General features: G+C 42.6%; 2 long non-coding RNA genes across 2 annotated transcripts; one reads left to right on the top strand and one right to left on the bottom strand.

Annotated features, from left to right (window-relative positions):
* The first annotated feature begins 58,107 nt into the window (after nucleotides 1–58,107).
* LOC137544488 (uncharacterized) lies at nucleotides 58,108–285,238 on the top strand. Its single transcript, XR_011025880.1, has 3 exons — nucleotides 58,108–58,183; nucleotides 219,903–220,021; nucleotides 284,939–285,238. It is a non-coding gene; the product is annotated as an uncharacterized lncRNA (long non-coding RNA).
* On the bottom strand, nucleotides 109,400–191,244 carry LOC137544486 (uncharacterized). Its single transcript, XR_011025878.1, has 6 exons — nucleotides 190,848–191,244; nucleotides 143,968–144,032; nucleotides 143,313–143,359; nucleotides 143,192–143,227; nucleotides 112,808–112,946; nucleotides 109,400–109,706 (listed from the first exon to the last, which is right to left on the bottom strand). It is a non-coding gene; the product is annotated as an uncharacterized lncRNA (long non-coding RNA).
* Nucleotides 285,239–288,358: the final 3,120 nt, after the last annotated feature.

Here is a 288,358-nt window from a genome sequence, read left to right as displayed (position 1 = left end):
CTCCATATGGCCGGGTACTTCTCCACTCGGATTGAGGGCCGGTGAAGACTTGGAAGTCTCGGCTGTGCGCACAGCAATCACCCAAGGACGACAATTGGATGAAGAGTGGTGAGTCCCGCATCGCGGGTGAAGAGTTCCCACTTACCCTTTGCCGACACTTGGAAACCATTGTGTTATCCCTGGCCAGTAATCTGACACTCCACAGACGGCCTGCATCCCCACTCTGTCCCTCAATCCTTCCTGCAGGGTAGATTTCCAGTTAGAGGTACCGGTACCCCTGTTTGGGTGGTGGTATGAGAGTGTGTTTGCGGCATGTTTGATTTTGGAGCGCTCCAGTGCTTTTTAATTGGTTTTATGGTATGTGTGTCATTTTCTACTAATAAAGTGTTCTTTATATTCAGCCTGTAGAGTGATGGCACTTGTTTCTTTGATATTAGGATGTATACACATGCAAGATGTTTTAAAGCACTTTAGGTCTGCAATTTAGCATTCTGTGTGATTTCTGCCATCAAAACGCTGCTTTGCATCAAATCCAGATTTTTCCCTGGGACTTTTGGCATCTATCCCACTCATCCATGCAAAAACTCAGATGTTAGACCCCTTGAAACATCTTTTCCATCACTTTAGAGGCCAGCATAAATTTTTCTAGTTTTCCAAGTTCGCCTCCCCATTGAAGTCTATTGCAGTTCGCGGCCGTTCGCGCAAACCAAACTTTTTGCGGAAGTTCGCGAACCCGGTTCACAAACCGAAAATCGTAGGTTCGGGCCATCTCTATCAACAAACAGCCCATGCATAAACTCAGGGATTCCCTTTGCTCTGTGTTACAGTCCAATATTGAACTTGCTTTATGTATAACAGTAGCAGATCATCCATTTATGCATAATAGGCTTCAAAATTCTCTGTCACCAATTTACCATATTCAGCAATCAAAGGGTGTACCTATTGATTCATACAGGGCTCAGCACAATATGCTGTGTCCACAAGTCAAATAGCAATGCTGTGCTAGCCTTGATGCAGAAGTGAGCAATGAGCAGATAAAGCTCTGCTCCCATGTCTGCAGTAAATAGTGTCTGTAGCCTCTTGTATAACTCCCAAGACTGCGCATACCTGTGGCAAACAGCGTCTTCTTCCTTGCTCATGGCTTCTCCCAAGAGCCACACTTCCTGGTCAGGTCATTACGCGTGCACAAGGTGGAAGGAGTGAGCTAAAGAGGAGCCGCTGTTAGCTGCAGGCATGCTCAGTGTGGTGAGTGATACAAGCAGCTTCTGCCGCTGTTTACTGCACACACGGGAATGGAGCAAGGGAACACGGAAGCGCTACAGGGACCAAAACAGGACATTGGGGGACAGAAGGAAGACACAAGGGGGACAGGAGAAAGACATGAGGACACACTGGACACTGGGGACAGGAGGAGAACACAAGGGGGACACACAGGACACTGGGGGACAGGAGGAGGAAACAGGGGGGGCACAGAACACTGGGGGACAGGACGAAGACACAAGGAGGACAAAAAGAGGACACTGGGGAACAGGAGAAGGACAAAAGGATCACTGGGGACAGGAGGAGGAGGACACAAGGGGAACACAAGGAGGGCAGGAGGAGGACACCAGGGGGACAGGAGGAGGACACAAGTGGAACAGGAAGAGAAGAGGACATAATAATTGGGGGGAGAACATCTACAGGACACTCCTGGACCATGGACGCACAAGGTTTAGTATATGTTTTCCCCCTGGTTTTTGTCTTCTAAACCTAGGTGAGTCTAATAGTCCAGAGGGTCTTATTGTCCTGAAAAATACCATAATTGTTGCTCTAATTAATAGCTGGCAGCAACAAATACTAGGGAATGCAGAATCCTGCTATCTTACACTACCTCTAATATCTGACTCTTTTTCAATTGTAAAATGTTTAAAAGGTATTTTAAAGAGAAGATGAAAATTATATCATAGAAGATAATGTAGGAGAAAAAGTTAATTGCATATGGGCCCCAGTCTCTAATCTTTCTACAACAAACTACAAAACGATCCACTGTAGTCTACTAATCGCACTCACTTTATTGAAAATCTACCTACAAATCCCCTAGATAACCTCACTAAAAATGGCAGCCTGTGGTATAAACACTAAGCCAAATACACAGCCAGCATGTGTCACACAACTGCACATTCGTTTCACACACCCATACATAGTGTCCATTCAACTCCCGGGAGTAATGAAAAAACATCACTATATTCCAGAGGGCAAAAATGGTATGCTGGGCAGTGTTGTCCAGTTAATATGCTCTTCAATTAAAAAATTGGTGGGATCTCACAGTTGCAGCACAATGTCCCGCAACCAGTTAGCTCTTAAGAAATGCAAGTAGCAGCAACACAGTTCTTATCAGCAGATATAAGCGGCTAATTTAAGCTTAAGCACAGCAAGGGTAGTAACCTACGACAGTGTGGCCATTGGAGGGCTCTCACCACCTCCTGCCAGTAAATCTCAGTGCCCGAGAGGGCTCTCACCACCTCCGGGGAACATCCACCGTCTTACAGCCACTCAACCAGCATAGTTGCATCGCCAGGTCAACGCTGAAAATAATGGTCTCCACTCGCCGCTCGCTTCTGCCGCTACCATTCAATTCCAAGCAGTTTCCGGACTCTGCGCAGCAGTGATGTCACCACGCTGCCCTGTAGCCGTAACTAGTATTGCCCGCCCATCGGGCTTCGTCAGACGGTCACGTGAGCGGCACCGTCAGACTCCTTTTAAATCTCTCTGTACCTCCTCTTCTTGGGTAACTCCTCCCAGCCTGTACCAATTGGTTCATTGGCCCCAATGCTTGTCACATCAGCAGGGCGATATTGTTGAGCATAAAGAACACTAAATTAGTGAGTCTTGTCATATGCCTGCATAGCCCTGTCAACATTTCTTAAAGGCACCCCATGCTGCCAATCTAAAGTAACAGCTCCAAAATGAGGATCTCTTGCTAGGCTACGTGTAACGGTTGGTGTCAGCACACAGAGAGTATCTGATTATTGATGATCTGCAGTATCACCAACAATACAGATGTATACCTGATTATTAGTGATCTGCAGAATCACCAATAATACAAGTATGGCTAACCTCTGGACACCTAATAAAGTGTAAGTGTTTGGGTCCAACCGTAACTTTTAATGGTTAATGAGACCTCACCAGGGGGGCTGGTGAGGTATAAACAGTACACTAAGCGTGCACTAACGTACCACCTCCAGCAAGCTGGAGGAACAATACTAATGAGGTTGAATCTCCCGAGGAGCGAGTGATTCAGAATATACTGCAGACAAATGAACACCCAAGGGGCGGGTGAGTCAAACTAACTGCAGCCTGCCAGACACAGGAACACTACAGTGAGAGGTTACCTAAGGAGCAGGTAATTAAGGCTGGACTATAGCCTAGCAGAACTGCTTTCACCAGCGGAACTGGCGTAGTAACACCTCACCAGTGGAGAGGGCCCACTGTTGAGTAGAATGGTCAGGCAGGCAAAGTTCGGCAACAGAGGGGTAAGTATCAGTACAGGATCGTGAGACAAGAGAGTAATTGGTAATCAGGCAGAGGTTCAGCAACAGGTAGGTACGTATCGGTACAGAATCGTGAGACAAGAGAGTAATCGGTAATCAGGCAGAGGTTCAGCAACAGGTAGGCAGATAGGTGAACGTACAGGATCAGAAAGCAGGATCAGAGTCAGAGGAAATAGCCAAGAGTCATACACAGGAGATCAAATACAGTAGACAATATCCTAATCTGGGTGTGAACTCCTTGGCATCAACACCCGGGAACTAGTCTATAATAAACAAGAGCAAATAGCAATATCCTAGACTAGGTGTGAAATCCGCAGTATCAACACCAGGGAACTAGCCTAAGGTCTGCGCGCTAACACGCAAGTATTCACGACAACAGACAAAGTAACAATGAAGCCCGGAGGCTTATGAAGCAGAGGAGACCTCACTGGCACGCCCCCTACTCATCAGCCAATCCTGGGCGCCGTGGGTCTCCTCTCACGTCAGCTGACCAGCAAGTCAGCTGACGGGCTTCCTCCCCTCATAAAGGTCCCGTCTATGCGCGTGCGTGCGCGCTAATGCGACCCCCGGCAAGAAAGACGGCTCCGTCCTCGGCGCCCTGGATGCTGGAGGAACGGATGGCCGCATGGAGGCAGCTGCGTTGTCAGTGCTGTTCGCTGCAGCTGCCCTGTACATTACACTATGCATGCAAAGTACAAAATAATGACATGCATCTCACTGAAGGTTGTTTGACAGCAAATTCACATTAAAGTGAACCTCCAGACTAAAAATCGACTCAGCAGCACTGAAAAGGCCTGTTTTTCCTTTAACAGTTTCACAGCATCAGAACTTTGTTTCTGTTATACAAGCCTCATTTTTAGCTGCAGAAGAAAACTGCCCGGGCAGTTTTCACCTTATGTTGTGCAAAGCATGATGGGATTTCTGATGTTGTTGTTCTCGTTCTGCTGTTTTGGTGCAATTTTTTTTTTTTTTACATTTTGAATTTGACATTTGAAGCCTAGTGTGTGCAGCTGAAAATGGGTTATCAGGACACAGGACAGTTGGAACTGTGTCTCTTGCTCCCTGTCACCTCCTTTCAACCAAAAAGATGGCTGCCCCCATGACAAAGATGGCAGCCCCCATGAATCACAAACATTTGCCTGTTCTTTTAATAAAACAGTGTGGGTAAAAGATTATATTACCTATCTATTCTAATTAAAATAACTAATGTAACTTAATAACAGTATGTTTGTTTAGGCTGAAGTTCCCCTTTAAGACAAGGTGTTTTAACTTACAAAGGGCATAATCACTTTTTGGACTTCAAATTTACATGCAGCCCTCCCAACAATCATACCATACATACATTCAAGTTGGTAAGAAAGGTGCTAAAGGTAGATCAGAGTTTAACTCATCAGGAATGACTGTACCTAGCCTAAAAATCCAACTTGATTCCAACTGGCATAATCTTCTATCAAGGTTACCTCCTCTGGTGGGAATTTGCATTTTGACAATGCCTTTAAATCTCAGACAGTTGGGATTTTTTCCATGATGTAATCTGAAGTGTAAGCCCAACGGGCTTGTCTCCTTACCCGCTTTTATGTTTCCAACGTGTTCCTGTATCCGTTGTTTAATCATACGTGTGGTTTTGCCAATGTATTTCAGTCTGCAAGGACACTCAATCATGTATACCACAAATTTACTGTCGCAATTAACAAACATCCGAATACTGTACGATCGTCTCGATCTCGAGTCAAGGAACACGCTGGAGCGATGCACAAGGTGACAGACACTACACTTTGCACATGGGAACATCCCTAATGGCCTTGTAGAGGGACCCAACCACATCCTCATCAATTGCCTGGTTACCGATCGATATTCGGATTGTACCAACATATCGCAAAGGTTGGGTACCCTTTTTGCCGCTATCTTAGGGTAGTCCCCAACCATCTCTATGATCTTAGGATCCAACCTCAAAATGTGCCAATGTTTGGCTAAAAGTCTCCTCAACTGGTTCCAATGTGTGCCGTATTGTGTAATCAGATGGAGATTGTCATCCTTCGTTTTTTCTTTTTATTGCCCTGCAACAATAAAATCTCCCTTGACGTGTCATCACTTCAAGTCCTTGCCCTGTCTAGGACTTCCTGCTTATAACCATGTCTTGTAAATCTTCTACACATCTCATCGGCCTCCCTCACATAGTCATCCTCACCACTGCAATTACGTCTGACCCGCAACAGTTGGTCGACAGGGATTCCTTGCAGAAGTGAGGGTGGATGGAAACTGGAGGCGTGAAGCAGAGTGTTCCCTGCTGTCGGTTTCCAGTATGTAACGGTCCTGAGTCTATCCATGTCCTTCCTGATCAGTAAATCCAGGAATCTAATTTCATTGTCATCGATAGTATATGTAAGCACAATATTCCTATCGTTCATGTTCAACTGATCCAAAAACACCCCAAGATCTTCCCTCATACCTCGCCAGACCATGAAGACGTCGTCGATGTAACGAATCCAGGCCCCGACATGCCCCCCGAACCCCACATTCGTGTACACCTCCTGTCGCTCCCACAAGCCTAAACGGAGGCACGCATAGGCCGGGACGCATGCCGCGCCCATCGACGTCCCCCTGGTCTGGCGGTAATAGGTCCTATCAAACCTAAAGCAATTTAAGGTAAGCACCATTTCCAGGAGATCCATGATGATCTGACCTCTCCCAGGTTGTACTGCCCCCACATGTTTCAGGAAGAATTCCACAGCGCTCTGAGTTGTATCAATATCAATTCCCACCAGAAGATCCGTTGATTGTATCAACAGATCATTCAACAGAAACAATACGTGTCGTGTATCATGTGCATAGGAAGGCAACTCCTCGACCATATGTTTCAAATTTGTATCCAAAAACGTTGATACCTTTTCAAAAGGACCTCCAACCGCCGACACAGTGGGACGCCCTGGGGGAACATCAAGGTTTTTATGCAGTTTAGGCAAAAGATACAACACTGGAGTTCTATATTGATCAATTTTTTATGAATCTCCATTCGTCATGGCTGATAACATTATCTCTTAACGCAATGACCAATGTCTAACTGGTGATTCAATTTTTTCACAATATCAGGGAATGGATCAAAGTTCAATTTCTTGTAGACTTCAGAATCCTTATTGTCTTTCGACCTCCGTTACATACATTTCTTTCCCCCATAAGACAATGTTACCCCCCTTATCACTAGGTTTCCATACCATAGCCTGGGATCCATCAGTGCGTTATGTTCATCTGGGGATAGGTTGTCAATGGAGGAAGGATGGCAGTTGATGAATTTAAATCATGTTCAACCACCTCAGCGAACGTCTTAAGATGGGGATTAAGGGAAAGGGGTGGAAAATATTTAGATTTCGGTCTCAAGTCAGAAAAAACTACGGGTTGATTCTCAACGTCATCAGGGCCTGTTCCAGTCAGGTCAGACAAAGACTCAAGATGTATTAAAGATCTTCTATCTGATAAGGTAAATTCAGTCTCAGTGGTATCAGGAGTTTCCTCCTCACTCCTTACAGTTTTATTGGCCCACATAACCTTAAACAAAACTCTCCTCAAAAATAATCTTATGTCCTTATACACTTCAAAATGGTCACCATGGCGAACAGGACAAAACGATAGACCTCTATTCAAAAGGGACCTGTGAGAGTCACTGATTTCAAATTCAGATAGATTTACAATGTTTTGATTATCCCGAACTGTAACCACCTCATCGAGTCATATATTGGCCTCACTAACTACTTCCTGTTCTGGGATTTGGCTTCCCTCGGAGGCTGATTCCATTTCAAGATCGGTTTTGGATCTCTCTGTGCCCGTTTCTGCTTCCTTGTTCTTTTCTTTTTGGTTTTTCCTCTTTTGTCCTCCCCTCCTCCCTCTGCTTCTTCGTCCTCACCACTTGAGTCTAAAAAATTAACAGATCTATCTGATCCCATCTCCATCTGTGCCCTCCGATTCGGACCCACCTGTCCTTGAACCTGATCTTGTTCTAGGTTGACCCGGTTGGTATTCAAATAATACCCCCTCATTCCAATCCGCTATATCCTTTAGAAACTTTTCCCTTTTAACATTTTTTTTAATTTTCCTTTGTGTGGACTCAATTTCCTTCTTTAACTGCATATTGAATTTCTCAAACTCGGGGTGAGCCTCAAATTTCTGCATCTGAGCTAAGCTTTCCTCGATTTCTGTCTGTAGTTCCCCAATCTGCAATTCCTCCTCTTCTTTCATCAACTCCATGGTTTTAATGCCTCTAGATATACATTCCTGTTTCCACTTCGGTATAAAACGTGAGTTTAGACGATGGCCTGCTGGTCTGATTTTTTTCCCTAATACCCCAAGGAACCACCTGTTTGGCTATATACGACTCAAGGGTAGTGACAGTCCACTTCCTTCTCAGAAGTTTTAGTGTTAAGCGTCTATGATTGCGGAAAGTATGTCTCCATTGAACATTAACATCAGTATTTTCAGGGACCACAAAGTCACTTTGATTGAATGCTGAGACCATATCTGCATCAAAATCAACTGACAAGGAGTATGCCATGGTTTTGGCGAGAGATTTGTTTAAAATTAATTAAAAACAATGCCCCAAGGGGATCTGCTAGTGTATACACACTAATTGTAGTTTGAACAGCCAGCTGCACGGTTAAATTGCATACAAAACCAAAGTAAATGATACCAAGCGCTAGGCTTTTACGTCTTAAGATTGCGCATACCCTATTAAGGGGAGCCTAACAGTGGTAGAGTCTACAACAAACTACAAAACCATCCACTGTAGTCTACTAATCGCAATCACTTTTTTGAAAATCTACAAACAAATCCCCTAGATAACCCCACTAAAAAGCGCAGCCTGTGGGCATAAAAAGGGCAGCCTGTGGTATAAACACTAATCTTTCTACTCCTCTCTCATCCTATCTTTTCTTCCCTCTTGATATCTCCCTCTCTAAAATAATTCCATTATTTTCACTCTAATTATTATAAGTATGTATATAGCATAGTAATAGCCTACTTTCCTACCATAGTATTGTGTATTTATATAGCACCGACATCTTCTGTAGCACTTTACAGAGTACATAGCCAATTAGCCATGTCATTGACTGTCATCAGAGGAGCTCACAATCTAATCCCACCATAGTCATAGTTTATTGTCCTGCCATAATACTATTATGTAATTATATAGCGCTGACTTCTTCTACAGCACTTTACAGAGTATATAGCCATGTTACTGACTGTCCTCAGAGGAGCTCACAACCTAATCCTACCATAGTCATAGTCTGTTGTCCTGCCCTATTGTTATGTAACAATATACCACTGGCACCTTCTGCAGCACTTTACAGAGTACATAGTCATGTCACTGACTGCCTTTAGAGGAGCTTACTAATTGCTACCATAGTCATAGCCTAATGTCTTACCATATTATTATTATGTATTTATACAGTATAGCACTGACATCATATGGCAAAACACTGTTTATTTTTCTTGGGGAGGGGGGTGAGTCAGAGGGAGTGAGTTCAGTAAGTTTTCCCAGTATGGTACCCACAAGTTTTTGAAGGCAGCCCTGGAAGCACCTCTTACAGGTTCTATACTTTGTTTTGGAGCACCATTGCTCCAACAATTCAGCTGGACCCATGATTGTGATTTCCCAAATCACAATCACTCTTGTGATTTTGGGGCCATTGATGGCAATTCCAAAGCGCAGCTAAAGGTGATTTAATGGCCCAGCCCTAATAACTTTCTGATGGTTATCACACTGTGATAGTCCTGCCATCTGAGCAAATGGGTGGTAACCCTTAGAATGGACAATCCTTGCTACACAAATGCAACTCTACCTCATCCCGTCATCTTTTCTTTGTTTTTTTTTAAATATCCAGATATTAACCCCTACTCTTTTCAATTCTTTGCTTAGGTTCGGTTTTTAAAGGGACTCCGAGCACCTCTCATGGGCATGCCTTTAAGACAGACGACTTCCAACAAAATCGTGCTATGACCCTTCTGGAGGAGCCTCTTGCAATGGCCATGTGTGTCACTTCCTCTTCCTGCTTCATTCAGTGATGTACTCTCTAACAGAGAAGGCAGGAGTGACCTGGAAGTAATAACATAGCCGTGATTTTTAAATTGAAATACAACGAAAACTATTTGGTGTAGAACGGCGATTCATCAAATGAAAGAGGAGAGCACAAGCTACAGAAATGTATGCATATTTAAGTACTTTGCAGTACTGGTCTTAAAGGGCATGCCCATGATAAGTGCTCGGAGTCCCTTTAACTCAGTGTATAACGTAGATTATTTTGCTTAGTGAGAGACAACAGACCACAGAGATGCACAGGGATGTGTATGTGTAATATAATGGTGTGCCTGCCTAGAGACATGCTAGAAAATCTGGAGCAAATTATCTTTTGTGGTTTCTTTGGTACTTTCAACTTCTCTTTGGATCTCAGATCTTTGTTTCATAAAGACTGAGCATTTATAAAGAAAAAGCAAGCCTATTTGAATTCCTCTCATTGGAGGCATTCAGTCTAGTTGGGCTCTAGGGACTATACACAAAAGACTGCAGAAGCATCAACCACAGTCTTAACAGCTGTGGATAAATGGCTTTTCCCAGAAAATTTTGACTACAAGTCACTCTTAAATTGGCATTTATTAAACACTGCCAGATGACTTTCGTGTACTATAAGCATTTAGAGCACATCACCATTTTTTATGTGTCTTTTAATCTCCTGAATTTGGCACAGAGCTTAAAGTGAACCTGTAAAGCATACATCACAAATAGTGCTGCATTACAGCAAACAAAATAAGGTGTTATAATGTTATCACCGTCCTTGCCTGCAGGCTTCCTAGTGAGGTGACATACTTTGAAAGAACCCAAATATCTTCATACCTTATTTAAAGTCAGTGGTGTAAATAAGGAGCATGGAGTCCCAGTGCAAATTTTACATGGGGTCCCAAACATTCTACTGATATGGAAAACCATCCAAGGACAGCTGCAGTGTCAGAGAGGTGTAATCAGAGTGAGAAAATAGCTTGCTAAGGATTACCACTATTCAATGCACACTTAGAGGTGTTGATTATCAGGAAGGCCCCAATAAAAAGCTAATAAGTTGAATGAAGGAGGGCCCTTAGCGGGCCCCTCAGGCCAAAAGGTCTCAGTGCAGTCGCAACCTCTGCATCCCTTATTGCTACGCCACTGTAATTTATGCCTATATAATAATGCACACACTGCACTGTCCTACTCGCTTCTTAGAAGAAATAGGCAGTACAATTGCAATTAGTAGCATACAATATTTTTTCCTGTCAAGTACATTGTAACTTGTGGCATCAGCCAGTGGCAGCATAATCACTTATATTGCTTATAATATGTTACATCCAGAAATCTTGACTATAAATAATTCCATAGCAAGAATCGTTATGGCCCTCTGACGTTTAACATTCTATGTAAAAAGTATCCTCACTGGTAAGACTTTAAATCCTATGTTATTTAAATAAATTAGACTATCCTAACTAACAATAATGGTTAAAATATGTATGAACGTCTTAGCAGAGGTCACATAGGGCATGAGCTAGGGGGAAAGAGCCAGCTGAGCCTGCTCCCTGTTGGTGCACATTGTCAGTTTTTAGAGACCACTGGACACGTCTTACACGCCTTCTGGGAAGCCGAAATGCTAATCCAGAGCAGTTTAGCTGAGACTGATCCATAGCATTGTAGTGTACTGACAGTCTCTCCAAAGACAAGGGTGGTAGTGGAGGTGGTGAGGTGTGTGTGTGTGGGGGGGGGGGGGGGGGGGGAATTGATCCTATATGTCCCATCATTGTATTACTGTAGATCAGTGATGAGCAAAAATGCCGATATTCTTTTCGCATTTATTTGCACGAAAATTCCATCGAAAATTATTTTGTAATAAGTTTGGGTTTTTTTCACAAATTTTCACACAAAAAATAAATGTCTTTTTCGCATTTTCACACTAAAATAAAAGATGTTTTGCATTTTCATGGTAAAAATAATGACTTTCGTGTGTTTGCGAATTTGTGCCATATTGCAAAAATACAATGTATTTTCGTGAAAATGTTTTTGAAATTGAAAATGCCATTTTTTATGTGAAAATAGAGTAACCAAGCAGCTCAGGGTGACCCAAACTACTAGGAATTTTTATGTGAAAATGACTTTGTTATTTTTAATATATGGAAACAATAATAATAATTTTGCTTTGCAATGTTGCTTTAAAAAATATCATAATCTACTCCAAACCTATACAGTATGCAGCTTATGCCCTACAATGTTAGACAACATGTCACTTTAAGGGTGGAAATATATGAAATGTAAGTAGATGTTGTTGCAGCTCAGGACCAAAGTTACCTGATCTCATAACATGGAAAAAACTGAATTTCAGGCAGTCATTAACTGTACTACTCATTAACATTAAAGTGGAATATAACCCTGAATTTCATCTTTGCTCTAAAACATTATTTACAGCATATTATATGCAAAGAGCATTTTTTTTTTACTAGACCAGCATTGGAAGGGTTACACACAGAGCTTGAACGTTCAGTGCAGTGAAATGCAGACACATCCGAACTTTAGATAATGTTATCTTGTGTTTACTTAAATGTATCAAGTGAGGAATGTGACACATTCTCTGGCTGCGGAGAAGCTGCTAGAGACAGAGAGACACTGAAAGCATGTCTGCCTGCAAAACAGCAATGAATAAAACCAGTTATTAATAAAATGCAAAGTCAGCTCACAAAGCAAATAAACTGTACTTTTGGAAACCTATAACTTCTAAATGAATAATAATACTTATGCACAAATGCAAGTATGATAACCGTATGGCATATAAAAAGTAGGTAAACATGGTTTTATTGAATATTATGTCAGGGTTTTAAACCGCTTTAATATTACATTTTGTCTTCTTCCTTCTTGTTTGTTCTTTTCTACGTAACATTTTATGCATTGTATCCCATTATCACAATAATGTATGAAAGAAAGTTTGGTGTTTGCTGAGAACTTTAGTGGGTGGCTGTACATTAACAACAGAGAACTATGCAATGGGAACATCAGAAAGTGTTGTTAAATAAGCACGTGTGTGCGCAAGTTCACACACATACACTCTAGGTGTAATTCGGACGCAAAAAAAAATAATTTTATTATAAGCCTTTACAATCAGATATACAAAAGATCAAATATGCTAATTAAAAGCTTATACATGGCCATGAAACAAACATTCAGTGGGAAAATAATTATTTGATCCCCTGCTAAATTTGTAAGTTTGTCTACTTACAAATTGTTTTACATTTTTATGGTAGCTTAATTTTATTAAAAAAGGACAGAAAAAAAAACAAAAATCCAGAAGCAACACAGTGAATATAAGTTATAAATTGTCAATGACATTGCATGTCATTGAGTAAAATAAGTATTTGATCTCCTACAATCGAGACAGAATTCTATATGGGTCAGTTCCTTGTCACTACAACTTCTTCATAACCCTGGACAGAACAAAGAGAAGGACATATGGGACAATACTGTAGACCTGCACAATGTTGGAATGGACTTTAAGACCAATAGCAAGAAGCTTGATAAGAAGGTGACAATTGTTGTTGCAACTACAAGCAGCTCCATACTTACAATCAGATTCCAATCTGGGAAATTATACATTCAATTTGTTTGTAAGTTTAGTCCTGTGTTGTACATCGTCAAATAGGGATAAACGATTTACTTTCTGACAACTCTGGCTTTGGACTTATAGTATAAACTATGTTTCTTGGTTGATTTTTAATGTGCTTTTATAGTGTTTTAGGCCTCTTTCACAGTAGGACGTTGCGTTTTGATGCAACATTAAAGTCGCAACGCAAATTACAACGCAACACCCAAAAAAACGTAATGCCCCGTTATCGTCACATACAGTAGAACATACAGGCAATGAAAAGTATGCTTCCAAGTCATTACTGAGCATGTGCAAACAGTCCAACGCAGCTAATAACGTGTATAACGCACAGCATGCAGCACTATTTAATAACGCTACACGTTACACACAAACGCAATGTGTGCACTGTGAATGTCGCACAGACTTAGTATTGCTGTGCGCCTTTTTGGGGCATTGCGTTGTATTTTGTGTTGCGACTTTAACGTTGCATCAAAATGCAACGTCCTACTGTGAAAGAGGCCTAAGGGCTGGTTCAGACGGACGCTTGTGGAGCGTTTACCGCAAGCATTCGGAACGTCGGTTTACACCGAGCTTTTGCGTGTGTTTGCACGATCGTGGCGTTCAGGTCCCGATTTTCGCTAGCGTTCGAGCTGCCCCTGGAAGCGACATGTAGCTTCCAGGGGGCAGCCAACCGCGACGGCTAATGTCCCACTAGGGGAAGAAAAACGCGACCGCATCAGAACGCGACGCGAAGGCTACTGAAAGCCTGATCGCGCAGCCGCTGCAACGTCCCCAAACGCAACACCACACAAACGTCCGTCTGAACCAGCCCTTCAACTACTTACAACAGTTTATACAATATTGTAACATTTAACAACAAAAATATGCAATAAAAAATACAGTATTGTATATTTGTACATAAAGACAACTTGTTTGTATCTGAAACTTTGAACTTAAGCTGTTTGTAAGTAGGGGACTATATGTATTCGGAAATGGAAGGAATCTAAAATGATGCATGATGCATGATGATCTTCACACAAACAAAAGAAGCTATGCTCATCTCTTTGAGGACCCAGGATTTAATTGGGAAAAGAGGTGAGTGGTCAATTTACATACAAACAATCATTAACCCTCTGCACTCACAACAAACTAAACAACTTGAATGCAAGTTGTATTTGGTTTCACTAGTTGGAAGATATTCGCTTCCAAAATGGTATGCATGCAAAAGCATTTTGTACTAAACCCTTTCACCAGCATTGAGGTTTCCTTCGCGAACCGCAATAGACTTCAATGGGGAGGCGAACTTGTAAAACAGAAACACTTATGCTGGCCAGAAAAGTTATGGAAAACATGTTTTAAGGGGTCTAACACCTGGACCCCGAGGTGGCAGAGTGGGATACATGCCAAAAGTCCCGGGGAAAAATCCGGATTTGATGCAAAGCAGCGTTTTAAGGGCAGAAATCACATTGAATGCTAAATTGCAGGCATAAAGTGCTTTCAAACATCTTGCATGTGTATACATCAATCAGGGAGTGTAATTAGTGTACTGCTTCACACTGACACACACCAAACTCACTGTGTAAATGTACCGCAAACAGCTGTCTGTGTTGTGACGGCCGTGGTGGACTACTGCGCAGTGTGCACCATGGCGAGATTGCTCTTCCTCACTCAGTGATGTCTGGTTAGGTAATGTATGTCTGCCTTATCAACTTTCGATGGTTCTTTCTCTACCATTGTTAAAGCTTACATCTATTTTTTTTACATTACATTTTCTACTTGCTGTTCAGTACCTGCAATGATAATCTATTATGGAGGTCAAGTCTGCCATTGTGACCAAGGGTAATGGCGGGGGAACTCTTCCTGGTGTGATTCCGGTCTGGAGTTGTAGCCTAACAAATGGCTACCACCACACATCCAGGCAAGGAGGGCAGCAGGCATGCCCGCCCCGAGGTAGTGACCAAAAATAACAATACGGGACTCGGGAGGACCAGCTGTTTTTTAAACGAATTCACTTTAAATCCTTTAACGAGAATCTGTTATGGTGGACAAAGAGTACACCACTTGCCTTTCACGAGAATCAGTTATGGAGGGCAAGTCTGCCATTGTCACCACGGGTAATGGCTGGGGAATCAAGGTTTGATTCCGGTCCGAAGTGGGAGCCTGCTGAGACCCATGCTGTACCTGCCCTGACCGTGCTTTGCAGACCAGGCATCTGTGGTCAGATGGACCCTTGACCCAGCAGAAGACAAACCAACTCAAAAGCATTTGCCAAGAATGTTTTATGGAGGGCAAGTCTGCCATTCCTTCAAGTGTGTGACTCGGGAGGACCTGCTGTTTTTGAAATGAATTCACTTTAAAGGGACTCCCAGCAGTGCAGAAACTATGGAAAGATGCATATCATTTTAAAGCTCTCTTTCTCCTCTTTCCAATGATATATAAACTGCCGCCCTATGTCTTTTAGTTTTCGCTATTTTCGCGATTGAATTTGCCCCGGCCACAATTTCAACCGCGAAAATAGAGAAAACTAAAAGGCGTAGGGCGATGATTTAGGTGTCGCCAGAAAGAGGAGAAAGAGAGCTTTAAAATGAGATCCATCTTTCCATAGTTACATTGTATTACACAGGGCGACTTTTTCTGCTGAATGGAGCTGCTGACACTGGGGAAAGTGTCGTCCTATGTAATATACATGCCTTTTGTTTTTTTGTTGCAGCCGCCCGCAGTGCAGCCAGAAAAATTATGCTAGCAGCGGCTTTAAAAATTCAGGAATCCGCCTAGAGTCCTGGACCCTGTTGGTGGTGGCAGAGAAGGCAGTCAAGCGGCCTGCAGGCAGAGATGCTGTGTGGGGGAACTGACTTAGTCTTCGGTCAGGCAGCAGCCCTCCGGGATCCATGCCTCATTCATTTTGATAAAGGTAAGGTGCTGAACACTGTTGTGACTTAAGCGACTTCTCTTCTCAGTGACAATGCCTCCAGCTGCACTGAAGGTCCTTTCTGACAGGACGCTTGCGGCAGGGCAAGAGAGAAGTTGGATGGCAAATTGGGACAGCTCTGGCCACAGGTCAAGCCTGCACACCCAGTAGACCAAGGGTTCATCGTCGCTGCTCGCAGTGTCTACATCCACAGTTAAGGCCAGGTAGTCGGCTAACTGCCGGTCCAGGCGGTGGTGGAGGGTGGATCCGGAAGGGCTACGGCGAGGCATTGGACTAAAGAATGTCCGCATGTCCGACATCACCCAAGATAGCGGGAGCGTCCTGTCCTTGCCTGCGTGGACTTGGGAGGAGGAGGATTACTGCCAGTGGTACCTTTATTGCGTTGTACTGTCACATCACCCTTAAACACATTGTAAAGCATCATTGCCAGCTTGTTCTGCAAGTGCTGCATCCTTTCCGCCTTCTGTTGAGTTGGTAACAGGTCTGCCACTTTGTGCCTGTACCGAGGGTCTAGTAGCATGGCCACCCAGTACAGGTCATTCCCCTTGAGATTTTTGATACGGGGGTCCCTCAACAGGCTGGACAATATGAAAGAGGCCATCTGCACAAAGTCGGATCCAGACGTACTCTCCATCTCCTCTTGCTCTTCCTGAGTGACGTCATGCAACTCCTCTTCCTCCCCCCAGCCACGAACAATACCACGGGAACGTGGAGCAGCACAAGCCCCCTCTGACGGCTGCTGTGGTTGTTCTTTTGGCGCCGCCTCTTCCTCCTCCACAGAAACACTTTCCTCATCCGAGTCTGACTCCTTTTCTTCCCCACACGACTCCTCTTCTTCCTCCTCCTCCCCCCTCTGTGCTGCCGCAGGTGTTGAGTAAACATCTGGATCGGATGAAAATTACTCCTGCGACTCCTCCTGCCGTAACTGTTCCTGTTCATGCTCCTCCACAGCTTCATCCACCACTCTACGCACGGCACACTCCAGGAAGTAAGCGTAGAGGATCAAGTCGCTGATGGTGCCTTCAGCGCGACTCACCAGGTTGGTAACCTCCTCAAACGGCTGCATGATCCTGCATGCATTTTGCATCAGTGTCCAGTTGTTGGGCCACAACATCCCCATCTTTCCAGATTGTGTCCTTCTACTGTAATTGTAGAGGTACTGGGTGACGGCTTTCTCCTGGTCTAGCAGGCGAGAGAACATGAGCAGGGTGGAATTCCAGCGAGTCGGGCTATCGCAAATGAGGCGTCTTACCGCCAAGTTGTTTCTTCGCTGAATGTCCGCAAAGCGTGCCATGGCCGTGTAAGACCACCTGAAATGCCCACACAACTTCCTGGCCTGCTTCAGGAAGTCCTCTAAGCCTGGGTACTTTGACACAAATCTTTGCACAACCAGATTCAGCACATGTGCCATGCAGGGTACATGTGTCAGCTTTCCCAAATTAAAAGCAGAAAGGAGATTGCTGCCGTTGTTGCCAATATCCAGCTGGTGCGGGGTCAGCCATTGCTCCACCTCTTTGTTAAGAGCAGCCAGGAGAGCTGGTCCAGTGTGACTCTCCGCTTTGAGGCAAGACATGTCTAAAATGGCGTGACACCGTCGTACCTGGCATGCAGCATAGGCTCTGGGGAGATGGGGCTGTATAGCTGGAGAGGAGGAGATGGCAGCACCACTAGAGTTGAACTGCTACTCAGCCAAGGAGGAGGAGGAGGATGACAGTGAAGAGGGTGTAGCAGGAGGAGAAGGAGAGGAGGTGGCAGGTGTCCTGCCTGCAAGCTGTGGAGGTGTCACAAGTTGGTCCGCTGCGCAGCCACGTACTCCCTGCTTGCCATCGGTCACCAGGTTGACCCAATGGGCTGTGTACATAATGTAGCGGCCCTGCCCATGCTTGGCAGGCCAGGCATCCGTGGTCAGGTGGACCCTTGACCCAACGCTCTTTGCAAGAGATGACACCACTTGCCTCTCAACTGCACGGTACAGTTTGGGTATGGCCTTTCATGAAAAAATAATTGCGGCCTGGTATCTTCCACTGTGGTGTCCCAATGGCCACAAATTTACGGAAAGCCTCTGACTCCACCAGCTTGTATGGTAATAGCTGCCGAGCTAATAGTTCCGCCACGCCAGCTGTCAGACGCCGGGCAAGAGGGTGACTGGCAGAAATTGGCTTCTTCAAGGACTTCCTTCACGGACACCTGGCTACTGCTGTGGGCAGAGGAGCAGGAACCGCTCAAGGGCAGAGGCGGTGTGGAGGAGGGTGGCTGTGAAGGTGCAAGGGAGAAAGCGGCTGAAGATGCTGCACCTGAAGGAGGAAGAGGAGAAGGAGGGTGGCTTGTCTTTTGGGTGCTGCTTTTCCTCAGGCACTTCCTCGTAAGGCACTTGTCCCTACGTGAGTGTTGGCCTTTCCACGGCTTAATTTTTGGAGGCAAAGAGAACAGATGGCATTGCTCCGATCTGAGGTACACACGTTAAAAAATTTCCAAACCGCTGGGCCCCCCTGGGGTGATGGCACTATGGTGGCATCAGCAGCTGACCTTGAAGGGCATGTTGGCTGGCTGTCCATAGCTGGCAATACATGGCGCCGGACACTGCCCCCAGCTGTTTCTGAGGATGAGGTCCCTCTGCTTCTTTTATGGACTCGTCTCCTCCTACTCCTCTCTGGCTCCCCATCTGAACTGTCCCCCTGGTCATCTCCTCTATTGGGAACATACGTGGCATCCGTATAATCGCCATCATAATCCTCCTGCCCAGCTTCGCTTTCCTCAGACACCTCCACAACTGCACCAACATCAGGTTCTTCATCATCCCCCTCCTCACACTTTACGTCCATACTATCGCCACCTAACTCAGACGTATGAGGTGTTGTAACTTGCTTAGTGCCTTCATCTTGTTGTAGCATTATTGGCTGTGAATCAGTGATTTCCACACCAAATAACTCCTGCGAAGTGTCAAATGCAGCGGATGTGGTGCTTGTTGTAGCGCTGGTGGCTGCGGGAAATGAGGTGTTCTGTGTTAAACCACGTCCTTACAATTTTGGGAAGTGATGGCACATGCCTTCTTCTGAGCACTGTACTTTGGGCCAGGTCCGCACGAAATCACAGCAACACCACCTCGCACAGACCTGCCGGTGCCAGGTGGCCTTCCTCTGGGTCTTCCTCTACCTCTTCCTCCACCTGGTTTGTCCATTTTGTCCATCTCGGGGGGATGCTAGGTATATGCAGTGAGGTTGGGTTCACTCAACACAAAGGTAGTTAGATGCAGTGAGGTGAGTTCACTCAACCCAAAGGTAGTTATATGCAGTGAGGTGGGTTCACTCAACACAACAGCTAGCTATATGCAGTGAGGTGGGTTCCCTCACCACTAAAGGTAGTTAGATGCAGTGAGGTGGGTTCACTGAACCCAAAGGTAGTTAGATGCAGTGAGGTGAGTTCACTCAACACAACAGCTAGCTATATGCAGTGAGGTGGGTTCATTGAACACAAAGGTAGTTATATGCAGTGAGGTGGGTTCACTGAACACAAAAGGTAGTTAGATGCAGTGAGGTGGGTTCACTCAACACAACAGCTAGCTATATGCAGTGAGGTGGGTTCACTGAACACTAAAGGTAGTTAGATGCAGTGAGGTGGGTTCACTGAACACAAAGGTAGTTAGATGCAGTGAGGTGAGTTCACTCAACCCAAAGGTAGTTATATGCAGTGAGGTGGGTTCACTGAACACAAAGGTAGTTAGATGCAGTGAGGTGAGTTCACTCAACACAAAGGTAGGTATATGCAGTGATGAGGTGGGTTAACTAAACAAAACATGTAGTAGTAGGTATATGCAGTACTGGGTAGTACAATGTGCAGCTCCCTGTCACACACACAGGTAGTCACTGAATGTGCTGCTGCTGGGCTGCTGGCAGTGGCACACACCCAGTATGAATTAGCAATGCTGTCTATGCAACACAAGTGTCAGTTTGACACACAGAAAAAAAAATGATCACAACAACAGGATTAGCTCTGAAAAGAGCTGTTGAATGAGGGGTGCTATTAAAGCAATAAGATTCAGCCAGGAGCAAGCTAACAAGCCAAGAGCCTGACTAATCTGTCCCTAGGAGAAAAAGTGTGCAGCAGCTCACCCTAGTCTGTCTATGTGCAGGTACACGAGTGAGTGTAATGGCCGGCGGGGCCTGCCTTATATAAGGGGCGGTGGGGCTCCAGGGCTGAGTGTAGCCGGATTGGCTACATTGTGCCTGCTGACTTTGACCCTCATAGAGCATTATGGGGTGAATCGAACTTCTGGGAAAGTTCGCCTTCGCCGGCGAAGGCGAACCACCCGAAGTTCACCTGGAACCATTTGCCGGCGAACCGTTCGGGCCATCTCTAGTGCTGAGGGGACAATCTTATCCACACAATTAAATTGACACAGATGAATGCTACATCTGTCTCCTTCCTTGACACAATGATGGTAAAGATGGAGGTAGTTTAGTTACCGATTTATTTAGATTGTATTTATTTAACTGATAAAAATGAATTACTTAATTACAACAGTTTTCATCCTCCTCATATTATGAGGCATATTCAAAAAAATCGAATTGCATGGATAAGATTGTAAAAGACCCCGATTGGAGAAACCTTAGGAGAAGTAAGATTAGGTTTAAATTCTGTCAAAGTAACTTGGAGCCCCTTGGAGCTGTGTGTACCTCCACCCATTTCCACATCTTTTTAGTTCCATCCCCTTCACTGTCCAGGTTACTTAGGGACAAAAGAGACATAATTATCTTTGTTTTGACTTTCTCTACTCATTTTAGGGACATTGCAAATATTAACCACTTAAGCCCATCTGGACGAACATTATCGTCCAGATGGGCTGCGCACACTACCGTGGGCCTTTAGCCCAGTGATCAATGAATGGGGTTATATATCCCATTCATTGATCAAACCCCCCCCGCAGAAAAGCCGTCAGCCTCTTATCAGGGGCTGTGGTTTTTCTGTGTTACAAAAAGTTTCCCGTCCTCCTAATACTTCCTGGAAGCATACGATCATGCTCCCAGGACTTTTGACTGTAGTATAATAGTAAAACTACACCCACATCTATTTTTTTATCAAACAAATACATTATTTTACATTTAAAATTTGCTGTTTACCTCCCACACCACAAATTACCCAAATAAAATTTTTAATAAGAAAAATTGCAATAAAACAAAAACATAAAATAGTTACCTAAGGGTCTGAACTTTTTAAATATGCATGTCAAAGGAGTATATTAATATAGTTTTTTAAATGATGGGCTTGTAAATAGTGATGGACGCAAATTGAAAAAATGCACCTTTATTTCCAAATAAAATATCGCCGTCATACATTGTGATAGGGACATAATTTAAATGATGTAATAAGCGGGACAAATGGGCAAATTAAATACATGGGTTTTAATTATGATAGCATGTATTAATTTAAAACTATAATGGCCAAAAACTGAGAAATAATTATTTTTTTCCATTTCTTTCTTAATATTCCTGTTAAAATGGATTTAGAATACATTAATTCTTAGCAAAATGTATCACCCAAAGAAAGCCTAAATGATGGTGGAAAAAACAAGATATAGATCAATTCATTGTGATGAGTAGTGATAAAGTTATTGGCAAATGAATGGGAGGTGAAAGTTGCTCAGATGTAAAAAAATAAACAACCCTGGGCCATATGCAATTCATTTTTTCACCTGACTTTTCTCCCAGGAGATAATTTTTAATCTTTGATTTAAAATAACTTTTCAGCACATTTCAACTAAAAAAGTACACAAAAGTAGGTGAAATAGTACTATCAAAATTATTTTGAGTATGTTCTTGCCTTCTGGGGGCTTAAAAGGTATTTTATTGACAAGTTTAAAAATATCACCTAGGAGAAAACTCAGGTGAAAAAGTGAATTGCATATGGGCCCCTGTGGTCTTAAGTGGTTAATAAATGGCACTGGCATATTTTATCAGGGCTTTTAAATTGTACTGTTAAAGTTAATGAGAGGGTACCAACAATTGGTGATCAACATGTTCCTGCTATTTTTGCACGGAGAAAATGAAAAGTTGCTACAAGAAAGTGTTTTATTCCCTGCCTCTCATTTCACATGTATAATAATATTACCAAAGGTTCCTTTTTCCAGTATGCTTTGACTAATAAAAAATTCCAGATCAATAAATATTTTACATGTGATTCTATGTTTGTTGTATATTTGATCCACTGTTCCAAGAAAGAAAAACAGCACAAAAATTAAGATAGAATCTCATTATTATTATTATTATTATTATTATTGATTTATAAAGCGCCAACATATTACGTGGCGCTGTACAAAGAATGAACAAACATGGGGTACATAATAATACAGACAATGTTGTACACCAATATACAAGATACATAATTAGTGACAAAATACAAAAAATTATAGAACAAAAAGAATACAAAATACAGACTTGGCCATGACAGTGATAAAAGTAACATGATAAATAAAATGTATAATGATTTCCAAGACACAAAAGGGGGAGAGAGCCCTGTCCTTGCGAGCTTACAATATAATCTCATCACATAAATCTGCCATTCGTCGTGGTCATTGTGACAAAGTGGTGGCAAGACATTTTTTGGGAAAATCACCACCTTATAAACCAGTTTAAAGTTCAAGTAATTGACTCTGTACCTATGTTGAGAAGAGAAAGAGATAAGGTCCTACTTGTGTCCAGTTATGAGCCAAAGCCAACTCTGGGCACGACTTAGTTGTGCTTGGTGAATGAAATTATTCTGATTTGGAAAAGATTCTACTAAGAAGGGAAGCATTCTGGATGAAAAAGCTGGGTACAATGTCCTCTAGGGGGCTTGTAACGATGGGTGTCAGCAACCAGAGAGAATCTGATTATTGGTGACCTGCAGTATCACCAAGAATACAGATCTATACCTGATTATGGATGATCTGCAGAATCACCAATAATACAGATATAGTACTAACCTCTAGACACCTGAAGCGTGTAAGTGTTTGGTGTAACAGTAGGAATTGAACCACCGGGGTAGCAGGTGGTCCAATAAGTAGAGAAAGACTCTACTGCAGTCAAGGGCTCCAGGAGGGAGAGTCCTGGACTGGTTTTGTAGCAGAGTCCCCCTCTGAGGAGCAGAGGGGACCCCTGCAGGAGGACTGAGCACCCAAAGGTTGGGTGATAGCCAGAAGGGTCGGGAAGGCCGGGTCGGCAACACACAGGCAGATAAAGTACAGAGACAGGAGACAGATTCGGTAACCATGGACAGGCAGGGTCGGCAACAGTAGATCAGATGTGCGTAGGTACCGAAATCAGAAAACAGAAGAGAAGTCAGGAGAGATACAATTCATAAACAGATATCCAATAATGCCTAGTCTTGAGTGTGAGGTCCGTGGTCTCACACCCAGGGGCTGGTCTAAGTAATAACACAGATGATATACAATATTCCTAGTCTGGGGTGTGAGGTCCGTGGTCTTAACACCCTGGAACTGGTCTAAGGAATAACACAGATGACATACAATATCCCTAGTCTGGGGTGTGAGGTCCGTGGTCTCTACACCCTGGAACTGGTCTAAGGAATAACACAGATGATATACAATATTCCTAGTCTGGGGTGTGAGGTCCGTGGTCTTGACACCCTGGAACTGGTCTAAGGAATAACACTGATGAGATACAATTCCTAGTCTGGGGTTTGAGGTCCGTGGTCTCTACTCCCTGGAACTATGCTAGAGAATACACAGATAATAATACAGTGAACTGGCTAAGTGTGGATTCCCAGGTCCTCCTGGTTCCACCACACTGAAGGATCTGACTAAGGTCTGAGTGCTAACACATAGGTATTCGCAACGCCAGACAACCAGTAACTGAACAGCAAGAGATATATATAGTAAAGCGCTCCACAGCACCGCCCAGCTCCCATCAACCAATCACCTGCTGAGCTGGGATCAGCTGACCGCCTCGATCAGCTGACCCTTCTCCTATTGGCATAAAGAGCCTGTCTTGCACTACTAAGTCCAGACAAACTAGAAGCACGTTGCTGCGGGGAAACCGCCGCTCTCCGCAATCCATCACAGGGCTGAATCATGAATATGATTTAGACCCATGTATTTGATGTGGAGAGAGACATAAAAGAATATATGATTTATCTTTTTTCATTTTTTTTTTTTAATTAGAGGGTGTCTTTTGAGTGACCAATGGGGTTTTAAGTGGGCATTCCTCCTTGGAAATAAGCCTCCTAAATCCAAAAATTTCCTATTTCAGATTTTCCGTATGGAAACCGGCTTTCCACTGCAGAAATCAGTATGTGGAAATTGGTATGCGGAAATCAGAATTCCATGGAACACTGCATTTTCAAGACTCTGAAATTTTAAGCAAAACACTAGACTGTGAAGCATTGGACCAATCAGATAATCAGTATTTTTACCGTGGAAATTGAAATAACACTGAATTTGTAGGCCAATCACAAGACTCAGAACCATGAGACCAGTCAAAGAATGCGGTAGTTTACTGTGTTTGCCGATCAAAAATGCGTACTACGCATAATAACATAGATCCATGAAGAAGAGTGGATTCTGCAAAAAAAAAATTCTTTAATAATTAACTCATTTTTTTATTTTCCACAATACATTTTTATTGTAAGGATATAGCAATAGTACATAACAATGAAAACAGGAAATATGACACGTCACATGTATAGACACTGTAGGTGACACATCAATGAGTTATGTCTATATAAAAGTACACTTTTTCAATATATGGGGCTTGATTCACAAAAGAGTGCTAACTGTTAGCACGGCCGTTTTCGCGTGAATTTTCGCATTGCGCTTCATCGCGAATTTTTGCGCAAAACGATAACATTTGCGCGCGCAAACGAGAATTTTACCGCGAAATCGGTATCGATTTCGTGGTAAAATTCGTGTTTGCGCGCGAAATCGTTATCGTTTAGCGCGAAAATTCGCGATTGCGCGCAATGCGAAAATTCACGCGAAAACGTCCGTGCTAACAGTTAGCACTCTTTTGTGAATCAAGCCCATAGTGTCAAAGAAAAAACGTACTTAGTTGGAGATAGTGTCAAATCGGTAGTGGTGGTGTTTAACCAGAATAGGATAGACACATATTGTTAGCAGTCTTTGGCCTCAATTTACTAAGCTTATCTCCTGTCTTTAACAACGTTTCTAGCGTGATCACCATGGTGATGAGGCATGTAGTATTCAGGAAACATTTTACCTCAGGCAAACCTAAAGTTATCTCTTCTGTCTTTAAGTTAACTCTTCAATCCTTAAAATAACTACAGAGTAAAAGACAGGCTGTTTATTAACTGCGTGTGAAAATAACTACAGAGGAGGTAACTTAACTACAGAGGAGGTAAATTAACTACAGAGGAGGTAAATTAACTACAGAGGAGGTAACTTAAGAAATGAAGAGATAAGATAACTCTCTTACTGTGTGGTGGCACGTTTTCTCTTGCCTTATTATCTCCAGCATGATCTTAGTGAATTGAGGAAATAGTCTGAATCCAGCCAATTTCAAACCACTAGGGGAAGGCTGGCCAGAGCTAGGACAGCCAGCGGATGTGAGTAATTGGAACAGAGGCTATAAGCCAACCAATTGCAATGGGTAGAGCTCGGGTAATAAAAATGGAATATCTTATATAATATAGCATATAATATATAATATAGCAATAACCAACATCTTTAGATATCATAATCAAGTTTACGAGATGGTGAAGTTGAAAGGCATAATTTCCTTCATAGATGCTTATGATAATATTGTAACTAGTAGCCATACCTATAAAGAGGATCAAAGTTTAACTAATAGACTAATGAAATTAACTTAAGTTGAACCAAAACTAGCTCTCTGTCCTCTATCTTCGGGACTTACGGGATAAGGGGATACACGGCAAAAATACCACAAGGTGGTTAAAATGGCGTATCCTACAACATTTACCATACGTATATGTAGTAGACAATGGTTAGAATGAGGGTTTTAGGAAGTCTTCCATTAATATGTTCCTTTTAAAGATAGCAAGCAGTTCAGTAAAGCACAGGTCATTCGATGATTTCCAATTGCTAGTAATCAGGTGTTGTGCTACCATAATATAGTGACATATTTGTTTCCTGTAAAGGGGATCAAGCTTCTCGGTAGGGCCATTGAGGAAGACAATCTGAAGTCGGGAATATAATAACGTTTAACGTATGATTTAAGAGCACTCCATAATTTTTACACTTTGGAACAATCCCATAACATATGTAGAATAGTACGTATGTGTTTGCCACATTTCCAGCAGGTAGATGTGTTGCCCTTTGAGAATGAGGCAAGTTTCCGAGGAGTGAGGTACCAACATGTAACAATTAACTAATTTTATTGATACACATAACAAAAAACGAAAAAAACCCACATTCTTCAAAATTGAAAATTCCAATTTCCGCGGAGTTTCACAGGAATCGAAAAGAAACTTCTTGGAATTCAGTTGGAATTGAAAATCGGCATTTCTGGAAAATCCATTTTGGTCCTTTGGAGACTGAGGTTTTCCATCACTTGGTTTGTTTCCTGCTGGCATAACATGCACGTGATTGCACGCAACACTTCTGGATTTATGCTGTCTACTTCCAGGTTCCATTTGCCAGTCTTATACATTCTATTTTATTGGTGGCACTTTTTGTAACTGCTGGTTCCTGATTGGTGAATGCTGACAACGTCCAGTTCCCCAGCTGCAGCTCTATTCTGATTGGTTCCTAGATTGTATAAATAGCTCCACTTGTGCTGGATTTTTTAGTGGCTATGCAGACTTGAACAAGAGAGGGTTACCTCTTGAAACACCACTCTTCTATTTGCTAGCCTCTTTTATGCTATATAACTGAACTCTGAAATTCTAAATGAAAACAAAAGAGCTTTAATTCTTTAAAACTGATGGTGAAGGGTCATCTTCAAGTTACTCCATTTTCGATTACCTCCATGGGCATGCACTTGACCTTTAGCTTGTGGGTGCTGCCTTTTCCTTGTTGCTTGTGGGTGCTGCCTTTTCCTTGTTGCTACTATATTATGGATAGAACCTTTTGAATTGTGGTTTCTGGCTTTTTCTTATCCCTAACTCTATGACCGCGCTGGTCATACTCTTGACCTCATATTCTCAAAGTCCACCTCCTTCAGCAACCTGGACATCACACCTTTCCCTATCTCTGACCATCACCTCCTCACCTTCACCATCTCCCCACCAACAACTTCCCTCCCCACCCCTCAGCCTGGTCGATGGCAGAGAGACCTACGTAATCTCAGCCCAAATGTCCTAGCAAGTCCCCTTCTCTCCCTCTCCTCCCACCTACCCACCCTCACATGCCCCAATGAAGCGGCTGCACAATATAACCTTGCCCTCTCATCTGCTTTAGACCAAGCTGCCCCCTCAATCTTCCGCCCTAACAAGCCCCCCAACCCCCAACCTTGGCACAACACCCAAGGAAAGAAACTCGAGCAGCCGAACGGAAATGGAGGAAATCACATCTCAATTCTGACTTCCTAGATTACAAGGCCAAACTGTTACTCTTCCACACTGCCCTCTCTGAAGCTAAACAAAGGTACTTCGCAGCATTGATTGGAACCCAAGCTTCCAACCCTCGACAGCTTTTTGCTACCTTTAATTCCCTCCTCAACCCCACTCCTCCCCCTCCCAGCTCCTCCCTCTCAGCCAACGACTTTGCCAACCACTTCACCACTAAAATTGCAACAATACGCAATGACATTTCCCTCCTCCATCCCTCCCTTCCCAACGCCTCTCAGGTTGTCCCCTTGCCTTCCCTCCCAGCTACTCCCCTGTCTCATCCACTCCTCACCTCTTTTGCTCCTGCCACCATTGATGAAGTCAGCCTGCTGCTAGCGGCTTCCCCCCCCCCCCCCCCCACATCCTCTCCCTGTGATCCGGTACCTGCCAATACTCTTCGTCCCCACTTCCCTGACCTGGCCCCAGTCCTCACCTCCTTGTTCAATCTCTCCCTTTCCACAGGCACCTTCCCCAAACCATTCAAACAGGCCACTGTACTTCCCCTGCTGAAAAAACCCTCACTCGACCCATCCCTACCCTCAAACTACCGCCCAATCTCCCTCCTTCCCTATGCTTCTAAACTCCTTGAACGCCTAGTACACCAACGCATTACCCAAAACATCAACACCAATACCCTACTTGACCCCCTACAGTCTGGATTCCGACCTGCACACTCAACTGAAACAGCCATTGCCAAGGTGGTCAACGACCTTATCCTTGCCAGGGCCAAAGGCAGTTATTCCATCCTGCTCCTCCTTGACCTCTCCGCAGCATTTGACACTGTTGACCACCCCCTCCTCCTCCAATCACTACAGTCCATGGGCATCCATGGCCTTGCCTTGGCCTGGATCTCCTCCTACCTATCCAATCGCTCCTTCAGCACTTCCTTCAATGGCTCCTCCTCAACCCCTGCCCCCCTCGCAGTTGGGGTCCCCCAGGGCTCTGTTCTAGGCCCCCTTCTTTTCTCCATATACACTTCCCCCATTGGCAAGCTTATCTCCTCCCTGGGCTTCAATTACCACCTTTATGCAGATGACACTCAGATTTATCTCTATACCCCCGATCTCTCATCCACCACCATAAACAAGGTCTCCTTGTGTCTCTCAGCAATTTCCTCCTGGATGTCAGCTAGGTTCCTGAAGCTTAACCTAGACAAAACTGAGCTCCTGATCTTTCCACCGCATGCTGCTGCACCCCTCCCAGATTTCCACCTCACAATCGACAACACAACCATTCGCCCTACCTCCCAGGCCCACTGTCTGGGTGTCACCTTGGACTCTGACCTCTCCTTCATCCCACACATCCAAAACATCACCAGAGCCTGCAATTTTCACCTCCGTAATATCTCCAAGATCCGCCCCTTCTTAACCCCAGACACGACCAAACTGCTCATCCATGCCCTAATCATCTCCCGCCTTGATTACTGTAACTCCCTCCTTTCTGGCCTCCCCCTGAAACGCACTGCCCCCCTTCAATCAGTGATGAACGCGGCTGCAAGACTCATCCATTCCTCGCACCGCTCCGCATCCTCATCTCCCCTTTGTGAATCCCTGCACTGGCTCCCTATCCGTTTCAGGATAACTTTCAAGATTGTATCCCTGGCGTATAAATCTGTGCACAAAACCTGCCCTACCTACATCTCGGAGCTTGTTCACAGGTATACACCAGGTCGCCCCCTCCGATCCTTCAACGACCTTCGCCTCACCACCCCACGCATTTCACACTCCCATGCCCGCCTGCAGGATTTCTCAAGGGCTGCCCCCACCCTCTGGAATGCCCTTCCACCACCCATCAGACTTGCTCCCTCTTTCAACACATTCAAGCAAGCCCTTAAAACCTACCTCTTTAGGATGGCCTACCCACCTCCTACCGCACAGTAACTCTCTAATTAGTATTTAACAGCCCCACCTAGTGTTTCCACCCCACCCTTTAGATTGTAAGCCTCTGGCAGGGTCCTCCACTCCCTAGTGTAATCTACAGGATTGTGTGCTCCTGTCCTATGACAGCCTGTACTTGTATTACTGGGCTTACCTAACCAGCCCATATCACACGATCATGTATTTTGAACAATTTGCATGTTTAACTTTGTTCTATGTTGTATAACCATATGTCTGTCATCCTTGTATCATTGTATATATTTATTGTCCAGCGCTGCGTAATATGTTGGCGCTTTATAAATTCAATAAATAATAATAATAATAATAATAACTCACTTTGGGACAAGATACATAGTCATGTCAGTGACTGTCCTTAGGAAAACTCACAATCTAATCCCTACCATAATCAAAGTCTAATGTCCTACCATATTATTAAGATGTATGTATATAGCGCTGACATGTTCTGCAGCACTTTACACAGTACATAGTCATGCCATTGATTGTCCTCTGAGGAGCTCACAATCTTTACCCTAGCATCATTTTGTGGAGGATAACATTTTCTAATTAGGTGTGTTTTTATGGGAGTAACTTCCTAATTACTCTTTTTTTGGGGTTGGAACCATGGGCCCACTGACTTGGGGTATCACTGTTAATAGGATATCTTAAAATTGAAGTCAATATTCCCCTGCACTAGATTAGGGAAACAGTAGCACTGGGATTATGACTCCATGGCAGAAAAACAGATGAAACATGATAAATTAAAACAATGGCAAGGGCACCAGTCACTGGTTCAACATATCATTTCAACCACCATGTGACATAAATAATTGTGTTGTGGTGATGTTGGGAGATGTCTTTGTCTGGCAGTAATGCTGCATGCTCCAGGATGAAGTGCAGGCTCTGAGTCCGGGGGAACTTGGTACCTGCTGATGGGCCAGTTCAGTCCCTAGGAAGGGCTAGTATTTCAATTACTTCTGCCTGTCCTTATTGCGGTGAGCATTCTTCCTGCCATGGAGCCACTTGTAGATCTGTGACAAAGCATGGGAGCATGAAACAATTGTTGCCCAAGGCATCTTGTCTCTATGTTCCAGTTATCCATGGGTTAAGTCTATTCCCATTCATGTAACAGAATGTGCACAGCATTGTGGAATTAAAAACTGAATCACTGGTGTGGTGCCAACGCTATTGTTTTTATTTATCACTACGATATTTTAGTTGGCTCCACTCACTGCCTGGCATGGCTACATCCACCTGTACCACTAAGTTATTTTTGAGGGGGATTTTATAGCTCTGAAGTGCCATGGGCAGCACAAAACTTATTTATGGCCCTGAAAGTGAGTAATCTTCTCAGCAGGTCACAAACAATCGGCAAAGCACCTGTAATTATATGGCACTAATTAACACCTCAGCACTCCCTCACTATTATTATTTTATATGTTTATACACATCCATTACAGTCCTAGAAATACCCATTTAAAGGGAACCACAGATGAATGATTCACACAAAATAAACATATCAGTTGATAGCTTGTAAAGAATAAATGCTCTACCTGATAATTTCGCCACTCTGGTGTGCCTTTTTGAGTGTTTTTTATCGATTATTGCTCCAGGAAATATCCAATATGGCTGCAGGCTCACATCCCTTCTGCTTCTAGGTTATAAGCTGTTCTGGATGTGCTGTCTAGCCTCTATGACAATATAGACAAGCAGGGCTGCTGCAGCCTTTCATCTGTCTGCTTTCAACTTTATTATTCTGGTATGCTGTGTGGCTGCCTGTAGGAAGTGTCTCTCACAGAAATGAAACTGCAAACAGTAGATAATGACTGGCTGCACACTGCACACAGATACACGTGTCTGTTTCAGAGCTTCTTTCTCGGCAGCAGCAGCCCCTCCCATGTCAACAGCTCTGAGTAGGAAATCTGAGCTAGGAGGGGGCAGGCTTGGGCTTGAAAAGACTCCACAGAAGAGTGACTCAGCTATAATGATTTCAGGTCAAACTTAGACTGAATCAGTCGGTGGATTCTTATCACAGTTGATAACAGATAGATTAAACTGAGAAGAATAAAACTAAAAGCAGGGTAGGTGTTTACTGTCATGTTCCCACTGATAAATGTAATAAAATACATGAGGGTGCTTCATCTCTGGTTCTCTTTCATTCTCTAACCATACTCATAAATTATGCATTAATTTAATATTTTATGGTCTATGCCAAAAGACAAACAGCATATTTAGTTAATATATGTTTTTTTACATTAACTATATTTAGTAAGTATTTAATATATTCATCTACGCAGCTTCGTTTTAGCTTCTACAAGGTTAATTTGTAATAATATACTGTATATGTGTGTACATATATACAGTATATATATATATATATATATATATATATATATATATATACATATATATATATATATATATATATATATATATATATATATCATATACTGTATACTCTTGTCCCCATTCAATCTGTCTTTCTATTATTTTGAGCCTATATTTTAACTTGATGCTTTTGTTTGTTCTGTGCGCCTGTATGCTGTATGTGAATTCCAGTCTGAAGGCTATAACAAATATGATTGTGCTATACTACCTGGCTGTAAATGATTTGCTTCTTTTTATGCTTTTGGTTTGAAGCTGTGTGCTCTGATGTATGTGTGCCTGTCTGTAGGTTTTCAGTAAACAGATTGATTTCTGTTTGTGAGTAGTTTAATTTTAGTTGTATGTTATGGTGGAAAGAAACCAATAATTATGAAAAGCACAGATGTTCCACAGGCAATTTTTTGTTACAGGTTCAGCTGCCAAGCCATAATTGTATTGTCATTGTCTTAAATATGTATTTTGAGAAAGGGAAAAGTGTATGATTGTGATTAGTTTTGAACTTAAACGGTTTGTGCAGGTACTACAGGGACTCCATATTTTCACTGTCACAAGGAATGTTTGTATTAGAGATCTGAAAACCATTCACCAAGATCATTCCCTCAGAAAGAGAGCCTAAGACAAGAAATTTGATCAGGAGGGTTGTGTTATATTTAATATATAGATATAAACAACATTGTCAGTGCCCTTAAAACACCTGTTGTATGTGTCCTGAAAGTGAGTATTTGAAAAGCAACTGTCCCATGTTGATATGTCTTGGAAGTAAAGCCAAGCAAGTGTGAGGAGAGGACTGCATGAGGAAAAATGTTGCATGTCGTGGTGGTAGGAAAATTATTCAGGTTTTTCCAGCCCTTGCTATGTAATGTTAAATATATGAAATACTTGTCAGCCCTAAAGAACACCAATAATTAAGGGAAAAAGGCTGCACAGTTATCACAGAACCAAGTGGCACTTATTCAGTTGGAGGTTAAGAGCTAATCAGCATTTTTTTTTTTTAGAGCATGAAATATTGCACATGTCCTTTAAGAAACTTGCTAACATGTGACTAAGAGAGGGATGGTACTCTCCCCCAAGCTTTTCAGCTGACCCATCAACAAGAAATTACATGTATAGTTTTACCAGGTGACCTAGAAAAATACCTATTGTAGAATGAAGTGTGAGGATGCTAGAGAACTAAAAACAGCTACAATTACAGCTCCGCCACATTTAAAAACAAATATTTTTACCGAAATAATTTAGATTTTACCAAAAAATTTAATTTGACAAATTCCCACATGTTTTTAGGCATTTTAGTGCAGAGATTGTTGCCATTTGCTTCAATACAAGAAGACAGAAAAGTCAAGCCAAAATCAGAATTTGTTAAATTTTACTTTAAGGATCAAAATTCAACTTCAACTTTATATAGTTGAGCACTTTAAAACTTCACAGCTCCCTGTGTGAATATACCAGCACTTATGTTAGAAATGTTTGACATGTGTGCTTTAACTTGGCAGTAGATTTCATTTTCTAATTGTCTTCTGTCAGTTCCTCAAATCAAAAGTAAATATAGTTTTGTAATTATCTTATAAGTTTAGCTTTTAATAGAAAACATCTACATGGGGTTCAAAGTCACATAACTGCATTGTATTCTTTTATTTTAGGATGTTATTTTTACTGGGTTTCCACTTTTTATTGCTTGCCTGCCTGATCTTGTAGTTCCTGTCTAGCAAACTTGTTTGCACACCTCTTGTCCTCAGCAAGGAAATTAGCTGAATTATGTCCTATGCTTTAACTATACTGACTAAATTTACTGAGAAAATGTTAATGTTATTCTACTTAAATGGATTTAAGCTAGCACATTGCATTCCCAAATGGGATAATCCCAATGCGGATGCATGGGGCCAACATGTGATTACACATGTGCACTAGAGCTCACTTCTGAATGGCAAACCCAGCCCAGATGATCTTAGACAGAAGGTTATCCTGGGCATTTGGGGGCCCAATCGATTTGCATTTGCTGGGCAATTGATTGTGGCGTTTACCCTCACATAGACACAGTGGGATCTTGAAAATAGCAGCTCATTTAGCCTGTTATTGTTTTTAGGATGTTTTTAAGGGGAGTGTGACCACCACATGTTGAATTTGTATGTCACCAATAAATTAAGTTTATGCACGTGAAGATAGTCTGGTTTATTGTTGGTTGGTGAGTAATTCAGATTACCAGTATATCTCTTCATAATGAGTAGTGCATTATTAATCATTGGCCACCCAATATTTGATTATTAAATAAATATGAGAGCCGATCGCTCTCTGAGCCTTTCCAGGGGACAGTCGAGTGACATGGCTGTCCCCATTACAGTGCTGCCGTAGATCGCAGCACTGTACAATGTAAACAGATGGCGGTTCCACCATCTAACAGTCTCCTAGCGGCGATCGCTGCTGGTAGACTGATGCTCCGTCACTCGAGCGGGGATGCGCGCACATTGTCGTGCATGATCTCCAGCAAAACATGACCAGTTTGCAGGATTGATACCCATGCCAGTCATTCATATGATGCAAATTTTTGGTACATATTCATAGATACACTATCTCACAAAAGTGAGTACACCTCTCACATTTTTGTACATATTTTATTGTATCTTTTCATAGGACAACACTGCACATATGACACACTGACAGAATGTAAAGTAGTCAGTCTACAGCTTGTATAACAATGTCTGCCACCATTTAGGCTTTCTTTTGGTGGTACATTTTGCTAAGAATTATTTTATTCTTAATCCATTTTAACAGGAAGTTTAAGAAAGAAAAGGAAAAAATTCATTATTTCTCTGTTTTTGACCATTATAGTTGGAAATTAATGCATGCTACCATAATTAAAACCCATGTATTTAATTTGCCCATTTGTCCCGGTTATTACACCATTTAAATGATGTCCCTATCACAATTTATGGCGCTGATATTTTATTTGGAAATAAAGGTGCATTTTTTCAATTTGCATCCGTAATTTACAAGCTTGTAATTAAAAAAAAAATATTAACCACTTTGTCCTCCTTGACATAGTTCTAAGTGCACGTGCGCTCCCAGCCGTGGATCGTTAGCCCAGGAATCAATGAATCGGGCCATGGTGCCCGATCACTGATTCCTCTCCCCCGCAGAAAAAGCGACAGCTTTGCTTTTTCTGACTCCTATTTCCCTTTAAGCGTACATGTTACGCTTAGAGTGACATCATAAAAAACAAACTCAAGGTTACCATCTTGTGGCCAAAAAGTAAAACTACATCTAAATGTAAAAAAAAATTAAAATACACATATATTTACCCAAATCAAATACTATTTACATCCTACCCTCCCAAAAATACCCACATAAAATAGTTAATAATAATAAAAAAAAACATTCCAATAAAAAAAACAACACATAAATATTTACCTAAGGGTCTAAACTTTTTAAATATCTATATAAAGATGAAATATTTATATATATATATATATATATTTTTTATAAGCTTGTAAATAGTGATGGATGCGAAACGGAAAAAATGCTCTTTTATTTCCAAATAAAATATTGTCGCCATACATTGTGATAGGGACATAATTTAAACAGTAAAATAACCGGGACAAATGGGCAAATACAATACGTGGGTTTTAATTATGGAGGCATGTATTATTTTAAAACTATAATGGCCAAAACCTGAGAAATAATGATTTTTTTCTTATTCTTACTGTTAAATTGCATTTACAGTAAGGTAGCTCTTAGCAAAATGTACCACCCAAAGAAAGCCTAAATGGTGGCAGAAAAAACAAGATATAGATCAGTTCATTGTGATAAGTAGTGATAAAGTTATAGGCGAATGAATGGGAGGTGAACATTGCTCGGATGCATAAAGTGAAAACGACCGAGGGCTTAAGTGGTTAATATACTTTCTTGACATGCAAATTCAAAAATATCAGACCCTTAGGTAACTATTTATGTTGTTTGTCTTTTTTTTAATTGTAATTTTTTTATTAAAAATTTTATTTGGGTAATTTTTGGTGTGGGAGGTAAACAGCTAATTTTAAATGTAATATAATCCTTTCAATCACAAGAGATTGCAAATGCAGTTAACAAACCAGCCCAACTGTTACGCACAGTGGAAAAACTCTGCAACCCAACATGTCAAAAACTTAATATCGAGTCTTCAAAGGACCTCTGTAACCAATTAGCCCATTTTTTCACAGACAAAGTCTCCACTATAAGGTCCGCCATCCAACTTACAGCATCTGAGCCTAATACAGCGCCGAAGACCATTAGCAGAGACAACGTAACACCTTGGTCAAACTTCAAAGAAATTGATGAAGAAGTCACATCAAGCATCCCCCTTCACCTCCGCCTAACTACCTGTGACCTGGATCCTGGCCGAACACAGTTCATGTTGAACTGCCCCGACCTGTTTGTACCGGTATTCCTCAAAATTGTTAACTGTTCCTTACAATCAGGGATATTTCCTTCTTTACCAAAGGAAGCAATCATCAGGCCTCTCCTCAAAATACCCTCCCTGGACCCAGAAGCAATGACCAGCTACAGACATGTCTCTAACCTTCCCTTTCTGGGTAAGCTAATTGAAAAAGCTGCATACCTCCAGCTAGAAGCCAAAATCCTTCAAAACAACATTTATGACCCATTCCAGTCTGGCTTCAGGAAACACCACAGCACTGAAAATGCCCTCATCCAAATATGCAACCACCTGCTCATGGCAAGAGACAGAGGAGAGTGCTCGATCCTCATACTGCTAGACCTTTCTGCAGCCTTTGATACAGTTGAACATGACATCTTGATAAACAGGCTACAGGAATACTGCGGCATTGATGGCATAGTTCTTCAGTGGTTCCAATCCTTCTTGAGTGGCAGAACCCACAAAGTGTCTATGGGGCCCTTCCTGTTCACCCCTGTACCACTTAAGTATGGGGTGCCCCATGTGACGGATTGCGGAGAAACCGCCGCACATTCTGGCAGTGAGGCGGTGGAATCCGCGCACAGAGCGGCGGTTTCCCCGCAGCAACATGCTTCTGGTTTGTCTGGACCTAGTAGTGCACACAGATGGAGAGCTACACGCGTGCGCCGCAAGACAGGCTCTTTATGCCAATAGGAGAAGGGTCAGCTGATTGAGGCGGTCAGCTGATCCCAGCTCAGCAGGTGATTGGTTGATGGGAGCTGGGCGGCGCTGTGGAGCGCTTTACTCTCTTGCTGTTCAGTTGCTGGTTGTCTGGCGTTGCGAATACCTACGTGTTAGCACTCAGACCTTAGTCAGATCCTTCAGTGTGGTGGAACCAGGAGGACCTGGGAATTCACACTTAGCCAGTTCACTGTATTATTATCTGTGTATTCTTTGCATAGTTCCAGGGTGTAGAGACCACGGACCTCACACCCCAGACTAGGAATATTGTATCTCATCTGTGTTATTCCTTAGACCAGTTCCAGGGTGTCAAGACCATGGACCTCACACCCCAGACTAGGAATATTGTATATCATCTGTGTTATTCCTTAGACCAGTTCCAGGGTGTCGAGACCACGGACCTCACACCCCAGACTAGGAATATTGTATATCATCTTTGTTCCAGGGTGTCAAGACCACGGACCTCACACCCCAGACTAGGAATATTGTATATCATCTGTGTTATTCCTTAGACCAGTTCCAGGGTGTCGAGACCACGGACCTCACACCCCAGACTAGGAATATTGTATATCATCTGTGTTATTCCTTAGACCAGTTCCAGGGTGTCGAGACCACGGACCTCACACCCCAGACTAGGGATATTGTTTATCATCTGTGTTTACTTAGACCAGCCCCTGGGTGTGAGACCATGGACCTCACACTCAAGACTAGGCATTATTGGATATCTGTTTATGAATTGTATCTCTCCTGACTTCTCTTCTGTTTTCTGATTCGGTACCTTCGCACATCTGATCTACTGTTGCCGACCCTGCCTGTCCCTGGTTACTGAATCTGTCTCTGGTCTCTGTACTTTATCTGCCTGTGTGTTGCCGACCCAGCCTTCCTGACATTTCTGGCTGTCACCCAACCTTTGGGTGCTCAGTCCTCCTGCAGGGGTCCCCTCTGCTCCTCAGAGGGGGGCCCTGCTGCAAAACCAGTCGGGGACTCTCCCTCCTGGAGCCCTTGACTGCAGTAGAGTCTTTCTCTACTTATTGGACCACCTGCTACCCCGGTGGTTCAATTCCCACTGTTACACCAAACACTTACACGCTTCAGGTGTCTAGAGGTTAGTACTATATCTGTATTATTGGTGGTTCTGCAGATCATCCATAATCAGGTATAGCTCTGTATTCTTGGTGATACTGCAGATCACCAATAATCAGATTCTCTCTGGTTGCTGACACCCATCGTTACAGAACGCCAGACCAAAACAAAATGGACGCACTTAGCAGTCGTCTTGACACACTCACCACCTCGGTGGAAAATTTCATCAGAGTGATGGACGTCCAGCAGGCTCAGGGTGACCCAAACTACTAGGAATGTATAGGGGGATAAAAGGAACCAAAAAGCCCTCCTACTAAAAATTTTCACTTTTCGCCCTTGTTAAGCCAAGCAAGCATCCAGAACCGCTGGTTTATAGCAAGCCTATAGCTTTAAGTTTTACACAGCCATATCAAACCCATATGGCTGTGTAAAACTTAAAGCTATAGGCTTGCTATAAACCAGCGGTTCTGGATGCTTGCTTTGCTTAACAAGGGCGAAAAGGGATAATTTGCATATTTAGTGGTAGTGCATTGTGGGTAACCACAAATGTTCATTTATAACTGAATTATTGCAAATTTCCTTCTGTTTTAAGAAGGCAATTACACCAAGCTCTGCAGAGTAGACACCCCTTATCCCGTACTCCAAGTTTGCAACTCAGTGTGGGGGTATTACATGGGGGAAATCTGCAATTTCTGGTTTTGCATATGGCAACCTCTACCATCATTCTTGGCATGCCCTGGTTACAAATTCACTCACCTCAGACAGACTGGGTTTCAGGTGGGGGCGTGGCCAACTAATGCCGGAGTAAGACGCACACCGCAGAGCTCCCGGCGGCTACAGAAGTAATCCCTGCTATAGAGCAGCAAATACTGGTCCCCAGTCACACACTATGCCTGGGGGGACCCGGGCCACCAGAGGCAGTAAGAAGAAGCAACAAAAAGAGGACATCCAAAGCCTGGACATCCAAAAATACCTTCGGCATATGAACGCAGACTCTGCCATGCTATCTAAGATGGCGCCGACATCCGCGGGGAACAATGGAGCGAGAGCGGACGAGAACACGCCGCCGAAAACTACACCGCCTAAATCTTCCAAAGGGTCGGTGACATCTTCGCAATCGACCTCACCGGTAAGCTTACCCGAAGAGGGAGTCCCTTCACCATCCTACCATGTAGAGGGAGAGCGAGAGGCGACGGGGCCTAGCCAGCGCCAGACTATGAGGGCCGTGGCGGACTTGAGAGCACAAATAAATAACCTACCCACGAAAACGGACCTGGAGTCCTTTGCTAGCCGCATTGAGCAGTCCTTTAGGAGGGAGATAGACAAAATCCACAGAGATATCACTGCCATCGGCCACCGGGTGGTTAATCTGGAGGAAAGACATGACGGCGCAGACACCAAGATGGCGGCCATGCAGGACAAGATCACTAGACAAGATAAACAGATTGAGGCGCTAATCTCCCAGTTAGATGATCAGGAGAACCGCTCCCGCAGGCAGAATGTGAGAATTAAGGGACTCCCGGAAGTGACCAGATCCGAGGATCTTAGAGCTACTGTCACGGATATCTTTAATTTGATCCTGGAAAGACCTGCTCAGACCCCCATGGACATAGAGAGAGTTCACAGAGTGCTAACCGCCAAGAAGCCGGACATTAACCGCCCGAGGGATGTTATTTGTCGCCTACTAAGGTTCACTCATGTGGAACAGTTACTGCGCAACATGAGGGATAGAGACTTTCTCGATTTTGACGGGGCGCGTATTACACTTTACCCGGACCTCTCATGGCGTACACTCCTCCAACGCAGGTCAGTGAAACCCCTGCTAGAAGCCATCAAGAAAAAAGGAGGGATATATAAATGGGGGTACCCCTTTGCCTTAATAGCCACAGTAGACGGAGTGACTGCAACCCTACGCACTAAGGACGACCTGAAACAGTTTATAGATGACCTGGATCTCCCCTCTACAGACTTTACTGACTGGAGAATCCCACAGGAAACTACTTCGCTTCCACAAAGAGAAAGATGGCAAACTAAGGAACCCAGAAGAAAGAGAGGGCCCCTGTCTTCATATCATGAGGGATCACCAACATAGGTGCTGAGCAAAGGTTATGTACTATCTGTTCTTCTTTATTCTTTGTTCTTATTCACTGCGTGCTTTTTCTTAACAAGCTTCTGAGGTAATTTGGTTCTGGGACTCCTCGGAGACTCTTAGGCCTGAGTACTTTATGGATCTATCCGTACGCAGGGCTAAAGCCTGTCACAGGGCTCACAGCTCAAACAAGCCTATAAGTAACTCACCATATCTTGCCTGAGGAACTTTTCCGAAGAATACAGGGATTGACTTAAAGTTGTATGGTGCCCCCCTGGGAGGGCCCACACAAAATTCTCAGCCAGTCCGGGGGAGATGCTGCAATAGTGTCCTGAATGTCGTTTCCACTCTGGAAAATTACCCCCAATAGGGATCCCCTTAACAGGGAAAACTCTGCTGTAGATACACATAACAGAAAAACTTTGTTAGAGGTTTGCTAAGCCTATTCCCAGGCTTGTTGTTTTTGATTATGTTCTGTTTGTTAATGTTTCTTTATCACAGGTACCGCAGATCCTCTCTGGTAATTCTACCGAAATGTCGGCCTTGAACAAAATAAGAGTTTTGACATATAATGTCCGTGGCCTATGTTCCCCGTGTAAGAGGGGGAGATTGTGGACGGAAATCAAACGTCTTCAGCCTCAAATCCTCTTCCTACAGGAAACATATTTCAAGGATGGATGTATCCCACGACTCCCAAAACATAGATTTTCCCAATGGTTTTTCAGCAACTCCCCTATTAAGAGAGCAAAAGGAGTAGCGATTGCTATAGCCAGGGAGATACCACTACAGGTGCTGGCAACTGATAAAGACGAGATGGGAAGATATATAGCAGTAAAGGCCCAACTAGGAAATGAAAGATTTACCTTTCTCAATGTTTATGCCCCTAACATCCACCAGGTCCCTTTCTTTAAAATGATCTTTAAAAAAAATTAAAGCCTTTAAAACGGGACATAAATATATTAAGCAGTCCAGGGAGAGACTCCTTCACGGGCCTTTCTACCGTCCCTCACAAAACAGTAAAAGAATTTACCCAACTGATGAAAACCAACCACCTAATTGATTGTTGGAGATACCTTCATCCTCTAGATAGAGATTTTTCCTATTATTCTCAAGTCCATAGAGTCTATACGAGAATTGATTCTATTTGGGTGGATCAGTACTATTTAATACAAAGTAAAGCAAGCAAGAATAGAAAATATCACTATATCCGACCATGCTGCGGTATGGATTGACCTTGAGATAGGAACTAAAGATACAAGGGGAACTCACTGGAGATTAAATTAAAATTTATTAGATGACTTGGAAGCTTCCCAGAAAGTGGAAAAAGTCATGGTAAACTATTTTAGAGAAAACTCATCAACAGAAGTTTCTAAATGTATCATCTGGGAAGCACACAAGGCGGTAGACAGGGGCGAACTGATTTCACAGGGGGCAAGAATGAAAAGAGAGGAACAGGGGAGGATGCTTAAAACTCTAGATAGAATCAATTCTCTCGAACAAGCCCATAAATCATGTGCGAGTGCGGAGGTTGGGAGGCCCTGATGGAGGAGAGGAGGGTTCTGCTACGATTACTAGATAACAAAACTAAGCAAAGACAGAAAATATGGTTTAACAATGTTTATGAATATAGCAATAAAGCCAGTGGCAGACTACTGGCAAATAGCATAAGGAGGAAGAGAGAACTGAATTATATACATAAACTCAAAGATCATGGGGGGGATATGGAATTTCAGGCGGGGAAGATAGCAGGTCTATTCAGAAAGTACTATGAGGCTCTCTATAACATCCAAAAAGATCATTCCATAGATAGGGAGGCCACATGTAAACAAAAAATAAAGGATTATCTAAAGAGAGTCCAGATGCCTAAGTGGTCTGAAGAATGGTGCACAGAACTAGAACAAGCAATTATGACTCAAGAGCTGAAGGGGGTCTTAAAAGACACCCCTAATGGCAAGTCACCAGGCCCAGATGGCTTCACTAAAAAATACTACACACTGTACGCTAAGCATCTATTAGAACCACTGGCAGAGGCCCTGAACAGTCTAAGGGAGGGTGGAAGGTTCCCAACTCAAAGCATGGAAGCACATATTGTAGTAATCCCTAAAGAGGGGAAAGACCCTGCCTTGTGCCAGAGCTACAGGCCCATATCGCTCATTATCTTAGACATAAAACTCTTCTCTAAGATATTAGCCAATCGAATCAAAGAAGGGTTACCGGCCCAAGTTCACCCTGATCAAACAGGCTTTGTTGCGGGGAGAGAAGCCAGGGATAACGCGGCCAAGGCCTTAAACGCTATTCACTGGACCCAACTTAAGAATATGCCACTAATCTTGTTATCAACTGATGCAGAGAAGGCTTTTGACAGGGTGAACTGGGGCCTGATCCGAGAGGTGATTGATCATATTTGAGGGAAGACGAGACCGCAGAGGAGGGGGTGTAGCAATTTGTGGCAAAACAACTCTGCAGCTCAGGGCCCTGAATGTTGGCTCAACAAAGTCCTTTGAATGTATAGGTGCCCAGATCTCAGCTGGTAAAGGCTTCAAAATTTTAGTGGTTTATCGTCCCCCTGGAGATGCTGACCCTTTCCTACAGGAATTCCCAGAACTTCTGGCCATGCTGGCTCTGTCTTATCCGAGATGGATCATCCTTGGTGACTTCAACATCCGGGCTGATAACACTCAATCACAAGATGCAAATGAACTAATAAATCTCATGGGTGGACTAGGCTTCACACAAGTTGTAAAATCAGCTACCCACAGAGGAGGGCATACGCTAGACTTACTGTTCCACCTTGGAATGGACATTAGTAACATAACAGTAACCCCAGTGGTATGGTCAGACCATCACATAATAAAGTTTACTATTGAACATCACCCTATCAAGCAGCTCCCTAAAGAAACAATCAAAACCCGTCCCCTGAGTAAATTAACACCGGAGAGGATAACTGCCAACCTGGATTTTACAAATCTGCTCCACAGTCAAATGGACCCAAACTCTCTAGTAACCCAGTACAACAACACGATATATGAAACACTTGACAGTATTGCCCCATGGCGCACCAAATCAGCAACCAAAAAGCAGAAAGCTAATTGGTTTGACAAAACCATCATGGATCTAAAAAAGAAAGGGCGCAGACTAGAAAGACAGTGGCGTAAATCTGGGACTGGGGAGCACAAATCTAGCCTAGTTCAACACCTCAGACAATACCAACAAGCAATAACCAAGAAAAAATCAGACTTTATCTCGCACAAAATATCTACAGCCAACAACAGAGCTGCTCAACTCTTCCACACAGTGGAATCACTCTGCAATCCTTCCTGCCTAAAAGCCCCAACCACATACTCCAGGGAAAGGTGTGAAGAATTCTCTGCCTTCTTCACAAACAAGGTGTCTACCATCCGTGCCAGCATTACACCAACAACATCAATTGACCACTGGACGTTGCATATGCCTACTACGGTACCACCATGGCAAGTCTTTGACACTCTAAATGTAGAAGATTTTGGAATTCTCATTCAAAGTCTCCGCCCCACTACCTGCGACCTGGATCCTGGCCCAACTGGATCCTTAATGCAGTGCCCAGCGCTGTTCAGGCCAGCACTTTACAAAATCACTCAGTGCTCCTTGCAAAGTGGACTTTTCCCAGAAGAACTAAAGAAAGCAATCATAAAACCCCTCCTGAAGAAACCATCACTAGATCCTGATTCTGTAACCAACTACAGACCTGTGGCGAACTTACCATTCCTATCAAAAGTTATCGAGAAAGCAGTCGCCAACCAGCTAGAAGCCAGGCTTACAGATAACAACATCTTTGATACTTTTCAGTCAGGATTCAGGAAAAGGCACAGCACTGAAACAGCATTAGTCCGAGTAATGAATGATCTACTTACTGCAAGGGACAAGGGTGATTGCTCAATTCTGATTCTTCTTGACTTGTCAGCAGCATTTGATACTGTGGACCATGAAATACTAATCCAGCGACTGAAGAATTACTGTGGCCTAAGGGATACTGTTCTTAGCTGGTTTCAGACCTTCCTATCTGGCAGGACACAGCAAGTATGTCTGGGCACACACTACTCTAATCCAGTGCCACTTGCCTATGGAGTTCCACAGGGTTCTGTACTATCACCATTACTCTTTGCAGTCTACATGCTCCCATTGGGCAAAATAATCCAGAACTATGGTTTAGGATACCATTGTTATGCAGATGACACACAACTGTATCTGTCCTTCAAGCCTGGCACCCAAGACCCATCAGCATCCATAAATGCGTGTCTAGTGGATTTACAAAATTGGATGAACACCAGCTGGCTGAGGCTGAACTCTGACAAAACAGAGGTGTTGGTGGTAGGTGGTCCACACATGATGGATAAAGTTCAAAACGCTCACCACCTCAAACTAGCAATTGGGGGAGATACTGTACAGTATAAAGACTCTGTGCGAAACCTTGGGGTGATCCTGGATGGAAATCTAAAACTCAGACAGCAGGTATCAGCTGTCGTCAAGTCTTCCTTCTTCCATCTAAGAAATATAGCGAAAATAAAACACCTAATCCCAGCTGAAGACCTGCCTGCCCTGGTTCACGCATTTGTATCCTCCCGCCTAGACTACTGCAACGCCCTGTTCATCGGATCTACAGATAAGGTTCTGCGCCCCTTACAGCTAGTACAGAATGCTGCAGCAAGACTCCTAGCCAATGCCCCCCGCAGCTCACACATCACCCCAGTACTGCAAACTCTTCACTGGTTGCCAGTAAAATGGAGAATCAATTTTAAGATCTGCCTGCTGACATTCAAGGCTCTACACCACATGGGACCCAAATACATAGCGGATCTATTGGAACTTTATGCCCCTCCACGCATCCTCCGCTCTGCCAACAAGATGAAGCTGGTTATTCCCAGGATACACTTAACATTTGGTGCTCGGGCCTTTTCCTATGCAGCCCCTACTCTATGGAACTCACTTCCACAATCAGTACGAGAGGCTCCTTCTCTGGACAGCTTTAAAAAAAGGCTAAAAACTCACCTCTTTTCCCTAGCCTTTGAGACTGCATAATGCAGGGTCACAGCGCTTTGAGTCCCCAGGGAGAAAAGCGCTATATAAATATTATTGTTATTGTTATTGTTATATTGGCCTGGGACCTTGTATGAAGTCCTGGATCAATAACCTATACAGCAATAACCTATACAACCTATACAGCAATCCCTCAGCTAAAATAAGAGCAAACAGAGTTTTATCTGAAGGCTTTCAACTGACTAATGGCACAAGGCAGGGTTGCTCCCTATCCCCGCTCCTGTTTGTTCTGACTCTGGAGCCCCTGTTAAGGAGTATACGCATGAACCCAGCCATACAAGGAGTAACTATCGGGTCCCAAAACTGTAAGTTATCAGCGTTTGCTGATGACATCTTACTATATGTTACAGACTTACTTATTTCACTACCTAAAATCATTCAGGAATTTAATGAATACGGGGAGATCTCCAATTTTAAAATAAACGTGACCAAATCGGAATATATTAATGTGGGTTTAAACATATCAGACCTAAACATTCTAAGGACCACTTTTCCTTTTGCCTACAGAGAGCAAGCCATACGATACTTGGGCATAGACCTGCCGTCTAACCTTAACTATACATAAGGAATTTCCTACCATTATTGGACACAATTAGTAAAGATTTGGAGAGGTGGAATGGGAGGGGATTTACATGGCTAGGCCGTATTAGCATAATAAAAATGAACATCCTACCCAGATTGCTCTTCCCAATGTCAATGCTCCCTATCTCTCTCCCAAAATATTTCTTTACAAAAATTAAATCTCTATAATCAGATTTGTTTGGAAAGGAAAGAGACCCAGACTGTCATACAATATAATGATTTGATCCAAAGAAAGAGGGGGTCTGGGCTTACTAGATTTGAAACTATATTACAAGGCCCTTGCCATGAACAGAATTCTAGATTGGCAGCACAATGGGACGCAGAAAGGGTGGGTTAAAGTGGAGAAATCATTTGCGGGCAGGAACCTAGCTGGAGCGATATGGATTAACTCTGAGGTAAGAGGTTTATCAGCCTCCACGCCTCCATGGACCAAACACACCCTAAGGATTTGGGATAGATTTGAATTCAAAGACAAATGGGCACCAGGAGTCTCACCCCTAACCCCGGTAGAAGGCTTCCCGCACTTCCAACCAGGCCTGGAAAGGAACTCCTTTGGTACCTGGAAAGGCAATAGATTATTAACAATTGGACATCTAATGTCAGGAAATAAAATTAAACCTATCACAGTTCTCCGACAGGAATATGGGCCATTTCCCATGGATCATTGGAAATTGAACCAACTCACACACTGGTTTTGCTCTCTCAGAGGAGTAAGATCAATAGTAGACATGACCCCTTGGGAAAAGCTTTTCATACAAGAGGCGAAACCCCCGCATCTAACTTCCTACTTATGTCAAGCTCTTCTGGATCTTAAAGGGGATACCAAAGCAGGCTTTCTAAGGGAATGGAAGAGAGATACGGAGTACACATTGTCAGATTCGCAAATAAGTAGAGCTTTGGCTATGGCTCACTCTGCTTCAATAAGCTCGCATATTCAAGAAGGGTGTTATAAATTATTAGTGCGATGGTATAGGACACTCTCTCTTCTTGCCAAGATATATGAGGGTCCGAATCCCAATTGTTGGAGGGGTTGCGGAGAGCATGGCTCAATTCTTCACATTTTTTGGAACTGCCCTCTGTTGAGTTCTTATTGGGGTGAGGTAAGGGGGGTAGTCAAGGAGGTGGTGGGGTGGGACTTGGAGGATAATCCATGGCATCTACTGTTTCACCTATACCCGACATCTATCAAAAAATATAAATCTACAGTTACCCCATTCTTACTAAATGCAGCTAAGAGCCTTATCCCAACATATTGGAGGACCACGAGAATCCCCACCATTAAAGACTGGTTCCCTAGAATCAATAAAACTCAAGAAGCAGAAGAGTCTATCTTGATGGCTAGAGATAAATTTGATAAATACAAAAAGGTCTGGATGCCATGGATCCTTTTCCAAACAACTGAAAGATATCTTTCTATTGTTAACGAGGCAATGGACTAGTGAGTGTTCTGAGGGACATTCTCAACTGAGAGGATTATGTCTTTTTCATGCATCTACCATGCTGATTAATGTAGCATTATTATATGTGGTACCTGTGATGTGTTTTGATTTGTTTAAATGTGTTTTAGTTCTCTTTTTTTTTTCTTGTTTTCCTCTATTCTCACCCGTACTTATAGCGAGAATTCCCACCTTCGCAACTCTATTCTCTCTCTAAGTAATTTATATGTAAAGAAGGTCATAGTATGATAGCGGGTGATAAAATTCATAACATATGCACTCCATAGAATATTTAAAAATATGCTATGAATCTGATGTATATCCACACTATGTAAGAAATGACACAGATGTATTGTTATGACTCACTTTATTGAAAAATAAAAATTACATTAAAAAAAAAGAAAGACTGGGTTTCAGGTCAGCTAAAGAGCTGGTCATCCCATTGTTATCATCATTGTTTAGCGAAAGTAACCTTGGGTAATACCAACATTCAGGTTGAAGGTGTACCGAGACAATACGCAGAATTTGCTGACGTCTTCTGTCCTAAGTCAGCGGACAAACTTCCTCCCCATCATGCCTTCGATTGTCCCATCGATCTGAGATCTGGTTGTATGCCGCCCAGAGGTCATCTTTATAACCTGTCTGGGCCGGAGAAACTAGCTATGCAGGAATACATCAGGGAAAACTTGGCGAAAGGGTTCATTCGTCTCTCTCATTCACCAGCAGGGGCAGGTTTCTTTTTTGTAAAGAAAAAAGACGGAGGCCTCCATCCTTGTATTGATTATCGTGGCCTAAATAAGATCACAGTGAAAAACCGCTACCCTTTGCCATTGATTGACGATTTGTTGACGCAGGTAACCAACGCCAAGATCTTTTCCAAGCTAGATCTCAGGGGTGCATACAATCTAGTCCGCATCAGGGATGGTGACGAATGGAAGACGGCCTTCAACACACCCGATGGGCATTACGAGTACCTGGTGATGCCCTTCGGGTTGTGCAACGCGCCGGCCGTCTTCCAGGAGTTAATTAACGAGGTGTTTAGGGAAGTGTTGGGGAAGTTTGTTCTGGTCTACTTGGACGATATACTAATCTTTTCGTCCAATCTATCAGAACATCGCCAGCATGTCAGATGGGTATTAAAGAAGTTAAGACAGAATCAACTTTATGCCAAACTGGAGAAATGCCTCTTTGAGGTAGAGTCAGTAGCCTTCTTGGGGTACATTATCTCCACTTCTGGTCTCTCGATGGACCCAGGGAAAGTTTCTGCTGTCCTGGAGTGGCCTCAGCCTGTGGGGCTGAAGGCACTTCAGAGATTCCTGGGGTTTGCCAATTACTACAGAAGATTCATTAAGGGGTACTCTACCATCATCTCCCCTCTCACCAGTTTAACCAGAAAAGGGTCTGACACTCATCATTGGTCACCGAAGGCTCATGCGGCCTTTTCAACCTTAAAAAAACTGTTTTGTTCTGCCCCGATACTGAGGCATGTTGATGTCGCCTTTCCCTTCGTCGTGGAGGTTGATGCCTCAGAGGTGGGGGTGGGAGCTGTGTTGTCTCAGAAGTCAGGCTTGCAGGGCAAGCTGCACCCATGTGCCTACTTTTCTCACAGATTTTCACCCGCCGAGAAAAACTATGACATCGGCAACCGGGAGCTCTTGGCTATCAAATTAGCTTTTGAGGAATGGCGACACTGGTTAGAGGGTGCAGAACACATTATCACAGTTTACACAGATCACAAAAATTTGGAGTATATCGAGGGGGCTAAGAGACTTAGCCCTCGCCAGGCCCGGTGGTCCCTGATTTTTGCAAGATTTAGATTTGCAATCACGTATACTCCCGGAAGTAAGAATGTCAAGGCCGATGCTCTCTCCAGGTGTTTTGAGCTCGAGTCAGTGCAGCCTGCAGCCCCTGAGACCATCCTACCCCCAGAGGTAGTTTTGGCAGCCACTGAGACTTGGAGAGATTGGACAGCCACTTTGAGTCCCTACCAACAGGATGTTCCAGAGGGGAAGCCTGAGGGGGTCATGTTTGTGCCACTGCCTTTCCGCTTACAAATCCTACAATTCTTTCATTCTCACAAAAATGCTGGTCATCCTGGAGCCACCAGAACTCAGGATCTATTAGCTAGATGTGCCTGGTGGCCTACTTTGGCTACAGATTGTAAGGAGTTTTGTAAGAGAGTGTGTGGTATGTGCAAGGAGTAAGCCCTCTCGTCAGGCCCCCGTTGGCACTTTACAGTCCTTGCCAGTCCCCAATGAACCCTGGACTCATATTTCCATGGATTTTGTGGGTGAACTCCCTCGATCTGAAAGCAAGTCGGTCATTTGGGTGGTAGTGGACCGTTTCAGTAAGATGGCACACTTTGTCCCTCTGAAAGGACTCCCCTCGGCCCAGGAATTGGCTGATCCCTTCATCCAACACATCTTCCGGCTGCATGGCATTCCGGAAAATGTAGTGTCAGATCGGGGAGTCCAATTTGTTTCAAAAATTTGGAGGGCCTTTTGCCATCAGTTAGACATGGAACTCGCGTTCTCATCAGGCTATCACCCACAGACCAACGGTCAGACCGAGAGAGTTAACCGATCTCTGGAACAATTTCTCAAGTGTTATGTTGCTGATGCGCAAACCGATTGGGTAAAGTTCTTGCCGTTTGCAGAGTTTGCGCACAACAACCTGAAGAGCTCTTCTTCTGGGTTCTCCCCATTCCAGGTGGTGTCAGGGAGATCACCTAAGTTTGCTCCCTTGCCGGTCGCATCTACTCCGTTTCCAGCTCTGGAGGATTGGCAAAGGGCCCTGAAAGAGATTTGGGGAATGGTTAAGAGGAACCTAGGGAAAGCTTTCCAAACCCAGAAGAAGCAAGCAGATAAACATCGGTCAGTAGAGTGGAGTTTCTCTCCAGGAGATTTGGTGTGGGTGTCCACTTGTCACTTGGCCTTAAAGCAATTGTCACCCAAGCTGGGCCCTAAGTTTATAGGACCTTTTCCAGTGGCCAAGAAAATTAATATTGTATGCTGTTTATCTCCCAGCCAGTATGAAAGGTGTGAGATCATTCCATGCGTCCCTGTTAAAACCAGCAGTACAGGTGGACTCCTCCCCCCCCTGTGTTGGTTGATGACCAACCAGAGTATGAGATTAAAAAGATTCTGGATTCTCGCCTGGTGCAGAATTATGTGCAGTATTTGGTCCACTGGAAGGGATATGGCATAGAGGAGAGATCTTGGGTGCCAGATTGTCGCATGCATGCGAAAGAATCAAAGAAAGAGTTCCATGACTTACATCCTGGAAAGCCTGGTGGAGAGTGACCAGAGTCCACTCCTCGGGGGGGGGGGGGGGGGGAGGGTACTGTGACGGATTGGGGGGGGGGGAGGGTACTGTGACGGATTGCGGAGAAACCGCCGCGCGTTCTGGCAGTGAGGCGGCGGAATCCGCGCACAGAGCGGCGGTTTCCCCGCAGCAACATGCTTCTGGTTTGTCTGGACCTAGTAGTGCACACAGATGGAGAGCTGCGCGCGCCGCAAGACAGGCTCTTTATGCCAATAGGAGAAGGTTCAGCTAATTGAGGTGGTCAGCTGATCCCAGCTCAGCAGGAGATTGGTTGATGGGAGCTGGGCGGCGCTGTGGAGCGCTTTACTATATATATCTCTTGCTGTTCAGTTGCTGGTTGTCTGGCGTTGCGAATACCTATGTGTTAGCACTCAGACCTTAGTCAGATCCTTCAGTGTGGTGGAACCAGGAGGACCTGGGAATCCACACTTAGCCAGTTCACTGTATTATTATCTGTGTATTCCTTAGCATAGTTCCAGGATGTAGAGACCACGGACCTCACACCCCAGACTAGGAATATTATATCTCATCTGTGTTATTCCTTAGACCAGTTCCAGGGTGTAGAGACCATGGACCTCACACCCCAGACTAGGAATATTGTATATCATCTGTGTTATTCCTTAGACCAGTTCCAGGGTGTCGAGACCACGGACCTCACACCCCAGACTGGGAATATTGTATATCATCTGTGTTATTCCTTAGACCAGTTCCAGGGTGTAGTGACCACGGACCTCACACCCCAGACTAGGGATATTGTATATCATCTGTGTTATTACTTAGACCAGCCCCTGGGTGTGAGACCACGGACCTCACACTCAAGACTAGGCATTATTGGATATCTGTTTATGAATTGTATCTCTCCTGACTTCTCTTCTGTTTTCTGATTTGGTACCTTTGCACATCTGATCTACTGTTGCTGACCCTACCTGTCCCTGGTTACCGAATCTGTCTCCTGTCATTGTACTTTATCTGCCTGTGTGTTGCTGACCCGGCTTGCCTGACCCTTCTGGCTGTCACCCAACCTTTGGGTGCTCAGTCCTCCTGCAGGGGTCCCCTCTGCTCCTCAGAGGGGGGCCCTGCTGCAAAACCAGTCGGGGACTCTCCCTCCTGGAGCCCTTGACTGCAGTAGAGTCTTTCTCTACTTATTGGACCACCTGCTACCCCGGTGGTTCAATTCCTACTGTTACACCAAACACTTACACGCTTCAGGTGTCTAGAGGTTAGTACTATATCTGTATTATTGGTGATTCTGCAGATCATCCATAATCAGGTATAGATCTGTATTCTTGGTGATACTGCAGATCACCAATAATCAGATTCTCTCTGGTTGCTGACACCCATCGTTACACCCCAGGGCTCAATCCTCTCTCCCCTGCTTTTCACAATTTATATTTTACCACTTGGAAAACGAATCCAAAAACATGTCCTGACATACCACTGCTATGTGGACGACACCCAACTATATCTTTCCTTCAAGCCTGGTGTGACAGGCCCAACTCTAACTATAAACGCCTGCTTACGTGAACTACAGCAATGGATGAATGACAACTGGCTGAAACTGAATGCAGACAAAACTGAAGTCCTTCTGATCGGAGGGCAGCGCATGACAACAAAACAACTTAACTTGCAGTCTTCACCACTGGGAATAGGAGGCACGGATCTACGCAGCTCATGTGCGTAGTCTGGGAGTTCTAATTGATGGGGATTTAAACTTCAGAACCCAAATCTCTGCTGTGGTGAAATCATCCTATTTTCACCTGAAGAACATTGAAAAAATCAAGCATCTCATCCCCCCAGAAGATCTGCCAACCTTAGTCCATGCCTTCATCACATCCCGACTGGACTACTGTAATGCTCTCTACACTGGCCTTCCAAAAAAGGCCTTGTACCGCCTACAGCTGATACAGAATACTGCTGCCAGACTGCTAACCAACCAACCCCGTCACTGCCACATAACGCCAGTCCTGCACTCCCTTCACTGGGTTTATATGAAAAGGGCGCCGGTGAAAAAGGGCGCCTGATGGAGCCCATATATACCAACTTCGGCTACAAAAAAGGCGCCTGGTGTAGCCCATATAAACTTCAGCTACAAAAAAGGCACCTGGTGTAGCCCATATAAACTTCGGCTACAAAAAAGGCGCTTGGTGTAGCCCATATAAAAACTTCGGCTACAAAAAAAAGGCGCCTGGTGTAGCCCATATAAAAACTTCGGCTACAAAAAAACTCTGGGATGTGTTAATTACTATTCCCCCTCCAGGCCGCCATGGATAGTGGGGGAATGAAATAATTTGGCTTCCAGCGCTTGTAGCCCATATAAAAACTTCGGCTAGAAAAAATACTCCGGGATGTGTTCATTACTATTCCCCCTCCAGGCCACCATGGATAGTGGGGGAATGAAATAATTCGGCTTACAGTGCTTGTAGCCCATATAAAAACTTCGGCTACAAAAAAAGGCAATAATATGGGCTACAAAGGGGCACCCTACTGTAGCTGAAAACCTTGTAGCCGGAAAAAATATGGGCTACAAAGGGGCGCCCTACTGTAGCCGAAAACCTTGTAGCTGAAAAAATATGGGCTACAAAGGGGAGCCCGCTTGTAGCCTATATCAAAACTCGGGCACCCTTTTCTACACCTTGTAGCCCATATTTCCAGAAATAACATTGATGTCTATGGCGGCGCCCTTTTCATACAGGCAGCTCAGGCGCCCTTTTCAACCGATACCCCTTCACTGGCTACCTATAGAATGGAGGGTCCTATTCAAGATCGGCCTACTGACATTTAAATCCCTGAATAATCTGGGCCCTGGATACATGAAAGATATGTTGCAGCTGCGTAGCAATCCCCGCATTCTCAGATCCACAGGTTCTAATAATCTAGTCATACCCAGAGTCCACTTGGAAACTTTTGGTCCCAGAGCCTTTTGTCATGCTGCCCCTACGTTTTGGAACTCCTTACCTCAACAGATCAGGACAGCTCCATCCCTGGACGTGTTTAAATCCCGACTGAAAACCCACCTGTTCAGTTTGGCATTTGTAGAAATATAACTTTTGTTGTGTGAATACTTCATCCTACTACCAATTACTGAATCTGAGAGAGCCTAAGCGCTTTGAGGCCCTTAAGTGTGTGTGGTGCTGCATGTGCGCTCAACTGAACGGACCAGCATTGCTAGAAGTTTTACCAGACAGGCTCAGTGTACAGCCTATTTTTTTTTTCTAGCCTATTTGTAAACTCCACCTTGCTAACTAGTTACACAACCATGCAGCCATGTGAGATGGATAAATGTAACTTAGATGTGCAGGTGCTGCATGCACGCTCAACTGAGTGGAACATTGTGAATGCCACCCTACTAACTAGTTATGCGACCATCAGTGGCATAGCTATGGGCCCCGGTGCGAGTTTTACATGGGGCCCCCCAAGCACTCTATATGAACACTTGATACGGCGCAACAAAACCTGCCGAGGTCATTCACTGTATTAGAGGTGCAAGAAGGGGATGGGGAACAGTTTGTTAATGATTACTACTATTCAAAGCATCTACTGTATATAAGCGATTATTACCGGCACAGGACCAATACAGAGCTAACACTTAGGTTTAGGAAGGGCCCCATGGGGCCGATCTGGCCCAAGAGCCCCGATGCAGTTGCTACCTCTGCAACCCCTATTGCTATGCCACTGGCAACCATATAGCCACGTGAGATGGATGAATGTAACTTAGACCAGCAGGTGCTGCATGCACGCTCAACTGTGTGGAACTTTGTGAACTCCACCATACTAACTAGTTATGTGACCATGCAGCCATGTGAGATAGATGAATGCAACGTAGACGTGCGGGTTCTGCATGCACGCTGAACTGAACGGACCAGCGTTGCTAGAAGTTTTACCAAACAGACAGGCTGTGTGTACACGTGGTAGTGTAAGGGTTATGTCCGCTTCACACTGACAGACCAAACTCCCTGTTTAACACACAGCTAAGAAAAAAAAAAAAAAAGAGTTTTTAATAGTTGACACTCTCAGGACTTAAATGTTAGTCCTCTCAGTAGCAATCTTTGTGTAGTGTTCACTGTGCTAATGTGCGCACGTTGCTTGAGAGTGCAGGCAATGGTGGTTTTCCAGCCCCTATGGTCGGCTGAGGTAGTTCAATGACAATAAAGTGACCCAGAAAACACTGCTTCTGCAGTGTGGGCCCAGTGTTGACCTAGTAGGCTTTATTGAATGATCACTTGAGGTGACCATTAAAAAAAAAAGGTTCTGCCAAAACAAATCCAGCCGATCGAATTTGGTCTGTCCACAATGAAGCAGTGACCTTATCATCTTGGGTGTGCCCCCCAACACACTCATATAAGTTATTGCTTCATTGTGATACACAAGCCCCTTCACCACGACAAGGTAGAAATCACGAAGGGGAAGTGACATCATGTAAATGCCTTTGTTTTGGTTGTTGAAGCCACTGTATAGCACCAGAGCCCAGAAACATTGGGCATGTACAGTCAGTCGCATGCCAGAAAAATAAAGTTATAGCAGCAGCATTAAAAATTCAGGATTAACCTGGACCCTTGTTGTTGGTGGTGGAGAAGTCACGCGGTGTGCAGAGAGGATATACAGCTCTGTGGGGATTGATTTACAAGTCTTCCGGCAGGCAGTAACCCTCTGGGATCCATGCCTCATTCATTTTAATAAAGATCAGGTAGTCAACACTTTTTTGACCTAGGCGACTTCTCTTCTCAGTGACAATCACTCCTGCTGCATTGAAGGTCCTTTCTGACAGGATGCTTGTGGCGGGACAAGACAGAAGTTTAAAGGCAAATTGTGAGAGCTCAGGCCACAGGTCAAGCCTGCACACCCCGTAGTCCAGGGGTTCATCACTCCTCAGAGTGTACATATCCGCAATTAAGGCCAGGTATTCTGCTACCTGTTGGTCGAGGCATTCTCGGAGGGTGGATCCTGAAGGGCTGTGGTGATGCGTCAGGCTAAAAAAACTGTGCATGTCCAACATCACATCAGAAGAGCGTCCTGTCCTTGCCGGCATGGCCGTGGGAGGAGGATTACTGGCACCTCTTTCCCGTCGTGCTGTGACATTACCCTTGAACACAGTGTACAGCATACTTTGTAGGCTGTTGTGCAACTGCTGCATCCTTTCCGACTTCTTGTGATTTGGTAACAGTTCCACCACTTTGTGCTTATACCGAGGGTCTAGTAGTGTTGCCACCCAGTACAGGTTTTTCACCTTGAGCATTTTTATACGGGCATCCCTCAACAGGCAGGACAGCATGAAAGACTCCATTTGCACAAGGTTTGATGCCGAGCTAGCCATCTCCTCTTCCTCTTCCTCACTGATGTCAAGGAAGGTCTCCTCCTCCCCAGTCACATACAACACCACGGGTATCCGAAAGGTGACCAAAACCCCCCTGGGATGCCTGTTGCAGTTGTTCTTCCACCTCCTCCTCAAAGCCACCTTCCTCCTCTGACTCCTCAACGACAAGTCTGGTTCTGGTGGTGGTGCCCACAGTTTTTCCTCTCCCTGGTCACGCTCCTGTACGGCCTGATCCAGCACTCTTAGCAAGGAATGCTCCAGGAAGAAAGTGTCTGGAATCAGGTTGTTGATGGTGCCTTTACTGCGACTCACCAGGTTTGTCACCTCCTCAAAAGGACACATGAGTCTGCAGGCATTGCACATGAGCATTCAGTAACGCAGTAAAAAAATCCCCAGCTCCCCATGGCCTATCCTACCACTGTACTCGTACAGATACTCGTTGATGGCTTTTTCTTGTTGGAGAAGGCGGTAAAACATGAGGAGCATTGAATTCCAGTGAATGAGATAAACAGAGGAACACCAAGAGCCCCAATAGTGTAGTATGTATTGACAAAGGGGATAATGACAAAGAGTAATAGTTGTTATACTCACAAACGTGGGTCACCAATAGGCAACCACTGTAAAGGCAGTTGGGGAGATTATCCTGACCCCACTCAGGAATAAGAAGTCGCTCTCTGTAGATAGTAGAAAAGGGTCGCAACCCTCCACCCAGGGTGGATACAATATTATATAGGAGAGAACAGAGGCACCAAAAGGATAAAAGGGGGTTTTAAAGGAGCTTAACCACTTGCCGACCGCACGCTTATACCGTGCGTCGGCAAAGTGGCAGCTGCAGGACCAGCGATGCAGTACTGCGTCACCAGCTGCAGGCTGATTAATCAGGAAGCAGCCGCTCGCGCGAGCGGCTGCTTCCTGTCAATTCACGGCGGGGGGCTCCGATGGCGGCTCGCAGGCTAAATGTAAACACAAGCGGAAATAATCCGCTTTGTTTACATTTGTACGGCGCTGCTGCGCAGCAGCGCCGTAAGGCAGATCGGCGATCCCCGGCCAATCAGCGGCCTAGGATCGCCGCCATGTGACAGGGGACGTCCTGTCACTGGCTGCACAGGACGGATAGCGTCCTGTGCAGCCCCGATCTCCGGGGGGGGGGAGCAGGTAGGAGAGGGAGCGGGGAATTTCGCCGCGGAGGGGGGCTTTGAGGTGCCCCCCCCCCCGCCAGCCACACGCAGGCAGAAGAGATCAGACCCCGCCTGCACATCATCCCCATAGGGGGGAAAAAAGGGGGGCAATCTGATCTCTCTGCCTGCACCCTGATCTGTGCTGGGGGCTGTAGAGCCCACCCAGCACAGATCACTAAAAACAGCGCTGGTCCTTAAGGGGGGGTAAAGGGTGGTTCATCAAGTGGTTAAAAGCTTGATGAACCACTAGGCGCCGAGTGTTGTTTGTTTTGCTAGATGCTGTAACTCCTTTTTCTATTGCCTGAGGAAGCGGGCGCTGACCCGTGAAACGCGTTGCTTTGTTTTATCTGGAGTTTGTTAATAAATAGACTGAATGTGCAGTCGTGTTGTGTTTGCTTGGAGGAGGTAAGTCCACCACTGCCTCCTCTAATTACCAAATTTTTGGCTTTTAAGCTCCTTTAAAACCCCTTTTATCCTTTTGGCGCCTCTGTTCTCTCCTTGGTGATGCACTCCACCCCCGGAAGTGAAGCTGAATTGAAGCAAACACACTGCAGACACATGTAGCAGCTAGATTGCGTGCAATGAGCCCGGCAAGCCCACTGTTTTTTTTCTGTCAGTGAACGTGGGTCAGGACTCCCTCCCTGTATTACTAGAAATCTCATGCTTTTTTAATTGCAAAATAGCTAGGAATCATTAAAAAGAAAAAGTATTCCTTGCAGCCTTGGAAAAGATCGACCTCCTATAGATGCAGGCTGGTACAGCTACTACTGGGTGCCTGGGCTGCTCAGGAAGCTGGATGGCATAATGCAATGTAATGTCAGGTTGCAGGGACACACAGACTGCTCAGCTGGCTTGCAGTCTGTCCATGTCTCCACCTGAACTGCTGACCCTGCACTGTGCTTTTCACTTGAACTGGGCTTCCTCCCAAACAGATAAGGAACAGACAAACGGCCTGTCCCTGGCACTTGGCAAGGCTGCATGTCTGTGAGATGAGACTGGAGGTGATGTTTTTAGCAGAGGGGAACCGATCCCTCCTTTCCCCATCTGATTCTTAGGACACTATCAACAGGAGCAGATAAATGATGAGCAAGCCTGGAGCAATAGGCCCTAAGGTATGATGGAAACTATGGGGGAAAGGGGGGGGGGGTTATAGTGAAGGGAGCTGCCAGAGCCAAGTGACCAACAGACACGCAAATACTAAGGTGCCCATACAGATTCAACCAAGAGACAGATCTCTCTCTAATTAGAGAGATATGTTTGCTACCCATACACTATAGGCAGATTCCCAATCCTATTACAGCATTAAATCTTTCAGGAAATGGGCTCTAGACACCGACACTGGCTGCTGCCCCCCCCCAAATGTTAAGGTGGCCACTAACGGTCCAATTTCTAGCGAAAAATCGTTCAAGCAATCAGAAATTCTGATCGTATTAGTTGTAAATAATCTCCATTGGTGGTCACAATTGATTATGAACAATTGAAAAAAATGTTGCCCAAATTAATTTTCGTTGAACCAAAATTTGGATTTTCTTGTTGGTTGTGATAGATAGGAAGGAAAGATTGCTTTGTTGATGGTGTAGTGAATGATTTATTACAATATTTCACTTCCGATCAGAATTTCTGATCACTCGAACAATTTTTCGCTAGAAATTGGACCATTAGTGGCCACCTTAGATTCCTCTTCCCCGTGCACGTAACTACGTTACCTGTCCGCTGCCCCAAATGTCCTGAATGCGATATTACAGCAGACATTCGGCAGACACCTGGTGGCAGGGGATAGGTAAAGTATGTACATGCATAGGCACCAGACAGACATATAACATTTGGAAGGACAGCAGCCAGGGGATCCATCGCAATCATTGGCAATTTTGCATGCTGTTACAGCCACGCACCCAATTGTCCATGTTAGCCCGAGATTTCTAAGCATGTCCAATCAAAACATTACACTAATTTCAGCATGACATTGGTTGAATAGTCAATTGGGCATGGATCAGCTGATTTTGGTGCGGGCTCTGAGAGCCGAGCGCCGAAACTTAGCGGACCAGGTATCAGTGCTACCTTTGCCCCAACACTGTGTGCCAGATATGCCACAACTTGTCTTTCCACATGACGGTACTGTCAGGAACCGACCCCACGGCAAGCCTGCAGAGAAGGTTCCCGACTGGGGGTTTGACCAGATCGTGAGGGGAAGCAGCCTTATTCAAGCTAACACAAGGCTGTCACCCCTCAAAAACACTTCTCCCTGCCACCTGCCTAGCCTGCTGCTAGACACTTCAACAATTCCCACTCTGCTGTCGAGTGGCCTGCATGTAGTCCAGCGTTTTTGTATTTGGGTCAGCTGCACGCTTAGGCCAAAATACGGGAACGTCACACGCACACAATACAATCACACAGTAGCAAGGCACAATCAGGCACTGAACTTGTAACGCAAGTTTCACGAATTTTCGCATTGCGCGCAATCACAAATTTTCGCGCAAAAACAATAAATTCGCGTTTATGTGCGAAAACTGTATAGTTTCACGTGAAAATTTGCCATCGCGCGCAATGCGAAAATTCATGCGAAAACGGCCATGCTAACAGTTAGCACTCTTTTGTGAATCAAGCCCTATGAGTTTTTGCTAGTACATCAGAAGTCAAGCTTATTAAATAAATATTTAATATTCCAGAAAAAAGTGGAACAGTGCAGAAAGATAAATATACAAAAGATTTACAAAAACAAAGTAAAAATTACAAAGACACACAACAAGACAGTTTGCTCATAAACAAAATAAAAACGGGAATAAAACATTACCAGAATGCAGATCAGAGAGTTGTTTGCGAGGAGCACGCAGTTTCTGGTTGGACCAGGGCAGTTCTAGCGTCTTTGATATCTCCAGGGAACTACAAGGTTTGAGTGCTCTATGCTGGCTCTTGTAGGCCGATTGGTAGCCAAGGGCACTTAATGTTCAGTCCCAAAACAAATGCAATTTCCCCAGATTGTGACACCACCGTCTGCAGAGCCCCCTGTCCCATCTGAGCTTGCTGTGACATGCAAATTTCAAGGGTTTCCTGTCCAACTTTTGAACTTTGCAGACTAAGTCAGTCTGATTGCATATTGAGAACAACGGGTAGCTGTTTACATGCATACAAAGTTCAAAGCAATGCAACACCTTTTCAGCAGATTCAGGACAAAAGAGTGGGTCGTTATCAAATTACCTGTTTCCTTGCTGGAGGCCAAAGTGTCCAGAGGAAACTGAATGCAAATGTACTTTACACTGCCATACAGACAATCAGATTAGTGGCTTCCTTCAGCCTGGTGCCCAATTATACCCCAAAGCCAGCTGCCAGACTGGCCTCTTAACATACACACACATCTGAAATAGTACACAGCAGACAGAAAAATGAAAAATATGGCTTCTGTATTATATGCAATTAGAGATGGGCCAAACGGTTCGCACGCGAACGGTTCCAGGCGAACTTTGGGTGGTTCGTCTTCGCAAGCTAAGGCGAACTTTCCCGGAAGTTCGGTCCGCCCCCATAATGCTCCATTAGGATCAACTTTGACCCTCTACATCACAGTCAGCAGGCACATTGTAGCCAATCAGGCTACACTTAGTCCTGGAGCCACTACCCCCTGTATATAAGACAGGGAGCGTCGGCCATTACATTCACTCATGTGCCTGCTATAGTGAGAGTAGGGCAAGCTGCTGCAGACTGTTTCTCCTAGGGAAAGATTAGTTAGGCTCTTGGCTTGTTAGCTTGCTCCTGGCTGATTGTTATTGCTATAATAGCACATTACAACAGCTCTTTTGAGAGCTAATGTTCTCCTGGTGTGTTTTTTGTGTGTTGCCCACTGACATTGCATTATACAGCCCTATCTGTTGCAGCTGGACCCTGGTAATTGCTATTAATGTGCCAGTCAGGCCCTGCCTACCTACCTATACTGGGACTCCTACCTATGCCTAGCTAACTACTGGTGCACCTACCTATGCCTATCTACCTATACTGGGACACCTACCTATGCCTACCTACCTACCTATACTGGGACTCCTACCTATGCCTAGCTAACTACTGGGACACCTACCTATGCCTATCTACCTATACTGGGATACCTACCTATGCCTACCTACCTTTACTGGGACTCCTACCTATGCCTAGATAACTACTGGGGCACCTACCTATGCCTATCTACCTATACTGGGTCACCTACCTATGCCTATCTACCTATACTGGGACACCTACCTATGCCTACCTATCTATACTGGGACACCTACCTATGCCTACCTTACTACAGGGGCACCTACTTACTTATACAGGGACACCTACCTATTTCTACCTACCTACCTATACTAGGGCACCTACCTATGCCTACCTACCTATACTAGGACTCCTACCTATGCCTATCTAACTACTGGGACACCTACTTATGCCTATCTACCTAGACTGGGACACCTGCCTATGCCTACCTACCTATACTGGGACTCCTACCTATGCCTAGCTAACTACTGGGGCATCTACCTATGCCTATCTACCTATACTGGGACACCTACCTATGCCTACCTACCTATACTGGGGCACCTACCTATGCCTACCTACATACAAGAAGATAATAAGGCCGTTGCTTCATTGTGGACAGATCAAATTTGATCAGCTGGACAGTCACTGTTGTTCTATCATTGAGTTATCACAGCCCGGAGACCATATGGGCTTGAAAACTGCCTTGGCCTGCACTCTCGCCATGGTGCGCACCAGTCCAGCATGGCCGTCGCTACACAAACACCTGTTTGTGGTGCATTACACAGTGAGTTTGGTGTGTCAGTGTGAAGCAGTACACTAATTACACTACCTGATTGATGTATACACATGCAAGATATTTTAAAGCACTTTAGGCCTGCAATTTAGCATTCAATGTGATTTCTGCCCTTAAAACGCTGCTATGCGTCAAATCCAGATTTTTCCCCGGGACTTTTGGCATGTATCCCACTCCGCCATGCCCCCCTCCAGGTGTTAGACCCCTTGAAACATCTTTTCCATCACTTTTGTGGCCAGCATAAGTGTTTCTAGTTTTCCAAGTTCGCCTCCCCATTGAAGTCTATTGTGGTTCGGGGAAGTTCGCGAACCCGGTTCGCAAACCAAAATTTGTAGGTTCGGCCCATCTCTATATGCAATATTACAAATGGCTGCTATATTATCACTTCCTTGATAGAAGGCTGACTGTGGGCAGATGAGCAGGAGCTGCTTAAGGTGAGAGGCAGCAGAGTAGAGGGTGGTTGAGAGGGGGCAAGGACAGCAGGTTGACGTGGCTGAAGATGCTGGACCAGGAGGAGGAAGGTGGGTTTTAGTCTGCCTGCTGCTTTTCCTCATGTGTTCATCCCATTGGTGTTTATGATGTGAGATCATGTGCCTTCGCAAAGCAATTGTCCCTAGGTGGGTGTTGGACTTCCCACGACTCAGTTTCCTTTGGCAGAGGCTGCAAATAGCAATGCTGTTATCTGCGGCAGACACACAAAAACATTTCCCCATTGATGAGCTTTGGAATGATGGCATTCTGGTGGTGACAAGGTCGTTTTAGCTGGCTGCCCCAGGTGCCGATGCATGCTTTCTGACAGTGCCGCTAGCGTCTTTTGACAAGCTACCCCTGCTAGTTACAACTCGTCTCCTCCTCCTCTCTGTCTCCCCATCTGAACTGTCCCCCTGTTCTTCATCTTTTCTTGCGGGCACCCACATGACATCCATGAACACATTGTCATCATCATCAACTGCTTCACTTGTATCAGACACCTCCAAAAGGCACCAACAATGGGTAATACATCATCATGATCACCCTCACAAATTACGTCCATGTGTGTACTGATGCCTGACTGAGACATATCAGGTGGTGTAACATCCTTTTCGCCTTCATCTTCTGCCAGTAATGGCTGTACATCACTAAATTCATCACACGTATGTTTGAATAACTCCTCTGACATATCAAGCAGCTGTGGGGCTAGTGGTGGTGGTGGCTGCCGAGCGAGTGGTAATAAGTTGTTGTGTGGTGCCCGAATCAGAGCAAGAGGAGGATGGTGCATCAAGGTTCTGTGTGGAAGCTGTAGAAGATTGTGTGTGCTGTGTAATAGTCAATTACGTCCTCTGAATTTTGGGTGTTGATTGTATGTGCCCTCTGAACAGTGGACATTTTTCCAGGGCTACAGGAAATCACAGCAGCACGACCTTGAGGACCCCTGCAGAATGGCCTGCCTCTACCTGTCATTATTTATTTATTTTATTTAAAGGGGGGCAGGAGGTTCAAGAGGGGGTGCTAGCTGATTGGCTGCCATGTGTCTCCTGACTGTGAGGTAAGGGGTCAAAGTTTCGCCCAATGATGATGTATAGTGGCGGGATGAACACGCCATGTGTTCGCTGCACGCAGCAAGCGCAAACAGCTGATATCCACTGGGTACTGTCCGCAGGTAAAGATTTCAGACCATCTCTAACAATCAATGATGAGTGATCATATTGATTTCTTCTTTATAAACCCTGTTTATGTTATGCGCCCACATTGTGGCTAACCCTAGTGTGAGGTCACCACTTGAAAGGAGTAAGTCCCCAGCATTCTGGATATGTAGCTGTGACGGATTGCAGAGAAGCCGTCGCGCGTTCTGGTAGTGAGGCGGCGGAATCCGCGCACAGAGCGGTGGAATCTGCACACAGAGCGGCGGTTTCCCCGCAGCAACATACTTCTGGTTTGTCTGGACCTAGTAGTGCACACAGATGGAGAGCTACGCGCGCGCGCCGCAAGACAGGCTCTGGCTCCTTATGCCAATAGGAGAAGGGTCAGCTGATCGAGGCGGTCAGCTGATCCCAGCTCAGCAGGTGATTGGTTGATGGAAGCTGGGCGGCGCTGTGGAGCGCTTTACTATATATAGCTATTGCTGTTCAGTTGCTGGTTGTCTGGCGTTGCGAATACTTATGTGTTAGCACTCAGACCTTAGTCAGATCCTTCAGTGTGGTGGAACCAGGAGGGCCTGGGAATCCACACTTAGCCAGTTCACTGTATTATTATCTGTGTTATTCTCGAGCATAGTTCCAGGGTGTAGAGACCACGGACCTCACACCCAGACTAGGAATATTGTATCTCATCTGTGTTATTCCTTAGACCAGTTCCAGGGTGTAGAGACCACGGACCTCACACCCCAGACTAGGAATTGTATATCATCTGTGTTATTCTTTAGACCAGTTCCAGGGTGTAGAGACCATGGACCTCACACCCCAGACTAGAAATATTGTATATCATCTGTGTTATTCCTTAGACCAGTTCCAGGGTGTGAGACCACGGACCTCACACTCAAGACTAGGCATTATTGGATATCTGTTTATGAATTGTATCTCTCCTGACTTCTCTTCTGTTTTCTGATTCGGTACCTTCGCACATCTGATCTACTGTTGCCGACCCTGCCTGTCCCTGGTTACCGAATCTGTCTCCTGTCTCTGTACTTTATCTGCCTGTGTGTTGCCAACTCGGCCTGCCCGACCCATCTGGCTGTCACCCAACCTTTGGGTGCTCAGTCCTCCTGCAGAGGTCCCCTGCTCCTCAGAGAGGGGCCCTGCTGCAAGACCAGTCAGGGACTCTCCCTCCTGGAGCCCTTGACTGCAGTAGAGTCTTCTCTACTAATTGGTCCACCTGCTACCCCGGTGGTTCAATTCCTACTGTTACACCAAACACTTACACGCTTCAGGTGTCTAGAGGTTTGTACTATATCTGTATTATTGGTGATTCTGCAGATCATCCATAATCAGGTATAGATCTGTATTCTTGGTGATACTGCAGATCACCAATAATCAGATTCTGTCTGGTTGCTGACACCTATCGTTACAGTAGCCAGTTACATTAGTCCATGCCTGCATCAGGAAGTTAGTACGTGGGCATGGCCAGGGAGGTGTGTGTTAGCGAGTGTGTAGGCTATAAATTACTTTGAGGGATGGTGAGGCAGGTGATGATCTAGAGAATGCTCTATCTGGGTGAAACCTCAACTGACCTTGCCTATCCCATCTCCTTGTGATATCAGTGCCTGTGTCAGCTAAGTGAACTACTTTTAAAACTTGCTATGTATTAATCAAGTGGATAAATAAAGAGGTGTTTTGTATATTGGATGTAAATCTCTAGGTGATTTATTTCTATATTCTTGTAAATATGATGTTAAAGGAGATTAAAGTAGATGGGAAATTGACGGTGGTGACTAGCACCCAGGTTGCAGCTGATTGCTACTGTCATATATATGGTGAGCAGCAGAATTTGTTTATAAATAAGGCACTGGTATTGTGTACATATTCAACAGTTGAATTAAAAGTAAACAATGGGTACATCTGCCATGTAGTAGTCCATAATAGATCTGTTTTCATTGTCTTACATGTTGAACATTGATTTGGAAGCCTTCGTAATTCTATTGTTTTCTTATTTTACTGTCTAAAGCACACTCTATTTGTCATTCAGTTTATTTTTGTACAAGTAAACAAAAAGTACTTGTTTTGTCTTTAGGCATGAATATTTTATTAGCAGGTACCACAATTTCCCCTCTTGTTGATGAGAGACAACGCGGTGATAGACAACTATGTTTTCAGAGCTGCTGTGCTTACCTGTAGAACATCTGTTCTGCTAAATAGTTTCTTGCTGGCTTTGTTTGTTCTTGAATAATCCTGACAATTAGCAATGATTCTGTATGCTCAGCTTTTATAAAAACACAGTTAGTCTTCCTCACAACATTTCATGAAAAATGCTTATCCTGTAATTCTGAAAGTTCTCATTTTCTACACATAACAAAGCCCAGAGTTTTCTAGTAACCAGAGAGACAGAGTTGACTGTTTTAGCACTGCAACATAAGCCACACTTTCATAATATCACATTTTTAAATGGGAAGATGGAAGTAGAAATATACAATAACTATATTGCTAATCAGTATTGGATTTAGTTGTATATGAAAAGTCCATCAAGGAATCAACATCATTTATATTATGCAAACTAAACATTTTCTTCTACACATGTTCAGAATTTGTATATTGTCAATACATGCCACTTTACCACAATAAAGAGAAGTCTGCAGTGAATAGAGCGCATCTATTATTACAATTTTTTTCATTTTTAAATCAGTCATTGTAAGATATGTCTTTTATTAATCTATAAATGCAGTCCCACAGTTGAGTACTGACTAGTAGAGATGGCTCGAACAACAGATTTTGGGTTCGCGAACCGCGAACACGAACTTCCACAAAGGTTCGAGTTCGCACGAACCGGGCGAACCACCATGGACTTCAATGGGCAGGTGAATTTTAAAACATACAGGGACTATTTCTGGGCACAAAAATGATGGAACAGTGGTTTTAAGGGGTCTAACACCTGGAGGGGGGCATACCGGAGTATATTATTTGCCAAAAGTCCCTCGTAAAATTTTGTATTTGACGCAAAATAGGGATAGAATCTGTAAAAGTGCAGAAATCACATTACATTCCTAAATTGGAGGCATAAAGTGCTTTATAACATACATGGATTAGGTAGTGTAAGTAGTGTACTGCTTTACACTGACAGACCAAACTCACTGTTTAATGCACCGCCGCAAACAGCCACAAAGGGCTGTCATAAGTTGACACTCTCAGGACATAAAATGTCAGTCCTCTCAGTGGCAATGTTTGTGTAGTGATGGCCATGCTCGTGTGCAGGTTGGCGAGAGTGCAGGCGATAGCGGTTTTCCAAGACATATGGTCAGGCTGAGGTAGTTCAATGACAGAACAACAGTGACTGTCCAACTGATCGAATTCGGTCTGTCCACAATGAAGCAACAACCTTATTACCTTGGGTGGGCCCCCAACACACTCCTTATAGGTAATTGCTTCATTGTGAAACGCAAGCCCCTTCACCGCAACAAGGTAATGATCGCAAAGGGGAATTTACACATGTACATGCCTTTTGTTTTGTTGTTGTTGCAGCCACAGTGCAGCCATAAAAATTAGGCATGTACACACACCAGAAAAATTATTATTTTTGGTAGCGGTCGCTGCTAGCAGCGGCTTTAAACATTCAGGAATCCACCTTGAATCCTGGACCCTGTTGGTGGTGGCGGAGAAGGCAGTCAAGCGGCCTGCAGGCAGAGATGCTGTGTGTTGCCTGAATTAGTCTTTGGGCTGGCAGTCGCGCGGCATGCAGGCAGAGATGCCGTGTGGGGACTGACTTAGTCTTCGGGCAGGCAGTAGCGTGCCATGCAGGCAGAGATGCCATGTGGGGACTGACTTAGTATTTGGGAGGCAGTAGCCCTCCGAGATCCATGCCTCATTCATTTTAATAAAAGTGAGGTGCTGAACACTTTTTTTTACCTTTACCTGTGGCCTGAATGCAGTGTGAAACACACACAGATAGATATCAGCAACAGATACAGTAGCAAGCTAAGCACAGCTTATGATAGTGTGCTGGCTTGCTTGCAATATAGAAAGAAGCGTATAGTAGAACTACAAAGCCCAGCAACTGACTCTGGACAGTATGCTGTGTGTGTAACCCACACAAACTGATATCAATAACAGATACAGCAGCAAGCTAAGCACAGCTTATGATAGACAGTGGGCTGCCTTGCTTGCAATATAGATAGAAGCATATAGTAGAACTACACAGACCAGCAATGACTGTCTATGGTCGGTGGTATGCAGTGTGACTAGTGTCTCACACACACAAAAAACAAAAACAAATAAAAAAAAAAACAAATAGAACAATATGAACCCTCAAAAGGGCTTTTGATTTGGGGTGCTTTCAGCAATCAGCAATACACAGAAACGCCTAATTAACTGTCCCTGTCTCTGCAGCAATGTCTCTCCCTTCCACTCACTACAGCAGCAGCACCAGACTGCGAACATGGCCAGCGCTGCTGCGTTTTTATAGGGTGTTGGGAGTCCATGGGTGAGTGCAGCCTGACTGGCTGCCATGTGTCTGCTGACTGTGTTGTAGAGGGTCAAAGTTTAGCCCAATGACGAGTTATAGGGGGGCGTCGAACGCGATATGTTTGCGTCCCGCCACAGACGCGAACAGCTGAATTTTGCATGAACTACCCGCCCAACAAACCGTTCTGGCCATCTCTACTGACTAGAACAACAACACATTATGGCCCATATACAATTAAATTTTTCTCCTGAGTTATCTCCTAAGAGATCATTTTCATCTTCTCTTTTAAATAACTTTTCAGCATTTTAAAATTAAAAAAATAACAAAAAGTAGATGAAAAAGTATGGTCAAAATTATTTTGCGTATGTTCCTGTTTGCTGGTGGCTTAAAGGCATTTTTTTAAACATATTTTATTAGGTTTTTAATGCTTTAAATAACACACAAAAGGCAAGCATTACCTGCAATAAGGGGTAGTGCACATAATACAATAGAAAAGAGGTATAACAATATAAAATATGATAGCGTGGGGGCGTGGCTTGATGCTGATCCAAGATGGACGCACAGTGCTAGAGCTCCGGTACAAGTCCCCAGAGAGCTAATGCCTACACGCGACTTTCATGCACAATGAGAAGAAATACTCCATCCCAGATACAGACCAGATCGGCAGGTGACATCAAAACACCAAACGGGAAGAACATACCCGAGATTTTTCGGACACAGCAGTTCAAGAACTCGTCCGCACAGGCAGCCAAGATGGCGCCGGAGAAGACAACCCCTCCCTCCTCACACTCAAATGATGGCGCCTCCGACTCTGTGATGGCAACTCAAGAGGGTAGATCGAGCGCTTCAACAATGGGGGATTTGAAGGATTTAGCCAAAGAAATAAAGGCTGCCCTAACAGTCGCAATAACGGAGGTTCGGGAAGATGTGGCGGGCATATCCTCAAGGCTGCACGCAATAGAGAAGGCCGGAAGCCAGAGAGACGCCATAGTAGATGCATCCAAGAAGGCAATAGCACTCCACAACACATTGCCTATAGACGCTAACAGACGTCTTGAAGATCTCGACAACAGGGGGAGAAGAAATAACTTACGAGTGAGAGGCCTCCCTGAGTCCCTTCCTGACGACCAGATCGTTTCCGCCATAACCGCAATCTTCAATGGGCTGCTGGAAAAAACGAAAGGAAGATCACATAGAGTTTGTCCGCGCACATCGGGCACTCCGCCCTAGAGGTGACGACACTGAACCACCGAGAGGTATTATATGCTGCCTGAAATCTTTCCCCCTGAAAGAGGCCATATCCAAAGCTGCTAGAGATCAAGATGAAATAAAATTTAACGAAACCCAAATCGCAATCTACCAAGATTTATCCCCGATCACCTTGGCTAACCGTAAGGCCTTAAAACCCCTACTTCAACTACTCAGGGAGAAAGGGATTAAGTACCGCTGGCGGTTCCCATACGCATTAGCAGCAACAGAAAACAACAAGATGGCGGTCCTGCGCACACCGGCTGACCTACCTGCATTTTGCAAAACCTTCACACTTCACACCCCAGAGTTACCCGAATGGTACGCAGAATTTCAACTGCCCGAAGAACTCAAACCACCCGAGGAGCCTCCCCTTACTGGTCGCAGGCGTAACCCTCGGGCCTCCAACCGCTCGAAACGATCCAAAGCAGCCTCTCCACCCTCACCCTCTGTGTCTCCTTCACACGGCTCCGATGAACAATCCAGTGACGGCAGCTAGAGATTGGGCGAGTATACAATCACCCTGTACCGTTCTCCTCAATGACTATATTGTTTCCGTATGACCCCAGAAGATGTTTGCCTGCTGCACTAGGCCGCTGCAGGAAACTGTTGCCCTAACCTACTTAGCCACCATTTCTTACTTGGATGTGGGTCCCCTCCTTCCCCCTTCATGCTTTTCCCCCCTAGGTTGATATATATGCTATGTTTTGACTTTTTATTTTACCAGGTTCAACTCGAATAAGCCTTATGTGACAATCATTCTCATCCGATCTAGGCCAATTGTCCCCACGCAAAAGTTAATACTAATTTTACTTACCATACCTATATACTCTGGGTGAGCTTAGTATGGCGAGAATGTATGTATATATATTATAAGCTTCTTGTGGTAAGAATGTACATATAATGTGAAGAACGGATATTCTATTGCAATTGTTAAATCTACACATACCTTCTATGGGATACTTCCACACTGGGATCTGGAGTTGTGTACTTGAGTGGAGGGCTCTCCCCTCCAACTGCCCGGGGCCCCGTTTTAGGGGTCGTGCATGGAGGGGAGAGTTCTTGATCGTTTGATAATATAATAGAAACCTGGGAATCTATACGCAACAAACTAAGAGATGAGCCTACACTCTGGTTCCCAGTAATCGCACTAACTCATCCGGAGCCAATTTGCCTTTTACTTGCCTTTTTGCCTTTGCCTTTTTACTTTATCCACAAGCTCTGAACGGTCGCACAATTGTTATATATCTTTTGTTTTTCATATAGTTCTCTGGGGACAGAACCGGTTTGTTCTGTCTTGTATTTTACAAGTGTTAATCACAACCCCACAACAGTTGACTTTTGTCATCTGACTTATTTCTCCACGTGATTCATGGTACGACACGGCTGTGTCTATCCGTGTGGATTGTAGTTTCAGTGCGCCCTTTCAGATCTTGCCTATCTGGTAATCTGAACTTTCACAGTCAATTTTCTGTAACCTTAGTATGCCCCTTCTACACCCAAGGCTCCTTGACTTGACTAACAGGCGCCCATTTCCTCACAAACTGCACATTCGTGTGGTACACCACAGAGACTTCCCTATTTTTCCTCTTCTTTTTTTTATAGGGATGTCAACAATGGCCACCAATAACCCACAACAAGCTATTTCAAACTCTAGCTTTTCTCTAAAGTGGAAATTTATATCTCTCAATATCATTGGTCTTAATGTCCCAGAAAAACGCACATCACTATTAGATGTTCTTCATAAACAACGTGCAATGGTAGGATTTATCCAGGAAACTCATTTCAACCGTGATCAGATTCCCAAACTTCATAATCACAGATACACACAAGTCTTTCATGCAACTAGTGACCAAGGGAAGGTAAAAGGAGTATCCATTCTGCTACATAAAGATTTAGAATTCAATGTCCTAGACATAGAGCAAGACCCCCAGGGTAGATATCTGTTTGTGAAAGGCACCTCAGCAGGACACACATTTACGCTAGCTAACCTATATGCACCAAATGCTAAACAACCATCCTTCATATCCTCAGTTTTAACAAACTTAGGTGACTTTCAGAGTGGTATACTTATCCTGGGAGGAGATTTTAATCTCTCCCTGAACCCACTTGTGGACACCTCAAATGGTGCTTCCTCGTTACCCTATAGAGCTCTTAAGTTCGTGAAACAGCGTCTGGATAGCCTGTCACTGCTCGACTCTTGGAGAACATTACACTCTACCACCAGAGACTACTCCTTTTTCTCTGGGGTTCATAATAAATACACCCGTATTGATTACTTCTTTATCCAGCAAAGAGATCTACCATTGGTCTGCTGAACAGAAATAGGAACTCAGACCATGTCAGACCATGCGCCCATATCCCTTACCATGCAATTCCCAGAAAGAATTCAAAAGACATGGTGCTGGAGGCTAAATCCTTACCTATTAAGCGATAAAACACACCAGAGCAAACTCAGACGTAAAATTGACTCGTACTTCACCATCAACAAACGCCCTGACACAAGTGATATGACCACATGGGAGGCACACAAACCAGTAATGAGGGGATACCTAATTCGGGTGGGGGCAAAGCTAAAAAAAGAACATCAAGGAAACATTGACTCCTTAATAGGGAAAATACAAGCCTTAGAGTCTGTACATAAACAATCCCTAGCTGTGCAAGCCCTACATGATCTAAATATTGCTCGTTCCACCCTGTCCTCCTTTTTGAATGTGGGAATTAAAAAACACTTTTTCTCAAGGCAGAACGTTTTTTATGAAACAGGGAACAAAAGTGGCAAATATCTGGCGAGAGCTCTACGCAAACAAACATAAGCTGGCCGAATCAAATCCATTACCTCATCTAACCAGACCAACCGTCTCTCTTCAGAAGACATTGCAGAGGAATTCAGACTGTACTATGCTTCCCTATACAATTTGAACCCCGATATAGGCCCAAATCGCAATATTATCTCTAGGAGGGGGCTTATAGAGGACTTTATTCTAAAACATGGCCTTAAAAAATTTTCTGAAGAAGAGGCAGAGGATCTTAATGTCCCCTTTACAGTCTTGGAGTTTTTAGCAGCACTTAAAGTCATGAAATCGGTAAAATCCCCAGGCCCTGACGGCTTCACTACCCAATACTACATGCTATTTAAAGACTTGTTAGCTGAGCCTTTCATTGACGCATTCAACTCCCTCTCTCCTGGCTGCAGTCCCTCCAAGCAATTTTTGGAAGCACATATCGCAGTGATCCCAAAGGAGGGCAAGGACCCAAATCTATGTGCTAGCTATAGACCTATATCCTTACTCAATATAGATACAAAACTCTTTGCTAAAATGATAGCCAATAGGCTTGCACCTTTTATTTCTGACATAGTGGACGTAGATCAATCTGGATTTGTACCTGGGAGAGGGACACGATAACACTATGAAAGCAGAAGGCATCATCTCTTACTTACAAAAACATGCAATACCAGGAATGATGCTTTCGACTGACGCAGAGAAAGCGTTTGATCGCATCTCTTGGGACTTCATGTTTTCAGTTCTTAGGGGTTTGGGAATTCCCCCACAACTGCTCACATGGATTCAGATCCTTTATAACAACCCCTCAGCCAAGGTCAAAATTAATGGCCTCCTCTCTAAACCCCTGGACATATTGAATGGAACAAGGCAGGGGTGCCCCCTCTCACCGCTACTCTTCATTCTTACACTAGAGCCTTTTCTTAATATGATTAGAGCTGATCCATCAATTAAAGGAATCCCTATCAACAAAAGGGAATTTAAAGTCTCTGCTTTTGCAGATGATCTCCTTTTCTTTCTACAATCACCAGCTATATCTCTCCCCAATCTTTTAGACAGATTTGAGGAATTTGGCAGACTCTCCAACTTTAAAATAAACTTTTCTAAATCAGAAGCCCTAAATATTACTTTAACCCCTTCTATGGTATCACAATGCAAAATTAACTTTTCATTTCGCTGGGCCACCACCTCAATTAAATACCCAGGAGTCCATATCCCCACAAATCTACAGAAATTATACAACCTTAATTTTGTCCCACTGACTGACTCCCTGATCCGAGATTTAAAATCCTGGGGCGACAAACCGCACTTGTCTTGGTTTGGGCGGATAGCCTCAATCAAAATGAACCTCTTACCTAGATTCCTATATGTATGCCAAGCCCTTCCAATTCACCTCCCAAAACAATACATAACCAACATTCAAACACATGTCAGTAATTTTGTCTGGGGAAAACAAAAGCCAAGGCTTAAAATGACAATTCTCACATTACCCAAAATGTCTGGAGGTGCTGGACTACCGGATTTCCATGAATACCACCAAGCCGCCGTCCTTAGTCGTCTACCCGACTGGTGCGATGTCTCAACCTCTAAACACTGGGTTTGTATAGAACAGGCCATGCTCTTGCGGGATATTGCTACTGTTCCCTGGATAGTGGACATCAATCTTAAAAAACAAGAAATATCCAATCCACTGATCCATGCCACAACTGAAACCATGAGATCTCTTATGAGACAAAATAAAGCCTCCTCCATGCTTGGCCCAATGACTCCGATCAATCATAATCCTGCTTTTCCTCCAGGCTGTCTTACATCGTTTCCTAGTAAATGGATTCCAAATTCTACTCGTAGATTCAAAGACTTCATGACAGGCAACTCCTTAAAACCCCACTCTGCACTCAATTTACTAACTGCCTCTCAATAATTTCCCTTCTGGGCTTATCTTCAACTACAGAGTTTTCTGGGTGAATCCTCTCATAAACTACAACTTACTAGACAACCCTCGACTTTTGAGCAGTTCCTACTTGCTGCAGGCCCTCATAGGCACACGGTCTCATGGTTTTATGAATGGCTGGTCGTGGAAAACACTCCTCAAATGTTGCCTTACCAAACCAAATGGGAACGAGCGTTTGGCAGACCCTTCACTCAGGAGCAGTGGCAGGCTATCTGGACTCTAAACCACAAAACAACGTTAAATGTCACTACACAAGAACAGGGGTTCAAAATTCTCATTCACTGGTACAAAACTCCCTCCCTTCTCAGTAAATTTATACCAGGTATGGCAGACAATTGCTGGAGATGTGGAGAAGAGAAAGCAGATCTGCTGCATGTTTTCTGGAACTGTTCAAACTTGCAGAATTTTTGGAAACAAGTCCACAAAATTACTGAAGAAATATCTTTTAAAGATGTTCCCATGACCCCAGAGTTCTTGCTCCTCCATTCAGGCCCCTTCTCTGTGAAAAATTACAAACAATCCATCCTACCACATATAGTTAACGCACCTAGAGCCACGTTTCCCTGTCTCTGGAAAAAACAACAATCCCCTACGATTTCCCAATGGCTCTCTAGACTTGACAGGGTGGCGCAACTTGAGGAATCCATTCTCCTCTCCCAGGATAAAACAGAGCATTTTACATCCATCTGGACAGGCTGGGAAATGTTCAAATACTCTGACAAATATAAAGAGCTAATGTCTGGCGAGCCATAAATGGAGTTGGAGCATTCTGGACACCACTTTTATCCCTATGACACGCTGTCTTTCTTCCTCTCTCTCCTCTCTCTATGTCCCCCTCCCCCCCCCCCTTTCCTGAGGGGAGTCTCTGTAAGGTGCTTTGTAAGGTGCTTTATAAGACCACTTTATATTAGTGCCATGTAGCTTCTGTGTGATGCTCCCTATAAATGACTATATATTTACGAATATTACAGTATACAATGCCGAATCTAATGTAACACATTGCGATACCAGTAGGCCGCAAACATTCGGTATACAATGTTTCCTGTGATCTGAAAGGATGGGACTAGTCTTTCAACCACACAAGTAATTTGTAATGTTCATGTTATGTAACTTCCATCTTCTGTAACTTTCAACCATATTGTTATGTTGCTATTTTGTAATGTCTATTACTGTTCATTTTATATCTTTGGCAAATAAAGCTTGAAATGGAAAAAAAAATATATGATAGCGCTATATTACTCTTATAAGAAAAATAACCCTCCCCATTTCCCTCCCCATTTGGTCAATCCTCAGTGATCTTAACTGAATGATATATTTTTCCGAACCCATGAAATGTCCTTGACTCTTATAAAAAGAAAAAATGAAGTTGGAGATTTCCAGCCTGCCTAATGATCCTTGTAGTTGGGCCGTGCAGTACCCGCCGGTGTATTTGAAGTGTTAATAAGTTTTTTTCTTTTCAGCTGTTGAGAAAGAGGCCAAGATAAAGGGTTTCCAGGTTGTAAACAAGTGCTTAGTACATTTTTCCTTGTGTGTCTGGGCATCTAGTCTGTCCAGATTAAATAGGTGGGTTAGCTCCTCTTTGACATCCCAGACAGGGAGGTGTAGAATAAATCCATTTATTGAAAATCACTTTCCTGGAAGCAATAATGATGATATGTGAAAGAGGGTCCATGCCTTTAGAAGTTTTACTTGACTCCCCAGTACGGGTTTGGGGAGGGTTATAGAAATTAAACATTAATAAGGCAGGATCTGGATCCAACTTTAGCCTACACACTTGGTATATATAGTTCAAAACCTTTAACCAAAAATGGCTTAATAGATGGGCATGACCATACACAATGTAGCAGGTCTGCATTGGGTAGGTGGCATTTAGGGCACTTGGGATTGTAATGTGTGGGGGGTCGGGCTGGCATACTTTATGTTGAAAGCATATTTTGCCCTATGGATAAATTTAATATGAGATTCTCTCCATTTTCCTGCTACCATCAGTTTTCTAACCACTCCTAGTCCTGTTAGGGGGGGGGGGCTGGCAAACTTTATGTTGAAAGCATATTTTGCCCTATGGATAAATTTAATATGAGATTCTCTCCATTTCCCCCCTACCATCAGTTTTCTAACCACTCCTAGTCCGGTTAGTATTTTAGTGTTTATGTCAGGATCTGTTAGATCTTTACTCCATGCTTGAAAAAGGGATTTGGCCCTCATAGCAAGATCCTGTTTTTGGAGAGAGGATTGGATTTGGGAGAGGAATATTCTGGGCATTTGGGGGGCTATAAAGGCATCAAAATCATTCAGGCTGACTAAGCTGGACATATGCTCTTAGTTGTCCGAAATACAGAAAATGCTGGGCTGGGAGGGAACATTTTGCTTTGGTCTCTGCAAAAGATAACATTCTGCTTTCTCTTAAATGCATAAGTTGGCCCAGTCTTACCAGCCCTCTTGTTTCCCAATCCAAAAACCCTTTATGTGATAGACTAGGGGGCAACCCCGGGTGGCCCCAGAAAGGCATATATTTTGTTATTTGATAGGGAATCTTACATTTTTTGCAGATTTCTTTCCAGGTGATGATAGTATCTCACATCACTCCACTATATTTTAAACGCAAAGGTAGAGAAGAAAAATTACTATGGAGGAGACCTGAGAGAGTCCATGGCTCAGCATATGCTGCCTCTAGCGAATAGTTGGAGAATATACTGGATCCATTCACCCAGTCTCTAACATGTCTAGTCATGCACGCTAAATTGTACCATCTGATGTCCGGTATACTTAGTCCACCTTTTTCCTTAGGCATTTGAAATTTGCCTAGGGCAATCCTGTGTTTTCCTCTTCCCCATAAGAAATTTGTGAAGGCCTTATTCAGGTCTATGACATCTGAGTGTTTCATCAGTATAGGGAGGGTTTGAAGCAGGTACAACAAGCGGCCAAAGCTTACGGATTTAATTAGTGCTGCTCGACCTACCAGGTTTATAGGCAGCTATGCCCAATTTTGTAGTTGTCACTTAATATCTAATATCAATAGTTAATAGTATATCATTGGTCAGGATTTCTGTTAAACTTTATACCCAAATATTTAATTTGAGAACAGATTTTTACAGGGCATGTTGATTGTGGAGGGATAGATGCCTGTTTAGACAAGAACATAATTTCACACTTAGACACATTTGCTTTAAAGGGATACTGTAGAGGGGTCGGGGGAAAATGAGTTGAACTTACCCGGGGCTTCTAATGGTCCCCCGCAGGCATCCTGTGCCCGCGCAGCCGCTCACTGATGCTCCGGCCCCGCCTCCGGTTCACTTCTGTAATTTCAGACTTTAAAGTCTGAAAACCCCTGCGCCTGTGTTGCCGTGTCCTTGCTTCCCCTGATGTCACCAGGAGCGTACTGCGCAGGCACAGACCATACTGGGCTTGTGCTATACACTCCTGGTGACATCAGCGGGAAAGAGGACACGGCAACGCAGGCGCAGGGGTTTTCTGACTTTAAAGTCGGAAATTCTAGAAGTGAGCCAGAGGCGGGGCCGGAGCATCGGTGAGTGGCTGCGCGGGCACAGGATGTCTGTGGGGGACCATTACAAGCCACGGGTAAGTTTAACTCATTTTCCCCTGACCCCCCTACAGTATTCCTTTAAAGCCACTCACTTTTCCCATTACTTTGAGCAGATTAAAGACCATGTTTATTTGAGTGGCAGGATTGGATAGGAAAATCATTATATCATCTGTGAATAATGCTTGGGATATTAATGAGTCTCCTATTCGCATACCTTCTACATGCAGCTCTAGCATTCGAGTCAGTGGATCCAGTGCCAGGTTAAATAGGAGGGGGGACAGGGGACAGCCCTGCCTCGTTCCTTTTTCTAATTTGAATCTACATGAGAGGAAGCCTGGTGTGTAAATTTGGGCACAGGGATTAGTGTGCATAGCCTTAACCAAATTTCGAAGGAGACCTGTGATATTCATCCTGTCCAATATTCTATTCAACCATTCCCATTTTATATTAACTGCATAGTTTTTACAAATTGATGGGTATGGTTTAATATAATCCTGGGCGATTAGGAGCTTGCGTATGTTAGAAACTGCGGATTGTTGCCTAACGAATCCTGCTTGATGGGCACTAACCAGTTTGGGAATTAACTCTGCTAGGCGATCTGCCATTATTTTGGACAGGAGTTTGAGGTCCTGGTTAATAAGAGAAATGGGCCGATAGGAGTTCCAGGGGGTTTTTACCAGGTGTTAGCAATAACTTAATATAAGCTATGTTGGCGGGGTATTTCCCATGCTTTAGGATATGATTAAAAAGAGAGGTCAGCATAGGGGCCACGTTTGTTTTAAGTCATTTGTAAAATTCTGAGGTTAGGCCATCAAGGCCAGGGGCCTTGTGGTTTAAAACTCTTAATAGTAGATATAACTTCAGCTGTTGTAATTTCCGCATTAAGGTATGTGAGGTCGTCCTCATTAAGCTTAGAAAAATGAACTTGTTGCAACCAATCAAAATCAGATTGCGAGCAAGTTTGGGTTTCCTGGTTTTGGTAAATGGACTCATAGAGGGTTCTGAAGGTGCTATTTATTTCTCTTGGGTCATGGGTAATCTGGCCAGAAGTAGTATAGAGACTAGAGATCACAGAGTTTGAATAAGGGGGCTTTGCTAGTCGCAAGAGCAGATTACCCATTTTATTACTGCATTTATAAAAATAGAGGTCACTATAGGACTTAAGGTATTTATCTCTGGTTTTAAGGCACTTTTCTGTGGATCCCTTGGCTCAGAGCCAAGTTAACTTGTTTTCTAATGAGGGTGAGTCTAAAAACGATCTATGCGCTTTGCGTAATGCATCCACCGACTCCAAGTACTGTGCATTTGCATGCTCCTTTTTTCCTGCCACATAACTAATTATTCTCCCTCTTAATACCGGTTTGGCCGCTTTCTAAAAGAGGCAGACATCCTGCATGTGTTCAACATTAGCCTCTTAATATTCCCACCACCATTGTTGGAGTAGGGCTGCAAACCCCTCATCCTGATATAAGTAAGTGGGAAATCTCCAAAGAATGTCTGAGCCTTTAGGCATTTTGGGGAGTAATGATAATTGCAGGGAAGCGTGACCTGAGATTAGTAGATCTAGTATTTCAACAGACTCTATGTGTTGCATTAGGGAAGGGGATACTAGAAAATAGTCCAATCGGGACCATGTATTGTGGGGATTCGAATAAAAGGTATATTGGGCTTCATCAGGATGAAGGGTTCTCCAGCTATCGCATAATCTAGTCTCAGACACATAATCAGATAACATTTTCGATTTATTTGGCTTTAGTAGTAGAAGTCATTAACGTTGAACCAGGTCTATCTTCTTTAACATGCATTCATGAGTTAAAGTCACCTCCTTGTATAAATGTTGTTGTGTTTGCTGATAAGGCTTTAGCTAGGAGGGACATATAGAAAGATTTATTTTCTTCCGTGGGAGCATATACGCTCATAACCACATATTCCTCACAATGTACTCACAGTCGGATCTTAACCCATCTGCCCTCTTCATCATTGCTGCAGTCAGAAAAAATTTTATGAAGTAAAATCAATACCCCAGATTTTCTTCCCTGAGATGAAGACCCAAAGACTTGCCCAACCAAGATTTTTTCATAAAAAGGAATTGATCTTTGGTTAGGTGGGTTTCTTGTAATAATGCTACATCAGTATGGATTTTTTTTTTAAATGTCGTAGAAGTAATGATCATTTCCCTGGTGACCTAAGTCCCTTAACATTCCAAGTAGTGACTCTAATGGCCTTTCTAACCTGGGTCAAAGAGTCCAACTGCTAGTACCATGTCACTTAATACATCATATAACTCACAGTAGTAAGGATTGACCAACACTTTCTTTCCCCCCTGAAAAACAAGCACCATAAACTGGGGTCAGCAACGTATGAGATGTCAGTGTTCATAGAACGTTCCAGCAAGCCATGATAAAAATCATGGAACATGTCATGCTGGGAAAACTCGATTGTTCCTGAGTCCCCATAAAACAGATGCAAGATAAGAAACAAAAAAACTGTAACACAAAACATGTGATATTGGCTTCACCTCTTCCCTGGAAGCAGGTACCTATGTACTATCTCCAAGACCTTGCTTTCTGCATATCCAGCTAAGTCTGTAAAAGTTTGTGTCAGCGAACTATGAGTAACTTTGAACTAATGTTCGATGTAACTGTATAGATGTGAAGGTAGTTCTTTAGGTTGGCAGCGCCCCCTATTGCAGCATATCAACAGGGCCCTAATATGGGCGATTTATGTCGAATTCATGAGGGGGCTGCGGGACGGTTCTTCAAAAAGTGCATGGCATCTTTTGCAGAAGAAAATACGTGTTGCTCGTCCTGGTCATCTGTGATTTTTAGAACGGCAGGGTATTGAAGAGAGAACTTCTATTTTTTCTATACACATATTGCGCATGCAGGATTAAACGATTGTCTTTGCTTCAATATTTTAGCAGAGTAATCATTAAACAATCGAATGGAGTTGCCTTGAAAATCAATGGGGCCATCCAGAGCTCTGTAAGCCCGCATTATGGCAGTTTTATCCGCAAAGTCAAGATAATGAGTCATTACCATTCAGGGAGGGCGTTTGTCATCTGCATTGCGGGGGGATCCCACTTTGTGTGATCGCTCGACCTTATACCCTTTCTTTAGGCCCAGAAGTTTAGGTAGTGTTGCTGAGGAGAATTCATGCAGGGCTTACAGTTGCATAGATTAAGGTAAGCCTATGTTTCTGACATTATTACGCTGGGAGTGATTCTCTAGGTCCTGTAGTTTGGCATGCATTTGTTAATTATCCTCCACAAGATCTTGCATTGTGGCGTCTGCCTTGGCTCTATCGTCTTCTAGTTTTTGGATACGCTCTTCAGCATGTGTATATCTGCCATCATGCTTTTGTATTTGCCTCTGAATATCTTTGAGGGATCAATCTAGCGCGGCCTGTATGGCGGTATGCAGTTCCGGCTTTAGAGTCTTAACCACCTTAGCTGCTATATTTTTATAATCGATGGATGGCGTCTGCTCCCCTGCCTCCTGGGAGTTTGTTGTCGTGTCCCAGTCCTCCTGTTGTGAGCTGCTGTCCCATTCCGGAGACTGGTTGTCCGCTGCTGTGGTTGAGTGGAGGCGGCAGACGCCAGCTTGTCTTCCTCTCCTTCTCCTTCCCCGCCCTCTTTGTTCCTTTTGCGGCCCGATCGCATCACATATCGGTCCATGGAGGGCACCAAAGTGTTCGCTAGGGTGGTCAGAGCATGTCCGCAGCCCGCTGTCGTGAGTGGGGGCGCTTTAGCTGCTGCTGTAGGTGGCTGCAGTCAGCGTGGTCCACGGAGCTCCTCTTCTCCCCTGCTTACATCCAGGCGCCGGAACCGGCTTAAAGGCATTTTATTGATAAAGTGTGAAACTATCAACTAGGAAAAAACTCAGGAGAAAAAGTGAATTGCATATGGGTCTATATGTCTCACTCTGCACACCTGCATCTGCCAGCGGCCTTCACCCCCACAGTTCTGTGTATGGTGTTTTCTCCTTCAAACCTAACTAAGTTATTTCATGTTAGGTTGTGCAAGCATATTTTGCACACATTAGAGCTAAAGCTTCAACTTACACTAACCTACAAAATGTATGTGCTTAACTTATATGTTGCTTGATAATGCAAGTATGCAAACAGCAAATAATGTAGGTTGTTTAACGTTATTTGGGCAATGCCTAGTAAAATTTACAGTAGATGCCCTGTCTGTGCAGATACATTTTACTGACCTTTTGTGAATATAGTCCACTGTGACAATTTTTTATATTTCTAAGGATGCAATATATATATACGGTATATATTGTATATATACATATACAGTATATATATATATATATATTGTATATATACATATACAGTATATATATATATATATATATATATATATATATATATATATATACTGTATATATATATATATATATATATATATATATATATATATATATATATATACTATATTTTTCGGACTATAAGACGCTCCGGACCATAAGACGCACCTAGATTTAAAACACAAAAATCAGGAAAAAATATAAAACTAGGTGCATCTATGGTGCAGGAGCATCTTGTGGAGCTCCCCCCCACCCAAGCAGTCTTAGGAGTTCTGTTATTCTTTTGACCCCCCCCCCCCCAATAATTTCCTTCTCCCAGTTACAGTTGTTATACCCCAATTGAAGCTAGAACAGGCGGTTTGTGTTGCAATATAACTGCAATGTGGAGTACCCCATTGAAGAACAACACTCCAGGGGCCTGCACCTAGAACTACAACCTATGGAAATCAATCACAAGACCAAAAAGCTTGCAAAGACAGCATTTCAAAAACAGCCAGTGCACAGCTAGCACAAACAATCAGCATTCTTAACAGTACTCGCATACATTTTGTGTCCTTACAGTAATTATAGGTCTTCACCTGGCCATTCAATTGCAGCCACCAGGCAGGGTTATGAAGAGGTGGGCACCCCAGCTAGTGTCTGTTAACTTTTATCCAGGAGGAAGGTGCGTTTGGCAACAGCAGGAGGGGACCAAATAGAAGCCCCTCAGATCACGTATGGAGGCTTGGAGAGCCATTAGCGGCAGCCACGAGAGAGGTATTCAACTGTGGCGCCGCTGTTCACCTCCGCCATGCAGCTCCGCCCTCCACTTCCTTGTACGTCCGGGCACGGGAGCCTGAGGATAGCGGCGAGGCTGAGAGTACTGTAGCAAGTTTTCATTGCATGCCCCGATGCCCGCTGCCTATCTACTGCTCTAATGGTGATCGGAGGGAGACAGGAAGTTGGGTAGCTGATGTAATAGCAGAGCGCTGAGGCTGTTATCAAGATCTGTATCGGGCTTACCGTAATTGCCTGCCCGCTGCCTATCTGCTATCTGTATGTCGGGGGAAGTGAGAGAGGAAGCCGGGTGGCTCATAGCAGCATGCGAGCCGGCTCATAGCAGCGTGCGAGCCGGCTCATAGCAGCGTGCGAGCCGGCTCATAGCAGCGTGCGAGCCGGCTATGAGCCGCCCGGCTTCCTCTCTCACTTCACCCGACATAGCAACAGATAAACAGCGGGCAGGCAATTACGGTAAGCCCGATACAGATCTTGATAACAGCCTCAGCGCTCTACTATTACATCAGCTGAACAACTTCCTGTCTCCCTCAGATCACCATTATAGCAGTAGATAGGCAGCGGGCATCGCAGCATGCAAATAAAACTTGCTACAGTATTCTCAGCCTCGCTGCTATCCCCAGGCTCCTCCACATGCTGGTAAATTACCGCAGGGATTACTGGGGGAGGGTGGAAGAGACGGCTGCACTGGCCAAAATATGTAGCATTCGCACTATAAGACGCACTCACTTTTCACCCCCAAATTTGGGGGAGAAAAAGTGCATCTTATAGTCCGAAAAATACGGTATATATATATATATATATATATATATATATATATATATATATATATATATATATATATATATTTACTAAACACCACATCCCATATGCATCCTTTTCTCCTGATTTAATAAAAAAGAATTGTCTTTTTTAAATACTTTTCCTAGGAAGGTGAGGAAAGTTTTAGAATATCTTAGCATTCCCGCCATTTAATAGTGGTTCTGCCCTTTTATCACTCTCCAGGGCAAAGTTATTGAATATAAGTATTGTGTTTAGTTAAGCTTGTTTTATATTATGTTCTGTAAAATGTTATAAAGGACTGAGATTTATGTGGATAGTACATCAAATAAGACAGAGATGATGTAATAGTCTCCAGAAAGCCAGAACTTAAGTGCTGTTCCATTTCAATTCCCATAACTTGCAAAATGTTAAAGCAATATTTACAAATTAAATGTGTGTAAAAGCAGAGAGGCTGCATGGAGAGGATAATGGCTTCAGATGCATTTCTTGATTTAATTGCAGGGCTTCACAAATGTCCATTTCCTTCTATTTAACTTTTCAGTTTTTGCTCACCTTACTGACTTGGCCTGTCTTCCAGGAAGAAAAGGCATTTGGTCCTGTAATTATAGGAAGAAAATATTTTGGACTCTGCTCTTTATTTGTATCATTTAATGAACGTAACTGAATGGATGGCCATGTGTTAGCATCAGTGAATTCTATTTACTGTTGTTACAGGAGGTGAAGGAGAACAGGAGGTACACATTTTTAAATACTGAAGGCCCATATGCAAAAACATGTTAATATGTGAAAGCTGTAATATTCTTTGTTCATTAGAGCTATAATTGTTCTAGCTCTTTTTAACTAAGACAATTACACTATAGGTAGAACTTTTGGGATTATTGTTCCTTGAAAAATGCTTAGAAAAATAGCATACTTCTTTGCTCATAGTCTTTAGGAATTTTGTGATAAGTGAAAATAGTTTGTTTATGAATATAAACTGGTGCTATAGTGTATGTGGTACCTAGTATACAACAACCAGCCAATCACAGCAAACGATGCACCTTACAGGTGATTGGCTGGTTGTTGTATGCAAAACCTGCTTGGATTGGTCAGCTATCCCTGTCTCTAAGACTCTCAGAGCGGTAGCGCAAACACACCTCCTTCACCCGTCTGGCCCACCCTTGTATACTATCACCTCATTCTCTGCGGAGGAACAGTAATAGGCCAGACAGCTGAACGAGGTGCTTTTCTGGGTACAGCGCCGGTCTATCTCTTTTTTCCATACCCCGGGCGTCCCGGATGCCTGCAGCTTTCTCCACCCTTCACTTTCACTTTCCCAGTGAGGTGCCCCCTCACCTCGTTTTCGGGGCCGGGTTAAGTCACTTCTTTCCATGAATCCTGGTGAGTGGATCTTCTTCTACCAGCACCGCCCTTGCTGCTTTCATATGTTCACCGCATACGGCAGGTATGCAGGAGCGGCTGTTTTTGAGCTCCCCCCCACCATATGCAGCAACCGCAGATTCTCCAGTCCGGCTCAGAAGTTTCAACACCCTGCCTATAAGACGACACCTGGCGTATAAGATGACCCCCAACTTTTGAGAAGATTTTACTGGGTTAAAAAGTTATACGCTCTTATACGCCAGAAAATACAGTAATTAACAGTTTAATGAATTTAATAACAAGGCCAACATAATGTTCAAACAAGGAGCTACACTATCTTGTGTCTGCCTGGAAAAATAGCACCTTGCATACTCTGGCCATGCAAAAAAATAAAAATCAAGATTTAATCTCTACATTCTGCTACCCAGTTAAGCCACTGGACTTATTTGTGGCATTCTTAAAGTGATACTTAAGTGAAAATACTAAGGTACATAATTGTATCTATTCTGCTTCTTCTAAAAATCACTTTATAAATCCCACAGTTTTAACTTATGTTTAAAAACAAAAAAAGTCTATTTATTGTTTTATCTCAGCTTAACCTCCCTAGCAGTAAGGATGAGCCTGACTTGTCCAGCTAAAAGATACCAAAAGCGGTAAGGACTAAGGACGAGTCCATGCCACGAGGGAGATTTAACATTTCTCTGCTCTGCCGGCTTTGCTTTTTTTTTTTACTTATATGGGATTCTCTAGGATGGCTGGATGCCTGTCAGCAACCGAAAGAAAATGGTCCACCAGCCTCAGGATTATATCATGTAAATTCTTTGGGGAGTCCTAATTGGATGAGGGGTCCATCACACCTCTCAATGTGCAACGTCCCAAAAGCACAACAATTCCCATACAGGACTCAACCCTTTATGGATGTAATATCCAACTTGTCTTTTATTTCATAATTGCGGACATAGACAGCATAAAAAGATAGCATGACGTTTTGGGCGTTTCTCACTGTGAGCACTTGAGAAAGGGCCAATGCCCGAAACGTCGTGCTATCTTTTTATGCTGTCTATGTCCACAATTATGAAATAAAAGACAAGTTGGATATTACATCCATAGAGGGTTAAGTCCTGTATGGGAATTGTTGTACTTTTGGATGCCTGTCAGCACACTGTGGATAGCGAATTGTGCTACCTATGGTGTGCAAACATCCAAACGATCCAGCCATCGTAGTGAATCCAACATGTGGACCTGGTGGAGCAGAGAAGTTGATTCGGCTTTCCTACAATGTTCCCCCCCTTCCTCAGTGATCGCCTGCCCACAGTGACCTCCCTTCCTGCAGCGATACCCCCACTTCCCCAGTGGTCCCCTGCCTACCTGCAGCAACACGCCCCCTCCTTTCCACCCTCCCTGCAGTGATCTGCCTGTCCACTGTGATCCCCCTCCCTCCTTTCCTCCGAGATCCTCTGTGCTATGCAGCAAGTGAGGATTACTCGATGTGCTTCTGTCCAGTGGCGATTGCACACCCTCCTCCACCGGGTACTGCTCTGTCTACTGTCCACAGCACTGGGAGGCGACTTGATCGCGTCATCAAGCCACATCTCCATACTGTAGACAGTAGATCGGAGCTGTATGGCAGAGGTGGCTGTGCGATTACTGCTGGGCAAAGGCATGATGAGTAATTCTCACATGCTGCATAGCGCAGAGGATGGGGGGAAGCACCTATTATAGGCGTACCTATACTAAGGCACCTATACTTGGCTTACCTATACTGGCATACCTATACTATGGCACCTATACATGGCTTACCTATACTGGCTTACCTATACTAAGGCATCTACAGCTGGCATACCTATACTGGGGCACGAATACTGGGGCACCTGTACCTGGCTTATCTATACTGGGGCACCTATAGCTGCCTTACCTATACTGGTTTACCTATACTGGGGCACCTGTACCTGGCTTATCTATACTGGGGCACCTATAGCTGGCTAACAATATTGAGGCACCTATGCCTGGCTTACCTATACTGGAACACCTATACTGGGGCATCTATAGCTCGCTAACTTATACAGGGGCTTATACTCACAAGTGGGGTGTTCGTTTATCCCTCAGCGATGACATGTTCCCTGGTGATCGGTGTTGATACTGCCAGGGTTATGCGGGGTCATCAACATCTGGTGGCAAATTTTTTTTTTGTATTGAATTCAGTACAATAACCTATATTAATTTAAATAAATAAAAAAAAAATCAGTACAAAAAAAATGCTTTTCTTTTGCCCTAGGATATAATTTTTTATTTTTTCTTCTGTTTACAATTCACTTTGCAATTGAATAACTAACAACAAACAGGTCAAAAAGTACTATCTAATATGTTTTTGTTATTTTATCACTTTCTGGTAGTAAAAAAGGTATTTGATGACAAGGTGTGAAAATATCCCCTATGAGAAAACGTAGGAGAAAAAGTTAATTGCATATGGGCCTTAAGCCTCATCTACACGGGTAGATGAGGCTGCGAACCGGCGGCTCGATTAGCCACCGGATCGCCTCTTCCGCGTGCCCGCCGGGTCCCCGCTCGCCGCGCGTGCGCCGCATTCGATTCCTCGCTCGTGCCCGCTCGTCCCCGCCGGCGCCGCTTATCTTCCTCTCGATTCCCTGCCATTGTCCCCTCATGGGGAGCGAGCAGGGAATCGGCGGTGCGGAGATCTGTCCTGTCGGATCTTATCAATCGAGCTGCATCAGCGGCTCGATTGATAAGGAGCATCGCGGCCGCATCTACTCGTGTAGATGCGGCTTTAGTTCCATAATACTATGGAAATCTCCCAGTGGGTCTGGTTGTTAGGGAGATTAGCTCTTATTCAATTCACTTTTTCTTTTACGAATTCTACTACGTGAAATTTTCACACCTTAACAATAAAATGCATTTTAAGTAGTGATGATCATTATCTGCTAATTACGGCTATGCAAACTTTTGTGTAAAAATTTGCAATTATGGGCATGAGTAATTATGATTTGGAAATTCAATTGATTTTACATAATCCATTTGTAATTACATGTAATTTTGTGTTGACTTTGTGGTTAATAGCAAAGCCCCTATACATGCTATTGTCATCAGTATTGCTACTTATGTTAGGGGGAATAGTGGGGACATCAAACTTGTAACAAAAAATGTAATTTTACTGAGTGTAAAAACTATTTTTCCTTTGAATTTTGAAATTGATATTCTCAAAAACTACAAGGTCTTTTTGAAAAATGTTTTTGATTACTAATTATAACATACATGCTGCTGATTCTGTGTAATTGAATCACTAATTGAAAGGGGCTTGTTCAAAATAAAAGCAGTGTGGAGTTCAATTAGTGAGGTCATTCATTCTTTGAGAAACAGGTCGCAATTATTGTCCTTATTCGAGGAAGGAAGGCAGCAAATGTTGCACATGCTGGTTATAGTGCATTTCTCTCTCAAATTCTGATGAAAATGGGTCGTTCCAGACATTGTTCAGAAGAACAGAGTACCTTGATTAAAAAGTTGATTAGAGAGGGGAAAATATATAAAGAAGTGCAGAAAATAAGCTAAAATTACAGCAAATCTAAATGGCAACCAAAATCTAAAAGATGTGGAAGAAAGCGAAAAACTACCATTTGAATGGATAGAAAAACAGCCAAAATAGCAAGACTCTGCCAACAATCAGCTCCAGGAAGATATAATAAGGTCTAAAGCTACCTGTGAGTACTACTTTAATTAGAAGATGCCTATGTGAAGCCAAGCTAGCTGCAAGAAGCCCCCACAAAGTTCCACCGTTGAAAAAAAGACATGTGCTGAAGAGGTTACAATTTGACAAAGAGCACACTGAGTGGCATAAAGAGAAATCGTGCTACATTTCATGCATTGATAAAAGAAAGATTGTTCTTTTGGGGTCTTGGGGCCTGAGATAATTTGACTACCCATAACCACTGAATTCAAAGGGTGACTCTTTCTTCCCCCAGGCAGTTCTGCTGCTCAACAACACCGACCCCTGACTCTTCCGTCCTAGCCTGAATCAAGCATACTTGACTCAGTGTTGCTCTTCCGCCTTCTCGTCTGCATTTCTAACACACAATATCTCAGAGATGCTATCGTACTGTTATGCTGCTAGTATGTGAAACTGTAGCCGCTAATGTATTGTAAATGCTGTTAGTATGTGTAATTTGTCACCGTGTATATGTAAAATGTATAACTGTCATTATGTACGTGCCCAAGCCATGTGTATCACAAGCAATGGTACGGCACCATCGTACTTGGCAAATAAATCCATCTTGTATCTTGTGACATCAAAAATGCAAAACCAAGAAACAAAGAACTTTGGAATGTAGTCCAATCATCCTGGGCTGGAATACCTGTTCACAGGTGCCAGAGGTTGATTGACTCCATGCAACACAGATGTACAACAGTTCTCAGAAACAGTGGTTATACAACTAGATATTAGTTCAGTGATTGAAAGGAAAGCACAATCCTAAAACATTTTTCAGTTTATATATAGAGATGGCTAGAACCTCCGATTTTAAGTTCGCGAACCTCGAATGTGAACTTCCGCAAAAGTTCGGTTCGTGCGAACTTCGCGAACCGCAATAGACTTCAATGGGGAGCCGATCTTTGAAAATTACAAACATTTATGCTGGCCACAAAAGTGATGGAAAAGATGTTTCAAGGGGTCTATCACCTGGAGGGGGACATGGCGGAATGGGATACAAGGCAAAAGTCCCGGGGAACAATCAGGATTTGACGCACAGCAGCGTTTCAAGGGCAGAAATCACATTGCATGCTAAATTGGAGGCCTAAAGTGCTTTAAAACATATTGCATGTGTCAATCAGGTAGTGTAATGAATGTACGGCTTCACACTGACAGACCAAACTCACTGTGTACCGCACCGCAAACAGCTGTTTGTGTAGTGACGGCCATGCTGGACTGGTGCGCGCCATGGCAAGAGTGCAGACGATAGCGGTTTTCAAGCCCATATGGTCACCGGGCTGAGGTTGCTCAATGATAGAACAACAGTGACTGTCCAACTGATCGAATTTGATCTGTCCACAATGAAGCAACCACCTTATTATCTTGGGTGTGCCCCCCGACACACTCATATAGCCGGCGGTCATGGCTTCATTGTGATACGCACGCCCCTTCACCGTGGCAAGGTAACGATCACGTAGGGGAATTGACACATGTAAATGCCTTTTGTTTTGTTGTTGCAGCTGCAGTGCAGCCATAAATATTAGGTAGGCATGTACACACACCAGAAAAAATTGTTATTGGTTTTGTTAGCGGTCGCTGCTAGCAGTGTCCTTCAAAATTCAGGAATCCGCCTGGAGTCCTGGACCCTGTTGGTGGTGGTGGAGAAAGCAGTCAAGCGGCCTGCAGGCAGAGATGCAGTGTGGGGACCGACTTAGTCTTGGGGCAGGCAGTCACACGGCGTGCAGGCAGAGATGCTGTGTCTGTGGGTGTGGGGACTGACAATGGCCTCGATTCATAAAGCATTCCCGCATGCGGAAATGCTGAAAACAGATGACTTTACCGACAACTAAGCAAAATGTGTATTCATAAAGGCTATGAAAAGCCGACATTCGTGAGCAGAGCGATAAATCACAGCCTTGTGCGGTGATTATGTCAACAAAAGTATCAAAATGCCCATTCATAAAAATTACCGCAAACGGTAAGCGGCCGGGGATTACCGCTACCTCGGGATGTAGCGATAACCATGTGGAACACGTGCATGTGAATGGGTCAGACCTCCCAAGCAGCAGCACTGAGAGGAGTGCACGGAGGGACTCCGGCAGCTCCCTACGTTTCCGCATGCCTTCCGCCAGCCTACCGCCAGCCTAGAGCGGGAGATCTCCTCTCTGTTATCGCAGCTGACATAATTTTATGAATGACCACCCAGAGGTGTGAAATACCGTGCGCGGAGTTTTCCCGCACGGATTTCATTACCCGCACACACTTTCATGAATCGAGGCCTTAGTCTTTGGGCAGGCAGTCGCCCTCCGGGATCCATGCCTCATTCATTTTTCTTTAAATGTTTTATTAATTTTTTTCTTTAAACCATACATAACAAGTATATATTCAGACAAATAACTGAACTGTTTTACATTTTTCAACAAGAACAACCCCTACCCATCCCCCAGTTTCCCCCTACCCCCCCCCCTCGCCCCCCCACCCCTTCCTCTCACCCCCCTCCCTCCGTCACTCCTTGCTCCAGTCCGCAAAGTCTCTTTCCAGAAAGATTGTGCCAACCGTCCTTGTACAGACCTCCTCTAAGTCTTCTTCAAAAGTACTAGTTTAACTTCCAATCATCCTAAAGTTCCGGATAAGTCCGCCCTTGCATATCAGGAGGTTTACTTGAATGGTGCTACCAATTGTTGCAAATCAGAATCTGCCATTGTATTTAGGAGAAATGGCTTCCATTTGGTAAACAACTTTTTTTGTACCTTTCTCCTTATTAATACTGGCATCCAGTTTTTCCATTTGCATTAGATGCCTTAGTTCTTCCTGTAAGTCCCAAAGTGTTGGAGGAGAATGGTATATCCACTTATTGTATATGGTCTTCCTTGCCGCAATTAGCATTACGTGAACAATGTCCTTAATTATTTGTGGTTTATCTGATGATGAGTCCTTTGGGGCAGTATTGAATAAAAGTCTACTGGGTCTTTTGGTAGCGTGGCTTTCCCAAGTTTACCTGCAAAAATTAATACTTCATCCCCAAATTTCTGAATCACAGAGTATTCCCACAGGCAATGTACCATATTTGCATGCATTAAGTGGCACTTCGGACAGTGATCCAAATACCCTGGTCTTGGTGTTTTCTACCTTACATTAAATGCGTATTTGGCCTGGTATATTATTAAAAGGTGAGATTCTCTCCATGTTTCGCAAACTATTGTTTGTCGAACTACGTTGTTACCGTCCAATATATTTTTTTCTAGTTGGGGGATCTGAAAATATTTGTTCCAGCTCTTCATGTTCTGTGTTGCCCTATCCTCCATTCCAATAGCAGACAGGCCTCTCTGAATATCCGACAGAGACATTCTCTCTCCCCGGGGCTTTACAAATAAATCAAAAGGAAGTATTATTGCTATGCTAGAAATATCATTTAAATTGGCTCTCACAAATGATTGGATTTGGCCATAAATCAAAAAGTCAGCCCTTGGGAACCCAAATTCCTGAAAAGTTAGAAATCTGTGGCCCCCCAGGTCCAATAGATTCCCCAACTTTTCAATACCCTTCTCTGCCCATTTAAGATATGCTCCGTGCCACAAGCCAGGTTTAAAACCTGGGTTGCCTTCCAAAGGCATATATTTTGAAATTTTCCACGGGAGGCAAAATATCTTGTGTATTTCCCTCCACGTTATCTCTATAGATTTTGTTATGTTTTAGTCGGATAGGTAGAGAGGCCCAGCCTGCATGTAGCAATCCTGTCAACTCCCAGGGTTCGGCCACCTTTTTTTCCAGGGAAGTATTGGAGAAATGTGCTGTGTTAGCCAACCAGTCGCGTACATGTCTGAACATGCAGGCCAAATTATATTTCCTTATGTTGGGAAATCCTAACCCTCCCATCTCTTTGTGTAATTGGAGTTTCGTTAATTTGATTTGTGCTCGCTTTCCCTTCCACAAGAAATTGGTAAAGGCTGCATTTAAGGCTTTCACATCAGCATGTTTTAAAAGCAGAGGGATAACCTGCATCAGGTACAGTAATCTCCCAAAACTGACCATCTTGGCTAATGCTTCCCACCCCGCTACCCCTAGAGGAATCCCCTGCCACCCCTGGAGTTAGGTTATTATAGATTTTATAAGTTGTGAGAAGTTTCTCGAGTACAGAGAGCTAGGGTCCTTACCAATGTCCATTCCTAGATACCTAATTTTATCTTTGGCTATTTGTACTCCAATAGTTCGAGCATCCATTATGTCAGCGTACCTAGAAAGTGGCAGCATTTCAGTTTTACCTGCATTAATCTTGAAGCTGGAGTGCCGACCCATTACCCGAATTATTTCTAAGGCTCTTGGCAATTGCTGTCTGGAGTTTGATAAGAATAGCATTAAATCATCTGCAAATAAGGCTTGTACCAGTTTATCCTTCCCTATCTTTATTCCCTCTAGTTCCTGATGCAGAATCTTGCCAGTGGCTCTAAGGCCAGATTAAATAAGAGAGGCAACAGGGGACAGCCCTGGCGCGTTCTCCTCTTCAATTGTATAGGTTTTGATAGGTATCCTAGTTTAAAAATTCTAGCTTGTGGGGATCTATACATTAGCCTGAACATATTGATAAATGCCCCTTAAAACCCCATCTTAAAGAGAACTGCCTCTATCCAACACCACCTTACTGCGTCAAACGCTTTCTCCGGGTCAAACATAATCAGGGCACTGTTCTTATATGTCTTCGGATAAACTTTTACCTGCTCGAGTACCAATAAAACTTTCCTAATATTGGTTACCGCCGCCCTCCCTCTGACAAATCTCACCTGTTCCTCATGAATTAATTTGGGCAGGTATTCCGCTAACCTGTCTGCCATAATTTTTGAGAATAGCTTCGCATCCTGGTTGATCAGTGAAACCGGGTGGTATGAGCCTGGATTCTGTGCGTCTTTCCCCTGGCTTCAAGATCAACTTAATATAGGCTTCATTTCCTGTACCGAGTAATCCATCCCTATTTAGAGATTTGTTATATACCTTACTGAGCGTGGGGGCTACGTCTTCTTTTAGGATTTTGTAAAATTCCCCTGGCAGGCCGTCTGGTCCTGGGGCTTTGTGATTGTGTAAAGCTTAGATTGTGGCCTTGACCTCCTGCTCTGTAACATCAGAGTTCAGCCCGTCTAGCTCCTCCTGGGATAAAAGCGGCAATCGTAATCATTGTAATATATTTTCCATGGCCTTCTCATCTGCCAATTCTGGGTCAGAATACTTTGTTTATTTGCTTAGGGTGGCTTACTATATTTCCCTGATCATTTTTTAGGGAATGGATTTCCAGGGGAGCATAATGTCCACATGCCATCAGGGCCAGAAGACGGCCTGCCTTACTGCCGTATTTATAATACTTCAATTACATATAAGACCTAAGTAACATTTCCCTATCCTTGAACCATCTATCCGAATATGCCTTAGCTTTCAGCCATTCACTCTTCCTGGAAGGGTCAGGGGATTGCTTATATTTTCTATAAGCCACTCTCACAAGCAAGACCGCTTCAGTATATTTTTTTTCAGTTTCTTTTTTTTCGTGGCTACATATGCTATAATCCTTCCGCGTAATACAGTCTTAGCTGTATCCCAAAATAGGTGAGGTTTTGATTCATGCCCAATATTATCCCCTTTATATTCCATCTACCAGTTTTTTAGGAGCAAGTGAAAGCCCTCATCTCCATAAAGGTGTGAGGGGAATGTCCATAAAATATCTGACCCTCTCTGAGTCTTCTCATGGAATTCTAGCGTTACCGGGGAGTGGTCAGAAATTACTAACTCTTCGATCTCTGCACCCTGTATTTTCCCTGCAAGGCGCTCACCTGTGAATATATAGTCCAGGCGAGATAAAGTATCATGTGATGAGGAATAAAAAGAATACTCCCTGTCATAAGGGTGCATATAACGCCAGGAGTCCATGAGCTGTAACTCAGATTGGAACTGGGACAGAAACATGTTTCTCACACTCTTTCTCTGAATCAGTGTCTGTTTCCCCGATCTATCTTCTAAAGAATGCATTACGTCATTCCAATCACCTCCTATTACTAGGCTTTCAATCGGTTCCTTTGCAATTCTCCATTTTAGGTCTAGTAGAAATTGGCCTGTATTTGTATGAGAACCATATACATCATATAAATTAATCCCCTGGTAGATGGAGTCGGATTCTCAGTACTCTTCCAGCAGTATGAGACCAGAGTAACTCTGACTTAGCCCTCAATGTTTTGCTGACCAATGTAATTACCCCTGCTTTTCGATCCATAGCTGGCAATTCGTAACTCTCCGAGACCCAGCCCTTACGAGAAAAGTTTGCTTCTCCTGCTTTAAGATGTATCTCCTGAAGCAGGGCCACATCTGCCCGCAACTTTTTTAGATGGCGTAGGACCTGCAATCTCTTTATTGGAGACCGCAAGCCCTTTACGTTCCATGTAATAATTGTAATGGTCATTCAGAATTTGACGGTAGATAAGTCTTTGCGAATCTCTTCTCCCAGTCTTCCAGCATGTTCATGTAGCTGGCGGGACACATGGCCTAGGGACTTCTTCACTGCCCCTTCTACTATTGCCTGGAGATCCGGGGTAATAAGCATTGCTACTTCTTTGGCTATGGCCCTGTAGTCCTTGATATGAAGTGCCCTCTGGGAGCCTTCGTCTTCAACGCTGTCTGTGTCCCATGTTCTAGTAGGGGAGTGCTACTCTGGGCTTTCTTGCATGCGCTCCGACGCCATCTTGGAAGCTCGCTTATCTTTCCGGCTTCTTTGCTCCATGTTTTTTTGGAGGATCTAGTGAGGTACTTCTCCATGGGTGCTTCCTATCCTGCTGGGGCTTGTGATCCACCAGGGGATTGCCTCCCGGTGTTTGTACGGCTGCTTGCTGCTTTGGTAGCCAGGGCCTGTACGGAGCTTCTTTTAGTGCCCTCCAAACATGCAGGCGCCGGAACCGAAAGTCCTCAGAACACTTTGTCACACACGGGTACCATTAACAGGTATGCAGTGACTAGTATTACAAATGTGCAGCTGTCACACACACAGGTACCGTGAACAGGTATGCAGTGACTAGTATTACAAATGTGCAGCTGTCACACACACAGGTACCGTGAACAGGTATGCAGTGACTAGTATTACAAATGTTCAGCTGTCACATACACAGGTACCGTGAACAGGTATGCAGGGACTAGTATTACAAATGTACAGCTGTCACACACACAGGTATTGTGAACAGGTATACAGTGACTGGTATTACAAATGTGCAGCTGTCACACACGTGCAGTGAAAAGATAGGCACTGAATGTGCTGGTCCTGGCAGTGGCACACTAGGAATTAGAGATGTCCCGAATGGTTCACCGGCGAACGGTTCCAGGCGAACTTCGGGATGTTCGCCTTCACTGTGAAACGGGAACCTTTTTTCAAAAAAGTTCGGTTCACCCATAGACTTTAATGGCGCCAACTTTAGCGGTTAATAGCAAAGTCCCCTTACATAGTAAAAACACCAAAATTGTTGGAAATGTTAAGTGAAATAGTGGGAACAAGAGGAACATTTTTTTTTTTCAAAAAGACCTTATATTTTTGAGAAAATCAATTTTAAAGTTTTAAAGTAAAATAAACCAATTCATAAAAAAAGAGCCGATTCATTAAAAAGAACCGGATGATTCATGAACCATTAGTATAGCAGAGAATGCGTCCTGAGCGGGACGTGAAGCTGCCGCCTCCGCTGCTGTCTCTCCCCACCTGCCTGCACCTGTCACCCTCATCTGGCCTGGCACCCGGTGCACCCATGTGTGCCAGGCTAGGTGAGGGTGACAGGTGAGGAGGTGGGGAGAGACAGCAGGAGACGGCAGCTATGCGTCCAAAAGGACGCATTCTCTGCTATGTGGGAGGTGTTGGAGATCTTCAATCAACTTAATTGAAGATCGCAACATAAGAGGATACAGTTCGTTGGATCGTTTACCGTGGATATTGGCGTGGGAAAACTTTTTTAAAGGTACAGGTATTTATGGTTAATTTAGAATAATAAAATACTTTTCTCGTGGTTGTGTTTTTATTTCATTTAACCCTTTGTGGAAATGGGTAAGGGGTACTTTGTACCCCTATACTCATTTCTCCTGGGAGAGGGGTGGGCATCTGGGGTCCCCTTCTTAAAGGGGACTCCCAGATGCCACCATGAACCCCCCCCAGGGAGTCATCGCCCCCACCTGCTCCTGGGGCACCGGAGGTTGGGAAGAGCCCCTTGTCCATGGATTGGACAAGGGCTCTTGGGGGAGGAGGGGAAGGCTTGGCCGCCCCTCACCCCCGGAGCCCCCCCATACAATGGTGACCGCCCCTCCCCCCACGGAGCCTTCCCATACCACGGACCATGTGAGCTGGTATAGCTCAGGGTGCGAAGCCCCAGTCAGCCGGGGCTCCGCATTCTGGCTATCCCAGCCTGCATGGGGGACAAGGGGTTACAGAGGCTCGGGAGGGGGGACCCCACGCCATTTTTTTTTCAGATTTCCCACACACAGCACAGTGAAAACAAGTTAAATACCTTTTCATAATCCAGATCCATTGAGGACACCATCCGCACCCTCCCGTTCATTCCGCCATGGCTCCCGCACTAATAACGGCCCCGGTCGAGTCCCGACCCCTCTGAATGGGTCGGATTCTCAACTCATTCCCCCTCAATATGGCCGCCACAGATTGCCGCGGCTGCGCAGTCCACATAGACGTGATTGCGGATGCGCAGCTCTAGCACTTCCTCCCAATGCGTCCGATGTATGCACGCATATTGATGATGCGGCGGGAGGAGGGCCTAGAGCTGCGCAGCCGCAATCGCGCCTATGCAGACTGCACAGCAGCGGCAATCTGTGGCGGCCATATTGAGGAGGGAATGAGAACCCGACCCATTTGGAGGGGTCGTGGCCCGACCGGGGCCGGTATTACTGCGGGAGCCATGGGGGAATTAACGGGAGGGCGCGGATGGCGTCCTCCATGCATCTGGATTATGAAAAGGTACTTAACTTTTTTAACATTTGTGGCCTAGGAAGTGCATTAAATATTGTTTCCTGCTATCTTTTTAACATATCCTGCAAATTTGGTGTTGCTAAGATGTAAGGGGCCTTTGCTATTAACTGCTAAAGTCGGCGGGTGATGATAACCAACCAGAATCATAGGGGTGCAAACGTGCTGAATTCTGCCATAGGCTTCCATTAGGCTCCCTATTTCACTTTCAAAAATCTCAAATCTTTTCAAAGGGCGATGGCTCAGCTGTGGCAAATTTTCTAGCATTGTAGGGACTCTTAGGGGGATAAGGACTGGTGAGTTTCAGGCCCCTAGGCCAAAAAGGTCATAGCCTAGGGCAGGGGTGTCCACACTTTTTCAGCTTGCGAGCTACTTTAAAATTTGCCAAGCCCAGGAGATCTACCAACATTTAGTTAGCTAGGTATACGTGCCTTCAGTATAGGTAGATAGGTATAGGGGCCTTTAGTATAGGTAGCCAGGTATAGTGTAGTTAGGTGTATGGTGTGTGGCCACCTTAATATTCACTTTTCTACAATTTCTTTAGAGGAACAACACGAATTTGATACACTATGTTTTTCTTCATGTTTTTATATGGAAGAGAATGTGTAGTGTACTCAAAGCATTTGTGTGTAAGGAAATAAAAGCGATTAGAAGGATTTTGAGTTTTATTCACTTTTTATAAACACACTGCTATTATTTTTAACACAACTGTACTTCCGGATAACTCTGGCTTTGGTAATATAGTATAAACTATGTTTTGCAGTTGTTTTCAGTGTGTTTTAAAATGTTTTAAACTACTATTAACAGTTTATACAATACTGTAACATTTAACAAGAAAAATGTGTTACAAAATTTTGTAACTCAAGTTGTTTGTAAGTAGGGACTGTCTGTACTATACAATAGACGGGAGTATACTTTAAAACCACTTCAGCGCCCTTGTTATGCACATCTGCTTTCCTGCACACTTCACTTCAGGCTCAGGGGAGTAGTTTACTCACCGTTGTCGCCCACGATCGTCGCATCTATCCTGTTTGCATTTGCCGCAATCCTGTCCCTCCGTGATCAGGGAATGAGAAACAACTGTTCTCAAACCCGATCACCGTGCCTGTAATGAATCAGAGCTTCCAGCAGCAATGCAGGCTCTGATTAAAAAAAAAAAAATCAGACATAAACAGGACATGTAAACACTTGGTTCCGTCTTCTATTTATAGAACACGGAGTTAGTGTATTAGTGTGTTAGTTAGCCAAAAAGCAAAACTACACCCAAATACAAGATTACACTTTCACATAGAAACATTACATTTTTATTATTTTTTAACTCCTTTCAGCCCTACCTCATAGTTACCAAAATAAAAATAATAAAAAAATTTACATCATTAAAAAAAACTACATAAGTTAGCTTAAAGAGGAACTGTAAGGTCAAAACAATTTATTGCCAGCAGGTAGCCTATACACAATTTATAGATGAAAACCCAGTATTTTCTGATATAAATCCAGCATTTTGCTGGTATTGCACCTTTAAGTAGGAAGCCACGCCCCCTCATGAAGTTGGTCCGCGGCTGTATATTATTTAGGCTTGTGTGCACTGCCTTCTGGGTAGTGACATCACAAGTTGCCAAGGGGAAAAAAAGCTGCAGTTCTCACCGTCATCAAGATGGGACGTGAGCACACGCAGAAGTTGATTTTGCAGCCTCCGATGGGATGATTGATCATCCCTCTCTGCCCTATGAAGCTGCGCCACTATCAGGTCCATGACCTGCAGGTCAGCGACATGTTTTTAACTCTCCTCATCCCAGCTAGAATCCCTCTCTCGTCAGCTCTGCCTACACAGCCTTTGATCCTCTAACTCTGCCTGCATGTCGGGTGAATGCACATGACATGCAGGCAAAGCTATAAGATAATCGGAGGCTGTAGGAAGAGCTTAGGAGAGGGATTCCAGCTGGGACGAGGGGAGTTAAACACCTGCCGCTGATATTGGAGGGGAGAAGGCAACTTCTAAACTTTTAGCAAGAGGGGGGAGAAAGAGATAGAGAGGGAGACAGAGAGATTACATCTCCCTCATATATATTCTACACAATTCCCCCTCCTCCTCCCCCCTTTGCTTCCTAAGCTGCTTCTCTCTCTGTACAGACTTCAGCTGGAATATAAGTGGTCAGAGCAGCAAAGGGAGAAACAATTATTAGAAGAGTGACATTTCACATAGCTGGCCATGACCCTCTCACTATGGAGAGTTTGTTCTGTACATGTAGTACAGCAGTCATTTGGTGCTTTTCCATCAAGCAATGGATCAGACACATATATACAGCACTGCTTCACTGCAGGGGCTTAGAGGACTTCCGATGTGACAAATATTACTCACCTGGGGTTTCTTCCAGCCCCTAGCAGCAGCATGCCTCCCAACTTTTTGAGATGAGAAAAAGGGACACTTAAGTCATGCCCCTGCCACACCCCTGGCAACGCCCTCACCACGCCTCTAGTCACGCATACCATAAAGATTTCATAAAAAAAATATGTTTTATAATTCAAACCACATTGGTCCTTTCTATCCTGGTTCATTTTCCTTCATAGTAACATTTTAAAATTAGTAATATATCAATTTAAAGGTTGGGAATAAAGTTTATAGTCAATCAAACACATTTTTAGTATAAAAATATACATATTTACATAGAAAGAGGGACAAAGTCCTGAAAGAGGGACAAATGAGGAGGACAGAGGGACAGGGCTCCCAAAAAGGGACTGTCCCCCCGAAAAAGGGACAGTTGGGAGCTATGAAGCAGTCTCAGTCCCTTGCCGCAGCTCCGGTCCACTGCGTTGTCCCGCTGGCCACCAGTAAAGATCGCGACCCCGCCGGCAGGACGTCTCTTCTGCACCTGCGTGGACTGCATGTCCACGTCATCTGTCACGTAGTGCATCTGTGCACAACTACTGCGCGGGCGCAGTACGCTCCAGATGACATGGAAGGGTGTGCATGAATACCCACACAGGCGCAGAAGACACAACCCGCTGGTGGGGTCGTGATCTTTACCAGCGGGACAATATGGAGCACTGGGGCTGCAGCGAGGGACTGAGACTGCTGCTAGGGGCTGGAAGAAGCCCCAGGTGAGTAATATTTGTCACATCGGAAGTCCTTTAAAGTGTACGTGAGATGAAAGACATTTCAGGTACTATAGTTACCTGGGGCTTCCTAGAGGCCGTTCAGTCCCTCACAGTCTCTGCAGGTGGCTCCTGTCCCCGCAGCATGGCTTGGTAGCATGACCGAGTCTTGCCTTGTTGCACATGCATGTCTCGGCCAGGCATGCTCCCATGGCTGGGAGCGTTCTGCGCTAGCACAATACGCTCAATGGGCCAGGCTATTGGGCCATACTGTGGGGGACAGGAGCCACCCAGGGAAGTAGCGAGGGACTGAGTGGCTCTAAAGGGGATAAGTATAAAGCTTGAGAAGTCTTTTATCTCAGGTTCACTTTAAAGGGAACCGGAGATAACAGTAATCGGCATATTTATACTTACCTGGGGCTTCCTCCAGCCCTATGAGGTACAGTATGTGGGCTCCCTCGCTGTCCATCAGCCACGCTCTCCTGAACGCTCATGTGCATAGGAGGGATATGCGCAGTATGCTTCAGGGCATGGGAGCATGGCGTGGGCCTGTGGACGAGGCTGCGCATGCGCAGAAGTGTGCAACTGGTCAAAATACCAGAAGAGGTTCCAGGACAAATGACAGATGTCACTTAACTGTCCCTCAGGGAAACTCACAATCTAATCCCTGTCATAGACATATGTCTATGTATGTATTGTAGTCTAGGGCCAATTTAGGGGGAAGCCAGCTTGTCTGAGATGGTAGGAAACCAAAGTGCCCAGGGGAAACCCCACACAGACACGTAGAGAACATACAAACTCCATGCAGTTAGTGCCCCACTGGTATCTGAACCGGGACCCAGTTCTGCAAGGCAAGAGTGCTTATCACTATGCCACCATAGGTGCCTATTGTAATACTGGTGCTACAGGTGCCCAAATTTCACCTCACTGCGAATTTCAATGGGCACCTACAGTGGTGCCAAAACTTCTGCTGCTAGCAGGTGCCCAAATTTCCCATCACCCTTTCCACAGGCTAAGGCTCCTTGCACACTAGGTACGTTGCATTATATGTATAGAATCGTAATGCAATGCTGCCAAAAAGTCACATCACACCTTAGATATACGATGCGTTGCAATGCATACAGTGTGCTTCACTGCCACTGTAAAGCAGTGCATTATCCAAATAACCCATTGCAATGCAATGTGCACAGTTTACTAGCCCCATAGAAACATCATTGCATCGCATTGGGATGACACGATATTGTGTGCTGTGACGGATCACATTGCAGATAGGGGTTGATTCACTATAACAAATAGCGTGCCCTATAAGAGTGAACGTGCCTTATCCGAGTTAACATGCCTTATCAGAGTTGATGTGTCTTATCAGAGTAGCATAGTGAGCACTACAAACTTATGCCTGCTAATTGGCAATGATGAGAGCTCCACTCGTCCTGCCCTGAGCCCCTGCAGGTCCAATCACCTTTCGGGTAGGTGTACACAACATGAAAGGCTGCATTTTATGTTATGGTTCTTTTACGCAGTGTGCGTTTTTGGTGTGTTTGCGGTAGCGTTTTTTTTTTTTTTTTTACTGCCGATATGTTTTTCAAGCGTTTTGCGTGCATTTTAATGCATTTGCAGTTTGCATACACAAAACTCTTATGCATTTTGTGCTTTTTTTTTTTGCGTTTTATGCAAATCACTAGGAAGACAACAGGAAGCAGAAATACATCGGAAAACTATTTTTTTTTTAATCAAAAAGGCATAGAAAAACACATGGAAAACGAATACCATTGCGTTTCCATTGGCTTTCATTATGTGCGTTTTTGAAGACTATGCAACAAAACCAGCGTTTTTGAAAATGCATGTAGCAAAACCGCATGTGCGTTTTTGATATGCGTTTTTCCTGCGGCCAATAGACTTCCATTTGCGGCAAAAACACAGCATTTTCAACAACGCTTGCGTTTCTGTTAAGTGTGCACCCAGCCTTCAGGATATTATCCCCGCACTTTGATTGGCCCAATAGGCTGCCCTTCACAAGGAACTTGACAGGCTGCTGTGCCAATCAAAGTGCAGGGATAATGTCCTTTAAAGTGATTGGACCCGCAGGGGCTCAGGGCAGGATGAGTGGAGCTCTCATCATTGCCAATTAGCAGGCATAAGTTTGTAGCGCTCGCTATGCTACTCTGATAAGGCACACTAACTCTGATAAGGCATGCTAACTGATAAGGCTTGCCATTTGTTATAGTGAATCAACCCCATAGTGTACAAGGAGCCTAAGAGCCTGAGCCCACTAATGCAGTTGTGTCTGCTTCTGTCTGCTTTTCAGCATCTGTAACATTGGTGTGTAACTGAAAAGCTGATATAACTGCATCAGTGGACTCAGGCCCTTACTGACAGAACACAGCTTACAGTAAAAACATTGGCCCTGTTAAAAGTCAAAGAACCAAAGCCTGCACTACCTGATTTAAAATGTATCCAAGTCAAAATGAAGAAAAAACGTCTTCACATCCAGCAGCTGCCAAAGGTAGCCACATCCACAAATGATTTTGTATAGAAGTGATCGGAAAAGCGACTAGAAAAACAATCGGAAATCAGATCGGATCTGTCAGAAATAATCAATTCTACCCGACTATCAAACAGGAAATAGAATGATGTGTACCAGGAATAAGATGGGAGAGGTATTTGCTTTTCGCAGATTAAGTGAGGAGCAATGAAACAAACTTTCTATGCCCCACCCTCTAGGGCCAGTGTTGGCTAACCTTGGCACTCCAGCTGGAGGCATTGCAATACTCTGACAGCTCTAAGCATACATAGGGGAGTCAGAGGCATGATGGGTTTTGTAGTTTTGTCACAGCTGGACTGCCAAGGTTAGCCATCAATGCTCTAGGCTGCAACTTGATTCTTACAGTACAGAAATAGACCTGATCTTCTCTATTCCTCGTTTATCACCATAAACCACCTTTTTTCTATTCATTTACCCTGCTGCAATTACTTTACTAAAAATGCTTCACAACAGCCATTCAATTTTGTTTGTATGTACAGACAAACCACTAGACTCCTAGTTGTCTAACTGCACTTCTCTACACACATGCATTGGGAGCCTTCTGATGACATCAGTCAGTTAAAAGAAATAAAAGGTGGTTACAGCCTTCACTGTATAACATTTACAACTGCTGGAATAAAGAAAAAAAAACCTGTTACTCTGCCAGGAGTAAAAATGGTTCGTCCCAGGCATTTTTACTAGACATCGCTGAGAGGAGTTTTTTTCTGTTTACAGTTCCTCTTTAAGGACTTTTGTAATATGTATGTCATGAGGTTATATTACTGTTTTTTTTTGTAAATAAAGGCTTATAAATATTGTTCTAGTGTAAAAAAAACACTAAACAGAAAAAATACACCTTTATTTCCAAACAAAATATTATCGCCATACATTTTACTAGGGACACAATTTAAATGTTGTACAGTAATATATTCTGGAAGTGTGTTTAGATATAAGGAACAACAAAGAGATGATTTGAATATTGAGCAGTGATGCACTGTGAAACACCTCAGAGCTGACTCTAACCTGAATAATCACAAATACTTTCTGTTTTAAGGAGGTAAACTTCTGTTTTGCATATCATTTTAATAAGGAAGCTTTTTGGGCTTTTTCAGCCCCTTACTTACATACTCCTATGAGTTCTAGTTCAACATGAGCTTGCAATCTGTAACTCGAAGTTATACTATCACATACTGGTAATTTACAGTTCTTTAGGTTGTTTATTTACTATCTCAGTAACTTTAATTGACCCTGCAGTGAAAGGGATATGTAGACTGTCACATTTATTTCCTTTTAAACAATGCAAGTTGTCCGGCAGATCATTTGGGCCTTAGTAGTGCTTTAAACAAAAACCTAAAGCAGGCATATAGCTAATATTGCCATATTATGGTCTGAGCACCTGGTCTGAAACTAATTTTGAATCAGTAATTTAAATAATAGGACGTAAAGATCAGCAAATAAGCCTGTTAAATGGCATTATTTAAAAGGAAATAAATATGGCAGAATCCATACCCCATTTACTACAGGGTCACTTTAAGCTTCCCTTGGCTCAAGCACCTCAGGATTGGCAGTAAAATATAGTACAGTTGTTTTATTCCATACTTGAAATTGTTATTATTTACTCCCGCAAAGATTCATGAAATATTTTTTCATTCATCTGTTTACATTTCTATGAGTAGGCTCTATTTTGAAGCAGACCCTAAGCATATCTTGTGTTACCCTTCATATTTTTGAAAAAAAAAATTTCAGGAAGCTGGACTTATCTAGATTACATATTTATGTCCTGCTTTTCTTTTCTTCTTCCTACGTAGCCTATGAGATTCTCTTCCCTTTTCCTTTTTTCTGCTATATTTATTCTTGTTATTTCTTGTTATTTTTTAAAAGTATTTTTGTATTGTTTTATTATTTTGTTTGATTGTTTACATTCTTTATCATACCAATCTACATTTCTGGTTCCCCAATTATAACCTATTGGGCTCAATGTCACACTTACTATTACCTCTTTAACACTCAGCCAATTTTCTTCTACACATTTCTCCAGATTACAGTCATTCAGTTATACAACTAACTGTCGGGCAGCACGGTGGCGTAGTGGTTAGCTCTCTCGCCTTGCAGCGCTGGGTCCCTGGTTCAAATCCCAGCCAGGGCACTATCTGCAAAGAGTTTGTATGTTCTCTCCGTGTCTGCGTGGGTTTCCTCCGGGCACTCCGGTTTCCTCCCACATTCCAAAAACATATGGATAAGTTAATTGGCTCCCCCTAAAAAAAAAAATTGGCCCTAGACTACAGTACTTACACTACATAATATAGACATATGGCAATGGTAGGGATTAGATTGTGAGCTCCTTTGAGGGACAGTTAGTGACAAGATATATACAGTATATATACACTGTACAGCGCTGCGTAATATGTCGGCGCTATATAAATACTAAATAATAATAAAATAATAATAATACAACTAGTTCCTTTTGATTTGGTTCTTGTAAAGCAGATGACTGACGTTTTGCACAGTTCAACTTTTTTTATCCCTTTTGATGGCACTCCTCAGCAATTTTCTGGCTCATTTCTATTCTTACTAAATAATGATCTAAGTTACAGCTGATCCCTTTGAGTGATCTCACATTCTGTATGGTGAATACCCATCTTTGTGGCACCAGCATACGGTTACTTTGGTTGCACACACTAAAATCTTACTTTCCATGTAACGAAGTAAATATTTGAAGGTTGAAAACCTCTGCTACTTACATTTAAAATTTTGGATGCAGTTAAATTGCAGATCATTTCTCCTAGCTTCTTTATGTATACTAAATCTGCCTGGCACCTGCTATACTCTGACACTGTTTTCCTCTCCCCACTTTACCACTGAAATCACAGATAATTATTAATGTACCATCTTTTGCAACTCTATCACATATCCTCTATATTTCACTGTAAAACTCTTCCACTTCAGCATTTTCTGTTGGAAAACAGACACTGATGAAAGTAAAATGGGAAAAACATAATTCGACTGTTAATTTTCAGATCCTCTTGTTGATAGGTCCAAAACATTGACCCTAAATGTTTCTGCCTTATTCTGACTTCCTTTTCCATATACTTAACCCAAAGCTCCAATTCATACTCAATGTTTTTCTAATTATAATGCAGTTTGTGTCATGTGTCTCATTTTTAACCAATTCAAGCCATGGCTGAAGGGTTAAAATACCAGGGCACATACGCACACATCCATGTGCACTCCCACAGTGAGCCTGCATAAGCATTTCGGCAGAATGGACATTTATATAAACATCATATTTACACTTATAGTGCACACATGGGTTATTTACAAACTTCAATTTAGTGTGAAGTGGTTAAGATAGCGTGTACATTATAAGCATAAAATGAAAACCACTATTTTTGAAACCACCTGGTTTCCTGTTTTCATAGCAGAATGACTTTTTACCAGATAGGACTGCTGACCCTGCAACCAAACAACAATGGGAAAGACAGGAATTATAATAACTCGCTGTCTCTCCCCTTGAGTGGGACCATTAGCTTAGCTCATGAGAAAACACATTTTCGCTAAATGCATTAAAGTGTTCGGACACGAGAAAATTCATTTTCAAGAAAGCTCTCATTTTTGCAAAACTTTGAGTACTGAAAAATTCATAATGTGTTTGTGAAAATATCAACTCAGGCGAAAGTGCAATATTTCAAAATGACTTTAGTGAAAATTCAAGCTCATTTTTACTGTTCTTGACAAACTAGCAGCAATGTGGCCACCACACATGAGTCACACGTGCTGCCTATGTACACTATTGTGTACACTAATATTATGCCAGGCCAAACCCTAGGCTGGAGCCCCTTCTGTTGTCTGATTGCTGGGTCGACACTCTGAAGGGATTAGTTACCTCAACTTTGGAACTAGTGCATTGCATAACAGGGTTTACTACAAGAATGGAGAGAGTGGAATTAGGTTAAGTGACTTATATTCTATCCACCTGTGTATAATTCTTCATACCCTTAGAACCTAAAAGATGCTGTAGACTGAAAGTAGAGTCACACATTAAAGTGGATTCAAGATGAAATGTGGGGTCATCACTAATAGACTCCTAAAATATATTGAATAGTCAATTTTTCATCCTAAAACGTTTTTTTCCTCTCATATATGTGTTTTGCAGTTTTTAGGTTGTGTTTGCATTTTTCGCATTTGTGATTTTAGGCTGTGTTTGTGTTTTTAGGTTGCATTTGCATTTAGTGTTTCTGAGGTGGCATTTGCTTTTCTGAAATGGTGGTAGACTGAATTTTATACAGGAAGCCACTTATCAGAAATTGTTAACAGTGGGTGAAGTTTAGCTAGGTAGTAATGTTGTACTTTTTATTGATAATGCTGCTGTGCCATATAGTGAAAGTGTTTTGGGTCTGACGCTAGGCAGCAGGCATCATGCACCAAAAATCCCTGCCTCGCACCTCCAATCAAAATTTGCTTATTATAAATGTACTTCTTATTGTCCCCTAATGGGGAATCAGTGATGAAACGGGTGAATAACTCATCTGTTCACCATGAAATGATCATTATATTTTAAAACCCTACCCTCCCATAGAAAAAAAAATCCTTGGCGGTTTTTACTAAAGCCTTCTGAGAACACTGATAGGTGGCTGCCGAGCTGGGGACAGGCCTCAGGAACACAGGTGGGTGTTGTCTCAGATCTTGGCATTGCTTGACAAGGCTTCAGGCAAGTACAAAGGAGGAGGGGGGTTAAGATTAGTGAACATTCAATGGTAAAACGATGAGTTATTCACCTGTTCAATTGCCTATCCCCTGTTAGGGGACAATAAAGAGTACATTTATAATAATAAAGAGCAACCTGAATTTATGGAGGTTCCTGGCACTTTAAAATTGGTAGGAAGTGCATTTTATTGACCAAATCACAAGCTGTATGCAATATGCATTAAATCTGTAAGTAATCCAAAATAATGGCCATCTCTACTCATTGGCCACCTCTACTCATAACTGAAAAACCTCATAGGTTGGACTACTGATTTAACCTTCCTGGCGGTAAGCCCGAGCTGAGCTCGGGCTATACCGTGCAGGAGGATTTCTCAGGCCCTGCTGGGCCGATTTGTATAATTTTTTTGGTACACGCAGATAGCACTTTGCTAGCTGCGAGTACTGCCCGATCGCCGCCGCTCCGCGCTGATTCTCCGCTACCCGCCATGGTGCGCCGCCACCCCCAGACCCCATGCGCTGTCTGGCCAATCAGTGCCAGGCAGCGCTGAGGGGTGGATCGGGACTCCCTTTGACGTCACGATGTCGATGACGTTGGTGTCGTTGTCCCGCCCATCGCCATGGCGACGGTGAAGCCCTAATGGAAATCCCATTCAGAACGGGATTTCCAGACGGGCTTGATCGCCGGAGGCGATCGAAGAGGGTGGGGGGATGCCGCTTCACAGCGGCTGTCATGTAGCTAGCGCTAGGCTAGCTACATGATTTAAAAAAATGTTTTTAAAAAATAGTGCTGCGCTGCCCCCTGGCGGTTTTAATTGACCGCCAGGAGGGTTTAAGTATTCATTTTCAAAAACAGGTTGTTGTGATCATTTCTGATAAGAGGAATTCTAAAATATTTCAGTGGTTGTATTTGAAAGGCAGACTAGTGTGAAATTCAAAACAACAGATGCTTTTTAACATATTAATAGTATTTGAAACGATTGTTTGGTCTACTTTCTGCACAGTAGGAGAAGTATTTAAAAAATAGCCTTCTGCTGCTGAGATGCACAGATAACAAAATAAAACCTTTAATGAGTGATTTAGAAGATAGTACGGTATGTGTTTTGCAAGACATAATATGTATATAATGATTTCTATGCTTCTAAATAGACATACTTACTTTTTAAGAGATTTCCATTTAGAATGTCTATACAATTTCAGTAATGAATACAAGATAATTCCTTTCTCTATGGTGAGGTCACATCTGGCTGAACTAAAATACATCTATGCTCCATGAAATGGGTCTGAAAAAGACAGCAATAACTTCACTTTGCAGGCTGACTGCAGCATATTGCCTTTCTGTTAAACAAACTCTCCTCATTTTATAAGAGTGGTAAGAACTCTTATGAATAACATTTGAATACTATTTGGAAATTCCTGCAAGCAAGAATGAATTAGATATTTTACGGCAAAACCATATATCAAGTTTTGCTTTAGAAACTCATTTTGTTTAGATTAAAATAAGATCTAAATATATCTTTTTAAATATTATACATTAGTAAGCAAACTTGCATTTCCTAAAAATTACAGGAATAAGATGTAAAAAAATAAATAAAAAAAATCAAACTATAAACTAAGAAATCATTTGAGGCAAAACATTCCTGGAAGATATGTAAAATGTTAGTAAATGTGGAAAAAGTAAAAACAAACAGACAGCATATTTGGATTTCCAAATTCTCACTGAGGCTTTTTACTGTCCATTTCATACTTGCAACAATTCTAATCGGCCCATTGATCTGGACCAATTGGAAGACTTGATGAGAAAAAAAAACCAAGCATTTAGTCTGCAGGTTCCTAGTCAGATTAAGTGTGGGATGTAAGTTCAGATGACAGAACAACACTACTTCACTCTTGAAAGAATATTATAGAAAAAATAGGTATGTTCAATTTCCAGCCAGGGCACTATCTGCATGGAATTTGTATGTGCTCTGTCTGTGTGGGTTTCCTCTGGGCACTCCAGTTTCCTCCTGCATACAACGAAATACACAGAAGTTAATTAGCTTTCATTTAAATTTTGTCCTAGACTACAATACATTAACTACATGATACATACATAGTCATATGACTATGGTAGGGATTAGATTGTGTGCCCCTCTGAGGGACAGACAAGTTACAATACAATATACTCTGTACAGCACTGCAGAAGATGTTGGCACTATATAAATTCTAAATAATTATAATATGCAGGTTAAAATGAACCTGAAGTGAAAATACACTTATGAGATAATAATGAAGTGTATGTGTAGTACAAATGGTAAATAAAACATCACTATAGAAAAATCTCATATTTTTATTTTAGGTTTTATAGCTCTATTTTTAAGATAGCATCAGACTATCAAAGATGCAATTTAGAATCCACACTCTGTGTTTTAAGCTGAAAAGAAGACAAGTAATGACCCTTTGAACTTTCCTGCACCAAAACCGTATTAGCAGTCTTTCAGCTTCTATTTACTTTCAGAAAACTTGACTTAATAGCTTGCAGACAAGCTCTTTTTGCATAGACAACTCTTGCTGTATAGGAAAACAGAAAGGGACCCCAGATAATGTCTTAGTAGGACTAGTACCATATGTCTATATGTTTATCTCATCATGTCCCATGCCAATTCAGGTAATCTTTAAGAAAATAATTCATCAGTCATCTCAATGCCTGAGTATGGAACATTTTTTAAAATAAAGTGGGAAACCTGCTAAAGACACAGTGGGATGCCCATAAATAGATAGGGAAACATACACATGTACAGGGATGTGTTCACGAGTAATCACGAGTCTGAAAGGACTCAAATTCATAAAATGAGCCTTAATTGCCGCAGCTGTGTGGCTGGATGATAAGGGATTATTTACCCATAATTCTGCCATACTGCCTGTGTTCCAAACAGCTTGCACGCGTCCTATTGGACGCGTTGTAAGCCTCACTACATACACTTCCTCCTTCAAGCCGGCCAATAGGACGCATGCAAGCTGGAGCGCAGGAAGGACTGCGGAATTATGGGTAAATAACCCCTTATCATCCAGCCGCACAGCTGCAGCAATTAAGGCTCATTTTAATTACGAATTTGAGTCCTTACGAGCACTCATGATTACTCGTGAGCCCATCCCTGCACATGTGTGAATTAAACCCCATTTATTATAGTAGAGATGACAGAGGACTGTGGAAGTTCATGGTTCTCTATGTATTGTGGCAGTATCATGGGCTGAGAGGCATCCAATCTCATCCAGTCTCATTACGCTTCAAAATCATTTTTACCAACCCATGCTTAGCTGAAAGATTGTAGTACTAGACTTGAAAAACAACTTATTTATTTCTATCTGGAAAGGGCAAAGCTGTGTCAGATCAATGAAAAAGCTTGGGTGGAATATTTAAATGGGCCATGGGCTCCAAGTCCTAGTCATTTTAGTGTGAGAAGCAGAGAGCATGGTCAGTGGAAGTTTGGGTGCAACATTAAAAAAAGAACAAAAGAAGGGTAAAGAAAAAAAAAACAGAAGAATCACAGAAAAGAAATAAATATACAGATGAAGTTAGAAAGATACAGAAGAGAGAGAAAGAAAGAAAGAAAGAACAGATGAAACAGCTGAGCAGGCCAGCCCAAGGGCCGCACTTTGGCCACCCCTGGTATGAATGCTAAATTTTATCTACTAACTGGAGATATCTGTGAGTCCCTTTGTTATGTAAAAAAAGCTGTTCATATTCCAATTAACTTCCCCACACACTTATGAGCTGTGAATTCATCAGTAAATTATCTATGAGCTTACATGTGGTACAAGAGGTTAATAATGGGAGGGGTGTCATGCTTTTTTTAAATTTACATTTATTTCTTGACAAAAAATGTATTTATAAATTGCAGGGATATTTATACAACATTCCTGCACCAAAAATATCAGAGAGAGAGACTTTAAACCATCCTTGCATACTACATGTAATACATTCACGCAACACCTTTGCATACAATAGAACATGTGAGCACTGCCACTGTCTGTTAGCATAATGATTCTGGGAAGCTCTATGGGAAGCCATTACAGGCCTCATACATGCACGGCATATGGCCTTTTTTGTCTAGTAAATGCACAAACATCAGTTTTTGGTGATTGTGTGTTTGCTTTCTGTCAGTTACTCAACCTTCCCTTTGTTTTGTATGTGTTTGTCAATGAATATATAACAAAAGTATTTTGGGACTTACACTTTGTGTTGTAGAAAATGATCCTTTAACATAGAAATGCATCAAGTTCTGTCTGCTTGAGAATCTTTCTAATACAAGATATTCAATACAATACATACCATTTAAAAGAACAATTTACTTTCTCTTCAATTTGATTGCAGGGTGGCTCTTTCAAGGTAAAGATTATTGTAATCTTATCACATTCTCAACTGATCAATATTGCAAGCAGAAAGAAAATGAGTTTTGTATGTTAAGCAAACTCTGAGAGCAGACTGAAAACAAATCAATCTCTTTTTCTTCTCTCCCAAAATTGTTAGCGTTGAATGCAATAGAGAGCTTGAGAGATCACATCTAGTTCCTCCTATTGTCCTTTATTGTTGTAGAAACTTTGTATTAAATAGGCCACCTTCAAAACTAACATTAAGTGTGTAAAGAACACAAACCATGTCTAATAACGTGAGGATAATAATGCTGTATTTAAAAATTCCTCAGTATTTGTACAGTATTTTAAATATAATGGTTGTTGCGTTTCAAGGACCGTGCAGGAACCAGGCGACTTGAATCCAATTGACAGCAAAGAAAGAAAGGAGTTCTGCACAAAGTATAAATCCACTCCATTGCATTGCAAAATATAAATCCACCTTTAATGAATCAGGTTAAAATAACACAGCTGGGTAGCTGACATGTGTCGGACTCACATTGGGCCTGAATCATAGCTATCCGGCTGTGTAGTTTTAACTTGATTCAGTAAAGGTGGATTTATACTTTGCAAAGAACATTGTGCGGAACTCCTTTCTTTCTTTATGGTGTTTTAAATACATGTACTGAAATTAATTTAAAGAGGAACTATAACCAAGGATTGAACTTCATCCCAATCAGTAGCTGATATCCCCTTTCCAACAAGAGATCTTTACCTTATCTCAAATGGATCATCGGGAGCTCTGTATGGCTGATATTGTGGTGAAACCCCTCCTACAGTGTGATGTCAGCACTGTTTCCAACTGCCAAAAAGCTTCATGCCTTCCACAGAGATTGGCCTTGATTCATCAAAGGCTATTCAATGAAAAAAAAGTCGTTAAAATCCCGCATTCGGTATTTTAGACTTTTTTTTGCTAATTCATCAATATTTTCACAGGTGTGGTAAAAGTTCGTTATATTACGCAAGCCTATTGACAAAAACCTGTTCTTAACAGCAGAAGAATCCTTGTTGTTACTCGCTGTTCTCCATGCAGGGAGGGCATTACAATAGATAAAGGCATCCTGACATCCCTTTAGACGTACATGTTTGTTATACTGCCACTGTTCCCTCTGAATCTGCTCTGAATCTGTCTTATTAAGCTCCATCTACACCATACAATTTTTTGGCCGATTCGATTCAATTCGATTTCATTGATTGATTCGATTCAATCCGACATGTCCGATCGGGATTTGATTTGATTCAATTTGCCATTGCAAAATCCCGATCGGACATGTCGGATTAAATCGAATCAAATTAATCAATCGAATCGATTAAAAAAAAAAAACTGTATGGTGTAGATGGGGCTTAAGTCTTTCTTAACTTTTTATTCAATTGCCACAGCTTAGTTGAACTGTCAAGAAACATCTACACTTGTCATGCTTAGTTGATTTCCCACTAGCTCCTCCGCTTATACAAACAGGAACCTAAAAGGTTAAACGGCCAAAACGGAGGCATGGGAAACATCTTTTTGTTGTTTTCTCTCTGCTCACTGCCTGGGGGGTAGGAAAACTAGACCCTCTCGCAAAGCCTATCACGAAGGAGACAGGAGCTTTCAGGACAGAGAGAACTGTCCCTCTTGGCTCTCTGTGGCTGTCAGCCAGAGGGATATCCACATGGAAGCCCTTCTGAGCTGGTTTATGCAACCTCAAAACAGCCGGTAATGATCGAACACATTCCTGTGTTTAACCTTGATAAATTGACATTTACTGACATGTGTTGAGGTATTTACCTTATAAGGCGGTAAGCCTCACTGCTTGGTAATTTCAGCTTGTCATGCAGTAACAGCTTTGATGAATCGCCTTTTTCCTAAGTGTTTGGTAAAGTCAGCTGTTTTCAGCATTACCAAATGCAGTATCAATAAATCAATGCCATTAACTGCCAGCAGTAAAGATGTTGAAATGTGATACAAGATGTAAATCAGGGAGAGGAAAGATTTTACAATGGCCAAACACTGACTAAATCATTTATAAATAATTATCGTAAAAATGAAGCACTTATTTTTCATTATGTTATTTTCACTGCAGTTCCTCTTTAAAGAGGAGATGTCGGCCATACTATCTCAGAAAAAAACCCACATATATAAGTAGATAAATACTTGCTCTACTCACATAACATATATATTGCACTGTCCACATTTTGATTTTAGTGATTTTTCTATAGTTAAAAAAAAAAGAGAAAATCCTTCTTAGGATTTTCCATGTTAACTGTGTCTATCTTGAAGCCAATCCCTAAGTCATTTCCTTCCTTACTCTCCTCTGCCTGAATGTGTCCACCTTCCTCGCCGTCTTCAGGCACGCCCACCCAGCTCTGCAATAGAAAGTGCACTTTCTCAGCATGATAAATATTGGCCAATCAGAGAGGAACAGAGATGTGGGAGGAGAAAACAGGAGGGAAAGAGGCTTCAGCCAATCAGGCTGCATTAGTTAAGTCTGAGGAGAAAGTAAAGAAGCAGAAAAAGACAATCCAGCATGCCCTGCAACTTCCTTTGTGTGGCAGATGTGCCAGATAAGAGCCAGGGAAACTGAGGAATGTTGTTTTATGGATAAGAAAAGTAAAAGTGATTTTTAACTTTTGGATAGCATCCTTATTACTTGTTTACCAGATAAAAATAAAGAATTGATTTTTGATTTTATGCTCAACGGTTACAATTTAAGGGTGAACAGTAGCAATTAATGTATGTTTGCCCGTCTTCTTTAGTAGAAATTCAGAGAGTGTAAATTAGAGATGGCTCGAACCTCTGATTTTCGGTTTGCGAACCTTGAACTCGAACTTCCGAAAAAGTTTGCGAACCTGTGAACTTTTCGAACCGCAATAGACTTCAATGGGCAGGTGAACTTGAAAAACTACAAATACTGTTTCTGGCCACAAAAGTGATGAAAAAGATGTTTCAAGGGGTCTAACACCTGGAGGGGGGCATGGAGGGTTGGGATACATGCCAAAAGTCCCGGGGAAAATTACGGATCTGATGCACAGCAGGGTTATAATCCCTAAAAGGCAGAAATCACATTGCATTGCTAAATTGGAGGCCTAAAGTGCATGAAAACATCTTGCGTGTGTATACATGGATCAGCAGTTAGTGTAAGTAGTGTACTACTTCACACTGACAGATCAAACTCACTGTGTAACACACCACAAACAGCTGTTTGTGTAGTGATGGCCGTGCTGGACTGGTGCGCACAATGGCGAGAGTGCAGGCGATGGCGGTTTTCAAGCCCATACGGTTGGGCTGAGGTAGCTCAATGACAGAACAACAGTGACTGTCCAGCTGATCGAATTTGGTCTGTCCACAATGAAGCAACAACCTTATTATCTTGGGTGTGCCCTCCCCAACACACTATTATAGGTCATTGCTTCATTGTGATATGCAAGCCCCTTCACCGCGGCAAGGTAATGATCACGAAGGGGAATTGACACATGTACATGCCTTTTGTTTTGTTGTTGCAGCCGCAGTGCAGCCAGAAAAATTAGGCATGTACACGCACTAGAAAAAAATATTATTATGTTTGGTAGCAGCCACTGCTAGCAGCAGCGGCCATAAAAATTCAGGAATCCATCTGGAGTCCTGAACCCTCTTGGTGGTGGCAGAGAAGGCAGTCAAGCGGTCTGCAGGCAGAGATGCTATGTGGGGACTGACTTAGTCTTAGGACAGGCAGCAGCAGCTGGCAGGCAGAGATGCTGTGAGGGGGCTGACTTAGTCTTGGTGCAGGCAGTCACATGGCGTGCAGGCAGAGATGCTGTGTGTGGGGACAGACTTAATCTTCGGGCAGGCAGTAGCCCTCCGGGATTCATGCCTCATTCATTCTGATAAAGGTGAGGTACTAAACACTTTTTTGACCTGACTGCTGGTGGTATAATATAATGTGCAGTTACACAGGTGCAGTGACTGTTGCTATAATACAATTGTGCAGTCACACAGGTGCAGGGAAACGGTATGCAGTGACTGCTGCTTTAATACAGTTGTGCAGTCACACAGGTGCAGGGAACAGGTATGCACTGACTGCTGCTTTAATACAATTGTGCAGTCACACAGGTGCAGGGAAAAGGTATGCAGTGACTGCTGCTATAATACAGTTGTACAGTCACACAGGTGCAGGGAAAAGGTATGCACTGACTGCTGCTATAATACAATTGTGCAGTCACACAGGTGCAGAGAAAAGGTATGCACTGATTGGTGGTGGTTTTGTATAATACAAAGTGCAGTCACACAGAGGCAGTGAAAGGTATGCACTGAATGTGCTGGGCCTGGCACAGTACAGCAATTAGCAAGCGTCAGCTGTGACAGACACTACTGTATATGCAGTGTCAGTGGCACACACACACACACACACACACACACACACAAAAAACACATCAGAAGAGCATTAGCTCTCAAAAGAGCTTTTTTGGGGTGCTTTTCATCAACAAATTTCAGCAAGGAGCAAGCTAACAGACCTCCTAACAATTGCTTTCCCTATCTCTCCAATGTCTCTCCCTTCTCTCACTAATACAGCAGCACACAGAGTGAGAACATGGCCGATGCTGCTGCCTGTTATGGGGGGGGGGGCTCCAGGAGGGAGTGCAGCCTCATTGGCTGCCATGTGTCTGCTGACTGTGACGTAGAGGGTCAAAGTTTAGCCCAATGATGTAGTATAGAGGGAAGGTCAAACTCGCTAAGTGTTCGCGGTTCACCATGAACTCGAACCAGCTAAGTTTGCACGAACAAGTTCTCCGGCGAACCGTTCGGGCCATCTCTAGTGTAAATCATGCTCTGAAAAAACAAAACTCTGCAGAGATTTTTGAGGTCCCTTTTGTAGTCCACAGCACTGATTAATTACCTTTTTTTTGAGGCTTCGCTCATCCTCCTCATCTCACCATTCCAGAGCTGGGATCTCCCCAAAGCCCATCAACAAGGGCCTTTTGACCATAGCTTGGCAGCACTGTGCAGCTGCAAATAGCTTGTGACTGCACACTAACATGGAGCGAGAAGAGTTTGGCTTTTTTCACCAAACCCAATTGGCAGCTCATTTTTACAGACACAATTTTCTCTAAAGCTACAAGATCTTTTTTATAAAAACAAAACATTTTTTCCCTCATGCTCCCACTATTGAACCTGCAACAATAGCATACAATGAGTCAAAATCTATGGCATGACACTGGTTTAAAAACACATTTTCACCTCTAAAGTTTAACATGATTTGTTTTCAAAAACTATAAGGTATTTTTTTAAAAAAAATGTTTTACATGTTCTATGGATTATACATACCAAATTGGTGTGTGTCAATGTATTATATATGGGAGCTTTGCAATGAACTGCAAAACTTGGCTCCATAGACGTCAATGGAAATTAGTAAAATGGCACAGAGTCTATTGTAACAGAGTATTTCCCTGTGACATGCTGCTAGCTGAACACTTTTGCATTAAATCTGTGGCTTTGGAGTTGGCCTAGGCCATCAGTGTATTTCTTTGCTATCTTTTGGAGCCACCACATTTGAACAAGCTGGGTAGTTCTATGCCCCTGAATGGATAATGTCAATCTACCTGTTGTGTTTTCTGGATGAGCATCACAAAAAAGTGTTGCTTATTATATATACCGGCATTTGTTATCACATATTTCTCATGGACTGCCTCTTTCTGGCCCACTCAGTTTGGTAGTTATAGGTTTTGGAGACTAATTATAAGGCCCACAACTTCCTTATTTATATGTAATCTTACTTATACAAGTGGCAAAAAATGTGCATAGGTATGGGGTAGCTTTAAACAAGATCTTGCATTGATTGGGGTTTTTGTAATGGTTTTAATGACTTGCTCTATCTAGTGTCTTTGCCATGCAAAGGGATGGTTCATTTGACATGTTTTGATTCATGTGGAATTGGTGCTCACTAGCTAGTGCGTTATTGTTTGTCGCTTCAACTGGTCAATAAAATATTTCATATGTTTTGCAACTATAGGTGTAGTGCAGTGCTTTATACCTATTGTTTCTGTTGTTTCTCTTTTTTGGCATGCTGCTGCCCAGGCCTATGCAGAGAGAGGACCAGGGGGTGAAGTGACGCACCTCTCTGAAGATACAGGGAAATGAGGGATGCTCATGATTAGTCTTCTTTTTTTCAGCATCTTGGTTTTCATGGAAACAGAATGTCAGTGACCCACCACCCCTGGCGGTTTGCATGATGAGTGCAATCGTTAAATGCCAAGATGCCCAATTGGGAAATGAATTGCATGAGTCATCCAATGCATCCCTCCTATCCCTTTATCTTCAGAGAGGTGAGTCCCTTCACCTCTCTTTCCGCTGCATTCCCTACATGATGGGGGGAGGGGCTCTGGCTTCCTAATACCAGGGGTGATCTGGCTACCTACCTGGGAGCTCCTCTTACTACCCATACTGGGAGAGGAGTGCTGCATCTGGCTAGCTAATTAATTTGGCTGACTTTCATCTGCCTATACTGGGGGCTATTCTGGCTACCTATACTGGGGATTTCTGGGGCTATCTATACTGGGGATGGGGGGCTGTATCTGACTACCTAATGGAAATAGGGATGGGGGTTTGTCTGACTAGATATAACTGGGGGCTCCCTAACTTGGTTTCTTCTACCTATCCACTAAAACTAATATCTACCTCAACAATCTTATGTTCTAATTGTTCTATATATCTTGAAATATATAGAGCAACAAAGGCACTGGTTTGCTTAAGGCAGCAGAAAGTGGAGAACCTGCCCTGTGAATATCAATTAGCTAAACTGTTTACTGGTTGAAGTATATCAACTATCTGTGCATAAAAGTATCTAGACATTTCCTTCAATTTATTAAAAATGAAATAGTCACTCGAAAATAGTGAGAAAATGTCTCTTGTTGGACCTACATTATTTTATCTTTGGGTAGCCCAATAGGCTGCCTGTCAAGTTTCCTGTGAAGTGACAGGCAGACTATTGGGCCAATCAAAGTGCTGGGATAAGGTCCTTTAAAGTGATTGGACCCGCAGGGGGTCAGGGCAAGACCAGTGGAGCTTTCGTCATTGCTAATTAGCAGGCATAAGTTTGTAGCGCTTGCTATGCTACTCTGATAAGGTATGTTAACTCTGATAAGGCACGCTATTTGTTATAGTGAATTAACCCCATAGGGTGTTGTACGGTGTTAGCCTTCAGTAAAAGCAAGATGTTTTGAATCAGGATGATATTTATTTAATAGTAAAGCAAAATACTTAAAAAGAAAAATATGATTCATATCCTTTCATGGTAATCATTTACCTACTGAGATGATCCCAGAATGCCCTCTCCATTTCAATAAGAACCAAAGAGTCCCTCTTGATTTTTAGCTTGAGAACAATTCATCTAAAAGACTCAATGACATTTTAGAAGAAACTTGATTGACATTATTTTGTAAAAAAAACACAAAAAAACAAAACAAAAAAACCCTGTTAGTTTAATCGTTTAATATTTATTTGAACATGTTAAGACTATCATGTTTGACCTTTTAATTGATCCATGTGTTGTTATTGTTGTATTGCTATTTTTGCAATTGTTTTGTTTTTTTAATACGATTTTATGTGCCAATAAATACCCCAAACTCTGTTTAGTGTGTTCTTACTAAAGCAGGTAAGGGAGTTTTAAACCGTGATTTGTAATGTACCTGAAAGTAATTTTTTTTTTAGAATTACTAAGCTTACATTTTAGGTCCACTTTATTGGTTGTAAGCTCATACTAACTCATTGCAAGTGATTTCCTAATGCTGCAGCAAGTAGCAATGTACTGTGAAGCAGGTAATATCCAACTGTCACACTATGAATTTATTAACCATTAGTTAGGGATTGCTTTGGGCTTACATGTCTCAGAAGATAGCTGCAGTAATTGCCAGCAAATTTCATTGATTTTGCCTTATAAACATATCTCACAAAGAAAAAATGTAAATAAAACATCCTTTCCCAAACAAATGGAAACATATCTAAAATGTTTAAATACTTTCTAATTTTAACCACTTCCTGACCGCCCATAGGAGGTGGAAAGTGGCCACGCAAATGCCCTTGTGCACATACGTAGGCATGCCTGCACCCACGGTGTATAGTGATCATCTCTTCTGCAAAACAGATCATCACTAAAAAGTGCAAAAATAGGACACTTTAACCACTTAATGACAATGTGTTGTATTAAAACGTCATGTTTGAGCCTGTTAACGGCAACAAGACGTTTTAATACGTTGTTTGTTCCCGCCACCACTCCACACGTGTGGGCGCGCGCTCCCGCCGCCATTTCCATCGGGATTCCGTGTTCAGTGATTGGGTCCTCTACCCAATCGCAATGCCTGGAATGAATGGACGTGACTGCTATCAGCGGCAACGTCCATTTACTGTATAAAACAGGAAACAGTCACAGTGTAGTTAAATGTAAAAAAAAAAAAAAAAAGAACACCTCCTATAATGGCCAAAAAGTTAAATTACACATACAGGCACATATATACGTACACAATATTAATAAAATTAATAACTTACACTTCCAAAGCCAGCCTTCCCCCCAAAAAAAAAACACTTGCAAAAAAATCCGTTTAAAAGATACATAAATAGTTGCTGTAGGGACTCAGATTTTTTTAATCTATATTTTATGAAAAAAAATTACTTTTACTTTACTACATAGGGGCTTGTAATTATGGACCAGACAAAAAAAAATAACACCTATATTTCAAAATAATATATTGTCGCCATACATTGTGATAGGGACATAATTTAAATGGTTTAATAATTAGGACAACTGGGAAAATGAAATGTGTTGGTTTAACCACAGGAGAACATTTAATTTTAAAATTATAAAGGCCGAAAACTGAGAAATATTGATTTTTTTCCCCATTATTTTCTTATTTTTCCTTTAAAACGTATTTAGAATAAAAAAAATTCTTAGCAAAATGTACTACCCACAGAAAGCCTAATTGGTGGTGAAAAAAAACGAGGTATAGATAATTTTCTTGTGATAAGTAGTAATAAAGTTATTAGGGAATGAAAGGGAGGAGCACTGACAGGTGAACATTGCTCTGGTCCGTTAGGGTAAAAACTCTTGGGGTGAACTGGTTAAAACAATCATTTTGCAGGAAGTGGTTAACAAAAAGAAACATTGAAAACACCCCTTTCCAAAGAAAATCACCTAACAACCAAAAGTCAGGAGCCAGAAGAAGGCAGTAAGCATGTGAATAATTCACCCCTCGACCACTCCAGTCCATGTGATTTTCAACACTGTGTAGCTCTCCCCCCCCCCCCCCCCCTTATAGAACCCTTATTTCAATGTTAAGGTCCAACCAATGCACTACTTCTATTAGGAGGTGGGGCAGGTAATAAAATGTGGGTGTCATGGTTTTATTTTGTCACCCTCTGGATTAGAGAATGACAAGACAAGCCATTTACTAAGATAAATATACAAAAAGGATATTTTTAAAGATCCCTTACTTTTTTACAGACCTGAGGAAGCCGAGGGAGGACCTATATAAAATGCTGCCTGTTAATAAAAAGCTACTTACTTCACTTTTATGATTCTGCTCTATCCATAGCGTTTTCTGCTGCTGCCTGGTAACCTAGCAGCAGTGCAACATTCTCATCCAGCAGCTATTGCTCCCCACGGCTTTACATCTTCCACACTCTGTATGCTGCTGACTGCTGAGTAGAGTGTACTGCTCCGCGCCAGGGCCCATCGCATCCTTGCAAGCCTTGGATACACACTGGGGACACTATCAATGGGGCTGCCAGAGGGAAGCACATCCACCTCCACCGCTACAGCCTGAGAGCCTGTTCCCTGCCTACTATGTGGGACAAAGCTACTACAGGCTGTTATCCAAGTACAGCCACATTTTAAGGAGGTGAGACCTGTCTTGGATAAGGCCCTATACCCTATATAAACAATATCTAAGAGTGCTTTTTTCTTTTCCTATTTTTTTACCTTTTTACAGAGCGTTACATAGTAAAATCAAAACTAAAAAAAACGAAAACTGAGACCAAGAAAATATAACAACAATAATAATAATATTAATAATAATAATAATAATAATAATTATTATTATTATTATGGTTGTTGTTGTTATTATTATTATTAAGATGCTCAAGCAATGTAATCTACAGTGTGATGCGAAAGTTTGGGCAACCTTGTTAACTGTCATGATTTTCCTGTATAATTCATTGGTTGTTATGATAAAAAATGTCAGTTAAATATATCATATAAGAAACACACACAATGATATTTGAGAAGTTAAATTAAGTTTATTGGATTTACAGAAAGTGTGCAATAATTGTTTTAATAAAATTAGGCAGGTACATAAATGTGGGCACTGTTGTCATTTTGTTGATTCCAAAACCTTTAGAACTAATTATTGGAACTCAAATTGGCTTGGTAAGCTGACCCCTGACCTACATACACAGGTGAATCCAATTATGAGACAGAGTATTTAAGGGGATCAATTGTAAGCTTCCCTCCTGTTTTAATTTTCTCTGAAGAGTAGCAACATGGGGGTCTCAAAACAACTCTTAAATGACCTGAAGACAAAGATTGTTCACCATCATGGTTTAGGGAAAGCATACAGAAAGCTGTCTCAGAGATTTCAGCTGTCGGTTTCCACACTTAGGAACATATTGAGGAAATGGAAGACCACAGGCTGAGTTCAAGTTAGGGCTCAAAGTGGCTCACCAAGAAAAATCTCGGATAGACAGAAGCGATGAATGGTGAGAACAGTCGGAGTCAACCCACAGACCAGCACCAAAGACCTACAACATCATCTTGCTGCAGATGGAGTCACTGTGCATCGTTCAACTATTCGGCACACTTTACACAAGGAGATGCTGTATGTGAGAGTGATGCAGAGGAAGCCTTTTCTCTGCCCACAGCACAAACAGAGCCACTTGAGGAATGCTAAAGCACATTTGGACAAGCCAGCTTCATTTTGGAATTAGGTGCTGTGGACTGCTGAAACTAAAACTGAGTTATTTGGGCATAACAAGGGGTGTTATGCATGGAGGAAAAACAACACAGCATTCCAAGAAAAACACCTGCTACCTTCATTAAAATATGGTGGTGGTTCCATCATGCTGTGAGGCTGTGTGGAGAGTGCAGGGACTGGGAATCTTGTCAAAGTTGAGGGACGCATGGATTCCACTCAGTATCAGCAGATTCTGGAGACCAATGTCTTGGAATCCATGACAAAGCTGAAGCTGCGCCAATGCTGGATCTTTCAATAAGACAACGACCCTAAACACTGCTCAAAATCCACTAAGGCATTCATGCAGAGTAACAAGTACAACATTCTGGAATGGTCATCTCAGTCCCCAGACCTGAATATAACTGAAAATCTGTGGTGTGAGTTAAAGAGAGCTGTCCATGCTCAGAAGCCATCAAACCTGAATGAACTATTGATGTTTTGTAAAGAGGAATGGTCCAAAATACCTTCAAGCAGAATTCAGACTCTCATTGGAACCTACACGAATCATTTAGAGGCTGTAATTTCTGCAAAAGGAGGATCTACTAAATACTGATTTCATTTCTTTTTTGTGGTGCCCAAATTAATGCACCTGCCTAATTTTGTTTAAACAATTATTGCACACTTTCTGTAAATCCAATAAACTTCATTTCACTTCTCAAATATCATTGTGTGTTTCTCCTATGAAGGAAGAGGACCGGCACCATCGTCTTCAAATAGCTATTTTTATTTTAATATGCCATCATATAGCAAACATCTGCAATGTTTCAAAGTGTATAGCTTCTTTTTCAAGCAAGGCTATATGTGGTCTGACATCAAACAGACAAACTGACAGTCTTATATAGTCCACTGTGTTCAACAGCATTCAATCACAGCAATATATTCAAACTGACCAATCACAGTAAGATTCACATTGGAGGACCTGATGGGGAACTTATGCTGCTACACACTGATAGATCACCAAACCTGTGGCACACCTCCTCTCCGTACGTGTCAGATGCGGACAAAAATATGCATGCGTCACCAAAAGCTAATGACGCAACACCCCCCACCCAGCGAACCTGATGGGGAACTGTATGTACATCATGGGGAGGGCGGGGCCGCACCTCCTTCGGCCCCACCCACCTAGCTAACCACAAATGCAGTGAACCTTAGACTGCAGCAATGTAGCTCCTGGTGCGCATGCATACATTCATATGCATAAAACACACATAATGCGTAAAAACATATTAGTACATAACAGCATAAAAATGTATCCATATCCATCAACATAAAAACTGGCAAACATATCAATATCCTCCTACAATAACTACACCTGTAGAGGAGAATTTACAGAAGGAAAGGCGGGTTAAGGTAGCAAGAGAAGAACCAAGGCAAGTAATAAATTTACATAAATGGAGTGAGATCCGGCTCCTGTTGAGACTACGGGGCTCAAGTGTATCCAGTTTTTGTATCCAGTACGCTTCACTCCATAATAACTTCTTGATACAGTTTCCCCCTCTTTTAGGTGGCAATACCTGTTCTATAATCTGTACTTGTAGCTGACTAACACTATGACCTGCTTGTTGGAAATTAAAGGGAATAGATTGGTCTATTAATTTCTCATGAATTGTATATTTGTGGGCAGACAGCCTAACCTTAAGTTTAGTTGTAGTTTGACCTACATATAGTAGGCCGCAAGGGCACTTAAAGGCATAAATCACATATGACGAATTGCATGTGTAGCAACCTTGAATTTTAAATTTTTAGTATCCCTTATAATTGAGCTACAATACACACAATTCATGGAAGAAAATGTGCCCCTCTGTGCCAATTGCGTCTTTCTATCAACTTGTACATCTGCATGAACAAGTCTGTCTTTAAGACTGGGCGCCCTCCTATATTATGGAGGGGTGGCTTTTGAAATTCTTTAACCTCAGGGAAGCTGTCTGCCAAAAAATGCCAATGTTTTTTAACCATATTAGCAATACAAGGACTTTGTGTGTTAAATGTGTTAAATGTGAAATAAACGGAATACGTTTAGAGGTCTCAACATGAGAGCCATGGGATCTCCTCCCACCTGTCTGCGATCTAGTATAAGCCTTATTAACCATACCCTCAGGGTATCCCCTCTGAATACATTTCTCTTGCATGTCCCTAAGTCTTTGGTCTCTCAGTGACTGATCCGTAACAACTGTCTGTACTCTTCGTAGTTGACTAATCGGGATGGCCCATTTGGTCGCCTCTGGATGAAAACTCCTGTACTGTAAAGGGAGTTGACATCTGTAGGCTTAAAAAATAAGTCAGTAACTAGCTTGCCCCCAGATTTCATGACCATAGTATCAAGGAAGCTAATACGTTCCATTGAACTATGTAGTATCAATTTAATTTCTTCACATTTGCTCATAACCCTGGAAAGGAAAGCCTCAAGGGTCAGGTGTGGCCCCGCCCACATGCAAAAAACATCATCCATGTATTGGTACCAGTGACGTGCATATTTTTGAAATAATTCATCCGTGTAACTATACATCTCCTCATATACGCCCATATAGATGTTTGCATAGGATGAGGCCACATTCGATCACATGGCAGTGCCCCTCATTTGCATATAAAATTGATCATCAAATCTGAAATGGTTACCTCTCAATACTATCTCTAACAATGCACAGAGAAAATCAATCTGATCAGAAGAAAAATCTGAAGCAGTTTCTAACATAAATCTCACAGCCTTAATACCTCCTTGATGAGGTATTGAGGTATATAAGCTCTCTACATCTAGAGTGACAAGTATACAATCATCAATATCATTCACATCCTGAATAAAATTCAGGAACATTTTGGTGTCACGTAAGTAGGACTTTTGAGATACAACATATGGTCTTAGTACTTGATCTAGATATTTTGTGAGGGGAGAAAATACAGGGAGAGTTAATACCGGCCACTATGGGGAGCCCTGGGGGATTATCTAGCCTTTTATGAATTTTAGGACAAATGTACATGACCGGGGTGATAGGGTCATCCTCCACATGCTGCCGATGTAACTACAGCTAGAATTTTTGATTGTATTTCTTCAAGTGGATCCTGATCCAGTGGTATGTATGTCAGTTCATCTTAAAGTAATTGTAATATTTCAGCCCAATACATGGAAGTGTCCATCACAACAACTGCTCCACCTTTGTCCGCTGGCTTTATTGTTAACAAAGATTTGTTTTGCAGCTCATTAAGAGCCAATCGTTCCTCCTTGTATAGATTGTATCTTATAGTTAGTCTCGATATAGTGCCTCTACGCATCAATAGATCAATATCCTGTTGTACCTTTTTAATACATAGATCAATGATCTGACATGATGTTGGTTGAAACCGACTTTTGAGTCGAAGGTTTGTATCTCGTAACTGTAATTGGTCATCAAAGACATCTCGCGGGGCATTCCCAAATTCTCGAGGTAGCGAAAAATAATATTTCAATTTAAGGGAGCGAAAAAATGTTGTAAATCCATGTCAATTTCCAGAGGATCAGGGTTATAAGTTGGCGCAAAAGAAAGTCCATAATTGAGGACAGACAGTTGTGTTGGAGTCCGAGACACTGAAGAGATATTAACTACAATAATCTCCTCTGGTACAGTTTGTCGCATAGTGGACGTAATGATTGTCTTATGCTGTTGTCTCCTCCTGCCACCCCTCCGCCTCCTTCTGAACTGGAGGGATTGTCGGACATTGCTCCCTGGGACGAGCTGGAAAAATCCAAATAATCTTGGGAAGCACCACTCTTAGCATTAGGGTCACAAGGTACCTTCGGTCCACGTCGAGGTTTGGGTCTTGGCTTGTGTGCCGGTCTCTGTCAATTATAAATATAATCAGAAGTGTAGTCATTTTCATCATGGTGAAATTTTTCCCGTTTAATAGCGTCAATGTTTTTTTGGTGTGTTTCAAGATGAGTCATACATTCGTGCAAAAATATTTGCTATGCCTCTGGAGAGATATGTTCTTGCAATTTTGCTTTCAAATCTATTCTCTGTTTAGTTAGTTTCGGTCATTCTTCCTGTATCCTCTGTATGGTGAGCAACATAGCATCAAACAACGCCTTGTTCCATATTAAGGTCTATGTGTGACAGAACTTCTGGTCATTCGGGAACATTATCGGTGATACGTTAGATCTCATACCTCGTGGTATACGTCCCAGTCTGCAATATTCTATCAAGATTTTGGCATGCAGCTTTAAATTGATATGTGCTTTGGCCACTCTTAAAATCTGCTTTTGGATAGCCTTTTCATTAAAGAAAAATAATAGAATTGCACAAACTCAACCACGTGTAATGCACCCTTAAACTGTAAAAATTACAGGAGTGACGTAAACCAAAATCTTTATTGGGAAATCAGTGAAAAAACGTCCTACATACACTAAATAAAACCATTTAAACATGAAGGGTAGAGCTCTCCACCTATATCACAAGCATAGCACATACCATACACTCACTCCCCACACTGGTCCCGGCATTCACGACAGTGGCGACAGGGAGAGATCAGCACATCTGCTGTGAAGTGGCTGCACATATGTGACTAATAACTGCTGAGCCATTACAATGTGGCTGAGTATTTTGGGGAAAAACATAAGGGGAACCCGAGAGGCCTAAACATTAAGATGATATATAAGTTGCTGGATAATGGAAGGGGGGGGGGGTGACAGGGAGAAGGCACTTCTTCAAAAAGAATCTCATTGGATATATGTCTTGAATTCCCTTGAACTAGCTGGCCTTAACAGTGATTTGGACTTTGTTCCATTTCTGTGAAAATAACCCTGATTTAATAAGGGAAAAACCGCTTAACTAGATATATCTTTAATGTATGTGGTGTGACCCCTACCTATGGATGCATATGTTCAGATGATTATAGGTGGTTGGTATATCCTCCTTTGGCTGATCTGATGATGTATACAAGGCTGGGCAGGGCTATGGGGATTGAGCAGACTGCATGGGTTAATGCAGAGAAGAGGGGTCAGAGTTGTGTTCTCTGAAACCCCAGCCCACTGCTGGTTGCCTGTCCTGCGAGATTAAGCCGAAATACATATAAGGAAATTACGTCCTTCCCCGTCATGCACACCCAGTTGAAGCTCGCAGAGGGCGGGTGCAACGCATCGGTGGGTGGGGCTACACCCCGTGGAATTTTGGTGGATACGGCTTATCTGCTGCCGTTCTGGATGTGTGCACACGGATGGACCTGAGGATCTCCATTATAGAGACTGTTTGGTAAACGCTATTGATCTGGTGTCATATCCAGCAGGGTTAACTGAGCGCAGGAGTGAAGTCCTGGCTCTTCCAGGTGAAGATACATGCGGCTACAGTTCGTCGGAAGCTGGTGAGATTGTTCCTGTACTGGCTCAGCAGTTATTAGTCACATATGTGCAGCCACTTCACAGCAGATATGCCTATCTCTCCCTGTCGCCACAAAGAATCCGATCGTGTGTGAATGCCGGTACCGGCGTGGGGAGTGAGTGTATGGTATGTGCTGTGCTTGTGATATAGGTGGAGCGCTCTACCCTTCATTTTTAAATGGTTTTATTTAGTGTATGTAGGACGTTTTTTCACTGATTTCCCAATAAAGATCGCTTTTGTACCTTTGCATATCCCTGAGTTTGTATTTATATATAACTTTTTCATCAGCCATATTAACGAACAAAACTTCAAAAGATATTTCTGAAACAATCCTTGAAGCTTCCTCTGGCGAGTAAGAAAAGGTAAGTGCATCCAGATTGGTTTCCTCCATCCTGGACTTTTATGGTGGGTGCTCACGTAATGTGCTGTAGAAATCCAATGTAGAAGGTAATGGAGCACATGCTGTGCTCCATTACCTTCTACATTGTGTGTGTTTCCTATATGATATATTTAACTGACATTTTTTATCGTAACAACCAACGATGTATACAGGAAAACCATGACGATTAACAAGGTTGCCCAAATTTTCGCATCCCACTGTATGTCTGAGTTTCTAAGTTTCTTCTTTTATTTATGTATATTCTTCTTTTTTTCACCTCTGTTTATCTTGGTTGTCTGAAGACTGAACTGTAATGCCCTTGTACATAATGTTCACACCTCTGCTGCTAGATTACATGAACCTTTGAAATGGCATTTGATAATTTCCTACTCCTAGTTCTAATTGGTTTAGATCAATGAACCAAGGGAGGTACTTGCAACTTTCTTCACAAATTCAAAGGGAATGCCCTCTGGTCTATTTCTGTAGACTAATAAGCATGGGGAACTGGATAGTGTACCACCTTCAACGGTTTAAACCCATAGTAAAGGTGTAGTGATGAGCAAGTGAGATTACCAAGTTTAATTTCACAGTGAATTGGGCCTTTATTACTTACCAAACGTTTTAGCGAGGAAGGCCCGGTGTTTCACGATGTGGTCGTTATTACGCTGGGCAAAAACTAATGGCAGTAACAGTGCCAAATTTTGTCAGGAAGTGCAGAATAGGAATCTACTAGAACAAGTCATTTGCTTCCTGGATCCACAGCATGGCCCAGCAGCCAATCACAAAAGATCCCACCACAGACAGACATATACAGGGGAGAAGATGGGAAGGTATTGGATTGAGAGGTTAGGAGTGTAGTTAGGTCAGTTTCAGCTGCACAGTTCTGTGTATTATTTATTTATGTATTGTATTTATAAAGCGCCAACATATTACGCAGCGCTGGACATTAGTTAAGGTTACAGACAATATTTAGGGGTGACATACAGCAATAAGACAATACAGGAATACATGCAAACCAGATCATGCAGCACAGCATGAGTACAAGGTAATGCTTAGTCAGTCACTGGATAGGCGCATGGAGATTAGGCAAGTCAAGTTCACTCCAGAGTTCACTCAGATCTATAGGATGGGTGTACGGTAATAATGGAGTTCCGTGAAGAGGCAGGAGACACAAGGAAGGGGGCCCTGCCAAAGGCTTACAATCTAAAGGGAGAGGTAGGGACACAAAAGGTAGGGGACCAGAGTTCAGCTGCGGGTTTAGAGCACAAGTGAGGGTGATTAGGCCAGAGTGAAAAGGTGAGTAGATTGTGTAGGACTGTTCAGTGCATAATTTTGTGGATGCATAAGTGGTTAGAAAGGAATCATTACCGTTACTGCTGGGCAGCATTGTCAGCTCAGTTGCTAAACTGAATTGTATTGCGGCAAGAACTGAACACACAGTCAGTCAGCACCTCATTGTACATTCAGATAGTCTAGAACTGTGGCATCTGTAATCCTCTTCCACAATGCAGCTTGTATGTTGTTTGCAGCTTTTCCATACTGACTGTGAGGAGAATAAACGACCGCATTTCTTCACTGCTGTTTAGTGCTCACTCAGTATAGGACATTGTTCCACTAGCTACTTCTACACCAACATGAAGAACAATCAATACAGGCTGAGTACAGCTTTTTTTTTTTTTTTACAACAAACTTTATTTGAATTTTCTTTGACCATCAATGATAAGAGCATGTTGCAGGAGTACAACATAGTCAAACCTCAATAACAAAAGAAATACAATAATCACACTTCCTTATTGTAAAGACACAGTATAAGTGTAACGATCGGTGAAGCACAGAGAGGATCTGATTACCAGTGATCTGCAGTATCACAGGAAATACAGATGTATACCAGATTATACGTGATCTGCAGTATCACTGATAATCCGATATACTAGCTAACCTCTGTTCACTTAAGTAGAGTGTAGTGTTTGGTGTAACTGTAACACTTTGAGGACTGGCCTCAGTGCAGTAAGGAGAGCTGCACAGATTCCTTCCGCAAACCTGAGCTCTCCAAGGCGGGAGGAGTCAGGCTGCCAGCGGGAAGGATATACTGAAAGTAACCCTCTGGCGGAAGGGTCACTTAACAGAATGAGGAACCGCCTCTAACAGTAAGGTCGGTTCTCGAGGTCGGACAAGCCAGGTCGTACACACACGGACAGATAAAGTACAAGATCAGGAGGCAAAGGCGGAGTCAAAGTACAGGCAGGGTTCAGCAACGGGGTATCAGAAATATCGGGGTACAAAACCAGGAGGCAGAAGCAGAGTCAAGGAACGAGCCGGGGTTCGGCAACAGAGTATCAAAAATATCGAGGTACAAGATCAGAGTTCAAAAGGGTAGTCAAGGCAGGCAGGAAGTCATAACAGATAATCACAATCAAACTAGTACTTTAGCTATCAAACAAAATCTAGCTAAGTGTAGGATTACAGCTCCAGCTGGTCCCGGCACACTTGCGGATCTGACTACGGATCTGGGTGCTTCCACATAAGTGATCGCACGCCAGACAAAGAGCAAGTGAACAACCAGCAGTATATATACTCTAGGACCTTTCCAGGACCTCCCTAATTGCTGGTCCAATGGGAGCAGTGGAATTTGTCAGCTGACCCAGCTGGTCAGCCGACTCCCTTCTAACAGCTATTTAAACTCTGCCTCTGTGCTCGCGCGCGTGTAAGTCTGAATCTTGGTGGACTATCAGTCCCAGCCACACCAGTACTGTCATGCAATGTATCTAGTGCGGGGGCCGCCTCTGCTGCGGATTCCGCCGTTACCAATGCGGATTCCGCCGCTCTGCCTAAGCGGCATGCGGCGGTTTTTTCGCGTTGTGACGCGCTGCTGAACGCGGAAACAGCCGCCTCACTGTGAGAGACGGCGGCTCCTCCGCGTTTCCTCACAATAAGGTTTGCAAATAAAGCATAATTACTTGTTTCATACTATGTCTCTCTTGTTAGGATAAGGGGAACATTTCGGCCAAAGCCCTTTCAACCACCGACCCTCCCAACCCTCCCCACCTTCCCCCCTCCCATGTCATCTCCGATTGTCCTATTAACTGGTAGGATTAATCTTGTGTTATCTCTAACCTCCCTAGTGTTCCTATTAATTGCTTTGTTAGGTACCATTTAGTATCTTTAAAAGGGGACACTAGCTCTTTAAGTTCTTCCTTGGTAAAGGATTTCAGCATAAACTGTCTCCACGTTTTGAAGAATGATTTAGTTTTTTTATCTTTATGCATTAAAGCATCTAGCCAATTCACCCTAAATAGATGAATGAGTTCCTCCTTAACATCCCATACTGTAGGAGCACTAGGATAAATCCATTTGTTGAGAATCACCTTTCGGGCCGCCATTAATATTAAATGTGCTAGTTTGGATATGGGGGCTTGGGGCGTTGAGGGATTCCCCGAGGAAGAAGGTTGAGATGAGTGATAGTGGAACAACATCAAGAGGGGATCACGTTCCATTCTAGTTCTACAGATTGTTTCCGTAAAATTCACTATCTTTGTCCAGAAGGTTGAGACTACTGGACATGTCCATAGGCAATGGAACAGATCCTCTGGACAAGTACATTTGGGGCATACTGGGGAAAAATGAGGGGGGGGGGATTTTATATTTTATGTTGAACGCATATATGGCTCTATGGATAAGTTTTAATTGAGATTCTCTCCAATTTTCCCATAATATCAATTTGTGGGCCACACGGTACCCCTCCAAAAATTTTCTTGTTATGTCCTCCCCCGGTATATCCCTCGACCACCTTGTCAAGTTATTGGTAGCTTTCGTGGTGATACGAATCTGTTGTAAATTTGATTGTATTACTGATAAGGATAGCCTAGGAGTTTGTGGGGAAAGGAACTTATCGAGGTCATTTAGGGAATAAATCAGCGGTGATTTGCCTCCCTCCTCCCGGACATATGACTGGAGTTGACCAAAGTATAAAAAGTGGTGTCTAGGAATATTATATTTTGAGCGAATCTCTAGGAAGGACATCAGTCTATTTTTTCTCAGGTCGATGATATTCCCAAGTCTCTTTATCCCTTTTTCTTGCCAATTCAAGAAACCTCTATGTGCAATACTGGCCTGAAACCCAGGAAGGCCCCATATAGGCATATATTTAGACACACGGTAAGGTACCTGAAATAATTTACAAATTTCTTTCCAAGCTATTGCTGTGTCCCTAACTGTTCTGCTTGATTTAAGTTTAGGAGGGAAATTTATTAGTGGGGTGTGCAATAGCCCTGCCAAATCCCATGGCTCTGCAAAGGACGATTCAAGGGTATAATTTGAATAAAAACTAGTGCCATTTATCCAATCTCTTATATTTCGGGTTAGACAAGCTAGATTATATCGACGAATATTAGGGATAGCTAGTCCACCCCACTCTTTTGGAAGGTGAAGCTTGGTAAGTGCAATTCTTACCTTCCTACGTTTCCATAGAAAGTTTGAAAAGGCTCTATTTAGAATTTGTACATCTGTATGTTTTAATAACAGCGGTAGTGTTTGTAGAGGATAAAGTAATCTTCCAAAACTAACTGTTTTTATTAGGACCGCTCTGCCCATAAGATTTATAGGTAATGTCTCCCAACTTAGCAACTGCCTTTTGATATCCGAGATGAGGGGTTGATAATTTAACGCATAAAGTTGACTGGTGTCTTTATGGAACTTTATTCCCAAGTAGGTGACTTGTGTACAAACCTTTACTGGTATTTGAGTTTTGTCAATTAAAGGTGCTGAAGAGGAGAGAAACATTAACTCGCTCTTTGCAACGTTTATTTTAAAACCACTATGGATCCCGATCTCTTGTATCACTTTAAGTACCCGAGGTAACTGGGTGTTGGGGTCATTCATAAATAAAAGTACGTCCACTGCAAACAAAGCTTGTGTCACCTTAGCCCCCCCCAATATCTATTCCTTCATTTTCTACTGCTAATAACCTAGCCATTGGTTCTAATGCCAAATTGAATAATAAAGGTGATAGCGGACATCCTTGACGGGTCCCCTTTTCCAAGGATATAGTATTAGATAGAAAACCTGGGGTATAGATCCTTGCTCCCGGGGCAGTATGCGTTGCCGTAATCAATTTGCGTATTGACCCATCAAAGCCCATTTTGTCCAATACTAGATCTAGCCATCCCCAATCTACATTATCGAATGCCTTTTCGGCGTCTATTAAAAAAATTGCACTATTTTTGCATGACTTAGGGTAGGCCTTTACATGGTCTTGTACCAGCAAAAGTTTGCGTATGTTGGCTGCTGCCGATCGGTTGCGTATGAAACCTACTTGATTTTCATCAATCAACCTAGGTAATATATTTGCAAGCCGATCTGCTATAATTTTAAAGAGTAGCTTTAAATCTTGGTTGATCAAGGAAATTGGTCGATAGGAGCTAGGTAGCATAGGATCCTTTCCTGGTTTAAGAAGGAGTTTTATATAGGCCACATTTGCAAAATTTGGATATTTTCCTTCTTTTAGAATTTTATTGAATAGGGATTTTAAGTAGGGAATCAATTCCAGATGCAAAAGCTTATAAAATTCAGGGGTAAACCCATCTGGGCCTGGGGATTTCCTGTTTTTTAACTGCTTTATGGCATCACTGATCTCCCCCTCCGTAATTGGAGCATTCAGCTCGGACAGCTCGTCATCAGAGAGTATGGGAAGTGATATTTTATCCAATAGAGCTAGTCTTTGCTCTAATGATCCTCCACCAGCTGAATTTGTATATAGGGAGTTATAGAAATCGCAAAAGCAAGAGTTTATTTCCTTGGGATTATTTATGATATGGCCTGAGGGGGAGCGCAGCGATGCAATCACAGTTGATTGGTAAGGGGGCTTGGCCAATTTTGACAATAGGGTGCTCATTTTGTTACTAAATTTATAATCGTATAGATCTTTGTACGATTTTACGTACCGGTACATTTCGCTGCTTTTAAAATTTGCGTCTGAAATAGATTTAGCCTTTAGCCACCTCATCCTGGACTCTGGAGTTGGACTCTCTAGGTATACTTTATGTGCCATACGTAACTCGTTCAGGGATTTGGTATATGCTTCATGAAATTGCTTGCGTTTTCCCGCAATGTAAGTAATAATTTTCCCCCTAATGGTAGGCTTGGCCGCCTCCCAGAATAGGAAGGCATCTTTGACATGTTCTTTATTTTCCTCTTTATACTCCCACCACCAATTAAGTAGAAGCTGGGCAAATCCCTCATCCTCATAAAGGTAAGAGGGAAACTTCCAAATAATGTCTGTCCCTCTAGGAATTATTGGGGAATTCAACTTGGATCGGTGCGTGGTCTGATATGACCAGGTCAGAGATGGTGGACTTGATGACTTGTGACATGGCCTGTGGGGAAACAAGGAAGTAATCTAATCTTGACCAGGCATTATGTGGTGCTGAATGGAAAGAGAATTCCTCTCCATCAGGATGAAGCAGCCTCCAGCTATCATTTAGAGTGGATGATTGTAGAAAATCTTGAAATAGTGCTGACTTGGATAGCGTTAAAAGACTAGGATGGAGTTTTGAAGACCTGTCCTCACGAACATTAGCGAGGGCATTAAAGTCTCCTCCTTGTATTATCTTAACTGGGCCTGGGGACAATGTGGCTGACAATAAAGAGGTGAAAAAGGGTTTGTCTTCCTCAGTAGGTGCATAAACATTGAATAATGTAATAGCTTCTCCTGCTAAGGTTAACTGGAGTTTTACCCAGCGGCCTTCTTCATCTGAGGTTACATCTGAAATTTCTCCTTGCAGATTTTTGTGCAATAAGATAAGAACCCCAGCTTTACGGCCTTTGGCAGACGACCCGTATACCTGACCTACCCATGATTTCTTCATGAATTTAAACTGATCAAAGGATAAGTGACATTCCTGAAGGAAGGCTATGTCTGACTTCAACTTCTTCAAGTGGCGTAAAACTATAGACCGTTTACCTGGGGAACGAAGCCCCTTTACATTCCAAGAGGTTATACACAGAGACATTTCAGGAAAAAGTTATGCCTTATGATGCTATAACCTAGTTTTAGAGATAGCTTTAAACGGAGAGAACCAGAGATGACCAATACCTCACAAACAACCCCAAATTTCTCTTCCTTTCTCTTTTTTGACCTTAGACCCTTAAGGGGTCTATTGCCTTGCATTTTGAGAGAGAGTAAACAGCTATAGAGAAAGAGTATCATAAAAAAAAGAAAAACATAACAAGTTAAACATTTGTTCATGACTTCACTTTTTCCCCGGATGACGACCACCCCTCACAGCTCCAAGTCCGAGAACCTCCCCCTCTTAAGGCTTTTAATTAGTATTAACAATAGTAGAAACACCTAGGACAGAAAGGGTTTAAAATGCATAGGCCTACTACCTAGAAAAACTCAAAACCTTTTGTCTAGACTAGTTATAGTGCTTGCATTTCTGTTCATTGTACAACAGCACCCCCTACTGCCCAACTTGTGTAAAAACCACCAAGCTCAATAAATACTAGCCAACACTTGTATCAGAGTTATTGTTCAAAAAGGACATTGCTTCGGTTGGCGCTGTAAATATATGGGTAGTATTAGTGTTATCGGTGATCCGCAGAATAGCTGGATATTGTAAGGCAAATTTCCAGTTCTTTTCTATACATTTTGCACATGCAGGATTGAACAACTGGCGTTTTTTAGAGACCTCCACCGAAAAGTCATTAAAGAGACGTATTTTGGCCCCTTGATAATCGATCGGATGTCCAAGGTCCCGGAAGGCCCGCAAAAGATCAGTTTTTTCCGCATAGTCCAGGTATCTAGCAAGGACTAGTCGAGGGGGTCGGGTATCGGTATCTGCTCGTGGAGGACCAACTCTATGAGCACGCTCGACTTTCAGGGGCCTTTTAAAGCCCAGCATTTTTGGTAATGTAGTCATGCATAGTTCACGTAAAGCAGTGGTTGCTATGCTCTCTGGCAGACCCACTACCCTTAAATTGTTTCGCCGTGAGCGATTTTCAAGATCTTGCAGCTTATCACGGAATTGCTTGTTTTCCTTGAGTAGTTTTGTGTATTTCTTGCTCTCTTTAGCCCCCTCGTCCTCTATGGCCTGGATTCTGTGTTCAGCCTGGTCCAGCCTTTTATTATGATCCTGCAACTTGTTGTGTATGTCCTGTATTGATTTATCCAGAGTGGCCTGCAATGTCATCTGCAGCTCAGGAGCAAGCTGCCTTGCCACCTCTGTTGCCAGCATCTTATAGTCTAATGACAGCCCAGTGAGCCCACCTCCCTCACCTGTCTGCTGCGAAAGGGATGTTTCTTCTGCCTCCCAGTTCGCGGCCCGCTGCGGGGAGGCTTCCCACTCCGGAGACTGGCTCTGTGTCTCATGTGCTGGGGATGTCCCAGCGGCCATCTTGCCGGCCTCCTCCTCCATGTGCTGGGTCTTCCGAGGTGCCGACCGCAGCAGGTAACGGTCCATCAGCGGGGATGTCGGGGCTTTGTCCTGCAGCTCTGGTGGGCAGATTGGGGGCGCTTTGTGGGGCGTGCAGCCTTTGGAGAGTGTCACGGCATGCGGAGCTTCTTGCTCACACTCCCATCACCCGGGCGCCGGAACCGGAAGTCCACTGAGTACAGCTTTTACTATTACTGTATTGTGTCAATTGTCCTTCCCAATAAAATGTTACTTAATTCCATTGTTACATCTATTGATGAGCAGAAATTACGCCTATGCATAATTTTGCATCGTAATTCGCAATTACACATAGTAATCATAGTGTGAAATAATTCTTAATTTTGTGTAAATTTTTGCGTAATTTTCATGTACTTTTGTGCTAATTTTAGTGGTTAATATCAAAGCTCCAATACATTTTTTTCAAAAAGACCTGGTCGTTTTTGAGAAAATCGATTTTAAAAATGTAAAGAAAAATGTTTTTTAAAGTGTAATTTTTCTAAATTTAAAAAATATTTTTCTTTGCATTTTTAAATCAATTTTTTTTCAACAGTTACAAAGTTTAAAAAAAAATATGACTTGTACCCACTATTCTTCTTAATATATGTAGCAATTCTGGTGGCAATAGCATGTATGCAGGCTTTGCTATTCACTGCCAAAGTTGGCATGCAATGATGCGAAAATTACATGAAAATGAATGCAAAATTACGAGTGATTATACAAAAATCAATTGAAATAGCAATTTGTAATTATGTATAGGCGTATTTGCGAAGATTAACTCAACTTTTTGTGTAATCATAATTAGCTGATTATTATTATTATCCTACTGATGAATAACAATAATGATCATTATTATTATTATCACTGGTTACATCTCCACTTGCATCCCAGTTAAACTGAAATTTAATATATTTGTGCATTTATAATTTTATTGTTAAGACAATTGCACACACTGGTTGATGTACACATTAACGCAAGAAATTTAATGCAATCCTTTCCATGACCCAATGGCTTGTGCCAACAGCGGTATTAGAATAAACCAAGCAGGCATTACTTTTCCTACACCACTGTGCCTGTGCTACAATTGTAGCCTGACAAGGGAGTGTTCTGGAGGGTGTATTTGTTTGTGGTCTTTTTTTTTCTCATTTCTCTGAGCAGCAGCAGATTGTGTGTGCTGCTGGCTCAGATTGATACAGACAGAATGTTGGTGGCTGCAGGGGAGTGGAAGAGAGCGCATACAAGTGTGTGACGTGCACTCTCTTCAGGTTGCTAGGCAACAAAGAACGTGCAGCGGGGAAGTTTCTGGAAGGAAAGGGGGGGCGCTCGTGCTGAGGGCGCGAGGAGAGGGGATTGAGCGGCGCGAGGGGAACCGTTGGAGAGAACTGGTTTTATCCAGTTCTCTTTGAGGTGGTGGCACAGTTGCGGCGACGTGAGGAAGAAGAGAGGACACGGCTGGAGATGCAGGGACCGTCTGGAGTTAGACACCCGCATAATTGAACGAGAGAGCAAGTGGACATATGGGGATCTCCTCTGCAGCAACCAGACGCCACCTAGAGCGCTTGAAAGGCCTAGAGAGAGAGACATTATTGTTTAAAGAGGTCATAAACAAGGACAGAAGACAGGAGGCCTGCACTAAAGTTTCTGGAGGGATGAGTATAATCCTTATCTGCACCAGGCCATGATATAGAGAGTGGGAAATATATTTATAATTTGTTATAAACTGAATCTGCTAATGAATTTGAGCTGAAAGTTAGAAAAGGTGAAAGAAGAGACTGAGATTCTCTAATTGCCTGTCTGCCAATAGCATTCTGTATTCATTTTTCTTTTGGAACTATATATATATATATATATATATATATATATATATGTATATATATATATATATATATATATATATATATATATATATATATATATATATATATATATATATATGTATATATATATATATGTATATATATATATATGTATATATATATATATGTATATATATATATGTATATATATATATATATATATATATATATATATATATGTATATATATATATGTATATATATATATGTATATATATATATATATATATATATATATATATATATATATATATATATATATATATATATATATATATATATATGTATGTATGTATGTATGTATGTATGTATGTATGTATGTATGTATGTATGTATGTATGTATGTATGTATGTATGTATATATATATATATATATATATATATATATATATATATATATATGTATGTATGTATGTATGTATGTATGTATGTATGTATGTATGTATGTATGTATGTATGTATGTATGTATGTATGTATGTATGTATGTATGTATGTATGTATATATATATATATATATATATATATATATATATATATATATATATATATATATATATATATATATATATATATATATATGTATATATATATATATATATATATATATATATATATATATATATATATATATATATATATATGTATATATATATATATATATATATATATATATATATGTATATATATATATATATATATATATATATGCTTGCAAGCTGGAAGATTGTTGATGTACTGGTTACAAGAAGCCAAAACATTCTTTGTTAATGTCAAGGTTAGACTGCACAGTATGTGTAAGACATAATGCTAGTTTAAAATTAACATTACTGCAACAATTATAAATGCACATTTTCTTAATTAATACACATAGATATTATTGCTTTAAATATTAATATTAAGTATATGCAATACAGTCCTTCTAAAGAAAGAAATAATTATTGTTAAACCCTAGATAATATAGTTTAAATACTTTGAATTACAGTTAAAAAGCTAAGTTCTGCAGTGAAAGTTTCAAAATACATTCGCTGTTTTCCACAAAGTTGTTTAGACTATAATTGTTCTTTGAAATGTCTATAATAAGTTCCAAGGTTTTTGTTTTGTCCCGTATTTAGGACAAATGATGCCACCTGGCGGTTTTATAGTCGTATAAATAATATTATTAATATTGGTTGTTATTTGTTATGAAATGCTGACCTCTGCCGGTTGAAATTATATATTTATCAATCAGAAAGACAAATACATAAAACATGATTTTATATTATTAAGATTTAATATGCAATTATTTCTTATATGAGTCATTGTTTTAAGAAGAATTATATAATAAGCTTTATATTTAAATAAGTATATTAGAAGCCCTGTATGCTTCAGTAAGCCTTAAATTGCTGAAGGCTCTTACAGGTCTGTGTACAGTGTCAACCTGACCAATCTTATGTCTGGGAAAGTACCAAGACATTCCAACATAATTAGCAGAGAACACTTTATCAGAAATGCGTCATGAATGACATTGTTTAGTCTCAATGTCTGGGGCAAACCAGCAGACAAGATGGCTGGTGACGTCCATTTTTAATTAACTGCGTCAGAAATGACCCTATATCAAATGTCAAGCACTCCAAATGATGTTAATTCCCACAAGATACAGTAATTAAGGAATTTATAAACAATAATATTATGATTAAGGTATTCAAAACAAAAAAGTGTTATGGGTATTTTAAATGTCAAAGATAGCGAGTTGACGCACTAAGTTTTAGCCAATTAGAACCTGGGATTCAGGGAAATTCCAGATTAGGCAGCCATATTGCATCCTGCCCCTATAAAGTTAGGAGCTGTAAGCTCATAGTTTGCAGAAGCCCAACAATCTCCTGAGAAGACACATGAGGCAGAAGCTACCTTCCCACAAGTGGTTCTAGATGCTGAAGAGAAGACAGAGAAGGGGTAATATGCTTAATTTAATCTGGTGATTTACTGAGTTAGCAATCATGAAAAAGGCAAAAACCGCTCAGGTTTTTGACAGTACTGTCAGTACAGTACTGACAGTACTACAGTGCTAGTAGTTGTTAGAGTAGTAGTACTACTGTGTTAGCTTACTACAGAACTGCTGTGCTGTGAGCAGTGCCAGTGTGACAGTTAGTGTCTTCTCCTCTACTGTCTGACTGTCACTCGGCACTTGGCACTTGGCACATGGCCCTTGGCACTTGGCACGTGTAATGTGGCACTTGGTAAGTGGCACTTGGCACTTGGCACTTTGCACTTGGCACTTTGCAATTTGCACGTGGCACTTTGCATGTGGCACCTTGGCACTTGGCACGTGGCACTTTGCACTTGGCACGTGGTACTTTGCATGTGCCACTTTTCACTTGGCATGTGGCACTTTGCACTTGGCATGTGGCACTTTGCACTTGGCATGTAGCACTTTGCACTTGGCACATGGCACTTTGCACTTGGCACGTGGCACATGGCACTTTGCACGTGGCACTTTGCACTTTGCATGTGGCACTTTGCATGTGGCACGTGGCACTTGTCACGTGCAAAGTGCCATGTGCAAAGTGCCAAGTGCAAAGTGCCACGTGCAAAGTGCAAACTGCCACGTGCAAAGTGCAACGTGCAAAGTGCAAAGTGCCAAGTGCAAAGTGCCACATGCCAAGTGCAAAGTTCTAAGTGCCAAGTGCCATGTGCCAATTGCTAAGTGCCATGTTCCATTGCCAAGTGCCACGTCCAGCATGCTCCTGTCAGATGTTACACCTGCTGCTGCTGCATTGCCCTGCTCCTGCTGCCTTTGCTGCTCCCACCGCCAGGGTGCCACAGGCCACTGCTGCTGTGCTGATACCACCTATATTTAATCCGAAACACAATTGTTGCGTAATTTTTTGGAGGTGACTGGGCTGAAAACTGCCATGTCCAAGTTGTGCGATTGGACTTTGGACCGCTGTCTGGAACCTAGTTCTGATGTTATTTGACAGCCATTTGGGGGGGGGGGGGATTTTAAGTCCCCACATCATCAATTAGTGTTTCCCTTTAAAAAATAATGGTGCTACATGCCTCATTTACCCTAAAAAAAATTTTTTAAAGCAATTTAAAGGCCACTTCCACTTTTTCTATCCAGATGTCCGAATCCGCCCGGATACCCGGGATACTGAGGTCGGATATCTGATTCGGATTTGGATTAGAAAAGTTTGAACTCGGATATCCGACCCGGATCGGATATCTGGGTATCCAGATCCAAATCCAATCCGGATTTTGAAAAGGGGTATATGAGCAGCACTGATATATATATATATATATATATATATATATATATATATATATATATATTGTGTGTGTTTTATGGTGAGTTGGTCCCATGCTCTCTGGTCAAGATTCTATCACTAAGGGCTCATTCACACTACAGAGCGCATACACGAATGCGAGTTCGTGCATGCATAGCCATCGTGCAACCAAAGCATAGAATACACGTTGTGGTGCGCTAGGAGCGCAGACGTTGGCAGCCAACTAATCAGGAGAATGTGTGCGTTGTGCGATTAGATGTTCCCAGAAGCGTTACATCGTATTACATCGTAACGCATGGGAACGCACACCTGTAATGTGAATGGTAACATGAAAGTCTATGGACTTTCATGTTGCCATGTAGATCATACACTATGTGCGTTGCGTCAAAACTGACAGTGCAGCACACAGTGTGAATGAGCCCTAAGTGGAAAGTGAGAAGATGTCAATATATACATAGTGTTAAATGTAAAGGCCTCTGTCCGAAAAGTTCCCCATACTCCACAGAGCTGATATGGCTCAGTTCAACTGAACAGCAGTTGTCTGTGTTGTTATGACTGTACATTAGCATATAAGCGGTAATTACAGTCTGCTAAAGCAATCTCAGGTGGTTACCTAGGAGATATTGCCTCAGATGCCGTGTACTTATTTCCACATAGACCATAAAGGCCTTCGCTGCCTGCGTCCTAAATATGTGGAGATATGATAAATAAATGAACTATTTGCTGAAAAGTGGCAAGAATTATTTTTTTTTTTTAGAGAGAAAGATACTCACCTATAGTCCAGTTGGTTCAGTGGTTATTGTTAAAGCCTGAAAAAAATAGAAGGTTGATACAAAGGAATTACCAGTTTAAAGAAAAGTTATTGGTTAGTTACCTTTTGAAAGACTGTACAGCTGACATCTGGATCATCCTGTGGAGAAAGAATATATACAAGTTGACAGAAGAATTTCATTTTAGGAAGAGACTATATATTTTTTCTTTTTGATCATACCCACTTTTTTTGTGGTTGTTTCCTCCTTGAGTATTGGTCTCCAGAATGCACCTTTAAGGAAAAAAAAATGTTAATTTTTCTGGAAGAGAGAGAGTTTTTATCCATTTATTTATTTATTCCTTAACCTATCTAATATATTTATTCATTAATTTACTAACCAATTCATTTATTTATTAATCAAATTAAAAGAGAGCTTTAATTTATTTATTTATTTATTCCTTAACCTAACTAATATATCTATTCATTAATTTATTAACCAATGTATTCCTTTATTAATAGTATTAACTGTCTAATTTATTTATTTATTTACCTATTTATTGATTTGGTTTATTTGGTCTATCTAATTCATTTATTTATCCAATATGGTAAATCTGGATTAAAGACTGATAATTAAAGATCCAGAATTATTCCCAAGGACCACATTGCAAGATTGGGGAGATACTTTGAAGTGGGTGAAACATAGGGATTTTGCTGATCAGCAAAAAATTGAGTGTTAAATATGGGCCCTGGAAACAATTAAATACTGGGCCCTGGAAACAAATAAATATAGCTCTGTTTTTTTCCTTTCATTAAATTTAATTTGGGTAATCTCTAAATAAAATAGAAGGACTACAATGTATTTCAGAATCATTTGTTAGTGTAAAACTAAATATACTTACCAGAGATATGATGTTGGTTTGTACTCGCTTAACCTTGAGTTCCTTCCTAGCTCTCACTGGATTATCTATGAAGACAAGTGAAGATTTCAAGAAAGTTGAAGTGATGATTATATATTGTGATAATTTTCACTGGTTGAGAGAATTGTTTCTATTGGACTAATTGTTACTATTTTCTCTTCTTTTTGGTCCTAATAAAACATTTTTTATACTATCTGGCGTTGGTGTCTGGTGGATTTCTCCCAGTTGGCAACCTTTATACTGGTTACACATGGGCATGTTATGGAAAGCTTCTGAGTCTCCTGGGCATTGGGATTCTCGGAATCTAGCCAAATCCACATCACCAACGACAGCTGGACAACCAGGCACAGAGTGAGATACTCCGTGCTCTTCACCTCTACAATGTGGGCCTTTTCCACACTGAAAGCTGATGATGAATGCATAGCACTCTGCATTCTGTGCCAAAGGTCAGTCCGCAGAGGACAGGCAGGAGGATCACATTTGAGTACAACGTCTATGCTTTCCCACATTAAAGAACCACAAACTAAAGTGGGACCAGTAAATTGCATTCACTTGAAGGAGGTTCAACAACGTCATTGTTTCTTCCACATCCACTGGCTTATGCTCCACCAACTCCCATTGCTACTGCATTTTAGGAGGTCATTGCAAGTGGTACTTCCATTGGTGAGGAAATACCAAGCCAATAAAGCAATTTTTACAAATTTGTTTCCTTTGATCATTTTGCAACAATGCAATGTACTTTGGTGAATATTTTTTCACAATTGAAAACAGCATTTTCGATGCAAAAATGTGCAAGCACCACTGGTTACCAATGCAGTCTCCCTGCTGATAGCTGACCAGAGGGCACACACTGCTACTGCTCTCACTGATCCACACTTTGTCTTTGGTCCTCCATCCTTAGACCTAAAGTCACCATGCTAATATTACACATTGGTGGCATTAATTCTATATATCATTCAGTTTATGATTCAAGCTAGCAATGTGGTCTCCTGCAGTTTTGATCGCAGAAACTGCTGCTAGTGGGCTGAGTTCACACATAAAAAGTTTATGCAGCCTTATGTATGCTGTCCATCTTGCATACATCCTGTTTACCTGCTGTCACTTAAACTGTCATTTTCTGGAAAACCACAAGTTGCAGTTTCTTGCAGTACCACCCGAAGTTCAAGGAAATTAGTGTGAGACTGTCAGAGGTGTTTTCATTCATCCCTTGTAAGGAATCTTTGGGGCAGACTCACTAACACTAGTGATTTAGTCATTTGTGGCTGCAGAACTCAAGTGCTTTGAGTCTGGCAGGAGAAAAGTGTTCTACACGTATTAGCATCATTAGGATTATTATCATTATCCTCAATGAGAAATTAAAATACAGTATGTATTTTTAGTTCTCTGCATTTAGTGGTAGGGATGTGGTAAGTGCAGATGAAGAGGCAATTGTTCTTCAATCAAGAAAGACACACACAAATGAAAAACAGGAAAACACTATGAAGAAAATAAGATTTTGACAAGTAAATGTCAGTAATGAAGATGAATATTTATGAACAATTTATTTTAAGACATATATGGCCTGATCCAATTTGCTTTTTCTCCCAAATTGTCTCCATGGAGATAATTTTTTAGCACTCAATTAAAAAAGTACCAGAAAGTAGGTAAAAAAGTCAAAATAATTCTGAGTATTTTCTTGCTTTCTGATGGCTTAAAGCACATTTATTTATAAGATGTGAAAATATATAGTGACTAAGAGAAAACATAGGGGAAAAAGTAAACTGGATCGGGCCTTAAGTCCCCTACAAACTCCTCAGTTACAAATGTCTCATACATAGAAAGTAAAGTTGAATAGAAAATAACCAAAAAAAGGTTGTTTAAATTGTGCATTGAAAAGGCAAAGTTTTCTGAACATAAGCCATTTATCCTCAAGTAACAGTAATGCATACCAAATGAATCGACGAATTTGACATACACACAAACTCACAGAAAAGAACCAGTTTTGTAAGTAGGGGCAAGATTTGCTACCTTACACTTTCATTCTCATAATGATATGAGGATCCCACAAATGGTGGCATGCAAGTGTATAACATTAGTTGTTTATTTTTTTTTTATTTTTTTTGGGGGGGGGGGGTGATTTCACTTCACATGTGTATTTACATGCACACACCTAGATATTGAAAAAAGTTATTGTCATTGAATTGCACTGCTTGGCGTGTGACGATATGAGTGCCAATTTAATAATAAAATCAACAAAATATATTTTAATATGGTTTAGGTCCACCTTTTGTGGCAATTACAGCCTCAATTCTCTGAGGTATTGATTCATACAAATTGTGAATTGTTTACAAAGGAATTTTAGCCCATTCTTCAGTTAAAACACCCTCCAGTTCTTTTAGAGACGATGGCAGCGGAAATCGACTACTTACCTGAATCTCTAATAACGACCATAAATGCTCAATAATGTTGAGGTCTGGGGAATGTGGTGGCCAGATGAGATGCTCAACTTCATTAGAATGTTCCTCGTGCCATTCTTTAACAATTCTAGCTGTATGGATTGGGGCGTTATCATCTTGAAAAATGGCATTCCCCTCCGGAAACCGTTCTTGAACCATAGGATGTACTTGGTCGCCCAAAATTCCTAAATTGTCTCAGCTGTTAATTCTTCCATGAAGGGAAATCATTGGCCCAGCAGATTTCCAAGAAATAGCACCCCAGTTCAACACAGAACCCCCGCCATGTTTTACGATTGGGAGAAGACAGTCTGGATGAAATGCTTCTTTCGGCTGTCTCCAAATGTACACTCGGCCGGAGGTCGGAAATAAGGTAAACAATGATTCGTCAGAGAAAGTCACATTTTTCCACTGCTCGAGGGACCAGTTCTAGTGGTTTCTACACCACTCTAAACACTTTGAAACATTTGTCTTTGAGAGCAGAGGTTTTCTAATTGCAGTTCTTCCATGGAATCCAGCTCCCGGTGAACAGTTTTTGTGGAAACTGGGTTCTGTAGGTGTTCATTCAGCTCTGCAGTGATTTTAGGAGCCGTGGTCTTGCGAGCTTTTCTAACAATTCGATTTATAGTCCGACGGTCTCTCTCAGACAACTTGACTTTCGGCCACAACTGCGCTTTGCTGAGGACGTTTTTCCTCCTCTTTCAAAGGTAGTCATTACTTTTGAGACAGTACCTCTTGAAATGCCAAGCATTCAGGCAGTTTCTGTTACAGTAGCGCCTGCCATACGAGCATCAACAATTTGTCCTATTTGAAAGACTGAGAGATCTGACATTTTTATAAATTATAACCAACTTTGGTTTAAATATCTGTAAAAAAACTATTATTTTAATTAAACATATCAAATAACAAAAATAATAAACACAAAAAAAATTAACATATGTCAAGTTTTGATTGCTTAAAACATGTTCAAAGATTACGATGACAAAATGTTAGGTGTTTCCATCATTTTGTCCAACCCCTTTAATTGCATAAATTAGTAAAGTGCCCATTTACCCAATTATCAGTTCACTGATATAGTATGTAGCCATGGCAGGTTTAGTACAGTGAGGATATTTAAAAGCCTCCTATTTTAAGAAGGGAATGCTCAAAACAGTAATTAATTATAATGACTCACTGTAGATAGCAATTCATTTCCATAATCTGCTCCACCCACTGCTCCTCCCCCTTACAATGACAGCCTTATTTAATTATAATTATTCATTAGAACACCTAAACATATTGCTATAATTCATTCGAGCAAAACCTACATCCATTTCCCTGGGAAGAAGTCAATTATAAAAGACTCCACCAGGTAACAATTTATTAGACAAAGCTAATTATAATAACACAGGAATGAGCATTCATATTTCGAGTTACAGGCATTGTAATATTCCCTGATATGATAATTATAATAACCTCCATAGAGTGGAACAAATATCAAATTTATAGCTTAATAACAGTAACCACTAGGTACTATTATTCATGTAAGTAACAAAAATTAATCATTTTACTGCAAATACAAATATATATTCCAAACTGCTCACAAGGATTTTAATCAGAATGTTTAAAGGGGCACTATGGCTAAATTATTCCTTATAATACAATTTCATATAAAATATGTGGAATTATAGCAATGTTTGAGACTTGTATTGTAGCATAATAAAAGTCAGTTTCATTATAACTTTACCCTAAATCAGTGCTGGAGTCACGTCAGAAGAGAGAGCTATCTGACGCCAATTCAGCACATTCCATTCTGCAGGAGGAGGCTGCCTTATCAGACTTTTCATCTGACCTTGTAATCTCCCCCTTTGATGTATTGTGAGAGGTTTAACCCAACGTCTAACTGCACATTAGTGTAGTTACAGAAGAGGTAGGAGGCGCCCGGTGACACGAAAGTATATATTCACTCTATATAGTAGATACAACACTTAGGGCCATATTCTATTGCTGAACTCGCCAGCGCTAAGCACTGGCGAGTTCTTAACTTAGGCGATGGGGGCATCGCCTAATCTAATTAAACTTTAGACCCCCCCCAGGTGGAAAAGAACTTGCTTGGGCAATATAATCGCCCAGCGAGTTCTTACTACGGAATCCAATTACCCTTATCATGTCTCCGGGAAGCGATGCTTCCCGGCAGACATGAGAGTTAGCTTAGACCTGCAAAAAGCAGGTCTAAACTAGCTAACGCACGTCGTCGCCGCAGCAAGTGGGGGTCTCCTTTAATAAGGAGACCCCCTCACGAGAGAAGGGAGGGGTTGGGGGAGGGGGGGGCTGTTGGGGTTACTGTGTTTTGTATACCTTATGTGTAAAATTCAATAAAACTTATTTGAAAAAAAAAAATAAGGAGACCCCCAGAGCTCCCCGTCGGGTCGCCGCACAGTTTAGAAGCCCCCGCGTAGCTCTGCAAAGGCTCCCCGTCATACGTACCGCCGCCGATCACCCGCCGCCTCTCGCCGCAAAATCCGTCACGTAATTACAGTGTATCTAACACTGTAATTACTGTCCGCATAGAAGGAGCCTGGGCAAAGCATCTTTGAATCTGCAGCCGGGCTCCCCATTGGTCTGCTGTCTGAACCAATAAAATGGCTGGAAGATGGCGGCGATGTTCGGCAGGTGAGTGCGCATGTGTGGGGAGTGAGGCCGTGGTGCTGATGGACAGCACCACAGCGTAAACCTCACCCCCCATCACTCGGTAAAAGGGAGCATCGCTCAGGCTTTCGCCTGAGTAATGCTCCCTAACGATCGGCCATCGCGCGAAGGATATGGGCAATAGGATTTGCCGGTAATCCTCGCACGATGGCAAGGTGATAAGTAGCTCGCATCTGCAAGCTACTTATCACCTTGAATAGGATATGGCCCTTAGTGATAAATGGTGTAATTCTACTTTCTAGATGTTACCTTTCGGGAAGTATACAAACTGGGGTTTTTGCTTTTAACGATTTTGTTTTGCACAAGACAACGCGTTTCATGGTAAAAACCGCTTCCTCAGGTCAATAGCAGTGCCTCTGAAGAAAACTTCTAAGTATCCGGGCGCCGGATACTTAGAAGTTTTCTTCAGAGGCACTGCTATTGACCTGAGGAAGCGGTTTTTACCGTGAAACGCGTTGTCTTGTGCAAAATAAAATCGTTAAAAGCAAAAACCCCAGTTTGTATACTTCCCGAAAGGGGACATCTAGAAGGTAGGATTACACCATTTATGGGGTGTGGCCAAGATGGCTCTGTAGCAGGACGTGTTTCTCGGAGCTCCGCTGCCTGGCTAAACCTTAATTGCATTATTTTAGCATTTTCAGCACTGCTAAAGCTGGCAAAACATCCAGTGACTCACCACTAATTTATCCTCTCAAGCTGGATTCCTGGTGCGACCCACCATTTGTGAGTGCAGAGACAGCAGAATCTGCCCGAGCATCTACCTCGCACAACTGGGACTGTACCAGTGGACCTGCTCGTCCTCAAAGATCTCCCCGGAGATACCAACCCTATCCGGACATGCCACCAAAGTCAAATAAACAGAAAGAGAAAGAGGACCTTAACGATGCCCCAGATGAGATCCCCAACACCCCTGCTCAGCAGCGACCAGCTAAACGGGGGAAGCAGAATACTGACGGGGAGACTCTAGCTGAGCACATGGTGGAGGAACCCCTGATGCCCAATACAGCAGAGCTTTTAGACGCCATCAAAATGTGCCAGTCCACTCTCACCCAGAAGATAGAGAGCATGGAGGTGAACTTGGGTCTACTTAGAAGTGATTTGAGCAAGATTAGAGGAAGAACCACGGAGTTAGAACAACACACCTCTGACCTGGAAGACACTGTCCAGACACATCGCATTGCCATTCCTGCTATGCAACAGCGCCTTTCCCAACTAGAAAACAGGGCTGTGGACGCTGAAAACAGGAACAGAAGAAATAATTTGAGAATACTTGGCATTCCAGAGAAAGCCGAAGGTGCTGATATGATCTCCTTTCTAGAAGACCTGCTCAAACGACTCCTGCCGGATTCCACCTTCTCTCCCTTCTTTGTCATTGAGAGAGCTCACCGCATGGCTACAAAAAAGAATCCTCCCGGAGAGCTCCCACGACCAGTTATCTTTAAACTGTTGAATTTTAAGGACAGAGATGCTATCTTATCTGCTGCACGGGAAGCCGGGGAATTGACCTTTCAAAATACCAAGCTGATGATATTCCCAGACTACACACTAGAAACCCAAAGACAACGCCAATCCTTCCAGGCGGTGAAGAATAAATTACGCGACAGGCAAATTAAATATGCCATGCTGTTTCCAGCGAAACTCCGGGTGCAAGATGGGGAAAAAACCCTCTTCTTCGAAACCCCTGCTGAAGCCCTAAAGTGGATAGAAGCCCTCCCGGCACAGTAATACAGTCATCCTCACTTCTTTTGCTTGCTGCATCACTCTTTGTTTTTTAGCACACCAGTAAGATGGCACTTTACTTCTCTAAAAGATATGGCGCACCTGGGGTTAGGCGGGTAAGTGAATTTATCTACATATATGCCTGGGACAGTCGAGAGGGGGAGGAACTGGTTTTGACGCTAGTAGCTAAGCATATTTTTGCTGGACTGAGGGGTCTTTACTATTTCATAGACTTATATCTCATAAACATGGAGGTTGTTGTTCTGAAGATCCTAAGGGCGCCCTTTTCTAACTTTAACCTGCCCTTCTTCAAGTATCTCTCAAGCCCGGGAACTTTGGCTCCTCCCTCTGTGTTCTGAACTACAGCACCAACTGATCTAATGGCTCTCCTGTACAACAAACAGCTTACCACTGAGGCTATCTAGTGTGGGACTTATGAGTTTTTGTCGCCCCCTCCCCCTCCCCCCCCCCTTTTGTTGACTATTATATATTGAAATCCACTTCCCAGACAGGTCACCACTTAAAACTTGCTCTCACAGGTTGTGAAGACTTTGCCACCCTGATCACTTATCTGCATACTTTGAGCTGGTTTAGAACACATCATTGCGGGACCCATGTTCATTTGGTACCTGTTAGTTCCCCTTTAGGTATCGAAGCAGTCCTGAAATACTGATAGCAATCTGCTCTTTAATTTTCTTATTTGCTTGTCCTTATGTGCTCCACCTTAGATACCGGGACTTTCTCAAGGGTAATCTTTATTTACCTCATGGAGCAGGACTACACTGTTATATTCTTTAAATGTGATGTGTGGTAGCAACATGTTAAAGATCAGGATTTTGTATGTTTAATATACTAAATGCCTCTAGCAGGTGTACTGAGCTGATAAGCTAAGTTATGTATGTGATGCAAGAAACGGTTATACAGTAGTTTAATATGTTATGTTCATATGTTATGTTGGTGAGGCTGGGGGAGAGTTCAGGGGTAAAGGGTTATACTTACAGGGTCATCTGGAGTGCTGAGGGGCTGGGTGCGATTACAGGACGGGAATCAAAGACTATTATAGTGTCCTATTGACAGCTAACATATAATCTCCCTGAAATATACATACTTCACCCTGCTTAAGTCATATTGCCAACTCGCTACAGCTGTAGATGTAGACCTCTCATCTGACAAGTTAATAATATTACTGTCCGATCTGGCTTAGGTATACACCTCAGATCTGTAACTATTTCACTTTCTGGCCACAGGAGGGCAGCGATAGACAGTAATCAGCATTAATCCTTATGTGGTAATACGAGCTGTAAACAATTATGCATATTTTATTTCTCCCGCAGGGGGAATGTGATATTCATACTGTATATGTATATAGCTTAATGCTCATCTTAATTGCTGTCCCTTACAACCATATGCTCTTTGCTTTGCCACTTTATGGTGGGTGCTGATCGTCGATATACTGCCCCTCTGGAGCCACCATTGACTTATATAACTATTTCATATTGAAATGTATTGACCTGTATATGCTGTGTATATCACTTTCATTAGCTCTATGAGTCTTTTATGCCTGAGGTTGTGCTGTCACATTTACCGGGGATAGTCTCACACATCAGTTGGAGACTGACATTAACGTCCTGGGTCCTCCTCTGGGGGGGAGTGGGGATATAATCCTCTAACTTTAAGGTAGCTTATTAGCATAACATGCTGTATTTTTTATTAAATTCCCCACATATTGGTCTACCTTTTAATAACAAAAAGGATCTTTTCCTCCTCAGTCTCCCCTCTCTATATGGTTTGGGATCCCTCTGGGGTTAAATGCCCCTTGCCTTGACTACCCTGGCCTAGGTCCCCCTGAGTGGCCTCAGCCTCCTTGCAATACTCACTCTCAATGTAAAGTATTTGGTGTTGCCCTGACTCCCCTGGTTCAATAGCTCCCCCTGCCTATTACGTTGCTTTAAGCGTGCGTCCTCCTAAATTTTTAGGTAGGTAGGCAGCGGACTCGTTTACCTGTTCTTCTGCCACCCCCTAAGTAGGATATTTCCTACAATTTTCTCATTCTGGGTCCTTAAATTTGATTCAGAACACTAGTTTGTGGGTTTTCGGGAATAAGCTGGTGGTATAGTTAAGTTCAAGTTTCTTACCCCAGCAGGTTTTTTTTTTTTTTTTCCTGTTTGTTTTTCTGCCACAAGAATGTTGAATGTGGAAATTACACTTCAAATTATTCATGCGCCACTGTCTAACCTTGTCCAATGCCGTCTACTCCTACCGATAGCTCAAATCTCTCACTCCTTACAGTTGTTACACATCAGTACTAAAATTACAATCTTTATTCAAAGATGGAGACCCCCCTAAAAATACTCTCATGGAATATTAGAGGCTTAAGATCCCCATTCAAGAGGTCACTAATGTTTCAATATCTTGCCAAAAATAAACCTCACATACTGATACTCCAGGAGACACATATGGACGGTACCCTAGCTAAATCCCTAACTAAACCATGGGTACACTGGGCCTTCCACTCCACCTATTCTACCTTTGCCAGAGGAGTTACAATTCTCCTTAATAAATCTCTTACCCACAAATTCTTTGCAGCGGTACCTGATTCCGATGGTAGATATATTATTCTACATTTGTCCATCTGTGGTACAGTCTACTGTATTGTGGGTATATATGCGCCTCCACCTTCACAGAAATCCTTCCTAGAGGAAATAACCGTTAAACTCCAGAAATACTTACCCGCTAAACTCCTCATTATAGGAGACTTCAATGACATAATAGCCTCACAGTTAGATTCTACTAATAGTACACGTAGTGCTAATACTGACTTAACCAACTGGGCAGATTCCCTGTCTCTTACGGAGGTGTGGAGGTGGAAGAACTCGCAAAAAAACGCCTTTTCTCACTTTTCTGCTACACACAAATCTGCCTCGCGTATAGACTTAGCTTTTGGGAACGACTTGTTGGCTTCTGTGACGGCGGCGGCATACCTCCCCAGTGGCCTCTCGGACCATGCCCCCCTTGAGATTACCTGTAAACAACCTGCCCCGAATAACAAAACATTATGGAGGTTGAATCCGAAATGGGTTTCCGATGAGAATATAGCCAAGAAAATCACAACTGCCATTAATCAATACTGGGATATCAATACCGGCTCGACCTCCACGCAAATTGTTTGGGATGCCTTTAAGGCAACAATTAGGGGGGAATACATCAACCAGATTAGTGCCTGCAGAAAAGAGTTTAACAATAATTTGACCACTTTGACCGAAACTGAGGAGAAGGCCACTCAAGCCTTCGCCGACACCCCTTCAGACTCCACCTACGCAGAGATGATGAATAGCAAACGTGCACTTAATTTACATATGACTGATCTTACCAGGACATCTCTTATAGAGTGGCAGCAAGCCACCTTTGAGAAAGGGGACAAGAATGGCAAACTCCTAGCTAATATCGCACGCAATCCCCTGGAACACTCTAACATCCCAGAGATAAAGTCTGCAACTGAGGTTGTCCTCTCATCCCCTAAAGAAATCATACATAGATTCTATGAGTATTATGCAGATTTATATGCCTCCCAGTTTATTGGTTCCCCGGCCGATGTATCCGCACTCTTGGCAGACATAGAACTTCCAAGGCTGGAAGAGGAAGTTTCCAATGCCCTAGATGCGGAGATATCGGAAGAGGAGATCATTGACTCAATTTTGTCCTTTCCACCTCAAAAAACACCTGGCCCAGATGGAATTCCCATTGAATTCTATAAAAGATTTATGCGCATCCTTGCTCCTCATTTAAAGATGACTTTCAATGACTGTCTGAGCAAGGGTGAACTGCCAATTACTTTCTCGCAAGCTAATGTCATCTTCATACTAAAACAGGATAAGGACCCGCTGGACTGTGGTTCATACAGACCTATCTCGCTCCTTAATAACGATTTAAAAATCCTAACTAAAATAATAACTACCCGTATTAACAAACATATAACAGACATAGTAGATCCGGACCAGACTGGGTTTATGCCCCACAAGACCACTGACATCAACCTGAGGCGCATATATACCCACATTCAGATTTCAGACAGAATTACATCTCCCCGCGCCTTAGCCTTTTTGGATATACAAAAGGCCTTCGATTCCGTGGAATGGGAATATTTGTGGGCTGTGCTATCTAAATTTGGGTTTGGCCCCCAGCTAATATCCTGGCTTAAAACCATATATAAACACCCTCGCACCAACATTAAAATTGGTTCAGATCTGTCGCAGGATATACAACTGAAGCGTGGTACTAGACAGGGATGCCCCCTCTCTCCGGCTCTTTTCGCATTGGCTATGGAGCCTATTGCTGCTGCTGTTCGCCAACACTCTGAAATATGTGGCTTTAGGGTGGAGGGGCTGGATGAGAGGGTGTCCCTGTATGCCGACGACATGGTAATCTATCTTGAGAATCCTACAGATTCACTTAAAGGAGTCCTGGAGCTGTTTAGGCGATTTTCACCATATACTGGTCTAAATGTGAACTGGGGCAAGTCCAAATTACTTCCTCTGAATTATACCCCCTCAGTACAAACTGACTTAGAGGTCGTTTCCAGAACAAAGTATCTTGGGATAATTGTTTCCAATAATGCTGCAGACTATTTTTCAGATAATATACTTCCCTTAATGCAATACACTAAGAGGAGGCTCCTGGGATGGCGGGCTCTCCCTCTATCCTTAATTGGTAGGATAAATCTCCTTAAAATGAAACTTCTCCCGAAATATCTATATCTACTTCGAAACTGGTTTTTTAAACAGCTAAATTCGCTTTTGTCTAGCTTCATCTGGTATAATAAAACTCCCAAACTCAGCCTCAAAAAGCTCCAGAGACCGTGGACGGAGGGGGGGCTTGCCTTCCCAGACCTCTATAAATACTTCATCGCCAGCCAGCTAGTTACGGCCCACTGGTGGCTTGTGCAAGATAAGACTAACGCTTCAACAGTTCTTGATGCAGCCCTACTTGGTTCTTACGAGGCACTCGCCCAACTACTATATAGAGGAGAGCGGGCACCGTACTCATTAACCATTAACATGAAGGTGGTTTTGCGAGCCTGGAGATTGGTCCAAACTTGGTTCTCTCCATCACACAACTCTTTCTCTCCAAGGGTCCCACTCTGGAACAATCCCACTTTTCCACACTTTTTTAAGATTCCAGATCCAATTATATGGATCAGGAAAAGGGTAACATGCATAGAGCATATAGTCTCAAATAGACAGCTAATGGATTTTAATGCCCTTAAGGCTGCCTTCTCACTTCCAAATTCCTATCTATTTAGGTATCTGCAACTCAGACACGCCTTTGCGGCGCAATTTGGGCGTGAGCCGGTAAAACTTCTCTCCACTGCTGTTGAAGACATAATTAGGAATGAGAATCTTACGAAAGCCCTTTCAGCAATCTATCAAACTATAGTATTAATCACTGAACCTCATGTTACAGTTTATAAACAGCCCTGGCTCACAATGTTACCCAATTTAGATGATGAGGATTGGGAGGATACTTTGATTAAGCCCTTTGAATACCTTGTCTCAACAAGAGATAAACTCATCCAATTTAAAATTCTTCATCAGGCTTATCTGACCCCGTTTAAACTAAGCAAGTTTAATAGGGAAGGCTCGACCTCATGCTGGAGATGCAGCTCTGACAGAGCCAATTTTTCTCATGTCTTTTGGGATTGTCCCTTGATTGCTGACACTTGGAGAGAGATTTGTACATTTGTAAGCTCTGTCACAAAGACACACATCTCGCCAGATCCTATGGTCTGTTTACTGGGCAATGTTCATACACTTGCCTCCTCTAGATCTCAACGACATTTGATAGGCCTACTACTGTTTTACTACAGGAAAGGAAATTGTACTGAATTGGAAACAACCAGCCCCTCCAACTTGCCAATATTGGAAGAAATTGATAAATAACTCCCTCCACTTGTACAAGGCCGCATATATAGCAAGGGGATGTCCAGCTAAATTTCAAAAGGTGTGGGGGCCCTGGACCTCTAACAAAGACACTGTCTAATTTGGTGGGGGATTGGTTAGTTGAGATCAGTCATACACCTTTCTTTGTCAATGCATCCTTGTCCTAATAAACCATTTCTTTTTTCAGGAAAGGGTAAGGCTTGTATTCCGAGTATGGGCTTATTCAGCCAAAGAGTAATGCTCTCTTTTATTTCTGCCTGGTTTGATGCGATGTAGAGAGTGAGCTATTTAATTGAACCGTATATTACTTATGTTCCTTTAAGACGGCATTCCTACTGTAACGAATGTGATGTGTAAACTTATTCTGCATTCCTTCTTGTGGTTTACCTGCCTCCTCACCTGCGTGTGCGGGAGGACAGGCTGTTATTGGTATGTTTTATGTTCTCATTTTTTGTTAATCTTGAAAATTTCAATAAACAGAATTTTCAAAAAAAAAAAAAAAGGATTACACCATTTATCACTAAGTGTTGTATCTACTATATAGAGTGAATATATACTTTCATGTCACCGGGCGCCTCCTACCTCTTCCATAAATCTATCTATAACCTCTTACCCTAGGGGTAGATCAATATCGGATTATTCTGATAAATCTAATTCTTTGGAGCAGCGACCAGGAACAGAGACCGAGTGGGGACGGTACTTCCCCACAGGCGTGAACGAGTGGTTGCCTCAATCAGCAACCTACTCTTGTGAGTATAAAATTTGTTATTTTATGCTATCTTCCCATACCCACTAACGTGCTACACCAGATTGGGCTCCCGGACTCCTTGTGTTTTTTCACCCAATACCTCTATAGTGTAGTTACAGCTCCTCTGGTCTGCTGTATGTCTCAGGACAATGACGTAGAGCTCTGACGAAAGAAATGCTCCCCGCTGAGGCCCCGCCCCCTCAGAGAAGCTGGCACAGACACCTTGTGTTGTCAATTACCATGGAGACCAGCTCTCTTCTTATGCACGGTACGTCATTGTCCTGAGAGGTACAGCAGCACTTCTGACGTGACTCCAGCACTGATTTAGGGTAAAGTGATAATGAAACTATTATGCTACAATGCAAGTCTCAAACATTGCTATAATTGCACATATTTTATATGAAATTGTATTATAAGGAATAATTTAGCCATTGTGCCCCTTTAATTCATTAGTGAAAAAAGTATTACTGTCCTCATTAAGATGCCACCCCCCCCCCCCAACCTGTGAAAATAATACTTACAAATTGAGAGGAAGCATGGACAGCATTCTTAGCATACTTAACCAGGATAATGAGCATGGTGGAAGCATGCTGTAGATGGGATTGGTTGATTGGTGGACAAGGCAGTGAGTAAGAAATGTGTTGATAGGTGTCATGATGATAAAGCAACACAAGTGTAGTAAATATTATATGAATCACTATTCTTAACAGATACCGGGGGGGGGGGGGGGGGATACAGCAAGAAGCACAATAGTGATCAAAGAATCTGGTTCTGCCACAACATAAGCTAAGAGAGGTTGAAGGCCTGGATATCTGTTGGATCCCCATGTTTAAAGGATGGAAACTATTACAATAAACAAAATAAGTCCTTATAAGTTAACTGAATAGAGTTGTTATGCCATAAGTACATTATGCACCTGTGTAAAAAAAGTTGTTTGGACTTTTTCAATCTGATGCTAATGTTGATACAAGTAACTATATTATAAAGCCCTCAGTGTTCCACTTCTTTTACATCTGCACTGGCAAAAAGAACATCAGAAATTATGTTTTTTTTATTGTCTGGGCTAGTGTAAAACCCATAATTAAAAATATTCTTTTAAGAAGGCCAAAGCCAGCACCAGGGATTACACTGTTCATTGAGTCATAATAACTCCAGTACTCCTGGAGAGCAGCATTATTTCTACAACCTTCACTGATAACCCCCTGTGATGTTTGCAAATTTGACTTTCCAGTAGAAGTAAACGTTCTGCTTTGTATAACTATTTCTCGGAATCCTCATGGGCCAAAAGAGTTTTTTTTCTTTTCTGCATGGAGTCCTTTTCATCAAATGTAGGAAACAGCAGAACTGATTAGAAAATATGGGCGATTATAATTCTCAAGCTTAAACTTTAACTAATGAATTATAAGAAAATGTTAGCTTCACTGCTCTTCAATTAAGTAGTCATACCACATCTTGAATGGTTCTGAGTGGATCACAAAGGCTTGTGATTATTAGCTTCAACATGAAACAAAGTAACTCCATTTTCTTCCTCTTTCTTTAAGAGGATTATTAATGTCCTTAGGAAATACTAAGCTTAATCCAGTTTGAAATAAGTTATGATTTTGTTTACCACCAAAAATAATTAGTTCCTACTTGACAATAGCGCACATTGCCTTTTAGATATGTTAAAGCAGATGGGAAATAAGATGCATATAAATTAGTAATATGAATACCCAAGGGTGGTCTCATTTTTAAATACAAAGATTTGGTCCCATTCTCTGGATTCATATTATACATGTCAGTTTATGTATGTCAAGTCTCATTCAGTCTCCTATACTTGTACACTACCCATTCATTACTTAAATCCATTACCTTCCTTTCAACACATTCTGCCTCCCAATCTCCAGCCAAACAAAAAGAACAAAAAACAACAAACAAAAAAAAACGGTTATTGTACCTCATCATCCATCTACTCATCTAACCATATATATCGACACCTCACTTATTCATACCTAATATTACGTATTTGTTTTCTTTTCCTCTCTCACATCATGTTTTCCCTTGACTTTTCCCGCAACACTCTAACTATTTGAAAGTTTTTACGTGGGCCACCTTCTGATTCTCCCTCCTCCCCTGATTCCATCAACAAAAAATGTGATGATAGTTTCATCCATTCTTTTTTTGAGGGTATATTTGTGGATTTCCAGTCCCTTACTATGATGGTTTTTGCTGCTAATGAGAGAATGTGTAGTAAAAGTTCCAGCGTTTTATCTTCTCCTATTGGACTAAGTCCGAAAATTGCTACCATGGCATTTATATCACTATCTGAAGTAATATATTTTTTAATAAATAGCTCTATTCCTGACCAAAAAGACCGTATTATTGGGCAGTGCCATAGCATGTGTGACAGGTTCCCCCCCCCCCCCTCTTCAGCATCACATTTCCAACAATGATTGTTTTCTCTTAACTTTCTCTGATATAATTTCTCAGGAGTCAAGTACCACCTGGTAATGATCTTAAATTGTAATAGCTGTGTGCTAGTGTTTCTAGGTAACCAGATGTATGAGATAGTCTTATCTCAAAAGTTCATCTAATTTTTCTCCAAGCTCCCTTTCCCATTTATCACAGTACCAAATTTTACTGTATTTGTACCCTATAGACCCCAGATGGTCATACAACCACGATAGCAAGTTCTCGGGGACAGTCTTCTCTATAAATTTTCCTTCTAGCTTATTCAATTTGTCTCTTATCGGCCCAGCATTTTTTTTTCAATCTTGTATTTGTAGTTTTCCAAAATTAGTGTCTGGCGCTATTCCTTGTATTAGGTCAATTATTCTCGTGTCCTCTTCTAGTTTATTCTTTTGTAACCAACCTGGTTTCCCTGCAGGGGCGAATTCTGAGTTGTTTTTAATTGACACTAATGGAGGGGTTTCTGTGACTTGGCTTTTAATATAATTTAGAATTGCCTCAAAGGACCACTCCCGTGAATCAATTAATTTTCAAACATCCAACAGTAGCTACTGTATATCTAGTACATAGGAGCTGTGCTGTGTCTGGCGGGGGAAATACCGCACCGCACATTCTTATGCCAAGGAGGGGGGGGTCACAGCTGACAATTGCATCCCGCTCTGGTCTGGCTGGGGGAGAGTAAAGGAATTTCAGCTGCAAACGGAAGAGCGGCCACTCGGGGAAAGCGGGCACAGGTTCTCTTCATATACCATGGGGAAGTACAGCTTGTATTGACTCGTGTGACAGAAAGTATCTTTCTGTCACTACAACAGAGCGCACTATGCGGTCATTACGCCGCATGTCAACAGGACATGAGCAGCGGCAATAGATGGGGGCAGCGTATACTGACACTGCAGAGCTGCTGACCGCGCACAAACGTCATTATTGGCAGACCCGCAGGCGAATCAAGGAAGAGGGAGAGTGGCTCATTCCGCAGCAAAGTCTGCGCTGACAGCTGCCTCCCTCAAAGCCTGCGGGATGCCTGAGTGCAGGGGGCCTTCAGAGTAACGGCTACTACTGAGGGTAAGCTCAGCAATACAATAATGACCGTTAAGATTGCAGGGCTAAACTATTTGTCTTTTTTTTTCAAAACCTCAAAAGGCTCCTCCCCCTGCTATGTTTATTTAGATACAAAAGTCTGTCAACGTTATGCAAGGGAATGACGGACTCCAATTTCAGTGACATACAGTACATTAAAGGTACATCACAAAAAAAAAAAAACACACACAGCACGGCTCCTATGTACTAGATATAGCTACTGTTGGATGTTTGAAAATTAATTGATTCGCGGGAGTGGTCCTTTAAGGGTGGGAGTAATAAATGGATGGTCTGACTTCTTTACCGCTCGCCTAATTCATATTTTATGCCAGGACAATACATATTGCATATTCACATTCTCATATTCCATCATAACCCATATTTTATTGCTGTTTCTTTGCCTCCATTCTAACATTCTACCTAATAATATGGCTTGGTAGTATTATTATTATTTTTATTATTATTTTTTATTTATATAGCGCCAACATATTCCGCAGCGCTTTACAAAGCACAATAAGACGACAAGGGGAACATAGATACAACTAACAAATATACAGCAGAGTTCCAAGCAGCACAAATATTGTTACAAAAACAGTAAACATTAGGAGGATGACCCTGCCCTTGCGAGCTTACAATCTAATGGGTAGTGGGGGACACACTAGGTAAGGGGGTGGAGGATGGATGAGGCAGTGATTCTTTGCCTCTGATTACATTGTGACAAATAAGTAAATAAAGGGCTATAGAATGTTATAAGCTTGTCTGAAAAGGTGTGTTTTAAGAGTGCGTTTGAAGATGTCCAGGTTTGGAGCATGACGTACAGGCTGTGGAAGAGAGTTCCAGATAAGGGCTGATGCTCGTGTAAAGTCCTGGATGCGAGCATGAGAGGAGGTGATCAGCTTAGAGGCCAGGAGAATTTCTTGGGAGGAGCGAAGGTTGCGGGAGGGACAATATCTTGAGATTAGTGAGGAGATGTATGGAGGAGACAACTCGTGGAGGGCTTTGTATGTTAGAGTCAGGAGTTTGAACTGGATCCTCTGGGTAATGGGTAACCAGTGGAGAGAATGGCACAGTGGGGCTGCATCAGAAGAGCGTGTGGAAAGGTGAATGAGGCGGGCCGCTGCATTTAGAAGGGATTGGAGAGGAGCTAGCCTGTTTTTTGGTAGGCCACAGAGCAGGGTGTTGCAGTAGTCTAGGCGGGAGATGATTAAGGCATGAACAAGCATTTTGGTGGCCTCTTGTGTGAGGAAGGGACGGATACGGAATATATTTTTGAGCTGGAAATAGCAGGTGGTGGTTAATGAGGCAATGTGAGGTTTAAAGGAGAGCTCTGAGTCAAGTATAACCCCCAAGCAGCGGGCCTTAGTGGTTGAGGTTATTGGGGTGTTGTCTACCGTTATGGTTGCAATTGGTGGGGGTGTAGATAGCAATGGTGGAAAAATCACAATTTCCGTTTTAGTCATGTTGAGTTTGAGGAAGCGGGAGGACATGAATGCAGAAACGGCACGTAGACAGTCGGGGACTCTGGATAGTAGTGAGGACAGGTCAGGAGCTGAGAGATAGATTTGGGTGTCATCCGCATAAAGGTGATACTGGAAGCCAAAAGAGTTAATTAGTTGTCCCAGGCCACGGGTGTAGATTGAGAAAAGAAGTGGCCCAAGAACAGAGCCTTGAGGTACACCAACAGACAGTGGGTGTGGAGAGGACTTGGTGTTAGAGAAGGAGACAGTGTAAGAGCGTCCAGAGAGATAAGAGGAGATCCAGGAATGTGCTTGTCCCTTGATTCCTAAAGATGACAGTGTCTGCAGAAGCAGAGCATGATCAACCGTGTCAAAGGCAGAGGAAAGGTCAAGGAGTATTAGAATGGAGAACTGGCCTTTGGATTTAGCTACCAGTAGGTCATTAGCAACTTTCGTGAGGGCAGTTTCAGTGGAATGGTGTGTGCGGAATCCAGATTGAAAGGGGTCAAGTAAGGAGTTGGTAGAGAGAAAGGCAGACAATTCTGAATGGATGTGACGTTCCAGCAGTTTAGAAGCAAAGGGGAGGAGGTCTGGTGCAGCTAGTCCCCCATATTTTTTTATCCCTTGTGATTTTTTTATAAGATATTCTTACTGCTTTATTTTTCCAGATATACTTTGAAAATAGTCTATGCAGGGAAGAAAACCAATTTTTGGGGATTTCTACTGGGGTGTTTTGTAATTTAAAGGTTATCCTAGGTAATAGATTCATTTTTATTACATCTATTCTCCCTAAAGTATTAAAGCAATGTAAATCCCACTGTTTTAAGATATTAGCACAGGATTCTAATTCTTTACCCAAATTTCTGTCAAAGAGACACTGCATTTCACTACATATGTATACCCCCAAATACTTGATATAATCATTATGCCATTGTATTTTATGTTTTCCCTTTCACTTTCTTTGTAGTCTCACTGCTGCAGCTTAAATTAAGGGCCACAGTTTTCTTTATATTTATTTTATAGTTCAAGTGGTCCCCAAAGGTTTTTGCTATTTTTAGGTTTTTTTTTTCTATAGATATGCTTGAATTTGTCAGGGTCAGAATCACATCGTCCGCATAAGCACATATCTTAAGTTCTTCCCTGCCCATTTTTAAACTTTTAATCTTTTCTTCCTTCTGTATAGTCTGGATAAATGTTTCCAGTACCAAATTAAATAAGCTAGGGGAGAGAGGACAGCCCTGCCTGACTCCATTTGTCAGTCCAAAATTCTTTGAGAGAAAACCATTCACGTTTATACATGCAGTTTGGTTTGTACATAGTTGTTTGATCCTATCGATAAAGCTTTCACCTAGTCCAAATCTTTCTAATGTTGCATATATATATTCTCTAGACACCCTGTCAAATGCTTTCTCTGCATCTAGAGCTAGCAGGGCTGCCTCTCCCCCCCCCCCCCTTTTCTTACACTGATGTATAAAATGTATTACCGTGTAAATATTGTCTTTTATATTCCTTCCCTTTCTGAACCCAATTTGCTTTTTTCCCAATAATAAATAATTTCCCATTTAATCTGTTTGATAATATTTTAGCATATATCTTAACGTCTGTGTTTATTAAAGATATTGGGCGATAATTGGTGACTTCTGTTCTTTGGGGATTCATATTTATATTATTTCTTTGTTTGAGAGATTAGAAAAGGTCGCTCCATCTGATGTTTCATTAACCATTTTACAAAAGGGGCCAGCTAAATTTGCTGCCAAGTTTTTAAAGAATTTGCTTGTGTAGCTGTCGGGACCTGGGCTTTTTTTATTTACCAATTCTTGGACCACGTCTAAAAATTCTTCTGTTTTAATTGGTTCTGCCAACTCATCCTGATTAGATTTCGTCAGTGTAGGCAGGCTTACTTTATCTAAAAAAGAAGCGGGTTTTAGTTTGTCATTGCTTTCCTTCAAATTATATAACTTGTTTTAATATGTATAAAAAGATTTGCTTATCCCCTCTGTATCATAAACTAAGGTACCCTCTTTATTTTTAATTTTTTCAATAAATCTTTTTGCTTTTTCCTTTTTGAGTCTGTCAGCCACTACTTTTCCTGATTTGTTTAGGTAGAGAGTAATGTTCCGGCATAATTTTTCATAACTTTTCTTACATTTCATGTTTAATATCTTATTCAGGTCACATTTGGTTTGTTCAATATTTTCTTTCAAAACAGCAGTTTGTTCAGCCTTATGTTTATCCTCTAGTCTTTGTAACTGGTTGATCAAATTATTGATCATTTCCGTCTCTCCTTTCCTCTTGATTATACTTTGCTTTATAATTTCTCCCCGTATGACACATTTCATGGATTCCCACAACAGTTTCCCTGATATAAAGGGTGAAAGGTTATTGTCCAAAAAATCTGCTATAGCTAGCTTAATTCCTTGTGCAATCTCCTTATCCTTTAATAAGTCCGAGTCTAGTCTCCAGAGTTTTACCTGCTGTCTTACTGGTCCCCATTTTATTGTTAAAATTACTGGGGCATGGTCTGATAGGGCAAAATTTCCTGTTTTAAGCTCCATCACATTTTGTTGTTTCAAAAAAAAGATCTATTCTTGAGTAAGTGTCATGTGGGATGGAATAAAATGTATAATCTTTTTTCCCCAAAAATTCAGTATTCACCAAATATCAATGAGTTTATTAGCCCTGAATATATTATGTATTTTCCCCCTTAAGTGTTTAGTGATTGAAGATTTTTTTCTTGAGTTATCCATAGATGGATCCATAGTCATATTGAAATCGCCCCCCATGATTATCCTTCCCTTGGCCAGTCTCTCTATTTTTTCAGATAAATTCCTAAAGAAATTGAGAAGATCCTTATTTGGGGTATATATATTAACCAAGGTAATTATTTCCCCATTAATTTTTCCTCTGAGAATCAAAACCCTTGCATCTTCATCACAGAACTTATCCTCTAATTCAAAAATTATTTTTTTTTATTTATGATAACTGCTACCCCGCAGGTTTTTTTCTGGAGACTAGACCCAACAAACCATTCCCCAAAGTTTTTGTTATCTAGATGGGGGATTTTCCCTTTTTTGAAGTGCGTCTCCTGTAAGAATGCAATATCAATTTTATTTCTTTTTAGCTCTTCAATAATTCTACTTCTTTTTTTACCTGAGTTGGCCCCTTTAATATTTATTGTTTCTATTCTTAAAATATTAATTTTATTATATACTTTAAAAACATGATCAGAAAAAGACAAGGAGAGACATTGGGGGGAGGAGCCATGGGGATGAGAGGCCTCAATTGAACCTCCCGGCCACTCAGTTCACTTATTAGGCCGGATTCCCTTTCAATCATACCACTCCACACTAACAAACTACTTAAACATTTCCATGCATTCATTAGTTTCAGATTTTGAAACTCGCTCCCATATTTCTTTCTAGAGAGCCATTTTGTGTCCGATGACACTTTGTTTCCCCACTCCAGAGCTTGTATGGGGTAAATCAGAGGGGTGAGGGCCTCCCCCCTTAACCTCCCATCACCATCCACCTACATCCAGTTCTTGGATTCATCCTTGTCCTATTTTTTTACTTGAACAGCCCAAGAATTCACTTCAAGTTGTACATTCAGTAATGTCGTTTCATCCCATGTCCAGCCTTCTATTTCCATTGCTGATAGGTTTAATTTTTGTAAGACTGGTTTTAAATCATCTCCATCTTTCAGCGTGATTGATTCCTTATCTTTTGTGATGGTAATTACCAAAGGGAAACCTCATTTACATCCTTTTTGTTTTATTCTGTCTGTTAGCGGTTTTAATAGTCTGCGTCTGTATATCGTCCTGTATGATAGATCCTGGTAAAGATCAATATTGTAGCCTTTATACTTCAGATCCCTATACTTTCTTGCTTTCATCATAATCATCTCCTTCTCTTTAAAGGAAAGTAGCCGACATAGTACATCTGTGACCGGACCTTCTGGAGTCCTTTTTTCTTTCCCAATCTTATGTATTCTTTCAATCCCCATTTTATTTTCAGACTGTGTAACAACCTTAAAAATGTCTTGCACCCATACTTCCAGTTCTCCTGATGTAGTCGATGATGGAATTCCTCTAATTTTAATGTTGTTCCTTCTAGTTCTATTTTCCAAGTCATCCATTTTTGTTGCAACTTTCTTAAGATGTTTATTTTGCTTTATTAACTGTTCTGATTGAACTTTGTCAGCTTCGCCCAGCTTCTTGCTGTCGTTTTCCACTGCCTCATTCCTCTCAGTCAAGTCCATTATAGCTTCCCTAAGCGGTTTTAGCTCCTGCGAAACAGCTTTTCTTACGGACGTTATGATGGACTCGGTCATGGAGGTCTGAAGAGAGTCTGCAAAGTCTGAGAACATTTTCTGCAATTTATCCTTGAATATTTCTTGTTATGGATGTTTTTCAGTACACCTTTTGATCTCATTGAAAAGGGATCTATGAATGGAGATATCTAGAACTTAACCACCAAAATGCAATAATCATCTTATGAACCACATAGTTACATATGTAAATGCAAGAATAATTATATAGGCCACAAAGCTACATATATAAAAAGCAAGTAGTCTTTAGATGGTCTAAAATGAAATATATGCAATTCATAATGGTTTCTGGTGTGGAAATGCTGATTAAAAATACAATGGATTAAATACAGCTGACAAATATATCTACATTCTTATCAAAAAGTATCATAGTAATTGAATGGACCAATTGAAATATTGCAGTACACACTTCTATGTATGAAGATACCAGATGACAAGATCAAACTTTTGCTAGGATATTTTATCTTATCCTTTTGACCTCAAAACCTGTAGCACAGGAATACTCTTATACACATACAGTACCATGTCAAAGCTTCTGCAGTGCCAAGTATCAGGACAAATGTAGTTTGTATCGGAATTATAAGAAATAATTATTTAACAGATTGAATTAAAGCCAATGGAGCTGAATGCACAAAAAAATGCTTAATGCACTATTTTTTCCAATCTTTTTCTTACATTTTGTAAAAAACATGGTTTTTATTATAAATACTTTTTGGCTTGTTGGATGCAAAAAAAAGGTCTTATGTGCGTAATGTAAAAAATAAATATGGGGTATGATGCAATTTCAAATATTACTGTCATTTGACTCCAGCAATTTGATTTGCTATTTCATACACATTTTTAATCATAGGCCCACATGCAATTAACATTTTCTCCAGAGTTTTCTCCTAAGACAGAGCTGGGCAAGCTGCGGACTGAAGGCCGGATTCCTAAAATCCCTCCTTCCTCTCTGCCGAATCATGAGCAGAAGAAAGGGAGGGCTAACACTCACCTATTTACTGCTTACTGCATCAGATGTATATGGTCACATGACGTGCTGTCAGGACGTGCCAGCGTATTACACAGCCTGCCGGCATGTCATGTGAAGTAGAGAGTTCATGCAAGGATCACATGCAAGGTTATTCTATATGCAAGGATTAGTGCAGGCTAACTTAGAGTGTCCAGTAACTTAGCAAAGTTCAGTCCAGGCAGCAAGCAAGGGTTATCCAAGAACAAGGCAGAGGTCAGTCCAGGCAGCAGGCAAGGGTTATCCAAGAAACAAGGCAAAGGTTGGTCCAGGTAGCAGGCAAGGGTTATCCAGGAAACACGGCAAGGGTTAATCACAGCAGACAGGAATCGTCAATACAAACCAAAGGTCAAGATCCAGTAATATCAATAAGTGAGTGCGCACTCAGCAACTAGCCAAAGCTATGCTTATCACAGGCGATCACTGGGAGCACTCTACAGGTTTAAATACAACTTTCAACCAATCAGTGGCCGGCCACACTCTGCACATCCAATCACACAGCGTTCAGCCTACCTAGGTGCCAGCTGTAACGTCAGCTGACACCGTGCTGTCAGCTGACCGGAGTCAGCTGACTATTGTTTACATTTGCGGAGGGCGTATTGCGAACGTGTCCTCCATCTATCAACATGTTTTGTGTTTCGGCAGTAAGGTTATCAGTGGGGAACAAGCGCCGAGACCTGGAAGCGACGGATTCTGCCCTGGTCTCGGCGGAAACTTCAAGATCAGGCAAGTTCCTTATAATGTGTTTCACCTGCTTTGTTTAGAATATGACATGTCATACATTGCAGGGTGGAGCAGTTTGGATGACTTTATATGAAACATATTCTTTTGACTGGGAAGGCTTATGTGTGTTGAGCATCAAGAAGTTGCAACAGCTACAGCTACATATGCAATTTCTGGAAAAAATAGCCCACTGGCCTGTTTCAAAAAAGAAGTCATGGAGAGGAAGTTTTGTACAATAAGGAATGCCCTTTGGTGCAATAAACAAACAAACAAAAAAACCTTGAGGAGCAATAGATGGGAACCAGGGAAATTCCACTTAAATAAAAGCTTTACTAACATAAGAATACAAAGTGCATATATTAACTGATGGTCAAATACATCAGTTTAAGTGATATTAACCCCCCACCCCTAACCATTTCCAATGACATTGTTTAATTTCTTTTGAGGGACCCAGTGCTGGAATGCTGGGTTGTAAGACGATCGGGGAAGCCTATGGACTATCCAGAGACTTCCCACTATGGAGGTAAGTAACGGACACTATTGGACATGTCGTCAATACATTGATATATATGACTAGAGATGGCCCGACCCTCCGATTTTCGGTTCGCGAACCTACCGCGAAAGTTCGGTTTGCGCAAACTTTTGCGAACCACAATAGACTTCAATGAGGAGGCGAACTTTGAAAACTAGAAAAAATTATGCTGGCTCAAAAGTGATGGAAAAGATGTTTCAAGGGGTTTAACACCAGGACGGGGGCATGGCTGAGGGGGATACATGCCAAAAGTCCCCGGAAAAAAATCTGTATTGGACGCAAAGCAGCGTTTTAAGGGCAGAAATCACATTGAATTGCAGGCCTAAAGTGCTTTAAAACATCTTGCATGTGTATACATCAATCAGGGAGTGTAATTAGAGTACTGCTTCACACTGACACACCAAACTCACTGTGTAACGCACCGCAAACAGCTGTTTGCGTAGTGACGGCCGTGTTGGACTGGTGCGCACCATGGCCAGAGTGCAGGCCATGGCAGTTTTCAAGCCCATATGGTCGCTGGGCTGTGGTAGCTCAATGATAGAACAACAGTGACTGTCCAGCTGATCAAATTTGGTCTATCCACAATGAAACAACAAACTTATTATCTTTGGTGTGCCATCCCCAGAGACACTCATATAGCCGGCGGTCATTGCTTCATTGTAATACGCAAGCCCCTTCACTGCGGCAATGTAATGATCACGAAGGGGAATGGGCACATGTACATGCCTTTTGTTTTGTTGTTGCAGCTGCAGTACAGCCAGAAAAATTAGGCAGGCACGTACACGCACCAGAAAAATTAGTATAGCGGCCGCTGCAAGCAGCGGCCTTAAAAATTCGGGAATCCGCCTGGAGTCCTGGACCCTGTTGGTGGTGGCAGAGAAGGCAAGCGGCCTGCAGGCAGAGATGCTGTGTGGCACTGAGGAGCGACTTAGTCTTGGGGCAGGCAGTCACACGGCGTGACGGTAGAGATGCTGTGTGTGGGGACTGACTCAGTCTTGGGGCGGGCAGTAACCCTCCACGATCCATGCCTCATTCATTTTGATAAAGGTCAGGTACTGAACACTTTTGTGACTTAGGCGACTTCTCTTCTCAGTGACAATGCCTCCAGCTGCGCTGAAGGTCCTTTCTGACAGGACGCTTGAGGCAGGGAAAGACAGAAGTTGGATGGCAAATTGGGACAGCTCTGGCCACATGTCAAGCCTGCGCACCCAACAGTCCAAGGGTTCATCGCTGCTCACAGTGTCTACATCCACACTTAAGGCCAGGTAGTCGGCTACCTCCCAGTCCAAGCGTTGGTGGAGGGTGGATCCGGAAGGGCTAAGGCGAGGCGTTGGACTAAAGAATGTCCACATGTCCGACATCACCATGAGATCACTGGAGCATCCTGTCCTTGCCTGCGTGGACATGGAAGAAGGATTACTGGCAGGGGTACCTTTATTGTGTTGTGCTGTGACATCATCCTTATACGCATTGTAAAGCATCCTTTCCAGCTTGTTCTGCATGTGCTGCATCCTTTCTGTCTTCTGGTGAGTTGGTAACATGTCTGCCACTTTGTGCCTATACCGAGGGTCTAGTAGCGTGGCCACCCAGTACAGGTCATTCCCTTCAGTTTTTTATACGGGGGTCCCTCAACAGGCTGGACAGCATGAAAGACACCATCTGCACAAAGTTGGATCCAGATGTACTATCCATCTCCTCTTTCTCTTCCTCAGTGACGTCAGGTAAGTCCTCCTCCTCCCCCCAGCCACAAACAATACCATGGGAACATTGAGCAGCACAAGCCCCCTGTGATGCCTGCTGTGGTTGTTCTTCTGCCGCTGCCTCCTCCTCCTCCAAAGAAACACCATCCTCATCATCTGAGTCTGACTCCTCTTCCCCACACGAATCTTCCTCCTCCTCTGCCTTCTGTGCTGCCACAGATGTTGTGGAAACATCTGGTTCTGATGAACATTGCTCCCACAACTGTTCCTGCTGTAACTGTTCCTCTTCATGCTCCTCCACAGCTTGATCCACCACTCTACGCACGGCACGCTCCAGGAAGTAAGCGTACGGGATCAAGTCGCTGATGGTGCCTTCACTGCGACTCACCAGGTTGGTCACCTCCTCAAACGGCTGCATGAGCCTGCATGCATTTCGCATCAGTGTCCAGTTGTTGGGCCAGAACATCCCCATCTCCCCAGATTGTGTCCTTTTACTGTAATTGTACAGGTACTGGGTGACGGGTTTCTCCTGTTCTAGCAGGCGAGAGAACATGACCAGGGTCGAATTCCAGTGAGTCGGGCTATCACATATCATGCGTCTCACCGGCAAGATGTTTCTCCGCTGAATGTCCGCAAAGCGTGCCATGGCCGTGTAAGACCGCCTGAAATGCCCACACAACTTCCCGGCCTGCTTCAGGATGTCCTCTGAGTCTGGGTACTTTGACACAAATCTTTGAATGACTAGATTGAGCACATGTGCCATGCAGGGTACATGTGTCAGCTTTCTCAAATTCAAAGCAGAAAGGAGATTTCTGCCATTGTCACACCCCACGTTGCCGATCTCCAGCTGGTGCGGGGTAAGCCACTGATCCACCTGTTTGTTAAGAGCAGCCAGGAGAGCTGCTCCAGTTTGACTCTCCGCTTTGAGGCAAGACATGTCTAAGATGGCTTGACACTGTCGTACCTGACATGCAGCATAGGCCCTGGGGAGATGGGGCTGTGTAGCTGGAGAGAAGATCACGGCACCAGCCAAGGAAGAGAAAGAGGATGATGACAGCGAAGAGGATGTAGCAGGTGAAGAGGAGGTGTCAGGAGGCCTGTCTTCAAGCCGTGGAGGTGTCACAAGTTGGTCCGCTGCACAGCCACGTACTCCCTGCTTGTCAGCGGTCACCAGGTTGACCCAATAGGCTGTTTAAGTAATGTAGCGGGCCACAGCCCTGACCGTGCTTGGCAGACCAGGCATCCGTGGTCAGGTGGACCCTTGACCCAACGCTGTGTGCCAGAGATGATACCACTTGCCTCTCCACTTCACGGTACAGTTTGGGTATCGCCTTTTTAGAGAAATAATTGCGGCCTGGCATCTTCCACTGTGGTGTACCAATGGCTACAAATTTACAGAAGGCCTCAGAGTCCACCAGCTTGTATGGTAACAGCTGGCGAGCTAACAGTTCCACCACGCCAGCTGTCAGATGCCGGGCAAGGAGGTGACTGGCAGAAATTGGCTTCTTCCGCTCAAACATTTCCTTCACGGACACCTGGCTGCTGTGGGCAGAGGAGCAGGAACCGCTCAAGGGCAGAGGCGGAGTGGAGGAGGGTGGCTGTGAAGGTGCAAGGGAGAAAGCGGCTGAAGATGCTGCACCTGAAGGAGGAAGAGGAGAAGGAGGGTGGCTTTTTTTTTTGTGTGCTGCTTTTGCTCAGGTGCTCTTCCCATTGCAGTTTGTGCCTTTTCTCCATGTGCCTTCGTAAGGCAGTTGTCCCTACGTGAGTGTTGGCCTTTCCACTGCTCAATTTTTGGAGGCAGAGACAACAGGTGGCATTGCTCCTATCTGAGGTAGACACATGAAAACATTTCCAAACCGCTGAGCCCCCCTGGGGTGATGGCACTATGGTGGCATCAGCAGCTGACGTTGAAGGGCATGTTGGCTGGCTGTCCATAGGTGGCGATACATGCCACCAGACACTGCCACCAGCTGTTTCTGACGATGAGCTCCCCCTGCTTCTTTCAGGAACTCGTCTCCTCCTACTCCTCCTCTCTGTCTCCCCCTCTGAACTGTCCCCTTGGCCATCTTGTCTCTTAGGAACCCATGTGGGATCCGTATCATCATAATCATCATAATCATCCTGCCCAGCTTCACTTGCCTCAGACACCTCCAAAACTGCACCAACAGCAGGTACTTCATCATCCTCCTCCTCACACATTACATCCATAGTGTCGCCTAACTCACACATATGAGTATGGTGTAACTTGCTTAGCGCCTTCATCTTGTTGTACCAGTAGTGGCGGTGAATCAGTGATTTTACCACCAAATAACTCCTGCAAAGTGTCAAATGCAGAGGATGTGGTGCTTGTAGTAGCGCTGGTGGCTGCAGAAGATGAGGTGTTCTTTGTAAATAGTCAACCACGTCCTGACAATCTTGGGAGTTGATGGCATGTGCCTTCTTCTGAGCACTGTACTTTGGGCCAGGGCCGCAAGAAATCACATCAACACGACCTCGCACAGACCTGCCAGGTGGCCTTCCTCTGGGTCTGCCTCTACCTTTTCCTCTACCTGTTTTGTCAGTTTTTTCCATATGGGGGGGGGGATGAAGTGAAAGGTATGCACTGACTTGACTAATACAAAGTGCAGTCACACAGGTGCAGTTAACAGGTATGCACGGAGTGGTATATCACACTGCATGCACTCACGTAGGTAGGTGTATATCACACTGCATGCACTCACGTAGGTAGGTGGGTGCACTGAACACAACAGGTAGGTATATGTAGTGATGATGTGGGTGCACTTAACACAACAGGTAGGTATATGCAGTGATGAGGTGGGTTCACTGAACACAATTGGTAGGTATATGCAGTGATGAGGTGGGTTCACTGAACACAACAGGCAGGTATATGCAGTGATGAGGTGGGTTCACTGAACACAACAGGTAGGTATATGCAGTGATGAGGTGGGTGCACTGAACACAACAGGTAGGTATATGCAGTGATGAGGTGGGTGTACTGAACACAACGGGTAGGTATATGCAGTGATGAGGTGGGTTCACTGAACACATCAGGCAGGTATATGCAGTGATGAGGTGGGTTCACTGAACACATCAGGTAGGTATATGCAGTGATGAGGTGGGTTCACTGAACCCAATGGGTAGATATATGCAGGGATGAGGTGGGTTCACTGAACACAACAGGCAGGTATATGCAGTGATTAGGTGGGTTCACTGAACACAACAGGTAGGTATATGCAGTGATGAGGTGGGTGCACTGAACACAACAGGTAGGTATATGCAGTGATAAGGTGGGTGTACTGACCACAACGGGTAGGTATATGCAGTGATGAGGTGGGTTCACTGAACACATCAGGCAGGTATATGCAGTGATGAGGTGGGTTCACTGAACACAACAGGTAGGTATATGCAGTACTGGGTATTACAATGTGCACCTGTCACACACACAGGTCAGGTAGTCACTGAATGGGCTGTGCCTGGCTGGCAGTATGAATTAGCAAGGCTGTTTATGCAACACAAGTGTCAGTGGGACACACAGAAAAAAAATAGATCAAAAGAACAAGATTAGCTCTCAAAAGAGCTGTTGTGGAGTGCTATTTTAGCAATAAGAAATCAGCAAGGAGCAAGCTAACAAGCCTACAAGAGCTTAACTAATCTTTCCCTATGAGAGAGTCTACAGCAGCTGTCCCTTCTCTAATTAGTGCAGGCACATGAGTGAGTGTAATGGCCGGTGGTGCCTGCCTTTTATAAGGAAGGGAGTGGCTCCAGGGGGGAGTGTAGCCTGATTGGCTATAATGTGCCTGCTGACTGTGATGTAGAGGGTCAAAGTTGACTCTAATGGTGCATTATGGGGGCGAACCGAACTTCCAGAAAAGTTCACCCTAGATGGCGAACGCGAACCACCGGAAGTTCGCCGGGAACCGTTCGCGGGCGAACCGTTCAGGCCATCTCTATATATGACATGTCCATGATCTGTGCGCTGTCCAGAAAATTCATACGGCATAGGGACTTTGCATTCTGCTATCACAATGGACACATTCAAAACAAATATATCTACATTGATCCCATAGTTAACATAGTATCTGTTGTCCATTTGTCTGTCGGTGTACACGGCAGAACACAGTTTTATTGTGGCCCGAATGTACACCTACCCTCAAAAACATTAGTTACATAGTTACATAGTTACATAGTTATTTTGGTTGAAAAAAGACATACGTCCATCGAGTTCAACCAGTATAAAGTACAACACCAGCCTGCTCCCTCACATATCCCTGTTGATCCAGAGGAAGGCGAAAAAACCCTTACAAGGCATGGTCCAATTAGCCCCTAAAGGGAAAAATTCCTTCCCGACTCCAGATGGCAATCAGATAAAATCCCTGGATCAACATCATTAGGCATTACCTAGCAATTGTAGCCATGGATGTCTTTCAACGCAAGGAATGCATCTAAGCCCCCTTTAAATGCAGGTATAGAGTTTGCCATAACGACTTCCTGTGGCAATGCATTCCACATCTTAATCACTCTAACTGTAAAGAACCCTTTCCTAAATAAATCTAAATAAATGGCTAAAACGTTTTTCCTCCATGCGCAGATCATGTCCTCTAGTCCTTTGAGAAGGCCTAGGGACAAAAAGCTCATCCGCCAAGGTATTATATTGCCCTCTGATGTATTTATACATGTTAATTAGATCCCCTCTAAGGCGTCTTTTCTCTAGACTAAATAAACCCAGTTTATCTAACCTTTCTCGATAAGTGAGACCTTCCATCCCACGCATCAATTTTGTTGCTCGTCTCTGCACCTGCTCTAAAACTGCAATATCTTTTTTGTAATGTGGTGCCCAGAACTGAATTCCATATTCCAGATGTGGCCTTACTAGAGAGTTAAACAGGGGCAATATTATGCTAGCATCTCGAGTTTTTATTTCCCTTTTAATGCATCCCAAAATTTTGTTAGCTTTAGCTGCAGCTGCTTGGCATTGAGGACGATTATTTAACTTGTTGTCAATGAGTACTCCTAAGTCCTTCTCCAAGTTTGATGTCCCCAACTGTATCCCATTTATTTTGTATGGTGCTAGACCATTAGTACGTCCAAAATGCATGACCTTACATTTGTCAACATTGAATTTCATCTGCCATGTATGTGCCCATATAGCCATCCTATCCAGATCCTGTTGCAATATGACACTATCTTCCTGAGAGTTGATGATTCTGCACAATTTTGTATCATCTGCAAAAATAGCAACATTGCTCACTACTGCATCTACTAGGTCATTAATAAATAAATTGAAGAGCACTGGACCCAGAACAGACCCCTGTGGGACCCCACTGCTAACAGTCTCCCATTTTGAGTACGATCCATTGACCACAAATCTTTGTTTTCTGTCCATTAGCCAGTTCCCTATCCATGAACACAGACTCTTCCCCAGTCCTTGCATCCTCAACTTTTGCACCAGACTTTTGTGGGGAACAGTGTCGAAGGCCTTTGCAAAGTCCAAGTATATCACATCTACAGCATTCCCAATATCCATATTAGCATTCACTACCTCATAAAAGCTGAGCATGTTAGTCAAACAGGACCTGTCTTTAGTAAACCCATGTTGATGCTGAGAAATAAGATTATTTTCTACTATGAAGTCATGTATAGTATCTCTTAGTAACCCCTCAAATAGTTTGCATACAACTGATGTTAAACTTACAGATCTATAATTTCCTGGATCAGATTTTTTGCCCTTCTTAAATAATGGGAAAACGTGGGCTGTACGCCAATCCACTGGGACTCTGCCAGTTGCAAGAGAGTCACAAAAGATAAGATAAAGGGGTTTATCTATAACTGAACTTAATTCCCTTAGGACCCGAGGATGCATGCCATCCAGGCCAGGTGCCTTGTCTATTTTTAATTTATTTAGTCTTGCCTTCACTTCTTCCTGCGTTAAGTATTTAATATTACAGTTAGAAGATTGAGACTCTTCCGCCTCTGTAGTTTGCAACAGTGCTGTTTCTTTTGTGAAGACAGAAGCAAAGAAAGCATTTAATAACTCTGCCTTACCTTGGTCATCCACCATTGAGTTCCCATCCTCATCCTTTAGAAGTCCTATACAGTCAACCTTTCTTTTTTTAGAGTTAATGTACTTGTAAAACTTTTTTGGGTTAGATTTGATATCCTTAGCGATTTGTTTTTCAGCTTCAATCTTTGCCTGCCTAATTTCTTTTTTACAATTTTTATTGCACTCCTTATAATTTCTTAGTGCAGCCTCGGTCCCCTCCTGTTTTAAGACCTTATAGGCATTCTTTTTCCTCTTCATTTTATCTTTAACCTTTCTATTCATCCATAGAGGCCTTTTTTATTCCTAGACATTTTGTTTCCATATGGGATATACATACTACAGTATTGATTGAGTATAAGTTTAAAAGCTTGCCATTTCCCTTCAGTGTCTTCCCCTTGTAGTACATTATCCCAGTTCACCAAACTTAGTGCCTGCCTAATTTGAGTGAACTTTGCTTTTCTAAAATTCATAGTTTTAGTGGTCCCGCTGCCCCGTGACCTATCAGTCACCAGATCAAACGTTATCATGTTGTGATCACTATTTCCCAAATGTTCTTGAACCTGCACATTTGATACATTATCTGGTCTATTAGAAATGATCAGATCCAGTAACGCATTCCCCCTAGTTGGTTCAGTTACAATTTGAGTCAAGTAATTGTCCTGTAGTGCTGCCAGAAATCTGCTGCTTTTACCAGAATGGGTAGCCTCAATACTCCAGTCAATGTCTGGAAAGTTGAAGTCGCCCATAATTATGACCTCATTTTTACCTGCAGCTTTTTCAATCTGCTGTAGTAATCGCAGTTTTGCAGCTTCATTAATAAGAGGTGGCCTGTAGCATACCCCAATAAGCAATTGGCAACTTTTATTTCCACCATGAATATTTACCCAAACGGACTCCACATCTTCGCAATCTTCCTCCATCTCATCGTTGAGGACAGCTGTAAGAGAATTCTTAACAAAGAGACAAACCCCTCCACCTTTTTTCCCTGTTCTATCCCTCCTAAACACATTGTATCCTTTTAAATTAGCTATCCAGTCATGGCTTTCATCCATCCATGTCTCGGTTATTCCCACAATGTCATAGCCTTTGTCATTCAGAATGAACTCTAGTTCGTCTATTTTATTTGCAAGGCTCCGAGCATTGGTTACCATGCACTTTATATTTTTACCACCACATTTACCAATTTTGTTTACAAGAAATGGGCTACTTGAATTTTTACCAACCTCCTTAATCTTTACACTGTCCCCACCCCCCTCTCCACCCTCCATAATGATAGGTTCCCACTGTCTTTTTACCTCATCTTGTCTACGTATTGAGACTTTATCCTCCCGCCTCCCCCCAGATCCTAGTTTGAAATCTCCTCCAACCGTTTAGCCATCTTCTCTCCCAATGCAGCTGCACCCTCCCCATTAAGGTGCAGCCCATCCCTGCTGTAGAACCTGTAACCGACTGCAAAGTCTGCCCAGTTCTCCAGGAACCCAAACCCTTTCTTCCTACACCAATTTCTCAGCCACTTATTTAACTCCCTAAGCTCCCTCTGTCTCTCAGATGTAGCACGTGGCACTGGCAGTATTTCAGAAAACACCACCTTGGAGGTCCTTGCTTTAAGTTTATCTCCAAGTACCTGAAAATCATTTTTGAGGACCTTCCATCTCCCACTAACTTTGTCATTGGCGCCAATGTGTACCATGACAGCCGGGTCTTCCCCAGCCCCACCCAGTAATCTGTCAATTCTTTCCGCTACATGCCGAACCCGAGCACCCGGGAGGCAACAGACTGTACGGCATTCGCGGTTTCTTCGACAGATTACCCTATCTGTCCGCCTAATAATTGAATCCCCTACCACCAGTACCTGTCTAGCCTTAGCTGCACTCCTATTCCCTTTCTCGTTACAGCAGTCTGCCCCTTGGTTGCTAAGGAGCACATCCTGCTGCAGCATTGCTACTCCTGAATCATCCTCCCCAATATTACGCAAACAAGCATACTTATTAGTGAGGGACAACTCGGGACTAGCCTCCCTGCCACTTTTTCCCCTACCCCTTCTAACTGTGACCCAACTAGCGGCTGCCTCTGCTTCTTGGTCCGGCTGTACTCCACCCTCCTCATCTTCAACGGTTCCATCCAGTGTCTGGATCGTGAGATCCAAGCTCTTCTCCATGTTGTGTATGCTTCTCATGCTTCTATGTTTTATGGATATTACATAGAGATTGCATGTGAAAAGGTGTATCTGTGTTTTCTCTACTCAAATAGCAATAGAGTGGCTTTGCAGCATCTCTGTATTGCTGCAGGAGCTCAGTGATAATTTTTTGGACAGAGGTTTGACAGAGCATTAAAATGTCCATTTACCTTCCTCTAAATTATCCACATGGACTCAGTCTATTTGGTGATCAGAGCAATGGGCCCAATGTTATCACTGTGCCTAGGATACAGTTTGGTCTTAACCTCCCTGGTGGTAACCCCCTAGTCAGGCTCTGAGCGGAAGACAGCAGCTCAGAGGTAACCCCGAGCCAGACTCTTGGTAGCCTTGCCACTGGGAGGTCTATGCAAAGTATAGCACTCAGCAGGCATTTCAACTCACCTCCCCCAGGTTCCAGACAATTGCAGCTATTCTCCTTACTGTTTTCCGAGGCTCTGCATCCCTGAAATCGGCGGTTGTCGTTATGATGACAGACTGCAATCTCACTAAAGGGTTACAGTGCCACCCGGAGGATGGAGGGAGGTGAATAAGTGCTGGGCTGCTGCAGATGTTTTTAGCAGCATGATGTTTTACTGGTTTTAGGGTCTGAAAGAGTGCAAAAATATTGCACCACTTTTAGACCTTAAAATCCAGAAATAATCATACCGCTAGGAAGTTCAATCAAGCTCTGCATAGTTCTTTAGAACCTAAATGACTATATACACAGTCTTACATACACTAACATTATGCATGCAGCCCTACATACACGACAGGATATACACATCCCTACATACACTGACACTATTTCATAACTACTAGTTAAGAAGCCTTTGCAGGTGTAGAAATATATGATTATCTCACTAATATTATAAATGCGAATGTTTGGATGTTTGGATGTTTGTTACTCAATCACATAACAATGGCTGAACGGATGTGAATAAAATTTGGCGCACACACATAGTACATCACCTAGAATAACATATAGGATACTTTTTATTCCCATAACCAAAAAGTGGGGGAGACAAATACAAATTTCACTGGAAAATGTAAACTGCAGCCATTCTTACACTGTTTATGGTAGGGTTCTCAAACTTTGCAGAGTTGGTCACAAGGTGACTGACTGGGATTAATATTCAGAAAAGTTAGTGGAGCCTACAAAAACCAATCAAAATTTACCTATTGATTTTTAAGGGGAATATTTAATTACTGCCATTCTTGCACTGTTAATGGCACAAGCCTCAAACCTGGTACAGTTGGTCATTGGGTGACTGGGGTTCAAATTCAGAAAAGGGGGTGGAGCCACAAACAGCCAATCAGATTTGATTCATTTCAATGCAAATTATTGATGCCAAAGGCCGCAAAGCTCACAAACTTGGGCATTAAGTAATTGTGTGTTAGGGTTAGAAAAAGTGGGCACAACCAACACCAGCCAAATATATACCTGGGCAACACCAGGTCATTAGTGGGTGGAGACAAATACAAATTTCACTGGAAAAATGTAAACTGCAGCCATTCTTACACTGTTTATGGTAGGGTTTTCAAACTTTGCACAGTTGGTCACTGGGTGACTGGGATTAATATTCACAAAAGTGGGTGCAGCCAACACCAGCCTAATACATACCTGGGCAACTCTGCGTCATCAGCTGGTACTGAAATAAGCCAGTTGATCATTTTGTGTCAAGATCAAACTTCAGTGAGAATGAGTTTTTGTGAGAAAGTTGACTTTTTATGATAATGAAACACTTTGTAATGAATTAATATGCATCTGATCATTTTTTTAAATAACTTAAATATGATGTAAATTGCCACCAGAAAACAAATTGTCACTGCATAAACATTTGCCCATGACTCTACATTAAAAAATTTCTTTATTTAAATTAACAAAGCTTTTGATGTATTTGAAAGTTTTAACTTGAACCATTTATCCTACTTCTGCATTAAGGTTAATTAACAGAAAGCTACAGCAGGGGCGTTCCTAGGGTCCTTGAAAATCGGTGGCACCTGGGGGCACTAGGCGGGGGCTATGTGCGGCGCGCACATCGCGCCGCTGCAAAAATGGGCATGGCCATGCAGTGAGTGGGCGTGGCCATGGGTGGGGCCAATCGTACATTAGATTAGGACAGTGGTGGCGAACTTTTTGGAGGCCCAAACTGCAACCCACAAGTCACTTATCTATCGCAAAGTGGCAACAGCAACAGCTTTTCCCATAGTCTCGCAGTTAGCAATCATGTGACCCCCAACAAGACAAATTCAGCAATCATGAGGCCCCTATCAAGACAAATTTAGAAATCATGAGGACCCCAACAAGACAAATTCAGCAATCATGAGGCCTCCAACATGACAAAGTCAGCAAGCGTGAGGCCCCCAACAAGACAAATTCAGCAATCATGAGGCCCTCAACAAATCATGAGGCACCCAACAAGACAAATTCAGCAATCTTGAGGCCCTCAACAAGACAAATTCAGCAATCATGAGGCCCCCAACAAGACAAATTCAGCAGTCATGAGGCACATAAATAGACAGCATTTCACATAAATAGGCAGAATGCCCCCTTAATATGGTAGACACCTCTCACCTGGCTTCTGAATTCTCCTCTACTGGCTGCTGTACCTGGCGATACTGTTTTTGGCTGGATTGGGGATGATGTGTGAGCTGAAAGGCCTGGCAGTGATGCCATAGCCTGGCTGGCGGTGATGCTGTAGCCGATGTTGTAGCTGGGTTGGCTGGCAGTGATGTTGGGATGTGCTTGGCTGGTTGAACTAAATGCTGGCCTGACTGGTGGTGATGCTGTGGCCTTTTTGATAGTGATTCTGGGCTGGTTGGCTGGTGGTGATGCTGGGCTGGCTGGCCTGGATAGTTTAGGTAGCGACAGGTGTCTTCTAGTTAAGGTAGCACCAGGAGTACCCCAGTTTAGGTAGTGACAGGAGCCCCCCAGTTCAGTTAGTGACAGGAGCCCCCCAGTGTAGGCAGTGACAGGAGCCCCCAGTTTAAGTAGTGACAGGCACCCCCCAGTTAGGTAGTGACAGGCACCCCCCAGTTAGGTAGTGACAGGGACCCCCAGTTGGGTAGTGAGTGACAGCAGGGACCCCCATTAGGTAGTGAGTGACAGCAGGGACCCCCATTAGGTAGTGAGTGACAGCAGGGACCCCCATTAGGTAGTGAGTGACAGCAGGGACCCCCATTAGGTGGTGAGTGACAGCAGGGACCCCCATTAGGTGGTGAGTGACAGCAGGGACCCCCATTAGGTAGTAAGTGACAGCAGGGACCCCCATTAGGTAGTAAGTGACAGCAGGGACCCCCGTTAGGTAGTGAGTGACAGCAGGGACCCCCGTTAGGTAGTGAGTGACAGCAGAGACCCCGTTAGGAAGGGAGTGACAGCAGGGACCCCCATTAGGTAGTGAGTGACAGCAGGGACCCCCATTAGGTAGTGAGTGACAGTAGGGACCCCCATTAGGTAGTGAGTGACAGCAGGGACCCCCAGTTGGGTAGTGAGTGACAGCAGGGACCTCCATTAGGTGGTGAGTGACAGCAGGGACCCCAATTAGGTAGTGAGTGACAGCAGGGACCCCCATTAGGTAGTGAGTGACAGCAGGGACCCCCATTAGGTGGTGAGTGACAGCAGGGACCCCCATTAGGTGGTGAGTGACAGCAGGGACCCCCATTAGGTGGTGAGTGACAGCAGGGACCCCCATTAGGTAGTGAGTGACAGCAGGGACCCTAGTTAGGTAGTGAGTGACAGCAGGGACCCCCATTAGGTAGTGAGTGACAGCAGGGACCCTCTTGTATTCATGTATTGTCATTTTGCTGTATGTCACCCCTAAATATTGACTGTAACCTAAACTAATGTCCAGCGCTGCGTAATATGTTGGTGCTTTATAAATACAATAAATAAATAAATATTAATTGATTGAAGATCGGTAACTACTGTGAATTCCATGTGAATGTGCAGTAGGTACTGAGTAAGAAATTGTAGTTGGATTTAAAGGATAAGCCAAAGTTAAGTATATCCTACTTCAGACTGATCCATAGCAAAAGAATAGCTACTGTCCTCTCATCTTAAGAATATTCATAATTTCCTTAGTTAAGCCTGGATTTCGTCAAGAAAAGATCCTCTTACCACCAGAGAGTATGAAATGAATACATGGACAGTTTTTTTCTCCATTAATATTAGTGGCTAGAACAAAGAGATTGATTTTTCTACTGAGCTATGATATGATTATATGATATCGACAGCAGGTTCCAAACAAGATCAGTCAGGAAAATTAATAAATATTAAAAGTTAGATAAGAGTTAAAGAGAGGAGGGTGTGTCTTGCTTTTAGGTAAACCACACATTTAACATTTTGTGCTTTGCTCTACATTACTTTTTATAAAAAAAATGTTTGACACTTGCCCATATGCTATTCACTTTTTCTCCTGAGTTATCTCCTGTGAGATAATTTTCATATTCACTTTAAATTAACTTTTAAGCATTTTACAATTGAAAAAGTACTTAAAAGTTGGTAAAAAAAAAAGTACTATAAATAATTTTGAGCATTTTCTCGCTTGCTATTGGATTAAAAATCATTTTATGACAAGGGGCCTGATTCACAAAGCGGTGCTAACAGTTAGCACGCTGGTGAAAAGCCCTTTATCATGCCTAAACTCAGTTTAGGCATGATAAGTTTAGGTGTGATAAGTTTAGGTGTGATAAGTTTTAGGCATGATAAGTTTAGGCATGATAAGTTTAAGCACCAACTGCGTTAGCACCGCAGTGCACAGCTGATCAAAAGTTTTGCGCTAGCAAAGTTTGGTGCACTTCGCATAGAGTTTAATGGTGCTGCTTTGCGTGCGGGACTTTGCACGCTATCTACACTTAACTAAACTTAGCATGCCTAAACTTATCACACCTAAACTTATCACACCTAAACTTATCACGCCTAAACTGGCTTTTCACCAGCGTGGTGCAATGGTTATCACGCCTAAAGTCTCTAACTGGGTTAGCACCGCTTTGTGAATCGAGCCCAAGGTGTGAAAATATCACAAGGAGAAAACTCAGGTGAAAATATGAATTGCATATGGCTCTATATGCTAAATTTCATTGTCATTTAATAAAAGTATCAGGCTAGCTATGTAAAGATTTCAATCTCCCTCTGTCTCATTACACTCAATGGAATGTTCAACATGCAGTGTAAATGGGATCCAGTCTCGGAAAACCCCTTATCAGCTTTAGTTTACTGAAGTTGGCAAAACTGCCATATGTTCATGCTCTAATTTCAGGGTCTAGAAGTCTAATATCTTTAATTAGTCACTGATTTGCATCTGATAAACAACATAATGTTTATTGCAAGTGGAAATGTGCGGTTTGGCTACCAGGTTCTTTATCATAATAATTAGAGGGAATAGGATGATGTGGTTAGCCTAATTTACTATCACTTTTGCAGAACAATTCAGTATAAACCTTATGGTAACAAAAATAGTGCGCATTTGATCTCACAAAACAAGAACATCGCTAAAATTATACTACATAGTTAATGAGAATTGTACTTATACACGTTTAAATGATCAATCCATATCTGTTTTCTCAGTCGCTCTAGCACTAATAAATAAAGTTAGTGTACTGAATACAAACTATAGTTCAGTTCTTTAATAGCATCAGCCAGTGCAATGTAATTCAAAATCTAAGTACTGGACCGGTACTGTAACCCCTGAAATTGAATAACAGGATTCGTGACATTCCAAATGAATTACACTAACAGTATAGATTTGATGTAAAAATTTTAAGAAACCATTTGTAGAGACAGGGTATGAGAGTAGTTAATTGGATAAAACTATAGGATAGGTACAGTCAGTAAGGGAAATTAGATGAGCTAGTTACCGGTAAAAGGAAGTACTGCAGGAGGATATTAATGCCATCAGTATGCCTTGTTGTTAAGCATAAGATATGGAAAAGGAGTTTTAGGAAGCCCTGGGGAATTTTAAAGCAGGATAGAGTCCTTTGATGTGTTCTCCCTAGACACCAGCCACTCCCCTTCAGTATAGGTAATGAGATGATCTCTCCTCCATTACTTCCAGTGTAGGTAGCCAGATGACCCCTCCCCCTTTCCCTCTAGTATAGATAGCCAGATGACTCCCTTAATCCCTCCTTTTCCCATCCCCTTTCAGTATAGGTAGTCGCTCGTCTCTAGTGCAGAAGCTTCCTCTTCCTTTCCGTCTCCAATGCTGCCCAAGTCCATAGCCACTGATCACAATGCAAACTCGCAAACGAAGGCAAGGTGGCTGCTGCACAGGCAGCTGGCAGCAGAGTACAGTGGTCAGGTGCTTGCCTGATCTCCCTGCACTGCTTGCAAATGCTGGTTTGGTGCCCTTGCTCCTGTGGTGCCCTAGGCCTTGGTCTAGGTGGCATAGGCCTAAATACGGCCCTGACAATAACAGAGATTATACGTATAGTTACAGCATTATTAATCACATAAAATCGAAAAGTATGTGTCATGCAACATGGATCTTGTAGTGTCCATGTGACAAACAATATATTGAACACACAAGCAGGCAGCTCAGGTTAAGAGCAGAAGAGCACATCTAATTTATGAGAAAGTATTTACAGTATTGTGTGTCTGCATTTTGTGGAGGCAGAAAGTGGTGACAGGGCTCAGGGAGATGAAGGTAAAAAGGAGGGTGGTAAAGGTATAACATGACAAAAGATGTCTAAAAAAGAGATCATAGGGATATTAAAAATAAATACCATACAATCACGCAGAATAAACATAGACCTAAATCCTACCTGCCATTAATAAAGGCGCGAACATCAAATTGTTGGTTTGCAAATTTTCCTAAACATTCACAAAAGGGCAAATCGTCATAGACTTAAATGGCCAGGCACATTCTAACACCTATAGGGGCTGTTTTGGGCCTCAAAATGGATGGACAAAGTAGTGTTTTAATATCTAAAGGGCAGAAATCACATTACATTCCAAAATTTGTGGATTAAAGTGCTTTAAAACAACTGGCATTTGTACATGTCCATCAGGTAGTGTAAGGGTTAGGCCCGGTTCACACTGTCAGATGAAACAACGTGTTTACTGCACCCCAAACAACCGCAAAGAGCTTTAGTGATAACGGCAGGTAAGCAAATAATTGTTTTTACTAGTTAACACCTCAGGGACGTAGATGTTAGTCCTCTCGGCGGCAGTCTTTGTGTTGTGGTGTATAGTGGTTGCCGTGCTTGTGCGCACATTCGTAGGAGTGCACTCGATTGCAGTTTTCCAGCCCCTGGCATATACATGTTTGAAAAATTATGTTTTGTTACAGCTGCTGTAGCAGAGGCCAGAAGAATTTGGCTTATCTATTTTTGAAAACAAAATTTTGTTTTCAGCTGCTGTAGTAGAGGCCAGAACAATTGTGCCATATACAGGTGGGAATACAATTGGCTTATCTATTTAAAAAAAAAAAATGTTGCAACCGCTGTACAGCAGGTGACAAGGCTCCTTCGGTGGGGATTTAGTTGGTGTACTACTAGGACCAGCACACCTTTTTCTAACAGCTTAAGTGTGCACTGGGAACACAAAACAGAAATATAACAATAGCAAGAAAAAAATCAGTTATCTAGTCGGTGCACTACTAGGACCTGCAGACCTGTCTCCAACAGCTAACATGTACATTGGACACACAGAACAGCAATGTTTATAATTACACATTCAGACAGCCAGTGTTCAGCATGCCAGTGAATCCCTCCCCCTCCTCTTGTAAAATGTTTGACATCACAGTGGGAGGCAAAGGAGAGAGGATCCATAGAGATTGGCTGGATAGAGTGCTAGCCCCACCTCCCTGAGTAGATCGAGAGATTAGAGGCGGGAGTGTATGATTGCAGAGGCAAGCTAATGGTGACAGTCTTCTCTGCACCAGGACAGGGACTGCGAGCTCAAAGCCTGTGCAAGGTAGAATGTGAGTTCATTCTCCTCACTGTCAGCCCACGCTGTCTCTCGGCCCTTCTCCGACATCCTCAAAATGTGCACAATCTTCCTGCTACACCTCTCTCTTCCCTATTAGCACCCTCAATGTGCCCTGATTCTGCTGCACCCCTCACTCTACTGCACCCCTAACTCTGCTCCCCATCACCCCTCACTTTGCTGTACCCCTCACTCTGCTGCACCCACACTCTGCTCCCCATCACCCTTCACTCTGCTCCCCAGCACCCTTCACTTTGCTGCACCCTTCACTCTGCCCCTGGTCCCTCACTCTGCTGCACTGCACCATTCCCTCTGCTCTCCAGCACCCCTGACTCTGCTCCCCAGCAGCCCTTACTCTGCTGCACCCCACACACTGTTGCACCCCACCACCCTTCACTCTGCTTCCCAGCACCCATCACTCTGCTGCACCCTGCCCTCAGCTCCCCAGCACCCCTAACTCTGCTGCTCCCTTCACTCTTCTCCCAGCACCCTTCCCTCTGCTCCCCAGCATTCTCTGCTGCAGCGCTCACTCTGCTGCACCTCTGATTCTACTCCCCACCACCCCTCAATTTACTGCACACCACACTATGCTGCACCCCACACACTGCTGCACCGCACCACCGTTCACTCTGCTCCCCAGCACCTCTCACTCTGCTACACCATTCACACGGATCCTCAGCACCCCTCACTCTGCTTCACCCTTCACTCTGCCCCCACCATCTTTAATTCTGCTCTCCAGCACAACTCACTCTGCCCCCCACCACCCTACACTATGCTCCCCAGCACCCCTCACTCTGCTGCACACCTCCTGCCCCCACCACCCTTCACTCTGTTCACCTGCATCCCTCACTTAGCTCTCCAGCATCCCTGACTGTGTCCCCCCAGCACCTTCACACTGCTCTCCCCTCTAAATTCTCAATTAGTCAGTGGCCCTCCCATAAATCCCCAAGCATAATAAGAGAGTTTGGAGGTGATATGATGTGTAATATGGCAACCTAAATTGTTTTTGTCAAGGGAGTCATCAATGGTGCCATGACCCGGAAAAGTTTGAGAACCACTTGTCTATTGGTAGTTATGTGTGTGTGAAAAATCAATGTTATGAGTACTGCAGAGGCTTTATACACTAATATGTATACATGATGATTATACACTCATTTATTCCTTTGTGTAAGATGATTTCTTCTAGTATTAAGTTTATTTTTTTTATTCAATCATGCGAGTAATACATAGCATTCTTGAACTGACTGTATATGTGAGTTTTATAACCCAGGGTTTGTTGCAATATTTATGATGTAATTAGGTGTATGAACAGCTAGTAATAATTAGAGGTTAATGGAGATATAGGAGGTTTGATAAGTTTAGGAAAGAGGGATGGTTGTCTTATACCACATTAGGCAACCACCCCTCTTTCCTAAACTTAGTGATGTTGCTCCTAATTAATTCTATGAGGAATGAATGCATATAGTATCGCCCTGAAACAGAATTTCAAGATTGGTATGCTCTTTTATGTTTTATTTATGTACAAGAGAAGCATCATGTTTTAATAAAGTTTCTAAAGTGGTTTTACACATCTTTGAGGTTTATTCTTTAAGTTTCTCCATAGGATTGTGTAATTTATTACTGTGGGTTGAATAATAAAGCAGAGAGAAACTGCCCAGACAGGTTTGGCTGAAGCTTAGAAAGATTTTATGAGAGTTCAGGTATTCAGAAAATGAAATAGCAGTAGTTAGTTAGTCCAGAAGAGCATTCAATGGTCAGTTATGTTTGGTAGGGATGATCAACGAGATACAAAACTCCAAGTGTAAATTATGTATGCAAATGTATGCAGCCTAAAAATGGACCAATCAAGTCCCACCAAGGTTTAAAACTGATTGGTTCGTTTTGAAGCTGCATACATTTGCTAACAAAATTTACATAATCCTGCAGCTAACATCTTCTGCAGCACTTTTATAAAGTGTAAGTAGTGAAGTCACTAACTGTCCCTTAGAGGAGGTCACAATCTTATCCGTGCCATAGTCTGTCAATGTCTTATTTTCCTATTGCAGTAACAAGGGCAATTTTTTGGTGCCAGACAATTAACCTATATATGTTTTTAGGATGTGCATGGCGGGATCCCTTGCAAACATTGGAAGAACATTCAAACTCCATACAGATAGTGTCCTGGAGCAAATTTGAACTGGGGACCCTAGCGCTACAACATAAGCTGCTATCCACTATGCCCCCAATGCTTCCCTTCTACTAAGTGTGCTCGGCAAGAGAGGCATTAAAGGGAACCAGAGAGGAACTTTATTAAAAAATACAAAAAGCTTTTATAAATACCTGGGGCTTCTTCCAGCCCCATAAGCCTGGATCGCTCCCACACCGCCATCCTCCGCTTCCTGGATCGGTGGTACCGGGTCCCGTCACTTCCGGCGGACGCGGCCAATTATCCGCATCACAGGGGCTCCCTCCATACCCGTACGCATGAGGCTGCGCAGTAGGCAGCCTCATGCGTACGTATATGGAGGGAGCCCCGTATGATGCGGACATTTGGCCGTGTCTGCCTGCCAACTGGCCGACTCGTGGCAATGACGGGACCCGGTACCGGCGGATCCAGTCAGCAGAGGACGGCGGCGTGGGAGCGATCCGTGCGTATGGGGCTGGAGGAAGCCCCAGGTATGTATCCCCCTCAACCTCTCTGGTTCCCTTTAAGGACTGGGCCTGCGCAAGGAGGAGTGTGAGTTACTGGACTGAGTGCACTTTGTGCTGAGATGATGAGGAGATTGGAACTATGCCTATGCAATGAATATTCAATTAGTATCAGGATGGGCTCCAACTGTTTAAGCGGATCCGAGATGAAAAACTAACTATAACAAGTAACTTGTCTATGTATCTTATCTAAAGTTTAGATAGTTTACTCAGCAATTCTATCTGCAAACAGCTTCAACAGTTTATGATTATTTATTCCTGTAATACGAGGGCAGCCATGTTCTGTTTATCACATTACACATAGGCAAGCTGATCTGTATCTCCCACTCCCCTCTCCTACTCCCTCTTCCCCTCTGCCTCTGAAATCTCTGGCTAGTAACCTCCTCCTCCTCCTGCCCAGACTGAGCTCCCATAAGCCCTTGCTACTAAGGCTGAGAGTGCCAAGGCTCTTTCAAGAAGCTGTGGGCGAGGCTTGTTCAGTTTATAGGGAATTAGAGTATTAAAACAAAACAAAAAAAGTATTTGGCTTGAGGAATGCCCTATAAACTATATGAAAGGAACACAATTATGCAATGAGTAAAAGTTTATCTTGGATCCACTGTAACCAATTCTACTGCTATAAAGCTCAGGTAGGCTTGCTGCACTTGACAAGTGTTACATCACATATCATACAATAAATCAAAACATTTGCAAACCAAAGTGTGCTTCCTAAGAAGAATAACCAGTAAAAAGCACCCTATTTGGGCAGACCGTGGTTGAAAAAAAATCCAGAAATGGCGTGATTAATTTCCGGATTAGAAACAGACTCACAAATTCGACCAGGATTCTTCCCGTGAATGAGGCAATCACGGAAATGAATGGCCGCAATCACGGAAAATGTTTTAGCTAATAGCAAAGCACCCATACATGCTACAATCACCAAAATTGCATGGATTATAAAGGTGAGATGTGTCAACAACTTAAAAAAAATCTAAAAGAACTTTTCGTTTTTGAGAAAATCAAGTTAAAAGTATTGGTGATTAAAAAGCTGCCCAAACCCGCCGACTAGCAGTTAATAGCAAAGCCCCCTTACATGGTAGGAACACCAAATTTGACAGATATGTTAAAGACGAACTGAACTTTACATTTCAAAACAGATCAACAGAATCCTTTTTAAAAATCTTAGGCAGAAAGTGAAGAAAATATGATTAAAAACATGTAAATACAATGTATAACATAAATCTTTTAACAAGCCTGTCCCACCATTGACGTAGCCTGCTGCGGCGGTCACATGGTTACTGTCCAGCAGGCTCGCAGGGAACACTGGGAGAACTTCTTGTTTGTCAGCAAATTCCACCGACCACTCTCTGCTCACATGTTGTTTACCGACTACGTCATCAGGTGGTGCCTAGTCAGCAGCATGACAGTATGACAGAATGAGCAGAACAGCGGGGCAGACAGCGAGCAGAGCTGGGCAGACAATAGAGGAGAGAGATAAGAGGGAGAGAGAGGCAAGTCATCCATGGAGGGAAGGAGGGAGGAAGGAAGAGCAGTGGAGGGGGAAGAGAGAGGCTAGAAGAGGAGTGGAGGGACAGTGCACTTTACTATGAATGCACTTCTGTAGTGCATTGAGAAGCCGTGGTGTCTGAGATTTTCCTGCCTGTCCCACCCGTGTTAACTGTTGCACTGATTTGATCTGACACAGCTGCTCCGCCCACCATCTTCTCTCTGCTGGCTCATACACCGCAAGCTCTCCTGTAATTGAGGCGGAAGATTAGAGCTTTTGCATGCTCGCTGGATGACAGGAATCACTCTTTTCACACAGCACAGCTGTGCTTCCAGCCTGGACACTGCTGAGACCAGCTTATCTCCTGCATTACCTTGTCTGCTCTCTGGTAATGGGGGGAGGGGATACTTAACCCATTCAGCAGCTCCACTGTATTGCATGCCAAGCTGCAAGGCTCTGCCTCTGTCATTACTTTCCCAACAAGTGTGTAATACATTGCTGTTCAAACAGTGATTTCTGCTCTTTGTTTGTAAGAGTATACATGTTCTTGCCCATAGAGGTTCTCCTGGTGTGTGTGTGTGTGTGTGTGTGTGTGTGTGTGTGTGTGTGTGTGTGTGTGTGTGTGTGTGTGTGTGTGTGTGTGTGTGTGTGTGTGTGTGTGTGTGTGTGTGTGTGTGTGTGTGTGTGTGTGTGTGTGTGTGTGTGTGTGTGTGTGTGTGTGTGTGTGTGTGTGTGTGTGTGTGTGTGTGTGTTAGCCGACTACCTGGCCTAAAGTGTGGATGTAGACACTGTGAGCAGCGATGAACCCTTGGACTACTGGGTGCGCAGGCTTGGCCTGTGGCCAGAGCTGTCCCAATTTGCCATCCAACTTCTGTCTTGCCCTGCCACAAGTGTCCTGTAAGAAAAGACCTTAATCGCAGCTGAAGGCATTGTCACTGAGAAGAGAAGTCACAAAAGTGTTTAGTACCTCACCTTTATCAAAATGAATGAGGCATGGATCCCGGAGGGCTACTGCCCGCCCGAATACTAAGTCAGTCCCCGCACACAGCATCTCTGCCTGCACGCCATGTGACTGCCTGCACAATGACTACGTTGCTGCCCACACCGCTTGACTGCCTTCTCCGCCATCACCAACAGGGTCCAGGACTCCAGGCAGATTCCTGAATTTTTAAGGCTGCTACTAGCAGCGGCCACTAAAAAAAAACAATAAAAAAATTTTCTGGTGTGTGTACATGCCTGCCTAATTTTTCTGGCTGCCTTGCAGCTGCAACAACAAAACAAAAGGCATGTACATGTGCCAATTCCCCTTCATGATCATTACCGTGCTGCGGTGAAGGGGCTTGTGTATCACAATGAAGCAATGACCACGGTTATATGAGTGTGTCGGGGGGCACACCCAAGATAATAAGGTCGTTGCTTCATTGTGGACAGACCAAAATTGATCAGCCCGGCGACCATATGGGCTTGAAAACCTGCACTCTTGCCATGGTGCGCACCAGTCCAGCACGGCCGTCACTACACAAAAAGCTGTTTGCGGTGTGTTACACAGTGAGTTTGGTCTGTCAATGTGAAGCAGTGCACTAATTACACTACCTGATTGATGTATACACATGCAAGATGTTTTAAAGAACTTTAGGCCTCCAGTTTAGCATGCAATGTAATTTCTGCCCTTAAAACGCTGCTGTGCATAAAATCCTGATTTTTCCCTGGGACTTTTGGTGTGTATCCCACTCCGACATGTCCCCCTCCAGGTGTTAGACCCCTTGAAACATCTTTTCCATCACTTTTGTGGCCAGCATAAATGTTTCTAGCAGCGGCCACTATAATAATTTTTCTGGTGCATGTACATGCCTGCCTAATTTTTCTGGCTGCACTGCAGCTGTAACAACAAAACAAAAGGCATGTACATGTGTCAATTCCCCTTCGTGATCATTACCTTGCCGCAGTGATGGGGCTTGCGTACCACAATGAAGCAATGATCGACGGCTATATGAGTGTCTCGGGGGGGAGGGGGGCCACACCCAAGATAATAAGGTTGTTGCTTCATTGTGGACAGACCAAATTCGATCAGCTGGACAGTCACTGGTGTTCTGTCATTGAGCTACCTCAGCCCAGCGACCATATGGGCTTGAAAACCGCCATGGCCTGCACTCTCGCCATGGTGTGCACCAGTCCAGCATGGCCATCACTACACAAACAGCTGTGTGCGGTGCGTTACACAGTGAGTTTGGTCTGTCAGTGTGAAGCAGTACTCTAATTACACTCCTTGATTGATGTATACACATGCAAGATGTTTTAAAGCACTTTAGGCCTCCAATTTAGCATGCAATATGATTTCTGTCCTTAAAACGCTGCTTTGCGTCAAATCCAGATTTTTCCCTGGGACTTTTGTCGTGTATACCACTCCGCCATGCAAAAACTCAGATGTTAGACCCCTTGAAACATCTTTTCCATCACTTTTGAGGCCAGCATAAATGTTTATAATTTTTAAAGTTCGCCTGCCCATTGAAGTCTATTGCAGTTTGCGGAAGTTCGCACGACCCAAACTTTTTGCGGAGGTTCGAGGTTCGCGAAAATCGGAGGTTCAAGCCATCTCTAGAGGACAGCGGGAGCCCGCGGCAATGCATCCGCATAGGCAGATGTGCTCTCAGCTATACTTTGTATAGCTGAGAGCTGCGGCTTGTGTGGCGGCGGGTCGGCAGAGATATTTAATCAAGGTGAAGATAACAGGATAGAGGATATTGGCGTGGGATCTTTTCCGAGGATATTGGCGTGGGAAATTTTTTTTAAGGTACAGGTATTTCTGGTTAGTTAAAAATAATAAAATACTTTTTTTGTTGTTCTGTTTTTATTTTACTTAACCCTTATGGAAATGGGTAAGGGGTACTATGTACTCCTATACGCATTTCTCTTGGGAGGGGGCGGGCATTTGGGGTCCCCTTTCTTACAGGGGACTCCCAGATGCCACCATGAACTCCCCCCTCGCCCCCACCTCCTCCTGAGGCCCTGGAGGTGGGGAGGAGCACCTTGTCCATGGATTGGACAAGGGCTCCGGGGGAGAGGGGAAGGCTTGGCCACCCCTCTCCCCCAGAGCCCCCCCCCCATACCATGGACCATGCGGGCTGGTATAGCTCAGGGTGCGGAGCCCCAGTCAACCGGGGATCCGCATTTTGGCTATCCCAGCCTGCATGGGGACAAGGGGTTAAAGAGGCTCGTGAGGGGGGACCCCATGTCATTTTTTTTTCATTTCCCACTATCAGCAGCACACAAAAAATAAACATTTTTAAAATATTGTTTCCCACTATCTTTTTAACATATCATGCAAATTTGTTGTTGCTAGGATGTAAGGGGCCTTTACTATTAACTGCTAAAGTCGTCGGGATTTGTTTCACTAAGAACTGTCATTTACCGCATTTAAATGTATACTTTTTTCCTTTGAAATTTTAAAATCGATTTTCTCAAAAACTATAAGGTCTTTTTGATTTTTTTTCCTCTTGTTCCCACTGTTCTTCTTAACATATCTGGCAAATTTGGTGTTCCTACCATGTAAGGGGGCTTTGCTATTAACTGCTAAAGATCACAAATTAATTTTTACCGTGATCCCCCGCGATCACAACCGAGATTGCATTCCGAATATTTGTAATCACTGAATTTCCGTGGCCGATTTCTGTGATCCAGAATCAATTACGGCATCGAATACCGAAGCCAAATAGTGGAAAAATCCCCGTGAGTCACGGAAAATATCTGCCTATCACTGGCATTCATAAAACTCCCAACATCAGACATAACCTCAAAATAAACAGAAGAAACACATAATAGTGCAGACTGTTAACTGCTCGTAAACCACCTGGGGCCTGGGTAAATAAAAAGTGTATTTTAACCACTTGCCGACCGCGCACTCATACTGCACGTCGGCAAAGTGGCAGCTGCAGGACCAGCGACGCAGTTCTGCGTCGCCGGCTGCAGGCTAATTAATCAGGAAGCAGCCGCTCGCGCGAGCTGCTTCCTGTCAATTCACGCGGGGGGCTCCGTGAATAGCCTGCGGGCCGCCGATCGCGGCTCGCAGGCTAAATGTAAACACAAGCGGAAATAATCCGCTTTGTTTACATTGTACGGCACTGCTGCGCAGCAGCGCCGTAAGGCAGATCGGCGATCCCCGGCCAATCAGCGGCCGGGGATCGCCGCCATGTGACAGGAGACAGCCTGTCACTGGCTGCACAGGACGGATAGCGTCCTGTGCAGCCCAGATCACCAGGGGGGACAGGGAGGAGAGGGAGGGGGGGAATCTCGCCGCGGAGGGGGGCTTTGAGGTGCCCCCCCGCAACACCCATCAGGCAGGAGCGATCAGACCCCCCCAGCACATCATCCCCCTAGTGGGGAAAAAAGGGGGGCGATCTGGTCGCTCTGCCTGCACCCTGATCTGTGCTGGGTGCTGCACAGCCCACCCAGCACAGATCAGCTAAAACAGCGCTTGTCCTTAAGGGGGGGTAAAGGGTGGGTGCTCAAGTGGTTAAAGGGTAACACACGACCAGATAAAGTGCATCTCCACCTCCAGGAAAAGCATTTACCTGGCTGCTTGGCCACCTCACAGTATTGGACAGCTAACGCCACATTACACACCGCTCCCCACTCTGCATAAGGCTTATCCTAATACAGTCTTAAGCTGGTATGGATCTATAAAAAAGTTCCTCTAAAAACAAGTGGATCAGAACGAGGACATCTCCTCCGTCATGTGTAGTTGTTCTCTTTCTTCCCTGAAACCACATCTTAGGCATTTTGTCAGCCGACCCATCATAAATATTAACTACCATGCTGTGAGACTGATGGTAATGATTATAAACATTCAGCGCTGCGTAATATGTTGGCGCTTTATAAATACAATAAATAATAATAATAATAATTTGTGTAGGGAAAAAGCAGTGGTATTTGAATTACTCAGGGGGTAGGGTAATGTGAATGGTGACTGACATGTTGAGTGGATGTAGTGCAGAGTGTTATCAATGATTAGCAGTGCAGCTGTGGGACATTCCATAAATGTATTTTCTCTAGTACATCAATGTGGCTAGTTAATTTTGGTATAAAGTTTCATTTTTATATAAACTACAAATATGGCACTCCAACTCATACTTCAGCAGTCAGTCAGTAATAAATAGTGAGTGGCACAGTAACATAGGGGCTAGCACCCTTGCCTTTTAGTGCTCTAGCCCTAAGCTTGAATCTCAGACAAAACTTTTATAACTAAAGGTGGCCATACGCTGGCCCGATTCGCGGCCGTTTCAACAGCAGATTCGATCCTGGGATCGAATCTGCTGCCAATCGTTCGCGCTAAACGCACCCGCCAATCCGATTTCCTCCCAAAATCGGATCGGTCCGTCGATCGCGCCGTGCGGGAAATTACCCTCGATCGCCCGCGGGTAGGGTGCGCGTCGCTAGCGGCGGCCGATCCGATCAGGTATACATTACCTGACGCTGGCTCCCGGGCGTCTTCTCAGCGCTGCACCGCTCTGTTCCGGCTCCATCCCGGCGCTTCCTGTCACTGCAGTGACCAGGAAGTTCAAATAGAGGGCGCTCTATTTGAACTTCCTGGTCACGGAGTGACACAGGAAACGCCGGGATGGAGCAAGAACAGAGCGGTGCGGTGCAGCGCAGAGAAGACGCCCGGGAGCCAGCGTCAGGTAATGTATAGGGGAGGGGGCACAGGCGGCAGGAGCAGCTCAACAGATTGTGATCGGTTTCAGGCTGAAATCGATTCACAATCTGTTTGCAGTAAAGGCAGCCATACGATCCCTCTCTGATCAGATTCGATCAGATAGGGATCTGTCAGCTGGTCGATCTAATGGCAAATCGACCAGTGTATGGCTACCTTTAGAGTTTGTAGGTGTTCTATGTGTTTGCATGGGTTTCCTCTATCCCAAAAACATAATGATTACTTAATTGATTCTTCCTAAATCTGGTCATAAACTAGTGTAGGAACTTTAGACCAAGACTGTGGTAGGTGTTAGATTGTAAACACTCTTGAAGGCAACAGTTAGACCCATGACTATGTACTCTGTGTTACTGCTATAAAGATGAATAAAAAAAAAAAATTAATAATAATAATAATGATAATGATAATAATGTTATTAGGTCTGGTGGTTAGGTCTCTTGCCTTGCAGCACTGGGTCCCTGGTTTGAACCTCAGCCATGGCACTATCTGCACATAGTTTGTATGTTCTCCTCCTGTCTGTATGGGTTTCCTCCAGGCTCTCCAGGTTCCTCCTACATCCCAAAAACATACAGATAAGTTAATTGGCTTCCCCCTAACAATTTGAATGATATACTGCACAATGCATACATGATACATAATTCGACATATGACTATGGTAGGGAGTAGATTGTTGTGAGCCCCTCTGAGGGACAGTTAAGTGACAAGACAATAGCGCTGCAGAAGATGTCGGCACTATATTATTTATAATAATAATTATTATTATTTTCAAACAAACAAAATGTTCCCGGATCAATAATAAAAATGTATCTCATAAAGGGGAAAAAAATGTTGAGCTATTTACTTGTTTCTTTATAAGGGACCGTTTTCATATAGTTCATCATGAAGGCAACGTAAGGTACATAAAATAATGAATCAAAGAGCTGCTTATGACTTAGCCATTACAGAACAAGGCCAGACACTGCTAACACAACCAGATTCTATTTTTAAACTCCTTACATTAAAATAAACAAGCCTACAGTGTGCTCCTGGAGTTCAGGCACAAATTAGAAGAGATATTAGAGCATCGAGAATGCAAAAGGGAAACCTTGTGATTAGTAAATAAAGCTGCTGTCAGTTTACTACTGAAGTAATTACCTAAAATGAACTTATGGAATGTTCACAGGAGTAAATCACAGTGTTGTGAAAAATTCTTTAAAATGTCTCAAATGTTTGTATAGGAATGACCTAAATACAAATGTTGTGGAGCTATGCGGCCTTATCAATTTTACATTATCAGGAAAGCATGTTGACCTTTCTCCAGAACTAGCATTGCTACATATGGGCATAGATAAATTCCCTTAACCACTTGAGGACCTAGGGCTTTCTACCCCTTAAGGACCGGCCACTTTTTTTCCATTCAGACCACTGCAGCTTTCACGGTTTATTGCTCGCTCATACAACCTACCACCTAAATGAATTTTGGCTCCTTTTCTTGTCACTAATAAAGCTTTCTTTTGGTGCGATTTGATTGCTCCTGCGATTTTTACTTTTTATTATATTCAGCAAAAAAGACATGAATTTTGGCAAAAAAATGATTTTTTTAACTTTCTGTGCTGACAGTTTTCAAATAAAGTAAAATTTCTGTATACATGCAGCGCAAAAAATGTGGACAAACATGTTTTTGATAAAAAAAAACCCATTCAGCGTATATTTATTGGTTTGGGTAAAAGTTATAGCGTTTACAAACTATGGTGCCAAAAGTGAATTTTCCCATTTTCAAGCATCTATGACTTTTCTGACCCCCTGTCATGTTTCATGAGGGGCTAGAATTCCAGGATAGTATAAATACCCCCCAAATGACCCCATTTTGGAAAGAAGACATCCCAAAGTATTCACTGAGAGGCATAGTGAGTTCATAGAAGATATTATTTTTTGTCACAAGTAAGCGGAAAATGACACTTTGTGACAAAAAAAAAAAAAAAAAAAAGTTTCCATTTCTTCTAACTTGCGACAAAAAAAAATGAAATCTGCCACGGACTCACCATGCCTCTCTCTGAATACCTTGAAGGGTCTACTTTCCAAAATGGGGTCATTTGTGGGGTGTGTTTACTGTCCTGACATTTTGGGGGGTGCTAAATTGTAAGCACCCCTGTAAAGCCTAAAGGTGCTCATTGGACTTTGGGCCCCTTAGCGCAGTTAGGCTGCAAAAAAGTGCCACACATGTGGTATTGCCGTACTCAGGAGAAGTAGTATAATGTGTTTTGGGGTGTATTTTTACACATACCCATGCTGGGTGGGAGAAATATCTCTGTAAATGACAATGTTTTGATTTTTTTTACACACAATTGTCCATTTACAGAGTTATTTCTCCCACCCAGCATGGGTATGTGTAAAAATACACCCCAAAACACATTATACTACTTCTCCCGAGTACGGCGGTACCACATGTGTGGCACTTTTTTGCACCCCAAGTACGCTAAGGGGCCCAAAGTCCAATGAGTACCTTTAGGATTTCACAGGTCATTTTGCGGAATTTGATTTCCAGACTACTCCTCACGGTTTAGGGCCCCTAAAATGCCAGGGCAGTATAGGAACCCCACAAATGACCCCATTTTAGAAAGAAGACACCCCAAGGTATTCCGTTAGGAGTATGGTGAGTTCATAGAAGATTTTATTTTTTGTCACAAGTTAGTGGAAAATGACACTTTGTGAAAAAAACATTAAAAATCTATTTTCCGCTAACTTTCGACAAAAAATAAAATCTTCTATGAACTCACCATACTCCTAACGGAATACCTTGGGGTGTCTTCTTTCTAAAATGGGGTCATTTGTGGGGTTCCTATACTGCCCTGGCATTTTAGGGGCCCTAAGCCGTGAGGAGGAGTCTGGAAATCAAATTCCGCAAAATGACCTGTGAAATCCTAAAGGTGCTCATTGGACTTTGGGCCCTTTAGCGCAGTTAGGGTGCAAAAAAGTGCCACACATGTGGTATCGCCGTACTCGGGAGAAGTAGTACAATGTGTTTTGGGGTGTATTTTTACACATACCCATGCTGGGTGGGAGAAATACCTCTGTAAATGACAATCTTTTGATTTTTTTACACACAATTGTCCATTTACAGAGATATTTCTCCCACCCAGCATGGGTATGTGTAAAAATTCACCCCAAAACACATTGTACTACTTCTCCCGAGTACGGCGATACCACATGTGTGGCACTTTTTTGCACCCTAACTGCGCTAAAGGGCCCAAAGTCCAATGAGCACCTTTAGGCTTTCACAGGTCATTTTGCGGAATTTGATTTCCAGACTACTCCTCACGGTTTAGGGCCCCTAAAATGCCAGGGCAGTATAGGAACCCCACAAATGACCCCATTTTAGAAAGAAGACACCCCAAGGTATTCCGTTAGGAGTATGGTGAGTTCATAGAAGATTTTATTTTTTGTCACAAGTTAGTGGAAAATGACACTTTGTGAAAAAAACATTAAAAATCTATTTTCCGCTAACTTTCGACAAAAAAAAAAATCTTCTATGAACTCACCATACTCCTAACGGAATACCTTGGGGTGTCTTCTTTCTAAAATGGGGTCATTTGTGGGGTTCCTATACTGCCCTGGCATTTTAGGGGCCCTAAGCCGTGAGGAGGAGTCTGGAAATCAAATTCCGCAAAATGACCTGTGAAATCCTAAAGGTGCTCATTGGACTTTGGGCCCTTTAGCGCAGTTAGGGTGCAAAAAAGTGCCACACATGTGGTATCGCCGTACTCGGGAGAAGTAGTACAATGTGTTTTGGGGTGTATTTTTACACATACCCATGCTGGGTGGGAGAAATACCTCTGTAAATGACAATCTTTTGATTTTTTTACACACAATTGTCCATTTACAGAGATATTTCTCCCACCCAGCATGGCTTATGTGTAAAAATTCACCCCAAAACACATTGTACTACTTCTCCCGAGTACGGCGATACCACATGTGTGGCACTTTTTTGCACCCTAACTGCGCTAAAGGGCCCAAAGTCCAATGAGCACCTTTAGGCTTTCACAGGTCATTTTGCGGAATTTGATTTCCAGACTACTCCTCACGGTTTAGGGCCCCTAAAATGCCAGGGCAGTATAGGAACCCCACAAATGACCCCATTTTAGAAAGAAGACACCCCAAGGTATTCCGTTAGGAGTATGGTGAGTTCATAGAAGATTTTATTTTTTGTCACAAGTTAGTGGAAAATGACACTTTGTGAAAAAAACATTAAAAATCTATTTTCCGCTAACTTTCGACAAAAAAAAAAATCTTCTATGAACTCACCATACTCCTAACGGAATACCTTGGGGTGTCTTCTTTCTAAAATGGGGTCATTTGTGGGGTTCCTATACTGCCCTGGCATTTTAGGGGCCCTAAGCCGTGAGGAGGAGTCTGGAAATCAAATTCCGCAAAATGACCTGTGAAATCCTAAAGGTGCTCATTGGACTTTGGGCCCTTTAGCGCAGTTAGGGTGCAAAAAAGTGCCACACAAGTGGTATCGCCGTACTCGGGAGAAGTAGTACAATGTGTTTTGGGGTGTATTTTTACACATACCCATGCTGGGTGGGAGAAATACCTCTGTAAATGGACAATTGTGCGTAAAAAAATCAAAAGATTGTCATTTACAGAGGTATTTCTCCCACCCAGCATGGGTATGTGTAAAAATACACCCCAAAACACATTGTACTACTTCTCCCGAGTACGGCAATACCACGTGTGGCACTTTTTTGCACCCTAACTGCTCTAAGGGGCCCAGAGTCCAATGAGTACCTTTAGGCTTTACAGGGGTGCTCACAATTTAGCACCCCGCCCACTTGCCAGGACAGTTAACAAACCCCACAAATGACCCCATTTTGGAAAGAATACACAACAAGGTATTCCATGAGGGTAATGGTGAGGTCATTGAAAATTTTATTTTTTGTCACAAGTTAACGGAAAATGACACTTTGTTAAAAAAAAATAAAAAAAAAAATTCTGCTAACTTGTGACAAAAATTAAAATCTTTTATGAACTCACTGTGCACCTCACATAATACTTTAGGGTGTCCTCTTTCCAAAATGGGGTCATTTGTGGAGTCTGTCCTGGCATTTTAGGGTCTCTGCAATCATTACATGTATGGCCAGTATTAGGAGTTTCTGCTATACTCCTTATATTGGGTATACAAGTAATGCACTCTGGGCTGAAAGGAAAAATGAACGGCAAACATACCTTGCTCCCCATCAATGGCAGATCTTCCTCCACATCAATGGCAGTGATAACCTCAGGAGAGAGACACCCCGTGCCACCCTGCACTCAGGGTGAGCCACCAACTTATGTGACTGGGCCTCAGAACTTTAGTATACAGCATTATGCCTGTAGGATACAGCAATATGCCTGCCAATAGAGATGACTCTGTGTGGCATTAAAGCATCATCATCGGCTCAAATCACATATAAACCGGGGGTGTCCACACTCAAGGGAAATTCAAACATGCCGTCTTATATCGCCAATCCAGGACAGATCAGCAATATCAAGCATGGAAACCGATCCTTCTTCCCACTTTTATGCTTACCCGTTTGGTCTTCAAGCTTACCTCTCCTCTCCCTGCGACAATGTGCAAAAGACCACTGAGTGTGTGCCTACTCCTGTGTCTGGAGTTCCCTAGGTTCTAATAGTGTACCTGCTCGTGGTACCTCTCAAAACACGGCCCTACGCATAGGCCAGGCTGGTCAGGACAGCGGGGACAATAAAAACTGGTGTCATTCCTTCTTCCAGTCCTGCTGCAGACACGACAACGTTTTCTTCGGATGCGTTGACCTGGGGCACACGGAATCTGATAGGCGTAATGCCTACCATGCAGTCGGCTAGTTGCATCTGGGGGGGGGGGGCTGGCACCTCCTGGATACAGGATGTCCAGAATGATCTGTTCCTGAAATTGGAGGAAAGATCCAGTTCTCCCAGCCTTACTGTAGAGAACAAAGCTGTTGTAAACTGCCAATTGAATCAGATAAAAAGACACTTTCTTATACCAGCGTCTTGTTTTCCGGGTAACTAAATAGGGCGCTAACCTCTGGTCATTGAAGTCCACCCCTCCCATGTTGACATTATATTCGTGGACGACAAGGGGCTTTTCAATGACCTTAGTTGCCCGTTGAATTTGGACAGTCGTGTCTGTGTGAATGGTGGACAGAAAGTAAACGTCCCTCTTGTCCTTCCATTTCACCGCGAGCAGGTCTTCAGTACGCAAGGCGGCCCTCTGCCCCCGTTGAAGTCTGGTGGTAACGAGCCGTTGGGGGAAGCCCTGGCGACTAGGCCGCGCAGTGCCACAGCATCGGATTCCTTCTAACTTTAAGTGCTGAAAGAGGGCCACACTTGTGTAATAATTGTCCACAAAAAGATGGTACCCCTTCCGGAACAAGGGTGACACCAAGTCCCACACAACCTTTCCACTGCTCCCCAGGTAGTCAGGGCATCCGACCGGCTCCAATTTTGAGTCTTTTCCCTCATAGACCCTAAAACGACATGTATAGCCTGTGGCCCTTTCACAGAGCTTATACAGTTTCACCCCATACCGGGCGCGCTTGCTTGGGATGTACTGTTTGATGCCAAGGCGCCCGGTAAAGCGTAAGAGGGACTCGTCTACGCAGATGTTCTGTTCAGGGATATAAGCATCTGCAAATGTTGAGGACAGGTGGTCTATGAGGGGCCGAATTTTGTGGAGCCGGTCATAAGCAGGGTCTCCCCTTTCAAGACAGGTTTCGTCGTCGTTGAAGTGCAGGAAGCGCAGGATGGACTCAAATCGTGTCCTGGACATGGCAGCAGGGTACAAGGGAACATGATGTACTGGGTTCGTAGACCAATACGACCGCAATACATTTTGTTTCATTAGTCCCAAGTGAAGGATAAGGGCCAAAAAGATTTTAATGTCGGAAACTTGGACTGGTTTCCACCCGAAAGGCTGGGCATACATGCTCTCCGGGTGCTCGGTGATGAATTGTGTGGCTTTACGATTGGTCTCAACCACAATTAAGTCCAGGAGAACCTGGGTGATGAACAGCTGCAAAAAGTCTAGGGCCGTTCCTAGATGAGCTGTCGCCACCTGGACTCCAGACTGGGCGGTGAAAGGGGGCACTACGGGTGCGGCGGAATCAGGGGATTGCCAATCTGGTTGTGCCAGCACCTCTGGGAGTCTATGGGTACTACGGGCCCGTCTTCTTCTTGGTGGCTGCGACGGGGGTACTACTGCACTTGCCACCGTACCAGTTTCCACTTCCATGCTGACGCTCACCACTTCGTCAGGGTCTACGGAAGCACTGGCACTAAGTCCAGGAGATGCTGCGCTGCTGGTGCCTGCCTCACCAAGAAAACTATCAACAGCGCTAGCACCACCCTGCTGCCCTTGAGGCGGATCCTGCGCCACCTGCGGTCTAACGACTTGGGGTCTGGTACGCCTGGCTGTAGCCGGGACCATAGCCTCGTCATCAGTATCGGTCAGGGAACCACTGCTTTCTACAGGTTCAAAATTGGACCCGGAAGATTCGACGGATGATTCTTCCCAAAAGAACTCATCCGACTGGTCCATATACCTGTATACCTCGTCATCGGAAAGCCCCCTTCTTGCCATTTTGGATTGCTAAATTTATGGGGTTTTCCTCCGAGACTACCCAGAAAAAAAGAGCACCTACCTAGCAAAAAGGGAGTATTTGAGAGGTATTGGGGTTGGTGGGAAGTGGGGTCTCAGAGGCAATCAAACAATCACGGGACAATCAAATCCAATTACAGCACAATCGACTCCAATCACAGCACAAGCAGATCTGATGCACTCGGAAGGTGATGGGGGGAGGGTGGGATTGGGTGTGGCGGGAAGTGGGGTCTCAGGCAATCAAACAATCACGGGGCAATCGAAGCCGATCACGGGACAATCAAATACAATTACAGCACAATCGACTCCAATCACAGCCCAATCAAATCTGATGCACTCGGAAGGTGATGGGGGGAGGGTGGGATTGGGTGTGGCGGGAAGTGGGGTCTCAGGCAATCAAACAATCACGGGGCAATCGAAGCCGATCACGGGACAATCAAATACAATTACAGCACAATCGACTCCAATCACAGCACAAGCAAATCTGATGCACTCGGAAGGTGGTGGTTGGAGGTGGTGGGGGGAGGGTGGGGTTGGGTGTGGTGGGGGGGGGGGGGGGGGGGGAGGGTGTGGTGGGAAGTGGGGTCTCAGGCAATCAAACAATCACGGGACAATCGAAGCAGATCACGGGACAATCAAATACAATCGCAGCCCAATCAAATACAAGCGCAGCACAATCGAATACAAGCGCAGCACAGTCAAAAACAATGCACTTGGACGGTGATTAGGGGGGGGGTCTGAGGGCGATTTGAGGGAGTGGGGGGTTGATCAGGAGCCTGCACGGGGCAAACTGAGTCCTGATCTGATGAGAGGCAGACACAGGGGGTTACTGATCGCAGATCAGTTAGTGATTGCTGGGGAGGACAGATGTAAACAAAGAGCAGGGGATGTAATCAGAAGGGGGGTATGAGGGCAATCGAGGGCCTGGGCAGGTGATCGGTTACCCCCGCGGGGCAGTTAGGGTCTGCTCTGATGGGTGGGGGTGCCAAGGGGTGATGGACAGGTGATAGACAGGTGATCAGAGGGGGATCAGAGGGGGATCAGAGGGTAAGGTAGCTGTATACAGATGTATACAGTATACAGGGGGGTAGTCTGGGATGGAGTCTGGGGGTGATCTAAAGGTAGGGGGGGGGGATCAGGGGTGACTAGGAGGCAGTTAGGGACCTAACGCAGGGGATAGCGTTTAAAGTTAGTGATAGGTGGGGGGGTTGGGGTTTTTAAAGGGGTGCAAGGGTGCTGGCAGGGGTCTGCTGGGGTGATCAGGGGGGGTATGAGGCCTGGGGTGGGAGATCAGGGGGGCTGTAGGCAAAAAAAAACGTGTGTGCTGTATACTCACAAAGTGCTTCCTCCTCGCTAGTGGTCTCTGCAACAATGAGACCACGAGGCGAGGAGGAAGCACGTATAAGGCACTTTGTTTACTTAACAAAGTGCCTTATACATTCTGATTGGCCATTGTTACGGATTCCTCCGCTCGCCGGCTCTGCTAAGTGGCCGGCGAGCAGAGGCAAAATGCCAGGCTTCCGACTCCCGGCGGAGGATCGCGTCACGGATGACGCGATCGCTCCGCCCACGCCCATACAAGGACCGCCGCATTTTGTCTATACGGCGGTCCTTGCGGCGTCAGCTTCCCGGCCGCCATTTGTCTATACGGCGGTCGGGAAGTAGTTAAACATCTTTATTATGTACTAATACACCTACTATGTACCTCTCAACAAATGAAACTAACATTTTGGGGGACAGAAGACCCCCCTCCACTTAGTCTAACCTTTCTCTGAAATGGGTCTGTAAGTATAAAAGATTCTCCTATTGTCTACAATAAAGATGACATCACTTAAAGGACCACTATCATGAAAAAAGTAGGCAGTTAAAATCTGACAGAAGTGACAGGTTTTGAGCCGGTCCATCTCCTCATGAGGGATTCTCAGAGTTTTCCTTTTTTTTCAACAGCATTTTCTGAAAAGCAGTTTAACTGCCAAAATAGTAAGATACCAACCAGGCTCACTAATCACTTGCACACTATTTTGTCAGTTAGACTTTGCAACTGTTAAGGCAGGTTCTTAAATCTAAAAAAAAATGGACACAGAGGCAAGTTCCCATCTGCAAGACATGTCTGAGTGTGCCCTGATCACCGCTCTTCATCCCCCCTGCACCCCTATAGCCCCCCAGAATCTGGCGACATTCACATGTCGACAGACTTTCAGGGAAAGGGCATCCCACTGCAGGCTGCGGAACGTCTGCAAAATGCCCCTTCCCTGACTATCAGAACCTTCAATAGTCTCTGCTGCCTGCTCCCCTCCTCTTCCCCACCCCCTTCACATCAATCAGTGTGCTGCAGAGCACAGCCGCTTCCTCTTCAGCATTGTACCCCTAAGGTCACAAAACTGAAAGTCATGGATGGCTGCAGATAGGAATGGTGGGGAGAGGAGGTACCCCCACGGACCAGGCAGAATGTTGTTGTTTTTTAACTTAGACCTGACTCTGGTTTTCTTTAAGTAAAAAAAAAAAAAAAAAGATTTTAACTTACCTGGGGCTTCTTCCAGCCCCATGGACTCCCATTGTGCCCACTATGTCCTCCTGATCCCCTCCAGACACCGGCGGTAACCCCGGCAACGCTGGGCTGTCACCGCCTGTTGCCCAAGCCGCATGCACCCTGGTCGCTCACCCATGTCCAGGAGCGTTCTGCGCATGCTCACTATGTGTAACTCAGCGCTCCTGATGCCGGGAGGGCAACCACAGTGTGCGTGACTCGGGGCTGCATGTGTGCAGTAGCCACCGGAGATTAATAGGACGCCGTGGGCACAGTAGGAGTCCAGAGGGCTGGAAGAAGCCCCAAGTAAGTTAAAACCTTTTTTTTTTCTTTTTTTTTCACTTAAGATTCCCTTTAAAGTGAACCTGTAATGAAAGATATATGGGAGCATCCAGCACTAACATTAGGGATTTTTAACTTATTCAAAAAACTAAGGGAATTCCAGGAGACATTACTTAGTGAAATCTATTGATAATATTTACTATTCAAGAACTGTGCTCTTCAAACAGTACAGTGTTTAAGATATCTCTCCAGGTTTTCTCTATAAAGTGATTATTCATCGATTCATTTTAGCATGCTACCAGAAAATCCACTCACAAGTAATTAATTTATTGACGTAAAAGAATGCCAAACATTGGTGTTTTATTGTCTGTAGATAACTTTATAATGTTCTTCTTTTAATGAAAATGTGAAATGTTCACAAATTTTTGTTCATATAATGTTAAACCAATTTTCTCAAAAGTCTTCATAACACCTTGCTGGCAATTTATGCTCCATAGTATTAGTGCTTACTTTTAAGTGCAATTTCATGTAGAAATATTAACTGCATAGTTTGTTTCTACTAAATTATAAGTATTCCTGCATTTATTTATTGATTTTAACGTTAAAAATAAATAAATAAATCCACAGTACTGAAGCGGATTTCCAAATTCATATCACTTTTCACCTTGTCCTTTCCATTGTGCAAGTTCCTGTCCACTGCCCTTCTGCAGCTACATCCCATTCCCCCTAAAGGACCACTATCGCGAAAAAAGTAGGCAGTTAAAAAAATGTGACAGATGACAGGTTTTGGGCCAGTCCATCTTTTTAAGGGGGATTCTCAGGGCTTTCTTTGTTTTCAACAGCATTTCCTGAACAGCAGTTTAACCGCCAAAAGAGCAAGATACCAGCCGGCCTCCCTAATCACTTGTACACTATTATGTCAGTTAGATTTTGCAACTGTTGTTCAGGAAATGCTGTTGAAAACAAAGAAAGCCCTGAGAATCCGCCTTAAAAAGATGGACTGGCCCAAAACCTGTCATCTGTCCCATTTTTTAACTGCCTACTTTTTTTGCGATAGTGGTCCTTTAAACTGTTGTGTAAATAACAACATAAATACAATTGCTTATTTTTTACAATATTCATTTATAGTTTTATTTAGTGTTTGCCCATTGTAAAGGTTTTCCTCTCCCTGATTTTCATTCTGAAATGTATCACTGGTGATGACATCCTTGGTTCTGCCTGGTGATCTGTGCAGAATGTTCATTTACTGAGAGTTCTAAAGGGAGTTATTGCTTGCTTGACAGTTGTAAAAAGCCTTAATGCAACAAGATTCACAGACAGCAAACTGTCAGAATCATGGTCATGACATCACACTGTGGGAGGGGTTTCGCCACAATATCAGCCATACAGAGCCCCCTGATGATCTATTCAAGAAAGGGTAAAGATTTTTTTTGTGGGAAGGGAGTATCAGCTACTGATTTGAATTAAGTTCAATCTGCACTTAAAGTTCCTCTTTAACTCCCATTACTATCACAGTACCACAATCCAAATAGTAGGGGGAATGTGCAAACCCCATTTCCACTTAAACTGCACATCTAGTTACTGACATCTATTACATAGACTGTTAGTCAGTTGGAAAACCTAGTTAAGAGAAACTGTAACCAAGCATTGAACTTTATCCCAATCAGTAGCTGATACCCTCTTTCTCATGAGAAATCTTTTCCTTTTCACAAACAGATCAGCATGGCTCTCTGTATGGCTGGTATTGTGGTGAAACCCCTCCCACAGTGTGATGTCAGGACCATGGTGCATTGTGGGAAATAACAGCTGTTTCCAGATGTCAAAGAAGCAAGCAGCAGTTACTTCCACTGACATGACCTGCCAGCAGTAAAATTGTTACCATGTGATATTCAATGTCAGAATGTAAATCAGGGAGAGGAAAGACTTTACAAGGGGCAAACACTGACTAAATCATTTATACATAATTATTGTAAAAATTAAGCACTTTTTTCATTGTTATTTTCACTGGAGTTCCTCTTTAAGCAGAGTAAGCAGTCATGTTCTCCCCTCCTCCTCCTAGAAGGTGAAAATCACCAGTAATTTATTGTTGCAGGGACTGTGCTTTGAAATGTGTAATGCAAAATAAATTAATAAATAACTTTAAAGTTAAATATTAAATACAACACAATTATCATTATTCACCAGGTACAAAATGCATAGTTAATATTCTTACGTTAGCTTGGGCTTTAATATTTTCTGCTTAACTGCAGCCAAGTTTCACACGACTTTAAACATCATTCATTACTCCTGCTTCAAAGCATTGCTAGATGTGATTGTTCCGTGTCAAGATCAGAGGGCACATCAAATTAAAAGTAGGAATAATTAATGGCATCCAAACAAAAGCTGCAGAAGCATATATAGGTATAATGGATTCAGCGAGCTTTCAATCAAGGTTAGTTAACTAGAAAATAGATGTGCTGTTGCATATACACTGCCTAATATGCACATGATAGACCACCGAGATATATCAGCATAAGTCATTCTTTTCAACTGTTCATTTTTAACAGTGGAAATGGAAGGAATGGAACAAAGACATATTGACTTAAGCTTTAATAGTAAATGTATAAGAAGCAACCTTTTGATTTCTTTAAACAATCAAGTAAATTATGTAATCAATGACCATACTATCATTTAGCCAGCAGAACCTCATTCATACTTCTGAATAGAATCATAATGATGTTATATTAGCTGATATCATAAGCCAATTTGCTGTTCACCAAGCAGTGTTACTCACTATGATCACTACATTCTAAATGCTCATCTTATTAGTGGTGTATCTGGGTAATATGGCAACTATGGAAAATTGAAATTGTTTGCCCCCCCTCGTAAAAACAGCATCCTTCTAAACATATATTTGTTATCACTGTTAGCGTTTTTTGACACAGTACTTTGGGGGAAAACTCTCTTCTTATTCCCTCTTTGTACTTTATTCTAACACTAACCTTCCCCTCTTGACCATTAACACTCTCCTATCTGAACACTAACCCCCCCCCCCCCCCCCCCACACACACACACACACACACTCCTAACACTATTCCCTCCCCTCTCCACTCCCAACACTAACCTTCCCCCTGTCCTATCCTAACAATAACCACCCTCATCTCCACTCCTAACATTAACCTTTCCCCTCACAATTACAGCTAATTAGTTTGAGCTCTGGATATGGATTAAGAGCATACAGGACCCCAAGAAGATCGATTAATTTTTGATCACTCCTTGTTTCTCCTCTTTCCTGTCTATTGGTTGAAAGGGCACCTAGGCAAGTTGCAACATCTCAGTCCAACAAGAATTGGGAAACTACAACAATTCAATACTGCCAGAAAGGCAGTAAGGCTTTTATCTGCAGGCTGCACTACTTACTGTTCTAAGACAAATATGTTGTCCCCAGATACTAGAAACAATCACCTGGGCTACCCAAATACCAGAGTTTAAAAGGCCGCTGGATACATAAATTGAGTAGCCATGGTGCCCTGGACATTGGAATTAAATAGCCATGTGCCTCAAAATTAAATAAATAAATAATCACATGCTTCCAGATAAAAGAATAAAGTAGTCACATGCTTTCAGATAAAATAATCAAATAGATATATGCCAGATAAAAGATTCAAGTAGTCTAATGCCGCCCAATAGAAATATTAAGTTTGCACAATCTTCTAGATAAAATAATTAAGTAGCCAGGTACCTCACAATAAACAAATTAGTACAGACTAACAAGCAAGCTCATGGTGACCCAGAACTCATTGGAGTGTGTAAGGGGCTACAATGGTCCTAAAAGCCCCCTTACTAAAATGCTAAGAAAAACAACAGTTTGCCTTCTTAAAACAGAACGAATTTGCGATAATTCAGGTTGGAGTGAGCTTGAGATGTCTTCCAGTGCATCACTGCTGAATATATGCAAATTAAATAGCCAAGTGTGCTATATATATATATATATATATATATATATATATATATATATATATATATATATATATATATATATATATATATGTTAAGTAGCCATTTATTTATTTATTGTATTTATAAAGCGCCAACATATTACGCAGCGCCATGTTCCACAAAGCAAACAAATTCTCAAAATAATTTTGACAGTACTTTTTCACCTACTTTGGGTACTTTTCCCATTGCAAAGTGCTAAAAAGTTAATTTAAATTGAAGATGAAAAATTATCTCCTAGGAGAAAACTCAGGAGAAAATGTGAATTGCATATGGCCCCAGATGTCAAGAAATCCTAATATGTAGTGGGTAGGGGAGTAAGAGCTTATACTTACCGCTCCTTCTGTTACACTGCTATGTCGTTATTCATGGCCAGCCGGGCATGGGGAAGCAGAAAGGACATTATACACCAATAACGCAGCACTTGAGCTCCCTAGGAGTCACATATACCACCATAAATCACCTATAAGGGACAATATGACCTTTTAGATCAATGTGATCAAACTTATTACTAATGTAGTCAATAAATAATAGTTCCAAAGGCTTTTTTGTGGTTCAGAATAGACCAGAATTCACAGTCTCTAAAGGTTCACTTCTGTATTAAGAATGAGTAGTTCTCCTGTTCATATACTTTCAGTATCAGAGCAGCGCTGCACTTATGCTGTGTTCCAACACACCTCCACCAAATTCACCCTGTGAGATCGGCACTCACCAACAGCGATAGGCCTGGATTATATAGGCCTTAGCATGCCTTTGGGGTATTTACAGGCTCCCCTCACCCTCGAACCTCCTGCAGTCTTTCTTATGCTAGCATTTCATCACAGGTCACCGGGACATATTGCATGCAGTGTACCTCAACAACAATAATACATCCTCATTGCGCAGCGTATTAAAACCAAGTTAGCTTTACTGTTTACACTCACATTTAGTGTGGTTTTGAAAAAGCCTGCGGAGTACATGAATTGGCTCCCCCCCGGTGTGACCTCCCGGGCTGGCCGCCGTGTAGATGTTAGTCGGGTCCCAAGCCATTCTGTCTGCCGCTATGCCTCCTCTCCCCACACGCTCTCCAGCTTCCGCATATGACTCCTCCCAATCGATTTCGTCACTGACGTGACTCATTCAGGGGATCCCCTGAATGAGTCACGTCAGTGATGAAATCGATTGGGAGGAGCATTATGCGGAAGCTGGAGAGCGTGTGGGGAGAGGAGGCATAGCGGCGGAGAGGACGGCTCGGGACCCGACTAACATCTACACGGCTGCCAGCCCGGGAGGTCGCATGGCAGGGAGCCCGTTCATGTACTCCGCAGACTTTTTCAAAACCACACTAAATGTGAGTGTAAACAATTAATAAAGCTAACTTGGTTTTAATACGCTGTGCAATGAGGATGTATTATTTTTGTTGAGGTACACTGCATGACCTATGATGAAGTGCTGGCATAAGAAAGACTGCAGGAGGTTCGAGGGTGAGGGGAGCCTGTAAATACCCCAAAGGCGTGCTAAGGCCTATGTAATCCAGGCATATCGCTGTTGGTGAGTGTCGATCTCACAGGGTGAATTTGGTGGCGGTGTAGTGGAACACAGCATAAGTGCAGCGCTGCTCTGATACTGAAAGTAAGCAGAAAGGACATACTGCGCATGCGCGGCATAGTATGTCGGGAAGACAAGTCAGGAGAGTCATCTGACTTGTGGTGACTTGCTGAGAAGACTGGAAAGAAATACAGGAGAATGGCATCTGGTATCCTTTAAGTAGCCATGTGCCCATATATATCAGTACTAGAAATAAGCCTGACCATTTAAAAATGGGCACTAGGGCTCGGCTGCAACTCCCTTACCCCCTTCTCCTCCCTCACCCCCTTCTGCGGCTGGCAACAATTGGAGGGCAGCAGGATCGGTTGAGCCTGCAAACAGCAGGGCAATCCAATGTGTGCAGGTCTGCAGCTGGAAATGATCGGTGTTGGCAGGACCAGCTTGTCAGTCGCCACAACCGCCACGGTCCAACACTCAACGTGCGTGCATCGCTAAGCGCACATGCACCCCTGCCCCCCTGCACTGGTCCTCTGCTGTCCCAAGTCTGCCCACATGCTGGTGCCTGCATGCTAGGCAAAACGCATGGACACAGGGACACAGGAGGGCACAGGGACACAGGAGTTTTATTATATAGAATTACGTAGCAAGATGTTAGGTAGCCAAAATATAGCCATGCCTAAATTAACTCATACAAATTATTATCTGCTTTGTTCTAAGAGATGCTATACAAGACTTTATAGTACAGAATAATCTTAATTTAGCTTATCAACATGGGTTTACTAAAGGCAGTTCTTGTCTCACCAACATGCTGAGCTTTTATGAAAGGAGGAATTCAAATTTAGAACTTGTGAAAGCCGTATACGTAGATGGCACAAGTCCCCACAGTAGCCTGGGACCGAAGTTGAGGATACAGGGACTAAGGAAATTATGTACACATGGATAGATAGATGGTTAAAGGGGAACTGAAGAGAGAGGTATATGGAGGCTGTCATGTTTATTTCCTTTTAATCAATACCAGTTGCCTGGCAGCCCTGCTGGTCTATTTCTCTGCAGTAGTATCTGATTAAAACCAGAAACAAACATGCAGCTAGTCTTGTCAGATCAGACTTATAAGTCTGAACCACTGAAACACCTGATCTGCTGCATGCTTGTTCAGGGGCTATGGCTAATAGTATTAGAGGCAGAGGATCAGCAGGGCTGCCAGGCAACTGGTATTGTCTAAAAGGAAATAAACATGACAGCCTCCATATACCTCTCTCTTCAGTTCCCCTTTAAGGGACAGAAGGCTGTTGATAAAAGTATCTTATTAAAAATGGTAAAATGTTAGCAGTGGGGTCCCGCAAGAGTAAGTGGTAGGTCTAATCCTATTTAATTCAATTATTAATTATCTAGTAGCTAGAACAATTCAATTAATAATGTTCTAGTAGATGAAATATTTAGTAATGTTATTTTTGCAAATAATACACAATTATGCAGAATTAGAAACACTAAGCAGGGTAGTGACATTTTGCAACAGGATCTCGTCAGCATGGCCATATGGGCAGACAGAAAGCCAAGCACCTTTGATGTGCCAATGGAAGAACACCATAAAAGTTAAATGACACAGAGCTGGGAACATCAGACCTGGAAATACTAGTTGATAACAAGGTAAGCAACCATATTCAGTACCAAGCAACAGCAGCAGCTAAAGCAAATAACATTTTGGGATGCATAAACTGGGAAATAAAATTACAAGATGCTAGTATACTACTCCCTCTGTATAAATCACTTGTAAGCCCACATCTGGAGTATGGGAAACTGTTTTGAGCACCACACTATAGGAATGACATTAACATACTAGAACAGGTACAAAGACCGGCAATTAAATTAATCAGAGGAATGCAAGGTCTCACTTACCAAGAAAGGTTGGACAAATTATACATCAATGGACATATATATAAATACAAAAGTTTGCTTTCTTAAAACAGAAAGAATTTGTGATAATTCAGGTTGGAGTGAGCTTGAGATGTCTCCCAGTGCATCACTGCTGAATATATGCAAATTAATCATTGTTACCCTTAGGCCACATACACACATCAGACCATAGTCTTTTGAAAATGAAAGATCACAGACCAATTTTACCCCCTTCCATGTAGTATGAGAGCCATACCTACACAGTCTATTCTATGGAGCTGAACTCCCCATCAGACAGAAATCTTTGCAAGATGCTGTACACAAAGATGCTGTAGACATTCGAAAGATCAGTATCTGCAAAAGATCTGTTCCTGCCAAAGATCAGTTCCTGCAAAATGCATTCATAGTCTATGATATCTGCAGATCATCATACACACCTTGTTTAACAGACATTCATCTGCAGATCAGATCCACCAGGATGGATTTTCAGATCTGCAGATGATTGTCTGATCTGCAGATGAATGTCAGTTAAACAAGGTGTGTATGATGATCTGCAGATCTCATAGACTATGAATGCAATTTGCAGGAACGGATCTTTGGAAGGAACAGATCTTTTGCAGATACTGATCTTTTGTGTCTGTACAGCATCTGTGTGTGCAGCATCTAGCAAAGATTTTTTTTCTGATGGGGAGTTCAGCTCCATAGAAAAGACTGTGAAGGTATGGCTCTTATACTACATGGAAGGGGGTGAAATTGGTCTGTGATCTTTCATTTTCAAAAGACTATGGTCTGATGTGTGTATGAGCCTTTAGAAGCTAAACACACCTCCAGAACCACTGGAATGCAATGATGTGTCAGCTTGTTAATTTGTACAGAGCCATAATAATCCAATATGCATACAGACTGTTTCGGATTGTTTGATCCTCATCAGTGCATGGCATGGATTAATTTGGCTCTATGGAGTAGGGCTTGTGAATCCGAGAGGCACAGACTAACCAGCGAGCTCATGGTGACCCAGAACTCATTGGAGTGTGTAAGGGGCTACAATGGTCCTAAAAGCCCCCTTACTAAAATGCTAAAAAAAAACAAAAGTTTGCTTTCTTAAAACAGAAAGAATTTGCGATAATTCAGGTTGGAGTGCGCTCCGAAATGTCTCCCAGTGCATCACTGCTGAATATATGCAAAGTAACCATTGTTACCCTTAGATACATCAGAGGGCAATATATACGCTTAGCAGTTAAGCCTTTTGGCCCGATGAGCAATAAAAAGCGGTCGCAAACATCGATCCCTGCTACCAGCACTTGCAAATTAAAGGTCTTTTTTGACCCCTTGTTGCCATTGTTTTAACATACCTAGCTATTTTAGCATGTATGGGGCTTTGCTATTAAACACTAAATGTGGTGCCATCGACCTTAATATATTTGCAAGAATGTTCCTGGAAATTCGTAGAACAAGCATATTTTCGACTAATTTTTGCATGATAATGTCACAGGCAATTTTGCTCATCCCTATTTATAATCACCATTTTCATATATTGACATTGTTCCCCCACTTTTCACATACAAAATATGAACATTGCCAAATAAGTAATAAGAGTGCATGACACAATCACTCATGCTACAGGTAACTGAAGTACACCTTGACTGATAGGGATATGGAGGTTGTTTGTCATGTTTATTTCCCTTTGTACACTACCCATTGCCTGGCCGTCCTGTTGAGTCTCTACCTCTAATATTGTGGCTAGATAGTGTAATGCTTAAGGGCTCTGCCTCTGACACAGGCGACCAGTTTTCAAATCTTGGCTCTGCCTGTTCAGTAAGCCAGCACCTAACACTGCTACTGCCCATAGAGTGTGTCCTAGTGGCTGCAGCTCTGGTGCTTTGAGTCTGCCATGAGAAAAGCGCAATATAAATGTTTTTTGTCTTGTCAAAACTTTAAGCCATAGACCCTAAACAAACATGCATATCAAATGTTTCACGCTGAAGTCTGACTGGATTAGCCACATGCTTGTCAGATGTGATCCAGATACTACTGCAACCAGAGATCAGCAGGACAGCCAGGCGGCTGGTATTGTTTAAAAGGAAATAAATATGGCCACCTCCATATCCCTACCATTTCAGGTGTACTTTAAAGCCTGGTACACACTTTCAATTACGATTGGCCAATCACTGACCAATTTTATCACCATGTAGTATGAGGGTTTAACTATACAATCTGATCAAGGTATTCAACATCTGTTGACCATCCTACTTCACGGAGGTGGTAAAATTAGTCAGTGATTGGCCAATCATAATTCAACAGTCTGTACTAGATTTTAGCCTGGTACACACATCCAATTTTGATTTGCCAATAATTGGCCAATTTTACCACTTCCATGTAGTATGAAACTTGCCTACAAAATCTGTTCATAGTATTCAAAATCTGTTGTCTATCATGCTACATGGAGGTGGTAAAATTGGCCAGTGATTGACCACTCAAAATCAAGACTGATTAGCAGCCGCTGTATACACATAACAATCAGCAGCTGAAAAGTTTGTTATCAGCTGTTTCAGTGGATGGTTATCACATGCATGTGCACAGCTTTAAAGAAAAACTCCGACCAAGAATTGAACTTTACCCCAATTAGTAGCTGATACCCCCTTTTACATGAGAAATCTATTCCTTTTCACAAACAGACCATCAGGGGGCGCTGTATGGCTGATATTGTGGTAAAACCCCTCTCACAAAGAAATTCTGAGTACGTACTCTTAGCAGTTTCCTGTCTGTGAACCATGTTGCATTGTGGGAAATAGCTGTTTACAGCTGTTTCCAACTGCCAAAACAGCAAGCAGCAGCTACATCACTTGACAGCAGTAAAAATGTCCCCATGTGATAAATGTTAGAATCTAAATCAGGGATTTAAATATTTTACAATGGGCAAACACTGACTAGATCATTTATACATAATTATTGTAAAAATGAAGCACTTTTTTTTAGTGAATTATTTTCACTGGAGTTCCTCTTTAAGAGTCTCCTCAGTTTAGAGTTGAAGAGGCTTCATCTCCTGAGGTTTTATTTCCTGATGATCTTTGTATTTATTTATTTTTTAGACATATTCCAGATATTTTTGTTAGTGAAATTTTAACCAACGCTTTACCAGTTACAAAATGAAAACACACAATTTTGATCAGTTTTTCATTCAAGTAAAGGTCAACTTTTGGAGACTTTTTTTATGGATGTTTACTATAGGTATAGTTATCCTTTTAATCATGCTTTAAGATGAGTTACCAAAAACATAAAGTGAGAATCAGCAGGAAAATATGGTACTTTTCCCACACACACAAAAAAAAACCTTTTCTTTCTTTTGTCCCTGTTATAAGATGTACCCACTTCTTATTATAGTTTATCTATGTTTGTGGTCATTATCAAGAATTATCCATGGAATGAAAAAAATGATCTCTGTTACCCAAGCAATTCTTATTTTATTCTTTATTGTTGAGCCAATGAATAACAAACAAGCTTATTTAGAAAGTAAAAAAAAAAACATTGCTTTTCTTTTTTTTTTCCTTTTGCTCTGATTAAACATCACTTTTGATATTCTGTTTAGCCACTGGAGGGAGTCTCCTCCATTATAAGCTTACTCCATATTTTTACACTTTGCTGCATTCTGAATACAAATTGAGAAACGAGCCTCTTAATCACTCTTGTCAGTGACAGAGTAAGCCACTATTTCAGAGGTAAATTATCAAAATAAAGAAATAAATATTTAAAAAGAACTACAGACTCCTTTCTCTTCATTGTTCTTGTATTGGTTTTTCATTTATGATCAGTCTTCTATTGTAATATATTGAGAATGCATATATAGAAATCAAATTCTGTATATTTTATTAAGTTATGAAACAATCTCTAGAATTTATTTGGAATGTTGATATCAATAATTCATTGATCGCATAGCCATGGTGTTCTAAAAACTTATCGTGAAGTAATACTAGCTGGAACAAATTTCACCTCTGGTGATTCCTTAATTTTGAATGAATTGCAATTCTATTTCATACTGCATATATATTGCACAAAACCTAATGTTAACATTGAATTGCAAGCTCATTCAATGTGAGACATGATTTTGCTCTGCCCATTTCTTTGTATCATTTAATTTCAATATTTTAAAGTTTAGATAACAGACATGTGGACGAACATCCTCATGGCATTGTTCTCTGTTGCATGTAATCCTTGTCATTTACATTACTTGCCATTTTGCATCCACTACATCTGCTTTGCCTGCTGCCATCCACTGCCACTGCAGACACCCCTGCTCCATCTAGTCGCCACTAGCCAATGTATACAGACTGGTAGTTGGCAAGAGCATGGGGCTCCCCATTTGTTTAACAGACCAATTCTCAGTAGCAACAGGGAGGATTTTCATTGATCCACCATGAACCAACGAGAAACCTTCCTGTTGCTAAGGAGGATTCCCCTTGGTCTTTTGCAGTCCAATGGGGAGCCTCATTCTTCTGCCAGGCTCTAGTCTGTATGTACCAGCTTCTCCTCTGCAGTGAACCAAGGGGCGAGTATCAGCCAGGGTGGCACCCACATAACTATAGACCCCACGACCCCTGCTGCTGAACGGACACAGAGCTAGGCTATGTACTTAATGCAGAGCAAGCAGCTTCCTATCATCTTAGTTACCTTCTCTTATTTTATTGCCACCTAGTCATAATTCTCCAGTGCTAGTGAATGTCTTGTTGGCAACGCCATGCTATGTGGATCAGTAAGTTGCTCATGTTTTCTTCACTGTTAACATACGTTTTGATGTCATTCGTGCTTAGTTGTTGGTTGGTAGTAAAGATCTTAATGGCTTAAAGGGGAACTGAAGAGAGAGGTATATGGAGGCTGTCATGTTTATTTCCTTTTAGACAATACCAGTTGCCTGGCAGCCCTGCTGATCCTCTGCCTCTAATACTATTAGCCATAGCCCCTGAACAAGCATGCAGCAGATCAGGTGTTTCAGTGGTTCAGACTTATAAGTCTGATCTGACAAGACTAGCTGCATGCTTGTTTCTGGTTTTAATCAGATACTACTGCAGAGAAATAGACCAGCAGGGCTGCCAGGCAACTGGTATTGATTAAAAGGAAATAAACATGACAGCCTCCATATACCTCTCTCTTCAGTTCCCCTTTAATTTCAATTACAGGAGATTTTGTTTACATTTTACAATTACAAACATAATTACTGTTGCAAATGATTTCACGTAAAGTTTACACAACATTCACAATGTATGCAAAATGTATTTGCCCCTTTCTAGTCAGAAAACAAAGCCATAAGTGTCCACTCAGCATGCACAAGGAATTTCAAAGTAAAAGTGAAGAAGCCACAAAAATGCCAGCAAGACTTCCCAGACAGGAAATTATTTATGTAATAAAGGTAACAATGCTTTATATGTATATATTTAGTAATTTGAAAGTAAATTAAATACATTATTATTGTTGAGATTTTTGTTTGTTGTTTGTATGCTTGCATGTTTGTGTTTTTTTTCCAGTTTCCTTCCTAGCACACTATGGCCTCAATTCTTGTGGCTACGTGAGGTAAAAAAATTTTTTGAAGGTAAAATACCTCATGTGGTATTTTCCTCTTTTTTTTTTAGCAATTTTGAAAGATTTTTCTCCATTTCCGAACATGAGGTAAATGCATAAAGTGAGGTAAAACATGAGGTATTTCAGTGGTAAGCATGCAGTAAATAAATAATAGTAGTCTTTAACTGTCTTCTATAAGTTAGAATAGTCTTTGGAAGATTTTTTTTTGAGGGGGCAAGGTATATTTGATTATGTAGCAACCTATGAAAAGTATATTTATAGGCATCCCTTATTAAAAAAAAAATCCAGTAAATATTTTGGGTTTTATTTCTACTATTCATTTCTATTACACAGTCTGAATAGGAACGACACTAAAACAGCAATAGAAACTCTACTAAAAACTGCAAAATGCATATAAATTGGTTTTACCTCCAGGTACAGGCAGGTCTTAAGGTGGCCACACACGATACAATAAAATGTTCAGATTTTACGGCAATTCGATAAAAACTATCAGATCTCCCGAAGAAATCAAAAGCTTTTTTTTCGTTCGACTGAAAAATCCGATCGTATGTCCCGTTTTCTGCGATTTTTATCGATCCGGAATGCCAGATATGTTTCTTCAATCTTTCTAAAGATTGTATGGTGTGTGTTAGATTGTTAATTTATTAATGCACATACCCTAGCAATTTTGTCAGAGTTTCCAATCATGTGTATCATAATTGGGGGAAAATTTTACATATGTGTGTGGTACATTGGTCATATTTTTGAAATGTTACAATCAGTCAGAAAAATTGAATGCAATTCATAAATTGAACAGATATTTAAAAAATTGTATGGTGTGTGGCCACCTTTAAACTGATCAGTAAATTATGTGCTAACATGCCCCCTAATTTCCATGAGAATAACTATTTTCGGTAAATTACCTCATAAATGGCCTCATAATTTACCTCATGAGGTAAAACATGACTAAAACCTACCAGAATTGCTAAATGTCATTACCTCATGAGGTAAATTACCTCACATGAGGTAATTTGTATGATAACCCTACCAGAATTGAGGCCTATATGTACTTCTGTGATACTGTGATTGTGAGTGGGACAGTTTACCATACAAGAAAAGAAGCCCAGTACCAAGACTACTAAAACGTTCAATCACAACTCATGTCATCTCAATACATAGCAAAAAATCTTTATTAAAGGACTTATCCATACAAACACAACAAATAGTTAAAAACAATGTTAAAATCCCTTCCTTAATCCAATTGTTATTGGAAATCCCTATAGCAGCAGAAACAATACATGACACACTGTCTGTGCAATGATAGTTGTGTAAAGAAATGCACCATGCCTCCATAGAAGCAGCCACACGCTGCGAACGCGCAAGGCGTCTCCCCCGTTCTCTCCATATGCAGCAGCCACATACACTTGGTAAGCACTAGCACTACCGTGCACCTTTGTTTGTCATTATCTTTGTATTAATATTGTGTTTGCAACAGCATTCTGGCAATTCTTATTTGCACAGTATGGACTTTAGCACTTTATTGTTCCACGTGATTTGCACTATTGTTCTGTAAGGGAACACATGAATTTGGTATATATTTATATTTTTTGATACTTTTTTGTATATTTGCAGCAATAATAATTTATTAATTCACATTGACACAGATATTTTTGTGGTTGTAATTGATTTGTTGGGCTGTGCACTTCGAAATAGGTAATACAATTATTATTAGAACACCTGTGAAGCAAATTTGTATATTAATAATACATATGTATAAATAAATAAATAAGTAAAGTGCTGAACGCAAAGATGATGGAAAAGTGACAGCGGTACTTACGCAAGAAGATAACGGGATTAACGTCCAAGCTGCCAAAGGAGAGGAGAGAGACACCCGAGAGACAGCCTTAGTGCACCACGCGGGCACGACCCGCTTCAGAAGAGGCTGAAGTACGAAGGAAAATAGGCCGCACTTATACCCTAAAACCGCCGGGAAAACCGAAAGTGATGCGCCGCAGAGAACGGATATGACACGGCCGCGTCATCAGTGAAACAACGCCGGGTAACCATAGAAACCCGACGCTATTGACTGTCCGCATAAGAAGGAGCCATATTGAGTGACACTGCGGGCAAGGGTGCAGGCGGAACAACGATAGATTTAGAAAAAACAATAATAATCTTCATAAATAAGAATAAAGAGGGATTAAGAATAAATATATGTATATATAGATATATAGGTTGAGAAAAATACACACACACACACACACACATATATATATATATATATATATATATATATATATATATATATATATATATATATATATATATATATATATATATATATATATGTATAATAGAGGAATAGAAATAAGTAAGTTACATTGTATAGAGTCTCAGCACCATAGTCAAATAGTGGCAATACTGCCACCTAGTGAAAAAATACAGGTTGTACAACCACAATTATTATACAATAAGGTACATCAGACAGAGTCAGTTAGTTTTAAGAAAAAATGGCAACAAAAAAAATATATGTAACAGTTTTTTGTTATTATTAGTTATACTAACATTCCCCTTTTTTTTATATTTTATAGTTCTCCTTGTTTAGTGAAAATCTATAAATACTTACCTCTGTCTTTATGGCATGAAGCTGTCTCCGAAGAAAAGATGATAATTCCAGTAGAGAGAAGATGGATCTTATTCTTCCTGTTATTGTATATAAATATGTTCTGTTACATATATATATTTTTTTGCCGTTTTTTCTTAAAACTGACTCTGTCTGATGTACCTTATTGTATAATAATTGTGGTTGTACAACCTGTATTGTTTCGCTAGGTGGCAGTATTGCCACTATTTGACTATGGTGCTGAGACTCTATACAATGTAACTTACTTATTTCTATTCCTCTATTATTATTATTATTATTATTATTATTATTATATATATGTGTATTTTTCTCAACCTATATATCTATATATACATATATTTATTCTTAATCCCTCTTTATTCTTATTTATGAAGATTATTATTGTTTTTTCTAAATCTATCATTGTTCCACCGGCCCCTTTGCCCGCAGTGTCACTCAATATGGCTCCTTCTTATGCGGACAGTCAATAGCGTCGGGTTTCTATGGTTACCCGGCGTTGTTTGACTGATGACACGGCCGTGTCATATCCGTTCTCTGCGACGCATCACTTCCGGTTTTCCCGGCGTTCTTAGGGTATAAGTGCGGCCTATTTTCCTTCGTACTTCAGCCTCTTCTGAAGCGGGTCGTGCCCGCGTGGTGCACTAAGGCTGTCTACCGGGTGTCTCTCTCCTCACCTTTGGCAGCTTGGACGTTTATCCCGTTATCCTCTTGCGTAAGTTCCGCTGTCACTTTTCCATCATCTTTGCGCTCAGCACTTTACTTATTTATTTATTTAGTTACATAGTTACATAGTTATACATATGTATTATTAATATACAAATTTGCTTCACAGGTGTTCTAATGATAATTGTATAACCTATTTCGTATTTTTGACTATGCACCTATTGATGATTTTTTGATTGGTTGTGCACGTACCCAATTTAGATTATCTATTCCTTATTAATCCTATATAGCACTTATATATATTTTACCTACTATTTATTTATCTATTATCCAATCTTGGACCTATTATGTAGTTCTAATTCACATATATATATATATATATATATATATATATATATATATATATATATATATATATATATATATATATATATATATATTTATTTTATCCTTATCCTATTTATAACTCTTTTGTGGTGGTGCAATTATCAATTTATGACATTATACATTTCTATAGGCGGTCCTTTACGCTATTCATCTAGTCCATATAAATTCAGTTGCCAGAGGTTGCATTGTAGTATTGAGTGCTTATTTTTGTTCTATATTGTGGTTAAGAGACCCTGGTGGTCACAGTTTGTGACATTTTAATTGATTTTAACAATTTTGATGGTTTTGGAAAAACAATAAAGATGTATACTGTTTGAATACAACTAGTTTGGTGCTGTTTATGGGGGTATCCTTTTCTCCATGTTTGTATCCTGGAGAGCAGACTTCGCAAGGTGTGGATAGTGTAAGCTAGCAGCCTCCACTTTTTCCCTCTGTGCCACCTCTTCCCCCGTGCATCCTTCTGACCCTCTGTGCCTCCTTCTGTTTCCATTTGTGCCTCCTTCTGTTCCCCTTTGTGCCTCCTGATGTCCACCTTTGTGCTTCCTTCTGTACCCTTGTACTTCATTTAGTCCCCCTGTGCCACCTCTACCCCCTTGTGTGTCTTTCTGTTCCCCGTGCCTCCTTCTTTGCCTCCTTCTGTCCCCCTATAGGCCTCTGTCTTTCTACTTGTGCCTCCTTCAGTCCCCATGTACCACCTCTGCCCCACTGTGCAGCCCTATGTGCCTCCTTCTGTCATTCTTTGTGACTCCTTCTGGCCCCTGGGCCTCCTTCTGTCCCATTGTGCTACCTCTTACCCCTGTGCATCTCTCTGTGCCAAACTGTGCATTATTCTGTCCCCCTTTGTTGCCTCTCTTTGTCCTTCTTTGTGCTTCTGTCCCCCTGTGCCTGATTTCTGTCCCCCTTTGTTTTTACTTGTGTCCCTGGGTCTTTTTCCATCTCTCTGTGCCTCTTTCTGTCCACTTTTTCCTCCTTGTGCCTCCTTCAGTCCCCCTGTGCTTCCTTCTGGCCCCTGTGAATGACACAGGGCTTCTTGCCTGGAGTGACAGCAAGGCTAAAAATGGCCCTGTAGCACACATTACCAGTTTGTTCTTGTAGGCTCAAGGTAAGTGTTGAACTGACAATAGGAGTCTTGTGATATGTATTATGCAGCATTTGGATTGCTTCTGCGCTTAGGGTTTATCTTTCGACACTGTTCAACTTTTGCACTGAGCAGGGTTGCTCATAGTGCACAGGACTGTCTGTAATTATTGTTATTTGTCTTTTCATCCATACCACTGTTGACAACTATTTCTCTGTACTCACCTACTCTTTGGATTTCAATTGTTTTTTATTCTGTTAAGCACTCAATAAAAGATCATTGAATATATTCTTAGCATTGAGGCATTTAGTTTTCATTATTTCCAAAATGGATGTATTTTATTGAATGTCATGTTTTACATATCTGATCTCAGTATATAGTTTAAAATGTTACAAATTTTACATGGAAGATGACTGGTTGCTATGGACAACAATTGCAAATACTTCCCACACATGAGACCTTGAGTTATATATTGGTTTCTCTGACAAGAGGCACTATAATAGGCTAGTTGAAGAATGACATCTGATAACCTGCCACTAGCAATTAATAAAGTGAGGTCATCTTCAATGAAATGTTATATTTATTGTTTCATATTATGCGGCATATCAATAATGTTTCAAGACAGATAGCATTTTTTAGTTAAGTTGCATCCAAGCTACAAGCGGTACTACTTGTGGCTTGGATGCAACTTAACCAAGATGCTGCCCACCTCAAAACATTGTGATGTCATTTAACTATTTTGGGACCACAAGCTCTGACACCTTTAGGGATTAGAGCCTTTTCTTAAATTCACTACTTCCTGAAAACTCTGATTGGTTCAGGGTGTATGTTTCAAAGATTTGGAGGCAGAGGATCAACAGGAAAGCCAGGCAACTGGTATTGTTTAAAACAAAATAAATATGTCAGCCTTCATATCCCTCACAGTTCAGGTGTCCTTTAAGTACAGGACACAGGACTTTCTCATGCATTTTAATAGCTCCCGTTTACACAAATTTGTTGTGAAATTAAGTGCCAAGAAACAGCCCTGACTGCTGCATTTCTAAACTGTGCAATACTCACTCTGCATTGCTACCCCCCATCTAAGTACACGCATACACACACATCCATTTCTTATTCAGTTCTGCTATGGTACATGTTGTATAATACCAAAATGCCAAATAAATTAGTTCAGTTTGCAGTTTCTGTGTGTTATGTGCCAATTAAGATGAGCATTTTCCTTCCACGTGGCCAGCGTTGGTCAGCAGCATGAATATAAATGCTGATGTGCCTCTAGTTCATCATTTTACAATCTAATTACTGGTGAGCAGGGCGAGAGATGAGAAGAACAAAATATTGAGTTTTGTATTGACTGACGTACTATTTGCCTGTCATCAATGTACTGCTAAGATTAGACATTCATTCTCAAGGGAGGAAAGGTTTCTTATGCCTTGTCGTCTAATCAAATATTTCCATATTCTTCATGTATCTCTGCATTTTAATAAAGCACTGTGCAGCTGCTGATTACTAATAAAAAAAGTAAAACTTTAAATTTTCAGGAAAATATCCAAGTGTACACTGACTGTAGCATTTACTTCATAATCATTGTAAGCAAATGTAGGCCCATTGTGCACTGAAAAATGTAAAAGGACCATTGTTAGTAAAATTACCACGATCTGCATCAAAGGCTAGTGCTTGCAGCTGGGCTATAGCAGAGCACACTCATCGGTATGACCCGGAAGTCAGCATGGAGATGGGCTCACAGCCGGAGCGGACATATAGGGCCATAGCCAAAGAGCCAGAAGTCCGTAGTACACTAGTTATAAAGCAAACTGATTCCCCCAAACCCCCCCCCCCCCCCACACACACACACACACACACTTTTGGGAGAAAAAAAGTGCATCTTATGGTCTGAAAAATATGGTACTTTCTTTCTAAATAAAAATTGTCTTTATATTCAATTACACTGGCTGTAAGAAGAAGGTATATGTAATGATCATTGCCAAACTGCCTCTGATAAAACAATGGTGATCCTTGAGAAATGTGTCAGGCCACTGCATGCATTTTATTTATTTTTCTGTCCAATTAATGTTTGTTCCTTACCTATTGGTGCAAATAGCCTGTGATTTACTAATATCCCTATACGGCTGAGGACTCGTCTGGAGCACTTTAATGCCTTCCATATTGGATCCCTGCATGGTGCTTCCACACAGATGGGATGATCGAGAACAGATTAACAGTAGAGATGTCATTAACATAGAATTATCTGTTCGAACGTGAACTTCCGAAAACTGTTTGCGAACAGGCGAATTTGGTGAACCGCCATAGACTTCAATGGGCAGGTGAATTTTAAAACCTACAAAGACTGTTTCTGGCCACAAAAGTTATGAAAAAGTTGTTTCAATGGGTCTAACACCTGGACAGGGGCATGCCAGAGGGGGATCCATGCCAAAAGTCTCATCAAAAATTACGGAGTTGACGCAAAGTCGGGTTTTAATCCCTAAAGGGCATGAATCACATTATGCACAGCTCTGGGTGTCAGTGGGCTTTGGAGTGTCTCACACAGAGAAATACAATAGTAATATCAGAAAACAGTGAAATAATAATGCACTGGAGTGGTTCTCTGCCTGCAACTTAATGAGGCAACAGCAGTAGTGCGCACACAGCTCTGGGTGTCAGTGGGCTGTGGAGTGCCACAAACAAACAAAAAAAAAATACAGGAGACCGATGTGCTAATAGGGCTGTTTGAAGTGCTTTCACAGCAAGTAAGGAACACAGGCCTAGATAATACGTTCCCCATCTATCTGCAGCAAGTCTGTCCCTGTTCTCACCAACAGTCAGCAGCCAGCAGAGAATTGATCCAATATGGTCACTGCAACTGCTTTTTGATAGGGGGTGGGGGTCCAGGAAGGGGTGCTAGCTGATTGGCTGCCATGTGTCTGCTGATTGTGAGGTAAGGGGTCAAAGTTTACCTTAATGCTAATGTATGGGGGACAAATCGAACATGCCAAATGTTCGCTGTTTGCCGCAAAAGCGAACAGCTGATGTTCGCAGAATACTGCTCGCCGGCAAACTGTTCTGGTCATCTTTAATCAACCACTGATATGCTTGTATGCTGAGCTGTCAGTATTGGCCTTTTCAGCCAACTAATAAGGTGAGCTGCTCTCTGCATTGAGAGGCGAGGATCTAGTTTATACTTTTTAAACACAAGGAGCGCTTCCTTCTTATCTTTTTTACAGTTTCTCAGCCGTATTGTGGTATTCTACAGAAGAACAGCTGCATACTTGCATTTTCAACCTCTGAACTGTTTACAGAGTGGGCTAAGTGAGCTGCCCCATGGACTAAGGGCTTACTCTACAGTTTTACTTTGTCATCATTTTGGTACAAGTTACAACCTTTCCCTGCATTAAAAACAGAAGAAGTCTCACCCTTATGTGCAGTAAGGTGATGCAGAGGTCAGAGGAGACAGCCTAAAGCTGGCCACTAACGGTCCAATTTCAAGCGAAAAATCGTTTGTGCGATCAGAAATTCTGTTAGTATGAAAAATCGTTCACTACACCATCAATGAACCAATATTTGCTTCATATCTATCACAACCAACAAGAAAATCCAAATTTTGGTTTGACAAAAATCCAATCGGATTTATAATTTATAATCGTTTGTAATCGATTGTGCCCATCAACTGAGATTATTTTCAACCAATACGACCTGATCTGATCGCTCGAATGATTTTTCGCTAGAAATTGGACTGTTAGTGGCCACCGTAACAACCAGCATTGTACTGTTAGGCCTGGGGCCCACTTGTAGCACGTTTCTAAGCACTTGTAATTTTGAAAAGCTCTTGCTAATGTAATGCTATGTGTGTAATCCCACTTGAGGGATGTAATTTTTTTTTTTTTTTTAGAAAAAAAAATCACCCATAGCATTACATTAGAAAAAGCTTTACAAAAAGAAGTGCTGCTAGCTAAGTTGGTCACAGGCCTAAGTGTGTATATAGCTCACTGAAAGTGTCTCTGATTAAATAATGGGACTAAAATCAGCCCCATTTTTTAGTAAAGCAGTTAATAAAAGTGACTTGATGAGTGTTAAACCACACAAACTTAAAGACGAGCTGTCAGCCATACTATTTAAAAAAAAAAGCATATACAGTGGGATGCAAAAGTTTGGGCAACGTTGTTAATCATCATGATTTTCCTATATAAATCATTGGTTATTAGGATAAAAAATGTCAGTTAAATATATCAGGGCCAGATTTAGGCCAAGGCTATCTAGGCCATGGCCTAGGGCACCACAGGAAGAAGGGCACCAAATCAGCAGGCTAAACTGGCACAGCATTTACAAGCTTGCAAATGCTGCAATACAGGGAGCTCAGGCAAGTGCCTGACTGCAGTACTCTGCTGCTAGCTGCCTGTGCAACAGCCACCTTGCTCTCTGTGCACGTTTGCATTGTGTGGCTGGTGGCTATGGACTTGGGCAGCATTGGAGACGGAAAGGAAGAGGAAGTGTCTGCACTGGAGAAGAGAGGACAAATGAGTGACACATATGGCTGCTACAGAGTGAAGGCGAACTGGCTACCTATACTGAAAGGTGGGGGTGGGAAAAGGAGGGATTAAGGGAGTCATCTAGCTACCTATACTGGAGGGAAAGTGGGAGAACTAATCTGGCTACCTATACTGGGGGGAGGGGAGGGGTTATCAGGCCACCTATACTACAGGGAAGGGGGTCATCTCGCTACCTATACTGAAGGGGGCGGCTGGTGACAGTGACCTATGGTCGTAAAGAGTACAAATCCGGCCCTGAAATATATTATACAGGAGACACACACAGTGATATTTGAGAAGTAACATGAAGTTTATTGGATTTACAGAAAGTGTGCAAAAATTTTTTTTAAACAAAATTAGACAAGTGCATAAATTTGGGCACCACAAAAAAGAAATGAAATCAATATTTAGTAGATTCTCCTTTTGCAGAAATGACAGCCTCTAAACACTTCCTCTAGGTTCCAATGAGAGTTTGGATCCTGGTTGAAGGTATTTTGAACCATTCCTCTTTACAAAACATCTCTAGTTCATTCAGGTTTGATGGCTTCCGAGCTCAGCTTTAACTCACACCACAGATTTTCAATTATATTCAGGTCTGGGGACTGAGATGGCCATTCCAGAACATTGTACTTGTTCCTCTGAATGAATGCCTTAGTGGATTTTGAGCAGTGTTGTTGTCCTGTTGAAAGATCCAGCCCCGGTGCAGCTTCAGCTTTGTCACTGATTCCTGGACCTTGGTCTCCAGAATCTGCTGATACTGAGTGGAATCAATGCGTCTCTCAACTTTGACAAGATTCCTAGTCCCTGCACTGGCCATACAGCCCCACAGCATGATGGAACCACCACCATATTTTACTGTAGGTAGCAGGTGTTTTTCTTGAAATGCTGTGTTGTTTTTCTTCCATGCACAACGCCCCTTGTTATGCCCAAATAACTCAATTTTACTTTCAGCAGTCCACAGCACCTTATTCCAAAATGAAGCTGGCTTGTCAAAATGTGCTTTAGCATACCTCAAGTGGCTCTGTTTGTGCTGTGGGCAGAGAAAAGGCTTCCTCTGCATACAGCATCTCCTTGTGTAAAGTGCGGCAAATGGTTGAACGATGCACAGTGACTCCATCTGCAGCAAGATGATGTTGTAGGTCTTTGGTGCTGGTCTGTTGGTTGACTGTTCTCACCATTCGTCGCTTCTGTCTATGCAAGATTTTTCTTGATGAGCCACTTCAAGCCTTAATTTAAACTGAGCCTGTGGTCTTCCATTTCCTCAATATGTTCCTAAGTATGGAAACAGATAGCTTAAATGTCTGAGACAGCTATCTGTATCCTTCCCCTAAACCATGATTGTGAACAATCTTTGTCTTCAGGCCATTTGAGAGTTGTTTTGACCCCCATGTTGCTACTCTTCAGATAAATTTAAAAAGGGAGGGAAACTTACAATTGACCCCCTTAAAGGAGTCATCAGGGAAAACTTACTAAAATAAGTGCTACTTACCGGGGTTTCCTCCAGCCCCAAGCTCCCAGCATGCCTCTCGCCGCAGCTAACCACAGCTCCGTCCCAGTCCCTGGCGATGACGTCAGGGCAACCTCCAGGTCGCCCTGTACTGCGCCTGTGCGAGCGGCGCTGTCAATCACCGCCACGTGGGCCGAAGCGGACTATGCAGGCGCAGTAGTTCTGCACCTGCGCAGTCCGCTCCAGCCCACGTGGCGGGGATTGACAGCGCCGCTCATGCAGGCGCAGTACAGGCCAATCGAGGTCACCCTGACATCATCGCCGGGAACCAGGATGGAGCTGCGGCGAACGGCTCCGGGGAGAGCTGCGGCGAGGGACATGCTGGGAGCTTGGGGCTGGAGGAAGCTCCCGGTAAGTAGCACTTATTTTACTAAGTTTTCCCTGATGACTCCTTTAACCACTTGAGGACTGCAGGGCTAAACCCCCCTAGTGACCAGGCCATTTTTAGCAAAATTGGCCACTGCAGCTTTAAGGCCAAGCTGCAGGGCCGCACAACTCAGCACAGAAGTGATCCCCCCCCCCTTTTCTCCCCACCAACAGAGCTCTCTGTTGGTGGGGTCTGATCGCTAACCCCATGTTTATTTTTTTTAAAATAAATATTATTGTTTTTTTTTTCTTTAAAAACCCCTGTTTCTTTAAATTTCTTCCCTCCCTCGCTCCCTCCCTCCCCACAGCCAGCAAATTATGGCGATCGGCTGTCATAGGCTTCTGCCTATGAGAGCCGATCGCTCTCTTGTCCCCCATGGGGACAGCCGTGTCACACGGCTGTCCCCAGTGCAGCGCTGCTGCTCATCGCAGCGCTGCACCTAGTAAATAGACGGTGTGATCGGCGTCTAACAGTCTCCCGAGCGGCAATAGCCGCTCGGAGACTAAAGGCGGGGCGGAGCTCCACCCTCCGAGCATGAGATGCGCGCGCACCATGCGCGCGATCTCATGCAAAACAGAGCCCCAGGACTTTACGACAATTGGCGTTAGGCGGTCCTGGGGCTGCCGCCGCGGCCACGCCCACTGGCGTGACGCGGGCGGCAGAAGGTTAAATACTCTTTCTTGTAATTGGATTCACCTGTGTATGTAGGTCAGGGGTCACTGAGCTTACCAAGCCAATTTGAGTTCCAATAATTAGTTCTAAGGCCCCGTTCACACTTGAGTTTTTGCAAAAAACGGAACTGATGTCCAGATCCGTTCCGTGCGCATCCGGACCGGATCCATACGGTTGCACTCGGGACTGTTCCGGATCCGTTCCGTTTGCATCTGGTTTTTCATCAGTAGGTGATCAGGTTGATATCCGGATCTGTTTTTAAAGAGATACAGACTATATAAATTCTTGGGGTCTGGGAGGTCTGCAGAAGCCCTGGGGTCATTGTTGGAGACAGCCTGACGTGTGGAGACCATCCTTGGATATAGAGACTGCAGTTTGGACCATGGATCCAGTGTTTTTGTACTCATTTTACCTGGGAATTGTCTCCTTTTTGATTTTTACCTATACTATGTGGGAAGAAGGCATGCTCCTCGCAGGCGATGGTGGGTGCACTAGGCAGGTAGCTGCTGCACCTGTAGAATCAGGTCCTCAGGTGTGTAGGGCCTCACCTCTTCGTCCGACATGCTGCCAAATATTTCCAGCCACAAGTCACTGCTGCTCGACTCCTCAAACACTGGCCCCATGAAAATGCATAGGAAGTGCGTAGAACGTCCAGATTTTTTATAGCCAGTGTGTTGCCTCCTTTCCGTTTCTCATTGATTCAGCTGTGCGGATGGTGCAGTCAGGATCCGGTCCGGGTGCGGCAGCCGGATCCGACGTACGTGAAAAATAGAGCAAGTTGGAAAAGTGTCCGGAGTCCATATCCGGTCCGGATCCGGTCCGCGCGGAACGGACGAGTATGTACGCATCCATAGACTATCATTGGATTGCCAAACGTCCGTTCCGTTTGTACAGTATACGTTCCAGATCCAGTCCGGAAAATCCGGACTGCTAACGCAAATGTGAACACAGCCTTAAGGTTTTGGAATCAATAAAATGTTTTATGCGCCTTACTAATGTTATTTAAACAATTATTGCGCACTTTCTGTAAATGCAATAAACTTAATTTCACTTCTCAAATATCACTGTGTGTGTCTCCTATCCTATACACTAAAATGCAAGTGTCCCTGCATCATCAAGTGAATGGTTGTGTGTCCCTGGCTTTTTTGTACTGAGCATGTGCACAGCCAGGGCAGTTAGGACACAGGTCCGGATCTGACAGTTTGCTGTGTGTGGTTCACAGAGGTTCTCATTGCATTGTGGGAAATAACAGCTTTTTCCAACTGCCAAGCAAGCAGCTCCCTGTGCTCATATACTTCAGACAGTGGTGGGGAAAGCGCAAGCTGGACGTGTATGTGCGCGCATTGCGGGGGGTAGCGGCTGTGACCTAGTGCCTGTTTTTTTAACGGACGGGCCTTTTTACTAGTATGATATATTTAACTGACATTTTTCATCGTAACAACCAACAATTTTTACAGAAAAATCATAACGATTAACAAGATTGCCCAAACTTTCGCATCCCACTGTATATAAGTAGATAAATACTTACTCTACTTACATAACATATGTAAGTACCCTGTCCACATTTTGATATTAGTGATATGTCTATAGTAATTTTGACTGTGTCTATCTTAAAGCAAATCCTCCCTTACTCTGTCTGTGTATCATTGCCTGCCTTCCTCCCAATCTTCAGACACTCCCACCCAGTTCTATGCAGTAGAAAGTGTATTGTCTCAGCATGAGAAATATTGGCCAATCAGAGAGGAACAGAGGTGTGGAGGGGAAAACGGGAGGGAAAGAGGCTTCAACCAATCAGGCTGCATTAGTTATGTCTGAAGGGAAAGTAAAGAAGAAAAAAAGGAAACCCAGCATGCCCTGCAACTTCTTTTGTGTGGCAGATATACCAAATAAGAGCCAGGGAAACTGGGCAGGGTTGCTCGGATACCTCCAATCACGATTCGTGTGATCACAAATTTGAATCCGCCCACTTTCAAATTAACTCATGGTCACGATCACGAATAGAAACAGATATCAGACTCGAGTTCGGTTTTGAGTCGAATAACTGCATGTAATCATGAATCATGAGTTTTGGTTCGTGATTAAAAACCCGTCGACTTTAACGGTTAATAGCAAACCCCCCTAAGTTCCAGAAACAACAAATTTGCAGGCTATGTTAAGAAGAAAAGTGGGAGCAAGAAGAAAACATTTTTTCAAAAAGACCTTATACTTTTTGAGAAAATCGATTTTAAAATTTTAAAGGAAAAAATACTTGTAAATGCGGTAAATGACAGTGTTATGCTGGCGGGGGGGGGTGTCATACTTTCTGACCACCCAGCGCAACAAGGCTAAGAGCTGGATAATGGAAGAGGTTACACAGGCTGCCCAGAGCAACTGCAGCTCTGGGCTTCCGATATCGCTACAAATAAAACACAATGGCAGCGCAGAGCGATGTTGCGATGCCTTCGTTTGCACTCCCATAAGAAATACATGCAGTATTATGTAACAACATGCATGCAGGAAATCCAGGGCTATCTGGCCGCAACTCAGCTGCAACAAGCAATTGGTGGAATGGGGACAGCATCCTGAGCTGCCCAGAACTGCAGATTCGATTGCAAATGACAATGAGACTTATTGCGAATGCACAACTGAATGCAAGCAGATAAGCCAGAACTGCCCGTTTGCAGCTCCACTGCAATGGACAGAACACGCTACAGGAGGGATCCTTACAGACAGTTTGTTAATGAAACAAAACCCACTGACTTTAGAGGTTAATAGCAAGGCCTCCCTTACATGGTAGAAACACCAAATTTGCAGGATATGTTAAAAAGATTTTTTTTTAAATTTATGTACAATGTGTGGTAAACTAGAAAACAAATGACGTGGGGTCCCCCCTACCCAGCATATTTAACCCCTTGTCACCCATGCAGGCTGGGGTAGCCAGAATGTGGAGCCCAGCCGACTGGGGCTTCACACACTGAGCTATACCAGCCCGCATGGTCCATGGTATGGGAGGGCTCCATGGGAGAGGGGAGGCCGAGCCTTCCTCTTTCCCCCTGAGCCCTTGTCCAATCCATGAACAAGGGGCTCTTCCCCACCTCCGGTGCCCCAGAAGGAGGTGGGGGTGACGGGGGTGATTAATGGTGGCATCTAGAAGATCTTTAAGAAGGGGACTCCCAGATGCCCACCCCCTCCCAGGAGAAATAAGTATAGGGGTACAAAGTACCCCTTACCCATTTCCATAAAGGGTTAAATTAAATAACACAACAACGAAAAAAGTCCTTTATTAATCTTAATTAACCAGAAATACTTACCTGTACCTTTAAGAAAATGTTCCCACGCCAATATCCTTGGAAAAGTTCCCACGCCAATATCCTCTAACTTGCAACATTGATTGAAGATCTACGATGACCCGCGCAACTGCCGCCACACACCGCCGGTCTCCCGCGCAGCTCTAGATCCAGCAGCATCTTTGAATTTTGGCTCCAAGGCTCCCCATTGGTCTATTAACAGATGGGGATCAGAAGCTTTTCCTAGCTACCCAGAAGTACTGTTCATTATAACCAATTATAGTGTGTTAACTGTTTTATTCGCAGGTCTTAGAATCAGTGCATTACGTTTGGTTGGATGGATGATTGGTGTAGGCGGGATTAGAGGGGACAGTTGAGGCTGGGGCTGCGGGTTTAGTGATTAGGAATATTGTCTAGGCAGTTTTAATGAATAAAAAATTCCTTTTTCTATTAATAAAATGTATACAGTTTTTCATAAATACTGTTTTTGGTCCGTACCATCCACTATCTATTTTTCCTTTCTAATTGGTTTTGTTAGAATCAGTGAGAGTAGATCCTCTGTCCTTCTACAGAGGTGGTGGCAGCTTTGTACTCTGAAATGTGTAGTTTGTGTTACAGTAGCTCGCAAGCTCTCTTCTAGCCTGTCTGTGTCCAAATTCCAGCTGTTTCAGCTAATTGATTGCGTCCAAGAGGTTAGACAGTCCGTGGGTTGAAATACATTGGAAGGCTTTGAGCGACCCGACCACTAGGGGGGCTGTGATACGTATAAGCACCCCCTACCCGATTTCTTAACATTTATATGGGTCCAATCCAATTCTCTTCTTTCTCTAAGTTTTCTCCTAGGCAATGTTTTCACATCCTATCAGTAAAATGCCTTTAAAGCCACCAGAAAGCAATAAAATATGCTGAATAATTTTGACAGTACTTTTTCACCTACTTTTTGGTACTTTTTCAATTGCAGAGTGCTGGAAAGTTATTTAAACAGAGCAAGAAACTTGCAGAAAACTTAGGAGAATAATTGAATTGGATAGGGAACTTGACAGGCAGCCTACTGGGCCAACCAAAGTGTGGGGCTCACGTCCTTTAACCACTTTGTCCTCCTTGATGTATAAAAACGTCAAGGAGGACAGGTGCGCTCCCGCGGCCGATCGCGCGCGTGCACGCGCACTCCCGGCCGCGGATTCGGTAGCCCAGGAATCAATGTATCGGGCTATGGTGCCTGATCACTGATTCCTCTCCCCCGCTGAAAAAGCGTCAGCTTCTCTCGGAAGCTACGCTTTTTCTGAGACTATGTCCCTCTAAGCGTACATTGTACGCTTAGAGTGACGTCATGTAAACAAACTCGCGGTTGCCATCTTATGGCCAAAGAGTAAAACTACATCTAAAAGTAAAAAAAAATTACATTACACACACTTTTCCCTAAATAAAACACTATTTATCTCTCCCAAAAATACTCACATAAAATGTTTAAAAAAAAACACATAAATATTTACCTAAGGGTTTAAACTATTTAAATATCTATGTAAAGATGAAATATTTCTATATATTTTTTTTTTATAAGCTTGTAAATAGTGACGGATACAATACGGGAAAAATGCTCTTTTATTTCCAAATAAAATATTGTCGCCATACATTGTGATAGGGACATAATTTAAACGGTGAAATAACCGTGACAAATGGGCAATTACATTACGTGGGTTTTAATTATGGAGGCATGTATTATTTTAAAACTATAATGGCCGAAAACTGAGAAATAATGAATTGTTTCCGTTTTTTTCTTATTCTTACTGTCAAAATGCATTTACAGTAAGGTAAAATATAGAGAAACCGAGAGCCCAATATAGTGTAGTATGTTAAAACATAAACGAAGTAAGGCAAATCAGTGAGAAGAATATACTCACAAACGTGGGTTACCACACAGGCAACCACTGTATAAGCAGGTGAGGAGATTAGACCTGTCCTCACTCAGGATTAAGAAGTCGCTCTCTGTAGATGAGAAAAAGGGGTAGATCACCCCTCCACCAGGGGTGGACACGATTTTGCAGTAGGAGAACAGAGGCGCCAGCAGAATAAAAGTAGATAAAAGCTTTAAAATTTGCTTGGAGGAAGTGGTGGACTTACCTCCATAAAGCAGACACGAAAGACTGTCTGTATAATAGTAATCACATTTATTATATGGTACCCCAAAAGTGCAATGCGTTTCGCAGGCCAAGCCCGCTTCATCAGGCAATAAAGTGGGGACAAAACTGTAGACAAGAGACAGTACATTATGCTATAGTGAATTCTGCAGTTGCAAGATGCATATTAATATATTACATGTCATAAAGCATACCATATGAAAAATTGCTTTATGGAAATAGCATAAAAAGTTGGGTGTACAAGTAAACAATAGGGGGTAGAGGCTATGGTGCTCGTGATAGTAATGGGCTATGGGGTATTTTTTACACAGATTTGCAATGAGTGGTATTGGTAATGAAAAAGGGTATGTGTCAGCAAGTGTAATGGGTAATAGAGCAATGAGAAGAGAACAGGGGGCCAGAAATATAAGGTAAAGTGTGCAAATAAAATAACATAAAGAACTCACCAGAATTCCAGCAGTAGCAGGTGTAGCACCTCAGTGGAGTGGTGAGGACGCTCAACTCCTTATATATACACAGGTACTTGCTAATAGGGCCAATTAGATGTGTGGGAAGTGTTGGGTGGGCGGGGTTAGGCTGAGTGTGCGAGCAGCCAATGGGTTCTCGCCATCTGTGTTCAGTGAATTGGGTTTTTGGGAAGGGTGGGCGGGGTTAGGGCGGGCTTGCAAGTAGCCAATGGGCTCTCACCACCTGTGTTCAGTGTGTTGGGTAGTTGGGGGGGGGGTGGATACAGGTATCATGGTTACCAAATGTGCAGCTGAGTACAGTACTAGCTAAATAGAGTACTGGTTAAGGACACTGCCTTTGACATGGGAGACCAGGGTTCGAATCCCGGCCAGGGGATAGTTAATAAGAAAATAATACATGAACATAATATTAATTATGGCAGGAATTAAATTAATACATTTGGCAACGCAAATGTAATGTAACAAAATTATAGCTGGTGTTGATACAGAAAGGCAAAAAAAAAAATTATGGTAAAAACAATGAGATAAAAAGGAGGAAGAAGACAAAGTTAAAACAAGACAAATAAAGATGTATAAAACATGAACAATTCTAATTATTGATATAAATAATGTGAATATACAGATGTGTAAATATACAGCTATGTAAAAATAATGATCTAGCCTGAGGTATTGTTGTAAAGATGAACGTTGCTATATTAAAAATGAAAAATACAAGTATAAATAATAAAAGTACTAAGAATAGGAGTACTAAAAATATTACACATAAAAGGATAAAAGAGAGCGGCCAGAGATAAAAGAAAAACGGAATAGGTAGTGTTTTGGTAGATTTTTTCCAAAACTTCGTTCAGACCTTCAGGTATGAGGGTTCTTAGAGTTTGTATCCAGTACATTTCATGTTTTTTAAGTTGTTCGAACGCATTTGGTAAAGAAGCATCAATAGAGTCAAGTAGTATAATGCTGAAGAGTTGTGGGTTATTGTCATGGTGGGTGTAAAAGTGCCGTGAAACGCTGTGAAGGGGGAATTTATTGGTGATGTTTCTTTTGTGTTGCCCGATTCTGCTGCGGGCCAACTGTGTAGTTCTCCCCACGTACTGGAGACTGCAAGGGCATGAAATGAGCTAGATGACGAATTTGGATTCGCAGGTGAGGTGTTTTTTATGGGATATTGAATATTGGTGCTAGAGGAAACAAAGAAAGCACAGGTGTTGATGAACTGGCAAGCTGTGCAGCGGTTCTTGTTGCAGGGGAAGCAGCCAGGCTCCTGTGCTTGCGTAGGGGAGAGTTCATTAGTTGTACGTAATTTGCTCGGCGCTAGGAGGTTGCGGAGATTCAGTGCTCTCCTATATGTAATTGAAGGTGCTGTGGGTAATAAGGGCCGTAAGTAGGGGTCTTGCATGAGAATGTCCTAACAATTTTTTAGAATATTGCGGATGGACAAATGTTGGGCATTGTAACGAGTAATGAACCGGGGTGGGCCTATGGTATTGGAAGGTTGTCTAATGGTGGTCGGGGGGTTGGAACATTTGGCTCTATGTCTTGCATCTTTGATAAGTTTTTTGGGATAATGACGATCTGTGAATTTTTTTGTGATAATCTCGGATTGTATATCAAATTGTGATTGGTCGGTGCAGTTCCTATATATTCTTCTGTATTGACTGTAGGGGGTGTTAGTAATCCAAGGGTGGTGGTGAAAGCTCTTGAAATGTATATAATTGTTGGCATCGACTGGTTTAAAAAAAGTTTTTGTCATGATGTGATCGGATTCTATATATAGAGTGAGGTCAAGAAACTCAATGGAGGAGGTATGATAATGGTGTGTAAATTGAAGTCCTGCTGAATTTGAATCAAGGTAACTGACAAAGTGTGGAATGAGTATAGTGTCGCCTTTCCAAATGAAAATAAGGTCGTCGATATATCGCTTATATAGTACAATATTGTCGGAAAATGGATGATGTGTGGATAATTTATGTAATTCTAGGAATTCCATTGTAAGATTAGCATACGAGGGAGCAAACGAGCTCCCCATCGCGATCCCACTCGTCTGATGGTAAATTTTATCGTTAAACGTGAATATGTTATTGTTGAGGATGAACTCTGTGCATTGTAAAAGGAAGGTTTGTTGTGTAAGTGGCATGGATGGGTTGGTGGCTAGGTAATATTGTATTGCTTGGAGGCCGAAGGGATGGGGGATATTGGTATAAAGGGAGGTGACATCGCATGTCAGCCAGACATAATCCGGCTGCCATGGGATGTCACGTAGGAGTATTATGAGTTGTTGTGAATCCTTTAGAAAGGAAGGAAGGGACTGTACGTGTGGCTGTAGATGTTGGTCAAGGAATCTGGAAAGATTTCTGGTGATGGAGTTGATGCCTGAGATGATGGGTCTACCGGGCGGTTTTTGTAAATCTTTATGTATTTTTGGTAGATAGTAGAAAATGGGGGTTATTGGTTGAGTGTTGATAATAAAGTTTCTTTCATTTTTAGTAATGATGTTAGATAGGAAAGCATTATTGATAATGGTTTTTAGTGTGATATTTAGAGAGGGAGTTGGATCTGTGGTCAGAGTTTCGTAATGTTTTGGATTGTCAAGGAGCCTGGTCTCTTCCTCTAGATAGTCTGAGCGGTTGAGTATAACTATACCTCCCCCCTTATCTGCAGGTTTGATGATCAGATTGTGGTTTTTCTGTAGATTTTTTAGTGCCTGAGATTCTCGTTGACTAAGGTTGGATATAGGGGTGGGTAGGTCATCATGTAATGTCTGTAGGTCTTGGAGTACTAAAGAGTAGAAGGTTTCAATGAAGCAGCCCTTGGATGCTACTGGGTAAAAGCGGGCTCTCCCTTTTAACCTCCCTGGCGGTTAATTTTTTTTTTCAAATGTGAAAAAATCCTTTTTTTTTAATTTTTTTTTGTTTCATGTAAAGTAACCAGAGTGGTAGCTACATGAAACACCACTAGAGGGCGCATGTGTCCCTCTAGTGCGATCGTCGCCGGCACTAATAGCAAACAGGGGAGCGCGTATATAACGCGTTCCCCTGTTTGGCTTCTCCTGTCGCCATGGCGACGATCGGAATGACGTCATGGACGTCAGCCGACGTCCTGACGTCAGGCGCACCCGATCCAGCCCATAACGCTGCCCGGAACTCATTGGCACAGGCAGCACAGGGCTCTGGCGGGGGGGCCCTCTTTCGCCACTGCCTGCGGGCGATCACCGCAGAGCGGCGGCGATCAAGCTGTGCGCGCGGCTAGCAAAGTGCTGGCTGCGCGCACAGCACTTTGAATGGGGCGAATCGCCCCAATAGAGCCGGAGAAATCCTCCTGCGCGGCATAGCCTGAGCTCAGCTCGGGCTTACCGCCAGGGAGGTTAACTGAGTGGTAATGTATTTCTCTGTACTGATTTCAGGGTGGAAAATGGTAACGTTGGGTAGGGTATCATTGTTGGTGATGATAAGCGAGGTAGGGGCATTATCTTCGGTGGGTTTGAGGTTTTTGATGGCATAATGTCTTTTAAGTGTTAGTTTCCGGATATAGCTGTTGAGATCTGAAAAAAGTTCGAATGTATTGACTTGATTGGTTGGGCAAAAAGATAAGCCTTTTTCTAAGAGGGTGGTCTCATGGGTACTAAGGATGTGGTCTGACAGATTAAAGATACATCTGTTGGAATTTGTGGGGGGGAGTGGTGTGTTTATGGATTGTTTCTTTTTCCTTGTCCCTCTGCTTCCTCTTTTTCTGTATCTGGTAGTGGTCGTTTGGACTTGTTGGTGAGTTGGAAAAGTACCTTCTCTGAACGCGGGCTTGGTAATTGGGTGGAGAGGATGTTTTGTGATAGTGCTGAGGGGAGTTCTAAAAAAGAGGGAGAAAGGGTGTGGTTAGCTGATTCACTGCTGGAGGTGGCATTGTCATTAGCCGGTTGGAAAAAGGTTTTTAGATCAGTTTGGATTTTATGTGGGTTGGTGGTGGTGTTGCCCTGGGTCGGAATTGGGTTTTGATTAGTTAGGGATTGTGGGGTGGGGTGTATTGTAAAGTCAAGAGAGTCGGGGTCTGAGTGGCATATGCTAATCTGGGAGGCTTGGACGGGTGAGTCCGCAATAGTGGTAGCTGGTATAGTAGAAGTGGTATTAGATTGACTGATGTTGGTGTCCTGGGTGTTTTTAAGTAAAGTAGCCGGGGGGCCATTCGGTATAAAGTTAAATTTGATAGTGGCCTGGTCTTTGTTCGTTTTTTGCCGGCCCCAGTACGGGGGGGTCGAAGTAATGGAAGTTTTTTGTTGGTTTTGATGCGTTGGATTTTTGATGCTATTGTGGGGTTTTTTGTGCAATCAAAACTGTTTGGAGGTGGGGCCACACCCACGAAAGGGGCGGTTTGGGGAATGTGTTCTGGTGTGGTGGGGGAACCGTGTGTGAGGCTGGAGGTGTATGCAAGTGTGGTGGGGGAAATGCTATGAAAGGTGTTGGTGCCTTTGGTGTGGGGAGTAGAATGGGGGGCGGTGGGAACGGTGGGAACCTAAATGGAGGTGGGGGAAATGCGTTTGAACAACTTAAAAAACATGAAATGTACTGGATGCAAACTCTAAGAACCCTCATACCTGAAGGTCTGAACGAAGTTTTGGAAAAAATCTACTAAAACACTACCTATTCCGTTTTTCTTTTATCTCTGGCCGCTCTCTTTTATCCTTTTATGTGTAATATTTTTAGTACTCCTATTATTAGTACTTTTATTATTTATACTTGTATTTTTCATTTTTAATATAGCAACGTTCATCTTTACAACAATACCTCAGGCTAGATCATTATTTTTTCAGAGCTGTATATTTACACATCTGTATATTCACATTATTTATATCAATAATTAGAATTGTTCATGTTTTATACATCTTTATTTGTCTTGTTTTAACTTTGTCTTCTTCCTCCTTTTTATCTCATTGTTTTTACCATAATTTTTTTTTTTTGCCTTTCTGTATCAACACCAGCTATAATTTTGTTACATTACATTTGCGTTGCCAAATGTATTAATTTAATTCCTGCCATAATTAATATTATGTTCATGTATTATTTTCTTATTAACTATCCCCTGGCCGGGATTCAAACCCTGGTCTCCCATGTCAAAGGCAGTGCCCTTAACCAGTACTCTATTTAGCTAGTACTGTACTCAGCTGCACATTTGGTAACCATGATACCTGTATCCACCCCCCCCCCCAACTACCCAACACACTGAACACAGGTGGTGAGAGCCCATTGGCTACTCGCAAGCCTGCCCTAACCCCGCCCACCCTTCCCAAAAACCCAATTCGCTGAACACAGATGGCGAGAACCCACACTCACCCTAACCCTGCTCACCCAACACTTCCCACACATCTAATTGGCCCTATTAGCAAGTACCTGTGTATATATAAAGAGTTGAGCGTCCTCACCACTCCACTGAGGCGCTACACCTGCTACTGCTGGAATTCTGGTGAGTTCTTTATGTAATTATATTTGCACACTTTACCTTATATTTCTGCCCCCCTGTTCTCTTCTCAATGCTCTATTACCCATTACACTTGCTGACACATACCCTTTTTCATTACCAATACCACTCATTGCAAATCTGTGTAAAAAATACCCCATAGCCCATTACTATCACGAGCACCATAGCCTCTACCCCCTATTGTTTACTTGTACACCCAACTTTTTATGCTATTTCCACAAAGCAATTTTTCATATGGTATGCTTTATGACATGTAATATATTAATATGCATCTTGTAACTGCAGAATTCACTATAGCATAATGTACTGTCTCTTGTCTACAGTTTTGTCCCCACTTTATTGCCTGATGAAGCGGGCTCGGCCTGCGAAACGCATTGCACTTTTGGGGTACCATATAATAAATGTTTTGAAATCAAGACGATGACCGTTTCACCCCCACTTAGGGCTTTCTCGAGACCGAACACCCCTTTCTCGTGGAGAGCTAGGCTATATAGTGCCATACCAGCCCCAATCCCCCATAGTGCGCTCCCAGTGTGTCCGCCCCAAACACAACACTATCCAATCACCTGTGCCCTCCTCGCCCGCTGATGCCGCACTCACCTGTGCTGAATTACTCTCGGCGATTTAGCCAATCCAGCACGGATACGTAATATTGCCGGCCTGTACCCTCTGTGATGTAGCCGCGTCCGCGTCAAGCCGGAGATCCGGCTCCCTTCAGTGCTGGTACGCAAATGCGCTCCAGCGTCGTGCCCGCCGAGGATCCATACGTGCGGGCGTGCATTCACGTCGCCTGGGGGGACACAGGTTGTCAGAACTACTGACATCTAGTGGTGAAATTTGGGAACACTGGTAAGGAGACAATAATAATACGACCTGAGGGAAAACAAGGACGTGTACTGCACAATAACCCCACTCTCCACCTAAGGCATACATATAACAATTCACATTGAGCAAAATTAACAACTGTTACACTAAAAAACTGCTAAAACAAATAATCTCAGTCATAAGTTAAGTCATTGTGTGAAACTATGCATATAAACAATTCATCCATTAACATATGTCAATACATCTATAAATGTAGATATTACTCCACGGGTAGCCTCACGGCATGACCAATCCGGAAGTAATCACCAACCAGAATTGTGTCACTGCTTTTCATCGCACTACCCATGTGATACTATAGGAAGCAGCAGAGAGAGAGTCCCAGTATATAAAGATTACAGTAATCGCAAATAACATCACTTGTGGACTCAAACTTGGTGGATAAGCAGGATCAGATAATACTGTACCCCCCAATCCACCACTATCATTGTACCACGTACATTCTAATTTACCACACGCATAGGGGAGAACACAATTTACAAACATTTGTTTCCAATGGGTTGCCTCAAGGCGAAACCTACTGGAGTAGTGAAACCACTCGAGGTCTCAGTTATCATTGTGCAACCTACAACACTTTACAAAAACACTGCCATATCCAATGTATCATTAAAACCCATCGGCCCCTCTGTTTGCAATCTCATAATCCATTTACTTTCAATTTGAAGGAGTAGTCGTTCCAAATCCACACCTCCCCTGGCACTAGGTGTCACCTTATCAATCCCAAAGAACCTTAAACAATCTGCATCCGAATTATGTTGTTCCCTGACATGACTAATCAGCCTTTTGGCCCCCCTCCCATTCCTGATCGACTTGTGATGCTCCGAAAACCTTTCCTTCATGGCCCTTGTCGTTTTTCCTACATAAATTAGGTTACATGGACAAACTACTGCATAGACAGTCATTTCGGTGGAGCAGTTGAAAAAATATTTACTCATGTACACTCTATCCATATGTGTGAAACTAACACCACGTTTCACAAATCTACAAAAAATACATTTTGTACAGGGGTACATGCCCACAACTTTGGACTTATTTAGCCAGGACCTCTTTTGCGGTGTGTGGAATTCACTCCTAACCAGATCATATTTCAAGTTCTTACATCTTTTGAAGGAAATACATGGTAACTCCCCACATTTATCCTGTAATCAGGGGTCTGTTTGTAAAATGCTCCAATTCCTCTTCACTGAGTTTGCTATCAAGTCACCCATTTTTGAATGTGAGAAATGCATAAAAAAACAGTTCTTTCTTTTTCTTATGCTTGTCCTTCCTCTTCGACGGCCGGTGGTACCATCAGGAGGTTGGCACTGCGATGGGGACCCCTGTGGCCCCCACTTTTGCCAACCTCTTCATGGGGAGCTGGGAGTTGGATCAGGTTTTTTCCGGGGGGAGGGGTTGCCGCTCGGGTCCGCCTCTGGGCCAGATATATTGATGATATCTTGATCATCTGGGAGGGGGAACAGAGGGAGTTTGAAGACTGGATTTCAACACTGAACCAAAATGATGTCAACCTCCACTTAACTTCAACATGGGGGGGGGGGCACCAGCTGGAATTCTTGGATCTGAAAATTGAGATAGTGGACAATAGGATCACCACAAAGACATTTAGAAAAAAGACGGTCCTACATGGTGAAAGTTTCCATAAAGAAAAGCTAAAAAACAGCTTACCGTATAGTCAGATGTTGCGGATGAAACGCAACAATTCTGAGGAACGAGAGGGGATTAGACAAATCACTGAAGTGAAAGGTCGGTTCGCACAAAGAGGGTACAAAGAACAGACACTGAGATCTGCTGTGAATAGTATACATAGGGTGCAAAGACCCTCTCTTTTACAACCAAGCATAAGAAAGAGAAAGAACTGTGTTTTTTTATGCATTTCTCACATTCAATAATGGGTGACTTGATAGCAAACTCAGTGAAGAGGAATTGGAGCATTTTACAAACAGACCCCTTATTACAGGATAAATGTGGGGAGTTACCATGTATTTCCTCCAAAAGATGTAAGAACTTGAAAGATGATCTGGTTAGGAGTGAATTCCACACACCGCAAAAGAGGACCTGGCTAAATAAGTCCAAAGTGGTGGGCATGTACCCCTGTACAAAATGTATTTTTTGTAGATTTGTGAAACGTGGGGTTAGTTTCACACATATGGATAGAGTGTACAAGAGTAAATATTTTTTCAACTGCTCCACCGAAATGACTGTCTATGCAGTAGTTTGCCCATGTAACCTCATTTATGTAGGGAAAACGACAAGGGCCATGAAGGAAAGGTTTTCGGAGCATCACAAGTCGATCAGGAATGGGAGGGGGGCCAAAAGGCTGATTAGTCATGTCAGGGAACAACATAATTCGGATGCAGATTGTTTAAGGTTCTTTGGGATTGATAAGGTGACACCTAGTGCCAGGGGAGGTGTGGATTTGGAACGACTACTCCTTCAAATTGAAAGTAAATGGATTATGAGATTGCAAACAGAGGGGCCGATGGGTTTTAATGATAAATTGGATATGGCAGTGTTTTTGTAAAGTGTTGTAGGTTGCACAATGATAACTGAGACCTCGAGTGGTTTCACTACTCCAGTAGGTTTCGCCTTGAGGCAACCCATTGGAAACAAATGTTTGTAAATTGTGTTCTCCCCTATGCGTGTGGTAAATTAGAATGTACGTGGTACAATGATAGTGGTGGATTGGGGGGTACAGTATTATCTGATCCTGCTTATCCACCAAGTTTGAGTCCACAAGTGATGTTATTTGCGATTACTGTAATCTTTATATACTGGGACTCTCTCTCTGCTGCTTCCTATAGTATCACACGGGTAGTGCGATGAAAAGCAGTGACTCAATTCTGGTTGGTGATTACTTCCGGATTGGTCACGCCGTGAGGCTACCCGTGGAGTAATATCTACATTTATAGATGTATTGACATATGTTAATGGATGAATTGTTTATATGCATAGTTTCACACAATGATTTAACTTATGACTGAGATTATTTGTTTTAGCAGTTTTTTAGTGTAACAGTTGTTAATTTTGCTCAATGTGAATTGTTATATGTATGCCTTAGGTGGAGAGTGGGGTTATTGTGCAGTACACGTCCCTTGTTTTCCCTCAGGTCGTACTATTATTGTCTCCTTACCAGTGTTCCCAAATTTCACCACTAGATGTCAGTAGTTCTGACAACCTGTGTCCCCCCAGGCAACGTGAATGCACGCCCGCACGTATGGATCCTCAGCGGGCACGACGCTGGAGCGCATTTGCGTACCAGCACTGAAGGGAGCCGGATCTCCAGCTTGACGCGGACGTGGCTACATCACAGAGGGTGCAGGCCAGCAATATTACGTATCCGTGCTGGATTGGCTAAATCGCCGAGAGTAATTCAGCACAGGTGAGTGCGGCATCAGCGGGCGAGGAGGGCACAGGTGATTGGATAGTGTTGTGTTTGGGGCGGACACACTGGGAGCGCACTATGGGGGATTGGGGCTGGTATGGCACTATATAGCCTAGCTCTCCACGAGAAAGGGGTGTTCGGTCTCGAGAAAGCCCTAAGTGGGGGCGAAACGGCCGTCGACTCATCCTCTGCACCTCTAAACTCACTCTTGTGCCTGATAAGTATAATTTTTTTATACAGTTTGTTTTGCTGCTTCAATTTTTTAATAATATTGGAATAAACAGTACATTTTTAACCCTCCTGGCGGTATGAAAAATTCCGCCAGGAGGCAGTGCGGCAGTTTTTTTTTTTTTTTTTTAAATCATGTAGCGAGCCCAGGGCTCGCTACATGATAGCCGCTGCTCAGCGGCATCCCCCCGCCCTCTTCGATCGCCTTCGGCGATCTCCGATCAGGAAATCCCGTTCAAAGAACGGGATTTCCTGGAGGGCTTCCCCCGTCGCCATGGCGATGGGGCGGGATGACATCACCGACGTCAGCGGCGTCGTGACGTCATTGGGAGTCCCGATCCACCCCTCTGTGCTGCCTGGCACTGATTGGCCAGGCAGCGCACGGGGTCTGGGGGGGGGCCCGCGCGCCGCAACGGATAGCGGCGATCGGGCGCAGGCCGGCAGCGATCAGTGTGCTGGCGCAGCTAGCAAAGTGCTAGCTGCATCCAGCAAAAAAAAAATTAAGAAAATCGGCCCAGCAGGGCCGGAGAAAACTTCCTGCGCGGCTTACCGCCAGGAAGGTTAAGTGATGGTGAGCTGCTCCTGGAGTCTTTATCCCTCTTGAAAGCATATAATAAATGTGATTACTATTATACAGACAGTCTTTCGTGTCTGCTTTATGGAGGTAAGTCCACCACTTCCTCCAAGCAAATTTTAAAGCTTTTATCCACTTTTATTCTGCTGGCGCCTCTGTTCTCCTACTGCAAAATTTACAGTAAGGTAGCTCTTAGCAAAATGTACCCCCCAAAGAAAGCCTAATTGGTGGCGGAAAAAACAAGATATAGATCAGTTCATTGTGATAAGTAGTGATAAAGTTATAGGCCAGGGGACTCAAACTCGCGGCCCGCGGGCCATTTGTGGCCCTCGATACAATATTTTGTGGCCCTCGCCGGCAAAAGCTTCCTTATAGTTCGCTTCAGTGCTCCCAAGTAATCCGCCGCATCCCCACTGCTAAACGAGGGCTGCAGAGCCCCCAAATTGCCCGGGGGGCAATCTGCCGGCATTTCCTGGAAAGGGCAGAGCTTTCAGCTTCAATTCTGCCCCTCCTGACGTCAATCGCGGCGCATTGCCGCCTATGCCCGCCCCTCTCACTCTTGAAGTCAGGAGGGGCAGAGCTGAAGCTGAAAGCTCTGCCCCTTCCAGGAAATGCCGGCGGATTGCCCTCCGGGTGATTTGGGGGCTCTGCAGCCCACCTTTTGCGGCAGGGATACGGTGGATTACTTGTAATGGGAGCACTGAAGGGAACTATAAGGTAAAATAGGCAAAATAGTTTGCTTCAGTGTGAATTTGATTTTGAAATAAAAATCAATGCCTCATCCTGACTTTGCCTGCTGCGGCCCCCAGGTAAATTGAGTTTGAGACCCCTGTTATAGGCGAATGAATGGGAGGTGAACATTGCTCGGATGCATAAAGTGAAAATGACTGAGAGCTTAAGTGGTTAAAGTTACTGGACCTACCGGGGCTCAGGCGGCATGAATGGAGCAGGGGTAAGTTAGTAGCATTCACTATGCTGTGCATAGCGTACACTTCTGTGACTAAATTTAATAAGGCACGCTGCCTGCCACTTGCGTGGGAAGCATGCATTAAGGTGCATTAAGATTGAATAGTGTGTGTAACAGGAGGTTACGCATGCCATATGTGTTAGTCAATCAACCCCATAATCTTTTCCTACTTAGGGGTTTTTTCCCTTTTGTTCCAGAGCAATTTTCACGTTTCAGCACTCCTTCCATTCATTTGCCAATTACTTTATCACTACTAATCACAACAAAACAATCTATATCTTGGTTTTTTTTGCCACCAATTAGGATTTTTTGGGGGTTGTACATTTTGCTAAGAATTATTTTATTCTAAATGCATTTTCATGGAAAAATTAAGATAAAATGGAAAAAAAATCATTATTTCTCAGTTTTTGTCCATTATAGTTTTAAAAAAATACATGCTACCATAATTAAAACCCACACATTGTATTTGCATATTCGTCCCGGTTATTTAAACATTTAAAATATTTCCCTAGTGCAATGTATGGTGCCAATATTTTATTTGGAAATAAAGGTGCATTTTTTCATTTTTGTGTCCATCAGTAATTACAAGCCTTTATTTTCAAAATTAACAGTAATATGCCTTCTTGACATACATATTTTAAAAAAAAGTTCAGTCCCTAAGGCAAATATTTATGTTTGTTTTTTTATTGTTATTTTTTTTTTTATAATTATGCAAAAGTTTTATTTGGATAACTATGGGAGAGTGTGGGAGATAAGGAGGTAATTTTAATGTAATGTATGTGTATTTTATTAAAAAAAAAAAGTATGTAGGTGTAATTTTACTATTTGGCCACAAGATGTCCTCATACATTATTTCCTATTACCATACTATAAGTATGTGAACAAGAGTTATTGGGTAGACGTGTTACTTCCTTAGTTACAATGACGCAGGTATCTCAGTGATACTGGTGATCATTGACATGGGGACTTAAAACAATGAATGGGAACATTCATTGATTTCCCCTCTGACAGGCGGCAAAGAGTACCGGCGTGGTAACGAGCGGCAGCCGTTCACAGCAATAGATGTATATCTATGCCCCTGGGCAGGAACTGAAGTCTACTGCTATACTGCTATATACTGCTGCGAATGGTATAAGTGGCTAAATAGTGCCTAACACTAACCTTATTGAATACCCACCACCCATCTTGTTCTATTGCATGTATTTAATTTAAGTGTTGGTGCTCAGCTTTTGCACCAATCAATATTTTGTGGTGGAGATCCATGACTGTAACATCCACCTCTCTTCTCAGTCAGTCGTGAAAATAAAGGTAAATGGGAAAAGCAGTGTGCCCCATCCCAGATGTCACTGGGGGAGGCGGTGGAGGTGTGTCGTGGTGAGTTTAACCACTTGACCAATACAGGTTGTGTTCCCCTTATGGACCAGAGCAATCTTCACCTTTCAACGCTTTTCCCATCCCTTTGCCAATAACTTTATCACTACTTATCATACCAAAATAATATATACCTTGGTTTTTTTGCCACCAATTAGGCTTTTTTCGGTGGTACTTTTTGCTAAGAATTACTTTATTATGTATACATTTTAATGGGAATAATAAGAAAAAAATGGAAAAAAATGTGTTCTCAGTTTTCACAATTTTCAGCCATTATAGTTTTAAAATAAAGTGTGCTACTGCAGATAAAACCCACACATTTTATTTGCCCATATGACTCGGAGATTACAACATTTAAATTATGACTCTAATACAATGTATGGCGACAATTTTTTATTTGGAAATGAAGGTGTATTTTTCAGTTTTGTTGTTTGTTTACACTATATCACTCATGAACCCCCCCCCACCCACCACACACACACACACACACACACACACACACACACACACACACACACACACACACACACACACACACTTTACTCCTGTGTACTGTGAACGGAATTAATATGTGTGGGGTTTTTTTTACTTTGTCAATGACCACCAGCTTTGGGACGACCTGTTCCCATTCACTGTTCACTTTAGTAATGGGTGGCAATGAGAGCGCGTATAGGAACGCACATGCATGCGGCAGGCGATTGTGGTAAAGCACGTACATCTATGCCCCTGAGGCTAAGATGAAGTATCAAGGGGTGTGATATACTGTACTCAGACCAGAAATGGTTTAAAAGGATCTCAGCAGCACATATACATCAAATAGAGTGGAATGCTCAGGGGTTACCAAATAGTAATCAAGCTTTGATCAGTATCAAACTGCAAAAAAAACCCAACTTAAAAACACTTTAAAATACTGCGGAGCACTTCTCTCACACACCCCAGAAGACACATGTCACATCCACATTGGTACCGGTACCAAAGACAACCGATGTGTCTTCAGAGTGGGGAGACAGAGTTCACCATGGTGCATAGGCTGTTAAGAGTGCAGCTGACCAATAAAGGGAATCACAGCAACCAACATGATTCCTGGGCAGACTGGAAGAGCAGACCACTGCTGGTAGCTCACCACTCCTGCTTATGACTCATGCCTTCCTTCCTTGTAGATCATGTGATGCAAGTGTCCATCCTGATGTCAGCCACTATGATATCTCAGCGGGGAGCAGTAACCATATGGGGGTAACTCCGTGCAGCTGCTGCAAGCAGTTGAAGTGCTATGGTTATATGGGTATATTCCCAAAGCAGCTGTTAATATGCTTTACACACAGGTTGCGCACAGCAATTTTACCAGTACTTATGCAAGTATTGTAACACTCATTGAACAAATTGCTTGCTTGATTTACTAGCAGTGCACACATTGGGCTTGATTCACAAAGCCGTCCAAACTGTTTAGCACGGGTGTGCTAAACAGTTAGCACGTGAAGTGCCGTTCGCGGACTTTTGCGCGCGCAATCGCGGACTTTTGCGCGCACAAAAGTCTGCGAACGGCACTTCACGTGCTAACTGTTTAGCACACCCGTGCTAAACAGTTTGCACGGCTTTGTGAATCAAGCCCCTTGTGTACATACTATGGTGCTACTTGCATAAGTACTGATAAAATTGTTGTTTGCTACTTCTATACAGCAATTTTACTTCTGCTTTTTATGCTCCTTAGTCTCTAGTTACAATTGTAAGATTGTGCAGTAATGCCCTAGCTGATACAATATGTTTACATACATAGTGGCTGGATAGTGTACTGATCAAGGGCCTCTGACACAGGAGACTTGGATTTGAATCTCGGCTCTTCCTGTTCAGTAAGCCAATACCTTTTCAGCAGAAGACCTTGTGCAAGACTCCATAACACTGCTACTGCCTATAAAACGCATCCTAGTGATTGCAGCTCTGGCACTTTGAGACTGCCAGGAGAAAAGCACTATATAAATGTTATTTGCCTTGGCCTGAATTCACAGAGCTTTATCAAACACTTTATCAAACGTTTGATAATTTTCTTCATGGGTAAAATCTAATTTTGAATTCACTAAGGTGTTATAGATTTATCAAATGTTTTATCGATGAAATTATCACTAAATCTATAACACCTTAGTGAATTAAAAATTAGATTTTACCCATGAGGTAAATTATCAAACGTTTGATAAAGTGTTTGATAAAGCTCCGTGAATTGAGGCCCTTGTCTTGTATAACCCATTCGCGTTCCGTCGTTTTCACTTGAGCAATGTTCACCTCCCATTCATTAGCCTATAACTTTATCACTACTTATCACAATGAACTGATCTATATCTTGTTTTTTCCACCACAAATTAGGCTTTCTTTGGGGGGTACATTTTGCTAAGAGCCACTTTACTGTAAATGCATTTTAACAGGAAGAATAAGAAAAAAACTGAAAAAAATCATTATTTCTCAGTTTTCAGCCATTATAGTTTTAAAATAATACATGCCTCCATAATTAAAACTCACATATTGTATTTGCCCATATGTCCCGGTTATTACACCATTAAAATTATATCCGTATCACAATGTATGGTGACAATATTTTATTTGGAAATAAAATGCATTTTTTCCGTTTTGCTTCTATCACTATTTACAAGTTTAAAATAAAAAAATATATAGAAATATTTCATCTTTACATTGATATTTAAAAAGTTTAGATCCTTAGGTAAATATTTACATGTTTTTTTTTTTTATTGTAATGTTTTTTTTTATATTAAACATTTTATTTGGGTATTTTTGGGAGGGTGGGATGTAAACAATAGTTTTATAATGTAAATGTGTGTTTAGTTTTATTTTTTTTACTTTTAGTTGTAGTTTTACTTTTTGGCCACAAGATGGCGGCCATGAGTTTGTTTACATGACGTCACTCTAAGCATAACATACGCTTAGAGAGACACATGGGGGACGTTGCAGCCAGAAAAGCTGTCGCTTTTTCAGCGGGGGAGAGGAATCAGTGATCGGGCACCATAGCCCGATTCACTCACTGATTGCCTGGCTAACGAACCGCGGGCTGGGAGCACGCGTGCACGCGCACGATCGGCCGCGGGAGCGCGCATGGTTCCTGGACGTAGTTTATACGTCCAGGAACTAAAATAGGTTATTGTACACTTATATGCTCCAGGAGCTCCAGTGTATAATAAAACAAAAATATAGTATGAAGAAGTAATAAGACCCCCTACCTGTTCAGAACATCTGCCAAACCTTGCACCCCTCCACTGACAAAAACTACTACAACTCTGTAGAAATTTGTAGAAAGACACAGTCCATTCTTTAATAAAACAAAAAAAACCAAGAATAAAATGTTAAAAAAAAAATCAAAATTATAGAAAAACACTGTGGAGGTAAAGGAAAATAGAGGGAAAAAAATCACCCCTGTTCTTGTTCATTGTACTCAATTGCAACAAAGCTTTCCATTTATACTCACCCCAAGACATTGCAAACAGCTGCTGGAGCAGTTAATTGCATAAAGTAAAAAAAGATAATGTGTTTAAATGGAGTGCACTATGCATAGAGTGAAGCTTGCTCAGTATTTAACTGTAGATGATTTCCTCCACTAATGCACACTGTATTATGATATAGAGATTGAACAGGTGTACAACAATACAGATAAGACTTCAAGGAGAGAAGAAAGAAGAAAGGGAAACAATAAAGTTACAAGTTTCAAAAATCAGCAAATCTGTGCTTATTATCAGTAGTCTGCACCTTTTATGTGAAATTATATTACCCCGGGAGAGGTAAAATGGCATCTTTGTGTCTTGTTCTCTTTCCACTTTTGTATGTCTTTTGGACACTGTAAAAATAAGAAAATTTTTAGCCTGGCATGGCATATCATCACATACTCAGAGGCGCATCTAGAGAGGTTCAGGCATGACACATACCATGGGCACCACAACATCAAGGGCACCATGCCTACCCCTGTGCTGCACCCCCATGCCTGCCCCTGTGCTGCCCCAATGCCTACCCTTGTGCTGCCATGCCTGCCCCTGTGCTGCACCCCCATGCCTACCCTTGTGCTGTACCTCATGCCTACCTTTGTGCTGCCATGCCTGCCCCTGTGCCTCCCTGTTATTCAGACCTCAGATCAGATTAATTCTGTTATCTAGGAAACATGACTACTTAAACATATGTATGAAGGGTGCAATTGGATTAGTGTTAGAAAAGAGGACACAGAGGAAATAAGTAGAAATATCTCCAATAAAGTAACTTCATCAATAGCCCAAGCCAAAAAAAACAAAACAACAAAAACAGGCAACCATAACACATGTTCATGAGAAAGGATGCTGTTTTTAGAGGAGAAGAGGACTCTGATATGGGGTGGGGGGCGCAATTTCAGTGTTTGCCATAGTCTCTATATTACCCAGATACACCCCTGCACATACTGTATTTGTAAAATGCTTAGTTATCTATTTGGAGCTGTAAACTGAAAGCACAGTTTTTATACTTTAAGAAAAAAGTCTAGAAGGAAGAACAAAAGGCACCTTCTAATATTGTACCAGACCTTTGATTCTTGCTGCACTCAAAATGTCATCTCAGTCTCTATTTAGATCCTTCATAATAAAAGTTTGTTTATGGAGAGAACTGGGGGGGGGGGGTGCATAAGGGGGACACTCTGAGCTCTTCCCTTAATATTTTCCAAAGGAGCAGTTTCCCTGACAAGTAAATCCAATGTTCTCATGCGATTGTTTCAGGCGGTACTGCTTACTTTAAACCCCCACATACATCTATCTGCCTTTGCCTATGCTGAGCTTCTGTTCTCTGCTACAGTGTCCCCCACCTTCACTGCCACCACCTTACATGGCTTGTTTGGTAGAAAAAAATACATCTATCCATCAAGTTATACCAGGTAAAAAACATAAATAACATTTAAAAATTTTTTTTACAATACTGTACTGCACCTTTGCATATCCCAGTTAATTCAGAGGAAGGCAAAACACAAACAAACAAAAACAAATAACCTTACAAGGCTTGGGCCAATAAACCTAAAAAGGAAAAATCCTTCTCCGGATGGCAGTCAGATAAAATACCTGATAAGAAAAAAACACCGAGAGCCCAATATGGTGTAGTATGCTCAGGACAATAGTGAATAATGTAATGTGAGAAGGTTATACTCACAAACAAGGGTTACCGCTGAGGCAACCACTGTGAATGCAGGTGAGGAGATTAGACCTGTCCTCACTCAGGGTTAAGAAGTCGCTCTCCGTAGATAGAAGAAAGGTAGGGGTGGGTCCCCCTTCCACCAAGGGTGGACACTATAATGACTTTGATGAACAGAGGCGCCAGCAGAATAAAAACAATAATTAAAAGTTTTAAAATATGCTGGGGAGGCAGTGGTGGACTTACCTCCAAAAGCAGACTAGACTACTTGTCTGACATAAATAAACACTTTATTAGTACCCCAATAGATGCAACGCGTTTCACAGGACCAAGCCCGCTTCATCAGGCAATAAAACAGGGGACAAAACAGTAGCTCTCAGGTAGCACATATAGCGCCTCTGTGAAACGCGTTGCATCTATTGGGGTACTAATAAAGTGTTTATTTATGTCAGAAAAGTAGTCTAGTCTGCTTTCGGAGGTAAGTCCACCACTGCCTCCCCAGCACATTTTAAAACTTTTAATTATTGTTTTTATTCTGCTGGCGCCTCTGTTCATCAAAGTCAGATAAAATACCTGGTTCAACACCATCAGAATGGCCTAATAAAATGGTAAAGCACCCAAGCCCCCTTTAATAGCAGGTATAAAATATGCCACATTTTAACCACCATTACTGTAAAAACCTCTTTCTTAATAGATGCAAAAACTTTTTTACTCCATGCAAAGATGATGTCGTCTTGTCCTTTGTATGAACCTAGGGGCAAAAAGGGGAGATCTTCCATCCCAATGATAAAATGAGTTGCCTGTCTTTGAATATGATCTAGAAGGTCAATGACCTTCCTATAGAGTGGTGCTTATAAATGTATCTCATACTCCAGATTTGGCCTCACAAGTAGCTCATGCAGAGGGAGTTATATACTAGAATCTCATAATTTGATTCCTCATTTATGCAAGCCAAAATTGTATTTGTTTTAGCTGCTGCGGATTGGCATTGTATATGGTTGCTTAACGTGTTATCAACCAATGTTCCCAAGTCCTTCTCCAAGCCTGATCTTTTCAACTGTACAGTGTATACCATTTATCTTATAACATTGGCATGTCCAAGGTGCATGACTTTATATTCATCAGCATTCGTTTTCATCTTCCATACGCCTGCCCATATGGCCATGTTGTTGAGATCCAGTTGTATAGATCATGCAAACTTACTTAAGAATGTGTTAGAACCGTATGTGACCCACAGAACTTTTTTTTCTGTGTGATCTTGGAGTAGAGAAGGAAAAACTAATTTTGGCCTATGGATGTTGAAGTGGTGCTGCAACTGCTGGAGGTATGTGTGTGGGGGTTCTAGCCTCTTATTAAACACGTCTTATATTCATTGTGCTTGAAAAACTCATGTAGGTGTTCCCTCGGTGGAGCATACACTACTTTTGCTAGACAATTGCCAAAGGCTTTCTTCATGTGCCTTTGTGGTTTATTATTAAAAACATAAATCAAGTCTCTGACTAAGTAAGGGCTCTGTGACAGATTTTAACTTTGGGTAGATACAGCTCTCCATGTTCCTGTGAATACAATGTTATGTGCCAAGACTGGCAGGTACTCTGAAAATATTGTCAGAGCTCTCTCTCATCTTCACCACCCTAGTGGAGGTGGGATATTATAGGGGGAGAGGGGAAGTTGCTGTGGAAACTGGAATTTTCCATTAATAACAGCTTGACCCCAAGTTACCTCCTCTAACTAGATCAATATGTTAAAGTATGTATGTAAGTTATGTACCTTCATTCAAAAAGTTAAAATAAAAGCTACAGATCATTATAAAGGGTTAAGTTAAACAATACATACTAATATTTTAACTAATTTTTTTTTAAGTATGTAATATTTTTTTTTAATTAATTCAAAAATAAAAATGTCTTCATTTTTCATCTGTACGCTTATTTTTATATCTGTATACGTATTATCTGTATCCTTCTTTAGTCTTCTGTTCCTGCACTGTACATACCCCTATCTTCTTCTGTCATTTTTTTCTTTCTTCTTTCATCTTCTTTAAAGGACAACTGTAGTGAGAGGTATATGAAGGCTGCCATATTAATTTCCTTTAAAGCAATACCAGCTGCCTTGCAGCCCTGCTGATCTATTTGGCTACAGTAGTGTCCAAATAACACCAGAAACAAGCATGCAGCTAATGTTGTCATATCTGGCAATATTGTCAAAAACACCTGATCTGCATATGCTTGTTCAGGGCTAAAAGTATTAGAGGCAGAGGTTCAGCAGGAGATCTAGGTAACTGGTATTGCTTAAAAGGAAATACATATGGCAGCCTCCATATACCTCTCACTACAGTTGTCATTTAAATATTCTGTACATTTTCATATATGTTTGTTTTTTAGCCTCTTGCTGGCTCGTCTTTTTTTATTTTGGCTTTAATCTTGCAGGAGACTCCAACACCATTTGTCTCTGTCATTGCAAAATATTTGTGTGTGTGTTGCTTGTATTTTTACTTATCTGTTTATGGTTAATTGATTGCTGCTCTCCTTTCTGCACAACAGAACCCCCCTTGTATTATCCACATCAGGACCACAGGTTTTTTCCCCTTCAAAACCAGAACAATTTTCACATTGTGCTCCTCCCATTCATTTGACAATAACTTTATTGCTACTTATCACAATGAAATGATCTATTTATTATTTTTTTGTGGGACAAACTAGGCTTTCTTTGGGCAGTACTTTTTGTTAAGACTTATTTTATTTATATGCATTTTGCAGGGAAGAAAAAGAAAAAAAAGGAAAAACATTCACCATTTTCAGCTTTCAGCCATTGTAGTTTCAAAATAAAATGTGCTATTGATGATGAAACAGGCACAATTTATTTGGCCATTTGGTCCCATTTAGTGTTCTTTCTATATTATAATAACAGTAACAAGCCTTTATTTACAAAAGCCACAGTAATATACCCTCATGACATACATATTAAAAAAGTCCCTAAGGTATATATATATATATATATATATATATATATATATATATATATATATATATTTATTTAAATGGTGTAATTTTTTTATTTAATTGTCCTAGGGATTAGTGTATTAGAGTGTATTTGGATGTATTTTTACTTTTTGGCCACAAGATGGTGCTACACTGAGTTCCGTTTGAATAAATATAACACAGAACTAAGCGTTTACATTTGTTTATGTCTGGACTTTCTTTTAATCAGAGCTGCCGGAAGCTCTGACTCAAGCAGACACAGTGATTGGTAGAGATGGCTCGAACCTCCGATTTTAGGTTCACGAACCTCAAACACGAACTTCCGCAAAAGTTCAAGATTAGATGTCAATGGGGAGGCGAACTTTGAAAACTAGAAACATCACGAAAGTGATGGAAAAGATGTTTCAAAGGGTCTAACACCTGGAGGGGACATGGCGGAGTGGGATACACACCAAAAGTCCCGGGGAAAAATCTGGATTGGAAGCAAAACAGCATTTTAAGGGCAGAAATCACATTGCATGCTAAATTGGAGGCCTACAGTACTTTAAAACATCTTGCATGTGTATACATGAATCAGGTAGTGTAATTAGTGTACTGCTTCACATTGACAGACCAAACTCACTGTGTAACGCACCACAAACAGCTGTTTGTGTAGTGACGGCAATAGTGGTTTTCAAGCCCATATGGTCGCCGGGCTGAGGTAGCTCAATGACAGAACAACAGTGACTGTCCAGCTGATCAAATTTGGTCTGTTCACAATGAAGCAACGACATTATTATCTTGGGTGTGCCCCCCAACGCACTCATATAGCTGTGGTCATTGATTCATTGTGATAACCAAACTCCTTCACGGCGGCAAGGTAATGATCACGAAGGGGAATTAACACATGTACATGCCTTTTGTTTTGTTGTTGCAGCCGCAGTGCAGCCAGAAACATTAGGCAGGCATGTACACGCACCAGAAAAATTATTATACTGGCCGCTGCTAACAGCGGCCTTAAAAATTCAGGAATCCGCCTTTAGTCCTGGACCCTGTTGGTGGTGGCGGAGAAGGCAGTCAAACGGCCTGCAGGCAGAGTTGCTGCGTGGGGACTGGGGACTGACTTAGTCTTGGAGCAGGCAGTCACACGGTGTGCAGGCAGAGATGCTGTGTGCGGGGACTGACTTAGTCTTCAGGCGGGCAGCTGCCCTCCGGGATCCATGCCTCATTCATTTTGATAAAGGTGAGGTACTGAACACTTTTTTTGACCTAGGCTACTTCTCTTCTCAGTGACAATGCCTCCAGCTGCGCTGAAGGTCCTTTCTGACAGGACGCTTGAGGCAGGGCAATTCAGAAGTTGGATGGCAAATTGTGACAGCTCTGGCCACAGGTTAAGCCTGCACACCCAGTAGTCAGGGGATTCATTGCTGCTCATAGTGTCTACATCCGCAGTTAAGGCCAGGTAGTCAGCTACCTGCCGGTCGAGGCGTTGGTGGATATGGAAGGGCTAAGGTGAGGCATTGGACTAAAGAATGTCTGCATGTCCGACATCACTATGAGATCGCTGGAGCGTCCTGTCCTTGCCTGCGTGGACATGGGAGAAGGATTACTGGCAGTGGTACCTTTATTGCGTTGTGCTGTGACATCACCCTTAAATGCACTGTAAAGCATACTTGCCAGCTTGTTGTGCAAGTGCTGCATCCTTTCTGCCTTCCGGTTAGTTGGAAACATCTCCACCACTTTGTGCTGATACCGAGGGTCTAGTAGTGTTGACACCCAGTACAGGTCATTCCCCTTGAGTTTTTTTATATGGGGGTCCCTCAACAGGCTGGACAGCATGAAAGCTGCCATCTGCACAAATTTGGATGCAGACGTACTATGCATCTCCTCTTGCTCTTCCTCAGTGATGTCAGGTAAGTTCTCCTCCTCTCCCCAGCCACGAAGAATACCACAGGAAAGTTGAGCAGCACAAGCCCCCTGCGACGCCTGCTGTGGTGGTTCTTCCGCCTCCTCCTCCTCAAAAAAAAATCTTCCTCATCTGACTCCTCTTCCCCACACAACTCTTCCTCCTCCTCCTCCGCAGGTGTTGAGCAAACATCTGGTTCTGCTGGTAATTGATCCCACAACTCTTCCTCCTGTTCCTGTTCCTGTTCACACTCCTCCACAGCTTGATCCACCACTCTACGCATGGCACGCTCCAGGAAGAAAGCATATGGGATCAAGTCACTGATGGCGCCTTCACTGCGACTCACCATGTTTGTCACCTCCTCAAACGGCCGCATGAGCCTGCAGGAATTTCGCATGAGTGTCCAGTACTTCAGCCAGAACAACCCCATCTCCCCAGAGCATGTCCTTTTACTGTAGTTGTAGAGGTACTGGTTGACGGCTTTCTCCTATTGTAGCAGGCGGTTAAACATCAAGAGCGTTGAATCAAGCGCCTCACCGGCAAGTTGTTTCTCTGCTGAATAGCAGCCAAGTGTGCAATGGCCATGTAAGACCACCTGAAATGCCCACACACCTTCCTGGACTGCTTCAGGACATCCTGTAAGCCTGGGTACTTACACATAAATCTCTGAATTATTAGATTCAGCACATGTGCCATGCAGGGTACATGTGTCAACTTTCCCAAACTCACAGCCGAAATGAGGTCGCTGCCGTTGTCACACACCATGTTGCCAATCTCCAGTTGGTGCGGGTGTCAGCCACTGATCCAACTGTTTGTTAAGAGCAGCCAGGAGAGCTGCTCCAGTGTGACTCTCTGCTTTGAGGCAAGACCTGTCTAAGATGGCATGACACCATTGTACCTGGCATGCAGCATAGGCCCTGGGGAGCTGGGGCTGTGTAGCTGGAAAGAAGATCACAGCACCAGTAGAGTTGCGCTGCCACTCGGCCAAGGAGGAGGAGGAGGATGACAGTGAAGAGGATGTAGCAGGAGGAGTAGGAGGAGAAGGAGAGGAGGTGGCAGGAGGCCTGCCTGCAAGCCGTGGAGGTGTCACAACTAGGTCCGCTGCACAGCCACGTACTCCCTGCTTGCTAGCGGTCACCAGGTTGACCCAATGGGCTGTGTAAGTAATGTACCTGCCCTGACCGTGCTTTGCAGACTAGGCATCCATGGTCAGATGGACCCTTGACCAAACGCTGTGTGCCAGAGATGACACCACTTGCCTTTCAACTTCATGGTACAGTTTGGGTATCACCTTTTTTTGAGAAATAATTGCGGCCTGGTATCTTCCACTGCGGTGTCCCAATAACCACAAATTTTTGGAAGGCCTCAGAGTCCACCAGCTGGTATGGTAACAGCTGGCGAGCTAACAGTTCCGCCAAGCCAGCTGTCAGACGCCGGGCAAGGGGGTGACTGGCAGACATTGTCTTCTTCCGCTCAAAGATTTCCCTCGCGGTCACCTATCTGCTGCTGTGGGCAGAGGAACAGGAACCGTTCAAGGTGAGAGGTGGAGTGGAGGAGGGTGGCTGTGAAGGTGCAAGGGAGAAAGCGGCTGAAGATGATGCACCTGAAGGAGGAAGAGGAGAAGAAGGGTGGCTTTTCTTTTGTGTGCTGCTTTTCCTCAGGTGGTCTTCCCATTGCCATTTTTGCTTTTTCTCCATGTGCCTTCGTAAAGCATTTGCCCCTACGTGGGTGTTGGCCTTTCCACGGCTCAATTTTTGGTGGCAGAGAGTACAGATGGCATTGCTCTCATCTGAGGCAGACACACAAAAAAATGTCCCCACCCCTGAACCCTGGGGTGTGGGCACTATGGTGGCGTCAGCAGCTGACGTTGAAGGGCATGTTGGCTGGCTGTCCATAGGTGGCGATACATGGCGCCGGACACTACCACCAGCTGTTTCTGATGACGAGCTCCCCCTGCTTCTTTCAGCAACTCGTCTCCTCCTACTCCTCTCTGACTCTTCCTCTGAACTGTCCCCCTGTTCATCTCCTCTATTGGGAACTCACGTGACATCCATATCATCATAATCATCATTATCATAATCATCCTCCCCAGCTTCGCTTGTATCTGATACCTCCAAAATTGCACCAACAGCAGGTACTTCATCATCCTCCTCCTCACCCCTTATGTCCATAGTGCCGCCTAACTCAGACATATGAGGTGGTGTGTCTTGCTTAGTGCCTTCATCTTGTTGTAACAATAATGGCTGTGAATCAGTTAATTCCCCACCAAATAACTCCTGCGAAGTGTCAAATGTAGTGGATGTGGTGCTTGTAGTAGCGCTGGTGGCTGTGGAAGATGAGGTGTTCTGTGTTAAATAGTCAACTATGTCCTGACAATCTTGGGAGTTGATGGGACGTGCCTTCTTCTGAGCACTGTACTTTGGTCCAGGGCTGCACGAAATCACATGCACGACCTCGAATAGACCTGCTAGGTGGCCTGCCTCTGGGTCTGCCTCTACCTGTTTTGTCCATATTGGGGGGATGAAGTGAAAGGTATGCACTGACTTAACTAATACAATGTGCAGTAACACAGGTGCACTGAACAGGTATGCAGTGACTGGTATTACAATACAATGTGCAGCTGTCACACAGGTGCAGTGAACAGGTATGCAGTGACTGGTATATAAAACTGTGTGCTTTCACACAGGTGCAGTGAAAGGTATGCAGTGACTGGTATTACAATACTATGTGCAGCTGTCACACAGGTGCAGTAAACAGGTATGCAGTGACTGGTACTGTATATAATATAAAACTGCATGCTGTCCCGCAGGTGTAGTGAACCGGTATGCAGTGACTGCTATCAATACAATGTGCAACTGTCACACACACAGGTACTATGAACAGGTATGCAAAGACTAGAATTACAAATGTGCAGCTGTCACACACACAGATACCGTGAACAGGTATGCAGTGACTAGTATTACAAATGTGCAGCTGCAACACGCACAGGTACTGTGAACAGGTATGCAGTGACTGGTATTACAAATGTGCAGCTGTCCCCACACAGGTACCGTAAACAGGTATGCAGTGACTGGTATATAATATAACACTGCGTGCTGTCACGCAGGTGCACTGAACAGGTATACAGTGACTGGTATCAATACAATGTGCAGCTGTCACACACACAGGTGCCATGAACAGGTATGCAGTGACTAGTATTACAAATGTGCAGCTGTCACACACACAGGTACCATAAACAGGTATGCAGTGACTGTGTCAAAAACCCGAGCGTTTCTTGCCTTTTTCATGATTGCTAACTCAGTAAAGGACCAGCCCTTAAAGCGTTGCTATCACATAAATCCGGCATAGTAGGGTCTGAACCCTCTATAACAGTATTTATAGATTTACGGTATACCTTGAAATGAATCGGAGCACTCAGTACATGATTTTATATAAAAAATTGTATTTGCTTATCATACAGCATATATACAAAATATGAACAGTTCTAAGTAGTGTTTCCTTCTAACAGTATTCCACCTTATCAAGGCCTTTATAGCCAAGTGATCATCAATCTTCCAAGTACATTCAAAAAAGAATATAACAGTTGTGTTATGTAGAATAAGATCAAAATTAGTCTCATCTGTATCAATAGCTGTGTATCTAGTAGCTGTGTAAAACTTGTAGTAATCTTCTTAAAGAAATAGCATAAAAAATAGCTTCTAAAAAAACTTCTTGCTAACATCTTAACAAAACTTAATGCTGAAAAATTAATAAAATAAATCACCAGAATATTAAGCATATTACCCCTTCTCTGACATCTCTTCAGCATCTAGAACCACTTGTGGGAAAGTAGCTTCTGCCTCATGTGTCTTCTCAGGAGATTGTTGGGCTTCTGCAAACTATGAGCTTTCAGTTCCTACTTTTATAGGGGTTGGATGCAATATGGCTGCCTAATCTGGACTTTCCCTGAATCCCAGACTCTGATTGGCTAAAACTTCCATGCGTAGCTCACTATCTTTGACATTTAAAATACCCATAACACTTTTTTGTTTTGAATACCTTAATCATAATATTATTGTTTATAAATTCCTTAATTACCTTATCTTGTGGGAATTTACGTGGGTTTGCAATGTTTACACATTCTAATCAGGTCATTTCTGACGCAGTTAATTAAAAATGGACGTCACCAGCCATCTTGTCTGCTGGCTGCTCCAGACATTGAGACTAAACAATGTCATTCATGACGCATTTCTGATAATATCCCCTTCTGCTAATTAGTTTTTGGAATGTGTCTGTACTTTCACAGGTCAGGTTGACCCTATAACACTGTACACAGATCCGTAAGAGCCTTCAGCAATTTAAGGCTTATTGAAACATACAGGGCTTCTAATATACTCATTTAAATATAAAGCTTATTATATAATTCTTCTTAAAACAGTTAATCATATAAGAAATAATTGCATATTAAATCTCAATAATATAAAATCATGTTCTATATATTTGTCTTTCTGATGAATAAATATAATGACTTCAACCGGCAGAGGTCACCATTTCATAACAAATAATAATCAATATTATTAATGTTAATTTTATTAGACTATGAAACCGCCAGGTGGCATCATTGAATCATCTTTAACTAATTGGGGAAACCTCTTGTTTTATATTTTATATCTTTCATATTTTGACTTCTCTAGCTGGGAAATGTTTATCTGTTCTTTCTGGCTGTAACGGCCTTGTACAAGAACACGTCAACAATTCTCTAGAATCACAACAATCTCACGAGAATGTTTTACTGTCTCAAATCACCAGTTTTTAAAGAAAACCTGAACTGAAAATTAAAAGTCAAAATAAGCATACACAAGTCATACTTACCTTCCATGTAGTCTACTCCTCAGTGTCTTTCTCCTGTCCCGCGTCTTGTTTGTTCTCTGTGATCAAGGGAATTTTCCGTCCTCCATTTTGAAAATGGCCATTACCCATAACAGCTTTCTGGTCAGCACACAGTTAAACTGTAAAATCACCCACTTGAGCCATAGGGAAACATGGACATTACCTGGTACATCAGTTTTCCTCTCAGCTATAACTGACAGCAACTGATATTTTACTGACAGCAACTGATATATTTCAGATCTGACAAAATATTGTCAGAACTGAAAGGGATTATTGTCAGAAGAAAATGGTGAACTTCTGAGAGGAACTGATGGCAAGGTTACTATGTAATGTTCATTTGAAGTTACCTCATGTGTTTATTTTAAATATTTTTACTCAGTACAGGTTCTCTTTAAATATATTTCAAAATATTAACAATAACCATTTCTTTCTTTAGAAGGACTTTATTGATTATTCATATTTAGATTAATAATATCTATGTGTAAGAATTAAGAACATGTGCATATATAATTACTGCAGTAATGTAAGTTTAACTTGTATCCAGTCTTCCACACTATAACCTTGACATTTGAAAGATACTTTGTACAATAAACAAAGAATGTTTTGCCTTCTTGTATCCAGTACGTCAACAATCTACCAGCTTGCAAGTTAAACTAATCTTATAAGCCTTACAGCCTGGAATATGCTGAGATGTCACAAAGCAATATATTAAAAAAGTAACCCAACTTTACAGTTTACAATGAAATTTTGCATAGAACATTAACATTTAAAACCTATACATATGACAGCTTTTCCTGCATAAATAAAACCACTAGAATTCTGACAACTGGTATTACAAATGTGCACCTGTCACACACACAGGTATCGTGAACAGGTATGAAGTGACTAGTATTACAAATGTGCAGCTGTCATACACATTGGTACCTTAAACAGGTATGCAGTGACTGGTATATAATATAACACTGCGTGCTGTCATGCAGGTGCACTGAACAGGTATGCAGGGACTGGTATCAATACAATGTGCAGCTGTCACACACACAGGTATCGTGAACAGGTATGCATTGACTAGTATTACAAATGTGCAGCGGTCACACACACAGGTACCATAAACAGGTATGCAGTGACTGGTATATAATTGCTGTCACGCAGGTTCACTGAACAGGTATGCAGTGACTGGTATCAATACAATGTGCAGCTGTCACACACACAGGTACTGTGAACAGGTATGCAGTGACTAGTATTACAAATATGCAGCTGTCACACACACAGGTACTGTGAACAGGTATGCAGTGACTAGTATTACAAATGTGCAGCTGTCACACACATGTAGTGAAAAGGTTGGCACTAAAAGTGCTGGGCCTGGCAGTGGCACAGTAGGAATTAGGAAAGGCCAGCTGTGACTGACTGACAGGGCTGTATATGCAAGTGTCAGTGGGCCATACACACAAAAAAAAACAGATCACAAGAACAACATTAGCTCTCAAAAGAGCTGTTGTGGGGTGCTTTTTAGCAATAAGTACCAGCAAGGAGCAAGCTAACAAGCCTAACAACAGCCTAACTAAGCTTTCCCTAATCTCTGCAGCAACTCTTTCCCTTCTCTAATTACTGCAGCCACACCGAGTGAGATAATGGCCGACGCAGCTGCCTTATATATGGGGGGGAGGAAACTCCAGGAGGGAGTGTAGCCTGATTGGCTGCCCTGTGTCTGCTGACTGTGATGTAGAGCAGGGCTTTTCAACCTTTTCACTAATTGTACCACTTTAAACACCTACAAATTTTCAAGTACCACCAGCGTGCCTGCACAGTAGATGGATCCGATCGGGCTCGGCTTTTTCTACCAGAGCGGAGAGTTGCATGCGAGCATATCTACAAGGAGCTCTTCAGGGGGTCCCAGTGCTGGATCCTTTCTACTGAGGAGGATGGGGGAAGCCTCTTTAGGATCCAGAGCTTCAATATAGATAGCGTCCCTCCACTGCCAGAGAGCTGGGCTGTGACTCGCCACAAAAATTCAGCTCCCCCTCGCTCGCTCCTTGCTGTGCTGCCTTGTGGAATAGTTCAGACCTCAGATCAGCAGTAACCCGGCCATGGTGAAGAGACAGCCAGGCAAACTGTGCACAGTGACAGCACCTATACATCAAATACAGGAATTGGCCGGTGATGTCTGGTGTCTTCTCCGCTGATCTGAGGTGAGCCAAACTTTGTGGATGCAGGACGGGACCAGGACAAGCTGCAGGCAGGCAACTAAGTGGCAGGCAAACCTGGTGCATACCACCTGGCCAACAGCAAAGTACCACTGGTGGTACGCGTACCACAGGTTGAAAAGCCCTGATGTAGAGGGTCAAAGTTGAGCCTAATGATGTAGTATAGGGGGCGGGTTGAACTCGCGAACCAGCAATGTTCGCGCAAATCAATTCGCGGTCGAACCGTTCGGGCCATCTCTGGTGATTGGGGATGGAAACAGCTGTTATACATTCCCCGATCATGGAGGAATAGGATTGTGGTCAATGATGACCAGAGACACGCAGTGATCGTTAGCAGTGGTGGTAAGTAATCAATGCACATATCTACGCTCCTGAGCATGACTTAAAGTTTTGTGGGGTGTAGATATGTGTTGCAAGTGTCCTTAAGTGGTTATACACCATGTGAGTTGGTACTGCTCAGTAGGCACAGTCCTACAGTGGTGTGCTCCCAATTCCCCAAGGAAAACCAGCCAGGATGAGGGACAAGGGAGCATTTTATTTTTATTTTAGTTGTTATTTTAAAAAATATAATTAAAATAATGCATTTTAAATGTAAAATGCCTAAATAAATAAAAACATTGTAAAGATGTCACAAGGAGTTGTCAGGGAAAATGTTTACTATAATGTTTTGCATTCATTGAATGTATGAATGCAGCATATTTGCCTATAGCCAGTAAGCTCTGCCACCACAGCTAATGGGCTGGAATCACTTAGTGAACTTCTATCCAGCCAGTGTGGGCTGTGTATGAAAAAGATGTCACTGTTTTTCGCTTTTAACATTTGCAGCCAAAACTTTTGGTGATCACCTGTTTATATTGCTGTAATTGCTTTGTAATTCACCCTCATAATATTGCAACATAAATATAAGAAATAATAGAAAATACAACCATCTATAGATGTTTCATTGCCCTCTTCAGAAAATGTGCACTGGGCTAGCATAGTGCTATTATTTTTGTGTGAACTTCTGGCTATGGTCATTGAATGCGTAATGTGGGTTTAATGCATTCACAACATATGGGAGCCACATTACAAACACATATCTGTAAAGAGGTCTCTAAAGTCGGTTGTTGATTTCAGTAATAGACCTGAGCTTTGAACGACCTTATTACTGATAATAAGACTTGCTGCTGCCAGAGAGTGTTTCCTCCTGTTTCAAGTAACATTTTAAATCTGTCTACTGTGATATAACCATTCTCTTCTCTTGGGGAAAAAAAACAGAACACATTTTTGATAGAAGACATATTATTATATTTGATTCCTTTTTTTTGTTTTGTTTGTTCATTTGTGTTTTAGTTTCTGCAACACTATACTAAAGTGATTATGATTCCTATAACCAACAACATGTCAGTACTTTGCAGTCTAAATTAGACATATTGATAATCTCACTAATATTATAAATGCGAACGTTTGGATTTTTGTTACTCAATCACGCAACAATGGCTGAATGGATTTGAATGAAATTTGGCACACTCATAGTACACTACCTGCAATAATATAGAGGATGCTTTTTATCCCCATAACCAAAAAGTGGTGGAGACAAATACAAATGTTACTTGGAAAATGTAAACTGCAGCCATTCTTACACTGTTTATGGTAGGGTTTTCAAATTTTGCACATTTGGTCACTGGGTAACTGGGATTAATATTCAGAAAAGTGGGTGGAGCCTACAAAAGCCAATCAAATTCCCCTATTGATTTCCAGGGGGAAATTGAATTGCTGCCATGCTTGCACTGTTAATGGCACAAGCCTCAAACCTGGAACAGTTGGTCATTGGGTGACTGGGGTTCCAATTCAGAAAAGGGGGTGGAGCCACAAAGCAGCCAGTCAGATTTGTCGCACTTCAATGCAAATTATTGATGCCAAAGACCGCAAAGCTCAAAAACTTGGTCATTGAGTAATTGTGTGTTAGGGTTAGTGTGTTAGAGAGCGACTTCTTAACCTGAGTGGGGACAGGTCTAGTATCCCCTCTAGAGATGGCCCAAACCTCAGATTTTTGGTTCGCAAACCACGTTCGTGAACCTCCACAAACGTTCACGAACGTGCGAACTTTCGCGAACCGCAATAGACTTCAATGGGGAGGCGAACTTTAAAAACTAGAAACATTTATGCTGGCCACAAAAAGTGATGGAAAAGATGTTTCAAGGGGTCTAACATCTGAGTTTTTGCATGGGGGAGTGGGATAAACACCAAAAGCCCCAGGGAAAAATCTGGATTTGATGCAAAGCAGCGTTTTAAGGGCAGAAATCACATTGCATGCTAAATTGGAAGTCTAAAGTGCTTTAAAACATCTTGCATGTGTATACATCAATCAGGGAGTGTAATTAGAGTACTGCTTCACACTGACAGACCAAACTCACTGTGTAACGCACCGCAAACAGCTGTTTGTGTTGTGACGGCCGTGCTGGACTGGTGCACACCATGGCGGGAGTGCAGGCGATAGCGGTTTTCCAGCCCATATGGTGGCCAGGCTGAGGTAGCGCAGTGACAGAACAACAGTGACTGTCCAGCTGATTGAATTTGGTCTGTCCACAATGGAGCAACGACCTTATTATCTTTGGTGTGCCACCCCCTGAGACACTCATATAGCCATCAGTCATTGCTTCATTGTGATGCACAAGCCCCTTCACCGTGGCAAGGTAACGATCATGAGGGGGAATTGACACATGTACATGCCTTTTGTTTTGTTGTTGCAGATTCAGTGCAGCCAGAAAAATTAGGTAGGCATGTACACACACCAGAAAAATTATTATAGCAGCCGCTGCTAGCAGTGGCCTAAAAAATTCAGAAATCCGCCTGGAGTCCTGGACCCTGTTGGTGGTGGCGGAGAAGGCAGTCAAGTGGCTTGCGGGCAGAGGTGCTGTGTGGGGAGTGACTTAGTCTTGGGGCAGGCAGCCAGTCACACGGTGTGCAGGCAGAGATGCTGTGTGTTGAATGACTTAGTCTTCGGGCGGGCAGTAGCCCTCCAGGATCCATGCCTCATTCATTTTGATAAAGGTGAGGTACTGAACACTTTTGTGACTTAGGCGACTTCTCTTCTCAGTGACAATGCCTCTAACTGCGCTGAAGGTCCTTTCTGACAGGACGCTTGAGGCAGGGCAAGACAGAAGTTGGATGGCAAATTGGGACAGCTCTGGCCACAGGTCAAGCCTGCGCACCCAGTAGTCCAAGGGTTCATCGCTGCTCACAGTGTCTACATCCACACTTAAGGCCAGGTAGTCGGCTACCTGCCAGTCCAGAAGGGCTAAGGCGAGCATTTGACTAAAGAATGTCCGCATGTCAGACATCACCATGAGATTGCTGGAGCATCCTGTCCTTGCCTGCGTGGACATGGGAGAAGGATTACTGGCAGGGGTACCTTTATTGTGTTGTGCTGTGACATCACCCTTATACCACGGGAACGTCGAGCAGCACAAGCCCCCTGCAACGTCTGCTGCGGTTGTTCTTCTGCTGCCGCCTACTCCTCCTCCTCCTCCAAAGTAACACCTTCCTCATCATCTTGGTCTGACTCTTCTTCCCCATACAACTCTTCCTCTTCCTTCCCCCTCTGTGCTGGCGTAGGTGTTGAGGAAACATCTGATTCTGATGAAAATTGCTCCCACAACTGTTCCTGCCATAACTGTTCCTCTTCACGCTCCTCCACAGCTTGATCCACCACTCTACGCACGGCACGCTCCAGGAAATAAGCGTACGGGATCAAGTCGCTGATGGTGCCTTCACTGCGACTCACCAGGTTGGTCACCTCCTCAAATGGCCGCATAAGCCTGCATGCATTTTGCATCAGTGTCCAGTTCGGGGGCCAGAACATCCACATCTCCCCAGATTGTGTCCTTCTACTGTAATTGTTCATGTACTGGGTGAAGGCTTTCTCCTGTTCTAGCAGGCGAGAGAACATGACCAGGGTTGAATTCCAGCGAGTCAGGCTATCACATATCAAGCGTCTTGTTTCTCCGCTGAATGTCCGCAAAGCATGCCATGGATGTGTAAGACTGCCTGAAATGCCCACACAACTTCCTGGACTACTTCAGGATGTCCTATAAGCCTGGGTTCTTTGACACACATCTTTGAATGACTAGATTGAGCACATGTGCCATGCAGGGTACATGTGTCAGCTTTCCCAAATTCAAAGCGGAAAGGAGATTGCTGCCGTTGTCACACACCACGTTGCCGATCTCCAGCTGGTGCAGGGTCAGCTACTGATCCACCTGTTTGTTAAGAGCAGCCAGGAGAGCTGCTCCAGTTTGACTCTCCGCTTTGAGGCAAGACATGTCTAAGATGGCGTGACACCGTTGTACCTGACATGCAGCATAGGCCCTGGGGAGCTGGGGCTGTGTAGCTGGAGAGGAGATTGCAGCACCAGTAGAGTTGAACTGCCACTCAGCCAAGGAGGAGGAGGAGGACGACAGTGAAGAGGATGTAGCAGGAGGAGAGGAGGTGGCAGGAGGCCTGCCTGCAAGCCGTGGAGGTGTCACAAGTTGGCCTGCTGCACAGCCACATACTCCCTGCTTGCCATCGGTCACCAGATTGACCCAATGTGCTGTGTAAGTAATGTACCTGCCCTGACCGTGCTTGGCAGACCAGGCATCCGTGGTCAGTTGGACCCTTGACCCAACGCTGTGTGCCAGAGATGACACCACTTGCCTCTCAACTTCACGATACAGTTTGGGCATTGCCTTTTTAGAGAAATAATTGCGGCCTGGTATCTTCCACTGCGGTGTCCCAAAGGTCACAAATTTACGGAAGGCCTCAGAGTACACCAGCTGGTATGGTAACATCTGGCGAGCTAACGGTTCTGCCAAGCCAGCTTTCAGACGCCGGGCAAGGTGGTGACTGGCAGAAATTGTCTTCTTCCGCTCAAAGATTTCCCTCACGGACACCTGACTGCTGCTGTGGGCTGAGGAGCAGGAACCGCTCAAGGTCAGAGGCTGAGTGGAGGAGGGTGGCTGTGAAGGTGCAAGGGAGAAAGTGGCTGAAGATGCTGCACCTGAAGGAGGAAGAAGGGAAGGAGGGTGGATTTTCTTTTGTGTGCTGCTTTTGCTCAGGTGCTCCTCCCATTGCAGTTTGTGCCTTTTCTCCATGTGCCTTTGTAAGGCACTTGTCCCTACGCGAGTGTTGGCCTTTCCACGGCTCAATTTTTGGAGGCAGAGAGAACATTGGCATTGCTCCGATCTGAGACAGACACACTAAAGAATTTCCAAACCGCTGAGCCCCCTGGAGTGATGGCACTATGGTGGCATCAGCAGCTGACATTGAAGGGCATGTTGGCTGGCTGTCCATAGGCAGTGATACATGGCGCCAGACACTGCCACCAGCTGTTTCTGACGACAAGCTCCCCCTGCTTCTTTCAGGAACTGGTCTCCTCCTACTCCTCTCTGATTCCCCCTCTAAACTGTCCCTCTGTTCATCTCCTCTATTGGGAACATACGTGAGATCCGTATCATCGTCATCATCATAATCATCCTGCCCAGCTTCCCTTGCCTCAGACACCTCACAAACTGCACCAACAGCAGGTACTTCATAATCTTCACACGTTACGTCCATAGTGTTGCCGCCTAACTCAGACATATGGGGTGGTGTAACTTGCTTAACGCCTTCATCTGGTTGTAACAATAATGGCTGTGAATTAGTTAATTCCCCACCAATTAACTCCTGCGAAGTGTCAAATGCAACGGATGTGGCACTTGTAGTAGCGCTGGTGGCTGAAGATGAGGTGTTCTGTGTTAAATAATCAACCATGTCCTTTCAATCTTGGGAGTTGATGGGACATGCCTTTTTCTGAGCACTGTACTTTGGGCAAGGGCGCACAAAATCACATCAACATGACCTCGCAAAGACCTGCCGGGTGGCCTTCCTCTGTGTCTGCCTCTACCTCTGTTTTGTCTGTTGTGTATTAATCGGGGGGGGGGGGGGGAATGAAGTGAAAGGGATGCACTGACTTTACTAATACAATGTGCAGCCACAGAGGTGCAGTTAACAGGTATGCATGGACGTAGGTAGGAAGGTGCACTGAACACAACAGGTAGGTATATGCAGTGATGAGGTGGGTGCACTGAACACAACAGGTAGGTATATGCAGTGATGAGGTGGATGCACTGAACAAAAAAGGTAGGTATATGCAGTGATGGGTATTACAATTTGCACCTGTCACACACAGACAGGTAGCAGACAGGCACACTGACACTGCATGCGCTCACGTAGGTATGTGGGTGCACTGTGAACAACAGGTAGGTAGCACTGTGAACAAAAGGTAGGTAGGTATATGCAGTAATGGGTATTACAATGTGCAACTGTCACACACACAGAGACAGGTAGCGGACAGGCACAGTGACATTGCGTGCGCTCACATAGGTAGGTGGGTGCACTGTGAACAACAAATAGGTAGGTATATGCTGTGATGGGTATTACAATATGCACCTGTCACACACAGGCGGGTAGCGGACAGGCACAGTGACACTGCGTTTGCTCATGTAGGTAGGTGGGTGCACTGTGAACAACAGGTAGGTAAGTACATGCAGTACTGGGTATTACAATGTGCACCTGTCACACACAGACAGGTAGCGGACAGGCACAGGGACACTGCGTGTGCTCAAATAGGTAGGTGGGTGCACTGTGAACAACAGGTAGGTAGGTATATGCAGTAATAGGTATTACAATGTGCACCTGTCACACACACACAGACAGGTAGCGGACAGACACAGTGACATTGCGTGCGCTCACGTAGGTAGGTGGGTGCACTGTGAACAACAAGTAGTAAGTAGGCATATGCTGTGATGGGTATTACAATGTGCACCTGTCACACACAGGCGGGTAGCGGACAGGCACAGTGACACTGCGTTTGCTCATGTAGGTAGGTGGGTGCACTGTGAACAACAGGTAGGTAGGTACATGCAGTACTGGGTATTACAATGTGCACCTGTCACACACAGACAGGTAGCGGACAGGCACAGTGACACTGCGTGTGCTCACATAGGTAGGTGGGTGCACTGTAAACAACAGGTAGGTAGGTATATGCAGTAATGGGTATTACAATGTGCACCTGTCACACACACAGGTAGTCACTGAATGTGCTGGGCCTGGCAGTGGCACACACACAGTATGAATTATCAAGGCTGTCTATGCAACATAAGTGTCAGTGGGACACACAGAAAAAAATGGATCACAAGAACACGATTAGCCCTTAAAAGAGCTGCTGTGGGGAGCTATTTTAGCAATACGAATCAACAAGGAGCAAGCTAAGAAGCCTACAAGAGCCTAACTAATCTTTCCCTGTGGGAGTCTGGAGCAGCAGCAGCAGCAGCTGTCCCTTCTCAGTGGCTCCAGGATGGAGTGTAGCCTGATTGGCTACAATGTGCCTGCTGACTGTGATGTAGAGGGTCAAAGTTGACCCTAATGGTGCATGATGGGGGCGAACTGAACTTCGGGAAAAGTTTGCGGTTCTCCGCAATCGCAAACCCCGCAAGTTCGCCGGGAACTGTTCGCCGGCGAACCGTTCAGGCCATCTCTAATTGGTAGGCACTTTGTCTAAAAAAAAAGTTCTATGAGGATTATCCAAAGCTTAGCTAAAGGAGTTCTGCTTTACAAGCCAGTTAAAAAGTTTAAGTTATATGCTGTAATTAGAGACTCATGAAAAATACTTTATTTGATGGGCAATCAGTTGAACGACTAACAGAGAAGATCAACATCTGGGGAGTTAGAAGAAAGAGTGATGATTGCTGCAGCAGAGTCCAGGATGGACTGGACAGGTTAAAGTCAGTTCATTGGCAATCAGACCATAGTGATATATGCTGCAATAGTCTGGTTGGGGTATGATGAGGTCATGCAGTACCACTTAAGCTGTGCCCTATGCTAGAAAATAATTGTATTTGTTTCAAATGCAAATAACAGCAGGTAGTCAACTTGTACGTTTAAGATTTGATTGAGTGCAAAAGGAAATATTACGCCTGAGAAATATCTAAGAAATAAAAAACACCTAAGAAAGCATATGTCTTAAAGAACCAAAGTTATTACTGTATTATCAATGTTGTTGTCTATGTGATGTTAAGCTGAGAAGCTGAATTAGAATGTAGATGTTTACTAGTTTTATTTTGTGAATGCAACAAAAATGTCTGCAAATTGAAAAGATTTTATTTGAATATAACTGTGTTTCTAGAAAACTCTGATGATCTTCATGACAATTTAACTGCTCTAATATATATATATATATATATATATATATATATATATATATATATATATATATATATATATATATATATATATATACTCTTGTTGGTCTCTTGAGCCCCCTGAAGCAGAAAATAACACCAGTCAGCATTGTGCTTTCTAAGGCTCCCTGGGGCCATTATTTTTTATTTTCCCAAGGGGAGGAAAACGTTAAGTGGTACCTTGGAAAACTGAAAATGATGGCATTCAATGCTAGAGGTTCCCTTGTTGTAGAAAATAACCTACAGTAAGCAAGATTACAGATTTAGTTTGGTGTCAAATTTCAAACTGACCTGAGGCTGACATGTGCCTGGGAAACAAGCATCTCACTACCTTTATAAGAAATACATACAGTCTAGGAACTGTGGATAATAAATGTAACACAAATGTTTTACTGTAATCACATTTATGACCTTAATATTTTTTGTTATTTTATGTTAGTTTATTCAAATATATTTTCAATACAAATTAATTTAGTAATGTACTAAATATCATTGTCTATTTTTCTATGTATCACCAAGACATTTGCAGATGTATGCCCACTGCAGGCTTTCACTTTACACTATTAAAGGATCATTATTGTGAAAAACTGTAAAATTAGAAATACATACATATAAAATCTACATACAGTATCTCCAGGAATAAAATTAACTATAAAAGACTTTTTTTTTCTATGTTGCTGTCACGTACAATATATGATAAAAAGCTGAAAGAATTACAGATTTTAGACTAGTTCATCTCATCATGGGGGTTCTCACTATTACCTTTATTCTTTACAAAGGCACTTCCTGGAAAGGATCTATACAAAGATACCAGTCCAATCATTTTCACATTATTCTGCCAGTGCTTTTGTAAATAAAGAAATATCTGAGAGTCCTCTTTTAGGAGATGGACTACTCCAAAACCTGACAAATCAGATTTTCACTGTCTAATCGACATAGGAAAACGTAAATTACACTGTAGTTCTGTTCCCTTGTAAGAAATCTACATTTTATATTTATGTATGTATTTTAATTTTTTTTTTTTAGGGGGGTGATAGTTGTCCTTTAAAATTATAGTATATCATTTCACTGAATAGTAGAACCGAAGATTAAATTGGTCAATGTTGAAATAATGCCCCACATGGGAATAGTATAATCAAATAATGGAGAAGTTTAATGGATATCTCTATGGCCTTTCAGTGCTGGGTCCTGTATTTGATTCTTTATAATTATATGTCTTTCCTCTAGGCAAACCAGTCTTCTTTCACATTTCAGCAACATAGTGATACTTTAATTGGTTATACTGGCTAAAAAGTGACCGTATCTGTGGTGGGGTCATTTGATTTTATGCTCCATTAAGGGCAGCAGAGACAGAGTTAAGGCTGTGGAATTTATTGACACTACCTAAAGAAAACCTACCAATAGACATGTGGTGACCTAATCCATTACTTATAAACTTGATTGGGCAAACATGTCATGTGTGTACATGGAGCAGATCCTCATCTTCTGACTGATGTTGAGGTAAGGATAGTTTGAGCAGAAAAAAAAGTAGCAAATGTGAGTCTAAACAACATTCATAGAGTTTGTATCTATTACCTTTAATAGTGTGTATTAACCCCGTAATAAAAAAGAGCAAAAGATAATAAAATGGTATGATAAATGTTTTTCCTCTCCAAGTTGTCTCCAATCTTTTTTCAAATAATACCAATGGTCTTTGGTAATGGTAACTAATAGGCTTGTGAAGGTTTCACTATTACTTATATGTAGATGACAAAATAAATCTATTTCTCATCCCTGAACCTCACTACTACACTGCATTGTGTCCCCTTCAACCTTGCTGCTGTATTATCCTTCATGTCCCTTCACTTCCTAAAACTTAACATTAGCAACACAGAACTGATTATCTTCCTATGTTCTTAAAGTGGACACAAGGAAAACATAACATAAATGCACCCTGTATGTATTTAAAGACTTTAGCCTGTGTAATTCCCCCTCATTTGTGTCTAATCACTAGTTGTAATTTGATCTCCCCCCTGTGTCACATGATTGCCTATGACAGATAAGCCCATTTGAAAGTACAGACCGTAAGCAATATGTCTGTTTCCATGAATCAGGAAGTAGAAATTGTGCAGATTTATTTTAGGTTATTATGCTGTTGTCTGTGTATCTTTTAGAGCAGAGAGCAGTTCTGAGTTCAGGTCCACTTTAACTACATAATGACCACGTCACGCCAATGGGTGTGACCGAGGCGGCAGCCCCAGGACCACCTAATGCCAATTGGCATCAAGTCCTGGGGCTGGGTTTTGCAGGAGATCGCGCATGCAGATGCGCGTAGAGCTCCGCCTTCAGTCTCCCAGTGCCGATCGCTGCTTGGAGACTGTTAGATGCTGAAACTGCTATCTATTTAGTAAGTACAGCACTGCTGTAGATCGCAAGTGCTGTACTAACTAAATAGACGGCAGTTTTGCCTGCGTCCCCTGGGGGACGCAGGAGCAATTGGCGGTTTGCGAACCAGGTTCGCGAACATCCGCAAAATTTTGGTTCACTCGAACTTTCACAAACCACAATAGACTTCAATGGGAAGGTGAACTTTGAAAACTAGAAACACTTATGCTGGCCAGAAAAGTAATGGAGAAGATGTTTCAAGGTGTCTAACACCTGGAAGGGGGCATGGCGGAGTGGGATAGATGCCAAAAGTCCCAGGGAAAATCTGGATTTGACGCAAAGCAATGTTTTAAGGGCAGAAATCACACTGAATGCTAAATTGCAGGCCTAAAGTGCTTTAAAACATCTTGCATGTGTATACATCAGTCAAGGAGTGTAATTAGAGTACTGCTTCACACTGACACACCAAACTCACTGTGTAACGCACCGCATACAGCTGTTTGTGTAGTGACGACCGTGCTGGACTGGTGCACACCATGGCAAGAGTGCAGGCCGTGGCAGTTTTCAAGCCCATATGGTCGCCGGGCAGTGGTAGCTCAATGATAGTGACTGTCCAGCTGATCAAATTTGGTCTGTCCACAATGAAGCAACGACCTTATTATCTATCTTGGGTGTGCACCCCCCGCCCCCCACCCCCCCCCGGAGACATTCATATAGCCGTTAGTCATTGCTTCATTGTGATACGCAAGCCCCTTCAACGCGGCAAGTAACGATCACGAAGGGGAATTGACACATGTACATGCCTTTTCTTTTGTTGTTGCAGCTTCAGTGCAGCCAGAAAAAATTAGGCAGGCATGGACACGCACCAGAAAAAATATTATATTATTATTATATTAATTATTATATTTATTTATAATAAAAAAAAGAGCAAGATTTAATGAAAAATAAAGACATAAATATTTATATAAAAATAAACAAACATCTGGGGGGCAATCTGGCCCCACCAACAGAAAGCTCTGTTGGTGGGGAGTAAAGGGGGGGGGGGAGCAATGACTTGTGTGCTGAGTTGTACGGCCCTGCAGCGAGGCCTTAAAGCTGCAGTGGCCATTTTTGTGAAAACTGGCCTGGTCTTTAACATTATTGAATTATTATTGAATTTGAATTTTAACATTAACATTTTAACCTTAATGTCATTTTCATCTATCATTTAAAAGACGTTAAATAATAGGGGAAGGTGTACACATCAAGGTAAAAGTCTCACGAACACCATAATAAAACAGTATAAACATCAGTAAACAGAACATATAATATCAATAGACATAAAATACATTGTTTATCTTAATTCTATCAAAATAGAGCATATGTAAAGATACAAAAATAAGAGGAGAAGTAGATGGAAGAGGAGAAGAGGGCCTTACCACAAGAAGGACAATAAAGAGAAAGGAAGGTGAGAGAAGTGAGTGCCTTTAATAATCAAGAAAATAGCAAATCTATGGTAGAGAGCATAGATGATAAAGAGTTGCATTAGCCTATAAAAACTTCAGACTTATAGAAAAAATCTAAATAGTGAGACCAAGGGCCTAAGGTGGTTTCAGCTAGCTCATATGGAGAATGTCATTATGTAAAATATATTCTATCCCATAGGAGACCCATGTCATGTATCTATTCATCCATCTTAAGCATCAATTTATCATGGAGGATGGTAATCAAATAAATGTGTTCCCAGGGTTCCCATATCTTATGATATCTAGACTTAGTATCTCTCAGAGATGCAGTTAGTTTTTCAATATCCTTGGTCCATGATACTTTTCGTATCATATCAGAAATCAGAGGAGGAGCAATATTTTTCCAACAAGAGGCAATAGCTAATGTAGTGGCTGTCAAAATGTGGTTGATAAGAAGCTGAGAATGCTAAGGTAGTGGCTTGCCTAAAAGCATGACAAGGAGTTCCAGAGGAACAGAAATACCAGATATTCACTAATTTTAATCACCTAACCACACTGTCTAGGGGGTAACTTTTTTTTATTCCACTCTCTCATTTAAACTACACAGACACTCACTACCAACATTTTGCTAACTTCAACTTAAAAACAATACCCCACATTTGTCCATTACTCACACATGGCATTTCTTTAAGTAATGCTCCAAACACAACCTATGTTTTGCTTACCACCTTCTTCAATCCTCCTTTGGAATCACTTCCTCACACTTATGTATACATCATTTCTCATAGGCCTCTCCTTTTCTCTGGAACGCCTTCCCATTTTACATTTTCAGTTCTCAAAATCTTGAGTTGTTTAAAAACTGCCATAAAACTCACCATTTCAGGCAAGGATATAAGTTAACTGAAGGTACACGTTATCTCCTTCAGAATGACTTACAGTTGACTTACTACACCAGTTTGTATCTCCTTGTCTATCCCCCTATATTGTGAGCTTGCAAGGGCAGGCCCCCCTCCCCTATTGTTTCTTGCAACTGCAACTAATGTCTTGTAGTCACATTGTACACTGCTTGCAGAAAATTATGATGCTATAAAAATCAGTAACAATAATACTAATTAAAACCAATGGTAGGGACATCAGATCATAAAAATGTTCTTTGTGCAAAACAGCTATACAGTGTTTTTTTTTTTTTTGTTTTTTTTACAAAAATGTATGAGCAGTACAGCATTTTCTCAACTATAAGTCAACCTGGTATGGTATATAAGTCAACAACAAACTTTGACCTTCTGAAGTTGGAATTAACCCTCCTGGTCCTCAATTGCAGAAAGTACACACTCCACCCCACCCTTTAGTTAGCCATTAAGCAATGTAGCTGTGCCTGTACCCCGGCCAGTATCTGTCCCCCTTTAGACCTTTATTAAGCAGTGTGACCAGTATCCATGTTCCCCTCCCCCTTAGAAAGCAGTGTGGCCAGCACCCCCCTCCCCTTCTTTAATAAGGAGTGCAGCCAGTGTCTGTCCCCCACTCTTAGTAAGCACTGTAGCCACTGTCTTTAATGTGATGATTGTCAGTAGAAATTCTTAGTCTGGTAGATCTGAAGAAGCTAATAAATAAAGCACAGTCTCTTTTTCATTGTAGTGCTTGGAATTGCATTCTATGACTTAGATATGATGACTATGATGCTATTTTTATTGTGGTATAATAGCAGAAATTGCTTTATTAGTGGCGGATCGTTCAGAAACAGCCTTATCAGTCTGCCGACAGTGCGTACACACGAGCTACTGTCGCCTGAAAGTCTGCCCAGCGGGAGGGTCTGACGGACCTGTCGTTGGCGGCCGTGGTGCGTGTGTATGCACCTTTAGTTCCAGAAGGACTCCTGCAGGATGTTTACTTTGCATACCACCTCAATGAAGTTGTTTTCAGTTGGTAGAAGGGAACTATGATTAGGATGTCCTTAAGAATCTTGTCTGGCATAGGAACTTGGTTTTGGGATTATATGTGCACTGTTAATTCTCCTTTAGACATTTCTGTCAGGAAAGTTTTAATCATTACGCCATCACAGTTTGGTGTACTTTTCATATTGTTTCTTCTTGATCTGTACACAGTATCATCTAGTTTAGCTTTAATTTATGTCATTGTATGAACCCATCACATTGTTAAATGCAGCTGTGTAGTCAGGCGTTTTAATCTGTATGTTTCTTAAAAAAACGTATTGAATCATGTGGGCTGTAATTACTAAGGGGAAACTGACAAAAGAAAACAAACATTTATAGTAATTGAAACATGGGAAGTGAATGTGCTAAGAGCAATTTCAACTTCTGCTGCCAGGTTTAACAACACATTTTCCTGCCAAAGTGTGGAACTCAGTTTTCTCAAAAAACTACAAAATGTTTTATTTTGCAAGTTATGACATTTTCCCATATGTGACCCTAACCTTTATAGTAAATTTGGTGACAATACCTTGCTTGAAGGCATTTCAATTGACTAAAAAATGTAGATGCCAAAGACTTCATTGGGAAAAATGTTACAATTCCATGTTTAAGGGACATATACTTTTTGTAATTTTGACTTGAAAAAAAAAACAATTCCAATTTTGCTTCTTTTTTTCAATAATATTGCTTCATCCTTCTAGAGGGGTAAGATATTTACTGCCTCTCATATGCAAAGTTATTTCTCAGTATATATATATATATATATATATATATAAATTACCAAGGGGTGAGCAGCACAAACCAAATTTTTTATGCAATTCTATGCAAAGCATGCACGCAGCGCTGGAGGTCCCCAGACTCCATAAGAAATATATAAGTACAGAGGGGCTGCAGCACACAACAGGAAAACAGTGACAGGGACTCTTGGTTACACTTTAACGCGCTTAAGCTCACCAACTGCGCCAAAGTGTCCCCAATCTGGTGAGTCCTACTCTACCATGCAAAATGCCAGTTTTTATAAGCAGTCTAGTGGGAACTAAACCAAAAAGCCTAAAATGTCAACTAGAAACTAGTTGACATTTTAGGCTTTTTGGTTTAGTTCCCACTAGACTGCTTATAAAAACTGGCATTTTGCATGGTAGAGTAGGACTCACCAGATTGGGGACACTTTGGCGCAGTTGGTGAGCTTAAGCGCGTTAAAGCGTAACCAAGAGCCCCTGTCGCTGTTTTCCTGTTGTGTGCTGCAGCCCCTCTGTACATATATATATATATATATATATATATATATATACATACACATACATATATATATATACACATACATATATATATAAATACATATATATATATATATATATATATATACACATATATATATATATATATATATATATATATATATATATATATATATATATATATATATATATAGGGTGCGTCCACCAGTGTCCTTGTCTAATTGTGCTAATGAGCAGTTCTCTATGAAAGTTTTCTTTGTTTTCCATATTTTATGTTGACTTATAGTACGATTATTTCCTGGTGACATTAATTGCAGTGGAAATTCTGACTTGAAGGCATATTATTATTATTATTATTGTTATTATTATTAATATTTTATAGATTTCCAATGCTTTGCAGGCATCAACAAGTTTCATTCTCAGATCCTCATTTATTTTATTGAGAAACCCATGGATGCTGAGTGATGGACTGACTTTTGGAGTGTTAAAGAATTTATTGAGCACTATAGGTGTCAACATAGGGCAAAAAAACGAATGGCTAGTAAGATCTAATTAGGGAATTTTGGCTTGGAACAAAAAAAGTGCATTGCTGACAATTTTGCTGCAATATTTATGGCATTAAATTATAACCACACGAAAATTGCCACACAAAAGCTTTATGAGTAACATGGAAGCAAGTGAATAACCTCCCCCCTCTCTCAAATTCAACAAATGTGGTTAGTTCACTAGAGTACCTGTTTTCTTAACCAAAATAGATAAATTAATATACATTTATTGCCAGCCAGGCCAGGTACTTCCCCTGACTCAGAGCTTGCCCTATTAAACATAATGTTATAATAAGCAACATTCTCATTTCTGCTCATTTTGCATTACTGAAAGCTTGGGAATAACAATTAGACCCCAGTGTCTCTGAAGTTGTGTAGCAGCTAAAAACTTGTGCATGATCAGAGGACATAATAGGAAGGACATAAGGGATGTCCAAATTCTATGACATTAATAGGAAACAATGGTTAAAGCCAAAAGATAACACGGTTTAAAATGTACTCTCTGTATTTAATTTCTTCAAATACCTAATATGTTATTTACTATGCTGCTGTTTTTTTGGGTTTTTTTTTATTTATTATAAATATGTATGTAGTTTTACTCACAGTTTTTTTGACAATGTATATGTTTGCTTGGATAATTTATTTAGTAATTTTTTTTTATCCAACGAAATGATTGAAGATAAATAACTGGTGACTGTTCATTATGCATTTTGCTTTTACACTCTGGTTTCCTGCAGTGCTTTTTTTCTTTTTTGCATTGTATTTACTTATAACATTGCATCGTGTCATTTGGCCAGATGAATCCAAATGTTTGCATACAACTGAATCTTAGGATGTGCTGAGGCCAATTTATGTCTTGCCATGAGACCCTTTCCTTTTTTTTTTTTTTTTAACAGGTAGCTTGTTTACTTATAAAAGAAAAGATGACTAGTAGGCAAAATCTAAATACATGAACAAAATACAGAGTAGCTACACAGCCAAGCAGCTCTGTGCCCTCACCTTTCTATCTTATGCAGCTAAACAGGGGGTCCTGGCCTGTGCCTATCTCCAGTCTGCTGATTGGATAATATGGAGGTGCAGCACAATGGTGAGCTATTCTTCTCACCAGCTGTAAGCAAGCTGACACTGTTGGAATGGTAATACTGTGTTATGCAATAGTGCCTAACCATTTTACAGAGCATCCCAATGTGATTTCAGATGAATAATATTACATTGAAGGTCCACATGCTTGCTACATTGTATTTGAAATTTGGTTCACTAGTCATTTTTTATGTTTTAGTTAGTGTACTCTAGGGCTAAAGCACACAATCAATGATTTTTATTGCTGTCTGATGTCTATCTGATGTCTATTTTCTATCTCTTCAAGTATAGACAAACAGAGAAATAAAACAGAGGAAATGTTTGGATATCTCTGAGATGTGGTTGAGATTTGCATCTCAGATGTGAAGATTCTCCTTGCTTCTGGTCCTTTTGATTGAGTTACCCAAACTAGAAAAAGAATAAGAGACTTTCTAATGTGGACACAAGCATCAATAGAAATACTGCATTTGCTACCTTGTAATCCTTTTCCTGTAGTATAATAATCCCAAGGTTCATCATGGGAGCCAAAGTTCAGGAGCAATAGCTTTTTATTTACTATATGTTATATGAATAATTGTAGTTTGATATTGACGATGTTCCCTGTACTGATTCTTCATCATTAAGTACTTATGTTTCTTTATTTGTATCTGTTGTAGAAACATTACTGGTTCCAATATTTTTTTAAATATTTTTTTTCCTAAAAACATGTCTTCCTTCTAATTTAATTAACAAAATAATATAAAAGGAGCAACAGTATTTCACTTGATAAGGAACTAAACTATAAAACTGTGTGTTACAAAACAATTCATGATACAGCAGAATCATAGCACCTGACAGCTGGGATACAATGCAAACAATTCTGTGCAAACATGCATAAATTAGATTTCACAATATGTGAAATGTCTTTCACATATATATATATATATATATATTGTTTCTTGTAATCTAAGTGTCAAAGCAAGACATAATAACACCTGCTCTATACATCTGTAGCACTTCCTATGAAAACTAATCAGATCAAACCTAACCTGTCAGAAACAATATGGGTTATGAAGTTCAGTAACACAATACCACAGTACATGTTAGAAAGTTTAAGATTTGAAACTTCAGTGGAACTGTTAATAGTAAATGCTTCATAGACATGGGCACATGATTCCACTTTCATATCTAACTTTACCGAGGAATATCAAACCAAATAAAAAATAGCTTTATTGGCATGACCAAGATTCACACAGGTATTGCCAAAGCAAGGGGAAGAGGGGGTACATGGAAGGCGGTGGGATAGGAGTACAATGATTAAGCAACTGCTTAATCACTGTACTCCAGCCCACCGTAGGTCAGAAGGTCCCCCGGCGTTCTCCTGGCTCCTCTCCCGGTCCCTCCGCTGCATTCAGCACCGGCGACACCCAAGCCAGGTGTCGTGCTGCCGCTTCCATATCTCGGTCACTTCGCATCATCACGCCGGCCGCTTTGCGTCATCATGGCGGCCAGCGTGACATTACTGTGCATGTACGGGTTCACCGTGCATGCAAAGTACTGTCACGCCAACCTCCGTGATGACGCAAAGCGACCGAGATCGGATTTCAATTGATTCAACTGAAATTTCCACATTTCCGATTGGAAAAATGTATTTCCGATCAGATTCTGGTTTGGAATTCAGAAATCAGGTTTCTTCAGAAATAACGCGTTATTACCACAACTCAGTAATTTCAGGCCAATCACAGAACTTGAAAGCATTGGACCAATCAGAGAATGCAGAAACAATTCGGAAGTATTTGGCCAGTCAGAGAATGCAAAAAATAACCAAAAAAAGGCTACTTGGATATTGGAACTCGGAAATCAATTGGAAATCCATGGAATCGGTAATTGGCATTGATAAAAATCGGATTTTCTGCTTTATCAGAAATCGGCATCCCTACCCAGAGGCTGCTGTAGCATGTGTACAAAAAAGATCCGCACAATGCCTCAGCTGAATTTTATTCAAATAAATGTTTTTCAATAGGTCCATGAATAAAGTTTAGGTGTGTATATGTGCTATTCATCTTGATTTGGTGAGTCCTGAATCAAGTACTGCTGTTATATCAAAGTTTTTAGCTGCTGTAATTGTACAGTTTGAACTTACTTCTGTTTGGTTTGAGAGCTGTTCAGCTAAATTCTGTATTTAGTAGATCTCCAATCTGAATACCGTTGAAGTTAAATTGGGTAAGAGTTATGTTCGTTTGTTCAGCCGAAAGCAGCCAAATGCACCAGAATTGCATGTGAGAACAACTAAATGTATGGGCAACTTGTGGGCTTAAAAAATTACTATGGATGGCCAAACGTATGCGGCGCCTGATAGTTGTCATTTTTTGTATCACGTATATTGGTGGGTTTGCAGCAGGGATGGTTAAAGTTAGGCAATGGTGGGGAGCCTTTTAAGGTGAGGCGTCAGTGGGGGGTCCTTAAAATGAATTGGTGCAGGATTTAAAGTTAAGCATCGGTGGGTGGGTGGCTAGGGTTAGGCGTTGGAAGGAGGGCTCTGTTTGAGAAAAGGGATAGGTTTAGCGGTATTTACCGCTTTTACAATCGGAATAAGTAATGCAATATTGGTAATTTGACTAAACTTACAAGTAAGGAAAACTAGGTATGAGGCACCTGGCATAGGGATGGTATGGGTGCACTTTTCTACTTTTTATGTTGAGATTCTCTAAACCACCTGAAATCCTTTGTTCGACCTTGAAAAGTGTATGTGGGCTCCAACAAAAACCAATGTCAAAATCTAGTTTCCTCCAGATAGCTAAGCAAAGTTCAATTAATACTTAGCATATTAAATGCTACTACCTTATCTTTTCTGGATTTTTTAAAATGACAATTATACTACTTATTGGAAGCAGAGGAATTTATTTTGTAACATAGGGGCTGGAGAGGATTTTTAGGACTCTCAGGGTGGTGGCATCTATAGACATTTGCTTATGTGTGAGGCATAATGGATGTTCCAGATGTGTGTTCACTCCCCTGATGGTCTGAATTCCAGACTTGACTTAAAGCGGACCTGAACTCAATGTCCTCTCAGCTCTAAAATGATACACAACAGCATAATAACCTTTGACCAGTTCACCCCCAAGGGTTTTTACTCTAACGGACCAGAGCAATTTTCACCTGTCAGTGCTCCTCCCTTTTATTCCCTAATAACTTTGTTACTACTTATCACAAGAAAATGATCTATACCTCATTCTTTTCACCACCAATCAGGCTTGCTGTGGGAAGTACATTTTGCTAAGAATTTTTTTTTATTCTAAATGTACTTTAATGGGAAAAATAATGGAAAAAAAAATCATTATTTCTCAGTTTTCAGCCATTATAGTTTTAAAATTAAACGTTCTCTCCTATGGATAAAACTGACCCATTTTATTTGCCCAGTTGTCCTGATTACTAAACCGTTTAAATTATGACCTTATCACTCTCTATGGAAACAATATATTATATAAGTGTTATTTTTCAGTTTTTTGGTTTTTTTTGTCCTGTCCATAATCACAAGCCAAAAATAGAGAAGGAGGAGCGCTCCATAGTGTAAAACCCTTTTATTAAAACAAATTGCGCAAAAAAAAAATTTACTTACTAGATGCAAGTGGATACAAGCATGTAATCAGGCTTAGCAGCCTTACAATCCTTCCTTGGTGGGTGCACTTCAAACTGCCGTGGCCATCGGAGTTGGATGGGTCGGATG

The sequence above is a fragment of the Hyperolius riggenbachi genome, chromosome 2, assembly GCF_040937935.1.
Source record: "Hyperolius riggenbachi isolate aHypRig1 chromosome 2, aHypRig1.pri, whole genome shotgun sequence".
NCBI classification, from domain to species: domain Eukaryota; kingdom Metazoa; phylum Chordata; class Amphibia; order Anura; family Hyperoliidae; genus Hyperolius; species Hyperolius riggenbachi.
This window is presented reverse-complemented; position numbering and strand designations above follow the sequence as displayed.